We start from the raw sequence: 254,492 nt of genomic DNA, 5'->3' as shown, positions 1-254,492 counted from the left end.
CTCCTTGGTGAGTTCCAGACTAAGAAGAGACCAGAGACCATGTTTCAAAAATAAATAAATAAGGTAGCAAGTACCTTAGAAGGCAGCTGCCAAAATTGTCCTCTGGCCTACACACGTGATGGCATGTGAATGCATACCCACTCACCTGCAAACACACAGACACATATACAGACCAACAGGCAGACAGACAGACAGACAGACAGACAAACACACATACACACACACACACACACACACACACACACACAGAGTTTGGGGAGAGAGAAAGAGAGGGATCCATGGTGCCTGCCTTCACATACCCAGCTGTGGAGGAGGGTGGGAGCTGAGCTGAGAGTCATCATTCAGGGTTTCCGAGAGTTCTAGAACAGGCTGTGCTTCCTCCCCTGGCTGCATGTTGCCATTGCCTATTGAGAGTTTGCAAAGTGCTGGTACTGGGCTGGGCTCCAGACCCTCTGACTCAGAATCTCAGCGGAGCCAGAGGCCAGTGTTCTCGTCGTCTCCAGATGACTGTACTGCGCACAGCCGGAGCTGAGGAGCCCATCGGCAGGAAGAGCTGGAGCGCCTGACTGACACTGGGCTGGAGTGTCTGTGGACCTGGTCACGTTACTCTCTCTGAGCCTCCTTTTCCCTAGCTCTGAAGTGGAGTGCAATAACATCCGAATCCCAAAGCCCATTATCTTTTCTCTCTTCTCTTAGAAAGCACTTATTTCTACCTCACATTTTTAGTAAGTCCCTTGATAACCTATCTGTTTATGCTGCTGTCATATCCAAATGCATGCATGTATCCATGCCAGAATTATTTATTCCACACTGAAAGTTACATCCTTGTACAGGTATCTGGGATACACCAGGGGCTCAGGGGAAAATGACACTATTGGGTGAGAAGAAAAAGCTTTCTGTTAAAAGATAGAAGACTTGGGTTTGAAGCTCAGCCTGAGCTTTAATAATTGTGGTCCTGAGAGGGCAAGATGGCTCTGTGTGTAAAGGCCCTTGCCACCAAACTTGATGAGTTGGGTTCAATCTCCAGGACCCATGTGGTGGAAAGAGAGAACTGACTCCCACAAGTTGTCCCCCAGCCTCCATATGTGCACTGTGCATGTATACCCTTCCACACAACAAATGAATAAAAAGTAAGCACTACATGGACTACATGGAACTCTCTCAAAGAGAAAGAAGGACTCAAAATGAAAGGAAATTAAACAGTCACTTCCTGATTCACACCAACCATGTTTCAAGGGATCTGGAGCCTCCCATTGGACGGTAACAGAGTATTTCCAGAAAGTTCTGTTGATAGTGCTGAGCTAACAGAAGAGCCATTAAGATAACATTTATACGTGATTAAGGGAGCAGAGGCAATTATGACTAACCCGTAGTGTAGGGGTTACAATGTCAAAGGCTGAGAGTGACAGAAATGTGCATTGGCCCACACATTCCGTCACTCATTCATTAGTTCCACGAGTATGGGCCATTCCTGTCCAGCGAGAGAGCTTCCACACTGCAGGCCAAGGGAAGGAGTGAGAAATCCATAAACTGTAAGTGTGTGGTGAGGGCAGGGACCAACACAGCGGGCTTCCACAAGGACCAGCGACCGGAGCTGAGACCTGCAGGGTGATTGATTAGGTGCAGCCCACTGGAGGACATGAGGAGAGAGGGCCTAACAGAGGAAGAACTGGGCTATCTCAGGTGTCCCCTAGCACAGCCCCCACACAGGGGACTCTGACCATGAAAGGTGTGTGGCTTCCTGTGGGGCTGCAGCAGGAGAGAATGGCTGACAGGAAAGGAAGGGAGGAGAGAGGAGAATTGTAACAGGTCGAAGGTGTGAAGGCTGGAGTTGCTAAAAGGGAAATAAGGAGAACAGAGAGGAAGACCCGTTACACAGAGTGTCTCATGCCAGGACCTCCCAAAGGCTGCTTGGTGCAATGTCTTAACTTATGCACGAGATATGTAGGTCGGTAATGGCTCAGTGGTGTCAAGGCCCTTGCCAACAAGTCTGAGTTCAATCCCTGGGACCCACACGATAGGAGAGAAATGACTCCCAGAAGTTGTCCTCTGACTCTGCATGTGACCTATGGCATGCTCATGCACACACAAACACACACACACACACACACACACACACACACACACACACACACTAAAAACATTTCCTGAGAGTCATGAACAAATGTCCATTCAAACCAGAAAGGACCATGCGATTCTAGCTTTGTGAGTCCATGATTTTAGAAGTGTGCATGAGCCCCAGCTACATCACCAAAGAGCTCTGTGAAGCATGGATGACAGCTTCCCCCAAGATGCTTGGACAGGCTCCGCACTTCAGCTAATCCACCTTCCGAATACTTCTGCACCACCTGAGATCACATGCAGCTAGAAAAGAATTACAGGTAGTTGGTAAGAGGGTGCAGGAGGGAGGGAGTGCCTGCAACCTTAGGTGGGGGGGGGTCTAATGACACCCCACCCTCTCCCTCTGTGAAGGAATGAGCACAGGCCTGACCTTGCTGAGGGCTGCTTGTAGGTAGACACAGCTGTTCTAGGATGGTAATGGCAGTTATGCTCGGAGAACAGGAGAAACTCCCAGCAGTTGGGGGATGCTTGGGTTTCCTCCACAGCCTTGGTGGACAGACAGAGATGCCTTACTGGGATCCGCCTCTGCAAGAGGGATGGCTTGGCATGGACAAAGCCCCAGTTTGCCCTGGAGGGGTCAGGTATCACAGGGGTAGCCAGCAGCTTCCAACAACTCCCTTTGGAAGGAAAACTTGAGCCCTGGGGCTCACGGAAGGAGATTCACACTAGGTGACCTGGTGTCTGCACTCTGCAAAATCACATCTCATCCCCCATAGCCAGTGCTTTATGAGGCTTGCGTGCGTGCGTGCGTGTGTGCGTGCGTGCGTGCGTGCGTGCGTGTGTGTGTGTGTGTGTGTGTGTATTCCATTTCATGGGACAACCTATCCAATAGGATAGATTCATGAGGTTAACAAGTAAACATGGCGGGCTGGGGAGATGGCTCATAGCAAAGTGCTGGCCATGTAACCATGAGGACCTAATTCAGTGCCCAGAAATCACATTAAAAAACTGGGTGTGAAGCCAGGCAGTGGTGATGCGCACACACTTAATCTCAGCACTAGGGAGGCAAGGCAGGCAGATCTGTGTGAGTTCAAGGCCAGCCTGGTCTACAGAGTTCCAGGAAAGCTGGAGGGTCAGAGACAGGGGGATCCCTGAGACTCACTGTCAACCCAGACTAGCCTAGTTGGTGAACTCCAGGCTAAAGAGACCCTGTCTCAAAAATCAAGTGGAACATCACCCAAGATTGACTTCTGGCCTGTACATGTGTGCAGTCACTCATATATAAGCACATACATATTGCTGAAATTCCTTCCATGGGGGAGATGCCCACAATGGCGAACCCAGGAGCTGACCCACCCACGTTCACTCTGAGGAACCAATGAGTATATCCGGTTGAACACTGGGTGAGGGGTGACAGTCACAGGCAGGACGGTGGGTGACCTTAAAGTGGCCACCCTGGAGGGTCTGTCCCCAGGATGCTGCTGCTCCCTCCTCTAATCCCCACCTGCATCCTTTTGCCTCTCTCAGAGACCTCGAGGCCATGAGCAGTTAGGGCATAATTCCATACAGCTTGTTGGGAGGGGTGGCTGGATACTCAGCTGAGGGTCTCACAACCCTCCTTGTCCTCTGCTTCCAAGAAGGGACATCGAGAGTCCCTTCTGTGATAATCTTTTTGGGAGCAGGCCCATCCTGAAGATTGTGGCAGTTGGGCTCAGAGGATAGTCCTGTACAACAGCAACAGCAACAGCAACAATAACAACACACACACACACACACACACACACACACACACACACACACACACACAGTAAAAGTTGAAATCAACAAAAAATACAAACTGTGTTATAAAAAAACCAACAGTCTTACTTTGCAACTCTGTATCTCTTGCTAGAAGTCCTTGCCCATCTCCAGTGACTGTCTCCTTGTTGGAGATAGTGTTATCATATCTAAATTACTTTGCAGTTTTCCAATTAAGTTAAGTTCTAGGTGGTGCTGCTAATTAGCCAAGGCGATAAGCTGGGCAGATAATGTCCACATCTTGGTTTTCAGGTTTAAAGGTGAAAGGCAAAGTCCCCATAGAGGCGGCAGTTGCCCTTACGGAAGGAGAACAGTGTGTGTGGCACACGGTAGGTGTTCCACAGATACTCAGTGAACAGACACATGTGTAGCTCATCGTGCTGTGGCCACTGTACTTGGGTCCTTGGGTGTCCTGTACAGAACACCACAGACTGGTCAGCTTAAAAACAGGAACTGATCTTCCACTCTGGAGGCCACAGTTGGAGATCAGGGGTCAGGGCCATGAACTTTTGGAGGGTTTTGATGACTGTCCCTTCTCTGTCTCCCAGCTTCTACCACGTTCCTGCGGTCTTGGTGCTCCTTGGTATATAAATGCAGTGCTCCAATCTCTGCCTCCATGGCCATGTGGCATTCTCTCCTCCACGTCTCTATGACCAACTTTCACCATTAGGGCTGGGGCCCGTTCTACCCCCATGCAGTCTCATCTCAGCCTGATTACATCCAAAGCTGGTTCCAAATGATGTCACACTCAGAAGTGCCATGGAGGACAATACAGCAGATCTTTCTGAGGGACGCAGTTCTATCCACCACAGTGAGGAAGCAGAGCCAACATCAAAACAGGTGAAGGCGATGCTAGATTTACCCTCACAGCCAGAGGCCTTTAGCTTCTCCTGAGTCCTCTCTCCTGCCTTCTTTGAAAGCTTGAGGATACCTTCAAATCCTGCCAAGATAGAAGAAGAACAAGGTGCCATGAGGGCAGGAAGGAGGGGTCAGTCAGCTCTTGTGAGACCTGAGCAGGCCTGGGAGAAGAGGGAGGTGTTGGTGCTGTCCTGGAGAAAGCATGGGCACACAAGCATTGAAGAGACAGCCTTGGTGGGGGAAACAGCATGTCCAAAGGCTGGGGTGGGGTGTGTGTGACAGATCACTCTGTGGAGGGGTGGGTGCTGGGCTACCGATGAGGGGCATGGCTTTGGCCCCGAGAGATTGTTTCTGACCTCTCCTATCAGCTCGTCCCCTGTTGCCAGCCTTTACCTTTGTCACATTCTCTCTCTCTCTCTCTCTCTCTCTCTCTCTCTCTCTGAGTGTGTGTGTGTGTGTGTGTGTGTGTGTGTGTGTGTTGCACACATGTGTGGTAAAGGCCAGAGGACAATCTTGGTTGTTGTTCCTCAGGTGCTGACCACTTTCTTTTTTTGGAACATGGTATTTCTCTGGTTTGAAACTTGCCAGTTTTTCTAGGCTTGCTGGTCAGTGAGAGCCAGAGATCTGCCTGTCTCTGGTGTCCTTGGCACTTGGATTACAAGCAGTCCTTGCCACACCCAACCACTGTCTCCTGTATGATTGGTCTTTCAAAGTCCAGGTTATTCTGTGAAATCTGCCAGCCAATACACGCTAGCAAGCCTGGAGGGTTCATCTACACAGGGGTCTTTTAAAAATCACAAGAGGGCCAATGAGATGACGCAACCACCAAACCCAATGGCCTGAGCTTGATCTCTAGGAGAGATAAACAACTCCTATAAGCTGTGTTCTGACATCCACATATGTGCTATAACACACACACACACACACACACACACACACACACACACACACACACACAATGTAGGCTGGAGAGATGGCTCAGCAGTTAAGAGCACATTCTGTTCCCAGAACCTGCATGGTAGCTCGTTACTAACTGTAACTCCAGTTTGAGGGAACCTGATGCTCTCTTTTGGCATCTGCAGGGACCAGGCTCACACGTGACACACAGACACAAATGTAAGCAAAGCAGTCATACATACAAAATAAAGATATGCTTTTTAAAATGTAAAAAACAATCAACAGAATTCCACTCACTATTCCAATGGCTGAGGTTGGCACCAGTTGCTCTTGAGGGATGGTTCCCAAATATGGAATCAAAGAAAACAGGAGGGCACCCCCAAATACTGCCCAGCTGGGAAGCATGCTTCCTAGGACCAACCCGCCAAGGTGAGTCTTCAAGTGGGGTTGGTGACACAGCCACAGTGGGGAGTTAATTGGTTTATATGGAGCATTGAATTCATGGTGAGAATCACAAGGGTGTTCTAAGCTAGGTGGTCCCAGTGTCCCAGGTCTGGCAGTATGCCTGTGTAAATAAATATGTGACTCTGTTCCCTGCCAGAAGTCGGCCCCAAAGACAAAAGATTTCTTCAGAGGAGAACCCAGGAGAGCCCAGCAGTGGGCTGAGGAAGTGAATCAGGGCAAGTGATTATCAGTAACAAAATGATGACAGAGTAGGCTCTGTGGCATTATAAATGGCCTTTAGAGGTTGCTGTCTGTAAGACACTGTAAATAACAACGGCAAGAAGATAGTAAGGACCAGGAGGTGGTGGCGCATGCGTTTAATCCCAGCACTCGGGAGGCAGAGCAGGAACAGGAACTCTCTGTGAGTTCAAGGCCAGTCTGGGATACAGAACAAGATCCAGGACAGGCACCAAAACTACACAGAGAAACCCTGTCTTGAAAAACAAAACAAAAGAAGAGTAAGAGTAAGGAGAAGGAGGAGGAGGAGGAGGAGGAGGAGGAGGAGGAGGAGGAGGAGGAGAAGGAAGAAGAAGAAGAAGAAGAAGAAGAAGAAGAAGAAGAAGAAGAAGAAGAAGAAGAAGAAGAAGGGGAAGAAGGGGAAGAAGAGGGGGAAGAAGGGGAAGAAGAAGGTGGTAGCAAGGATCCCGTACAGTAACTCAGCCTGGTTGGGGAGCTCCTAGACTCTGGAGGTGTGCATGAGTGTGCCGCAGGTGAGTCTGGAGGGAGTCAAATTGTATCAGTTCCCTTCCCCATGGCAGTGATGAAGTACCTGACAAACATATCTAAGGAAAGGAAGTGTTCATTTCAGCTCACAGTTTGAAGGTGCAGACCTTCATGGTGGGGAAGTCACGGCTTCAGAGGCATGAGGCAGCTGGTGACATGGCGTCCACAGTCAGGAAGCAGAGAGGTGAATGTGGTCCTCAGCTCACTTTCTCCTCTGTATTGGTCCTAGACCCCAGCCTGTGGGATGGAGCTGCCCACATTTAAGGTGGGTCTTCCCCCTGTCAATCAACCTAATCTAGATAATCTCTCCCAGACACACCCAGAGATTTGCCTCCTGGGAGATTCTAGAACTTGTCAAATACAATGTAACTGTCTGATGACTCTGACTAATCATGTGTTCTCCTGAGAGATGCTGACTTCTGGTCTTTCCACTCTGTCACACATGAGGAGGGAGGTCAAGCATCCCAGTGTTTGTCTGCAGAAGCCCTCCACAGGGGTGAAGTTAGGGCGGGGCCTGACAGAGCCCTGTACAGTGCCTGAGAGATTGATCTTCCCAGGTGAAAGGATTAATTCAAGATGTTTGTGGTAGTGTTTTCTGGACAGCAAAGCCAAATGACGAACAGGTGAACAAGAACCCCATACATTCAATTGAGAGAAGAGAGGCATGGGCATCACCATGGCAACAACCGTGACCATGATCTTTAACAACACAGAGAAGATTTGCAGACTATGCTGGATGGAAATACAGAGCACAATGTAGGACACACACACTCATGTCTGGGTAGCACCTGTCCTCCAGAGAACATGGACATGGACCCCCTTCCACCCCCGCAATGAGGCAACATCTTAGGGTGATGAAGAATCAGAGAGATTCTACGATCAACAAACAGCTGTCTGTGGAGGGCCTGCTAGTGATTTCTGGATCTCCTCCTGCTTAGATTGTTTGCAATAAATCCTCACTTGTGTTGGCTTTAGGGGAATGGCATATTGGGACCATGGAGTGTACGTATTATTATGGTTCTTTTTGTGTGTTTGTGTATGCTCATGTGCATGGGTATGGAAGCCAGAGGACAGTTTGGGGTATTGCCCACCTCTTTCTTTTTTCCCTTTTTAGACCAGGTTGGAGTTCTTTCACTGACTTGGAACTCACAAAAATAGTTCAGTCTGGCTGGCCAGTGAGTCCCAGATGTCTATCTGTTTCTATCTCTCCAGGGCTGGGATTATATTCACATAGCACCATGCCTGTCTTTTTTACGTAGGTGCTAGGGACCAAGTTCAACCCTCACATTTGTTGGAAAGCATTTCAGCCATGAAGTCATCTCCCAATGCCTCTTTAGAGGTCTCCTTATGGACCCAATGCTCCATTTAAAGCAAACGTGCTTTCTTTCTTTTTTCATGTAGCTGAATCCATACAGGCTCAGATGGCTGACTGGGTCACTAGAAATATGCTCACGTGAGGCCAGTTGTGTCCTGGTTTACCAGACATGTGGGCCTCACGGACACAGAGGCTAACAGACATTGAAAGCTGATCAGCCCGCCAAGATGAACCCCAAGGCTGATAGCCTACACTATCAGAATTCAAAGAATTTGAAGATGGAATTTAGCCTGCAGATTTTCATGTGCCATCTGAAGTCCCCAAGCACATCTCATTAGAAGTATAAACGAAGCCTTTCCCCAGGAGATACACTATCATTGCATGCAGCCTTTCACAAAGTTTGCTGATGAAAGTCACCAGAAGTTTGGCCTCTGCAGATAACAGGCCAGTTCTGCCCAGTCTGAATTCCAGCCTCTGAGTCACGCAGTAACACCACATGCTGCCCCGTTCCCGTCTCTGTCCCTCCTCTATCTGTCAGCACTGCTCCTAGGACTCTGCGAGGTTTGGAGGAATGGGGGTGGAGGGCAAGGATCAGCCCCAGAAACTGACAGCTGGGACCAAGTGGACATCCACTGAACCCTCCAATGAGCCAGTCACAGGATGGATGATGTTAAAGAGACGCTGTCCCATCCCCCAGGAAATGCACAGAGAAGGGGAGCCTGAATCTCCTCTACCTGAAGATGAAGCCGGTGAGGTCTATCCCTGTCAGGCTTGCAGAGACTTAAAAAGGAGAGCAGGATGAGGTGTATCCAAGCGGCGGCCTGGGCTGTGTGCTACCGAGGATGGCCATGAATGTAGCCCAGCATAGAACCATAAGTTTTGGGGCCAGCAAGATGGTTCCATAGATAAAGGAGCTTGTTGCTCAAGCCTGGATCCCTGAAACACATGGAAAAGTGGAACTGACTCCACAAAGTTGTCCTCCGACCTCTACATGTGTGGTGGCATGTGCACCCCCACACTGCTGCTGCTGCTGCTGCTGCTACTACTACTACTACTACTACTACTACTACTACTACTACTACTACTAAATTTAGGGCCAGGAAGATGGTTCAGTATAAGGAAGCTTGCCACCATGTCCGACAACCTGAATTCAAGCCCCCAGAACTCACATAATTGAAGGAGAGAACCAGCTCCCCAAATTTGCCCCCTGACCACCACACTGAAGCTGTGGCACACGAATGTGCACATACATGCACACAGAGTAAATAATAAATAAATATAACATTAAAAATTCGTGAATCTAAAGCAATATAATTTTGCTTAAAGTGTATGGTTTTTTTTTTTCTTCAATATTTTTGTGACACACTTAGGAAGTTCCTTAGTGTGAACTTTGTTTTGTTTTGGGTTTTTTTGTGTGTGTGTCTGTTTTTATGGTATTGGAGATGGAACTCAGGGCCTTCCACTTGCTAGGCAAGCAAGCCTTCTACATCCCAACCTGAGTGTGAACGCTGTAGACTACAGAGTCATGTTACAATGTCAAAATGGTGGAGGTGCCTACGCGTACACACTACGACATGAGTGAGCCCAGAGAGCGTGACACTCAGTGAGAGAAGCCAGACACAGCACGTAAGGAACTGGAAGATTCCATTCGTATGAAATGTTCAGAACAGGCAAATCTAGCGGCAGAAATGTAGGTTTGTAGCAGCCAGGAGGTGGGGCGGGGAGAATGGAGATGAAAGGCAGTAATTACATTGCGGCTAGGGAGACACCTCAGTGGTGAAGTACTTGCCACAGAAGCGTGAGGACCTGAGGTCTACTCCCCCAAACCATGTTAGGGCTGAGGGCAGAGATGAGTGTCCGTAAACCCAGCACTGGGAAGATGGAGACGGGAGGATTCCTGGTGGGGGTCACTGGCCAGCCAGTCTAGCCAGTGAACTCCAAGTTCTGTGAGAGGGTGGGAGGGTGGAGAGATGGTTCATGGAGTAAAGGCCCACATGGTAGGAGAGAGCTACTTGTTCAAGCTGTTCTCTGCTCAAGCCTGACGGCTTGAGTTTGATCCCTTGAAACCATGTAAAACACACACACACACACACACAGAGAGAGAGAGAGAGAGAGAGAGAGACAGAGAGAGAGACAGACAGACAGACAGACAGACAGACACAGACACACACACACACTCAGAAAGACAGACAGACAGACAGATAGACAGACACAGACAAAGACACAGACAGACAGACAGACAGACAGACAGACAGACAGAGACACAGACAGAGGGGAGAGAGAGATATAGGAGACAGAGACAGAGGAGGGAGGGTGGAAGGGAGGGAGTGGAGGTGTAACACATTTTTCTTTTTTTTTTTTTTTTTGAGCTGAGGATCGAGCCCAGGGCCTTGTGCAAGCGCTCTACCACTGAGCTAAATCCCCAACCCTACAAATGTCTTTTTTAAGGAAAGCTGGGTCAGCAGAGAGCTTGGCAGTTAAGAACACATACTGCTCTTGACCTGTCCCTACCTCCCATCTGTAGGAGTGCTGGGATTAAATATGCACAGCCCCCACTCCGGATTATTACAGTGGTTCTGGGGATCAAACTCAGGCTTTTGTGTTTCTGCTCTCATCCCCTGAGTTAAGTCATAGAGGGTTAGAAGGTAGACAGGAAGGACTGAAATATTGTCAGAGGCCAGACTAAACAGAGCCTTGTGTTCAAAGATAAGACATTCAAATCTGAGCCTGGACCCTCACCAGATGGTTTAGGGGATGGGTGAGGATGGGTAGGTCTAAGTTTTGAACAAAAGGTTATATGATGACATGAAATAAATTTTGTAGGGATATTTTATCCGCCAGGAGGTGTAAGTGACAACATGGTGAGTCAGAAGGGGACCTATTTGTCTCATCAGCTTCTGGCCACACCAGGGAAGACACTTATCATCCGGGCACAGATGTCATTCCTCACAATGGACTTGTATGTGGGTACCACTCTGTATGTGTGCCATCCCATAACTAACTTTCATGCCAGTTTTATCACGTACCTCCCGCATGCTGGTGGCTTTTCTGGAAACACTGGGCACTCAGGTAATGGCAAAAAAAGAATGGTTAAAAAAAAAAAAAACCAAACTATAAAATATGCATCATAGCAACTTTATCTTTCTTTGGAAAACAATTCGAATCAGTTTTCAAATAGGCATTGAACAGAGTTGTGTGAAGCCAGACACATTCATCCCTGAGTCTTTTGTCTCACAAACAAAAGAGAGTTATTATTTGGTGCAGAGAGGGGACGGGAAGATGGATGGTACTTGTGGGGATGGCAGAATATGAAGGCGTGAGGAACGCGCTCCATTCTGCAGCGCTCCATTCTGTGGTCCCAGCTGTGGTCCTAGGATGAGCATGGCGGGTGTGATGCTCCTGGGGCTTGCCCTGAGCACTGGGGCTGCTGAGGCCAAGTTAGAAGGGAGCCACCTCTGCTTAAGGAACCAAGTGTTCTTCAGAGACACTTGCTACGAATTCGTGCCACTGGGGCACACCTTCCACGGTGCCCAGAGCTGGTGTGAAGGGCACGGAGGCCATCTGGTCTTCATTCAAGATGAAGACACCCAGCAGCTCCTGCAGAAGCATATTACCCAGGACAGAGACTGGTGGATTGGACTCACAGGAACCTCAGCCCCCAATGAGACTATGGGAGGTAGGTGTTGTGTAGCTGTGTCTGATGCGAAGCTTGTGCTAAAAATTCTTACCGCTGCTTCTGACCCAGAACTCCGTGGGGCAAATGAACATGTCCTAATTTTCATGGTAAGGAGACCCTCCTCTTTAATTGTTGGGTGAATCAGGTAAAATAATTCATGTACAGTAACTAGCAGAGAAACAGTCTAAAAACATGCTTGTACTCCTCTTGTTCTGTGGTCCATGTTCTCTGTGGCATGGCAGAAACCCAGGGAGCCTAAGGGAGATACAGATGTGCCTCTGTACATTCTGAGGGGAAACCTTCCCTGGAAGTTTGCCAAGTCTCACATGTGAGTAGTTCCAGCCATCTTCTCAAGGCTCTAGAAACTTCTGAAGCAATGCAAACCACTTCTGTATGAACTCAACCCATGCCTAGACACATCTGCAGACACCCTGCTCAGGAGTCATCTACCTATGAACATCATGGCACACTCTGGGCTCTGCATTTTGCCACACCGAGGCAGCAGCAAATTTTACGGGCTTTCATTATGGGTGTCTAGTTATGTCTGAGTGTGTGAAACTAATGATGAGGACACAGCCATTCTCTGGTGTATGAAAGAGAAGCATTGATTGAGCACCAACGGCATACTAGGAGTTGAGTTAGGGCAAGCCCTTCACATAAGGGAGAATGAGGGGGGGACACCTTCCAAGCCCTGCTGCATTTTTTCCCAATGCAGGCTTTGGGACCTGGCTGGACACTACAAAAGTGAACTATAGCAACTGGCATGGAGGGCAGGTCACACCCGCCCGGGGGACCTGTGGCTACATCAGGAGTGGCCCTGCGTCTCAGTGGGCTGCCTTGGGGGATTGCACCCAGGCCTTTGCCTTCATCTGCCAGTTTGGTGAGCTGGTCCTGCGGGGGCCCTCTCCCTGTCCCTCCTCTCTCCCTTCCTGCCTGCCTTCTTCCCCCTTCGTCCCCAACTCTCTACCCTTCTCTCTCTATGGCCCTCCATCTCTCTAAGTTTCATGTGGGCTTTCGTCCTCCTAACTCAGTCTCTCCGTGTGTCTCTCTGTGTGTCTCTACTTTCCTCTCTCTCCAGGGTTGCCTCTCTGAATCTCTCATCCTCCTGTTCAGGCGACTTGTCTGTTAGACCTCCTCTGTCACCACCTCGTTTGTTTGGGACTTTCTCCCTTTCCATCTCTGGGTCTCTCTGCCCCCTGCCCCCCATCTCGCCTGGACCATTCTCTCTATCTCTCCAGGTCTCCCCTCCTCTCCAGCTGGCCCACTCTCACCCCATCCTTGTATCTCAAAGTCCTGGCCCAGCACTTACCCGGCTCACTGTGTGTTCTTAAGTTATCACTTTCCCTTTGTTGCAGGGGTTGGCCGCAGCCTGGCCTGTGAGGGCCACAACGCCACCATGCACTGTGGCTCGGGAGAGGTCATCCAGGTCCAGGAGGCTTTCTACGGGCGCCAGACCCCCTATTTTTGCACCCAGGGCATCTGGCCTCCCTCAGATCTGGAGGGGGAATGTGGCTGGGTCAGCGTCAAGGATGAGGTGGCAGGTAGGACCCCAGTGCTCCACAGCTCTGCCTGAAGCAGAGGGCAGTTGCTGGTCTTCTAGACACATCATAGGGTCCTGAAAGATTCTGATATTCTTCAGATATGGCTTGGGCCTCTTCTATGTGGGGAAGCCAGCCAGTCTCTGTCCACAGCGCCAAGCTCTTGAACAGGACATTTAGGCAGGCCTACCATGGTCATCAAACCCAGTTCCTGGGGCAGGAAAGCTTCTAATCCCTACCCTTCCTGGGTGTAGAGAACATCAACTTAGTTAACCTAGTTTTTAAAAATTACAAAACATTTCAAACTTGTAGGCAAGAGTAAAGAGAGCTGGATTGTGTGGTTTATGCCTGTAATCCTTACAGTTGGGATATCAAGGAAAGAGGATTGGGAATCCAAGGTCATGCCTTAGCTACCTAGCAAGTTTGGTGCCAGCCTGGGTTACATGAGACCCTGTCTCAAGCAAGTAAACAAGCAAAGAATAAAGAATGCTGTGATAGGCCAGGGAGCCACCACCCACCATGTAACATTGTAGGATTAGCTGAAGATTTATTCATAACGAATTCGGCATAGGGCTCTCCCACGGCCTCCCGGGCCTGTTGCTGCTGGGAATTCAGTGTTTACTAATCATATGCCTGGTCCTCGGTCCTGCTTCCTTTCTGCACATCCCTAAGCCTGTGTGATCTTGGTTATGTAAACAATGCTGTCTTCCATGTGTCATTCTGTAGCATGGCTTTTGTTTTGTTTTGTTTTGTTTGTTTGTTTTTTTTAACTGTTAGCTTTTTTTTTTTTTTTTTTGCAGTGTTACACTTAACATTGTTTTGTTTTTCGAGATGTGTGGTCTCTCTTGGTTCATGTTGTTCTATTTGTTTAGTTTGTCTTTTATACAACTCTTCCTCTTCTCCTTGCCCCACCCCCACCCCGTGTGTGTAGGTCAGAGGATGACCTTAGGTGTCGTTTCTCTGGGTTCATCTACCTTGTTTCTCTTGAGACAGGGTATCTCACTGGACTGGAACTCACTTACACTATGTTAGACCAGGCTGTCTAGCCAGTGATCCCCAGGGACCTGCCTATCTCCACGTCCCCAGTGCCAGGATTATAAATTTGTACCACTATACCCTGTTTTTTTAATGTGGGTTCTGGGGCCTGAACTAGGGTCCTTGTGTTGGCACAGTGGGCACTTTGCTGCCTGGGTCCTCTCCCTCGTCCTTAGAGCAGACATTTCTGATGCCATCTCCTGTGTATGTGGCAGTTTCTCTAGGGCTTCCTTCCTCCCTGCCCCAAATCAAATTAAATCTCTTATCCGTATTTGCTCCATCAAAGGACTCAGTTTCGGGGCTTCCTGGAGCTTCCCCAGGTTTCCTTGTGAGGTCTGCAGACTCTTCCTTTATCCAGGAGGTCAGGGAATCTATTGCAGCGACCACAGTCCAGACACCAGAGACCTGGGAAGGCAGGTGGTCTTAACTCCTCAGCTAATGAGGACACAAGAGTGGCCAGGCTGGGAGCCCTGGAGCTGCGGGCCCACCCTCTCCAGGGTAGCCTGGTAGCATTTCTCCTCTGAGGCTCTGTCTCTAACCAAAGACCTGTGATGATTGTGGTGTGCAGAGTGCTCCCTGAACCTCCTCCTCCTGGGGAGACCGTGTCTCTTCTCCTTCGGAACTCCGCTTTGCCCCACTCCTTTTCCCTACAGATTCACCATGTTGTCCATGTGGTAGAACATACTGAAATCAGTTGTAGTTCTCAACAATGCCCTTCTGAGTTCCAGCGCTCCTGGGCTGTGTCCTCCAAGATTGAAGGGGCTCAGCTGGACAGGCTGAGGGGGCTTCCTCCCCACAGCACACGAGCCGGTCAGGCTGCTTCCCCAAAGCTTCAGCTGTAAGTTGTGGAAACATGGCTACCACACCCCAGAGAGCACATTGGAAGGGAGACTTGGACCCTACTGGGGTGGGTGAGAGAACCTCGCAGGGCCCCAACATCTGATTGTATTTAAGTGCCGGATCACTCAATCATCCAGTGGCCAATAAACATTTATTGAGGACCAAGAGTGTTATGCACTACCCTGGGCTCTGTAGAGATAGGATGAATCAAACCGTCTGCTTTCAAAGAGCTCAGAGTCCAGCAGGGAGGCAGATAAATGCTGCCCTGCAAGGGAGCAAAAGGCACTATGCATTGACTCATGTAAAATGTGCTTTATATCCAGCATGGGCCAGCTGTGTGTGGAAGACCCAGAAGTGCCCAGAACATTTAAACTAGTCCCCCAGGCCTTTAGATCTACCGTCTGGGGCTACGGGTGCTTGTAGGCATATGTAACCAGACAGAGGGACATCACCAACTAGGCCTCATTGGGAATTATGCTGAGAGCTAGGGGCATGCTCAGTGCAGACTGCCTGCCTAGCATGTGGGAGACCTTAGGTTTAATTACCAGAAATATCTCCCACAGCCATTTCCCGCCCCGCCCCCCCCCCCCCCACCTCCCCAAGGAAGAACCAATACTTAACGTTTTGAGATGGATGCCGTGACCTCTACCAACTGTCCCAGCAACTCAGGAAGTGGAGACAAGAGGATTGTCTGAGGTCAAAGATTAAGGTCAACCTAAACAGCAAAGTGAAACTCCACCCATCTCCCCTCAAAAAGCATTAATCTGTCAGATGTGGTGGTGCACCCCTTTAACCTCAGCTCTAGGAAGGTAGAGGCCGGTGGATCTCTCTAAGTTCAAGGCCAGCCACAGAGAGTTCTGGTCTCTCTACCTAGACAGTTCTGGTCCAGTTAAGGTCTTCCTAGTAAGACTCTGTCTAAAAAAAAAGAAAAGCATAGGAAGAAAGGAAGGAAGGATGAGAGGAGGGGAAGGGAGCAGAGGGGGGGAAAAGGGAAGAGAAAGAAGGAAAGGGAGGAGAGGAAATCAATCAAGCAATCATCAATCAACCAATCAATTACTCAATCAATCATGTTAGGTCATTCAACAGAGGGGTTGGTTTAATCCAGGGAGGTGTTTTCCAAAGTTCTGGAAGTTCTGAGAAACCAGATTACTTCTTACATCTCCTTAAAACCTAGAACAGTGGGGGGTGATGTACCGGGGCTCAGAAAGCCACCCATTAGGCACAGGGACTTTGCAGATGTGCTTAAGGTCGCCAGTCACCTGACTTGAGGATGGAGAGCTTCTCCAGGACTGTCCAGTTGAGAACAATGTAAACACACGAGCCCCAATCTCTCTGGATGGAAACAGAAGAAAGCAGGGTGGGGCAGGGAGAGAAGCCAACAAGGTTCCAGGTGGGAGCAGGGCACGTGCACTGTGGTGTCTTGGAAAGGCCTCATTCAAGGATAAAAGAGAAACTGTGAGCATCTGAGGACTGGACTCTGCCTCAGGAGTGGTATTGGCTGTGGTCTTTCCCAGAGCCCCAAGAAGGGAAAGCAGCCCAGTCCAGCCCACCTAGCTTTCTGACCTTTAGAACCAAGACACAAGAGCCTGTGCTGTTTTGAGCCACTGTTTGAGCAGGGGGAGAGGAACATGTGTCCTCCACATGTGCTTGGACTAGGGAGTCTGGGAAATGAGATTGCTCGTAATGTGCAACAGAGTCGGGTGAGGAGACATGTGGGCGAGAACAAGGGCCCATTGACTGGTTGACTCCCCAGAGCAGGTGAGACATAAGAGGCTACCCAGAAAAGCACAGGTGGGCGCCTGGGGAAGTGGGAAGGGGGAAGGAATTTGGTGGGACAGGGAACTTCAGAATGTGTAGTATGTTTCCAGCACACAGGGAGACAGGAGATCCATCCAAAAAGCTAGGACTCCCCGCTGCCGCCGCCTCGTCCTCCCAACCCCCTTCCCACAGCTGGGAATGGATGGAGGCTGCTGGGCAGGGGGGAACCTGGAAGTTGGTTTTAAAGCTACTCCAAGCCACTGTGAGTGCCTGTGTGTGCTGGAAGACAAACAGTGAGGCTGATTATCTAAAACCTAGGTGGGGTATGCAGGCAGCACAGTGGTATTTGAGAACTGGAGAGAGACAGTCTCCAGTCTAGACATGGAAGCCAGCCTGGTGCTATTGCTCACTGGTGGGAGTCAGGATGCTATGACATTTCGGCCTCGGACCACTCACTCTGTGTCCTGAGGTACATAAGGCTGAAGGAGAGGATAAGAGAGGAAGGGACCCACATGGGGAAAGAAGAGGGAGAGCAGTGACGCAGACATGTCAAAACTGAGACCTCAAATGGTGTGTGTGTGTCATATAACAGACATTTATTCTCTAACGATTATGGAGGTCAGAACCCAAGATCAAGACACCATGCCTCTCTGAAAGCCGTGAGAGAGAAGCCTTCCCAGCCTCCTCTAGCTGTTTTCTGGTATTCCTTGGTGTCCTTGGCTTATGGGACCATTACTCTCTATTTCTGTTTCTACAAGCTGTAGAGCAGGGAACCATGCACCCCCTTGGCTGCTTTGAACCCCTTGGTTCAAAACAGTGAAGAAAGGATTCCTCCTTGCCCAGGATAGTTTCTGGAGACTGGGGGTGGGTGAGTAATGTGTTTTGCTGGCTAAACAACCACACAGATGTTTAAATATGTCACAGCTTAGAGAAAACACAGGTGGCTTTCCTGTCCTCTTAGCTCTTACCCCAGGGCCTGGAGGTGCCCAGGGCCTGGAGGTGCCCAGGGCCTGGAGGTGCCCACGGGCATTGGGTGGTCATGTGGTGAGTAACACATCTGTGATGCTCTGCTGAGTTTGTGTCCTCTTGTCTCCAACACCCTTCCCATCTCTGTGCAATGTGAATGTCTCCCAGGCCAGTGCCAGGGGCTGCAGGCATGCCAGGTAGCAGCAGATGGGACCTACTTTGGAGATCCGTGCCCCACCAGGAGCAGCTACCTGTGGGTGCAGTACCAGTGTCTGGAAGGTGAGTCTCCAATTGGGTGGGCATGGGAATTTTCTTCTTATTTCTGCTGCATGCCAGCCTACAACTCCCCTCCCCATGTGACAGTTCTTCTGTGTGCAGAGAACAGCCCCTACAATAGCTTCCCTGTATGTAACCAGATGTTCCTGCCTCCTGGCCTGCTCCCTTGGTTCCTTGGAGTTGCAAGCACACACACACACACACACACACACACACTTTCTTTTAAAATAGAATTTTTGAAAAACGATTTTTATTTTATGTGTATGAATATTTTGCCCAGATGGATGTATGTGTGTCGCATGTGTGTAGTGCCTGCAGAGGTCAGAAGAGGGTGATGGATCACATGGAATGGCAGTTACAGATGCTGGGAGCCACCATTAGTTGCTGGGAAACGAATCTCTTTAAGAGCAACAAGCGCTCCTAACCACTGAGCCATCTCTCCAGCCCTAAAATTAAAATCTTAAAAGTCATGAAATAACCCACATTATCATAATTTTAAAAAATTATAATAAAGAAGGGAAAAATCTTACCCTTCAGCTTGAAAGCCCTATTCCTCCTAAGGAAATGCTATTAATTACTGAGAGGATTTTTTTCTCTACTTTTAAAAACGTTTGAGACAGGACCATGAGTGAATAGATATGCATTTTTGAACTGAAATGCAATCATATAAAACATTAATTTATGACTTGACTTTTTTCATTTTATTTCCTGCAACTTGTTCTATAGACCAGGCTGACTGGCCTCGAACTCACAGAGAGCTACCTGTCCCTGCCTCCCCAGTGCTGGGATCGAAGGTGTGCACCAGCACCTGCTGGCTTTGTTTTCATTTTGTCAGTGTCTCGCAGACACATCTCCAAGTCACTTCCTTACGCTGTGAATGGCTGCGCGGTACTCCAGCATTGGATGGATTGTGCTCGAGCTCCTGACCGGTGGACTCGGAGGCTGCGCCCAGGTTTTCTCTGTTTCCTTTCACACTGGAAAGTCCGCCCTTGTGCACGCCTCTTTTTAAGAAATCCTTCATGAATTTTACTCTGATCACGCTCACTCCCATGTTCTTTTGTCCCCTCCTACTCTCTCCCACCCTTTTTCCTCCCAACAAACCCTCCTCCATGGTCATGCCTTTACATTTTGGAGGAAGGGCTGGCTTGGTTTTGTGGCCCACCGAGTTTAACCAGGGCCTTGGGTGTGACCATGGCTGTGCCACTGTCCACTCCCACACAGGAGACAGCGACTCCCCTCACTCCGCAGCCTTCCACTGCCCATGGCTCCCTAGCCGAGGCTGGAGTCCCACGAGACTCTCCCCATCCTATGACTGAATGCAGCTCAGACGGTGCTGTGTGCCACTGTCACTGTGCGTGTGTGTCTTGATGCTGCGGTGTCTATCTTGACGTAAACCAAGGATCATTTTCAGAAAAGAGATTGCTCGTAATTGGAATGCTAAGTGCATTTTAAGAGCCGGTAGACAGCACTAAATTACCCTCCCAAAGAGATGCATTAATTCACTTTCCTACAAAGAAGGATGAGTATGCCAATTTCCCTTAAGGGTGAGACACTGCATTGTGCCACCCTGTGACAAATCACTCAGAAAAGCAACTTCTGCCCAGGGCATGAGCAACAGGGACCTGAGGGAGAAAAGATGAGTCAGAGCGGGCAGGGTTCCAATGACGTCTAGCACAGCAGAGCGGAGGCTGTTGGAAGGCAGGTACAGAAGGGGAGGGCGGTAGCTGATTGAGAGCCATGCCCCCTCTCTTGTTGTTGGGGATAGAACAGGCTGGATGCTTTGGCACCTCCTTCTGTTTGGTGGTTTTGCTAGTGGACAGAGTATCTTTTGGAGATCTGTCAGCCACAGTGTGTTACTGAAGTCTGTGGCTTAGGGCAGATTGTAGGGTGTGGTGACCACATTTCATCCTGTCCCTGTGAACCAGTATGTTCTGAGCAGAGCCCTCCTCTGATTCACGAAGACAGAGTCAGTGCCCCACTCCTGTACACAGGGGTCCCAGCTGTACACTGAGCACCCCCAACAGGCCCCACTGCACCCTGAGCACCCCCCCACAGGCCCCACTGCACCCTGAGCACCCCCCACAGGCCCACTGCACCCTGAGCACCCCCTCACAGGTCCCACTGCATCCTGAGCACCCCACCACAGGCCCCACTGTATCCCAAGTACCCCACCACAGGCCCCACTGTAACCTGAGCACCCCCAACAGGCCCCACTGCACCCTAAACACCTCGTCACAGGTCACAGTTGTACCCTGAGCACCCCCTCACAGGCCCCATGCACCCTGAGCACCCCCCCACAGGCCCACTGCATCCTGAGGACTCCCTAATAGGCCCCACTGTACCCTGAGCCCCCCTCACAGGCCCCCCTGCATCCTGAGCACCCCTCACAGCTGAGGGTGAGACTCTGGTGGCTTTCTGCTTCTCTGCAGAGTCTTCCCGCTCACAGTTTAGTGTCAGGGCACAGGTTAGCATAGGACTGTGTGGAGCCTCAGCTAATTCTCTCACCCCACCCGTCCCACCCCAGCTTTTGAAGTCTTATAAAGTTTAATACGAAGTGGCTTACAGCAACTCATCTGCCGCCTTAGTTGAGTAGATTTCCTTACAGGAGTGTTTTGCTTTACTGGTTTTCACCATCATAAAATAGATCCAGATCACTGGTGTCCTGCTTGAATAAATTAGGGTGTATTATGCAGCTGTTAAAAAAGGAAAGGCCAGGGCTGGAGAGATGGCTCAGAGGTTAAGAACACTGGCTGTTCTTCCAGAGGTCCTGAGTTCCATTCCCAGCAACCACATGGTGGCTCACGACCATCTATAATGAGATCTGGTGCCCTCGTCTGGCCTATAGGCATATGTGCAAGCAGAACACTGTACACATAATAAATAAAATTTAAATTAAAAAAAGATCGCTTGCTAAAAAATAAATAATAAATAAAAAGGAAAGCCCAGCTCTAGGACTGTCACACACCCCAATCTCTGATACATTCGGTTACAAAGTGCCAGGTGCTGGATAGGAAACAGCCTGTGCCATCTGTGCAAATAAAGGAGCATGCCTGTTTGGGTGTGCTTGTGCTCCTGCAGCTCTCTCTGCAAGGCAACCCAGGACTGTGGTGACAATGGCTGCCACTAGAGGTAGCAACCACTGAGGGCTGTGTGTGCGCTTCCAACCAACCCCTCCCCCCCCCCCCCCGAGGTCGTCACTCGGTTGGTAGAGCATTTGCCTCCTATGTGAGAGGCCCTGGGTTTGATCCCCAGCACCACATATACCCAGGCATAGTGGTGCATGCTTGTAATTTCGGCATCCAGGAGGATCAGAATTTCAAGGTCATCCACAACTACATACTGTTTTTGAGGGCTGGAATATATAGACCCTGTCTCCAAAATAAAATTTAAAAAAATATGTAAAGACTTTCAAAGGCCAGAGAGATGGTGGCTCTTACAGCCTGGTGACCTGAACCCGATCTCTGAAGCTCATCTGGTGAAAAGAAAGAACTGACTCTCACAAGCTGTGCTCTGACCTTCACATACACGAACATACATGCTTGTGTATGCAGGCATGGGTGCACACACACACCAAACAAAAACGCAGATAAATAAATCTTTCAAAAGCAAAAATAATCAGGAGGCAGAGACAGGTGGATCTCTGTGAGTTTGAGGCCAGCCTGGTCTGTAGAGTGAGTTCCAGGTCAGCTAGGGCTATGTAAAGAGACTCTGTCTCAAAGTAAAATAAAATAATAAAATAAATGCCTTATATAAAGTAGTGGCCACATGGGGAGAAGGAGGTGAGTCTTAAGCAGGAACACCACATACCTTTGGTTCACAAATTCACATCACATCGTGCTTGGGTCTGCAGGCCTGCGGCTGGTGGTACCTAATGGGAGCTTCATCTTTGACAACCTCACCATCTCCCTGACCTGGCTCCTTTCTCCCTACACTGGAAACTTGTCCTGCATACTCAGCATGGGGGATGGCCACACTTTTGACCCCTACTACCCTTCCAGGTAAGAGTGACCTCTGACCCTTAATGAAGGTTGTATTGGTCAGCTTCTGCTGCATAACAAGCCACCTCCAAGCCTAATGATTGAAACCATGCTTTTCATTTCTCATGGTTCTGGGGAAGGCTGGGTAGATTTCCTGGCTGGGCTTACCCTGTGGGTGGTGACTGACCAAGGAAGGCTGCATTCTCGAGATCACCTGCCCCATGGTCAACTGAATGTCTGCTGAAGGCATGTGCAGGTCATCATCACAAGGCTGGCCTGGGCTTGATCTTATGTGTGTCAAGGGGTTTGCAGAATTGAGAATCAAGTGTTATGAGTGATGTTGAACTTTTTTCTGTAAGACCGGAGTGATAGCTCGGCTGTAGGATGCTGTCAGGCACAGTGTGCTCAGGCTCCATCCCGGCATTCTGTGACATCATCACCTCCCTCTGACCACCCGAGCTTGGTCTCACAGTCCTGGCTTGCATCACAGTTCAGCCACCCTCCAGTCCGTGTGCCTCGGGCCATGTCCTGCCTCTCCAGGCCTCAATGGCTTTGTTCATGAACATGAGATGATAGGGCTGGGGAGAGCTCAGTGGTAAAGGACCTGAGTTTGAGTCTCTGGCATCCATGTAAAAACTCAAAACCCATAGGGTTGGAGAAATAGCTCAGTGGTAGAGCGTTTGCCTAGCAAACGCAAGGCCCTGGGTTCGGTCCTCAACTCAAAACAAAAAAACAAAAAACAAAAAACCCAAAACCGAAACCCAGCCAGGCATAGTGGTCTACCCTACCACCCCAGTGCTGCAGAAGCAGACACAGGAAGACCCTCTTAGCCTACTGGATGACTTCTAGGTTAATAAGAGACCCTGTCTCAAAAAATAGGTGGACAAGACCTGAAGATTGACATCTGAGGTTTTCCTCTTACCTCTACATACACATACACATGCATGTGTGCATGCACATGTGTGTACGTCTTTGTGTGTGCACGCGTGCACACGCACACAAACCAATCCGGCACATAAGCAATGCTTCCTCCATGATGCCTGTCTAGGCAGCAGCTCTGAGCAAAAGTCACTAGCATTTTCTCTTTTAAGAGAAATAGATGGCAGCATGTCCCTCCGCCATCACCCCAACTGAGTGATCCAGTTTCATATGCTCTAGTGATCCGTCGGACCTTGAAATTACCGAGCCTGCTCAGTCATTTTTGTTCATATGAGGACGGTCCCTTCTCACGCTTTCTCGGTTTTGCCAGCAGCATTAGCACCCGGCTCGCAGTATGGATAACGACATGAGCTTTTTTAATTACACAGAAGCCATACTGTGCAAATGCCACTGTGCTTCCCTCCCCCTCTTCCTCTCCTTCCCACACCCTCTTCCTTCCTCCCTTAATCCCATCCTTCATTTTATTTCTTCTTTTTTCTTGTGCCACATGCATGTGTGGAGGCCAGAGGACAGGTGTAAGGACTCAGATGTCTCCCTCCACCGCGTGGCTTCTGAGGCTGGAACTCAGATCACCAGGCTTGACAGCAAGGGCCCTCACCCACTGAGCGGTCTTGCTGTATTTTCCCTTCTGAATAGAACCTCATTCTGTATTCACCAGGCATCCCAGGCTGGCCTTGAACTTCTGATCCTTTTGCCTCATACCAGGTGCTTGGATTATAGGTAGGAGCTGCTATACCCCACTCCCCATTTGTTTGGTTTTTGCTATGCTGGGGCTTGAACCCAGGGTCTCATACACGCTAAGTTAGCGCTCTACAGTTAAACTAAGACGCCTAGTTGTGCCTCGCTGCCTGTTAGTCTAAGAGGCAGAAACTTTAAAACCAGACCCCGTTCCCATCATGGATACCGACATGAGCCTTGTACAAAGCCAGACTAATAAACCAGAGGCTTCTCCTTTGGAAGCACCCTTTTTGCCTTGCATTTGATGTCCTTGTTCCTATATCTCTGCACTAGAAAAAATCTCCTCATATCTGAGATCGTATTATGGGTCTTATGGGACCATTTATTTAAGATCAACTTTGTCCAAACCCAGAATTGGATAACCATGGCCCCCTACTGGTGCAACTGGGGATTGACTTTTTCTGTCCCCATGGGGAGCTGCCTCTATACCTAGGGTGCCTTGGGTAACAATCTTGTTGAGAAAATGCTAAAACACATGGTAACCAGAGCCTTGGGGAGGAGTAGATGCACACAGGGCACGGGGAGGCCCGAGGAAGGTGGTGGTTGGAGAGAGCTCCAAAGGTACCGTCTTTTGGGTTCGGGTGCAGAAGCTGAAGATCTACAGCAGCGGTTCTCAACCTTCCTAATGCTGCGACCCTTAAATACAGTTCCTAATGTCGTGGTGACCCCCAACTATAAAACTATTTTCATTGAGACTTCGTAACTGTAGGTTTGTTACTGTTGTGAATTGTAATGTAAGTATCTGTGTTTCCCAATGGTCTTAGCAGACCCCTGTAAAGGGTTGTTTGACTCCAAAGGGGTCTTGATCCACAGGTTGAGAAACTCTGATCTAGTGAAAGGGACCTGAAGAAACAGTTCATACACTGAAAACCGCTCCCTGGTGCTCAAGGGTATGAGGGAAGCTGAGAGATCCTGGAAAGCTCAACAGTGCCCCAGTCAGGAAGAACCATTAAAGCTTTCCTGTCTGAGGAAACTGCTCCTAGGCGATGGAGGCTGAAAGGACTTGCAGAGACTGGGGAGACAGCTCAGCCAGTAAAGATCTTGCAATGTAAGCATGAGAACCTGAGTTTGATCCCTAGCATCCACATAAAATGCCAGGCATGATGGCATGCACTTGTAATCCCAGGACTGGAGCAGCTGAGACTAGAGGATCCTGGAAATCACTGGAGTCCTGAAGAACATTAGCCAAGGTTGACCTCTAGCCTCCACACACATGTACACATAGGCAAGCACACACACACACACACACACACACACACACACACAAATAAATGATAAAATAAGTAATTGTTTTCAAAGGAATGGCAGCTGACATTTTCTAAGACTGATCAATGCTATTTCTGTTTCTAAGGTGCTACTGAGTCGTCACAGTGTGGTTTCTCTTGACACAGAAAACAGGGTGTCAGTTGAGGCTGGTCTAAAAATCACTATGTAGCAGAGGATGGCCTTGAACTTCTGATTTTCTGCCTCCCCTTGCTGGGTGCTGGGACCACAAATGTGCACTATCACACGCAGTTAGTGAAGTGCTGGAGATCAAACTCAGAGCTTCATGCACGCTAGGCAAGCCCTCCTCCCCTCCCAGCAACACTCCCAACACCCCCCAACTTGTCCTTGCAGAGCATGGGAGTTGTGAGTCTGTGTGTGACTGCTGAAGCTTGTACTTCCCTTGCCCCTCACAGTGTGTCCAGCAACGTGACCCACCAGTTCACCTCTCCTGGGGAGTTCACCGTGTTTGCCGAGTGCACCACCAGTGAGTGGCACGTGACTGCTCAGAAACAAGTGATGCTGCGAGACAAGATGGAGATGCCCCATGTCACTGGGTGCACTGGCCTCTCTGGATCTGGAGCCAGCCTTCTCTGTCAGGCTGTCTTTGGGGAACCCCTGTGGATTCAGGTGGCTCTGGATGGAGGTGAGTCTGCAGGATGGAGCAGGTTGAGGCAAACGGGAGGTTCGGCCTCCTCCAAATCTGTCTAGCTAACTCGAGGCTTCAGTGTGTTTAGTCTGTTCGTATATGTAATACCCATGGTGTCTTCACTGCACTAAGTGCCTGACCTATAATGGCCCACTCAGGATAGACTCCATGTTAATTTGTCCCAGATCAGGTTAGTGAGCCAGTGAGAACCTCCACCTTCTCAAGGCTCTTTCTGCATGTCCACATCCCCTCTGGGGGGGATTTCAATAGGAAGAGATAAGACTGGGAGGGCTGCTAGCTGGACCCAAGCCCATCTCCCACAGGCGATGCTAGCAATGAGTGTGGCGCCATCCTGTGGCCAGGAGTCCTGGCAATACTCAGCTGTACACACTGATAGAAGCCTATCAACACTTCTGGCTAGGGTTCACTCTGATTGGACACAGTGTCTTCTAATTACTCCAGAGGCCATTTTGATGGGTTACAACATCTACATTGATTAGTCAAGGTTCCCACACTGATTGGTCACAGCATCCATTCTAATTATTACAGAAATCACTCTGGTTTGCCACATTATCCACTCTTCCTCAGCACACCCATCCTAACTGGCTGGGACTTGCATGGTTTCCGTCGATATTTTCAGTAGGGCCTCTTCTGTCCACAGAGACCTCCTGCCTTATCCACAGCAGCATTTTTCCACAAGCACAGTCCAGTTAGAGAGCTGAACTGAGCCCTGTTGACATAAATTATGCAGCACCAAGCTAAGATGATAATGGTGATGATGATGAGGGGAATGTTGGTGGTGGTGATGGCATATGATGATGGTGGTGATGATGATGATGGTGGTGGTGGTGGTGGTGGTGGTGGTGGTGGTGGTAATGATCATCAGATGAGGAAGGATCTAACTCAGTATGACCTCCTTCACTTAATGGGATTATGATGGGTTCTGACACAGCACTCATGAGATTCCTTTCTAGTCACCCTACTAATATAATTGTGTGTAAGCTCTTTGCCCGGTGTGGGGGAGACAGGAATACACATGAAAGTTAAGGGTCCTGCTCCTATAGGGCTTTATATTATTACCACCATTACCAAATGACCATCACCATTATCATCACCATTATTATCACCACTGTTTTAGTTAGGGTTTCTATTGCTGTGAAGAGACACTATGACCATGGCCACTCTTATAAAGTAAAACATTTAATTGGGGAATCACTTACAGTTTCAGAGGTTCAGTTCATTATCATCATGGTGGGGAGCATGGCAATGTGCAGGCAGACATGGTGCTGGAGAAGTAGCTGAGAGTCCTACATCTTTCAGGCAACAGGAAGTTGACTGAGACACTGGGTGTTATTTTGAGCATAGGGAACCCCAAAGCCCACCTCCACAATGATGTCCTTCCTCCAACAAGGCCATACCTCCTAATAGTGCCACTCCATATGAACTTATGGGGACCATTACCTTCAAACTACCACCACCACCACCACCATCAGTAAATGATCATCACCACCATCATTATTACCATCATTACCACCACCAGTACTTCCTCTTCCTTCTTCTCTTCCTCTTCCTCCTCTACTTTTTTTCAATCATCATCCAAACAAGAAATGTATTTGGCATGGCATCTACTGGAAAGAATACCATTTGGTTGCATACATCACATTTTCAGCCAACAACAATACTTAGCATCTAACTTGGACAGTCATCTGCACTTCAAGGAAGGTCCCACTTAGTGGAGAACAGGTTGAGTTCCATAGCAATCGGTCTCAGGAAGTTATCAGTGGATGTTGAAGGAAATCCCTCTACATGCCTTGGCTGACAACAAGACTTGAGGTTCATTCACATGCATCAAAACCCCAATGTCTGTCCAGAGTTGTCTCTTTTTCAGACCACCCCAGGAGTGTCCCTATCATCAAGATATCCAAAGCATTTGTTATAAACTTCTAGGTTCAAGGGCATAAATAAATAATGAGGGGTCTGGGAATACAGCTCACTCAGTGGAATACTTGCCATCTATGAAAATCTGGGTTTGATTCTAGCACCATATAAACTGGGCATGGTGGTGCTTGCCTGTAATCCTAACATCTGAGAGGTTCAGACAGGAAAATCAAGAATTCAAGGCCAGCTTCTGCTGTATGGTGAGGTCAACACAAGCCTGGACTAAATTAGATCCTGTCTCAAAAACAAACAAACGAAGTAAAAACGAGCAGAGCTGTATGGTAGTGGATCACCCCTTGAATCCCAGCACTCAGGGTGGTGGGGGGAGAGGCAGAGGCAGGTGGATCTCTGAGTTCAAGGCAAGCCTGGTCTACAGAGGGAGTTTCAAGACAGCCTGGGATATGCAGAGAAATTCTGTCTCAAAAAACAAAAAAAGTAAAACAAACAAACAAAAAATAGAGAGGACCCAGAAAGAAAATAGAAAATTCTTATTATGTCAATATTCAGAAATAATTATAGTCAGCATTTAGGGTGGGGTGGGTCCATCCTTAGGTATTTATTTAGATCCATATCTTTATGTCTACTACAGAATTTGACATTAGAGCTCAGTCTGAACTATCTTAGAATGCTAGGCTGCACGGTTGGTAACAGGCTTCCTAAATTTCCCTTACCCTACCTAGGAGCCGGGGTGACTTACGCTGTGCTTTCGGGTAATATAACTCTGGCTGAGTTCACCACCGAGCGTGGCTTGAGACCTTACAATCTGACTCTGGACAGAGAAACCCAGGAGCTGCTGGGCCCTGGGAAGCACCACCTGAACATCCAAGCTGTTGGCAACAGCTCCGCCTCTGCCCCTTCTGTAAACATCACTGTCCACTTTGTGGAACTGCTGTCGGGGCTGCAGGCCTCCTGGGCTTCCGACCACGTGGAGCTTGGGTGCGACCTGTTGGTCAATGTCTCCGTGGCTTGTGGTACCCTGGAGGAGGTGACCTTGGAGGTGGCAGGACTCAATGCGAACTTCTCCCAGAAGGAAGAGAGTGGTGGGCAGTCATCTGGGACCTACCATGTGGCGATTCCTGTTGAAGGTACTGGGGTTGGTAGCTTCCCCTTCCAGGTCCCCTTTGTATATTTCTGATTTGGTTGCATCAGTTTTTCAGAGACTCCTGGGTACAATGATGGCTTACCTGGTGACCCTGCCTGAGACCCTCCTCAGTAAGGGGACACAGACTGTCTGCTGCCCTTGAAGTTTCCTGCTGTCTTCAGGGGCTCTCAGCCTGGACAGTTCTCATGTCATTTATGTTGTTTCCTTTTCTAATTATTCTTTGATAACATCAAATACGGAGATAATACATTTTTATCATATTTATCCATCATTATTACCCTCTCGGTCGCCTCCCAGTGCCAGTCCTTGTCACGGTGTGACGCCTCGACCTACATGTATATTGAGTGTCATGTTCCTTCACCTGTGCATCCCCAGAGCCTTGCCTCCGGCCTGGCATATGGTAGGACTCATAAGTGTGTAAGAGGCTGAGAGATTGCAGGGCTGCCATCAAGCAGTCAGACAGGCATGCCTAGGGAGAGCTGTCTCCCTTTGTATCACACAGTTGTGTCAGTGACTCTTTCCCTTTGCATTGCAGGCAACTTTCTGGTCACTGTGCGTGTGCGGAATGCTCTCTCAGACTTGAGCTTGGACATGGGGAGCATCACAGTCACAGGCAAGGTGTTTGCACACTCAGGAGTCCAGGGCACTGAACCTGCCTGGAGCCTAGGGAGGGGCCCTTCAGACAGGGCTCTGAACACAGAGTCCATTCCACAGTCTCAGAATCCTCTGGGTGCTCTATAGACATGGGCACAGAAAGAACCAGAAGAGTTCTGGGCTGACTGTGCACAGATGACTCCTTGAACGGCACGGTGCAGTGCTCAGTCATAATGTTCATACTATCTCAGGCATTGGACATAGAGAAGTACCTGAGGTGGGCTGAAGCCTTCTTCACCTCTCCTGGGATGGCCCGAGGGTGTGACTCGGTGGTAGAATTCTTCTTTAGCTCACAGAAGCCCTGGGTTCCACCCCCTAGGGCTGCCAAAACAATAACAAAAATATAGCAGATGAGGGCTGGGGAGGTGACTCAGTGGGTCGAGCGCTTGCTGTGCAGGTGTGAGCACCTGAGGTCAGATGCCCAGCACTCATGCAAAAGCCAGGTGAGGCAGCCACGCGTCTGTCACCCACCAAGGCTTGTCACCTGTGGTCTATCACCTGAATGGGTTTCTCCATGTTCCTGGAACCATTTACAAAGACATCTCAGGGCATGTTCAACACAATCTTGGTTTATCATAGGGTTTTTTGTTTGTTTGTTTGTTTTGGAGAGGGGTCTTATTTGTGTTGTCTAGACTTGCTCCTCCCACCCCACCCCAAGCTGGGACCTTGAGTGTGTGCCCAATCCCTGCATGACTCTGCCTTTGTACAATATTTTCCATCAACATTTAATGCTTGTTCTCATCATGTTCACAGCCCCTTCTGGTCTCCAAGAACCACATGGAATGAACACTGAGGCAAAGAACGTGAGCATCTTTACAACATTTAACTTCACAAGAAAAAGACATCCAAGCTCTTTGCTTCCAGTTTGGGGTTTAAGATAGTGACAGGGTGCCCCCAGGAATTCCCAAGCTCTCTTCCATTTGGAAAGAGGTCTAGAAGCATGTTCTCTAACTACAACAGGGTTAGGTTGTAAAATAATAACACTGGATCATGTAGGTAGGCCTTAGGAAGTAAGTAGCACACTTCTGTTTAAAAAAAAAAAGATGAAATAGGAAACCATAGGGGAAATTAGAAACTATTTCTAACTAAAATTATAATGGTGATACAGTGGATCCATGTTTATGATTGCAGCTGAAGCAGTACTCAGAGGGAAATTCATAGCTGTTAGCACTTATTTTGGGCAACAGGTTCGTGTTCATCAGTGTTTATGCCAGAGTCTTCAGATCCTTCCCTTGACACTGTGCATGTGTTTACTGAATAACAAAGACCTAGTGTGCATTTACAGTGTCCAGGAATTGACATTAGGGGTTGAGGGTGTGATGAGGAAAAGGCAGATTGTGGTCTCTCTGCCTTCGTGAAGCTCAGAGATAGACAGAGGAGAAGAAGGAAGAAACTGAGAATTGTGTGTCTACCAAGAGCCCCTCAGGTGTGCTGATGGCAACAGTCAGAGCGTGGGCTCACAGATGTGCTCAGAGGTGACATGAGGACTGAGAGGGATGGCTCAGTAGGTGGAGCTCTTGCTACATGTTGTAAACGGGACATGATAGCAAGCACCTGTAATCCCGGTACTCTTACAAGATGGAAAGTGGAGACAGGAGAATTTCCGGAAGGACAAATGCCAGTCAGCCCTGTGCAGAGGAGGTTAAGAAAGGAGGTTTGTTTGTCCCAAACAAAATGGAAGGCCAGGACTGACACCTGAGGTGTCCTCAGACCTCCACACACTCAAGGCATGCACAGCCCATCAGAGGTTGAGTTCTACTATAGCCTTGTGTTATTCTGGGTCAAGGTGTGAACAAGAGGACCCATAACTAAGTCATTTAACAGGTCCCATCAGCAATCACTCCCAGAATTCACCTTGGCCCCCAATTCCTCTCCTAGGACTGACACGTTCTCCACTGTTGCCTAGCCAGCCCTCTCTCCTCTTCCTTTCCATGGTTCTGGGAGACCATCCCAAAGGAAGCTTCCCTGGCTCTGTACAGGAAGAGTCAGATGCTAACAAGTCCTCAGTGAGACAGAGACTTAGGACATGGCTGGAGGATGCATGCTCATGACCCACTCTGGGTTGTTGGTTGTTTTTGCTCTTTTGGGGGGCCCACCACCAGCTCCCAAATAAATCACACATGGAGACTTATTTTTTTTTTTTTTTGAGCTGAGGATCGAACCCAGGGCCTTGTGCTTGCTAGGCAAGCGCTCTACCACTGAACTAAATCCCCAACCCAAGGCTTATTTTTAATTATAAATGCCTGGCCTTAGATTAGCTAGTTTCTTGTCAGCTTTTCCTAACTTAAATTCGCCCATCTACCTTTTGCCTCTGGGCTTCTACCTTTTTCTGTTTCTGTATGTCTGTCTTTCTTACTCAGTTGCTGGTTGTGTAGCTGGGTGGCTGGCCCTGGGTCCTCCTCTTTCTCTGACTCCTTTTCCACTCCCAGATTTCTCCTTTTATTTATTCTCTCTACCTGCCAGCCCTACCTATCCTTTCTCCTGCCTTGATATTGGCTATTCATCTCTTTATTAGACCATCAGGTGTTTTAGACAGGTAAAGTAACACAGCTTTACAGAATTAAAAAGAGATGCAACAGAAAAGAATGCAACACATCTTTGCATCATTAAACAAATATTCCACATCACAAACAAATGTAACATACCTTAAAATAATATTCTATAGCATTTCCCCCTTTTGTCTAAATAAAATTTTTTTCACTCTAACATAGTAAAACTATATACAACAAAAACAGTTATTAAGTAAGAATTACATTTCCAATATTCTGTCCATTTGTAGTTCGTATATTGAGGGAAAATAATGCATTATCTACCCTATCTTAGTGAATTCAAATTTTACACCTAATTTACTTTCTATCATAACTAAGGAAAATTGCTACTATAACTATTTAGTCTTCAACGCCATCAAAGACCCAGAAGTATGTAATATTATCTAACAACAGAGACATTTGGCTGCCTGGAAAGTCACCCAAAGTTCCTCTGCAACATTGGGGCATTCATCTTCAGCCTTCAGGCCCCAAGTATCTGGCAGACTTCTCAGTGAAGAAGGAAATTTGAACGACTGTCCTACCTTGTATTGGCAAAATTTGTCAGTCACTTTCTTCTGTGTCCTGCAGAATGTCTGGCAGATTCTTCTGTGAAGCAGGAATTTTGAAGTACTGTCCTGCTTTGTTTTGGAAAAGTTCAACAGTCTTTTTCCTGTGTGTCCTGCATGTTCAGTCTGTGCAGCACATTGTCAGCAGTCAAAGGCAAAGGCAGTTTCTTTGCCCAGTGGCTAACCTTGCCACAATGAAAGCAAACTTCATAAGGAGTTTCTTTGATGCCAATCATCTCTGAAGTAAATTGGTGCTTCCAAGAGCAGATGTGTCTCATTGTCATGAAAAACCTTAGGTTAACAAAACATTCTAAAGGTCATATTCTATAGGTCTTTGAAGTGTTTAAAGATCATCTATCTATCTAAAATATACCTATTTAACCAAGAAAACATATCTAATGTGACTACAAGTTTGATTATTATAGATATACTACTAACCTAATTTTTATTTATACATTGCATTTTTTTAAAAGATTTATTTATTTATTATGTATACAGAAGAGGGCGCCAGATCTCATTACAGATGGTTGTGAGCCACCATGTGGTTGCTGGGAATTGAACTCAGGATCTCTGGAAGAGCAGTCAGTGCTCTTAATCTCTGAGCTATCTCTCCAGCATAGCATTGCATTTTAAAATGAACTGCATAAACACAATACCCCAAACAAGAGTAGAAACATATATGCTGTGTAACAAAATTAAGTTTACATTTGTATCAATATTCCAAAATCCATGCCAATGCAAATATCTGAGATTAATAGTTGTCTTTTTTATCACATATTCCTATATTCCCCTAAATTATAACAAACATCCATAACCCACCAATTAAGCTAAAACCTTCCCCACCTCTCTTGGGTGTCGTGTTCTCCAAACTGTTTCCTGCTGTCTGTGGATGAAGGCATCTTTAGGGTCCCTGAGAATATTTGAGATAATGGCCAAGTCCTGGGAAGACCAGCTATAATCTTTGTTGACAAATAACACTGTCAAGGTTCAAGAGGTCTCCCTTGATCAAACCTGATCCATATTAACCTGGAATGAATCCACAGCCTCTTGTTTCTTGTGGGAACAAAAGCAAAACCACTTCTCCAAAGCATTTTTACTTCCATCTGTCAAATGCATTTTTTTACTTCTATTTTAAAGTTAAGTCATTCTTAGAGTATCTAGATTGGTTCAATTTAGCAATGCAGTTTGCAATCCCTTAGCAGCTACTGTCTGCTTGTCAGCATTCAAAAAAAAAATTTTAAATCAACACAATACTATACAGGATCCAGACTCCCTGTGTATTTCCCATCTTATGTGGCTTATTCTTTTTTATATTTACTTTACTTCTCTCTTTAAAGACATTTTTTTAACTATTCATTTTTTCTATGACTATTCCCTTTTTCTTTTCTCAAATCTATGCACATTATTAAACACACTGTAACCTATTTAGAGTTTTTGTTTCCCCTCTGAACCTCTTTTATTGTGTATCTTTTAGCCTGTTTTGACCACACTAACAAATTTTAGACTGCTAAGCTACACCTGGATCCTCCATGTGGCTCTTGGCTAGCTCTGCATATTTTTTGCTTCTTGCATCATGAAAGCCAAGCCTAAAGCTTGGGCCCAGTTGGAGGTGAGTGACCAGGAACTGCATTCAACCTTTCTAGCTGTAGGAAGCTGGTACCTAGGCTGCTGCAAGTGGATTTTACTTAGCTTGCTGTTCTTTTATTCAGTTCTACCCTGCTGGCTGAACAGCAGTGCCTCTTAAAGGAGCCATGTATTTTTTCTTAAAAAAATTTTTTTTCAGCTTTATCAGATCTAGCATGGAAATATGAGTCCCATGTTGGCATGCCAAGACGTTGTTTTTGGGTTTTTTACTCTTTTGGGGGGCCTGCCACACAGTTCCAAAATAAATCACATATAGATGTTTATCCAGTGAGCCTCAGAGATACATTTGTCTCATTTCTCCAAGGCATGTCTCATCTCTCCAAGCACATGTTGCTGCCCTCAGTGGTGTGGGAGTTGAATTTAGGTCAACACATTTGCAAAGCAAAGGCCTTACAAACTGCACCATCTCTCCCCAAGCCCCTCAAAGGATTCTTAACTGAATGCCCCCATCTTCCACATCCTCCTGCTTCTTCTAACTGAATACCCTCTAATCAAGCACAGGTAGTGCCTTGAGTTTTAAGTGTCCATTAATGTCCCTGTCTTCCCTATCTCCCTTAAGGGCAACAGCTGGGTCTCTGATACCATGTCTCCAGTCATCAGCACAGGGCCTGGCTCAGAATGGCTTCTGTCCATGCAATTGACTGCACAGTGAGTCCTAAGCCTGCACTGGAGGTAAAGCTACCCAGTGAGTCTTAGGAAGGCATTCCATGCTCCTGAGGAAAACCCCAGGGCAGAGGACCATCCAGAACTTTCTCTGCTCTGATCCTCACCCTGTGGTCACTGTCAGCACACACTGCTCTGGGGTGGAGGGTAGGCTGGCAGGACTCTACAGTGAAGCTGGACAGTGGTGTCTCACCGGTGGTCACTTCCTCTGCAGGGAGACACAGGGGACATGAAGGTGTTTATTGTGCCTGAACTGTACGTGGACCCTTTCACAGAAGTCACACTGGGCTGGCCAGATGACGACCCAGACTTGGGCTTCCACTGGTCCTGTGGTAGGTGGTGTACACTCTCCTGGTCCCCTCCCCCATCACTGATGAGTGAGTATCATCAGGTTTGCCTGTTCTCATCTTCATCTGACATTGTCGACCTGTGTGTGCCAGAGCATAAATCACAGGAATGGATGTGGAAGATTAACGGCAAACCAAGGAGGGATGGGGGCTCTGAACATGGAGGACAGGGACAGGGGGAGATTTTAAAAAGTAACAAAACATAAAAAGTCAGACTGCTTTGTTAATTGACACCATGCACTGGCAAATCCAGAAAAGGTCCGTGACCAGACAGTCCCCCTCTGAGAGGGTCATTCCCTCCTAACACACAGCACCATAAACACACACACACACACACACACACACACACACACATACACACCACACATACAAACATTCCACACACACATAAAAATACATAGACATACACATACACCATCCATACACACACACAGCATAACTTAGCACACACATACAAACATTCCATACACACAAATACATGACACACACATACACACACACATGGCATAACATACCTCATACACACATACAAATACACAAACACATACATACTTGAGACACATACCCACACACACACACCTCACCAAGTAGAGTCCAGGCACCTTTCTGCAAACAAAGATGGTAGCTCATACTTCCAAAAGTAGGTGTCTCCTTTTATATAGGGCTGTACCCTAGCTACACACTCATTTTAGAAATAAAATGCTATGAGTGTTGCTGCTGTTTGTTTTGTTTTTTGTTTTTTCATTGAATAACATGTCCTGAACATTGGGAGGTAGAAGATGGAGGCTCAGGAGTTCAGGTTCAACTATATATGGATTCAAGGCCAGTTGGTGCTATATGAGACCCTGGCTTGGAAATCCTAAACAACAGCAACAACAATAATCCTCTGCATGTTTAAAAAAATTTTGTGTATTTTTATTTGTGTATGTCTTTTGCCGGTATGCATGTATGTGCACCATGTGTGTGCCTGGTGCCCACAGAGGTCAAAAGAGGGTGTTGGATCTCTTGGAACTGGATAGTTATAAGCTGCCGTGTAGATGCTGGGAATTGAACCTGGGTCCTCTGCAAGAACAGCCAGTGCTCTTAGTTGCTGAGTCAGCTCATCTTAACGCCGCAGTATCTCCCTGTCCATCCTGATTTTCATAATGGTAGCACAGCAGAGAGCTGGATCATCGTGTCGTCATTGTTGACAGTTGAGGCTTTCCACTGCTCTGCTCTGATAAACAGCCCGGCCAGTCTTCATCTTCTGTGGCTACTTTCACAACTAAAATTTCTAAAAATGGAGTAATCGGGGCTTGTGAGATGGCTCAGCAGGTAAAAGTACATGCTGCCAAGCCTAACAACCCAAGTTCAATCCCTAGAACCACACGGTGGAAGGAAAAATGGACTCCTTCAAGTGGTCCTCTGCCCTCCACATGCACCCATGACATGTGTGCCCACGCACATGTGCAGGTGTGTGTGTGTGTGTGTGTGTGTGTGTGTGCCCCAAAATGAAAATAAAATGGGATAACTGGAGGTTGGGCATGGTGGCTCAGCCCTGTAACCCTAGCACTCAGGAAGCAGAAGCAGGAAGATGCTCTGTTTGAAGCTAGCTCAGGCTGTGCAGCCAGAGCTCGTCTCAACAAAACCAAACCACCACCCACAAAAGCCTTGCTCAACCAGAAAGTCCATGGTGTGTCAGGCTCGGGGATCCTGTGCACAAGTGTCCGCCCATCTCTCTCAGGACGCTGCTGGGCTCAGTGGAGCGACTGTGTGGAGAGGCAACTGCTCCACACAGACCAAAGGATGCTGGTGCTCCACACCTCCTGTCTGCCACCGCTCAATTCTGCTGTCACCCTGCGCATGGCTATCCTGAGGGGCCAGGAGCTGGAGAAAGAGACGGAACAATGCCTCTATGTGTTTTCTCCGCTGGACCTTAGGCCTCAAATCAGGTGAGGCATGTGGGCATGTTCTTCATCAGCAAGCACCACTCAGGGGTGCGATCCGCAGGGCAGGTCCTGCCTATGCCCCCGTTGGGGTGGCAACTGGGGATCAACAATACATAGCATGAAGGGACAGCAGAAGTTTGTGATGACTTCTTCATCCAGGGACCAGAAAGGGCTTCCCATAGGAGGTGGAGCTCAACAGAGACCTGGAGGAGGGCTGTGGGGAGGAGGAGAGTGAGGCAGGGTCTTGCAGGTCCTGCCAGATTTAGGTCTTTCACCCGGAGTCTCTAGGGAAAGCTACTTGTCTTAGTCAGGGTTTCTATGGCTCAGACAAAGCACCACGACCAAAGAACAAGTTGGGGAGGAAAGGGTTTATCTGGCTGACATGTCCACCACTGTTCATCATCAAAGGAAGTCAGGACAGGAACTCAAACAAGGCAGGATCCTGGAGGCAGGAGCTGATGCAGAGGCCATGGAGGGGTGCTGCTTACTGATTTGCTTCCCATGGCTCACTCAATCTGCTTTCTTATAGAATCTAGAACCACCAGGCCAGGGATGGGAACCACCCACAATAGGTTAGGCCCTCCCCAAGTGATCACTAAATAAGAAAATGCCCTACAATCCGACCTGATGGAGGCATTTTCTCAATGTTCCCTCCATTCAGATAAATCTAACTTGTGTGTCAGGTTAACGTAAGACCAGCCAACATGCTGCCCAATATCTCTGTGCAGGAGGGACATGATCACAGCTTTGCATCAAAACATTCTGCTATTGGGATAGAATGGGCCTCAAGGAGATGGCTTAGCATTTTACAGGAGTCAGGTAGGAACTTGAGGTAGCTGGGCCTGTCAGCCAGGTCCCTGCTGGAAGCAGATAGCTCACTGTAGTCAGAAACTGATTACAGATGGATAAGGTGTGAGTGAACAGGACAAAAGGAATAGCTTAGGAGACAATGCATAGGTGGGGTAAGCCATCACTTGCAGAGGTGAGAGGGGATATGCCTAGAATCCCCTCTGGACCATAGCTGGTGGAGATGGACAGGAGCCATACTCATGACCTGATGGGGCACCGGCTCTGCTGCTTTAGCCCTTTGGGAAGCAATGAAAAACAGCCTCATGCTCTCCTCAGACTTCCTGGGCCTATACCAATGCTTTCTGCTGGCTGGAACCAAGCAGAGGCTTGGGGGGGGGGGGGCTGAGGCATTGGCTCTGCAGAGAGAGCTGGAGAATGGTCTGGAAGGGCTGTAGAAACCCACCACCATGCTTGTACTTGACTTGATGAGAGAAGAGGGAAGGTTGGAGGCAGACCTGGAGATGCATTAGACAGGCAGCAGATGTCAGAGCAACTTCTCGGGCTCCAGGGAGGGTTAGGACACCATACAGAAGGCTCAGGAGGCTGGAGAGATGATGGCTTATTTGATAAAGTGTTTTCTGTACAAGCATGAGGCCCAAAGTTTAGGTCCATAGCACTCGAGCAAAAATCCAGACATAGAACCATGGCTCTACCAAGTCCAGGGCAGGGAGGCAGGTCTTGCTGGCCAGGAGCTCTAGGCAAATAGGTGATCTTCAGGTTCAGTAAGGGATCTCGTCTCAAACAATATGATGAAGAGAGTGGACACCAATATCGATCTCTGACCTCCATGTGCATGCACACAAAAGTATATACACACAGAGAGGTGGAGGGGGAGAGCTGGGACCAATCCCGCAAGTCCTCTGAGCCCGGCATGCTCACAAGTTCTCTAGGAGTTGTGACATGTTGTTCTCAGAGCTGCTCTCATCTTTCACCATATGGTGCCATCTGCCACCTTCATCAACACTGAAGAGACTCTCAGAAGTTATTTGGCTTTCTCTGCTTCCTTTGCAGCTAGGGAAACCAAGGCTTAGAGGTTAAGTGACTCATACAAAGCGAGCCTTCCTAAGTGACAGGGTTGGGATTGGAAGCCAGGGCCCTGTCCTGGCCTCCCCTCCACATCACTGCAAGTAGAGTGACATGGGAATCCGGTCATGTCCTGACTCTCTTCACCTGCTTGCAGACCAGGGTCTGTCCTGGTTAGGTTGGAACACTGGTGGCTTTTAGTCCATCCTTCACTTGGCCACATCCCACCCTCTTCGCAGACTCAAGAACTGGGCCAAAGACTAGGCAAGTGGTCATGATGCCTGAGGGAGCTTTCTCTCTTTATTCTCTGTACCTTCCAGCTGTGAGAAGAACTGCCGGCCTGTGAAAGCCAACCAAGACGTTCTGCTCACAGTCACTGTGGGAGATGAAAGCCCGATGGCCATGTTCAGCTGGTACTTAGATGATACTTCATCGGAGAAGGTGAGATGCCACAGCCACTCAGAAGAAACTGTCTCCTCCGAGAGGACCAGACTTATGCTGTAGGCCAGGTCCTGAGCCAGTGCGGGCAGTCAGGAAGATTTGGGGACATGCTTCAGAAGGGCCTGAGGGAATTCTAACAGGTGAATGGATACAAAGGAGCCAGGTCTATGGGGAGGCAGACACTGTTGCCCTCAGCTAAAGCCCCCTGCCAGGATGCATGCATCCCCCCCCAGCTGCTATATAGGGGCCTGACGGCCTTCAACTGATGAACAGGAAAGTCAAACAGCCTAGCATCCTTGCCCCAAAGACATTTCTGTGGCATGCCTCACATGCCTGAGGTCCCTCAGGGACACACTGAGAAGGATGCTTCTTAAAACTGCTTATTCTCACTCTCTTCTCTGCCCTATTTATTTGCTGATTCCCCAGAGAGTTCACCCTCCATAAGTGACCTGCACACACATCCCTTCTCAGGCTCCTCCCTCCATAAGTGACCTGCATACACCTTTCCTCAGACTTCTCCCTCCATAAGTGACCAACACACACACTCCTCCTCAGGCTCCTCCCTCCATAAGTGACCTGCACACACACTCCTCCTCAGGCTCCTCCCTCCATAAGTGACCTGCACACACACTCCTCCTCAGGCTCCTCCCTCCATAAGTGACCTGCATACACTTTTCCTCAGACTCCTTTTCTGGGAACCTAACCTCAGACAAGATACAAGGCTGGAGACTATTTACTGACCTCCTAGGAAGCAGCAGTGCCTGCCGTTTACTCATCAGAGAGAAGTCTGTCAGTCTGGGGATGGAAGCCATAGGACTGGGGATGTCCAGGTTCCTCCTGATCTGGCTCTAAGGCCCTAAGTACTGTCCTTTGCAGGCTGAGCCTCTCCCTGATGCCTGCAGACTCAGAGGATTTTGGCCACGCTTGCTGACCCTCCTCCACCACAATTCCTCCATGCTGCTGCTGAACACCAGCTTCCTGCAGACCTGGGGACCTGTTGTTCGAATCCGGGTCACAGGTGAGAAGCGGCCACCTCACCTCTTGTCACAGAGACAAGTTGAACTCGGGAAAGGCTAAAATAAGGAACTTTGGCCTAGCATGGGGCCAGGGGCTGGGCTTTCTACCTAGGAGACTTTGGGCAAATGATTTGACATCTTGTTGCCTCATTCCCCTCCCACATAAGTCTGGGGTGATCTAAATAACTGCCCTGGAATCGTTACCACCAAAGATGATTGGCAGAGTGCCATGGAGACAAGCTGGCCACCCTAAGTCAACCTGTGTGTCCCACCAGGAGAAGTCAGTTACTCACTGAAAATGAGCCCAGTGCTCAGAGAGGCACCAAACAAAGACTGCTATGCTTTCTAAGAACACTTCCTTTGACTCTCCGTTTCCTCAGAGCTAGGGCTGCAGGCAGGTACCGCCTGGGCCGGCTGTTGATTCCGTATTCCCTAAGGCAGCCCACAGAGCGCCCACAGCCAGATAAACTGAGGCACTGATTCAGTGGGCGCTCCTGCTCTACCTCAGGCTTTCCCAACTGAGTAAAGCCAAGACACTACTTGTAACCAAATAAGATTCTCCTCTGCTCGGCTCTGGCAGCCATGTGCTCTTTGCTGCAGGATAGAGGGGGGCTCACAGCTGAGGGTGTGAGGATGGGAAGAGGTGGCTTCCGGGTAAGCCGCTCATGAAGTCGTTAGAAGGAAGTTGTTGTTGGCTCCACCTTACAGACGACAGAGGTCAAGTCCAAGGCCACTTGGATAGTGAATAGCAGAACTAGAATTCCAGCTCCACGTCTGCCTGAGTCTCTCCTCTCTTCTCTGCCCTTTTTCTCAAAGCAAGCCCCAGGGGCCTTGCATTGGAGACAATTGTTAGATATGAGTATTTGGGGGTCTACCCCAGAATCTCCAGAGAGGTCAGAGGGTTCAGGGCTGCAGAGGCCCAGAGAAATCTTTGTTCAACAAGCTCCCCAGGTCATCCTGAAGAGGGGTTAAGTTTTTGGACACACAGTCCCCTAAGCACAATGAATCTTCACTTCCCAGCACTGACCAGGCATGCCTACGGGGAGGGTACCTACGTGATCAGCATGCTACCTCGGCCGGAGGTGCCTGCCTGTGCAATCATCCCGGAGGAGGGCACTACACTGACAAGCTTCGCTGTCTTCTGCACCGCCTCCACAGCCCCAGGGCCCCTGGAGTACTGCTTCTGTCTGCAGTCAGGTACCAGCTAAAGGCTGCTCTTCCCTCAGCCCCCAGGATCATCTTCTCCTGACAGGATGAGGGACTCCCAAACCTTGGTCATCCCCAAAGCCCTGGCCCCGTCATCACACTGGAAGGGCAGCATACACTAGCAGCATCTGCCCAAGCCCAAAGGACACAATGGCTGCCCCAGTGTAAGGTATATGAAAGGGTTTAATGGATGAATAGACCCAACAGGTAGGGACATACCAGGTCATAGTCCTACACACACACACACACACACACGAGAGAGAGAGAGAGACAGAGACAGAGACAGAGACAGAGAGACAGACAGAGACAGACAGAGAGAGACAGAGACAGAGAGACAGAGAGAGAGAGAGAGGCAGAGGCACTGTGACTCTTTGAAAGTCCGGAGCTAGAGCTACCTTGAAAGACAGAACTCGATCTGGTTCATAGAGGCTTCAACACTTTCACTGACCCCCATTTGTAAGTGGCAGCAGAGAATGACAATGTCCCAGGACAAGCAAATCTCAAAGAACGTTTTTTGTTTTGTTTTGTTTTGTTTTGTTTTTGCAAAGGTTCACAGAGGGTGACCATCAAACACCCTACCTACAATGTCAGTCACATCAGTCATGATAACCACACCCAGAGCAGCAGTGACTATGAAGATACGGGTGGCTTGGGGCAGCTCACTCCATTTACTATTCCATTTTGGTGGCTGTTGGTTCTCCCTGTGGCCTTGAGCATTTGGAGACTGCCACATGAGCTCTGTGTGGGCCTTAGCCCAAGAGAAACCTTCATCCCAACTGAGGCGCCATGAGTGGAGCTGGCATACTTTGCAATATCCTGCCCCAGACACCACAAACACAAACAATGTACCTTGACTAGGGAAAGGTGGGTATATGCCCTTCTAGGGAGTATAGTTTTCATGGGGCGCCCTGTCAAGGAATTTGTAAATATGGGGCTGTTAAGAAGGCAATGACCAGGTCTGAGTGTGGAAAGAAACAGAAAACAAGGCAAGTAGGCTTCATTCCCAAACGCCTCCCCTCTGCACCCAGAGGGAGAGGCCAGACTTCCCCCTTTGTCCCCAGCCTCCATCTCATACAGGTTAGAGAGAAGGCAAGGAAGTGTGTCACACAACAGGGAGCATTCAATTGCAAGCCAATAGCTTCACCAATGTCTGCACACTACACCGTGACTAGAGACTCCCATGATCTGTGGGTCTCCTTTACGGAACGAAAGATATTCATCCATTCACATATGTATACAACAGATACACAGCCAAATGCCAGGCTGTGTTCTGAGTGCTAGGTATGTAGCAGTGAACACAACAGAGAAAATCCTTAACTTTATGATCTTCAACATCTAGTGGCAGAGACATCTGGTAAACCATGACACATACCACAGGCGGGTGTTGCTTGAGACATAGCAACTGGGAACTTCTCTGTAGGTGCTGTGGGGCAGGGTGAAGGGGAGTGCTTTTCAGGGTGCTTACACACAGGAGGCCCTGGACTCCATCCCCACACTGTAAAACCAAACCCCAAACCGACACCAACGCCAAGGGTGGTGGCTCATGTCTACAGTCCCAGCGCTTGAGAGTCTGGGGCTGGAGGACTGTGGTAAGTTCAAGACCAGCCTGGGCTCTATGGTGAGTTCTAGGCCAGGCTGGACTACAGAGTGAGACATTGTCTCAGAAAAACAAACCAAGAACAATGAAAAACCTCAAGCAGGTAACAACAACCAACCAACACTGGGCTGGCTCAGTGGCTCAGTGGGTACAGGGGCTTGCTGCTCTGGCTTGGGACTTGAGTTTAATCCTCAGGCACACGTTAAGATGGTAGAAGAGAGCCAATACCATGAAGTTACAAGCAGAAACACATACACACACACACATCACACACATCATATACACACATATGAATATTAAAACAAACAAACATATCATACCCACTAACTCACGTTGCTGACTCCTGAAGGGGTGTGCAGTTTTTGGGGGCTAAGTGGAGTTTTGGGAGGCTGTTCCTCCTCTTCCTTGTGCTCCTCCTTTCTCTCCCCGCACCCCCTACCTTCTTTTTCTTCATGTTGTAATTTGGTTTACCATATTATAAAAACAAAAACACCAAACCCAAAACACACCAGCCCGGGGCTGGAGAGATGGCTCAGAAGGTAAAAGCACCTGTTGCTCTTCCAGAGGACCTGGGTTCTACTCCCAGTATCTACATGGTAGCTCACAACCATCTGTAGCTCCAGTTCCAGGGGGCTCATTGTCCTCTTCTGGCCCCTTTAGGGACCAGACATGCCTGCGGTGCACATATATACACGTGAGCAAAACAACTATATACATAAAATAAAAATAAATAAATCTTGGGCTGGAGAGGTGACTCAGTAGTTAAGAGCACTGACTGCTCTTCCAGAGGTCCCAAGTTCAATTCTCAGCAACCACATGGTGGCTCACAACCATCTATAATGGGATCCAATGCCCACCTCTGGCAAGCAGAGGAACATGCAGACAGAGCACTCATGTAAATAAATCTTTTAAAATGTTTTAATTTAACCACCACAAGAAACAAAAACCCACTTGCAAATAGGGAGAAGGTCCTTCAATTCTTCATACACTTTAGGGAAGTGATTCAAAAAGTACAGCAACCTGTGGATTCCCAGAATGGCTGCCACGCCTTCAGTAGCTGGGGCTTCTCCGTCCCTGTGATGAGGAGCTTGACTCCGCCCTCCTAATTGCTTCATCTCCACTTGGCCAGGTTCCTGCCTCCACTGTGGCCTTGAACCAGCACTCCCTGCTCTATACCTACCACTTGGGAAAGAGAAGGATGGTTTCGTCTTGACCGTGGTCATCTCTGTCACCAATCAGGCAGGAGACAGAGAGCAGACCCAAGTGGCGGTTAAGGTGGGTGACAGTGATGGCTGGTGTTTCTATGCTGGGCAATGTCTCCATCCAGCTGAACCTCAGGAACTACAAGTCATGTGGAGGCAGCTGAGGGCATGGGTGATGAATAGCCTATTCACTCATTCCTTCCACAAATATTTACAGAGCACCCATGCACCATGTGCCAAGTCCTAAGGATACAGCCAGGGACACATGGATACAGCCTCTACCTTTGTGTATCTTATGGTTTAGTAGCCAGAGCATAGGGAGGTCCCGGGAGCTGGGGCAAGTTGAAACAGAAGAACTCAGGCATGAGCTAGGACTGAGCTCAGCCAACAGAACTCAGCGGGGATCCTGGAGAGATCTCAAGAGAAGTTCCTGGCTGGGAGGCAGGTGCAGGTGGGGGGTGGCTGGGATAAGGAAGGCAGCTGAAGGTGGAGGGTGGGTTTGCCCAAGATGTGCTGTTGGAGGCTATCAGCTACCCTGCCAATGGGTCCAGGTGCCCTCCAGCCTCAGGAAGGGCCAGCGAGCTCTTCTGCTAGGCCTGCTCTGCTCCCAGACCCATGGCTTAGGAGCCAGCTTCTTGAACAAAGACCACTGAGCCCATTTCTGGTTTCTTTGGCAGGTGGGACATGGTAACACAGGTAGTGATGATGTGACATTCCAAGCTATTGTATCAGAGAGAATCAGCGCAGCTCTGCAAGACAAGCATGGCCATGAACAGCTTCTCCTATTTGCCAAGGCTGTGTCCTCTGAACTTAATCAGGAGCACCAGAGCTCAGGCTCTGGGCAACTTAGAACAGATATCAAGTGGAAGGTTTGTGAAGTGGATCCTTTAAAATCTGCATGCAGCTTCTTGGGCTGGGGGTGGTGCTCATGAATCAGAGAAGCCTTGAATGTCTCCCAGTGGTCACTGTCACTTTCTGCTTAGTTCTTTCCAATGAGTGGCATAAAATGAAGAACCTATCTTCTTTATTGATAACCCACTTTCTCTGCCCAACACCGCGGAGTCACAGCCTTCTGGAAGCTGAAGGGAATTGGAGAGCCTCACTCCAGCTCCCTCATACTAAAGGTGACAAAGCCAAGGACCAGAGAAAGAAAGACATCAAGCTGCCTGGGCAAGGCTGAGAACTCTCTGGAGGCTGGAGGGGACAATCTACTTCTTAGTTTTTCCAGCTTCTAGGTTATCATCAGTCCTGGGTTCCTCCTAACCCCCTTCTCTCTCTCTCTCTCTCTCTCTCTCTCTCTCTCTCTCTCTCTCTCTCTCTCTCTCTCTGTGTGTGTGTGTGTGTGTGTTTATATAGGTTCTAGGGGATGGAGCTTAGATCCTCATTCTTGCATTCTAAGTACTTAACTAACCAAGCCAGCACCCCAGCACCCGCTTCCTACATTTTTGAAACCCTCTCCTCTCCGCATATCTTCTCTGCATTCATCACCTGTCTCTTTCCTCAGTGTTCCCACCGCTCTCGTATGGAGACCCTTGTAATTACAGCGCTCCCACTCGTAACTGCCAAAGGATCTCCCCGTGGGAAGGCACCGAGCTGAACTGTATCTTCAGAATGACTTTGTCAAATCACCTTTCCTTTCTTTCTGTGAGGCAATTTATGGTCACAGGTTTCAAAGACCCAGATGTGGGTATCTTTTGGCCATTATCCTGTCTGCCAGGTACTATCCTGTATCCAGGTCTGCAGAGCCCAGATGAGCCCAGTCATTCCTGAGACCCCCAATTCTGCAAGGCCTTCACAGAGCCTTTGAAATATAGGTCCTTTCTTGGCCTTTCTTCCTCTGTGCCAAGGTCCGAGAGCTCATGCTGAGATCACTGTCCATGCTTACCCCTGGCCTGGAGAACATGCAGAGCGTGCAGGGTTTGGCTGAAGCCCTGAGAGCAGTGACTCACTGCAGTGAGGAGCTCACCCCTGTGGCCCAGGTAAGAATTTCCACTGGCTGAGCCAGGCCACGGCACACATTCCTCCATGCAGTGGGGGTGGCAACCCATTAGGGTATAGATCAAAGAAGTCCTTCAGTTATGGCGCTGTCCTGGAGCTACAAGACTTCCGCCATCTTCTTTCCAAGAGTCCTTCATGGGTCCATGACAAGTCCCAGTGCCTCACTCTGGGCTTATGACCTGTATGCTTACTGCCCACTGGTGGGCACCAGAAGGAGTACCTGGACCCTATTCATCTGGGGTCCCAAGTGTGTGTCCAGATATTGATGCTGACCTAACACACAGCTGCTGGCTCACGCCTTTCTAGCCTGGGGTCTCCCTGATCCCCAAGCTTGCTCATATGACAGGGAATTCACACAGTGCTTGGTGACTGGTGGGGACGGGGCACAAGTACCTCAGCTCCCAGACACTTTTGGTGAGGAAGCCCTGAGCATGACTGAGTTCCGGGTAACAGGCCTGTACCTTCTGTGTTGACCTCTGACCCTTCCCTCTCTCACTTCCCCACTCCCCTAGAATGTTCCCCGGGATCACCTTCAAACCAATGACTCACACTCAAACTTTTGCTTCAGGATCATCTTCCTGAAGAATCATAGCCAAGTACCACATCCCCAGGGTATGGCAGCCCAGGGTCAAAATGAAGTCACAAAGCCATGGAGAGGGAGAAGTGACCTGGTCCTGCCCAGCTGCTCTGTCTGGGGGGAGGGGGAGAGGAGTACTATCCTCACAGGTCTCCTGGCCTGAAGTCAGCAAGGATGGATGTAACCAGATGTGGAGTTTTCTGTCCCATATGCCCAATTATACCTGGCAGTTGTTTCCCAAATTACCATTTAGAGGCTTATATTAATTATAAATGCTTGCTCAATGGCTCAGGCTTATTACTAGTTCTTAACATTTAAATGAACCCATATTTCTTATCTGTGCTTTGCCTCATGCTTGTTACCTCATTTTCTACATGTCTTGCTTCCTCAGTGGCTGGCTGTCATCTGCCCCAGCTCCATCCTTCTTTATCTCTGTCCTCAGTTTGATTGTACAGCTTAACCTTATCTTGCCTCGCCATTGGCCAAAACTGCTTTATTATCAACCAATGAGAGCAACACACATTCACAATGTACAGAAGGACATCCCACAGCAGTTGGAACTGTTCCAGGGTCCTGTGCTGTTGATGAGACACTTCCTGTGCCCACCCCATCTGCTCATTTGTCTGTTTTATGCACACCTGCCTAAACACACCCCTCTAGACATCCCCCACTCCCCACTTCTGTGCATTTGTGCTTACACTAATTTAATAACTCTACAAATGCTTCTTAAATGCCTCTGTGCCAGTATTGAACTCATTTACACATGGACCTGCCCTCATGGTACTTCCAGGCTACTGGGGCACCTAGACATTAAACAAATGATTTCACAAACACAAATAAATTACAAAATTGGGTTATGTCCAACTATCTACCAACCATCCACCTATGCATCCTTTCTCCATCTGTCCACATTCCATACAGACATTCTTTCTCTATCAGTCTCTCACCATTCTCCATTTACCTTCCTCCCATTTTTCATCCATCCACCTATCTATCTATCCTCTGCCTGTCCTTCATCCATCATTTTCCTCACATCCGTATTTCATGCCTCTGGTTAGTAAATGTTACCAAACACCTGTTATGTGTAGGATATTGTGCAAATTACTCTGGGGAAGGTCACAGGCAGACCAGGTTACTCTCCCGGAAGAACTTCATTCCTGGTGAAGAAGAAGGAACCACTTAAGTCAGACTGCTTATGTCAGGCTCTGCTCTACCTCTTCCCTGGCTTGGGCCTCCCGTGTGCCCCTTCAGTACAATCCTTATTCTCTGCAGGGCCCTTCCCAGGCAGGGGCTCACACTGTTCCTCTTTCTTTGGGTGAGCCCAGTGGGAGGCCAGCCAGGTCCTGCAGCATGCCACAGAAGCTCTGTTGACAGCCAGTGCCAAGGTTCACCCTGAGGACCAGAGACGCCAGGAAGCCACCAGGGCGATGTTTCAGGCTGTGGGGAGTGTGCTGGAAGCTTCTCTCAGCCATGAATCAGAAGAGCCTATGGAGGCCAACAGCAGCCAGGTGGGTGCCCTGATTAGAGGCAGAGCTCACACACACTGCATGCCCAGCTTATGCTAGTGTTGTAGATGGATCCTTCTCCACAGCCTACAGACTGTAGGGGAAGCAGATGCAAAGGTTACAGTGCTTCCTGGGAGCTGGGAGGATAGATGTGGCTTCCAGAGTCACTGGTGGGCCTTGAGAGTACTGCCTCTCGGGACAGCATCATGGCAGAGCCACAAAGCCTCCTCCACAGTCCTTCATCCCATGGGCTTCCTTTCCTATTCAAAGAGAACTGAAGGACAGACACATGCAGATGCAAAGTCATACCCTCCCATGTGTCCACATGTTCAGATACTAAACAGACTCCTATGCTCATCCTTATACACGCATACATACACACCCTTCACAATTACATATGCACACCCACACAGGCACACAGCCATACACATGTGCACATACGTGGAAACCTCTGAACACACATACTTCATACCTTCAAGCACATACACACAGACATAGATTTACATTCTCTCGTGGCAGTGCAGTGGCATATAGACTCTTAGAGGTGGTTTCAGCAATACATCAAGTTGCCCATGATACGCAGACATAGTTAAATACATACCCACAGATCAACACCCAAATTCAGTCATATAAACTCACATTTTCACACGCTAGTGCTCACACCGACTTGCATGTACACCCTCAAACATACATATATGAAGTCACATCTCAAATACAGTCATGGATATACGCAAACATAAATATACAGACAGACACACACACACACACACACACACACACACACACACACACAGCCTATGAGGTCTTCCACTAGGTCCCTACCGGAGCTTTTTTTTCATCATAAGGCTGTGTCTAAAATTTTTTAGACATTTATTTATTTGAAGGGCACACATGCCACAGTATGCATGTGGAGGTCAGAGGACAACCTGTGAGAACTGATTCTCTTCTTCCTCCATGTGGGTCCCTGGGATGGAACTCAGGTCGTCAGGTTTAGTTGCAAGCACCTTACCCTCGGAGCCAACTAATTGGTACCAAATGTGTCTTACCCGGGGGTTTGGATGGAGTAGGGAGCTGAGCTTGCCTTGCCTGTGGCTCTTACCTCTCCTGGAGCAAGACAGGTCCTGTGTACACACCCGCAGCACAGCCACACAGAACAATGGCTCTTCCTATGGATCCTGGAGCCAGGTTTCCTGAGAGCCTTGGTTCTTCTTACCAATCTGTGACTTTCCCAGTTCGCTTCTTCTCTCTGTTCTTTCCAAGGGGCTGGAAAGCATCTGAATCTTGGGGCTGCTATAAGGGTGGAAAAGCCCATGGGAGTCAGGCCCATGATTTGGACTTCTTGTGGATGCCTGCTTTGCCCGTGACCTGCAGGGCTGTCTCTGTCCATCACTTCCCCATCCTCTCCCAGTCCCTGCCAGGAGTCCCACACTAAACTCATGACAGCAGCCAGGGGGCCTATGGTGTCAGCCCACAGTAGCATTCTGCTTCCTTTCCAGGCTCACATTGTGGCCCAGCTACTTCAGGTTGTAGACCATTTGCAGACTGCCCTCCTGCTGGGGACATTGCCTGGGGGCCTTCCAGCCATCCTGGTCACCCCCTCCATCTCTGTGTACACAGACAGGTACTGAGCTGCACTTGCATGCCCAAAAAAGTTAATGTCCTAACCCGTGTCCCAAGCTACCCAAGGCAGGGCTCAGAGGCCAGTCTTAGGGCTGGAGAAAAATTGGGACCCAGGCCAGGTGTGTGGGTGTAATGTAGTCTTTCCACCATGGAGGTGTTTATTTGGGGCAGAAAGGGAACTATGTTTGAATCACCTGAGTGAGTCTTGAGAAAGTCCCAGAAAAACTGTGCAGGTAAGGAGGCAAATAAGTGGGACGACCTCCTCTCACATGCTATCCTCACTGTGTCCTGGGTGGTCTTGGCTATCCCACTGGTTATAGAGAGCCCATGGAGGTCCCAGACAGTCTGTGAGCATTCCCAGGCAGGTTTGCCTCAGTGAGCACCAACCAAGGCTTTGAGATATTTCCTGTTGTGCGTGTTTCCCAGGGGAGTTACTTTGATGTATTTATGTATTTATTTATTGGCACAGGATCTCGCTGTGTAGCCTTGGCTGACCTGGGACTAGATATGTAGACCAGACTGGCCTCAGAATTGCAGTAATCACTCTACCCCTGCCTCAGTGCTGGGTTTATAGGCATGTGAGCTACCATGGCCAGCCTGGGGCATCTATTTTAATTCACCCAGATATAGAGACAGAAGAAAGAAATAATTCCACCTAAGTTAACTTGGTACTAATATAGGTAACTAATATAGGGTTAGTTATATGGGTGAGAGCAACTTACGGGGGGGGTACACCATTGAAGGAAAGAACCCCACTTCCCAGAAATGATTACCTGATCATATGTATTCTTGGGGAAGGAAGGGGTCTTACGGGTCCCCTGAGCCTCACAAGCCTGTGACCTTTCATGGTGGAATGTTAATGGGCCCAGTCTTCAGCCATTAACTGATCACAGTTACTCCGATACACAATAGTGAAGATCAAGTCCAACTCAGAGAAAACAGACACACATATCGATGCCACTTCCTGGCCACTGGGCAGAGGGGGGCTCCCTCACTATGTCCCAGCCTTTGGCTTCTCAGACCAGGGTTGCTCTCTTGGGTCCCAGTGACAGATTCTATAAGCAGAATTGATCTCTGAAAACAGTTTCCAGGTCTTATCAAAGGGGACAAGGCCAATGGTCGGGAAAAGATGGGGCTGGAAGCTCATGGCTTCAAAGGTCAAGGTAGGTAGGGGGAAAAACTTGGAGAAATGATTCTCCAGCCACTGGTTAAGTACTGAGGCTATTCTAGGGATTGAGAGTCAGGTCTAAGCAACTCTGTGTGTTCGTGGACCTCCAATCCACACGGGGATACCAGCAGCTTTTGATGCTGCTTTTGTGTGAAACACAGAAGCCACTAAACACAAACTACAGCCATCTCTGACAGGAAAGTGGAGCCCCACCCCCCCCCTCCCAGTGCACAATGGGGTTCTTCCTCACACACTGACTTTCTTTTCTTCCTATTCTCACCTTGTGGTCAGAATACAGCCACGGAGTTGGCAAGGCTCTTCAGTGCACACTGCCACCGCTGACTCTGTGACCTTCACCCTGCCTGCCGCCACCTCCCTCTGGCCTATGGAAGACAGCCAGGAGCCTGTGGACATAAGGGTAACCCAGCGATGCCTCCTCCAATGCAACCTTTCTAGTGTGTGTTTGCTCACTGATGATACTAGCAGCCCCATCCATTATGGATGAGGCTCAGTATCTCATCAAAGCCACAGCCACACAAGTGGGACTCACACCCCACAGCTCTGGACACCCGAATCCATTTATTTCCAGTGGGTTGCACGTTTCCTCCAGGGGCCTTGGCTTTGTGAGTTGTTGGGAAGCAAGCTCTTCAGGCTCTTATCTGTGACTCATACAAAGACTAGGGTCCCTTTCATCCCAGATTAAGGCACATCTGAGTTTCCTGAATGCTAGTGAAAATAGACCAACATCTTTCTCTTAGACACTCCTTCTCCTTCTTCTTTTTTATTTATTTTGGTTTTTTCGAGACAGGGTTTCTCTGTATAGTTTTGGTGCCTGTCCTAGATCTCACTCTGTAGACCAAGGCTGGCCTGGAACTCAGAGATCCGCCTGGCTCTGCCTCCCAAGTGCTGGGATTAAAGGTGTGTGCCACTTGGTCTAGGATGAAACCTAATCTAAGTGGACATCTATGGATGATAAATGCGGATAAAAAAAAAGGTGTGTGCCACCACTGCCTGGCTCTTAGACACTTGTTGCCACCCCTGGTAGCCATGGGTTGTTTTTAGGATGCCTATGAGCAAGAGTTTCAAATCTGTGGCTTCTCAGTCCTTCATATAACATGGTATGGTAGTTACATAAAACCAATGCACAGCTTCACATATATAATATATACACATTATATTGTAGGGAGGAAGGGAAGAAGGGAAAGACTCACTATGTAGTCTTGACTGGCCTGGAATTCACTGTATAGACCAAGCTGGCCTTGAACTCACAGAGATCTCCCTGTTTTTTCCTCCTGAGTGCTGGGGTTAAAAACATTGCTACACCTTTGCATATACTTTAAATAAAGTCAATGTTGCTTGTAACAGTTGATACAATGTAAATGCTACACAAATAGTTAATGAAAATGTGTTATTTCAGAGAATGGCAAGAAAAATCAGTACTCATACAGCTGCAATTTTTTCAAATATTTTCAGTCCACATTTAGCTGAGTCCACAGACACAAAGCTAAAGAAATGGAGATCTGACTATGTCAACTCTAAGTGAAGAAAGACTGGCTGATTCCTAGGGCCAGCCCTCTGAGACCACATCTCTGGAAACCATCAGTTACAGGCTTCTGCATCCACCCCAAAGAGCAAGGGCTACTATTCACCCAGTCTTGGGATCCACTGTTCACACGGGGGCCTGCTCATCTCCCACCCCTCATCACTTTTTCTTGCTCTTGGCTTTTAGATGGTGAGTTTCTCACAGAACCCCTTCCTTTCCCGAAGCCGGTTTGAAGTCAGTGGAACTGTTGGTGGACTCCGACTGACCAGCTCCAGTGGTCATCCCATCCCAGTGAAGAACCTGTCACAGAATATCGAGGTAGGCACTGGAGTGTCATGGGAAGTAAAGTGGCACTTGGCCTTCTCTTCAGCTTGGTTTGGGACCAAATGGACCAGTTGTGAAAACAATAGAGAAATCATTCAAAGTACCCCTTACGCTATTAAACATTGTATTCTACTGAAAACCATGCATGTATGGCCATTCATACATCTTTGGTGTATAACAAGCTTTCCTGGGAATTGAAATCTGTTGGGTGAAATTCTAATCATTACACAAACCAAATGTTCATTTTAAAAGCCCATAGTGCAGCATCCAAAATGCTGTTAGGTTTTCTTTAAATGTAAGCAAGAGTGCTAACATGCCATGGTGCAATGGGCGCTTAGATTCCTTTAAGAGTTCACTGGCTTTTCTCCTAGTCATCTCCTGTTTTCTCTCAAAGGCTGATTAGCATTTTGCAGGGATGCCTCCGTCCTCATCCATGGCACCTGTGAATGTGCTACCAGGGACTTGGCAGATAAGATGCAGTTATGGTGGAGATGGGCAGTTGAGTCTGGATTGCTCAGGGGTCCGATGAAGTCACAAGGGGCCTCAGAAGAGGGAAGTACAAGGGGCTGATGACAATAGCTGATGACACAGAGAGGTTGGGGTGATGGGAGGAACAGATGAGCAACCTAGGACCACAGGTAGAACTGCAGAACTGAGAACCTCAGAACCTGCCACAGAGATCTTCCTGTCCACATCAGCCCTGTGACGCCATAGGGCTTGCCCCTCGCTTGCCCTGCCCCTCTGCCTGGCTCTAACTCTTTGTTTCTGAAAACAGATCCTGTTGCCCCGGATTTCAGAACACAGCAAGCCAACGATGCTGAGCCTGGCCACTCCAGAAGCTCTGAGGGTGAATGTGACTGCAGGGGAGGTGGCTCTGGGGATACAGCTGCACTGGGGACCTGGAGTCCCACTCACACTCAGCCTGGGCTACGGCTACCATCCCAATGAGACCAGCTACGACGCCCAAACACACCTGCCTCCTGTGGCTGCCACAGGTAGTCAGCCTCCTGGGCTGTTTCTCAGCGGCTTCCTGGGTGTGGTCAGCTTCAAACTAAGGTGTCAAAGAAGAAAAAAAAATCAAAGAACAAAGCCGGGAAGACAGCTCAGTCATTAAAATATGAGGATCAGAGTTCAGTCCTGAGAAACCACATAAAAAGTTTGATGTAGTAGCCTATGCCTGTGATCTCAGTCTTGGGAGCGGGGAGGATCAGAGATGGGAGGGTCCCTGGGGTCACTGGCTGCCAGCCTCACTATCTGAAATCTGAAGCTGTAGGTTTTAGTGAAAACACTTGTCTCAAAAAAAAAAAAAAAAAATGGAATGGAGAGATGGCTCAGCAGTCAAGGGCACACATTGTACTTGCAGAGGTCCTCATCATTCATGCTGGGAGGTTCACAATGCCCCTGTAATTCCAGCTCCAGGAGGATCCAAGCCTCCGGCCTCTGTGGGCACCTGAACTCACATTCACATACTCCACCCCTAGTGCACATAACTAATAATAATAATAATAATAATAATAATAATAATAATAATGTCTTTTAAAAAAATAAAGTAGGGTAGAGAAGTATTGAGGAAGACATCCAGTGTCAGCCTTTGCTCTCACAATGTACCCATGTATGCACACCCACACACAAACACACTCAAAATTAGTTAATTGAAAAGCAAAAAACAAACTGCTTGCCTTCTTCAGCAGCTTTCCTGGGCTGATGTTATTGGTGTTATTTACCCAACCCCCCACCCCCTGTTAGGTAAACATTAGTACATGCCATGGAGACATGGATAAACTCATAAAGAACCTTATGGGGCCAGCTGTAGGAAACACCATGTTCCAGATATGAGCAGAGACGGTCAAGCCAGGTGCAGAGCAGTCCCAGCAAAAGGGAGGCTGAGGCCAGAGGACCAGTAAGGCCAGTAGGGCCAGCCTTCACTACATAGCAAGTTTGAGGCTAGCTGGGCTACATAAGACCCTGCCTCAAAGCTGGGTGGTGGTGGCTCTTTTAATCCCAGCACTCAGGAGGCAGAGGCAGGCGGATCTTTGTGAGTTCGAGGCCAGCCTAGTCTACAGAGTGAGTTCCAGGAAAGGCGCAAAGCTACACAGAGAAACCCTGTCTCGAAAAACAAAAAACAAAAAACAACAACAACAACAAAAAAAGACCCTGCCCGAAAACTACAAAACAAATAATTAGTTCAATAACCAGTCTGATATCACACAGCCAATAAGAACCAGCTGCGAGCCCTTTGAGCCTGCCCCTGAATTCCGAGCATGGGCACTCCTGGGCTAATGGAGAGACCTTGAGGTCTATGTCCCCGCCATGTCACCTCGGGGTCCTCTAATTTCTTGTTTCTTGCAGGTGAGCTACCCACCTGGATCCTAGGCCCAGAGGACCTGCCCTTTGGAGAAGGAATCTACTATTTGAGGGTGGTCCCCAAGGACGACCTGGAGTCTACCTCCGGCAGGAACCTCACAGTTGGCATTACCACCTTCTTGTCGCATTGTGTGTTCTGGGACGAAACCCAGGAGACCTGGGACAACACTGGGTGCCAGGTAAGGAAGAGAAGTAGGTTGGGGAGGTTTGGTAGGGTGTGTCCTTTGGAGTCTCTGGTACAATATCTCATGCTTCTACATGGTGTTCTGCATATGTCTTTCCTGTGCTCAGAGTGTCCCCCTTGCCCATTTTCTTGAGAAAACTTCATGGTCCTGACTAGGTCAGATTCCTGCTGTAAACTCTGGTGCCCTCTCCTCCACCTCACCCTGCTTAGCAGTGTGCTCCCCGACCTCTCCCCAGGAGAGGCCATCTCAGGAGCCAGGAGTCTGGACCACTGATCACTGAATAAGAATAGGACTGATTCAGAAGACTACTCACCGTGTGGGGGCATGGCAGGCCAGGGTGTCACTTCCCAGAAAATGACCTCAGCTGTGTCCTGTGTTCACTTTTCCCAGCAGTATCTCATCAGTGCTTCAGATAGCCCCAGGGGAGCAGATAGTGGTTCCCATTTCATAGGCCAAGAGACAATGGGTCAGGAAACTTGATGGACTGCCCCCAAACCTCACACACATTAAAGCCAGGTTTGCCTGTGGCCATGTCATCACCATGACAACACAACTTCCCCAACTGTTGAGATTCAGAATGGCCTTATTAATTGTAATTCTTATCCAGTCTGCCTCATGGAGTTGAGGCCCGCCCTGTGACAGTGTCCTGCAGACAGACTTTGTCTTTGAGGCCATAAGAGTACTCTCTGGATAGGACCACATTGTCCCAATGAGTTATATAGGCTGTGTGGTCCTTAAATGCTCATCTTAGTTATTTCTGCCTAGAAAGCTCCAGTATCCCACCCCCACGAACACCCCTTGTCCTCCTACTCCAGAGTCTTCTTCCCAGGAGCCCATGAGGCTGCCTCATACCTCCCACTGTTAGACTTCTCTGTCATCCCATGCCCTACCAAGATCGGCTGATTCTGTGCAGAATCCAAATTCATCCCTCACCTCTTTGCATCCATGGACATAGAACCTTCTTTCGTGTGTTGACAAATGTTTACCCTGTCCCAATGGTGGGGTAGATGGGTGAGAAAAACCAGTGAATAAGAAGTCTAGCTGAGGGCACAGGCCTGAAGCGAGACACACCTAAGAACCATGTCACTCTAGAGCTCTGGAAGAAGGACACTGAGGGTGAGCCCCTTCTGGGCTGTAGGGGCTGTAGTAACAGCTCTGTTGTCAGTTTCCACCCTGGCTTCTGGCTGCCACACTCCAGGTCCAGGGAGGAGGATGGCACAAAGATACTCCTAAGGGACAGAAGGTGCCCAAGCTCCAGGCACCAGCCTTTGCATCTCAGGAACAGGCCTGGGTGGGTGGCGGCCTCCCAAAGCACTCACTCCCCAAAGCCACCTTATGTGGCTGGCATGGGTTGACTCTGCACCCTGAGGTTCATGGTGGTGTAGGGGTTGGGGGTGTAGAGTCTGCCACAAAACAGACTTGGGTTTAGTTCCTATACTCACTGGATAAATATTAGTTGCCCCACCTCTCTGAGCTTTACCACCCTAAAATGGGGGTAGACTTGAGTGGGGCCCAGGGCTACAAGGAAACTAGGCACAATGCCTAACTCACAGGGTGGCTGTGCATGTCAAAAGGGATCACTGTGTTCAACCCTCTGGTTGTACAGGGGACAACACTTTCTATAAGACAGAAGCCAAGGACTGAGGATCAGGATGTGGCAGGAAGACAGCACAAGTCTCACTCAGCCAATCAGAGTACAGAAGAGGTTCCAGATGCTTAGGACGCCATTTAAAACATGTTTCTGGGCTTGGAGAGATGGTCCAGTTGAAAAGTGCTTGATTTGTAAGCATAGGTCCTGGGGTAGATCCCCAGAACCCATGTGAAAGTGCCAGACATGCTATCACTTGTGGAGAGGCCAAGTGGCTCCCTGGAGCTCCCTGGGGCTCCCTGGGGCTCCCTGGGGCTCCCTGACTGTTCAGCCTAAATGAGTTCCAGACCAATGAAAGACCCTGTGTCAGAGGAGGTGGACAGATTTCCTGAGAATGGCATGGGAGGCTGTACCCTGGCCTCCACATTCATGAACACCTATGCACACAAGTGTGCACACACACACACACACACACATTTATAAAACTACATGGGATGGTGAGATGGTTCAGTGGGTCAAGGAGCTTGCCATACTAGGGTGATAGCTTGGATTTGATCTCTTGAGCTCACATAAAAGTGGAACGAGAAAACCAAGTCTACAAAATTGTCACATGCACATGAAACATTCAGCCCCCTCCCTGGACACAGATAATTTTTAAAGTTTTGTTTGTTTATTTATTGTATGTGTGTGCACACATGCCATGGTGTTCATGTGGAGGTCAGAGGAAAACATGGATGTGGGAGTTGGTTCTCTCCTCCTACCACATGGGATCCAGGGATTGGACACAGATGGTCAAACATGTCAGCAAGTGCCTTAAACCTGCTGAACCGGGGCTGGAGAGGTGGCTCAGAGGTTAAGAGCACCGACTGCTCTTCCAGAGGTCATGAGTTCAATTCCCAGCACCCACATGGTGGCTCACAACCATCTGTAATACATAATAAATAAATAAATCTTTAAAAAAAACCAAAAATGCTGAACCATCTCGCTGACACACAAATATATGTATTTTAAAGAACTAGAAAATACACACAACTTCTCCTTGGCTGGGATGTACCTCAATTGTAGAACACTTGCCTGTCATTCAGGAGTCAGTGACCAGTACCTCCATGGCCCCCAAAAAGCTGCCATGCTGGGAGAGGTTGGGAGAGCCACTGAAACCCGGGACAAAACCTGAGCAGAGATGGGTCCCTGTCCTGTTTTCTCCTCTGGAAGCAGCTTCTCCCGCTTCTGGGTGTAGCAGGTATTCCCATACCACCCATCCCTCTGTGCCATATACCCACCAGGATTAGGAAAGATTAAAAACAGCTCAGAGGGAACAGAAGGAAGACCTACCAGAAATTCAGAATGAGCAGATGGTGTCTAGCCTGTCCATGGGATGAGCCTTGGCAGAACTGGGCAGCAGGAGGCTCTCTTACTAAGTGCTTGAGCAGAGAAATTTCCAGAAGCCGCTCCTTTCTGTTGGGTCTGTCTACATCATCTGGAATGAAGATGGAGCTGGACCCTGGAGCTGAGTTAAGCTGCTTCACTTACCAAATGTCCTGGGGACAGAGAGCAAGAACAGCTGCATGGGTGGGAGTGCCTGCCCTGGCCTCCCTGATTCCTTGCTGAGACCCAAAAGCTGCACAGCCAAACCCATCCTCACCTTGCTGGAGCTGAGACCCAGCCTAGGGGGTTAACATTTGCCTTTCTCCCTTCCAGAGACTTCCCAGACTGGCACTTTCTCTTCAGCATGGGTCAATCACCCATTCCAGTTTGCTGCAGGCTGAGAGAATTCCTGGGGCCCAGGACATTCAGCTTGAAAAACAGGGAGTCCTGGAAAACTGAGACAATTTGGCCACTAGATGTTTTCGGCCTGGCCAATCGCTGGGCAAGTGTCAGCACCCAGCATACGCCCCTCTGTGAATGAGTCTTAAGTAGACAAGGGACAAGAGGGCTGTAGGTCATGTTTGTGCTGCTGGGTGGATGCTGCTGGGGCCAGTGATGAGGGAGACTCCAAACTCACCTGCAGTACTTCTCTGACACTGACAAAGTGGCCTGCAAATTGTTCTGCACCCTCACTGTGAGGGACAGAGGTGAAACTCTGTTAAAAACAATTTTCAAGCCTGGTGTGGTAGTGCATACCTTTGATCCCAGCACCTGGCAGGCAGATCTCTGTGAATTTGAGACCATCCTGGTCTACATAGGAGTTCCAGGACAGCCAGGGCTGCATAGTGACACCCTATCTTAAAAAAAAAAAAAAAAACAGAACAAACAAACAAAACCCTTCTGCGAAGGTCCAGGTTCAATCCCCAGCACATAAAAAGGAAATAATAGTCTCTGAAATTTTGTTTTCGTGTGTGTGTGTGTGTGTGTGTGTGTGTGTGTGTGTGTGTGTGCATTTTTGAATGTGGGTGAGTGCACATGCACATGTGTATAATGGCCAGAAGTTGACATTAGGAATTATCCTCCATTTTCTCACCCTATTCAATGAGGCATGTCTCAGTCAAACCCACAGCTCGATGATATGGCTAGTCTCAGTTGCCAGCTTTCTCTGGGGATCCTGTCCCACTTTCCGAGGCTGGAATTAGTAGCAGGTTAACAGGCCTACTTTTATGCATCCATGTGGGTTCTGGACTCTGATCCTCACTGCTTTTGCAGAGAAGCCAAGTTCAGTTCCCAGCACTTACATCACCTGGTTCACAGATGCTTGTAACTCCAGCTCCAGGAGGATTTGATGCCTCTGGCCTAGATAGCCAGTCAGCCAGAGTCTCATGCAGCCCAGACTAGCCTTGAATATATAGCAGGGGATAACCTTGAACTCCTGATCCTCCTGTGTGCGCCTTCTGACAGCAGGATCACAGGTGTGCGACACCATATCCAGTTTATTTGATGTTGATTAAACCCAGGGCTTCCTGTATGCTGGACGAGCTCTCTACCAACCGAGTCACATCCCAGTACTAAAAATATGTAATTTCAACCAGAGGATTGGTTGGCTGAATCTGTGGATCTGAAAGGCTGACTGAGTGGTGTCCACACTGGAGTGTTCATCATTTCTCACCATTGAGCTGAAGCAGGTGCATTTCAAAACATGGTCTCTTTGGGGTTTACAGGTGGGGCCTCGAACCACCACCTCCCAGACACACTGCCTTTGCAACCACCTCACCTTCTTCGGAAGCACATTCCTGGTGATGCCCAATGCCATCGACGTCCACCAGACTGCAGAGCTCTTTGCCACCTTCGAGGACAACCCTGTGGTGGTTACGGCAGTGGGCTGTCTCTGCGTGGTCTATGTGCTGGTGGTGATCTGGGCCAGGAGAAAGGACATACAGGACCAGGGCAAGGTGAGGCACTACATTCCTGGGAATATGAGAATACAGACTGTAGAGGACAGAGCCCAGGGGTCTGTGGAGAGGCCAGTTGTTTGTACAGGCTTTAAACCCTGGGGTCATCTGGGGCAAGCTGGCAACTCAGCCTAGCCTTTACAGAACATCCCTTTTCATCAAATTATCAGGAAGAGTGTGCTATTGACCATCAACTGAGTACTTGCTAAATACCAGGCACAATCCCATTTATGTACGGAGCAGCCCTTGGAGAAAGGTACTTGTGTTAGGATGGGAGGTCACAAGGCTACCCTTGTGTCAGTAGTTTGCTAAAAGGACGTAGAATTCAGAATTGAGGTGATGGTGATGGTTTTATTATTTTTGTTTGTAAGGATGTGTATGTGTGAACTTGTGTGTAGGTGTCTATGTGATGTGCATGCATGTGCATGTATGTCTATCTGAAGGCCAGATGTCAGCATCATGTGTCGTTTATCAGGAACTGCCCTCCTTAGTTTTTGAGACAGGATCTCTTACTGGGACCTGCGGTTCACCAAGCAGGCCAGACTGACTGACGAGTGAGCCCCAGGAATGCCCTCTCTAGTCCTGGGATTTACAAGTATGTGTCACCAGGCGTGGTTTTTTATGTCAATCAAACACAGGTCCTCATGGTCGTGTGGCACGTTGTCAACTGGGCCATCTCTTCATGGTTGATCTACTTGAAAGGACTTGGAGAGACCTGTCTTGGTTTCTGTTTGTTCGGCTGATGTCTACAGATGGTGCTTAATTGTCCCTGAGACAACACCTAGCAAATATTGAGCTTTGGTGTCCTGGGTTTGATTGGGAGTTGGGCATGGAGGTAGGAGGAGCCCACTTGACCAACGCTGGTTGTGTAGTCTCCAGCCTCAAATACACAGTGTGACCTGAAGTCCCCCCATGAATCACATGGTTCTCATAGACTGTGTGGCTTGGCCAGGGCTCCCGGTATGCAAAAGCTGCCTTAAGTAGGATGCACAGAAGTCACCACTAAGGATATGGACAGTGGGCACACAGGCTATAAGGACAGCCTTCCCACTTGTTTGTTTGTGAGGTGTCTTTGCTTATTCTTTAAAGTATGTCTCATGTAGCCCAGGCTGGCCCCAAACTCACTATATATCTGAGAGTATCCTCAAACTCCTAACAGTCCCCTACCTCAGCCTCCTGAGTGCTGGGATGACAGGATGAATCCCCTTGCTCAGTTCCAGCCCTTCCTTTGGTTTGGACACCTCAAGTTCAGTGAGCATACCCTGGATTTCATTCCCCACATCATCTTAACAAGGAGACAACCAGGGATCAAGAGGTCAGTTAATTGGCCTGAAGCTGTTAGAGTGGAGCTGGAATTTCAACCCAGATTGGGCTCGTGGGGCATACATGATTGAACAAAAAATCCGTTCGAGGAATTGTTTGCAACAACAATTAATGAAGTCTTACGGAACACGGATTGGCCTTCAGGAAGTGTTCATGGACGTCTGAGGGAATACATAGGCGAGTGCAAGGGCGCAGTGTGGCAGAGCTTGGAGCTGTCCATCTCTCACCTCTCCTCCCTGGCAGCACCTCGAGGGATGCCAATACAGAATGAAATGCTATCAAATGGCAGTCAGCATTCATACTGCTGACTTTGATTCTTCCATGAGACCAAACACTGATACTTATTAACGCAGGGTTGGGGCTGGAGAAACAGCTCAGTAGTTAAGAGCACACACTGCTGGGCCTAGTATAACGGAAGCATGCCTTTAATCCCAGCACTTGGAGGCAGAGGCAGGAGATAGGCCAGCCAGGGTTACATAATGCGACCTTGTCTAAAAAATTAGCAACAAAAGCATAACCACAAAAAGGGGGCTTGAGAGATGGTTCAGTGATTAAGAGCACTTGCTGCTATTGCAGAGGACACGGCTTCAGTTCTGAGAACCTGCATGGTGATTCACAACCATCTCTATCTCTAACAACTCCAGTTCCGGGGATTCAGTGCCCTTTGAGGGCACCAGGCACACATGCATGCACATACATGCATGCAAGCAGAAAAAACACGCATGCACATAAAACAAATAACTGAAAAAGCATGTACTGCTCTTGCAGAGGAACCGAGTTCAAGAGCCATTCCCAAAATCCACATCAAGCAGCTCCCAACCACTTGTAACCCCAATTCCAGAGGATCTGATGCACTATTTTGGCCTCCTTGGACACTGTGGCCATATGTACAACCCTGCCAACATATACTCATAATTATTTTAAAATGTAAAAGCTGGGTATGACACATACATGTAATCTCAGTACTCAGGAGGCTGAGTCATGTGGATCTCTATGAATTCAAGGCCAGCCTGGTCTACATAAAGAACTCCAAGCCAGCCAAAGATACTTAGTGAGACCCTGTCACAAAAAAAGAAACATTTATGTGTGTGTGTGTGTGTGTGTGTGTGTGTGTGTGTGTGTGTGTGTGTAATCTTAAATGCCTTAGCTTGGCTCCCAGAAAGCATGCTCTAAAATTAAGGTTGGGGTGTTTTCTGAGAGGAACCTTTAGGGTGAGCCCCTGTGGAGCTGGCAGGATGCTTATGCAGCATTGAGAGCCCCACCAGTCCCTGGAGAACTGGACTGAGCTTGCCTGAGATGTCCAGGTCTTAATCACATCCAGATACCTCATAGATGGGTCATTGGCTGTCAGCTGCCACAAGAGTACACTCTTGACAAAGATGACTCTCCATCCTTGACAGCAGAGCCTCAGCAGCAGATGTGAGCCTTTCACAGGAAAGAGAGCTGAGCAGCACATCCCAGAGGTCACCCCAGACCCCAACTAACTCCAGCCACTTGATGCTTTCACTAAAAAATTCCTTCTGAATTCCCTGGGAAACAAATCTGGTCATATAAACACACTCTATACACTCACCACACCAAACACTGAACATTCTTAGTTTAATGCCAAGCTCATTTCCAGCTTAACTGCACAGGGTCACACATAACAAGGAGAGCACTTTGTGCTTCTGCGCTCTTGCTACTATTTTTCTTGAAGCCCAACTTCTATACAGGACAGTTCTCACCGGATCAGATAATAATGAATATAAATGTTTTGGGCATGTTAATGCCCAACTCATTCTTAGCTGCTGGGTGGTGCGTGAGCTCACCGAGTAGGGTCCCCCTAACACTGTCCTTCTATCTAGGTAAAAGTCATAGTGCTGGAGGACAACGAGCCCTTTGCCCAGTATCACTACCTGGTGACAGTCTACACAGGACACCGACGAGGGGCAGCCACATCTTCAAAGGTACCTGTTGGCTGGTGGGTGTGTCTTTCCCGGTGCAGTAATGGCTCTGTCATTGTGGGGTGTCTTTGGCTCCGTGGATTTGTGTTTCTGTGTACCCTATTTGTTTCATTTTGTATTTTAGAGGAGAGAATATTCTTAGTTTAAAAAATTATATTATGCATTGTGTGTGTGTGTGTTTGTATGAGTGTGTGTGCATGTGTGAGTGTGCATGCATGTGTCTGTCTGCATGCCTAGTTTTGTGCAGTTCTGGCATCAAGCACAGAACTTCCGGATGCTGGGCAAACACTGTACTGACTGAGCTACAGTGCCAGCCTCTGGTCTCTGGGTTCCAGGTGACTCTCACCCTGTATGGCGCAGACAGAGAGAGTGAGCCCCACCACCTGTCAGACCCTAATGCTGCGGTCTTTGAGCGAGGAGGGGTGGATGTCTTCCTGCTTTCAACTCTCTTCCCCCTGGGAGAACTGCAGAGCCTCAGGCTGTGGCACGACAACTCTGGGGACCGGCCATCATGGTGAGTCAGGAGATGGCAAATGACCAGGCTGGGGCAAGGCACCCGTTTCCTGGCTTGCAGGAGCTGCTACAAACACACAGAATGGCTCTCCATAGCACAAGTGAGGCAACCATTCAGAGAGGCCCCTGGCTCATGGTCCACACAAACTAGACCAGAAAGGAAGAGAACTGAAGTCCAGCCCTGATATCCGGCACTGGGCCCACCCCTGGCCTTTCTAGAGCTCCAGCTTAAGACTTGTCCAAGGTCACACACAGCTACAAGTTCAGAGCAAGGTCCTGTCCATTCTTCCTGAGACCAAAACTAGGGACTCAGACAAATAGTGTCAACGTGACCAGCTTTCAGCGGGTAGTCCCTTTAGAAAAAGGGCGTTATCAGGCATAGTGTGCACACGTGCAGTCCTAGTGTGTGGGAAGGTGAGGCATGAAGAGCGTCACAAGTTCTGCTGTAGCCCAGGGCACATAGTGAGCTCCATGCCAGCCTGGGCTAGAGTGTGAGACTTCATCACGGAAAGGCTGGGCATGCCGGGTGTGGTAGTACACGCCTTTAATCTCAGCACTTGGGAGGCAGAGGCAGCTAGAGCTCTGAGTCAAGGCCAGGCTGGTCTACATAGTTGTGAGTTCTAGGACATCCAGGGCTACATAGAGAGACTCTCTTTCTCTCTCTCTCTCTCTCTCTCTCTCTCTCTCTCTCTCTCTCTCTCCATATATATATATGACACTGGGTAGTGAACATCAATAATCCCAGCACTTGAAAGGCAGGATGATAGGAGTTCAAAGCCATCCTTGGCTCCAAAGACAATTCAGGACAAGCCTGTGCCACACAAGTCCTTGTCTCAAAAAACAAAAGGGGTGGGGAGCCAGGTGATAGTGGCACACACCTTTAATCCCAGTACTCAGAGGCAGAGGCAAGCAGATCTCTGTGAGTTCAAGGCCAGCCTGGTCTACAGAGTGAATTCCAGGACAGGCTCCAAAGCTACACAGGGAAACCCTGTCTCAAAAATAAAAAGGGAGGGGTACTTACTTTGCTTAGGTCTTAGCTTTTTTAACAGAGGGTCTCACTTGGTAGCCTAGGCTAGCCTTGAGCTTCTGGCAGTCTCTTGTCTCAGTCTATAAGAGCTGGGGTCAGAGGCACAGGCCACCACACCAAGCTTACTGCTGTCTAACTCAGTAGCCAAATTCCCAGGAAGCAGACTCTGAGGGGCAGATGAGCATGTCGGGGGTGTCTATTAAAGGAGTTCTAGTGTCGGCTCCTGGAGAGGGAGGCCAGGCCTGGGATAGGCAGAGGGACGTGTCAAATGTGCTGCAAGCCGGTGACAGCCCAGCCAACTCCTGTGGCTCCCTGAAAGTGTCCCAAGTTGGACCAAAATATCCAGTTCCTGGATCACTGGATGTCAGTCACCCAGGAGGGCCATGGCCTGGACATAGGTGGTCTTTGCATCTCTGATGAAGCTGTGCTTATGGGAACGAGGGACATGTGTAGAGCACAGTGCCGGCTATATAGTGAGCACTTAGGGAAGAGCAGCTTCACCATCATGGCTGTTCCTGTTGGCTACACAATTACAGAAAAGCTGCTGGCAGCCTGCACCTCTCCATTCAGGCAAGATGACACCTCCTCCTCTGAGGCTTCGAAACAGCTTGCTGGAGCGCACTCCTGCCTAGCTTCTCTTGCTTATAGCTGGGGGTCCTGAGTAAGGGGTTCAGAGTTTTCCAGTGTGTTTTCCCGCACCCTGCCACTTCCCTGTGAACAAGCAGCTGCCTTCAAAGCTGAGGTGGCTCTCTGAGCTGGCTGACCTCCCCACAGGAGGCCAGATGTTGCTCAGACACCACGTAAAGTGCATGCACGTGCTTTTCCAGATACTTGGGGCTCATTTTCTGAAGGCTTTATCCCTGTGGTAACCCCAGGGAGTCCCACCCCCTACACCTAATCCTCAAAGCTGCATCTCCTTTCTCCAGGTATGTGAGCCGGGTGCTGGTCTATGACCCTGTGGTGGACCGGAAATGGTATTTCCTCTGCAACTCCTGGCTGTCCATAGATGTGGGAGACTGTGTCCTCGACAAGGTGTTTCCCGTGGCCACAGAGCAGGACAGGAAGCAGTTTAGGTACTTCCCTTCGGTCTTTTTAATCTTAGGAAAATAGCCTCACAGCCCAGGCATGCTAATGAAAGCACATTTCAACAGTGGGCTGGACATCTTTGAGTATGTGAGTGACACTGACGGCCAAATGTCCCGTTGGGATGAGGACACTGGCAGGATCGGCAAGAAGTCTGTTGCAGGTGGTGAGGACGTGGAAACAGTCACCTGTATTACCTGATGAATGTCACAGGATATTCTCTGCTATCAGCCATGGTGGTTTGAATGGTGTGATGGCTGGTTTTAGGTCAGTATGACAGAAGCTGGAGTCACTGGAGAAGAGGGAACCTCAGCTGAGAAAAATGCCGACACCAGATTGGCCTGCGGGCGAGCCTGGGGTGTACTTTCTTGATGATGATTGATGCAGGAGACCCCAGCTCACTATAGGCAGCTCCACCCCCAAGAGGTGGTCCTGGGCACTGGAAGAAAGAAGGCTGACCAAGCCAGTATGTCTGCACTCTGACATGGCCCTGAGTTCCTTCTCCTAGGGGAGGTAAATGTGTAGCCAGTCCTCCTCCATGGCCTGCTTCAGTTCTTCCCTCCAGGTTCCTGCCTTGAGCTCCTGCCCTGACTTCCCTGGATGATAAGCGGTCGGATGGAATAAAGCCTTTCCTCCCCCATGGTGTTCTATCACAGCAACAGAAACCCTAACCAGGATAAATGTTGATTCAGTCGCTGGCCCTGTGCGGCCCTCTTATGTGTTTTCTGCACATGGGTCTTCAGACCATCCTTCCCTTCAGTTTATGTATTTCCCTGTACCCTGATATGCTTGCTTCCACACTGGTCTGCAAACAAGTATGAACAGACGCTAATATGCACATGTATACACACACACACACACACACCTCCTACATTGTTATTTTACCTGTGTGTGGTGTTTGTATACACATGGGGGACAAAGGTCATTCCTCAGTAGCCATCCACCTTGTTTTTGGAGATGAGTCTCTCACTGGCCTACAATTTGTCATTTTGACTAGGCTGGTCTGCCAGTGAGTCCCAGAAGGCTTTCAGTCTGCCTCTGCCTCCACAGCTCTAGGTTACAAGCATGCATCACCACACCTGACTTTTTACATAGGATGGGTGAAGCATTTATCTAATTAATCTTTCCCAATAAAAAAACCAGGAGTCAGATATCGGGGTAAGAACCTGAAGGATCAGAGGGGTGGGGGGGGGCAGCCACCAGTGACTTCCTACCTTCTCCATTCCTTCCTCCTAAAAGACTGAGGTCTTCTCTGAGCCCCACCTTATTACTTCCTGTCTCCTATCTGTCCACAGTCCTCCAAACCTCTATGGTTAATTTTGGTCAGCTAGTGGTTAGCTCCACCCTCCGACTCAAAGCAAGCTTTATTTTCAGAATGAAATCAAAATATCACACAACAGATGGGGATCAAACCCGGGTCCTCATACAGCAAATACTTTACCAAAGCTATATCCTAGGTCACTTATTTTATATCTATGGTACTACTAAAAGCATGCTGTCTTTTGTCTTTAGTATAATAAACGTATCATGGTCACCCTTTGGGGAGAATTATAAGGTGAAATAATTTCCCTTATTTTTGTTTGAGAAAGGGTCTCATGTAGCCCAGGTAATAAGCCAAGGATAACGTTGAACTCTTGATCCTCCTGCCTCCACCTCCCAAAGTACTGGGATTATAGGCATATTCCATCATACCCAGGGTCCCTAATGGCTTTGCAATAGCACACAAAATGGGTGTCCAATCCTCTCACTCCCACCAATGGGCAGTAAGTCTGCTTCCAGTACATTTATTCTGGTGACTTCCTCTCCCAGTGGGGGCTTCAAAAGGGATAAATTCTGAATTAGAGACCTGGGTAACCAAGAGGCTGACACAGACAGGGGCATTGATAGTGGGTCCTAAACTAATGATATTATAGCTATTTTATCAAGTTCAAATTACAGCAAAAATACCCTGAACCACTCAACCATACATTGGTATTGTCTCAGTGCTTTACAAAGACGACAATTTTGCTAGCACAGTGGTACAAAGCAGTTATAGTGAGTGTGAGGCCAGCCTGACCTCTTGAGACCCTGTCTCAAATCAGTAACAACTATGACTTTAAATCTTTCCAAACACCCAACAAGGAAAGTTCTATCATTCGCTTAAAGTCAAGGAAACCAGGATATGAAGAATGATGTCACTTGTCTGAGGTCACAGTGTTGGGGAGAAAGGTAGATGAGGACTCGATGCTGCCCAGTTAGAAGAACGCTTGCCTAGCATGCTCAAAGCCCTGGGTTCTGTCCCCAGCACCATATAAAATGAGTGTGGTGGCACATGCCTGTAATTCCAGCACTCAGAAAGTGGCAGGCTATCTCAAAAGTAAATCACAATCGGCTAATTGTATAAATGTGTGTGTGGTGCATGTATGTATCTGTCCATAGCATGGCATTTGTGTCAGAGAGTTTACGTGGATGAATGCTTTGCCTGTATGTGTGTCTGTGCATCTTGTACATAGAATGCCTGTGGAGGACAGGAAAAAGTGTCAGATCCTTTGGAACTTGAGTTACAAACAACTGTTGGCTGCCGCCATGTGTGTGCTGGGAACTGAATTTAGGTCCTTTGAAGCAGAGCATTGTGCTCTTAGCTCCTAAGCCATCTCCTAGCCCGGCCTTGTTTCTGCCTTTCTTTTTTTAAAGAGTTATTTCGTGTGTGTGTGTGTGTGTGTGTGTGTGTGTGTGTGTGTGTGTGTGTGTGTGTGTGTGTGTGTGTGTGTGTGTGTACTCTATCTGCATGTATGATTTTATGCCAGAGGAGGGCACCAGATCGCAGTAGAGATGGTTGTAAGCCTCCATGTGGGTCCCAGGAATTAAACTCAGAACCTCTGGAAGAGCAGCAGGTGCTCTTCACTACTGAGCCATCTCTCCTTGTTTCTAAGGCAGGATCTCTGCTGCTTACTTGAGATCTTCTGTCTGCACCTCCCATGCTGTCTTAGGAGTGCCAGGGGTTACGGACTGTCTGTGGTCATGTCAGAGTTGCTGCAGACAGCAGTGGAGCTTATGGGCTACAAGCCAGAGGACAGCAAAGCTGCTCTGGGTGCATCCTGGAGAGCAAAGCCCCGGGAGGACTGTCTCCAGAACGCCCCTTGCTTCTGCTGTGCTTCCTCCTGTTTGTTGCTGCCGAGTTCCTGCTGTATTCGGCATGGTGGGATTACTACGTGAAGGGATCCCACCATATCTAGTACAGTGTGACTGTTTCCTGGGAAAATCCCATTCCTCACTGGGTAGTTTACTTGCAGAGCATAATGAAGGTTATTTTTATAAGCAGTGGTGATTAGTTAGTTAGATCTGTGATTTACTTGGACTTTCTGAGTTAGCCTAAGATACAGGTGGTTAAGACAGAAAAGACGATTAGGGAAATGGTTTAGGTTATTCTGCCAATTGCTCCAATAAGAGATACAAAAAAGGCAAATATAGGCTAAAAGTTACCTTCCCCTTGGATGTGAGAGTTACAGAAGGTGAAAACAAGTTTCATGTGTTATAGACCCCTGAATTCTGCCTGTGGAAAAACAGGCTGATGATTTAAAAAAAAAACCAGTATGTCCCTACACCCAGGGTTCGGCCTGAATTCCTTGGTCACGTAACTTACAGAATTAACCACAGGCCCCAGTATGCACCTTGAAGAAACAAAGTTGTGAAAGGAAATTAAATGATCCTATTGTGTGTAAAGGAAAATAGATGGTGAACTGACCACTTGCTTAATGTTCCTCTAGAGTAGAAAATAGCAATCTGCTGCACAGAAACTGCAAACAGCCACCTGCTGGTACAAAAGGAACTGGCTGAAATATAGTTAGCTTGCCTAAAACTTTGTTAATCAGTTATGAAGAAGATGTTGGGGTGAAGATGTTGTGATGAGAAAATTAATACAAAGAAAACGGTTTAACTACTTGTGGGCTCTAAGGAAAACATGTAACTTGTGGTTTTTTTGCTGTTGTTTATTTGTTTGGGTTTTTCGAGACAGGGTTTCTCTGTGTAGCTTTGCACCTTTCCTGGAACTCATTCTGTAGCCCAAGTTGGCCTTGAACTCACAGAGATCCACCTGCCTCTGCCTCTCGAGTGCTGGGATTACAGGCCACCACCACCCGGCCATAACTTGTGTATTTAATGTGATGTCTTCTTATGTAAAGATTTCACTTTGTTTTTGGAAAATATCTAACTTATGGTTATGAGGTAATCTTTTCTTGCATAGAAATCTTTGTATTAGGAAGTATAAAAGGCATAAGAGGGGGCTGGAGAGATGGTTCAGAGGTTAAGAGCACTGGCTGCTCTTCCAGAGATCCTGAGTTCAATTCCCAGCAACCACATGGTGGCTCACAACCATCTGTAACAAGGTCTGGGGCCCTCTTCTGGCCTGCAGTCATACATGCTGTATACATAATAAATAAATCTGAAAAAAAGCGGCGGGGGGGGGGGGGGGGGGGGGGGGGGGGGGGGAGGTGGATAAGAGGAAAATAAGAGATAGGAGAAGGAAAGATGTAGAAGGAAAAACATCAGTAAAGAAACAGAAGGGAACCATCAGGGAAGAAATAAAAAGAACACCAGAAAAGATCTAGAACTGGGAAGAAGAAAGAAAACATCAGGATAGAGAACAGCGCAGAAAGGGGACAGAGTAAGAACAAGCAGCTGAGAGAAAAATGAAATGAATTCAGATGTGGTCCTCAGAGAACGTTCTGTAGTCTGTCCACTAGCTCACCTACTCATTTCCTCTCCAATTTCTCTGACCTGGAGGCTGGGCCCCCTCAGTAGCAACAAACCATCTACTCCAGCTTTTAAAAAATGTGGTTCATAGTTGTGTTGTAGTAAGGGTTTTTGAACCAGCTTGCTGGCCCCCAAACATCCTAAATCTTACAGGTGAATCACAGTTTGCTCTTAAGAGACCAGTCCTTCTGCATACCTGTCTCCCTAAGTGCCCATCTCTGCCCTGCCCACAGCCACCTGTTCTTCACAAAAACCTCCACGGGCTTCCAGGAAGGACACATCTGGTATTCAGTCTTTTGTAACTCCACCCGAAGCAGCTTCACACGTGTGCAGAGGGTGTCCTGTTGCTTCTCACTGCTTCTCTGCACCATGCTGACCAGCATCGTGTTCTGGGGTGTCCCCAAGGACCCAGCTGAGCAGAAGATGGACTTGGGTAAATCTCAACATTACTTCGGATGGCTGTGGCTTCTGGGTACCCCTCTCACTGGCCCAGCAAGACCACTGCAACCTAGAGTTTTTAGTTTTGTTTCAGTGGTTTGATATTCTGAGACAAAGTCTTACTCTGTGGACCACACTGGCCTCAAACTCTCTCACTAACCATCACAGGTGTGCGCCACCATGCCTGACTTGTCTTTGTCTTGTGTGCCCATGTGCATGTACATGCATGTGTACATGCATGTGGAAATTCGAGTTCAACTTTGGGTGCTGTTCTTCAAGAGCCAGTCACCTCATTCCCCCCCCCCCCCGAGACAGGGTTTCTCTGTGTAGTTTTGGGGCCTGTCCTGGATCTTGCTCTGTAGCCCAGGCTGGCCTGGAACTCACAGAGATCTTCTTGGCTCTGCCTCCCGAGTGCTGGGATTAAAGGTGTGTGCCACCACCGCCCAGCTCAGTCACCTCATTTTTGCAGACAGGGGTCTTAAGCTTGCCAGTTGGGCTACACTGGCTGGCTCAAATGTTCCAGGGATCTGCCTGTTCCTCTTCTCAGCACTGGGATTACAAGCAGGTGCCACCACCCCTGGCTTTTTACAGTGGTGCTTGGGATCGTGGGGTTCAGGTCCCCGTGCTTGCATGCTAAGCACCTTAAAGACTGAGCTGTCTCCTCCACCCCCTTGATTTAGTCTTTATTGGGACCAAATAGATGTGGTTGGCCATGTACCTGCACGGCTGACCTTACCCTCTGGGCCCCTCAAAGAGTACACTGAGCCACGTGGCCCAGGCTCTTGGTAAACTGCCTTGTCAGTGTGGACTATCTGGCTTGACCCACAACCCTGGGTAAGCTAACAGCCTCTTAGGGGCTGGGTAGACATCGAATGGTTTACAGGTGACCTCCCAGGAGTCGCACTTGGTTGGTCCTTCACTGTGTAGGCTGCCTTCTGCTGAGAGGGTGGAGGGGACTGGACTTGGGCATCTCTCCATTTGACCTCTCCTTCCTGCCTTCTTCCCTAGGCAAAATTGAGTTCACTTGGCAGGAGGTGATGATCGGGCTGGAGAGCTCCATCCTTGTGTTCCCCATCAACCTCCTGATTGTCCAGATCTTTCGGAATACCCGGCCTCGGCTCCCCCTGGAGAAGGATGGGAAACGGGAGCAGGGACCCCCCCACCTGACTCCCTCGCCACAGCCCATGGAGGAGGGACTTCTGACACCTGAAACAGTGACCGAGGCATGTCCTCAGCCTCGGCTCGTGCAGGAATGGAGGGACTCTCTAAAGCTGGTAGCAGAGGAGTGCAGGCTGGTGCATGGGGCCTGGCAGCCTGGATTCACCAGCTGAAGACATGTAGACTGACATGCAGATCACATACACACATGATATGTGTTCACACACAGGCACACTGTTTGAGCATCTATTGTGTGTAAGATATACTACCCTACTGGAAACTCTGTTGCTAAAATTCCTTCTCTGGGGGAGATGTAAGCAATATTCACCCTCCTCTAAGGCTCCAATGACAAACCAAAGGATGAGGCCATCAGAATTCACCTGGGGAAAGCAATGAGTCCATTAGGCACATTTATAGAACAATGGTGAGGGCCTACAGACAGGAGCATGTTACCTTAAAGCAGTAACACGGCACCCGGCAGTAACAATGGCTTCTTTATGGCTGTGTAGATGGAACCCCCTCCCCTCCTTCCTTGCCAGTATCCTCTAGCCCCTCTCCCCCAAGACCATATGCAATTATGCCAGAATGGCATGGGGCTGGTTGGGAATGGAGAGCCCCATGACCCTCTCTGCCCCTCCTTGAGCTAGTTGTGCTCTGTTGTGAGCAGGCCCAGAAGAACTGACGCCGGCGGCAGTGTGGTTCTAAGGATGGTGCTGTATTGCAGCCCCCCACCCCCTGCCACCACCACTCTAAGGCTAGAAGCTCACAAAAGAGACATGTTTCCCCTGCACTCATGTGCTTGATAATTTTTATAGAACACTTGCTGTGTGCAGTTATTTGAGTAATGCAGCCTGGAAGAAACTTTTTAATGGTTGCAGATCATGCCTTAGAGAGCAGAGCTATAGTTCAACACAGATCACGCAGCTCAGGGAGCATGCTCTTGGCTTCTATGCCACATGCCCTTGCTCATGCCCCCTCACCTCCCTGGGCTTTTTGTAGGGCATACGGAGTCTCCTCAGCTCACTGTTCAAAGCTCTGAAGGTGCCACCACCAGCCTCAGGCTGGGACTCTTTGAACCGGATGGACATTAACTACCTCCTGGCCTTAATGGGAGACCTTGTCTGTCCAGAGAGCACAACAGGACAGCGGTTCTGGGAGGAAGCCAAAGAGAGAGAGGACCCTTTCACCTCCACACATGGGTCTGTACAACTGAAAGGTAAGTCCTCCCCTGTCCTGTGCCAGAGGAAGTGGTTCTGTGGAACCAGGCGGTAGCCGGGAAATCAGGACCTTGCCTCCATCTCCCAAATGCCAAGGGCTGCAGGCGTGTACCAGCACACACAGCTTCACAGTCCTTTACAAAATGATTACATTTATTGTTGTCTGAGGTAAGATCATGCTTTGATGTCAGAGAACTGTTGGTGTGATTGGTCTCTCTACCACAGGGAGCAAACTCCGGTCATCAAGCTTGGCAGCAGGGATCTGTGTCCCCTGAACCATCTCCCTGATTCTTGTTTTGTTCCTTATTATACATATGTTACTTCTGTGATTTAAAACAAAAAACAAAAAGAGATAGTTAAGCATTTTTAGGCTGGTATGGTGGTGAATGCCTTTAGTCCCAACACTTGGGAGGCAGAGGCAGATCTCTGTGAGTTCAAGGACAGCCTGGTCTACGAAGGGAGTTCTGGGACAGTCAGAGCTGTTTCACAGAGAAACCCTGTCTCAAAAACCCAAAAAAGTAAAAGAGGAGAAGGAAGAAGAGGAGATCAGTTCCTAATATAATCAGGGAAAATGACCATTGGTTGGATATTTGATGGGATTATTGTTACGCATCTTAACAACTCATATTATTACAACTTTTTATTTATGTATTTTTATTTTGATGTTAATGTACAGCCCCCCACCACTACTTTTGAAACAGGGTTTCTCTGTGTAGCCTTGGCTACTTGGCTACCCTGGAACTCACTCTGGCTGGCCTTGAACTTGGAGATTTGTCTGCCTCTTCCAACCAAGTGCTGGGATTAAAGCATCCACCACCACTGCCCAACATGGATTGTGCATCCTTTTGAAGCCTTTATCTCAGGCAGAAATGCAATAATTTACTTAATGAAATGGTCTGAGCTGCTGAGTTTGCTGCCAAGTCGCCTGATGTGGTGGTATAAACCTGTAACCCCAGAACTCAGGAGGCTGATGCAGGAGGATGCCGAGTTCTAGGCCAGCTTGGGCATTTCAAACAGTAAACCCATGTGGAAAGGCTACTTGGAAGCCTGGAGACAGGGCATACTGCTCCAAATCTTTCTTCTGGATGTTTGAAATGGTTTTTGTTTTGTGAGACAGGTCTCACTACATAGATCAGGCTGACCTGGAATTGTTCTTACAGGCATGCACACACCACCACACCTGGTTCATTTGACAGGTTTCAAATTTTTTTAAAAGTGAAAGCAAGACTATCAAGATTGCTCAGTGGGTAAGAGGGTCTGCTGCTCTTGGACCCAAATACTGTTCCCAGAACCCATGTCACAGCTGCCTGTAACTCTAGTTCTGTGGGGGCCAATAGCACTTCTTCTGGCTCTATAGCACTCACACATGTGTGGCAAACACACACTCATATATATGAGTAATAAGTGTTTTGAAAACATGAGAACAGAAGACCGAGACTTACCCCATCTTTGGCACTGGGCAAAACTGGACTTAAATTTAAGTCTAACCATATAGAAGGCAAAGACTCCAGATGGGGAGCTAGCAGGATGGTTCAGTGGGTAAAGAGGCTTGCTACCAAGCCTGACAACCTGAGTTCAATCCTCAGGACCCACATGGTGGAGGAGTGTCTTTGCCAGGGCTTTTTTTTTTTTTTTTTTTTTTCTGTGAAGAGACACCATGACCACGGCAACTCTTATAAGGAAAACATTTAATTGAGGGGACTCACAGTCCACTCTGAGAGAGAAGAGAGAAAGAGAGAGACAGAGAGAGAGAGAGAGAAAGTAAATGGATGAAATTTAATGGTCACTTACAGTCATTGCTGAAGCAGGGCTCATGGGAAAGTACGCTCTTCGCTTTGTAAGCAAGGGCTTTTTCAAACTGTCCCTGATAAAAAGCCAAAATCCCCTAGCTGGCTGTTTGAGCCCAGCTGCAGTGCACCTGGCGTACAGCAGGTGAGCTCAAAACTGCTGCCATTGTTGTTTTTATTGTAGCTGATTTGTTGTCACTCACCACTATCTGGTCACCTTCCCCTTTGTCCCCAGAGAGCACATGGCACCCCAAGCCCAAGCTGGCAGTGAGTAGGCTTTGGAAGGACAGCATCTCCAGGCAGTGTCTCTACCTTCAACTGGAGCATGTGGAGAGGGAGTTGCGGCTGGTGGGGCCCCAAGGCTTCCTGCATCACCATAGTCATGCCCAGGCCCTCAAGCAGCTGCATGTCCTGAAGGGCCACCTCTGGGGACAGCCTGGCACCCCAGCAATAGCATATGCCAGGTAATCTGCTGTGGATATCACACTGTGTAAATTAAAATGCTCATTGGCCAGTAGCCAGGCAGGAAGTATAGGCGGGACAAGCAGAGAAGAGAATTCTGGGAAGAGGAAGGCAAAGGCAGAGATATACGGCCAGCGGCTGACAGAAAAGACATAAGGTACTGGTAAGCCACGAGCCAGGTGGCAAAGTATAGATTAATAGAAATGGGCTAAATATAAGAGTAAGAGCTAGACAATGGTAGGCCTGAGCTAAACGGCCAAGCAGTTTAAATAATATGAATGTCTGTGTGTTTATAAGTGGGTTGTTGGACTAATAGGGGTTGGCGGGGGCCTGGAGAGAAGCTCTCCAACTACAGTAATCTACTTCCCTGGGTGCTGAATGGACGCCTGCCCTCTCCTACTACGGGCTGGGGCATCTTGACCAGCCTTGGAAAGCTGTCCACTCAGACCATGCAAGCAGAAGGGACTCAGGACTCCCTTGGGTACCCTCAAAGCCAGCAGGAGTTAATGGGACAGGGCTGCGTGCTGAGAGGTACTCAGCCTTTGCACAGAACTTTGCAGTTGATGGCCATATTCATGTCAGTTGTTCCCCAGTCTGCAATGTTGATGGAGCAGGGCCTAGGTCTTTCAGAGCCTCACTTGCACTATCTGATTGAAATGCATAGCTCCTAGTTCAAACTTAAAGGATATTTTCTTTTGTTTATTTGATTTTTGTTTGTTTGTTTGTTTGTTTGTTTGTTGCAGTATTAGGGGTTGAATCTCATCTTTGTGCATGCCAGGGAATCTACAAGGTTTTTTTTGTTTGTTGTTTGTTTGTTTTTTAATAATCAGTAAAGTCAGGTGATGGTGGCGCACACCTTTAATCCCAGCACTCGGGATGCAGAGGCAGGCAGATCTTTGTGAGTTTAAGGCCAGCCTGGTCTACAAAGCTAGTTCCAGGACAGCCAGGGCTACACAGTGAAACCCGTCTCTAAAACAAACAAAAATAATCAATAAACTTGAAGACAGGTTATTTGATGACAGCAGTGTGCCAGGCCTGATATACAATCCTATAATCCCCAATACTAGGGAGACGGAAACAGGAAGATGCGAAGCCAGCTTGAGCTACATAGTAAATTCAAAACCGACACCTGAGTGTCTTAGTCAGGGTTACTGCTGCTGTGACAAAACACCGTGACCAAAAGCAAACTGGGCAGGACAAGGTTTATTGGCTTACACTTCCACTTTGCTGTTCATCACTGGAGGAAGTCAGGACAGGAACTCAGGGCAGGAACCTGGAGGCAGGAGCTGATGCAGAGGCCATGGAGGGGAGCTGCTTACTGGCTTGCTCCTCAAGGCTTGCTCAGCCTGCTTTCTTATAGAATCTGGGACCACTAGCCCAGGGATGGCACCACCCACAATGGGCTGGGCCTTGCCCCATCATCACTAATTAAGAAAATGTCCTACAGGTTTGCTATACCCAGTCTTACGGAGGCATTTTCTCAGTTGAGGTTCCCTCCTTTGATGACTCCAGCTTGTGTCAAGTTGACATAAAACTAGCCAGTGGGGGTTTTGTTTTGTTTTATTTTGCCTGCACTTAGTGTCTGTGCCCCCAATATATGTGCCTGCAGCAGCCAGAAGAGAGCTTTGGGAGTCATAGTCAGTGGTGAGCCATCATTTAGGTGCTGTATAGAACCCAGGTCCTCTGGAAGAACAGCCACTCTCCTTAACCACTGAGCCATATCTCCAGCACCTAAATTCCTGGGTTTTTTGTTGTTGTTGTTTCCGTTGTTTTGAGACAGGGTCTCTCTCTCTAGCCCTGGGTGTTCTAGAACTCACTATGTAGACAAGGCTGGCCTCAAACTTAGAGATGCTGCACCTGCCTCTGCCTCCTGAGTGCGAGGATCAACCACATCTGGCTCTGCATTCCTTTTCAATTTGTTCCTATATTCTTTTTCTATAGATTTGTTTTATTTACATATGTGTTTGTGTTTTTATGAATACTCAGAGGCTAGAGCAGAGTGTTGGATCCTTTAGAGCTGGAGTTACAAGTGTTTGTGAGGCACCTGGTGTAGCTGCTGAGATCTGAAAACTCCAGTCTGCTGCTAGAGCAGGGAAGTGTTTCTAACCACTGAGCCATCTCTCCAGCCTGATCCTGGGCAATTTAGTGAGACCTTTTCTCAGTGTGTGTATGTGTGTGTGTGTGTGTGTGTGTGTGTGTGTGTGTGTGTTGGATATAGCTCAGTGGTAACAGACTCACCTAGGATACCAGAGGCCCAAGGGCTGTCTTTCCATAGCTCACACACACATAGTTCTTGGTGGTCAACAACAAAAATTCTTAGGTGGAACAACAGTATGATAATTTAGTCAGAAAATGACCCTTCTTGAGATGCATTCTGAGGCAACCTGGGGTGATTTTGGATTATGTCCAGAATGTGTTTTTAATGTCCTTCCTCCAAAAGGAAAAAGGAGGGTGTGGAACTGATGGAATACGACAGACAAGATAGGGGACAGTTGCTGAAACCAGCTGACGAGTGCCTGTCGGGGAGGGTTGCTGGCTTGATGACTTTTGTACGATGAAACCTTTTTTTATAAGAAAAGATTTTTTTTTCATGACATAGAACCAGCCTTCTGGGCTTGCTGTTTGGGACAGACCCCTAGCCAGCCCTGGACAAAGGGCAGCCTAGAGAACTGCTCTTTCAGGCAGGCACAAGTTACAGAGGAGAAACAGATTGTCCGAGGTTAAGCAGCTGGCCCAAGGTCATTTGGAGGATGAGGGCAGCGTGGGATTTGAACGTAGGTCTTCGGGTGCCACCCTGACTGTACCGCTCTCTCCTCTTTTGTAGCACTCCTCGGGCCAGCACGTCTGCTCGTGGCCTGCCCTGGTGGTGTGTCCTGATGGCCTGGCTCCTGGTGGCAACCACCGGTGGGGTGGCCGCCTTCTTCACTATGCTGTATGGCCTGCACTACGGAAGGGCCAGCTCTCTCAGGTGGCTCATGTCCATGGCTGTGTCCTTTGTGGAGAGCGTGTTCATCACCCAGCCCCTGAAGGTCAGAACACCCCCCTTCAAAGTGGCTGCCCATGTCCTTTTTATCTACCTTTACCCTCTTGTGAGCAGCTCATGCTCAAGCAAAGCTATTTTGTATTTTATTCACTTAACAAACACAATGAGATGCTACCTCTGTGCTGGCCCCAGAGCAGGATAGTGGAGACAGTATCATAATAGCCCAAAGGACTTGTCCCTTAGTATGGGGCTGTACTGGGGAGCTGATACTTCATCATCAACATCACCCTGAGGATTGTGGGAAATTTTATAGGTGAGAAGTCATAGAGTTGGGGATGTCGCTCAGAAGTAGAGAGCTTGCCCAGCATGCGCAAGGTCCTGGGTCCTACCTCCAGCACTTCCACCAAAAAGATCAAGGACATCTTTCCATAACCTATTCGTGTGTGTATCTCAATCCTCAGGTACTTCTGACTCTGAGAGAGGATTGCAATGTAGAGGGTGCGCCCTTCAGATGCTTGCTCCTATTCCTGAGATATAGAGTTATGTGGTAGCATATTAGACTTGGACCTAGCGGGGATCTAGCAGGGACAGATCTGCCTCTGGAAGGGTCTGGCAGTTGGCAGTCATCAGGGAACCAGAGGACTGTAAGAGAAGAGTGACCATTAAGGGACTCTATAATGTTTGGTTACTTAGTTTTGCAACAGGGTCTTCCCATGTAGCCCTGGCTAGCCTGGGACTCAGTATGTAGTCTAGGCTCACTTTGAATTGATGGCAGTCCTCCTGCCTCAGCTACCCAAGTGCTGAAACTACAGATATGCCCTACTGTCATAACCAGCTATTGGAATCGTTAATCCTGTAGGACATCTAAAACCCCTCCACCATCTACCCTGAATTATATGTATGTACTTATTTATAGGTAAGGTCCTGTAGCCCAAGGTGGTCACAAACTATTTAGCTGAGGCTGGCCTCGAACTTCTGATTTGCCTGTTCCACCTCCCTAATGCTGGGATTCTGGGTATGTGCCATCCTGCTCTGTCGATGTAGAATGCTAGAGGTCAAATCAGGGCTCTGTGCATGCTAGGCAAGCACTCTGCCTGCTGAGCTACATCCGCAGTCCTGAATGGCCTCTCTGATAAGATTCAAAAGCCTCTGTTTACAATTCCACTAGTCAAGGATAGAAGACTAGTAAGACCGGGGTGTGTCCTCAGTGTTCCTAACCAAACCACAGGATCTCTTCTGCTTGGACATAGCAGACACAGATGTGGCAGGCTGTGTCAGCTGATACAGGGGTACAGGGATGGGGTGAGGTGGAGGCAGTCATTCTTCAGAGTTAGAAGTGAGAGATGTTCAGGCAGCTGGGCAGCAAGTGGGAAGTTCTGGGAAGTTTAGAGATGTGTCATCCTTTCTGACGTGTGGTAGCCCTCCCTCCTCATAATGACCTCCCTCTGTGGGGATGGCTGGTTCCCACCTGACTGCTTATCACTCAGTCCCTATCTCTCAGACCTTGAGAAAGCTCTGCAGGCTGGGGCTCACACAGGGTGATTTCCAGGTCCTGGGCTTCGCTGCTTTCTTTGCGCTGGTCTTGAAGAGAGAGGATGACGATGACAAGACTTTGCCCTCGTTACCGGGACATCTGTCTGGTCCAGGTAATGAGACCCTGGTGTGTAGAGACAGAAGCCCAACCACCCAGTGGTCTGGCAAGGCTGAGTAGGCCTGCAGAAAACATCTAGGAAGTGTCTTGGGCCTTGGGTACTCCCCAGAATTTATTCCCCACCAGCCTCCACAGAGGATTTATCAGCCATCTCAAACTAGCCAGACAAGAGCTACCCTGCCTAGTCCCTGAGCAGTCTTTTTCTTCCCGTCCATCCTTTCTTTCTGATATCTCAGCGCAACCCATTAGCCAGGGGTGTGCCCTTGGGGACCAGGCAGGACCCTTTAGTCAGGAGTGTGCCTTTGGGGGTCAGGCAGGCTGTATTATTCTTTCTAGAGATAGAACCATACATCGCCTGGGCTGGCCTTGGAATTGGTATGTTACTGAGAACGACTTTGTATTTTAGTTCCCCCACCTCCCCACACTGCCACCTCCAGGCATGTGCCACCAAGCTAGTTTATGTGGTGCTGGCACAGAACCCAGGGCAAGCACAAGTTAGGCAGGCACTCAGACAAAGGAGCTACATCCTCAGCCCCAAACCACGTTCTTTACCAGAATGTGGGGCCCTGAGATTTCCAACGAAAACAAAGCATTCAGTCTGTTCACCAGCAGGCTGCAGAAAGTGGCTGTGAATTAGACTCCTGGGACAAAATGTCTGCAGTCTATACCCAAGGGGCCCAACTGTCCCTGTTGGTTTTGGTAAATAAAGATTTATGGAAACAGCTATGCTGAACCCTGGTCTAAGGGGCCCCTGGTAGTCCCCTCTTCCCAGTGAAACTCTCAAAGGACCTTGAGAAGAGCTTTTCTCCGACAGATGAGCAAACAAAACAGAATCAATAACTGACCTTGGCCTCAGGGAAGACAAATCAGGAGCTAGTGCACTCATGAGCGTGAAGAGGCTCACCTTGTCCCAGACTTGTAGTCTTCTACTCTAGGATAAAATTTTGTCTTTGACTTCCAAAAAAAGCCCATTTCTCAACCAAAGAGTAATTTCTCTCTGAAGAGATAACAGCTTCCAGACCAACCAGATACTCCATCATTCATTTGGTGATTCTTTAAGAAGAGCTGGCTGTGTTTCAGGTAGCAATGGCTTCAGAACATAATTGACATAAAATTCACTCACGTAACCATCATCGTTGTGATTGAGATTTAAAACATTTCATCCCCCCCAGAAGGGCCCCTTCATTCATTTTAACTCTGTCCACAATCCCAAGCACATCCCTGGGCAAGTGGTACTGGCTGAATGGAATAGGTCACAGTCCCAGCAGGCGTAGACCATGTGGGAAGCATGTTAACGCATAAGCAGCCGTCTAAGCTGATGAGGGCAGGGCTGGAGAGGAATAAGACCTTCAGGCTTCCCCAGCCGTCCCTTGAAGGTATGGGGAGGAAAGACTTGAGCCCTGGATGCCTGCAAAGGCCTTGAGGTGGACAGAACTGCTCATTCTGTAGAGATTACTAATGGTATGGCAGGAGGTCAGGAAGTTGTGTTGATGGAATTGGCTCATGGAGAGGGTGGGGAGGGTTGGGGAGCAGGGTGTGCGGGGACTGGGAGGGTCTGGAGCAACACTGGGATGTCTGGAGATTTAAAACAGGAGAGTGGGCCTGTCTGCCTTGTCATTTTACAGAGGTCACTGGTGTTGCTCCTGGAGACACAGATTCCAGGTCATAAGTGGAAATGTGGAGACCAGTGCGGGGGTAGACGACAGAAGCTGGGGAGGGTAGGCAGGAGGGCATGGACACAAAAGACGATGGGCTATAGTATACCTATCAGAATGGCAATACCAGGCTTCCCTGTCATGAGGGGGACTGCTTTGTGTCCTGTGTCCACAGGCCCCTATGCCTTGTTCCGAACACGAAGACGCAGCAGCAAGAGTGCTTACCAGCCTCCTCTCACCGCTGCCATCGAAAAGATGAAAACCACTCGCCTCAAGGAGCAGAAAGCGTTCGCTCTCATCAGAGAAATTCTGGGTACCTGGGCCCTCAGCACATCCTGGAGCAGACACGCCAACTGTCCTTTGATGTGCCCTTTGCTGCTTCTAGGCCTCAGTTTCTCTTCTCCCTTTTGCCTGAAACCCCTCAAGCTCTTGGGGTGAAGTCAGAGCTCCCTCCTGTGGTCTACCCCTTGAGTCCCCTCTCCTGGCTCCCAGTGCCCTGAGTATTGGCTTCTGTGGTTCCTGGGATCCTGTGCCTCTGTTGTACCTGGGCCTTTTGATCTGTTCCATCATCCCAGCTGGCCTGGAATGTGCCCATCCTTCTTCCCACCTTTCCTTCTCGCTAATTCTTCCTAGTCTTTAACTCTTAGTTCAATATTGTGTCTTTAGAGGGGACTCCATCCCCCATGGCTCAGGCCAGGGGCTCTCAAACCAAAGTGTTTGTCTGCCTGATTCCCCCTAAAGCAGATCTGGGTGGACATACGTCACTAGCAAGGTGATCCTGGGAAGAGAGGTGGGAGGGAAGTACAGCAGGGGGAAAAGAAGCCAAGAAATAGAGTCAATGGTTAGTTTCTGCCGGAAACCTTGAGGAGAATGGGAACACCCTGCCCCCAGTTATCCTACACATTATCATCGTTGGTGTCTATCCAGGCCCACCGTGAGACTCGGTGGTGGTGGTGCCTCATGGTGTAGATCCCAAGCCCATTCCTGGAAGTTCTGGTTCAGTAGGAATCTGCAACCCTGGTTGGATTGTTATGTGTGATTTTTTTTTTCTTTTTGTTTTTCGAGACAGGGTTTATCTGTAGCTTTGGAGCCTGTCCTGGATCTCACTCTGTTGGCCAGGCTGGCCTTGAACTCAAAGAGATCCGCTTTCTCTGCCTTCTGAGTGCTGGGATTAATGGCATTCGCTATCACCACCCAGCTGTATGTGACTTTCTGATCTAAATCTTTTTACACAAAGGGGCCCTTCTAGCCTTCCAACACTTCCAGCTGGTCTCCTGCAAGCCGGGGGAATGCCATTAGCACAGGGACCATATCTGTCTGCTCTAACACTGCATTGTTTCCAACAGGACTGGTGCCCAGTTTTGACAATTCTATCTTAAAAACATGAATAGGGGTCTGGAGAGGGCTCTACTTTTCGAGCATGAGGCCCTGAGTTTGGATTCCCAGCACCCACATAAAAATCCAGATGTGGGGGTTGGGGATTTAGCTCAGTGGTTGCATGTACCTGTAACCCTGGTGCCATGGGAGGATCATCAGGGCTTGTTAGCTGCCAGCCTAGCAATGGGTTCAGTGCCAGGTGCTGTCTCAAGGGAATAGGTGGAGAGTAATAGAGCAGGACACACGACATCATCCTCTGGTGCACTCATATGTATGTGCATACATGGCACACACATGAAGAAAGTGAAAAGGAAGCCTAACAGCTCAGGGGTCAGCTCAGTGGGAGAGTACTCGCCCAGCCAGCACACGCCTTGCAGAGCACACACCTTGCAGACAATCCCCAGCATGAGAGTGAGTCTAGCAATTGGCTACTTGAGTCTGATTATTCAAGTTCACTCTCTAAAATCCATGATAGAAGGAGGGAATGGACTCCTTCATGCTAACCTCTGACCTACACACATGCCGTGGCCCATGCATGTCCACACACTCTCTCTCTCTCACACACACACACACACACACACAAGAATAATAAAAGTTTTTAAAAAGAAAATCAAGTGCAGCGGTTCAAACCTATAATCCCTGACTGGGAGGATAAGGAATTCCTATCCAGTCTTATCTATGTAGCAAGTTCAGTGTCAGTCTGGGACATGAGACCCTGTCTCAAAAGAAACACAGAGCATGACTCCCTGATTGGGTCTTGTTTTAAACGCTTTATAAACATTAGCTGATCTTCCCACCACAATCCCAGGTCTTAAAATTATTATCTGAATGATGAGGAATCATCCACAGAGAGGTCGAACCGTTCATGAAGGGCACGTGGAGAGGAAGTGGCCAGACCTACCTCCTAGTCTGTGCACCTCCCTCCTCTGCCGTTTCTGTTGCCAGAGCGGCAGGGGCTGGGCTGCAAGCCCACCACTGCTCTGAGCTATGTGTGTTCCTTTCCCTCCTTGAACTTGGTGCGAGTCAAGGACCTGCCTGACCAGGCTGTGCATCCTTTCCAGCTTACCTGGGCTTCCTGTGGATGCTGCTGCTCGTGGCCTATGGGCAAAGGGACCCCAGTGCTTACCACTTCAACAGACATCTGGAGCAGAGCTTCACTCAAGGCTTCTCAGCTGTGCTGGGTTTCAGAGAGTTCTTCGAATGGGCCAACACCACTCTTGTGAAGAACCTATATGGTCATCACCCAGGTAGTCCCCACGCCATGAGGCAGTGTGTCGGGCCCCTTTGTGCATGTAAGTGTGTGGGAACAGTTACAAGTCACTGAGAGCATACAAACATGATAGCCACATGACCACACGCTTTGACAGGCTGTCAGAAAGAAGGCTGATGTGAACTGACGAGCATGGGAGCATGGGAGGTAGGAAACATAACCTCCCTAGGAAAACACAGTGTACACATATCAAGCTGATGAAAGAATATGCTGGCTGTACTTTCAGGAGGGGAGGCTAAAATCTTTTTAGATTATGGATCAGCCTATAGAAAAGTGTCTGCCGTAAATCAAACAGCGAAGGAGAAGATGAATAAGAATCTCACTTCCTCTCTGAACCAGATGAAGATAGGTTTCTTCTGCATTCCAGAATCTAATCAATATTTATATGCGTAATTCTGCTATTATTTGGCTTAAAAGAGCTTATTGGGAAATGTTATCATTTTTACTATTTTCTACAGAGAAAATAACCCTGGACTTTTGAATTGTAACCTGTTTTTATGTTCAAAAAGAAAAAGAAAAGAAAACACAATGTACAGGCAGGAGAATGGACATGAGACTAGCCAAGCCAGCCCACCATGGGACTGCCAAGTCCATGCCACTGTAAAGCACTGAGACTGACCACTATGGGGGATCTGAGTGAAGGACTGCTGTGAAGTTGTGTGGAAGAAAGAGACAGGGAGACAAGGCTCTGACAGAGCTCCAAAGATCACATTTATCCTCCTGGAGAAGAGGCACCATGGAGGAGACTACACAAGGAAACCTCACTCTGGAAGTGTGTGGAGGTTGGAGTGAAGGGTGTTGGAGACAGGATGCTAGAGAGAGCTATGGGGACTGAGGCAGGGATACTGAGAGGGGACAGGAAGACACGGTGTGGTTGGGGTGTGGTGGCCTTTTGAGAATGAGGCCTGGGGAGAAGGACACAGACGGTGTTCAGGCTGACAGAGTGGTGGGGCACAGTCCCCAGAGAGAATTTATGTACAGCATGGGGTCTGTCCAAGACGGAGAAGTGGTGCGGCAAGGGTGGATGTATTAAATACATTCACCACAGCGTGGCAGTGGTTGGTCCAGGAAAGGAAGCTGACACATATTCACCCTTCGGCAATGAGGTTCATTCGGAGGAAGAGCCTCAAGACCATGACTGGCCCCAAGATAGGGGGAGAATATTAGACAGGAAATGGTACCATATGTGGGAGAGCCAAGCATGATGAGGGCGGGCCTTAAAGGGAAGAAGGACTGTCCTTTTCAAACCTGGAGAGCAACTTCATTAGGAAGGAGAACGAAGCTGGGCGGTGGTGGCGCACGCCTTTAATCACAGTGCTTACGGGCAGAGGCTGGCAGATCTCGGAGTCCAAGGCCAGCCTGGTCTACAGAGTGAGTTTCAGTTCAGGACAGCCAGGGCTACATAGAGAGACCATGGAGAGAGAGAGAGAGAGAGCGCGAGCGCAAGAGAGCTGGGTGAGAGACGCCATCAGAGGGATGGTGGGGCAAAGGAGGAGACCAGAGAAGCGCCTTCAGAGAGAATCCAGGAGCAGTCCACCTGAGGAGTCTTCTCAGAAATCTGCAGGGCAAGCCCCAGAACATAGGGCATATCAGACTTTTATTATAAGATGTTAGGGGGTGGGAAGTAATGTGATTTAGTTCAGAATAGCATGCGGGACGAAGAACATGGAGGAGCCAAGTACTAGTTAGGACAGAATAACTTCTCAATTCTGTCCCAAAGAGAGCTGCATGGAGGTGTGGCCTAATCCCTTCAGGCTGTAGGCTCTGGCCTCTCTAGAGTGACCAGGCCTTTAAAGGGGCAGGCCCATGTTCTAACAAAGCAGCCTGTGGTTGGGCATGAGCTGCTCTGGCTACGTCTCTAATGGGTCTACCTATGATCATATTCACATCTGGGTCGGGAAGCATGGGATGTGTTAGGATGCTTTCAGATGCCACACTTGCCCTCCTGGTTCTCATCTCTAGGCTTTGTCACTGACGGGAACTCCAAGTTGGTTGGCAGTGCCCACATTCGCCAAGTGAGGGTCCGGGAAGGCTCTTGCCCTGTTGCCCAGCAGCTACAGGCTTCTTTTGACAGGTGCCATGCACCATACTCCCTGGATGGTGAAGACCTGGCGGACTATGGAGAAGGCTGGAATGCCTCTGCCCACAATAACAGCAATGGCTTCCCTCAGGTGTGGCAATACCAGAGCCAGAGCCAACGCCGGGGTTATCCCGTGTGGGGCAAACTTAGCATGTACGGGGGAGGAGGCTATGTGGTCTCCTTGGGAGCTGATCGCCAAAGTGCCTCAAGGTAAGAACGGACTTGATTCTTTTCTAGCTCCATGAAACTGTTTGCCAGAGTGCAGCCTTCAAAACAAGGCAAGGGCCAAGTTCATTCATGCCACTGTGGGAGAGGACAGGCAAATACAAATTACTCAGGTAGTATTTTCAGGCCCCTAGAAACTGTGCGTCTCCAGGCTTGAAGGGAAAGGCCCTCTGCAGCTATTATTACTGAGCATACATGTGTGTGCACACACACAATTTCATTTTCTCTATCTGGAGGCATTGATGTTTACCACCTCTGTGAATGAGGAGACCAAGGCCTGAAGAGATTATCTTGCCCAAGAGGCAGTCGGGATTTGAACTCAATTCCCCCTTACACCCCAGGACACATTGCTCCTTTTATTACACCAGGCTGAGTTCTCTGGGACCTGGTCCCATGTAAGGTGACATCCCAGAGGATCTCCACAGCTGCAGCTACTGCCTGAGACCCAGTGTTTCACGAAGTTCCTCTAACATGGTACTCTTTGACTTCAAAAAGCATTCCACCCTCCTGGAAGGGGCACATCCAAGCACACATTCCTGAACCCTGACCCAGCTTTTCTGATGCATGTGACCCAGAGTCTCACAGTCTGTATTCACAATATGCCACCATGTTGACTGGGGACCTCCTTTGACAAACTCTGTTCTAATGCTCAGGAGACCATAAGCCAACAACACCATGTGGCTGGCAAATGGTGACTGTCCCCAGGAGCTAGCTGTGTGGCCAGGGAGCAGAGCAGAGTAGAAGGTGTAGACAGTAAGCCTGAGCCTCATGCAGTGGTTTATGGGCAGGGAGCCTCCTGAGAAAGAGGACACCCAAGCACTCTTCCTCCACAGGATTCTCCAGTATCTCTTTGACAACAGCTGGCTGGACACCCTGACCAGAGCCATGTTTGTGGAATTCACTGTCTACAATGCCAACGTCAACCTGTTCTGCATTGTCACGCTCACACTGGAGAATAGTGGCCTGGGTGAGCCATCTCTCCTGGAAATCCTCATCCTGGGTTGTGCCTCGAACCTAGCTGAGTCCTGCTGCCTCAGGGACTGGGGTCCAGGGAAGTTGGGGTGCAGGTTTGAGTTCAGCCTGCAATGGGTCATGAATCCCTGGGTCCCCGAAAGCAAAGCATCAATGCTATTCTAGCCTATCTTTCTTCTTTGCTGTGGGCTGGTTTCTTTCATGACCTTAAGGGAATCTAGTTGGAGTGTGAAAGTAACTTGTCCACCTCTTCATCCCACAGTGAGGAGCACATTGAGCATCACCATCCCACCATACTCATACAACTGGACCAGAGATTCACACATAATATTCACACTCACCTCTGTGATGGGCTTTTATATTTCCTATTCATTCTTTCTCCCCATCTGCCATCTTTTTAAAATGTTAATTACAAGCTACCAAGACCAAAATCAACCTAGAGCCTCCTCAGCTAATATTCAATTTGCTTAGAACTCAGTTTCCTCTCTATTAAACACTGAACATTTAAAAGTATTCAATTGCTATTTTATTTGTTTGCTTGTTTTGAGACAGAGTCTGATGTAGCCCAGGCAGGTTTTCAACTGATCTTACTGTCTTTGCTTCCTGATTACTGAGACTACAGGGTGAACACACTCAGCCTAAATTTTAAAAACATATTTTGCTGGGTGGTAGTGGCATATGCCTTTAATCCCAACACTTGGGAGGCCGAGCCAGGCAGATGTCTGTGAGTTCGAGGCCAGCCTGGTCTACAGAGTGAGATCCAGGACAGGCACCAAAACTACACAGAGAAACCCTGTCTTGAAAAGCCAAAAAAAAAAAAAATTTTATTCTTTCAGAATTTCAGACATGCATGCAGTATGCTGCATACAGTGTATTTTTATGAGATCCACACTCACTAAATTTTCAAGTACATATATAGGATTTTGCTACAAGGCCCCTACTGAACTGGAACTTAATTTTCAGCCTGTCTTTCTGTCACCTGAGGACTATATATTCACAGGCAGCAATAGCTTTACTAGTCAAACTGGCTTAAAATGTTGTCTCATAAGCCAGGTACCTAGGTAGGTAAAGGCCTGTGCTCCCAGTACTCAGGAGTCAGAGGTGGAGAATCAAGGTCTCAAGGTCATCCTGGATTACATAGCAAGTTCAAGGACAGCCTGGGATACATTAGTCTGTCTCAAAAAGCAAAAATAACATTTTTCACTCAAACAATTTAAATGGAAAAGAATAAAAACAAAACTAGAAAGAATGTAAGGAAAAGACACAGTATTAGCATGGTGGTGCATGCTTTTAATTCCAGCACTCAGGAGGCAGAGGAAGGTGGATCTCTGTGAGTCCAAGGCCAGCTGGGTCTCTATAGGGAGTTCTAGGTCAGGTAGGGGTATAGTGAGATCATATCTTGAAAGAAAAAAGAGAGATTTATGAGTGGATGGCAACTCATAGGAAGGTTGACTTGCTTGGCACATTGGCCATTCAATGATCTTCCGGGAAGCTCTGTGGAGGAAACAGCATTAATGAGCAACGTGGGGAGGCTGGTAGAAGATTCTGGGTGGATGGGATCTGCAGAGGTGCTGTTCACATACACCATCCCCAGGGACTGGGGGTCTCATGGACCTTCTGGGGCAGCTCCTTCTGTCCCTTCTGGACTGTCCACTGTCATTGGCAGCCTGCCCGTGTCTAATTTGTCCATTGTATCTCCCTGTCCTAAGGATATTAGTCTTCTCCTTGCCAACCTGGAGAGGGCTTGAGTTCTGTGATATGAGTCTGGGCAGAAGCTGGGGCTCCAACAGGCAGGTGAACAGAGGCACTTTTCTCCCCAGGTACCTTCTTCTCACACGCGGCCCTGCAAAGCCTGCGCCTGTACCCCTTCATGGATGGCTGGCACCCCTTCGTGGTAGCAGCTGAGCTCATTTACTTCCTCTTCCTCTCCTACTATATGGTGGTGCAGGTGAGGGGTATGAGGGCTCAGTGGGCAGAGATGGATGGACTCATCATTTTGCCTTCCCACCTCCTATGGTGGGGCCTGAAGTAGGAGGGAAGGGTATTTTTTTGTTTTTGTTTTTGTTTTTGTTTTTGTTTTTGTTTTTTTTGCCCCAGGTGCTTGGCAAGCAAACCTTCTGTTGGTCCTGAGAGCCCATCCAGGCTGTTGCAGGAAGGACCAGGGTTGGTCCTTCCTAGGGTAGGTGGATCTGGGTCGGTCTTATGGCTTCTGACTTTAACCTTCCCAAAAGTCTTAGGTTAAGGGATGTATCTTAGTTAGGGTTTCTATTGCTGTGAAGAGACACCATGACTTGGCAACTCTTATAAAAAAAAATCAGGGCTGGCTTACAGTTCAGAGGTTTAGTCCATTATCATCATGGTGGAACATAGTGGCATGCAGGTAGACATGGTGCTGGAGAAGGAGCTGAGAGTTAACACATCTTGATCTGCAAGCAACAGGAAGTGCTCTGAGACACTGGGCATGCCTCGAGTGTATATGAGACCTCAAAGGCTACCCCCTCAGTGATGCACTTCCTCCAACAAGACCACACCTACTCCAACAAAGCCACACCTCCTAATAGTGCCTCTCCCTATAAGCTTATAAGGGCCAATTATATTCCAGCTACCACAGATGTTATGTTCTTTCTAAACAAGAGAAAGTCCTCTTGGCTCCAGCATTCAGAGGAAGACACAAAGGCCCAGACACCTTATTTACCAAGATCAACTGGATCCAAGGCCACCTACATGTGGGACAAGTGTTTATCAGTGAGCTACATTCTCAGCCCCCAAATCCAAAACTTGAATTGAGACCCAGAGTCTATCACCTGACCTTCACCCTAACCTCCCATGATTCAACATGAGCTCTTACAGCAGGGCACCTAACTGGATGTGGCACATACCTGTAATCCCAGAACTTGGGAAGCAGAGGCAGGAAGATTGTCAGTGCAAGGACAGCCTGGCCTGCAGAGCTAAAAGACCCTATCTTTTCGTTTGTTCGTTTGGTTTTTTTGGTTTTTTGAGACAGGGTTTCTCTGTGTAGTTTTGGTGCCTGTCCTGGATCTCGCTCTTCTAGATAAGGCTGGTCTTGAACTCACAGAGATCTGCCTGCCTCTGCCTCCTGAGTGCTGGGATTAAAAGCGTGTGCCACCACTGCCTGGCAAGAACCTATCTTAAGAAAAAGTAGAAGATGGCTGTTGTGGAATATTATTTTAACTCTGTAAAGATGTTAAAGTAATGTGTTGCATTTGTTTATGTTGCAGAATATTACTTTAACTATGCAAAGGTATACTGCTTTTGTTTATGCTGCACTTGTTGAATTAGGTAACGATGTGTCGCTGTTTCACCTTGCCTGCCTGAGGTCTAATAAAAAGCTGAACAGCCAATAGCTCAGCAGAGGAGGGATGGACAGGGCTGGCGGGCAGAGAGAATAAGTAGAGAAGGAAGAAGAGAAGGAGGGAGAAAGAAAGGGAGACTCCTGGGCTAGGCAGCCAGGCAGCTGCCAGACAGACAGACATGGAATAGACATACAGAATGAAAAAAACCTAGATGAAGAGAAACAGGTTAAGTTATAAGAATTAGTGGGACAAGCATAAGATAAGGCTGAGCATTCATAACTAATAATAAGTCTCAGTGTCATGATTTGGGAGCTGGATGGTGGCCTAAAAGAAAGCCTGCTATACATGGCTGATGATATAACTCAGTGGCAGACTGCTTGCCTAGAATGCTTAAGGCCCCTGGCTCAGTCCCCAGTAGCACACACATACACGTACATGCACACATTCTTAGCTACTGTATTTACAGCACAAGTCTGGCAGCTGAGTGGGATCTCCGGGGACTCTCTGTATGCGGGGCAGGGTAACACCATGCCAGAGGTCTTTGGTTTGAAGGAGTAGACACTGCCATAGCCTTAGGCAGAATCTCTGGACCCTTTTCCCAGGGCAAGCTCATGAGGAAGCAGAAGTGGGGTTACTTTTGCAGCAAGTGGAATCTTCTCGAACTGACCATCATCCTCACCAGCTGGAGCGCCCTGGTGGTGTTTGTGAAGAGGGCTATCCTGGCAGATCGTGACCTCCAGCGCTACCGGAAGCACAGGGGCGAGTATGTAGCTGCTTCTTGGCTTCCCCGGCCCTCTCCTACCTCTCCTTCCTATAGCTCCTTCAGGGGAAGGTTTTGGAAACCCTGCCAGCCCTGAGTGGAAATGGAGGGCAGTCCTCGAAGATATAACCTCAGCTGCTCTTAGATTCACCCTCAGGGTCTGGAACTTACAAAATTGGAAAGGTTTCTTTTATTTTGTATTTAAAATTAGCATGTATTAATTACTAAAATTATACATTTGTTATAAATACAAAATAATGGGTTTCATTGTGGCACTTTCATACATGCATTTAATACACTTTGATCATATTCAAAACACACACACACACACACACACACACACACACACACACACACACACCATTACCCTCTCTTGCTGTTCTACATCTAGGTAGAGAGGAATCTTTACAAATACAAAATACAGTAACAGGGCTGGAAGATGATTCAGTGGTTAAGAACATCAGTTGCCCATTCAGATGAGCATGAACTCTGATTCTCCTGCTTCTATCTCCCTAGTGCTGGGATTCCAGACATGTGCCACCATGCCCTGCTACAAATAAAGTTTTATTACAATATGGGTGGGCACACCCGTTTGCTCACATGCTGCTTATGGCTGCTTTTCCACTACAGTGGCAATGTTAAGTCACTGAGACAGGAACCATCTGGCCCATGGAGCCCCAAGTGTAGACTCCCTGACCTTTCCACAAAGAGCTGGCCGCCTGGAGAACAAAGACTGGGTTCTCAGAGGAACAATGCGGAGTTTGTGACAAGTGGCCCATGAGATCACACACACACCACAGTGTTTGACAAATGCGTTCCTTCCTCCCTTCACTTCATACTTCATTCTTGACACCCACACAGTTTATTATTTTCTTGGGTCTTGAACCGACTCAGACAGTTCTCTTTTTACAGTGGATGTCAGAAAAAATATATATATATAAAAAAGAAATCTCCCAGTTTTCAGAAACCTAAGTCAAGTCTGAATTAATTTTTTAAAAGACTTTTTTATTCATGCATCTGTGTGTGTGTATGAGTGCCAGCCACATGTGTGTAGGTGCATGCAGAAGCCAGAAGAGGGAATTAGTTCCCCCAGAGCAAGAGTCACGGGAGGCTAGGAGCTGAACAATGTGGTTGCAATGCTAGGGCTTGAACCCAGAACGTCACACATGCTAGGCAAGCCGTTTACCAGTGAACCACACTCCCCATCCCAGTGAACCACACCCCATCCCAGTGAACCACATCCCCCATCCCAGTGAACCACACCTCCATCCCAGTGAACCGCACCTCCATCCCAGTGAGCCACACCCCCATCCCAGTGAACCACACCCCCCATCCGAAGGAACCACATCCCCCATCCCAGTAAACCATACCCCCCCCCCATCTCAGTCTTAGTTTTACTTAAAAAGAACTGAGTCAGGGTCTCAAAGACTCACCCAGGCTGACTTTGAACTTATTCTGCAGTCTATACAGGTCTTGAACTTCCAACCTTCCTGCCTTGGCTCCTCAAAAAGCTGGGATTACAGGTCTATGCTATCAGATAATTTTAAGTAAAGTCGTGGTTTTTTTTTTTTTTTTCTAATCTTTTTCAGAAGCCTATACAAATTTTTAACTGGATAAGCTTTTTTTTCTATAAGAACCTACCTGATTGCTTCTTCCTCCCTCCTTCCCTCCTCCTCTTTCTTTCTTTTCTTTTCTTTTGCTGGGGATCAAACCCAGGGTCTTGCTATACACTAAGTACATACTCTATTACTGAGATAACCCCCTATCCCAAGTCCTGAGTTTTAATAAAATACTTTTATTTTTTTTAGAATATTTTTATTTGGCTGGATAATGCTTAAATGTTCATCTGTGCACTGCATGTGTACCTGATGATGCCAGAAGACAGTGTTAGATTCCCTGGAAGTGGAGTTACAGTGCTGTGAGCCACCATGTAGGTGCTAGGAATTGAATCTGGGTCCTGTGGGTTTTGTTGTTGTTGTTGTTTGTTTTTCCAGAGCTGGGGACCGAACCCAGGGCCTTGCGCTTGCTAGGCAAGCGCTCTAACACTGAGCTAAATCCCCAACCCCGGTCCTGTGGAAGAGTAGCCAGTGCTTCTAACCTCAGAGATATCACTCCAACCCATTAATAAAACACCTTTTAAGACCAAGTGATTTGCTTCACGGTCTCTGCAACCCAGTGGTCCTCAGCCCTGGCTCTCCAGATGGATTCTGGAAGGAAGGGAGCCAGCCCTGTGGTCCAGGCTGCCTCCCAGACTTGCTCGTGATGTCCAGAGAGGGCACTCTAGCACCAGCATTTTATTTTTCCTCTGGCTTATTCCAGTATGTCGCCAAAGTTGAGAGGCATACTATCATGAAGCTAATTGTCTTCTCAGACAAGGGCCTGGGAATCGTTATTGTTTCTCCATATTGAGCAATTCAATGACATGAAAGGGATTTGGTATTTTATTTTGCTAATTATACTTTTTTATTTATTTTGTGTGGAGGCGGGAACATGCATATGAACATCAAAGGACAACTTGAGAGAGTCAGCTCTCTCCTTCTATCAAGTAGGTCTCCAAGATCAACCCCAGGTCATCAGGCTTGCCAGTGAGTGTCTTTCCCCATTAAGCCATCTTGCTGGCTCAGGAGTAGGGGTAGGAAAATGCTCAAAGACACCAAAGAGGAAGTGGCCATCCATACCAGGACTCCAGTTTGTTCAGAGAGGAGGAAAATTCTGGAAGGCTGGAGACTTTTGTAGTAGGTCTGACTAGGACCTAAAGGGGCAAAGCCAGTCCATGCCTACCTATGCTCTCTGCCCTGGTAGGTGGCTAAAGCCAGCAGATGTAAGGGAAAGCTTGAAAGAGACAGGCTCTGGGCCTGTGCGGCAAGACTGCTTCTGTAAAGTAGCTGTAACTTTTTCAATAAATGAGAAACGTGGTCTGTCTCCCTAAAACTTAAAATACTGATTAGAAGAACATATTTTAAAAGCTATAAACAGTGCTTAGTTGCTGGTGCTTATGTAAGCAACCCTAAGTAAAACCATTGGCTCACCAAAACAAAAACCCAGAGGGCACGGAAGGAGAACGGATTAGGAAGGGGTCAGCAGGAGTGGGGTTAAGGGGACCAGAGAGGTTAATAGGGCTGAATCAAAACACATTGTGTAAAACACATCATATACATGTATGGAACTATCTTGGTGAAGCCCATTATTATGTAATTAATATAAGCTGATAGAAAAAGCTATACATTAGAGCTAGCTTGGGCACAGTGGTACACACTGGAGATCTTAACACCTGTGAGGCTGAGGTAAGAGGTTAGAAAGCTTAAGGTCATCCTCAGCCGCATAGTGAGTTTGAGGCCACCCTGGGGAACATGAGAACCTGTTTCAAAACAATAAAATGCCACACTAGTGTTTAAACTACATTTGGAATACATAGGCTCCAAAGGAGAATGGAAGGCTTTGAAATCAGACACACCTGGATTCCAACTCATCCCTCTCTCACAAGTTGTGCACATCACCAGCTGAACGACCTTGTGCCAATTCTCTGTTCTTATCTTTGAACTGGAGATAGCAAGACCTGCTCCATCTTGAAGTTCGGAGACACAAAGCAAATCAGATACTCACTTAGCACAACAAACAGATGACAACTCCATGCTTCTTTACATATGAAGGCAGCTGGGAACGCACACTCAAATAAGTGTGCAGGAGGGAGTGGCATTTAGTGACCCCAGAGCAGGGAGGTCAAGACTCACAAGAGACTCTCCATCCTCCCATCCCCCTGCCCCAATATATTCCTCTTTTGCCATCCTTCTATTGCCCTCTAGCCAATAATCAAAACTGCTGATTAAAGGCCTGGAGAATAAGCCACTGAATCTTCAAGGTCACATTATCATCCTCATCACCATCAGCAGCACTCCATCATCGTTATCATCATCCTCATCCTCATCATCCCTATCATCGTTATCATCATCCTCATCATCCCCATCATCGTTATCATCATCCTCATCCCCATCATCACCATCATCGGCATCCTCATCATCACTGTTATCATCATCACCATCATCGTTATCATCATCCTCATCCTCACTATCATCGTTATCATCATCCTCATCCCCATCATCACCATCATCGGCATCCTCATCATCACTGTTATCATCATCCCCATCATCACCATCAGCAGCAGCACTCCATCATCATTGTTATCATCACTCTCACTCTTCTCATACCCCTCATCATCATGATCACCGCCATCACCAACAGCATCACCTTCATCCTGGTCATCACTGTTGTCACCATTACTACATCTCCATCACTCCATCATCCCTAGTGACACCATGATCATTCTTCTGTTTTAACTGAGTTATTAACTTATTTTGACTTTTTGTTTTGCTTGTTTGTTTTTTGAGGCAGCTCTCTGTACATAGTCCTGGCTGTCCTGGAGCTCACTCTGTAGACCAGGCTGGATCTGAACTCACAGAGATCTGCCTGCCTCTGCCTCCCAAATACTGGATTAAAGGCATCACCACCACATCTAGCATATTTTATTTATGAGTATGGGGGGGGTGGTAGAGGAAAAGAGAGAGAGACAGAGAGAGAGAGAGAGAGACAGACAGACAGACAGAGCAGGCACAAACATGCCACAGCATGTGTGGAGACCACCAGACAGTTTTCAAGAGTTGGTTCTCTCCTCCCACCTTCACCATGTTTACATGGGGACCAGGCTTGCCCGGAAATTACTTTTACCCACTGAGCCATCTTATTGGTACATCTACTACTATCATTCATCATCATCATCATCATCATCATCATCACCATCATCACCACCACCAAGAATAACAACATTCTCCTTGATATCACCACCACCATCACCACCTGACTGGGGGGAATTGGAATTACTCCCAGACCTATTTATTTCAGGACTTGTTGACCTCGGATATCACAGTAAATATAACCCTGTATCTGGATGGACTCCAGCCATGCCAGTATCTGAGAGGGCTTTCCCATTGTTCTCACAGGGGGATCAGTTTCAATGAGACAGCAGCAAGTGATGCTGCGCTTGGTTACATCATTGCCTTCCTCGTCCTGCTGTCCACAGTGAAGCTTTGGCACCTGCTCCGCTTGAATCCCAAAATGAACATGATCACATCAGCACTACGCCGGGCCTGGGGTGACATTTCAGGCTTTGTCACTGTCATCCTTATCATGCTGCTGGCTTATTCCATTGCAGTGAGTGCCTCCTTTGGGAAAACCTCAGGGTAGATCTTGATGGAAGTAAGGCCACTTGGTACTGTGAAGGGGACAGTCCGGGTTTGTCGGGGACTGGGATTCCAAAGGAAATGACAGAGCTTGTGAATCCAGGATCTCTTAGCTGAGACCTTAGGAAATTTCCACCTCCAAGAACAAAGACAGGACCTCAGTAGAACGGGAGTGGGGCAGCATAGGCCTGAGGCCAAAAGGACGCAGCGGCCTCTCCTGATGGGCTGCTTTCTGCAGCTGGCCCTGCTCAGGCTGCCAATTCTGATACCCCAATTGCTTCGAAGCCTCATGGCTACTTTCCAGGCATTGACAGTGAGCTCCTACTGTGCTCATGAATGAATTGGGCTACCCTCTCCTTGAGCTAGGGCAGAGGTGGACAGGTCAGGGTTCAGTCCTAAATACTTGGACTCAGGAGTGGCAATATTGTTTCATTCAGCTGCTTAACACTACATGTTGACAGTTAACATCTGTTTGTCACTAGAAGAAAAAAGCCAATAACCATCCATGACCAACACTGACTCTTCAACTCTTTCTTATAATCAAGTACTAAGAAAAGGGCTTCTGGCCTCTTCCTGCTCTCTATCCAAATCTACATTCCAACCCTGAGGCACAATAGGTCCATGATTTTCCAACACAATCCTGTGTACCCATTTGTCTTTGACCTTTAGCCCTGCTTTGGTCATCTCTCACCCCAGCTTTGTCCAGTCTCACACCTCCCAGCACTTACAGACCATAAGCACCAGCAGCCCATGTGTCCTTGTCTGCATACCATTTTAATCCTTCACCCCCAGTCATGATCTCAGACAGCAGGAGGACTAGGGGAGGGGCTTTGCACTTTCTTTCCCTGTTCATGAAGACTCTTTCTGTGACAGTCTAACTTAATATTTGGTTGGAAACTCCGTTCCTACAAAACCCTCTTTGACGCAGCCGAGACAATGATCAGCCTGCAGCTGGGGATCTTCAACTACCAAGAGGTAATGGGAGAGGGTAGAGTGGGGTGGGGGTGGGTGTGGTCGCCACGATCTGTGCGGAATCTGTGTTAAAAATCACTCCGTGCCCACCTTCCCCTGTACTATCCCGGGTGCAGTGCAGAGCCTGGCATCACAGGGCTTCTCTAGACCAATAAAACTGTTTTCCCACCTTTAGACAGCCTACTCTGGGGGCTTCTGCTTACAGAAGAACACCAGACCCTGGGGAGGGCCATGTTGGGTTGCAGAAATTCCCGGCCCTAGCTAGAAATGGTCCCTAAGCAGTGATGGGCAGTGGTGCAGCCGATACCCCTTCTGGGCCAGCTCTGGGGTGCTCAGTCCAAGCTCCCAGCCCCAGGCATAGGGCATCTTCCTGACTCTACTCAGCTCAAAGGACCTGATTGACTGCTGAGGGTTATCAGGGGGATGGTGGCTACAGGAGATGGAAATGATGGGCTTTCTTCCCGGCAGGTCCTGGACTACAGCCCAGTTCTTGGCTCCGTCCTCATTGGCTCCTGCATAGTTTTTATGACATTTGTGGTACTGAATCTGTTTATCTCTGTCATTCTGGTGGCCTTCAGTGAGGAGCAAAAATATGACCAGGTGAACTCTCACTCATATATGAATGGACTTTTGCCTCTGGCTGCTTCCTCTTAAGACAGTATTATTGTATTTACCACTTATTCCTTTATCTATCTATGTATTTATTTTGTGTGTGTGCCTGTGTGTTTGTATGTGTACAACTACCTGCTTGCAGTTCCTATGAAGGCCAGAACTGGAATTCCCTGGAACTGGAGTTACAGAAGGTTATGAGCTGCCCAGTGTGGGTGCTAGCATTGGAACCTGGGTCTTCAGCAAGAAGAGCAAGTGCTTTTAACTGCCATCTCTCCAGCCTAAGGACACTATTTTTGAGGCTTGTCCATGTTGTGGTATCTATCAGTAACTCACTCTTTTTTTAAAAGAGATCAAGCTGGCCTTGTAACACACAGACCAACTGGCCTATGCCTTCTAGGTGATGGAATCTAAGGTGTGTGTCGCCACACTGGGCCTACATAATCTTTTGCAACTAAAAGTTTTCACTGTCTAAGAACCTTTTAAAAGGGGGATTAGCAGCTGTTATGAATTGAAATTTTGTCCTCTAAAAAATAGGCCAAAATGCCAAGCCTTGCTACTTCCATATATGACCATATTGGAGAGTAGAGTCATTGATGTAATTGGTCAAGTGGTGTTACTCTGGATCCCTAATCCAATAGGACTGCTTGTTGATATATGTACAGTTTTGCTGTTTGTTTGTTTTAGGCAAGATCTCATTCTGGCCTTGAACTCCTGATCTTCCTGCCTCTGCCTCCCAAGTGCTAGGATTATAGACATGTTCCACCATGTCTAAGTGGCTCTACCTACAGCCTTTAAGTATGGCCTGCCATTCTTATGTCCTATGATTTGTTTTTGCCTTGCTTTCTTTATGAACGAGACATAATTTTGATATGCAGCTCAGGCTGGATTTTGTCTTAGCCTCTAAAGGATGAGGTTACAGGTGTGTGTGTCACTGTGCCTTTTTCTTTAGTTTAGAGCCCTGTCTATCTATCTATCTATCTATCTATCTATCTATCTATCTATCTATCTATCTACCTATCTATCTCTCTATCTCCCTATCTATCTCTCTATCTCTCTATCTATCTATCTCCCTATCTATCTATCTATCATCTATCTATCTATCTACCTACCTACCTACCTATCACCTATCTACCTACCTATCTATCATCCATCTGTCGTTGTTTATGGTTAAGTGTGGGAAAGGTATAGTGAGAAACTCCTGTTCAGTTTCTCACGCCCCAGAAGTCCCAGTCCCTCTGATGCTGGGCTGGACCACAAGGTCAGCAGAGGAGGCGGAAGTGAAATGGTAACACGGAAAAGCGCCACTTCAGGGCTGACTGAGGTGGGTGACAGTCATCTCTGAAAGGTGTCAGGTGCAGTCACCAGCCAAGGCTTCTCTGTCCAGTTTGGGATGGAAAGCTCTGCCAGGAAAACCAGACATGCACAACACAGAAGAAGAGGGCCCACTGGAGATGACATGAAGAACACCCCCCCACCCCATGCCCCCCACCCCACCCACCCCCAACCCAGTAGAGGCAGAGTCCCATCATCACAACCCTAGGACAACCTAGTGACTTTAGGCTTGGAACCAACAGGCTGCTTCTGTTTGTTTGTGGCGTTGAGGATAAAACCCAGAGCCTTGAGCTTATTAGCCACATACTCTACCACCAAGCCCTGTAGTGGCCTCAGCCCCGGGACCTGCCAGGACAGTAAAATCTTGGGATGGTTCCAGATATATCACATGGTCCTTTCTTCTTGCAGCTGTCAGAGGAAGGAGAGATTGCGGAATTGCTCCTGATGAAAATCCTCAGCTTTTTGGGTGTCAGATATAAAAGGGAAGAGCCTCAGAGCAGCAATGAGCAGCCAGAGCCGTCCTCCCAGGCTCTGTCCCCTCAACCAGCACAAACTTTGCCCCGGATTTAAACTGTATATCCACACGTGGGACAAGGCCAGAGCTTCCAGCCTGCACTTGCTAGCAGTGACTCTGGAGTCTCACGGGAGGACTGGCTTTGCTTTCTATAGAGGAGTTCTGGAACTCTGGTAGTAAAATAGACACAATACATACATTTACAATGGTGTCACTGTGTGAGAACCTGCTTGTTCAAATGTATTTCCTCCTAGAAATAAAATACACATATGTGGAAAAGAATATTCTCTATGGAACAATTAATTCACCAGTTTGATCGTTGACAGTTGCCTTTGAATGATTCCCAAAACTTCTCCAAGTGCTAATAGGTGTCCTGTTAGCTTCCTGGGACCAAGAATGACAAACTGAGTGACTTAAAAATCAGAAAGAGTGCTGGGTGCTGGTGGCTCAACCTTTAATCCCAGCACTCAGGAGGCAGAGGCAAATGGATCTCTGTAAATTCCTGGCCAGCCTGGTCTACTGAGCGAGTTCCAGGACAACCAGGAACCTTGTCTCAGAAAACCAAAAACCAAACCAAAACAAACAAACAAAAACCACAAACCAGGAAGAGCACTATTATTCTCTAGGGTTTTGTTTTTGTTTTGTTTCCTTGAGGCAAGATTTCTCAGTATAGCCCTGGATGTCCCGGAATTCTCTTTGTAGATCAGGCTGACCTTGAACTCAGAGATCAGCCTGCCTCTGCCTCCAAATGCTGGGATCAAACGAGTGCGCTACCACATCTAGCTCCTCTAGGGGTCTTGATTGGTTTTGTTTTCACTGCTAAAAATTAAGAAGCCGGAAACAGTCTCTACAGGTGGCATCTGAGAAATCTTGGACACAGTAAACAGGAACAAACAGAAATCAGCAATTGAAAGAAATCAGAAGAAAGGTGCTTTTGGGGGGTGGGGGCAGGCGTTTGAGACAGGGTTTCCCTGTGTAGCTTTGTGCCTTTCCTGGAACTCACTTGGTAGCCCAGGCTGGTCTCAAAATCACAGCCTCCCGAGTGCTGGGATTACAGGCATGCACCACCACCGCCCAGCAAAGAAAGACTTTTTATTGGGGATGGAAAGGGGGACACAGGCTTGCAGCAAATGCACAGGAAAAGAAAAAGACCCTTTGTAAAGTAGAGGGGGGATTCCAGTCTCTTCTGGAGAGCTGTTTATTGTTGTTTGTTATTGTCTCTGAAGCAGCCTCCCTATAAGGGTCGGTCAGTTTGAAGAAAGCCAGGCTGACTGGTTGGCCCACAACTGTTGTGTAAATGAATCCTGATGTGACCTTGAATTTACTGAGCCAGTCCTTACGCAGGGGGCCCTGAGGGCAGGAGAAAAAGCCCACAAGGCCTTTAAGTGGCCAGCCTTTTGTCTCAGGTCCGGAGGGTGAGGAGGAAGCTAACTACCTTTGTTATGGCCCTTTCCCTGTCTGCCTGTGAGGGAGGCATTCTAGCTCCAACTTCCCCCTCATCAGCACCAGGAGTGAGCATCTAATGCGGCCTCAGCATGTCTTGCCCCTCCCTCTTTCCCCGAATCCACTGTAGAGACCCTGGGGTTCCCTAAGCTCTCCTCTTGGCTAAGGGAAACTGACCCTTTTCAGAGAGCCCTCTCCCCCTTCTCCCGCAGGACTTCTGCAGCCACCACAGAATAATTCTGGTTTGTTTAGGTTATGGCAACCCATTTCCCTTGACAGTGAAGAGTTTAGAGAAGCCAAGTTGATGCTGGTAAGGAATGGAGGTCTCTGACTTGATAATCAACCCTAAGGATGGACAACTCCTACTTTCTAGCTGGATACTAAAAATCTTAGGGGGCTGAGGAGTGAGTCAGTGGTTAAGAGTGTTTGCTGCTCTTGCAGAGGACCCAGGTTCATTCAGCAGCTGTGATCACAGATAGTATGAGGCCCCACATAAACTGCATGATTCTCTCTTTCCCTTAGGGCTAAGAGTCTCTGACCCACTTGGGATCTGTAAACTAATAAAGCGGCTGGGTTATTTTCAGCATTTAAACATGCATACAAGGCTGGGCGGTGGTGGCACACGCATTTAATCCCAGCACTCAGGAGGCAGAGGCAGGCGGATCTGAGTTCGAGGTCAGCCTGGTCTACAAAGTGAGTTCTAGGAGAGCAAGGATTAAACAAAGAAACCCTGTCTTGAAAAACCAGCCAACCAAACAACCAAAAAACCGCATATGATCTGTTAGAGTGACTTTGTCCAATGCCTAGCACTGACTGGTCTTCAGATGAAATGAATCCCCTTGGAAGTGACCTTGTGCAGATAGGCCTAACTGTATGCCTTGAAGGGCCTAGCGGCACCTCATTTTCCCTAGGATTTTTTGGCTTAATGGCATGATACTGCGTTAGCCCAGCAAAGCCATCCTTGCTGGAGTCTTTCTCTGGCCACTGAGGTGATGCAGCTTAGGGGAATGCAGACTGAAAAACTCAGTATTTCCATTCGCAAGCTCCCAGTCTTAGTGCGAGGCTCCGCCCTGCGGCGAGGCCCCGCCTCCTCTCCGCCCAGCTATTCCACGCCCCTCACACAGCCCCTTCCGGGCTTCAGCTCTTCCACAGGGACACACCCCTCGCGCGGGTCGTCCTATCCGAAGTGGGACCTTCGAGCTGTCCAATCAGAGTGCGTCTTGCCCGAGCCCCGCCCCGGGCTCGGTGCTCCGCTAACTCCGGCCCACCCGGTTACCGCCTGCCCGGTGGCGGAGGCGCAGTGCGGTTACCCTAGGAACCCCCCGATCATGTCGCTGCGAGTGGCTAGGAGCGCGCGGGCCGTGGCCTGCAGCCTGCGCACCGCCCTGGCCTCTTGCCCACCACGGCCCTGGGTGCCGAGCGCCGTCGCCGTCCGCTCACTGAGCACTGGATCCGCTGTGCTGTCTGGTAAGTAGGGGGCACGTGGTCACCGCTCCTGCTCACGGCCGAGCAGCCTGGGGGGACGTCAAGCGCCCCACAACCAAGCTTGCCGGCCCGAGCGAGCTGCAGCCCTATCCGCGCTGCTTCTCACCCTTGGGATCCTGGTTCTGCGGCCCTTCTCCCTCTTGAAGTAGGCGCGAGAGGACACAAGCAAACTTTGTACCCGGGGTAAAAAGGTGGAACTGGGAGGGAAGGTCGGCTGGACCGGCAGGTAAGCCTCGTGCAGGGGTGACTTACATTTGAGTGTACAGAGACCCCAAATGTGGAGTGCTTAGCTAAGTGAACCATAACGGGGAACTGCAAAGTGAAGTTAAATAGAAGCACTTACTAAAATTTAGCACCGAGTGCACGCACAGATAAACGAAAGAAAAGTCAAAGTGCAGAAATGAAAAAAGCTTTTTCCTAACCCCCGCAAAGCCAAGCATGACTTTGAAGATTCAGCAGTGAACTACAGAAAGGCAAGGAAAAGTGTTCTAGATCTCAGAGAAGTTCTGCTAACGTCTGTAATGGAGTCATTGATGTGTACTGGGGCTGAAAAGAGGCTAATTTGACGGACTGGAAGTAACTGGGAGACCTGCCCATTATACGCGTTCGCACAGTTAGTTGGGAAACAGTTTTCTTTCTTTATGCGCAAATAGTGGAGCCCCTAACTGCCCTTTGTACGATCCCTATTCAGGCAGCACAAATCTGAACGGCTGCTCTCAGCAAGGCTCTTGGGTCAGAAATCTGTGCGGGCTCAAAATGTCGATCACGGTATTCCTCAGTGTGGAGTGCAAAGTTTGCTCCTTTCTTGCTAACATTTCTCTATTTAGTCTGTGACACATCAGTGTGCTGCTGACTGGAGTACAAGGGTAGAGCACTGCTCAAATAAGAACTCCATTTCAAAGCAGGTATGTGAGTGGCTCCCACCTGTAACAGTTGTCAGCACTGCTGAGATGGAGGATCACTGGGAGGCCGAGGCCAGCTTGAGCTGCATACGGAGTTCCAGTATTTAGTTAAATATTGCCCAAAGTATCAATTCCCGTGGTCTGCTTAACTACTCAGGTTTTTTAATTTATACCTTTTTTTTTTTTTTTTTTTTTTTTTTTTTTTGGTTTTTTGACACAGGGTTTCTCTGTAGCTTTGGAGCCTGTCCTGGACTAGCTCTGTAGACCAGGCTGGCCTCAAACTCACAAAGATCCCTCTGCCTCTGCCTCCTGAGTGCTGAGATTACAGGCGTGTGCCACCACCGCCCGGTTTTACCCTCTTTTAACTGGCAGAATGTTGCACACTTATTTTGCAGGGTGCAGAGCCTGCACTTGGAAAAGCACACAGACATTACTCAATTCTGGTTCTTCCTCTTATAGCTGTGAGCTCTTGGGCACAGTCCCTCAACTTCTCAGAACCCCAGTGTCCTGCATGAGAGCAGTGAAGACAATAGCTACCTCAGCTAAGGTCCTGTCACCTGCAACTTGACACATAAACAACACAGGGTGACGTTATAGTAGTGTGTATTACATGACAACATGTACACACAACACCGGGCCATATGAGAGAAAATAGGTTGTATTTGAGAATTGAAAGGAAGGGAATAAAGGGCTTCCCTCTGTTACAGCTCAGTTTTTCTGAGGCCTCAAACCAAGGTGGGTTTTGTTTCTGCCCCCTGAGACATGATCTCACTTAGCTCAGCTGGAAGATTCCTGTGTAGCTGAAGATGACCTTGAACTTCAGATCCTCCTGACTTTGCTGGGACAATGGTGGCAAGCACCACCACACCCAGCTTATGCAGTGTTAGGGACTGAACCCAGAGCTACCTCAGTAACAAGCAAGCGGACCTACCAACTAAGCTGCATCCCCAGGCCTCAAACCGTGTTTTTCAAGGCTTAGGAAGAAAAGTAATTATTTACCTAATCTGCTTTGGTTTTGAGTCCGGTCAAGGGTTAATGGAGAATTGGGATCCTATTGTGGTTAGCCTAAGCGGCCTGCCTGGTCTAAAAGGATGATATGGACTTTGAAGTCAAGTGTACCTAGGTGTGCTGGCTCAGCTGCACAACTGAGGCCTCAGTAGCAACACTCGATGTTAGCAGGGTGACACATATTTGTAACTGTCCACTCCTTATAGTCAGACACTATGTTGGTTTTGAACTGCTCGTGATTGGTGATGTAGTCAGTGGATTCTAGACTTAGAAAGTTGAGTGCTGCAGCCACATAGCTGTACATCATCTTTGACCCAGATCCCTTTTCCTTTATTTTGCAGTGTGTTGGGAACTGAAGCCAAGGTTTTGACAAGCACTCTTCCCTAGCTCTGGCCCCAGTTTTCTTCTTGGAACAACAGTAATGATTTTCTTCTAGGACAGGCTTAAATGATTGAAGAATTTTAAGAACTTGGCTAGGTTACACTTTTATAGGAAGTTCATTTCAGTCCTTAGAACTAAGTTGCAGTATCCTTAGCCAACTCTACCTTAAGAGTCACATTGCCTTCTTTAGGTTACATCTTTTGGTTTTTTTGAGGCAGCGTTCTCTGTAGCTTTGGAGAGAACTCACTTTGTAGACCAGGCTCGCCTTAACTCACAGAGATCCACCTGCCTCTGTCTCCTGAGTGCTGGGATAAAAGGCGTGTATCACCACCATCTGGCTGTTTTCCTATCTTAAAGGATATATGTTACAGGTGTTTTGCCTGCATACATGTCTGTGTGCCACGTGTGCCTGGTGCCCTTGGAGGGTCAGAAGAGAGCAGTCACAACTGTCTGTAGCTCCACTTCAAGGGGTTCTGACATCCTCACATGGACACACATGCAGGAAAATACCAATGCACATAAAATAAAAATAATTAAAATAAAAAAAAAAAAGAGGAACACATGCTCTTAACTGCTGAGCCACCTCTCTGGCTTCAAATCTTTTTTTTCTTTTTTCCTTTTTTCTTTTGAGACAGGGTCTTGTGTTGTCCAAGCTCCCTCCCTTAAACTTATACTCAACTGATCTCCTGCCTTGGCCTTCCCAGTATTAACAGTTAGGGGTCACTGGGCCTTGGGTAAATCAGCCCCCCTCCCCCATTAGTGGGGGTAGACAAGTGATCATCTACTGAGATGCATTCTCAGTCTTTCAAAAATTGTTTCCTGTTTTTTGATATTGTCTTAATGTTATTTTATTATTTATCTTTTCATATATCGGTATTTTGCCTGTGTTTATATCTGTGCACCATGTGCATGAACTGTAGAGGCCACAAGAGGGAGTCAGATTCCCTGGGACTGGAGTTAAGGATGGTTATGAGCCACCGTGTGGATGCTGGGAATTGAACCAGGTTCCTTTGGAAGTGTAGCCAGTGCTCTTAACTGCTGAGCCATCTCTTCAGCCACCTTAATAGTCTTGAACTCTTGATCCTCCTGCTACAACTTCCTAAGCGCTGGGTTCCAGGCGTATGCCACTGTGTCCAACTAAACTTTGCAGATTGCCCTTGAACTTACAGTCTTCCCGCTTCATCCCAGGTATTTCAGATGGTATTCTTCCTGGCATACATAATTTTCTTTATGCTGCCTCCCAAACCCAAGCCTGTTTTCCAAAGAATAGAGTTCTTCAAGACAGACCTATAGTCATAGAATGAACTCAGGAAATACGCTCTGAAATTTTTTTTTTTTTATTTAGACTGATGTTAAAACAGATAAGCCAGAGATGTACAAGGTGTTCCATTTAAGATGTGCTCTCAGGTTCTGTGGTTAAGAGTACTAGTTGCTGTTCTAGTGGTCCTGGGTTTGGGTCCCAGCACCACACCATCTTTAACTCCAGTTTCAGGGGATTCTGACATCCTCTTCTGGCCTCCATGGACTCTGCGCACATGTAGTACACATACATACATGCAGGCAAAACCCTGACATACATAAAACCAATTTTTACAACATTCCAGTATTTTAAAAACGCCCTGTCTTTACACTTTGTTGTTTTTTACTGGGCATCAGACTGCTGCAAGGCAATGTTAGTAGTCAATCACCAGTCCTGGGGAGGTCTTAGCTCTTGACAGAATGGCGTTTGAAGGGCTGCTGAAGAAGTGATGCTGCTTTTCTGAAATGCTGGTCTTCTGTTTTAGTGCGTAAATTCACAGAGAAACATGAATGGATAACCACAGAGAATGGTATTGGAACAGTGGGAATCAGCAATTTTGCACAGGTATTGATTGGATTGTCTTGAAGTGTTTGTACAGTCTGGATTGTCTCCACCTTAGACATCAACAGTGCTTTGGAGCTCTTCTGGAGACCCTTAGGGAGAAGTTGGAAGTCAAATAGGTCAAATGTAAATTAGTTGGAGCAGGAGACCAACCTGTTACCTCATCCTCAGGCCAAGGCAGGAGGTTATGAATTTGAGACTAGCCTGGGCTAGACAGCAAACAGAAAGTTTTTAAAGTACTGAGTCAACACTTGAAAGCAGGGAATGTTATTTAAGAACAGCTGAGAAGAGCAAGCTCAAGGGCTGGGGGTGCCCCTGTAGACACGTGAGAACCCACACGACCAAAGACAGGTGACACAGATAAACACTGCTGACACAAAGAGAGACTTTTTTTTTTTATTTAGCTGGCCTTTTCTCTGTTAATAATAGTAATAACCTTATGTCACTACCCTCATACTGAGATACTTCTCAATTGAAGCCAAGCAGTCGCATGGCCAGTGGTTTCAGCTGGACGCATGTGTGCAGTGAGGCAGGACAGAAGTGTTGGGAAGACCTCCGGGTTTCTGATACCTTCACTGGCATCCCTGTATATCTATTGAGGGGGCCCAGTACAGGTAGTTCATCTACAAGGGGAGTCACCTGTGTAAGAGCAACTTACAAAATGTATGGGATACAGCCCATCTGGGGGGGCCAGTGAGGAAGGTGGGTCAGTCACCCGATGCAGTGATGGATGAGTAGGCAGTGCAGTTTGGGTCATGGCCTGAAACTGCAGAGGTGGAAAGCACGGGGTGTTCAGAACTGTGTAGTCTTGTTTGGAGCATGTGGTTTGTGCCGGGGTTACTCCAGTCTCGAGGTCAGACCTGGCTAGTGGCTTGTTTCTTGCAGTGCAGCTCCCAAGTTAAAGTATTTTTAGCGCTGCTGAGATGACTCAACAAGTCGAGGTGCTTGCCACCGAGCCTAACAACCTGAGTTCGATCCTCGGGATGCACACAGTAGGGGGAAAGAACTGACTCCTGCGAGTTATCCGCTGACTTCCGCACGTTTTTGCTTTTAAAGTATTATTTATGCAGGACTGTGGTTGATCCTTGGGTCACACACATGCGAGGCAGGTTCTCCACTACTGAGCTACATCCCTAGCCTTTGCTTACTTTTCATTTTGAGATAGGCTCTGGCTAAAGTGCCTTAGCTGGCCTTGAACCAATTCTATAGCCAAAGTGTTTCTTGAACTTGGGTCTCCCTTTCTCAGCATCTGTGTACCAGAGGTGTACCAAATCTTACCTGATTTTATTCTTTTTGTGCGATGGACTTAACCCTCCTACATCTGTCCCCCAAGTGCTAGATTTTAGGTATATGCTGCCACACTTGGCCCATTTTAGATGTTTAAAGGGTTGTACAGAAAAGCAAAGAATGTAGCCCCTCATGTGTGAAATACATAGACAAAAATTTAGGCAATGAGGTGTTTGTCTCTTTCCTGTTGTCTGGTGGGGTCAACCTTTGAGACATTTTTATGTTGTTTTTGTATTTTAGGAAGCTTTGGGAGATGTTGTTTACTGTAGTCTGCCTGAAGTTGGGACAAAATTGAAAAAACAAGGTGAGTGTATTTCTCATTTTGGAATGTCACAGACCAGCCTGGCCTCAAACTCACAGAGATCCACCTGCCTGCCTCCTAAGCCACCACACCCAGCTCAGGCCTTTATTTTTATTTTTAAGTAGACAGGGTTTGACCCTATAATCCAGGCTGGCCTCAAACTCCTGCATGGTTAGATTATATGCATGTACCACCCTACACCGTAGCTGGTTATGCTTCTTAGGCCATTAAGTTTGCTTTGGAGACTTCATTTTCTTCTTTCATTGTTTTACTCATGTATCAAGGCATAATTTGCTGAAAGACATGTTTTGTTTGTTTATTTGAGATAAGGTCTTGCTTGGAATTCACTATGTAGACTAGGATGGTCTCAAGTTTGCCACTACACCCGACTCAAGAGGCCCTGCGTTAGTCTTTATGTCTTTTTTTTTTTTTTTTTTTTTTTTTTGAGACAAGGTCGCTCTGTAGCTTTGGAGGCTGTCCTGGACTAGTTCTGTAGACCAGGCTGGCCTCGAACTCACAGAGATACACCTGCCTCTGCCTCCCGAGTGCTGGGATTACAGGCGTGCGCCATCACCGCCCAACCGTATTTTCTTTTTCTTGCCTTATTGCACTGGCTGGGACTGTCTGGAAAATGTTGTACTAGAAGTGGTGAGAATGGGTGTCATTGTCTTGTCCCTTGTCTTAGGAGGAAGCAGCTGCTATTTCATCAATAGGTGTAATGCTGGCTGTGGGGCAGTTTATAGATGCTCATTATCAGTTGAGGTTCCTTCCTGTTTGCAAAGAGTTTTATCGTTACTGAATATTGAATTTTGTCAAACTAATTTTCATTTATTGAAATGATTATATGTTTTATTTTTATAAGACTTAGAGATTACATTTAGTGTGTGTGTGTGGAGTGTTTTCACATGTACATGTATGTGGAAATCAGAGAACACAACAACTTGGGAATTGGTTTTCTCCTTCCATTATGTGAGACCTGAGGATCAAACTCAGGTTATCAGGCTTGGCAGCAAGCACCTCCACCCACTTGTCTTGCCAGCATTGGATTTTTGTTTGTTTGTTTGTTTGTAGGTGTTGATTTTAATCTTTGATGGTAAAACAGTCCTGTGTAATCGATCCCAGAGCTTCCACCCACTGCTGTTTAAGCAGTACGATACATGTCAACTGCTGTCACAGGGGCCCCGAACTTCATCCTAAAACACAGATTTATTTTTTTGTTTTGTTGAGACAGGGTTTCTCTGTGTAGTTTTGGTGCCTATCCTGGATCTCGCTCTGTAGACCAGGCTGGCCTTGAACTCACAGAGATCTGCCTGGCTCTTGCCTCCCAAGTGCTGGGATTAAAGGCGTGCACCACCACTTCCTGGCCAGATTTATTCTTTATGTCTATCCAACCTTACTTTACTAGAATAAATCCCACCAAGCCTTGATATATTCACTTTTAAAAGGGTGTGCAGCTGAAAGGTGGTGGCACACACCTGTAATACTAGCACTAGAGAATGAAGGCAGGTGGATTTCATTGAGTTCTAGACCAATCTTGTCTACATATAGAGTTTTAGGACAGCCAGGGCTACAAAAAGAGACCTTATCTCAAAACAAAGGAAACAAAAATATTTTGCTAGTGCCAGGCATGGTAGTGCATAGTGCATGCCTTTAATTCCAGTACTGAAGGCAGAGGCAGGTGGGTCTCTTTGAGTTCAAGTCTAGCCTGATTTACATATCTATTTCCAGGCTGGCCAGGGCCAGACAGTGAGACCAGATCTTTAAAAACAGCCTGTGTGTGTATATGTATGTGTGTGTTTTGCTGGATTTTATGTTTATCTTAATAAGAGAGTGGGGCATACTCTTTTTCCTTGCCAGGTTCCTTGTGTGTAGCCCAGGCTCCTTCAACTTAGGATCTCTCTTTGATTTTTTTTTGAGAAAGAGTTTCTCTGTGTAGCTCTGGCTGTCCTGAAACTTACTCTGTAGACCAGCCTGACCTCAAACTCACACAGGGACCACCTGTCTCTGCCTCCCAAGTGCAGGGATTAAAGGCATGCACCACTACCACCCAGCAAGGATCTCTTTAAAAAAATATTGGGCTGTGCCGGGCAGTGGTGGCGCATGCCTTTAATCCCAGCACTCAGTCGGCAGAGGCAGGTGGATCTCTGAGTTCCAGGACAGCCTGATCTACAGACAAGTTCCAGGGCAGCCAGGGTTACACAGAAACCTTGTTTCAAAAAACTAAAGGAGGGAGGGAGGGAGGGAGGGAGGGAGGAGAGGGAGGGAGGGAGGGAGGGAGGGAGGGAGGGGAGGGAGAGAGAGAGAAAGGGAGAAAGGAATTCAGAATTTTTTAGTATGGGAGGTGGCCACTTTTGTAATTTGTCTTTAAATTGTTTTAAAACATTATTTATTGGGGAGGGTGACAGGGGGACAACTTGCAAGAGATAGTTTTCTCCTTGTACCTCGGTGCTGAGGATTGAACTCAGGTCTTCAGGCTTAGCAGCAAGCACCTTTACCTCCTGAGCCATCTCCAGGAGTCTTTTTCTCTAAAGTTTTTTGGTTTGAGATGTTTATTTTTCTGTAGGTCGGGCTAGCCTCTAACTTCCTGTATAGCTGAAGGTGATCTTGAACTCCTGACTCTCTTGCCTCTTTCCTCCAGTACTGTGACTGCAGGTGTCACCACCAACCCAGGTGTATGCAGTACTGGGGACTGAACCATAGCCTTATGCATGCTAGGCAAGTGCTGTATCCATTGAGCTACATCCCTCACCATAGTGTCTGCTTTTTTGTTGTTGTTCATTTAGACAGCCTCTTACTATGTATCTATCCCTGGCTGGTCTGGAACTCACTCAGCTTCACAGAGATCCCCCTGTCTCTGTCTCAAGTGCTGGATTAAAGACAGGTGCACTTTAGTTCTGGCCACATTTTGGATTTTTAGTCACGAACCTGATGTTAATTATTTTCTTTCACTGTTCCCTTTTAGATGAGTTTGGTGCTCTGGAGAGTGTGAAGGCTGCCAGTGAGCTCTACTCTCCTCTGTCAGGAGAGGTGACAGAGGTCAATGAGGCGCTTGCAGAAAACCCAGGGCTCGTCAACAAATCCTGTTATGAAGACGGTATGGTGCTGCGCAGAATCCCAGCCCAACAGTAACCCAGTGGAGTAGGCCAGCTGCACTTTTCTCCATGTTGTAGATGAATGGAGGACCCCAGAAGTAGAACTGGAGGGTCATAGAATCATAAGTGGTAACATTAGGATTTGGTTACGGTTCTCTTTGACCTGCTGCTTACCCTTCATACTTTCTAGTGCTTCCTCTCTCTCTGTCTTTCTTGTTGTTGTTGCTGGGGGGTGGGCATATTTGGGTGGTTTGAGACAGGGTCTCTCTCTATGGCCCTTGCTAGTGCCAAACACACAGAGATTTGCCTACTTCTGCCTCTCAAGTGCTGGGATTAGAGGTGTGGCACTATGTCTGGCTCTGGGTCTTTCTGTTGCCCTAAAGTGGTGATATTTTATTTGTATGTTAATAAATAAAGTTTGCCTGGAGATCAGAGGACATAGCCAGCCATAAACAAAAGTCAGACAGTGGTAGCACACGTCCTTAATCTGATCACATGGCAAGCAGAGTCTCTGTGTGTTCAAGGACACACTAAGGAAAAACCAAGTGTGACCTTTAATCCCAGTACCAACCATAGAGACCTGGAGGTCTGTACAGGCAGGCGGTGACAAGGAAGTGAGGTAGCTGGGCTAAGAGCCAATGAGAGGGCAGAACAACAAGGCAATAAAGGCACGGTTAGACGGGAAGAAGCGCTACCATGGCGTGGTGGGCTAAGGTCAGCTGGTGGCTCTCACTATTTCTCTGATCTCTATGGTTTGCACCCCTATATGTGGCTCTGTGTTTCTTATTTAATAAGACTGTTTAGGAATTCGTCTACACCCTAATCGTTATAGTGCTTGGTACACCTTTTTAAAAATTAGAAATTAAATTTGTGTGTGTGTATGTACAAGTACTCTTAATTGCTGAGTCATCATCTCCCCAGCCCCAAGATTTTATTAAAAAATATTGTAATTAAATATATATATCATGTTTATATATATACTGTGTTAGGATATTTACATTTGACTGCAGGTACCTTCAGAGGCCAGAGGAGGGGATTGAGTCCCCTGGAGCTGGAGTTTAACTTTTGCAAAAGGCAATTTGAAATGAAATTTTGTTTTGGTTACAGGTTGGCTGATCAAGATGGCACTGAGTGACCCTTCAGAGCTGGATGAATTAATGAGTGAAGAAGCATATGAGAAATATGTGAAGTCCATTGAGGAGTGAACATTGCACCCTGACTCCCAAATAAAACTGGGAAGTAACCTGCTCCAGCATGCTTGTCTTAAATTAGTGGAGAATAGAAGATTTGAAATAACTTTTAGCAATACTGATGGAAAGAAACTATTCTCAACAGTGCTACTGAAAAAACCCAACTTCCTGATGGGTGCAAATAAACACAATGTACATGTTTTTAATAATGCCCATACTAGGTATTTAGACTAGGGGTTAAGCTCTGGTGTTTTGCATTCTTGAGATCATCTATGCTGGGTTTGGTGACGAACTACCCTTTAATCCCAGCACTCAACAAGCAGATCTCTTGTTAGTTTGAGGTCAGCCTGGTCTACTAACAAGTTTCAGGCCAGCCAGAGTTACATGGTGAGACCCGAGCAAGTGATTATAAGAATTCCATAATTCAGGATAACAGTGTTGTAAATCTCCCATAATATTGTAACTTGCCCATATCCCCCACTGGATTTTGGTCAAGACTTCACGTGTATTCTCACTGGAAATGCCTGGGAGCATAGGAAAGTGTTGTACAGAGTCAGATGAAGAACATTACTGTCTTGTTTTTACCATGCGCTGCGTTGACGGCCATTGTTTTCCCCTGTGAAGCACTGGCTTTGCAACACAGTGAGAGACAAATAAAACATTCATCCTCCTTGTTCATCTTGGTTTTTATTGGGATATTAATGTTTCATTTAGTGACTACTAGTTTTACAGGGCTAATTTTTAATTTCTAGGAAGTTATTTGTGCGTGTGTGTGTGTGTGTGTGTGTGTGTGTGTGTGTGTGTGTGTGTGGTGCTAGGGATACCATTGAGCTGTGCCCTGCCTAGCTATGAGAAATTATCTAAAAAAGAAAAAAAAATTTAAGCCAGGGGATGGACAGAGGGTTCACAGTTTAAGAGCAGTTGCTGTTCTTGCAGAGAACCTGGGTTCAGTTCCCAGCATGCACATGGTAGCTCACAACTATCCCTAACTCCAGTTCCAGGGGATCTGCCACCTTCTGACCTCTAGAGGTACCAGGCACATATATGGTATACATGCATACATTTAGGCATAGAGTACATAAAACAATCTAAAATTCAAAAGAAATGCCTTAACAATAAAAAAAATGTGAGGAAATGAGTAAAGATGTGCTGGCCAGAAATCCCTTAGCACTGTCATTTTAATATGATTAGAAAGGAAGCCAGGCAGTGGTGGCGCACGCCTTTAATCCCAGCACTCGGGAGGCAGAGCCAGGGTGATCTCTGTGAGTTCAAGGCCAGCCTGGGCTACCAAGTGAGATCCAGGCAAGGCACAAAGCTACACAGAGAAACCTTGTCTCGAAAAACCAAAAAAAAAAAAAAGGAATCACTAATGCTTACCTGGCAGGGGAGACTGATCAAGAAGGGTTTTCCTAGGTCAAGGTTCACACATTGCTCTTAGTGTGCATTAACCCTTGTGTCTTCCACAAAGGCAAATTAGTTTGTATAACCTGCAGTAGTGGGAGACTGCATCCACTCTTTCCCCTGCAATAATAAAACCCAGAGAGTAAAATTACCATGCTAGCTTAGAAGAGGGAGAGCGGGTGACAGTTGGTTGGCATCGCACATGGTATGACTGAATTTAAATCATATTCCCGTTTCCATTTACTAGGGAGAGCAGACACTGGAACTTTCTGATACTGACTTAGTAAATGTTCTTTACAGGTCAAGTGTGCTTCCTGCCAAATGGTATTTTCAGACAGCTAATATGGCATATCCTCTAATTTAGTAAACTATAAAAGTGCTGATGGGGTAGGGGTTATGCACACAATATGTATGGCTCAGCTTGGTGGCTCTCACCTGTAATTCCAACACTTGGGAGGTGGCGGCAAGAGGATCAGGGGTTCAGGTCACCTTTTGGCTACAGATCCTATAGCAAGTCTGGGCTCAGACAAGCTCAAACTTCACATACAGACTTCACCACCACCAAACAAAAGCAAAACAATTATGTGTGTGACTACATAAACAAAGGAAGAGTAGACAGACTGTTCTATCATTCCCTCTGACTACAGTAGAGGAAAAGATTCAAACACACCTGGTGATGAGCGAGCAGCAAAGGAGCAATTTTATCTTGGTATCCCCACCAAAGAAAACCCGAGGTGTCATGGATGACTGTCTTTTGTGTACTTAGCAATTAGGCTAATTAATCTTACTGCCTTCGGACTAGGTAATGATTACATAAGTGTTCTTTGATCTTTATGACCATTGTTTTATCACTATACCCCAATTCACAGAAAAGGAAGCTGATGTGGATAAGGCATTAACACAGATCGGTCACGGGAAGGATTCTCACCTTTCCTGGTCTCACTTTTCATTTGTCCCTTAGCAAATGTAACTGTAACTTGAACTGTTCCAATCTGAACACATAAATTTGTGAAAGCTCCTAAATCTTATGCTTGAAAATAGCACGAGTGGAAAATTCTTACCTGCCCTCATGTGATATGGAAGTCAAAATTCATGTGCAGTAAAATTAGCTTAAAATCAGGCTGCGGGATGGCTCAGTGGGTAAGAGCTCTTGTTTTGAAGGCAAAAGGATCTGCATTCAAATGTCTGAGACCCACCTAAAAAGCTAAGTGTGGCTGCAAGGAGACAGGAGGATCTCTAGGGGCTTGATGGCCTCTAAGCTAGCTCCAGGTTCTGAGAAACCCTATCTCAATGGAATAGGTCAAAAGACACCCCTACCTTCCAGGCACATGCAAACCTCATCTCTCTCTCTCTCTCTCTCTCTCTCTCTCTCTCTCTCTCTCTCTCTCTCAGACACACACACACTGAACAGAACATATGCTAACTTGCTTTTTCAACTATCTGGAATACAAACTCAATTCTATTACCATTTCCGTGGGACATTTTTTCTTTTTTTGGCTCATTCATGCACAGCAGGCAAAAACTCTAACCACTGAGCCACATCCCTAGCCCTCTTAAACATAGTTTGTCAGTGGAATTTTCTTTTTCTAGACTGCTTTGGTTGATTTAGGATCTCATACTGTAGCCCAGGCTGGTCTTGAACTCACGGCAATCCTCTTGCCTCAGCCTCTGTAGTGCTGGGACTACAGGTTTGAGCCATGCTTGACTTCAGTGTTTTGTGGTGGTTTTTGTTTTGTTGTTTTGGGTTTTGGTTGTTTGGTTTGGTTTGTCACGAAAGGGTTTCTCTGTGTAGTCCTGGCTGCCCTGGAACTCACTCTAGACCAAGCTGTTCTCACAGGGATCCGCCTGCCTCTGCCTCCTGAGTGCCAGCACTGCCTGGCTTGTTTTATATTTTTGAGACAGGCTCTCATGTAGCCCAAGCTGGTATGGAGGGTGTAGCTAAGGACTACCTCTGTAAGTGTTGCAGCTGGGATCGAAAGGTATCCTGGCAGTTGGGACCCAAGGAATACCTCACACAAGAGATTTATTAGGAGTAAAAAACCCAGGAAGGTGGCTGCTTTCTGCTGGGGGGGGGGGAGGGGAGGGGGCGAAGCAGCAGAGAATTGGGCAGAACACAGTTTATATAGGGTTTTTTGCTGGGGGTGGGTTCGGGAGACAACTACAAACACACACACACACACACACACACACACACACACACACACACACACACACACCTTTCCAGGGTGGCCTGGGAATGGAGAGATTATATGGTCTGATCTTGGGGCAGGGATAGATGGGATTTTTTTTCCTGTAGGGAAGGGCCTGGCCACTCTCCTGCCTTGAGGGGCTAGGAACCTTGACTAGGGAAGGGGAGGCAGGGCCTGGCTGCTTCTGTGCCTTAAGGGGTCCCAGCCACCACAGTAGTCTAGGAACCTGGTGGCTGGAGATCTCCAGGGGCAGTGCTTATGTTTGGTAGGGAAACCACTCCTGCCACCCTAGTTCGCTTGAACAATCTTGAGTTCCAGGTTTTCCTGCTTTCCTCTCCCAAGAGCTGGATTACAGGCATGTGCCACCACACTGGGCCTGACTTCAAGCTTTTGAATGTTCTCAAGAAATTAAAACCTCAGAAATATAACGTGTGTGTGTGTGTGTGTGTGTGTGTGTGTGTGTGTGTGTGTGTGTGGTGTGTGTGTAGATTCTTCAGTGGTTAAAAGATCTAGCTGCTCTTCCAAAAGACTTGGGTTCGATTCCTGGCACCTACAGGGAGGCTGGAGAACACCTATAACTCCAGTTCTAGAGGATCCAATCCCTCTTCTGGTCTCCATGGGCACCAGGCATGGAAGTGGTGCACCAATACACATGATACACATGCAGTCAAAAAATTTAAGTGCTTAAAAAATAAAATATACTAAAGTTTCAAAAAACAAGGAGGTTGCTCAGAAAGTATTAAAACTTACAACAAGGGGTTGGGTATTTAGCTCAATGGTAGAGCGTTTGCCTAGCAAGCGCAAGGCCCTGGGTTTGGTCCTCAGCTCTTGAAAAAAAAGAGATAAAACTTACAACAATAACAACAAACTCAAAGCAACAACAAAACCCCACCAAAAAACACCTAAGTGACCGTATTGGGTTTTAGTGAACCACTAGAGTTCTGGGCACAGGCTCCAGTATAAAAGACCAGTGCTTCAGACCCAACGACTCAGGTCTTCAGCAGAGTGGAAGTTTTGATTTTTTTTTTTTTTCCACATTGCTGGGCTTTTCTGTGGATTTTTTTGTGGTTTTGTTTTTTGAGACAGGGTTTCTCTGTGTAGTTTTGGTGCCTGTCCTGGATCTCGCTCTGTAGACCGGGCTGGCCTCGAACTCATAGAGATCTGCCTGGCTCTGCCTCCCGAGTGCTGGGATTAAAGGCATGTGCCACCACTGCTGCCCAGCTCTGGATGTTTAAAAGCCTTTTGTCCACCTTCAGTTATTAAAATCATGGTTGAGTGGCCAGGTCTGGTGGTGACACATGCTTGTAATTCCAGTACCCGGGGACAGAGGGAAGATATGGACTTGGAGGCCAGACATAGTGAGACCCTACCTCAAAACACAGAATGGACACACATCTCGGTGATAGACTAGCATGTGAAGTCCTGGGTTTGCTCATCAGCATTGGAAAACAACAAACTAGCTAACTTTAAGTATACATACACACAGGCAAAACTCATCCACATAAATAAATTACATATAAATAAAATTTTGAAATGCATCATACCATTACTTCTATGTTATGAAACATTGGGATAGCAATATATGGGGAAAAACTTAACAAGTAGTCATATTCTAGAAGAAGACTTTGTTCCAACCTTATTGAATAATATTCTACATACATCTTTACAGTCCTTTAACGCTAAAAATCTGTAAAAAGTAGTCATTCTTGCTATTCTTCCAAATGCCTTTGAGTCATAGTGGTATTGGAGACTTGCTTTCCTGCTGTGGGAATACTTTTTTTTTTGGTTTTTCGAAACAGGGTTTCTCTGTAGCTGGCTCTGCCTCCCGAGTGCTGGGATTAAAGGCATGTGCCACCACTGCCCGGCTGTAGGAATACTTTTTAAACCAGAAAGCAGAGGGGCCCTGGTACTAGACCTGAGTTTGGGTGCTAGACTTACCACCCAATGCCTCACTTCAGGCATAGGTTTCCAGCCTGAGGTATGTCTTTCAGTGCTCAAAAGCAACAAGAGCAGTATGGGGAAGGGAAGGGGGGGGGGGTGGGGGACGGGGGTGGGGGACACGACCAAAAGAAAAGTGTTAGCTGCTACTGCCCCAGTAAAGCGGGCGGCACTGAAAAGAACAAAACAAGAAATCCTTCCCATCAGCTGGTATAGAAGCCACGTCCGTAATCTTCTTAATGCTGATTTAGGAGACTGAGGAAGGAGGGCTGTCAAGAGTTCGAGGCTACACCAGCCTACACAGCACACAAACCGAAACGAGTCTTTCCATGAAGTTCTGGGTATGCATTCCACTAGCACGCGGGATCTCAAGAAGGAAGGGACAAGTGCCAAATCTGCAGATATTGTTTGCCTGGCATCTGTGTGTCCCTTCTTGAATGCAAAAGGCTGTTCCCATCGCAACTGGGCCGCCCAACGTCGACAGTTCGAAACCCTCGAAGCATGCGGGCCGCAACTTCCCAAAAGGGATGTCACCACGCGCAGGCGCCGCTCGACCGACGCCCGAAACTAGCCTGGAGGCAGCTGGCAACCGCGCGCACAGCAGGAAGAAAACGTTCATTGACCCCGCCCTCAGTGAGAGGCTTTGTTGGGGGCATGACGTCACTTCCGCCAAGCCGCCAGGACACACCCCCGCCCCGCCCCCGACGCGGCCGTAACCTAGGGCAACGGCCCGGCTCATGCCCGCCGGCCGGGGACGAGCCGCTCCGGGCCTTCCTTCCTTCGCGGCCCCGTCGGAGCGTCTGAGTGGACGTGGTTACGTCCTCTCCCAAGAAAAAGTGTCCAGGACACTTCGCGGGTGGCAGAACCGAGGAAGGAAGCAACCCTCAAGGCGGGTAAGCGAGACGAAGAGGAGGTGGGGCTCAGGGCGAGCCTGCATTGGGCGGGGCGTGGAAGCCGCGCGGGCCTGGGGGGGGGGGGGAGCCGTTTGATGGGCGTGGTCCCTGAGGGCGTGGCCGAGGCTTCAAGGGAGGAGCTTAGTGCAGCCCTCAGTAGCCTCCTGATAGAAGGGTAAACCAGCAGCTTGTGGCACGGTAGGAGCCGCGGGGAGGAAGGGGAGGAGCCTGATGAAGTGGAAAAAGCGTGATGAGACTTCTGGATGAAGGGAGGGGCCAGATGAGAAGGTCTGGGCGCCAGGTTCTGGCTTGTACTTCCTGTCTGCCTTGAACCTTGGGAGCCCTTGGAGGGCCATCCTTTCAGGACTAAGCACCTAGTGAATTCAGAAACAAAAGTCGAAAAAGGGCAAAGTGAGACCCTGCCAAAAAACAAAAAATAGAGACCCTAGGCAAGTGGTTGGAATAGAAATGGCCTCATCTCAAGGTTGTACATGCTCTTTAGTTCAGAAGAACTCAAGGATTGCTTCATCATAGCAGCTGTACCCCATAGGCATAGAAGTATGCCGCAGCTAATTAACGCAGGAAGATATTTTTATTTTATTTAGTTTTGTCTGCTTGAGACAGTATTGCTATATTGAGACAGGTTAGCTTGGAACTTGGTGTATTTCTGCCTCAGAGACCTTCTGAGTTGTTGAGGCATATACTACCACACCTCAACTCTGACTGAATCCTGATAGCTGATACACCAGTCCCTTGAAGCCGTAGTTTTTAGTAAGGTGAGATGCAGAGCAATGGGAAGCTGTGGCAAGGTGGTAAGGAAGTTCGAGGTAGCCTGCCCTGACATCAGCAGCATGCTTTTGCCTTCAGTACCCTGGGCTTTTGTCTCTTGCCAGTCAGCCTGCTTTCCATGCTCGATGATAGATTAGGAATGTGTCACTTAGAGGTAGGAATCTCAGGTTGGTCAGTCATATTCTGGCGGCGCTGACAAACACAAATGTGTACACTACCAATTTATTTTTTGTGGCAGACATCATTAATCAACCACACAACGTTTTCTTGCTGTGGAAAGGTGTCAAGCTCCTCAACACATTTAGGTAGCCTCTGCTTGTGTGGAGTTGATAATTGGAATAGGAATTAACTTTTTTTAAAAGATAGAGTCTTACACACCCCAGGCTAACCCTGAATTTGTTAGTTAGTCAAGAATGACCTTCAACTTGTAATCCTCATGCCCACATCTTCCTTATGCTTGGTTGCTGGGGGTGGAACCCAGTGCTTTGTGTGTGCTGTTTAATTGCTCCATTTACAAAACTGTATTTAGGGTTGGGGAAATAGCTCAGTGGTAGAGCGTTTGCCTAGCAAGCGCAAGGCCCTGGGTTTGGTCCTCAAAAACAACAACAACAAAACCTGTATCTATATCCTCCTGTTTTTTTCAATTCTTTACACTTTTTTTTTTATATGTATGGTGTTTTGTCCCATGCTTGTGTGGACACCATGTTGGTGCTTGGTGCCTTTAGGGGCTAGAACTGGAGTTAAAAATGGATGTGAGCTGCCATGTGGGTGTTGGGATTCAAACCCAGGTTCTCTGGAAAAGTACTTTTTCTATTTTTCTGTGTAGCCCTGGCTATCTTGGACTTCACTATATAGACCAAGCTGGCCTCAGATTTGCAGAAATCCACCTGCCTCTGCCTCCCTTGTGCTGGGATTAAAGGTGTGTGCCATCATACCTGGGCAAATTAAAGGCATTTTCAGGCAAAAGGACAAACTCTAGGACATCATAGTCCCTTTCTGAATTATCTAAGCTGATCAATTGATAGGTCAAAATCAAAATGTTTCAGAGATCTGCTGTGTTTGAAGGTCTGTTGTAGGGGCACAGCATCTCTGTGCCCTGAACACTTGGCCTGTGTATGTATAGCCTCCTCAAGATAGACCAGAAACCCCAGCTTCCTCTGTACAGTGAGCGTTTGGCATCTGCCCTGGGTTCTGTCATTGAATAGCTTTGTATTGTACACAATGAGAGTGACCAACAAGGGTCTGCTGCAGAGGGTGGAAGAAGAAGGGTGCTGTAAGGTGTTACAATCCACTCCCAAGTGTCTTACCTCTGACAATAAGGTCATGTACTAAGTGATACTAAGTAACGTGGCTTCCCAGTTGCAAAGTCTGGCTTTGGAACTCACTTCTTCCCTGAAGATTTCTGCAGGCTACATAGTGACTTTTAATAATTTTCTGTAAGGTCTCTCCCTGGGTCCTGAGGCTCATCAGCTGGATCGGCAAACCCCAGGGATCCACCTATCTTTTGCCTGACTGGCATCAGAAATACAAATGCATGACATCATACCTAGCATTTTGGCTCCTGTCTGGCGATTAAATTAAGGTCTCATGCTTATGAGGCAAGCACTTTATTGACTTTAGCTATGTATCCAGCCCTGAATAGGCTTGTTTTTCCTATTAAAACACTGTAGATGTGTTATAGTGGCCTATCCCTATAATCCTAGCACTTCAGAGACACAAGCCAGAGGATCATGAATTTGAGGCTAACAAGTACCAGGACATCCTGAGCTCTATAGCAAGACTTTCTTTAAAAAAAAAAAAAAGAAAAGAAAAGAGAAAGAAAGAAAGAAAGAAAGAAAGAAAGAAAGAAAAATCAAGATGGCTCAATGGTCAAGAGTACTGTCTGCTCTTAAAAATGACTCAGGTTCAGTTCCCAGCACCCACATGGCAGCTCACAACTGTCTGTAAGGGATCTGACACCCTCACATAGAAATACATGCAGGCAGAACACCGATGTTCGTAAAATAAAAATAAATTTAAAAACCCCAAAAAACAAAACTCCAAACTGGTGAGGGTTGTGCTGTTTACATCAGATGGCCCCAGCCAATATGAATGTGCACTTCTTGGGTGTTTTTGGTTTTTGTTTGTTTGTTTGTTTTTGTTTTGTTTTGTTTTTCAAGACAGAGTTTCTCTATGTGGCTTTGGAGTCTGTCCTGGAACTCCCTTTATAGATAGATCTCGCTTTGTAGACCAGGCTGGTGTTGAACTCACGGAGATCTGCCTGCCTCTGCCTCCTAAGTGTGCCACCACTGCCCCCCAACCATACTTCTTGTTTGAGGCTTTAGATTCCATGATTAACCTCACAGCCCTGTGAGAAGATAAATCAGTCATATGTACCTCCTAGTTTATAAAGTGTTCTCCATGTTCCTTGTGTATTTTTGTGTGTATGTGTTCAGATGTGCTTGAATACGTGCAGGTGTGCAGTGAGGTTGACATTGGGCATCTTCCTCAATCTCTCTCTACCTTATTTTTTATATCTATATAATTTTAAGATTCATTTTAATTTCATGTATACAAGTGTTTTGCTTCAATGTATGTGCATCGTGGACATGTCATGTGCTCATGGAAGCCAGAAGGGGTGCTATATCCACTGAAAGTGGAGTTAGTTTCCAGTTCTGGTGAGTTGCTATGTGAGTTCAGTGCCAGAAACCAAACCTGAGTCCTTTGCAAGAGTAGCAGATGCTCTTAACTTCTGAGCCATCTCTCCAGCCCTCACTCACTCTATTTTTTTGAGACATCTTCTCTCACTGAACTCAGAGTTCTCTGGTTTTGTCTAGGCTGGCTAGCCAGCAAGCCCCAAGGGTCCACCTGCCTCTGCCCTTCCAACACTGGGATTAAAGGCACAGCACATGGCTTTTGATGTGGGTGCTGGGGATCTGAACTCTGTTTCTTAAGCTTGTGTGGCAAGTACTGTATGACTGAGGCATCTTTTAAGACTACCCTAGGAGAAATATGTGGGTTTGCTAGCCAGGCAGTCTAATCAAAATATGGTAAGCTCCAAATTCAATGAGTGTCTTAAGGGACCGAGACAGGTGAATAATAGAGCAGGCCACCTGATGTGCACACTCCCGTACACACATTCACTGATCACGTGAGTAGACATATACACATGAAATTTAGTTTTGAGACCCTGGGCTTGCTGCCCAATGCCTGTGATCACAGCACTCAGGAGTTAGAGGCAGGAGGATCAGGGATTCATGAATTCCCTATGTGAGTTCAGGGCTAGTCTGTGATACATGAAACCCTATGTAAAAAGTGAGTTAAGAACTGGGTGGTTGTGGCACACACATTTAATGCCAGTACTCAGGAGGCAGAGGCAAGCAAATCTCTGTGAGTTTGAGGCCAGCCTGGTCTACAAAGCAAGTTCCAGGACAGCCAGGACACAGAGAAACCCTGTCTTCAAAAACAAAAAAACAAAACAAAACAAAAAATGAGTTAAAAAATGGAAAATATGGGCTGGAAAGATGGCTAAGGGGGTTAAGAGCACTGGCTGTTCTTGCAGAGGACCCAGGTTCAATACCCAATACCCACATGATGGCTAACAGTGGTCTATAATTCCAGTCCAGGGGATCCAATACTCTCCTCTAGTCTCCTAACACACAAGGCAAGCATGTAGTACACATGCATGCTGACCAAACACCCATACACATAAAAATAAATACATTTAAAAATGAAAATACATCAATACAAACTTCTGCATTGTAACAGAAGAGTAATCTGCATGTAATTTGTGAGAAACCACAAGCTGGGCACTGAGGTACTAGAGAAGCAGAGGCAGGAGATTTGCTTCAAGTTTAAGGCCAACTCTGTCTCAAAGATACATTAGAGGGGCTGGAGAGGTGGCTCAGTGGTTAAGAGCACTTGTTTTTGCAGAGAACCAGGTTTGATTCCCAGCACCTACATGGTGGCTCACAGTTGTCCATACTCCAGTTCAAGGGGATCCAATGCTCTCTTCTGGCCTCTGCAAGCAGCAGGCACATACCGAGTATACATATGTACATGTAGGCAAAACACAATATACATAAAATCTATCTAATAAAATGTTGTTTTTATTTTATGAATATGAGTGTTTACCTGCGTGTGTGTGCGTGTGTGTGTCTGTACCACATGTGTCCAGTGCTGCAGAGGCCAGAAGAGGGAATCGGATTCCCTGGAATTTGAGTTACAGACAATTGTGAGCTGCCATGTGGGTGTTGGGAACAGAACATGGGTCCTCTCTCCGAGCACAGCAAAACAACCTTTCCAGCCTCAAAACAAATAAATCAATAAATATTAAAAAGAAAGCCAAAAATTAAAAACAAAACAAAACAAAACAAAACAAAAAAACAAAACCACACCGGGCGGTGGTGGCGCACACCTTTAATCCCAGCACTTGGGAGGCAGAGGCAGGTGGATCTCTGTGAGTTCGAGGTCAGCCTGAACTACAGAGTGAGTTCCAGGAAAGGTTCCAAAGCTACACAGAGAAACCCTGTCTTAAAAAAACAAAAAACGAAAACAAAGAACCACAATGTATTTCTTTCTTTCTTTTTTTTTTTTTCAAATTAGAAATTACAATCTATTCTTTTAGTGACTCTATTTTCTTTATTTTTAGTTTTGGTGGTGGTGATGGGGAAGACTGAAACAGGCCTTGAACCTCTCCATCCTCAGCCTCCCAAGTGCTGGGATTACAGATGTAGACCATCATGCCCAGCTTTCGTTGATGCTTGCTTTTTGTTTTTTTGTTTTGTTTTTTGCTTATTTGTTTGTTTTGGATTTTCAAGACAGGGTTTCACTGTATAGCTCTCACAGTCCTGGATCTTGCTCTGTGTACCAGGCTGGCCTCAAACTCACAGAGGTCCACCTGCCTCAGCCTCCCCAGTGCTGGGATTAAAGGCATGGCCTACCACTGCGCACCTGTCCTTGCTTTGTATTGACTGTTACTATGTACTAAATGGCAGAATGGGTAGCAAAAGTTGAAGGTGTATTTATAGCAGGAAAACTTAAAATCCAGACCATGAACTGGTTTGTTTTTAATTTTGAGGCTGGAAAAAAAAGAGTGTCAACTGTTCTGGCAGTGGACCAAGTTTGGTTCCTAGCACCCATAGCAGCTGCCTCGGAACTGCACGTAACTCCAGTTCCTGGGGCTTCTCTGTCTCTGGCCTCCATGGGTACTGTACTCATGAGAGTTATCCCCTCCACACATGTACACATAATTAAAATAATGAAAATGTGTTTATCAGTGTGGGGGGTGTTTACATTGGCAGGGATGTGCCACTCAGATGTGCCCAGGCTGTGTGTGGAAGTCAGAAGACAGCTCTCTAGAGTTGATTTTCTCTCCCCTCCTCCTGTGTTTGCTTCTGTGCTGTGTATTCCTGGTCATGTGTGTATTCCAGCTAGCTGGCTAATAGGCTTCTAGGAGGTTTTATTGTCAATGCTTCCCCTTTCACTGGGGATGTAGAAGGAGTTATAGAAACCTATCACTGCCTCAGGTGTTTTGTTTTGTCAGTCTTGTACTATCTGCCATGTCATCTCTTTTTTTCTTCTTTCTTTTTCTTTTTCTTTTTTCTTTTTTTTTTTTTTTTTGGAGCTGAGGACCAAACCTAGGGTCTTGCGCTTGCTAAGCGCTCTACCACTGAGCTAAATCCCCAACCCCCTGCCATGTCATCTCATTGGCCCTGATTTTTTTTAATTAAAATTAAATTAAATTTTAAATTCTCTTGTTAGTGGAACCTCAAGAACCTCAGTGTTCTCACCTGCCAGTGGTGGCGCATGTCTTTAATCCCAGCACTCAGGGACAGAGGCAGGTGGATATCTGTGAGTTTGAGGCCAGCCTGGTCTACAGAGCAAGTTCCAGGATAGCCAGAGCTACATAGTAAAACCCTGTCTTGAAAAACTTAAAAATAAATAAATAAATAAGTAAGTAAGTAAGTAAGTAAGTAAGTAAATAAATAAATAAATGAATGAAGGAAGGAAGGAAGGAAGGAAGGAAGGAAGAAAGAAAGAAAGAAAGAAAGAAAGGAAAGGAAGGAAGAAGCCCATTGTTCCCAAGTGTCATATAGTGAATTGCTTTGCACTGATCTAACTAACTTTGACTAGTTTTCCTGATGTCAAGAGTCAGTGAAAATCATGAGTGAAATACATATAAAAACAATGTTTATAATGGATGTATAAATTGCTTTCCTGAATTTTGTTTGCTATAGTATGATGGAATGCAGCTAGACCATCTTCTTAAACCACCATGGGTTCCAGTTTCTACCACAGCACAGGGCTCACCCCAAACTGCATCTTTCATCCTTTGCTGGTCCTCACCATTAATCTGTATAAACACATTAAGATGGCTCAGCAAGGAACAGAGATGGCTCAGTGGTTAAGAGCACTGGCTGCTCTTCAAAAGTTCTGAGTTCAATCCCAGCAACCATCTGTAAAGAGATCTGGTGCCCTCGTCTGGCCTGCAGGCATACATGCACATAGAACACTGTATACATAATAAATAAATAAATCTTAAACAACAACAACAACAAGATTCTTCTCATGACCCATGAGTCATATTCCAAGAGCTGGAATGGCTGCTCTATAAAAGAGAACATGGGGGCTTTGAAAGGCTTGTGTTTTTGTCCACATAGGGCATTTTGTGATTCAGATGCAGACATTTTCAGGTTCCACAGGCTTAGCCTATGCACCCACTTCCCACTGCAAAGCCTTGCTCTGCTTGCAGGGCTACAAGATGTTTCTGGTGTGTAGAAACCGGTGTTGCTTCAGTGTTGGGAAGAGCTTGCCAAAAGCAGCAGTTTTCTAATTTGATAGGTCTTTAGAATGACCCCGGGTTTAAAAAATACCACAGCTCAGGTCATCAGGATGGCTCCACAGGTAAAGGCACTTGTCTCCAAGCCTGGTGACCTTAGTTCAATCCCCAGAACCCATATAAAGGTGGAACATATATATTCACCCCCAAACAGTACATACGTATATGCATCGGCACCTAGCTAGAAGTGATGGCCCACATCCAAATTCCCAGCCATTTGGTGGCTAAGACAGGAAGTTGGGAGGTCAGTCTGGCAAGACAGAGAGACCTTGTTGCAAAAAAAGGAAACAAACAAAAAAGTACATGCATCCTTCCATAAGTTCCTCAGTCCTTCCCAGCACTTAACGCTGTGTCCAGACTGTGGCAGAGGAATGAGAATCAGTTTTCTTTTTCCCTTTTCTTCCTTCTCTCTCTCTCTCTCTCTCTCTCTCTCTCTCTCTCTCTCTCTCTCTCTCTCTCTCTCTCTCCCCCCCCACCTTCCCTTCCTCCCTCCCCCCTCTTTCTTTCTTTCTTTCTTTCTTTCTTTCTTTCTTTTCTCTTCCTCCTCCTCCTCCTTTTTCTTTTTTTTTTTTTTTTTCAAGACAGGGTTTCTCTTTTCTCTTTGTAACAGCCCTGGCTGTCCAGGAATTAGCTCTGTAGACCAGGTTGTCCTTGAACTCACAGAGATCCACCTGCCTCCTGAGTGCTGGGATTAAAGGGGTTACTAAGATGCTTTCCCACAGTGGGGGATGAGGGCTCTGATTTCTCCATAGCTCTGCCAGCACTCACCGCTTTGTTTTGTTGTAGGGAAGCAGAGTGGGGCCAGGTAGAAGTGTAGGAAGGAGAGAGAAGTATGTGATTAACCAGTCCCCGCCCCCAGCCAACTCTGAGGGAGTTCCCACTATTCATCCCCTGTGAACGCTGTAGCAGTAACCAGAGGCAGAGCCAATGTCAGTGTCTTCCAGTTGCCTTTTCTTCATTCCTTTGTTCTTTATTAAATTCATCAGTCTCGGGTTGGCCGATGACTCAGCAGGTAAATGCACTTACCTTACAGTCCTGATGATCTGTCCCCTGACTTCCATTAGAGTGCCATGGCATGTCCCTCTACCACCCCATCACACACACACACACACACACACACACACACACACACACACACACACAATTTAAAAAAAAATAGTTTTTTAATTAAAATTACCCATCTCTTTTCTGTCAGCAGTTGGAAATGGGTAATTTTGAAATGTTTATTCTCTCTTCTTGCATACATTAAAATATTCCACTTGAGATACTGACTTGATTTAAAAAAAAATTAATATTGAAACCAAGTTTAATTGGACTTTGCAGGAAGAAGATGTTCAAAACTATAAGGAATCACCCCAGTAATGGATCTCTGTCCAGAAAGTGAGACTGTTGGAGAAACTAAGGAAAGTAAGGAAATTCAAGACGCAGAAGAAACCGCACTGACTTTAGGCTGTCCAGATGAGCGAAGGGAGAGGAATCATGTTTGCTGTCTTCTCGGGATCAGCGACCTCACTTTGGAAGAGGATGAGCGGGCCAGCGAGTTTACCATCAACACTGGGTGGGAAGAAGCCGTGAGTGTCGTCCTGGGTCTTCCTCACTTGGGTCTTTACAGATCTTTTCCCAAAGTAGTCAATGTTACTAGAAATGTTGGAATGAATGTGGGAGCCTTGGGATAGACGTGGAGTAGAGTGACAGGAGTGTGTGCTCCTGGGCACACGAGGGACAGCTTTGCACAGACAGCTGAGCAGTTAGCTGTCTTTCAGCATCTCAGTCGCCATTTGAGGCCTCACTCTGTGAATGAGGATGCTGAGGCACCCAGTAGGTGGAATGTGGTACACGGAGATCACTCGACCAATAACTGGGCAGAGAGGGCTGGAATATTTCCAACCCTGTGCTCAGCGCCTCAGAGACCCGTAGGCTGTCTCCGCCTGTCTCTCTAGAGGCCTGTGGTTTCTCAGAGCCAGGAGTGGAAGCCGACATTTCAAACTGTAAGGCAAGTAAGTGCCTGGGTAGCGCAATTCCATAAGGAATGTGGGGCCTTATGACTTAGTTGGTTGAACTGTGGGCCAGCAAGATGGCTCAGCAGGTAGAGGCACCTGGAGTACAAGCCTGGAGACCTGAGTTTGATCCCTGGAACCCACAGAAATGTGGAAGGAGAGAACTAACTCCACAGAATTGTCTTTGACCCTCACACTCACACTATGGCATGCTTATTCACACTGGTCATACACCAGTGTGAATTCACACACATACACACACTCCCTCTCTGCCTAAATAAAAACTTTAACTAATAAGGAAACTTGGTCAAATCCAAGACTAAATGCAGAGTTTCCAGGTTATACAACAAAAAATACAGGTTGTTCTATTTGAGTTTCAGATGAATGATCCCTAACTACTTAGTGTTACATTTATCATGGTTACAGTCCTTTATTTTTAGATGGCAGCCGCAGCCAAGGGCTTCAGGGGTAGGTGGGCATAGCTGGACCTTGGGCACTCAGCAGTCTTGGGTTCCAGGACTGCCTCTGTTCCTTGCTGCCCCTCCAGCCTTTCTGAGCAACCTCCCTGTGTTTAGGAAACTGTCTGACAGCACAAGAACTCCTTGGACGAGAATGGCAGCTTGAGTCCATAGTGCTGAACCGAATTGCCTCTGAAGGGAGCGGTAGTCAGCACTCCAGTGGCTTTCAGGTGCCTCCGTCCGTCCGTGTGTCCGGAAGCAACTACTCCTGCTGGTACTTGACATTAGCACATATGGCTGCAATGCCATTGCTTGTGTGAGGCTAAAACAGCAAAGGTTGGGGCAGGAGTGTTATAAGTTTATGGCCAGCTAGTCTACATGATAAGACTCTGTGTGCGTGCATGTGTGTGTGTGTGTGTGTGTGTATTTATGATAAGTCAATTTTAAGGAATAAAAATGTGGTTCAAATAAGACTGCCTGAACAGGAGTGTGGCCAAAATGGAGGCAGCAGGGCCCTAGCACAGCGAGCTTGAGGGTAACACGCTACTTTCTTTGCAGGTCCACGGCTGGGGAAGGACCTCACCAACTGCCTGCATCTGGTCAAGAAAGAAAGTGAAAAAAGGGAAGGTAGGAGAAGGCACCAGTGGCGGCAGCAACTGCTTGTTCTGTATGAGCCTTTCTCAAGGGAGTCTGGAGGCTCATTCCCTCTCCGAGGTCGGGAAACCGGAGGCCAGTGCTGTGGCTGAGGTGAGCCCCGAGAAGAGCTGCAACAGTCCCCCCCAGGGCCCCAGCACTGCTTCCAGAGAGCCCAACAAACTCTGCTTTCCCACATACTTGCATGGAGAAAAAAAAAGCCTGCAAATTAAGGAATTTATCTGGTGCATGGAAGAATGGGGCATTCCTGAGACAGTTAGCAACAAGACCTGCAGAAACCCCTGCGGAAGCACTGACCGGGGCCTCTCCATCTCTGACTCCCTCAATTCCAAGGCCCTCATGGTTCTGCCCCCACTGAAAAACTCTCCCCCCAGCAGCTTGGATGTCCTGAGTAAGAAGAGCAGGAATATTTTCTGGCAGCCGGAAGAAAAGGCACTAAGGACGGAAAAGGAGGAACATGTGGCTTGTACAGATGAATTGAAGACAGTTGATGGGAAAAGTGAAAAGAGACACTTTGAGGTGGCCAGCCACCTGAAGGTCACCGACATGCTGCCTTTCTCTCCCCCTGGGGCCCAGACACACCTGCTAGGAGCAGAGTCTCCAAGGTGCTGCTTGCACTGGTCCCTCCTGCCCCAGAAGAGCTCTATGTACCCATCCAACCCCACCAACATCCACTACCTTGCCACCTTGCAGGTGTTGCATAAACAGGGAGTGCAAAACTGCAGAGCCAGGCTGAAAGCCAAGGAACCCAAACCTGCCAGGAGCACCCACAAGCACCTTCTCACAGAGGCCAAGCAGGAAAACAGGCCTCGAGCGCTAGAGAAGAAAATGTTCCCCAAACCTCTCTTGCCGTCCCTCACAGTGAGCAGAGTTGTCATCCCTGTCTCTACTCACAGAGTCCTCTGATTTGTCACAATATAATTTCCTGGGAATAAGTGCTGCCTGGGGCTCGTTTGTCTCCCCACTTCCGCTCTCGATCCCTCTCCTCTTCATGTCCACCCTTCCGTCGTTCTTCCTCTCTCCTCCCTCTCTCCTCTCCACTCCTCACCCATTCGATTTTCGTTTTTTTAAATCACAGAACCAGGGGCAATTGAGCAGGTTTGAATGGGTTTGGCTTCATTCTCAAAGTCACCCTGTTGGGCTAGGTGACATACTCCTATAATCCTGGCATTTGGAAGACCGAGGCAGGAGGATGCCAAAGTTCAAGGCCAGCCTGGGCCATACAACAAGACACTTTTTTTTTTTTTTTTAAACTAACCAATCAAAAATAGAAGAACCCCTGTATTCATGTTATCTGATTCTGCTGCTAAGCCATTTACAGAATTAGGTTGGGCCGGCCTGTGTTGGCCTTCTCCTTGTCCGGTGGCTCCCATGGTGGGAGGTGGAGGGTCAGAAAGGTGCTCTGTGCTGCCTCTACTCTAGTAGTCCAGGAGCCACCTGACAGGCTTCTGTCCACAGCAGTGCCTTGAGCTTAGAGAGGCGCCGGCTTGGCTTGGCTTCTGAAGCAGACAGCTCCTGCTGCCTCTTTCTTTGAACAAAGATCTAAAATACTTGATGAATGGTTCTGTGGGATGTTCTCTATGCTGTGAATGTGTTGCTATGACTGGTTAATAAATAAAGTGCTGATTGGCCAGTAGCCAGGCAGGAAGTATAGGTAGGACAAAGAGAGAGGAGAATTCTGGGAAGTGGAAGGCTGAGGCGGAGAGATGCTGTCAGCCGCTGCCATGAGATGTTAAGATACTGGTAAGCCACGAGCCATGTGGCAATTTATAGATTAATAGAAATGGGTTGATTTAAGATATAAGAACAGTTAGCAAGAAGCCTGCCACGGCCATACAGTTTATAAGTAATATAAGTCTCTGTGTGTTTACTTGGTTGGGTTTGAGCAGCTGTGGGTCTGGCAGGTGAAAGAGATTTGTCCCAACCGTGGGCCAGGCAGGAGTGGAGAAAACTCCAGCTACAGAATGGAAAATTCCAGCTGTATCCAAGTGGACACACCAGTGTCCAAGGTGCCATATCTTTGTATTATGTTCAGGGACATATATTGTCCAGTGCCTCAGCTGCCTAGGAAGTCACATCCTCATACAGCAGCCTCAGGCTAATCTCTGTGTCTGGAAGACTTAGTCGCAGATTAATCAAATCCAGCCTGGGAAGCAGGTTAGGAATAACTAGTTGTTTGGGGAGAAAAGCTCACTGATCATTGTGAGCTGCCTGACCTACCTTCTCAGTCTTAACTTGCCTCTCCTATGTGGAAACCCCTGGCTTTTGGATGGTTAGGGAACGAGCTGTTGCTTTCTCCCTCCTGTCTTCTTTCTGCCCTCATTGATTTTCACCAGTGCACAGCTCCCTACGTTGTGTATTAAATGTAAATGAATCATATTTTAATGTCAAGTGGTACTGCTGTGTGGACAGATGCTCTGACCATTTTGTGGTATCGGTAATCATTAAACTGCTTTGTAATCACATAGTTTGAATTGCTTAGAAGAAGCTGCATTTGAACTCTTAGATTTTTCCATCTCCTCAATGATGACAGAATAGGACTCTAGACATTTGCTTTACAGAATTGGTCTCTAACATCTTGTCTGTTAGCTTAGGTTTTGTTCTATTTTGTTTTCATAGTTTCTGGAGTTTTGGCTTCATCTAACTCACACTGGCCTTGAGGTAGCTTCCTGCCTTAGCTTTCCAAGTGCTTAGACTACAGGTATGTGCCACAATGCCTAGCCTTTTTGAAAAACAAAAACCATAACACTAGCTAGGATTGGTAGTATAAGCCTGCAGTCCCAACACCCAGAAAGCCAAAACAGAGCCAAAGAAGCTAAGATGGAATGGCAAGGCCATAGTACAGGGTCCGGAAGATAATGATTGCACTGACTGGTGGATACTTGGCAGTCTAGAAGGAATTGTTAGAGATTTTTCCCCCTTCCTTCTCCAAATAAAGAAGCCACCTGATCTGTCCCAAAGAGAAATTGGGTATCTCAGTTGCTAGGCAGAGGCAGGAGGATCTCTGTGAGTTTGAGGCCAGCCTGGTGCTCTTCAAGAGCAAGTTCCAGGACATCCAGGGTTACACAGAGAAGCCCTGTTTCAAAAAAGAAAGAAGGAAGAAGCTGGATGGTGGTGGCACACGCCTTTAATCCTAGCACTTGGGAGGCAGAGGCAGGTGGATCTCTGTGAGTTTGAGGCCAGCCTGATCTACAGATCGAGATCCAGGATAGGCTCCAAAGCTACACAGAGAAACCCTGTCTCAAAAAAGAAAGAAAGGAAGGAAGGAAGGAAGGAAGGAAGGAAGGAAGGAAGGAAGGAAGGAAGGAAGGAAGGAAAGGCACTCTCTAAAGAAACAATTCTTAGATTGCATGCTGTTGTGATTAACAGTCCAAGATCTCAGATTTGCTCAGAATGTAACACATCATTTTGTACAATGTATCCATTCTGTATATGCTACCCATCTATTAGTCATTCTGTAATTGTCTCAGTTATCAGGTCAATGCTGTTGGTTGCAACACTTACACAAAGTGTTCAGTGTTATCTGAGTTTCAGGGCATCATTGAGGGCTTGGAATGAATTCTCTGAGAGTGAGTACTATATCATAGACCTCCTGTGTCATTGCAAAGATGTCGTCATCAACAAAAGTGTTTATCTAGGTCCTATTGCAAACCATTTGGCAGATGATGTCACTTAATCTTTGCAATCAGTTGAAGACGTGCATACTATTAACTTCATGATACACAGAAGGAAATTGGAGCACAGAGAAGCTAACTACTTGCCCAAAGTCTCATGCTTAGTATGTGGCATAGGACCCAGGCTCCTGGGCCTGGTATCACCCCTGAGCCAGGGGTATCTTCCCAGCCTGCTTTTGTTTTGTTTTGTTTTGGTTTTTGGTTTTTTCGAGACAGGGTCTCTCTGTGTAGCTTTGCGCCTTTCCTGGAACTCACTTGGTAGCCCAGGCTGGCCTCAAACTCACAGAGATCCGCCTGGCTCAAGTGCTGGGATTAAAGGTGTGCGCCACCATGCGCCACCACTGCCTGGCGCCAGCCCGCTTTTTAAAGCAGCAGAAGCCTGAGTAAGCTCTAATGTGAAGCAAGAAAAAAGCATGTACTGGGAGGGCACCACCAGTAATGGATGGCCAGGCCTTTCCCTGCTTGGCCCAGGTCCTTCCCTTTGAGTGTTTAAGACAGTTTGAAAAGACTGAGTCATAATGTAAAATGTTTTAAAAAGTTATTTAGATTTATTTTATGTATATGAATGCTTTACCTACATGTATGTCTGCATACCATGTGTGTGTCTAGTGTCCACACAAGTCAGAAAAGGGTTTGGATCCCCTGGAACTTGAGTTACAGAGGGTTTTGAGCCATTGTGTGGGTGCTGGAGATCAAACTTGGGTCCTCTGTAAGAGCAGAGGTCCTCTTTACTAGTAGACCGTTTCTCCACTCACATAATACACGTTTTTAAGTCGGCATACAAAGTAATGGGTTTCATTATGACATTTGTACATGGGGTAATTTTTGTTTTTTGAGTCAGGGTTTCTCTGTGTAGCTCTGGCTGGCCTGTGTAGTTGGAGTTTTTCTGCCTGGCCCAGTCAGGACAAATCTCTCTTACCCGCCAGTCCCACAGTCGCTCAGACCCAACCAAGAAAGCACACAGAAACTTACATTGTTTACAAACTGTATAGCTGTGGCAGGCTTCTTGTTATCTACTTTTTCTATCTTAAATTAACCCATTTTTGTTTATCTATACTTTGCCACATGGCTTGTGGCTTACCAGTGTCTTTACATGTTGTTTCTCATGGCGGCGGCTGGCGGTGTCTCTCTCCAGCCTTTTACTTCCCAGAATCCTCTTCTCTCTTGTCCCGCCTATACTTCCTGCCTAGCCACTGGCCAAACAGCATTTTATTTGTACAGAGTGATATCCACAGCAGGCCTGGAACTCACTCTATAGCCCAGGCTGGCCTCCAATTTACAGAGATCCTCCTGCCTCTGCCTCCTGAGTGCTGGGATTAAAGGCGTGCGCCATGACCACCTGGTAGAGTAATTTTTGAAAACATGTCTTTGGGGGTGGAGACTGGTAAGATGGCTCAGCAGGTAAAGGCACTTGCCACTAAGCCTGATGACCTGAGTTCAATCCCCGGGCCCCACATGAATGATAAACAAGTGTAGGGGTATTTCCATGTACATATACAATAATTAAATGCTTTTGAAAATTAGAAAGTGTTTTTTTTTCAGATAAGAGTTAAGTTCTGAGGGACAAGTTAGAATAAGTTATGCATGAAATACCATTATAAAACCCATTACTGGGGCTGGAGAGATGGCTCAGCGGTTAAGAGCACTGGCTGCTCTTCCAGAGGTTCATAACCATCTGTAATGAGATCTGGTGCCCTCTTCTGTATACATAATTAATAAATAAATCTTAAATAAAATAAAATAAACCCATTACTGGGCCTTCGAGGTGGCTCAGTAAGTAAAGGAACATGTACAAACCTGATGAATTGGATCCTGCATCCCATGGTAGGAGAGAGTAGACTCCAGAAAGTTGTCTTCTGATTTTAAGTGTGTAGAGAGATGCCTCAGTGGGTAAAAGAGCTTGCTGTGCAAGGGTGAGCATCTGGAGTTCAAATCTTGACCCCCACATTAAGGCCACACTCAGTGTGTGTATCTATAACACCAGTGCTCTTACAAGGAGGAGGGAGCAGAGATAGGAAAGTCTCTGGAGGTTGGTCAGCCAGATTGTCTTACACCGGAAAAGCATCTGCAGACCCCATCTCACTAGAAGTGAGGACCAACACCAAGGTGGTCCTCTGACCTTCACACGCATGGACCCACATTCATATACATACACAAAAAAGCTTGAAAGTCTACAAACCTTGGTGGAAACACAGTGCTCTTCCGCTAAGCTACACCCCTGGCCCTCTGGGCTGTCTGTGCCTGGTCTGCAGAGGATTGGAGACTAGACCTAAGCAAAGTCATCATCACCTCTGGGAAGGAAGAGGAAAAAAAAACAGCACCTCCACCATGACATGTCAACACATGACACGTGGGGCCCCCATGTAGCGGCTGGGAATCCCAATGGGAGTGTGCATTCTGTCCACTTTTTGCCTCTCCCTCAACTTCTCGCAGGTCTGGTAGATGGACTGACTCCATCCACAGAGAATCAAGCTAAACTGGTCTAGAGAGGCCACTGTTAGAGTGGCCAAGAACCTGAGACTAGCTAGGTCACGGACCTAGGGGAAAACATACCCTACTATTCTGCTGAAGGAACATAGCAATAAAATGACCCCTAGTACCAGTGCCACACCCAGAGATCAGTGCCTTGCTCAGTCATCATCAGAGAAGTGTCTTCCTGCAGTAGACGGTAATCTCAGTGTCCACAAAACCACAAAAATACACCTTTCTATAAAAAGGTGCAAAAGGGAAAAAAAGGGGGATCGAAACTAGTGTAGTTTGCTAAAAGTACCAGACTCTCAAATACAGCGAGACAAAAATAATTTCTGTGAACTGAAATAAAGCAGTATACACAATTCCTAAAGCAGTTTGCCAAGGCTGGCGTGATTCCTCAAACATGTAATATGGAAATTTCAATTTTAGAGAAAAGTTGCTGAGAATTAGAATTTATTAGTCATGTTTGTGTTTTGTCTGCGTGTATGTATGTATACCACATGCATGGAGGTCAGAAGAGGTCATGAGATCCCCTGGAACTGCATTCATGGGTGGTTGTGAGCTGCCATGTGGGTGCTGAAACTGAACCCACATCCTTGCAAGTGCCCTAGAACACCTCTCCTGCCCAGCTGGAGTGCCCTGAGCCATCTCTCCAGCCCTGCTGAGGAGAATTTGAATGGTTACATATCTGTCCGTGGTAAGTCAGTTCAGATGCACTGACTTCTGCCATGCTTTGCTTGAAGCATGAGCTCTACAATTTTCTGAAGTTGCCCAGCACAGGAAAGAAGAGAGAGGGGGGATCAGTTTTAAACTCAGTTCTTCCAGTCAGCATATTTGAGATGCAGTTGCGCATCCACATTTCACCTGGGGCGTGGGGAAGCAGCAGTCCACCAGACAGCGGAGCTCACATAGGCTGCAAGTAGCGGAGGCGGCGGCAGCAGCAAGATGCCAAGCTTAGACCAAGGTTTCACTTGCACGTGCCAGGCTTACACGCTCACTATTCCAGACCCAACAGGTCTTCGCAAAGGACTTTGAAGGAGATGACAAGTCACCATACATATTTTTCAACTTCACTTTCATTTTAGACATACTGTATGAACTATGACTATCGTTTTATCAAAATAGTTTGTGTTGTTGCCACCATTGTCCTTGAGTGGCCTCTGTCCTGTGATTCTAACCTGCTTCAAAGAACCCAAGCCTAATGGAGGTCTATTAGAGTCCATCTGCTTCTCATAGGCTAGTCTGTGAAATCTGTAGATTTTGAACCATGTTACAAATGTTTTCGTTACTTAGTAAGATAGTGTATTTTTTCCCCCTAAGTCTTTTGAAAGAACAAGGAGCCTTGCTGACGCGGGTCAAGCAATGTCTTTGTTCATTTACCCAGTTTGGGCCTTGCTCCTTCCCAAAAAATCTCCCTTCTCAACGTAGTCCATGTTATTAACTGCTTGAGAACCAAGAGCCTGAGCCCCCTCTGCATTTGTTCCATAGCAACGCCTCCTGATGTGTGAACTAAAGCATTGGTGTGTCTACTGCTAACTACCCAGCCCCAGCAACAGAAAGGGCCCTTTGAGCACCAGACAGCTGAGTCACTCTTTGGTCCTAAGAATATTGTACTAGGTGGCATCTGCCTGAAGACACTAGATGAAAACTCATGTCATCTAACAATGGGAGTCACATCTGGATATTAAGTGTGCAGACATCTATGTTGTCCTCTCCCAGAGTCAAATCAATGACTCTTGATACAACTGTGAGATGAGAGAACACAGCTTCAGAGCACTTGACCCCAAAGTTGCATATCCCTTCCTCCCGACAGCTCTCTCTCTCTGGTTTTTTGAGACAGGGTTTCTCTGTGTAGCTTTTGAGCCTGTCCTGGAACTCACTTTGTGGACCAGGCTAGCCTTGAACTCACAGAGATCTGCCTGCCTCTGCTTCCTGAGTGCTGGGATTAAAGGAAGGCACCACCACGCCTGGCTATACTTTTATTTTTTATTTATGAATGTGTGTATGCACATGTGTTAGGGTGCCCACCAAGTTCAGAAGAAGGCATCAAGTCCCCTGAAGCTAAAGTTACAGGTGGTTGTGGTATGGATGCTGGGAATCAAACCTGGGTCCTTTGGAAGGGCAGCAAGCTGTCTGAACCACTGAGCCACCTCTCCATCCTTTGGGGTATTGTTTTTTTTTTTTTTTTTTTAGGGAAAACTATCATTTTCCCATGAAAGCATCTGAGCACAACTATGGCACTATCATCTTCTGCAAACCCCGAGTTTGTAAGAAGTTAGGGCAACAGAGTCACATTATGAGTATGTACAAAACTCACACCAGAAGGTAGAATTCTAGTTTCTCTTTAATCACCGAATTTGTGTTTACAAACAACCTTAGAATTCAGGTGACTAAGGGTTTGTTGGGACAGTTCTTGCACATGAAGGACAATTACATGCTCCATTTTTTTTTTTTCTGTAACTATCAAAGAGACATTGCCACAGAAACAAAAACTTAAAGCCATAGATCGCTGCACTTATATTTACAAAAAGCCACGAGCAGACATGCATTTCTCCCTCAGCCAGAGGGCTTAAATAGATGCTTGAGTTAAGGCAGTGACAATTCCAAAACACAACAGGAAATCTAAGTTAAGGCTTTATGTCTGTTCTGACACTCACATTCACGGGCAACTTTGACCAAAACCACTGTTTAGCTACTGGGGTGCACTCACCCGCTGGGTGTGTTATCAGCCCATTACGGAGTTCTTTGCATCAAGTGAATGGGACACAACATTGGCAATACCACCAATGTACCTAATGAATCATCAGTCCCCTTAGGTTTTATTCTAAGGGTTCAGCTTTTGGCAGCACAAGCATACAGCACAGAAAGCACAGGGCTTTCCAGGGTAGACTGGATGGTTCCCCAGGCTCTGCTCATCCTGGTTTGCCTGAGAATTGGGCAACAACTACTAATCCATGATCTACGTAATGCAGAGAGCCCGCAAGGCGTGTTGGACCACGTTCTCCCCTCAAAACGCAGAAACTATTCTTGATTATTGAAGCAAATGGTCTACAGCTTTTTGTCTTTAAAGAATGTATCACAACAGAATCTAGACTAGCATACTTTAGATGGATCTACCCTACGATTGCTAGTCTCAAGGTACACATAATATGCTTGCCAGACCCAAGTGCTTCCTTCAAGGAAAAGCGGGTGTGTGTGTGTGTGTGAGAATCGGGGGGAGGGGAAAGGGGGGTGGCTGGAAGGACTTGGTAGGCAAGCTGCTCCTATCAAGATTAGAAGTGTAAAAAGTACTGAAAGGGACTAGCAGGAATGTCTTTTCCTCACCCTACTTTCCCTTTGTAATTCTCAGAAAGTCCATGAGTACATTATGGGAAGCAGTCGGGTAGCCCCCAGGGTCTACTGTGGAATGGGAAGGATGTTTGTGGGTATGATGATATGAAGTATGTATTTGCACACAACACCCCCAAACTCCAAAATATTTAGAAGAAATGTTTTGCTTTTGCTTGCTATGAGGTCACTGGTAGCTGGTAGCCTCCAGGTAGCTAGGATGGGGACAAGTCACAGGAGAGCACGGCATGATTAATGACTGAAAGGTTGGGGTATTTTCAGCTTCATCCCTATCTCCCAACCCAGTGGGGAAGGCGGCACTCAAGGTTCAGTTGATCATTAATGGCAATGATTTGAGCAACTCTACCCATACTACAAAGCAGCCATTAACCCCAGAAGACTGGGTTTGGAGGGTTTCTACAAGTCTAAATATATAGATTCTTGGTAGGTGCTCTGCCTAGAGAGGGCATGGAAGCCCTGTGCCCCTTTCCCACCCATTCTACAATAACTGTGTCCCTGAGTTCTGTAAGCCTCTCTAATATATTAACTGAGCCCAAAGAGTGGGGAGTCACAGGAACCCCAATTTATAGTTAGAAGCTCTGGGGTCCTGGGCCCCAAACAGAAGTGACTATCCTCTAGCCCCTGTGTGCTCACAGCTGGCTGCCTGCTAGCATGTGGCAATCCCACAGATTTGGTCACTGAGATCTTCTTGATCAACAATTGTGAGAACAAAGTTTTTCCATGTCGCAGGATGAGCCCGAGACGAACAAAATGGCAGGATTCCACAGCGCTGTTGTCCCCACCCCGGTTTGGGTGCCTTCCTCTCACTAGGACTGCTAGGTACACGGAGGAGTGCCGGCCAGTGACTGCAGACAGGAAAGGACGTCAAACAAAGCTGGCGGCAATCACTGCTCGGGAAAGAAGGGACCGCAGTGACTGTGTAAAAACTGTCATAAAACCTCAAGACAGCTGGGGCTTCCCTTAGTGTTTCCCAGTCAGAAGGGAGGTGACAAGGCAAGGGGGTGGCAGCGTGAGTCAGCAGCCACGCATGGTTGTCTCACGTTGGAGGTGCCATTCAAGTGCGCCATTCTTGGGTTAAGCAGTTGCAAAGCTTGCACCCTACTACCTGGTAAGCTTGGCTTCAGCTAAATGGTTGTAAGTTTTACAGTGTGAAATGCCTTTTTTTTTTAAAGATGGAAAGAATAGCTACACAGGAGCCAACGTATGCAACATTGAAACTTTTTAGATTAACACCTTACACTTTATAATACACTCACATTTGTACACCAACTGTGTTCACAAGTACAAAACGCCAAGAACTGCGGAGAATCTACAGAGCTGTCCCACCAACTCCATCCCTAGTTGGTGCAGCTGTCCTGTCCCCATGTTCTAAACCCACAAGGAGAGGGGAGCTGGCTGCACCTTCAGAAGCTGGAGACGGCGTGCAGCTCCGAGCATGTCTGGGTTTCCACAGAGCTGAACTGAGACTCCATTGTGTTCCAGGCCACATCAGCTAGAAGGAAGTCACCCACCGCTGTCTGAGTCTCGTTGCTGGTGAAGAACAAGCTCCCCAGGGGCTCGAAGCCAGAGTTCATGGTCTGTGTTTCCGTGCTGTTCAGCTGGACCTTGCTCTCCAGAGCAGCTGTGTGTCGAGTCGGGGAGGCACCTTCAGTTTGGGTCTCTGTGTCAGAGGAGTCAGTGCTCATGGAGAAGCTGGAGTGTTTCAGGATGCTGCCCAGGGGCAGGTGAGGACTACTGTCTAGGAAGAAGTTTAAGTCTGTCTGTGTCTGTGTGTCAAACATCTCTAGGCCTAAGAAGCTTGAACTTCCCCTGAACCCGTAGGGCTGTGCCGCCGAGGGGTCTGTGAGGAAGAAGTCAGTCTGGGTCTCGATATCCAGGGACTCCAAGGCAGGCTCAGTGCTCATGGTGCTGAGTCCGCTCTCTTCAGTCTGGGTCTGGATATTTGAGGCTGAGAGGAATTCTTCAATGTCAAAATCGATCCCAGAATTCTGGGCTGAGGCTGATGGGAGCTGGACATCAGGCCCGGGGTTCGTGTCGGACAGAAGACCCCGGTTATCCAGTGCTTGGCCAGGCAGATTGCTTGACAAGATGTTTTCTAAGTCACTCAGTAGATCTATGGTTTGGGTCTGATTATCTGTCATGTTCTGTGAGGGAAGCATGCTGTTCTGGGCACTGAAGTGTAACAAGGGTGCAGACTTTTCAATGACTTGGCTTAATATCTTAGGGTCATTCTGAGGTAACAGACCGTGATTTACTGTCTCTGAAACTAAACCGCTACTGATGATGCTGTCCGTGGGAACACTGAATGATGAATGGACACTTTCAAAAATGTCCCCACACAGGCCAGTGTGGCCCACCTGCACGGGATCATCTGTGGGATCTCGCATCCTGACGGTTTGGGTTTCTCTGGAGATCCCACCTGGCTGGAAACAGGCATCTATAAATGCATCTGTCTGAGCAGCTATGGATGAAGTGACCTTAGAGCTGGGCACCAATGTCTGGGTGTGGACACTAACAGGAAGGGACACTTGAGAATCAAATGACAGGTCAGTCTGAGAACACGAGGACACGGAGGAATCAGGGCCAAGCCACTGAGCAGAAGGTACCAAGCTGGGTGAGGCGTAGGATAGATCCGTCTGCACGTTGGTTGAGATGCCATCCTTCTGACATGCATTCCCTAGTTCTTGTAAAGGGCTGCAGGGGCTCTTCCCCAAGTTCACCGGAACACCTGCACTGACTGGCTCAACAACAGGACCAATAATTTTCGGAAGAGGCAGGCTCTCCTTCAGGGAGCAGGCCTCTGAATCCAGGCTGAGGATCAGGGTTCCCACTGACAAGGGGACTAAGTGCACAGCCCCTGCTGCAGAACCCTGATCCACACCTAACACCACAGGCTGGGCCGAGGCGTCTGCTGCAGGCACAAAGACAGGCACGGGGGAAAACTGCATGATGGGAAGTTTAAGCAGAGCCACCTTGGGCTTTGGTAAAAGCAACTTTTGGGGGCCCCGGGGAGGTGCTGCGATGTTCTGCTTTTTGGCATGAGGGCTGCAGGAGTCTTCAAACGACGCCACCAGCTTTACTTCCGGCGCTTCCAGTTCATGAACATCCTGGTGAGGGGCTAGTTGGTCACTCAATGGTTCGGTGGTTTTACTGGACAACTTCTGGCTTTGTAGGTAGCTTTCCATTTTCCTTTTTTTACTAGGTGGGTCTCTGGAAACAGTGACAAAACAAAAATAAAACCAATTTTAAAATGAAACTAAAAAGGATTTATTTTTTAAAAATGTATGTGGGAATTGGGGATTTAGCTCAGTGGTAGAGTGCTTGCCTAGCAAGCACAGGCCCTGGGTTCGGTCCTCAGCTCCAGAAAATAAAAAAAATTAAAAAAAAATTAAAAAAATTTATGTGCATGCGTGTGTCTCTGTGTTAGTATGTTTACATGGCCACAGGGGTTAGAAATAGGTATAGAGTCCCTTGGAGCCGGAGTTGTGGGTGCTTGTGAGGTGCTTGGCATATGTCCTGGGAACCAGAATCAGGTATTCTGTAAGAGTGGAAAGCTCTCTGGGTAACTGCTGAGCCATCTCTTCAGTCCCTAAAATGTAGCTTTTGTTGACTACAATACTATTATCTTCATTACGTATTAGTGCCATTTCTCACAGGAAAGATGGGATACAGACAGTGCCGATGCATCCCTTCAGCATCTCAGAGTTAGGATTACACTCAGAAATATCCTCACTCTCACTGCAGGGACGAAATATAGCTCTGGCTGGCCTTCACTTTTGGGACCTCTTCTGCCTCCTAGAGGATTACAGGAATATGTTACATACACTCCATCCTCAACTTGGGGTTTAGAAATTCTATTTTTTATTACATGTATTTATTGTGTGCAAACACATGTGCCACAGCACATGTACTGTGTGGAATTCAGAACAACTCTCAGGAATTGGTTCTCTCTTCTACCATGTGGGTCCTGGGGATCAATCAAATTCAGGTCATCAGGCTTATGGCAAGAACCTTTACCCTTACCCACTGAGTCGTCCCACTGGCCCCTTAACTTAGAACTTTCAAATCAGATCAAGAAACTTGGAAGTACCATACCTACATCAGAAAGCATTACACCAAATACAAATCTGATCTTTGAAAATGAAGTTTAAAGCTGGGCCTATAATTATGATCCTAGCTCCACAGGAGCCTGAGGCATGAAGTTAAGACCATCCTTAGCTACAGTGAGTTCAGGGCCAGTGTCAACAAAAGACAAGTAAAATGAGGATGGATGTGACATAGGGCTGTGTGCTCACCCAGCATGCATGAGGCCCCGGATTCAATCTTTAGCACCATGGAATGTAAGAGAACAGACAAAATGAAACTGAGTTACAATACAGCTTTTAGTGCTCAGCAATCCCTTTCTCTCTCTTGAGAGAAGATGCTGACATTTTCAAATGGGAATAGGAAAGGGGCCTCAGGAACCATGTGCTGGAGAGCTAGCTCAGCAGTTAGGACCCTTGCTGCTTTTCCAGAGGACTTGAATTTGGTTTTCAGCACCTGCATTGGGCAGGTCACAACCACCTGTAACTCCAGCTCCAGGGAGTCCAATGCCCTCTTCTGGCCTCTTCAGGAACCTGCATGCATGTGCCACGCACACACACACACTGACATACACACATACATATAAGTAAAAATAAAAACCTTTAGGAGAAATACAAAGCAAGTGGTCAGCATCCCAGGCTCTGTGCTGGGCACTGGTGTACACACCTGTAACCCCAGCACCCGGGAGGCTGCAGCAGGAGGACCATCGGCCCAGCCTCAAACAGGAAAATAAAAAGAGACCCTGGCCAGGGGGCTCTTCTGTTACTACTGCTGCTACTCCAAAAGAACCCTTTGCAAAGCCACAGGCTCTTTCCCAATGTGGCTGGCTCCCCAGGAAGCCCTCTTTCCAGCCCCTCGCAGCTCCTCACCGCATCTCTTTGTGCTTTACCTGTGTTCTGCAGGGATCTCGTGGCCGGTTCGGTAGATGTGAGACTGCAGCGCGGTTCTGCTGGCGTAGGGACAGCCACACGTACACTGGAAGGTCTTGCCACAGTCCTCCTCATGCCGTTTCAGGTCCCACTCGGTGCCATAGGAATTACTGCATTTACTGCATTTGTGCTTCTTTTCTGCATGCATTTTCATAAAGTGCTGCAAAAAACACAGTTGGGATTAAGACAAGAAGACAGCATCCCGTTAAGATCCACCCACACAGCCAGCTTCCCAGCGATCACCAGGCACAGCATTTGCCAGTAGACAAACTTCAGTTTAACATATGTTTCTCCTTATGCAGAGTGGGCAGGCTGCCTTGGAACCAATCCGTGTATTCAGACTCTCAACTACACATTCAGTGCTGTGGGCCAAGAATATACAGTGTGCTGGCTAGATTTATGTCAACTCGACACAAGCTAGAGTTACCCTAAAGGACGGAGCCTCAGTTGAAAAAATCCCTCCATAAGGTCTGGCTGTAGGGCATTTTCTTAATTAGTGATTGATAGAGGAGGGCCCAGCCCATGGTGGGCTGGTGGTCCTGGGTTCTATAAGACACGGGACCAGGATGAGCAGATAGATCATGATGAGTACGCCAATAAGCAGCATCCTCCCTGGTCTCTGCATGAGCTCCTGCCTCCAGGCTCCCGCCTGTTTTGAGTTTCTGATCTGCTTCCTTCAATGATGGACTATGATGTGGAAATGTAAGCCAAATAAACAGTTTCCTCCCCAACTTGCTTTTTTGGTCATGGTGTGTCATCACAGTAAGAGCAACCTTAACTAAGACAAACAGTCTCTGCGAGGCCCTTCTCAAGACCCTCCAGCAGAACTTTAATCATTTCACTTTTGTTTTTCAAATTTTATTTTTATGTATGTGTTTCTGTGCATGCATGTGAACATGAGTATAGTGTCTGTGGGGCCAGAAGAGAGATCAGATTTCCATGGAGCTACAGATGGCTCTGAGCCACTTGATGTGGGTGCTGGGAATAGAACTTAGGTCCTCCCGAGAGTCATGTGTGCTTTCAGCCACTGGACCTTTTCTCCAGCCCTCAGGATCAATCTCTTCAGTCTCGAACCTCTCTGCCCCCAGTAGAGGATCCCTCCCTCCTCACAAGACAGCCTGGTTATGGCTGCTCAGCAGGTAGCGCACAGACGAGTTTACCCCATTGGCATGTCATTGTGCTGCTTGAGCGAGACCGGCCCCAGGGGCTCAGATGTCTGGATACTTGGTCCCCGTTGACGGGTGGCACTGTCTGGGTAGGTTCAGGAGGTGTGGTCTTATGGAGGAAGCATGGCACTGGGGACGGACTGGGGTCGGGGGGGGGGTTCACAGCCACATGCCTCCCTAGTTTGCTCCCTCTGCATCCTGCTTGCAGCTTAAGATGGGAACACTCAGCTTTTGCTGTGGCCACCATGCCTGCCTGCTGCCCCACTTCCCTGCCATGACTGACTCTCATCCCTCTGGAACTGTAAGCCAAATAAAATAAACACTTCCTTCTATAAGGTGCCTTAGTCATGGGGTTTTTATTTATTTACTTTTAAAAAAGATTTTATTTTATGTGCATGTATGTGCCACATGTGTGCAGTTCCTACAGAGGCCAGAAGAGGGTTGGGTTTTCTGGAACTGCAGCTACAAACATTTTTTAGTGGCCACGTGGCTGCTGGAAACTGAACCTGGAAGAGCATCCAATGCTCTGAACCACTAGGCCGTCTCTCCAACTTCGCCATGGTGCTTACTGCAACAACAGAGAAGTAACTGACACGTCCGCTTTGAAAAAGGTACAGTAAGTGACATACCTGTTTAACCAGAGAGAACTGAGAAAATGGTCTGTCAGGGCCTCGAGGACATCCTTTAATTGGACAACAGTAGAATTTTGGGACAGTTTTCAAATCTTTTCTTATTGTTGGATTTACTATGCCGTCCTGCAAAAGTAAAATCCAGCAATTATCATTAGTGATTATTGATTGATTGATTGATTCATTCATTCAAGACAGGGTCTCTCTATGTACTCCTGTCTAGCCTGGAACTCAGTATGTAGACCAGGCTGGCCTCAAAAATCAGAGTTCTGCTGCCTCTGCCTCTGGAGTGCTGGAATTAAGGGGTGAACCACACCTGGCTCAGCAATCACCTCACAAAACCCATCACAACAGGCTGGTGATAGAAATACAGGAACTAGGCATCCATCTGCCCTCCCAGCCAGCATGTCCGCAAGGAAAGCCACGCCCCAGCTCCCAGGCTTGTCCTTGCTCTTGTTTCTCATCCTCACTCACATTCTTAGTTTGAGCCCCTGAGAAAACCTCCTGTGAATAGGACCTGGGCCTCATTGGGAACACTGTCACTCTCCATTTTTCAGGGTGGGTGTCCTCATGCACGAAGGTGCTCATGCATCCTGTGCAAGTGTATAGAGGTCAGAGGTCAACATTAGGCAGCTTCCTAGATCATTCTCCATTTTATTTACTTTTGGAAATTATGTTTATATACTTAGTATGTGCATGCATGTGCCACAGCACACATGTAGAAGTCAGAGGACAATTTGAAAGAGTCTATCATTCTATCATATAGGCCCAGGGGATTACCCTTACGTCGCTGGGCTTGGCAGGCAGCACCCTGACCTGGTGGGCTGTCTCACTGGCCCTCCATCCTATTTTTTTGAGATATAGTCCCTCACTGTGATGGCTGTTCTTGGTTGTCAACTTGACTACATCTGGAATGAACTATAGTCCAGAAATGGAGGGCACACCTGTGAGAGGCCTTTTGATTGGTCATCAATTCCACTAGGCTCCAAGGATCTTCCTGTCTACCTTCCCAGTGTTACTGTAGGCATGGCCTCCAAACTTGGTCCCCATGCTTGCATCACATGTCCTTTATAAACTAAGTCACCTCCCCAATTCTGGTGTTGTGTGTGCTTGGTACCCACTGAGGCCAGAAGAGGGCACCAGATCTTATAAGCTGCCATGTGGGTGCTGGGAATTGAACTCGGGTCCTTTGGAAAAGCAGTCAGTACTTTTAATCACTGAGCCACATCCCCAATTTTTGTGTAGCACGAATCGTTAGGTCTTATCAATAAAAACAAACCCAGGAGCCAGACATTGGGGTGAACGCTGAAAAATCAGTGAGACAGAACAAGCCACAGCTAACCTCTCCTCGATAACTTCTCAGCTGATCCTGTTTCCTCAAACTGGAAGCCTCCGAGTTCTCATCCGAATAGATCTCAGCTGAAATGCTGCTGAAAGCCTAAAGGCTTAAAAAGCCCTAGTTCCTGGTTTTTTATGACTCATATACCTTTCTGCTTCCTGCCATCATTTCCTGGGATTAAAGGCATGAGTCTTTCCCAAGCAAGATATGAGATCTCAAGTCCTGGGATTAAAGTATGTGTCACCATGCCTGGTTGTTTCCAGTGTGGCTTTGAACTTGCAGAGATCCAAATGGATCTGTCTCCAGAAGGCTAGGATTAAAGGTGTGTGCTATCACTGCCTAACCTCTATGTATAATATATTGTCTGTTCTGTTCTCTGACCCCAGGTAAGTTTATTAGGGTGCACAATATATTGGAGGACACAATTATCACATTTCCCCTTTTGTCTAAATAAAGGAATCTTATAAGTAATATAAGATAAAGTATATACAATAAGTATATACAATATATAGTCAAGAATTATATTAACAATGTCTAGTCCATTAACATTTTTGCTATGTGTAATTCATTTTCTCCTAACCCAATATTCTACCATCTCCAGTTCCTCCTCCCGAACTTCCCTTTACAAGTCCTCATTAAGTAGTCCAGGCTGGCCTTGAATTTGTTCATCTACCTCAGTCTCAGAAGTAGCCTGGAATGTTTGTGTCATCATGCTTAGCTTTTGAAAATGTTTTATTTATTTTTTATTCTGGGCCAGTGAGATGGCTCCATGGGTAAAGACACTTGCTAAATAAGCCTGATGACCTGAGTCCAATCCCTGGACCCAGATAGGAATGAACCATTTCCTGAAAGTTGTCCTCTGACATCCATACATGAGCCAGCCCCTCAATAATAACAATAAAATAAAATGTATTTTAAGAGACATGGTTTTTAATACGTTGCTCAGGATTGTTGAGGTTCAAGTAAGCCTCCCTCTGCAGTCTCTGGAGTAGACAGGTCTATACTTACACACACTACCACACCAGGCTATAAGTGATGTCAACTGGAAATTTAAAAAATTTAAATGCATATGTATGTCCTATGTGTGGAGGCTAGAACACCTTGGGTCACACTCTCAGGAATGGTGACCAGTCCTTTTAGACAGAGTCTCTCACTGGCCTGGAACTTGCTAGCCCTGGGATTATAAGGACATGCTACCTTACCACACCAGGCATTTTAACATGGGTTCTATGGGGGATCAAATTCAGGTCCTTTGTGTGGCTGTCCAGTCTTGGCCTGAGATTCTTGGTGGATTCAGACATAATTCCTGCTGATCACTCCTAGCTGCCTCTAAAGAAGGGGGTGGGTGGTGGCCTGCCTGTCTATGGGTCATCAGAGAAAGAAATGGGTGGCATCCTGCTAAGAGGCACATGGTCCTGGGATACACACTCCTCTGTCTGTTGTACACTCAGGGTGTGAGACATTACTAGCTACCTGGTCCAAGTCTTCCCCTGGTTCTTCCTTTTATAAAACTTTCTTTTATTTATCCTTTGTGTCTTTCACATCATGCATCTCAGTCCCATTCATTTCCCGTCCCTGCATATTTGCCCTCTGCCCTAGCAACCTCCCCTCCAAAATGAAATTTGAGAGAGAGAAAAAAGGAAACTCTAGTCATGGAGCTGTAGTGACACAGCGAGTCACCCAGGAAACACTTTTATCCACACATCTTTACTTGTAGGTGCTCACTGCACTCATTGGTCTGGTTCGAGGCCTCTAGTCCCTGCTACACTATCAATGCTGGGCCCTCACTGGAACCCCCTCTTGGTTATCTGCTGTTGCCTTGTGTCGTAGAAGTCCTGCAGCTTAGGGACTGCAGGACCAGCCTCCTATGCTCCAGCAGATCATAGATGATCCTCTGGTTCTGAAGAGGAACATGGGACTTTGATGACGGCCCACTCACCGAGAGGGAAAGAGGCCTTGCTTTGCTCAAACTCCATCAGTTGCCTCTGTTCGTTTTGGATGTAGTCATCCCTCCAGGTTTTCAGTGCTGGCCTACGCCATCAGGACCATGCCATGGCACTGTCTACAGCAGCGGTTCTCAACCTTCCTGATGCTGCAACCCTTTAATACACTTCCTCATGTTGTGGTGACCCCAACCATAGAATTATTTTGTTGCTACTTCATAGCTGTAATTGTGTTACCATTATGAATCATGATGTAAATATCTGATATGCAGGGTTGAGATTCACAGGTTGAGAACCACTGAACTAGACTCATGCTCAGTTGGATATTTAAGTGGTCTCCCCCCAAAATTCTCCATTCTCTTCGGTTTCCAGTGAAAGTATTTATCTATTACTGTTTAACTGAGGTATGTAATTCCAACTCCTCCTGATCTAAGCTGCCACTACAATCGTCTTTTTCTGTTTTCTTCATGCACTGCCCCCATAACCTCTAAGGATTTCACAGCCTTTACTTTACTCATTTTGCCTGTATAGTCATCATCTTTAAGAATATGTTTATTTATGTGTGTGTTATGTGTCATGTGCAGTGCCTACTGAGGCCAGAAGAGGGCACCAGAGTCCCTGGAGCTGGAGTTGCGGGTGGCTGTGAATGAACTGACGTGGGAGTCAGTAACTGAACTCAGGTTCTCTGGAAGAGCAAAAAGCTCTCTTGATCACTGTGCCTTCTCTCTAGCTTCATTCTTTATCTTGTTGTTGTTGTTGTTACTGTTTTGTGGGGCTAACCGAGCCACTCCCCAAACCTTTCCTTTTGTGTTTTGTCAAAAGACTTACTATCAATAAACTAAGCTGGCATCTTAGTTCCCTTGTGAATTCAGTTTCTGCTGAACATTGACTGGTATCTGCTAGGTGACGACAACCGGCAATGTCCCTCAGCACCAACCTCATTTCCTTTACCAATTTATCAGCTTTTTAAAAAATGAAACTTCATCTTTTAAAATGGTTGATTTATTTTATGTGTGTTGGTGTTTTTTTCTGCATGTATGTCTGTGTGGGGATGTTGGATCCTCTGGAACTGGAGTTAGAGTCAGTTGTGAGCTGCCATGTGGGTGCTGGGAATTGAACCTGGGTCCTTTGGAAGAGCGGCCCAGTGAGTGCTCTTACCACTGAGCCATCTCTCCAGCCCCATCAGTTTTTTTTAAAACATAATTTCTTAATTAATTCTTTGGGAACTTCACATCACATACCCCAATCCCACTCATTTCCCAGTCCTTCTGCCCTCCACCCCTGTAACCTCCCCTCCCAAAAAGATTAAAAACAAACAAACAAACCATCTCGCTGACCCCTCTGGGCAACAGCCTGCTCCTCTATCAATGGCGGCCTTCTTTCACACCAGTCACAGCTGTCACTGGACTAGTTCCACTCCGCTCCTGTCTCTCTTGCCTCTCCATCACATACTTGTTTGTCACAGTGGCACTGGGTGCTGCGGTGTGTCATACAGTATACACTTTTGTCCGAATGGCGTTTATTGCAATGGTTCTGGTTCAGGGCCTCTAGCTTCAGCTACACTATCAATCCTGGGCCTCTTGGATATCCTGCTCTTGCCCAGGGTCATGGAGATCCTGTGGCTATGGTTCTGCAGGACCAGCCCCTTCATGTGCTCCAGCAGCCCACAGACAGGAGTGTAGTTGGAGAGAGAGCTTTGCTCCAGGTGCCACCAAGCCCCAGCAGTCCGGTAGCCCACTCATAAAATGAACACACCGACGCTTACATTACTTATAAACTGTATGGCTGTGGCAGGCTTCTTGTTATCTACTTCTTCTATCTTAAATTAACCCGTTTTTATTAATCTAGAAGTTGCCATGTGACTCATAGCTTACCGGTACCTTACATCTTTCTTGTCATGGCGCGGCTGACCATGTCCCTCCACCCAGCCTTCCACTTCCTACAATTCTCCTCCTCCTTGTCCCGACTACCCTATCGTTCCTGCCTGGCTACTGGCCAACCAGCACTTTATTTATTTTAACCAATCAGAGCAACACATTTGACATACAGAACATCCCACAGCACGCGAGTTGGGGTAGGCCAACTCAGGGCCCTGGACCTGGCCTGGGTGGTGGTTGAGCTGGTCAGCTTAGGTCTCTGCTGCCCCCACCCCCGCTGTCACAGCAGCGGTCAAAGGATGGGGCCAGCTCTCCCATCTCTCCAACTCATACTCCACCTTTCCTGTCTCTCCATCACATATTTGCTCTTCATTAGCCCCATGGGGGGCACTTGGATAGCTTCCCGCTGCACCCCCAGTTATGTTTTTAATAGAAAACTTTTGTGTGGGGTGTGGTGGTGCATAAGCCTATAATCCCAGCATTCAGGGGGCTGAGGCAAGCAGATCTCTGTGAGTTCGAGGCCAGCCTGGTCTACAGAGTGAGTTCCAGGACTGCCAGGGCTACACAGAGAAACCCTGTCTCAACAGAGAGAGAGAAGAAAGAAAGAGAAGTTTGAACTGACTCATATTTTTCCCATCTAGCATTATTAGAGAAAAAGGATGTGTGCGTTCAACTGAAAGACGCTTCCAACTCCTTAGCCACGTGTCCACAATGGAGCTCCTTCCAGCCAATTCATACTCAGCTGTCTCCATCATCAGATTCTAAGCTCTTAAATTGACAAAAAAAAAAAAAAAAGGCATCCTACATATTTTGCCAGATATATATTTTGTATTAAAAATAATTTATTCTGAAACACTCTGTGTATGCATGAGTTTTTGCATACCACAAACATGGCCTGTGGAGGGCAGAAGAGGCCATCAGATTATCTGGAATCTGTGTTACATGTGATTGTGAGCATTTATGGGGGTGCTGGGAACCAAACCTGGTCTGCTTTAAAAGCAGCACTCACTCTTAACCATTGAGCTATCTCTTTAATTAATATTTTAAAATTAATTTTAAAACATTTTTAGCCTCCAGATTAATTTTTTTGTTTATTTGTTTTCGAGACAAGGTTTCTCTGTGTAGCTCTGGTTGTCCTGGAACTCACTCTGTAGACCAGGCTGGCCTCGAACTCATAGATCTCGAGTGCTGAAATTAAAGGCGTGTGCCACTACTGCCCAGCTCAGATTAATATTTTTAAAACTTACCTTCAGTCATGCCATTGCCTTGTTCAGACCATTTTCAACAGCTTCCCAGAGCAACCCATGTCCAGACCTCAGCAGCCTGGACACTCAAGTCCCCACCCTTCCTTGTATTGTTGTTACACCTAATGGAACTCAGCCTGAAATATCCTTCACAAAGTGCTTGGGACTAGAACTGACTCTGAGACTCAAAAGTTTGCACAGACTTTCCCTGCTGAGTTAAAAGCCCCCAATGCTCCCAAATCCGAAGGTTTCGAGCTTCGTGGGTGCTCCAAGAGTTCTGGATTTGGAGGCATTTAAGATGCTCAGCCTGTCATTTTAGTTTTCCAACCTCTTCATTTGTGTTACCTGGTGGCTCCAGGATTATTCTGAACCAGTAAAAGTTCAATGTGAGCTTGTATATTGTTCACCTGGCCTGCCTGAGCCAGAACTGCACTGTATGTGGAGATGAGACCTCAACACTTGTATAAGTGGATGCTAAAACCCCTGCCCACAGCACCACCCACCGTCACACATATTCCCACCTTCCGGGGCCAGCTCCGTCATCACAGATCATTACAGAGACCACAGGGCTTTGGGGTTTCTTTCTACTTGCATTGTGAGGCAGTGAGTTCAAAGGTAGGCTAGGGAGAAGAGACAGGATGGCACACCACACCAGGAATCCCAGCAGGAAAGCAGTTACCCGCAGTCTCTACAGTGACAAACACTTGCCAGTTTGGGGCCTACGTCTTGTGTGTACGATTATAAACAGTCCACATTCTACCGCTACATGTTTACTCTCCTGCCTTGCTGCTGGCTCCGTCTTCTGTTTTCTTCTCGGAGGGTGCTCTACTCCAACCACACACTCCTTTCTCAGATGGAAATGTGGGAATCTTTTATTTAAGTGATATTAATATTAAACAAGTAAATAATCAAATTTAACACTTAAATAACAGCAATATTTATATATTCTAAGGGTTTACAAAAGAAAAAGACAATTCCAAACAGGATGGTGGGGGCCAAGGCGTGAAGCCCCAGGTTCCATCTTCAGCACCACAGAACAAAACCCCCCCAAAAACAAGGGAAAAAACACACAAATGAAAGGAGGAGGGGCTGGAGGGATGGCTCAATGGTTAAGAGCACCTGCTGCTCTTGCAGAGTTCCGTTCTAGCATCCATGCGGCAACTGGCAACTCATAACCACCTGTAACAACTACCTGGGTCTCCCTCCAGCTCCAGGGGGCCCAGTGCTGGGTTCTGGCCTCTATAAGCACCCTTTTGCCACACACACACACACACACACACACACACACACACACGTACTTTAAAGAACAGAAAAAGGAGGGTAAGGAAGCACGTGGCTTAAGAGGAGAGGCAAGGAAGGAGAAGACCATAAAGATGTCGGCAGAAACTGCCTCGCACCTCACCCCTTACAGAAGGCACCCAAGGAGCCCAGTCCACTTTTTCACCTATTCTAAACTGAAAGTCAGTAAATCTTCACATACTGTGGTTTACAGAGCAACCTGCCACAGCCTTTCTCTCCTCTCTAAAATAAGTTCCCAGGAAACTGCTGAAAACATACCCTTGGATGGAGCAGAATGCAGACCCCACTAAGCCAGGCTTTAAAACATGAATGCTGCTTGAGGATGGGCTCTGTAAGCGCCCGCCTGCCCCTCCCCCGCTTTCACACGCTTCTCCAGCAGTCAGGCAGAGCCTGCTTCCTCCACTCTTCCTCTGGATCATTTCAGCTCTCACTCCAAAGCATCACTGCTCCCTTTCTCTGCTGAGCCCACTCCAGGCACAGCTGGCTGATGACATGTCCAGATTTCCTTCTAGGGCATGGAATAGAGACATTTATTTTGAGAACTCATGTAAAACCAAAGGTGGCTTCCAGCTCCTCCGTCTCACTCGGCTTCCTTCAGAAGCTTAGGTATTCGGCTGGGGGTAGACTAGAATAAAATAACCATCCAACCAATGGAGAGGGAATAAAGATTATCATGGCAGATTTTGTGAGTTTGAGGCCAGCCTGGTCTACAGAGCAAGATCCAGGACAGGCTCCAAAAGCTACACAGAGAAACCCTGTCTCAAAAACAACAACAACACACACACACACACAAAAACAAACAAAAAAAGAATTGAACTGAAGAGCCTCTGGGTGGTAGCCAGCCTGAGGGTACACATGGCTGCTACCTGTGGCCTTACCACATAGGTATGGCTATATCACACAGGCCTCTTCATTAGAAAAAAAATGGACTCCCTTTCCATCAGACCACAGATGCCCAGGGGCTGTGGGTCCTGAGGTTACTTGGGCAGAGGTTACAGGGTAGTGAGCTGCCTGACAGAGAAACAGCAGCCACAGTTCTGAGGCAGTTTAAATACTGCTACCCAGTCCATCCTTGTGCTGCTCAGTATCTGGGCTCTAGAAGGGACCGGCCTCTTTACTGCTATCTCCAGAGGAGTGAATCTGAAAAATGGATTTGATTCTGCAAAACATGACTTCACACAGGCTCGAGGCAAAAGAGGACACCAGTACTCTGACATGCTCAGACCCCAGGAAGGATCTGACTGCTGACATTCACATTGGCTAGAGCAGGGCATGGTGGTGTGTGCTGTAGTTCCGGCACTTGGCCAGTAGAAGCAGGGACATTCCCAGCCGTGTAAGGTTACCCTGGTCTACACAGTAAGACCCTGCCTCAGAACTGAACCAAATGAAACCAAACCTGTATTGGCTCAGACATGTTCCTCCGGTCATATGTTATGTGTCTTCCTGAGCTTTGGGCACTTAAACAAAAGAATCTACTGTACATCATTAAACTAGTTCTCCACAGTCAGGGCATCTTAGTGCTTCCAAGGCATAACAAAGATTTGAGGGGTACAGAGCTCCTAACAGAGAAAAGAACAAGTGACTTGTGAAGAAATGTTGGCTAGAGTCACAGCAGCCAAGACTGAGGAAGCCTTTGGTCAGACTGGTGGCTTCTGATGAGAAACATACCAACCTGGGGCTGGGGATGCAGCTCAGGAGAGTGCTCCCCTAGCATTCATGAAGTCCTGGCTTTGATCCCCACATTGAATAAAACTGGGAATGATGGTCCCTGCTTGCAATCTCAGCATTTGAGAGGTGGAGGCAGGAGGATTAAAAATTCAAGGTTATCCTCAGCTACATAGTGAGTCTGAGGATAGCCTGGACCACACAAGACATGAACGAACCTATCAGCAAGGGGCCGATACTAAAGGCAGGTTATGGTTGTTGAACGCAAGTTACAAGGATTTGTGTGAGTAGGTTGTAGAATTCTTACACGCTCACTTTTCGCCTAAACTGTGGTAGGAAAAAAGGGAGAGTTTCATGAACATTTAGGATGAAAGAGAAAACTGCAGATCGAAGCCCATGGAGAGTACTTTTGTGCTGGAAGGAGGCCCAAACGTTTGCACAGAACTTCCTCAGCATGACCCTGCTGACATTTCCTGACTGACCTTTCTATGAGATCACTGTCGCCTCTTGTGTGCAGCTGCTAAGGCGAGTCACCCCTTAAGTACATACTTATTTGCCCTACTACAGACTGAAACTCGGAGTTGCTGCTGGTCAGTTCTCATGGGAAGTGCCGAAGGTGGGTTTACCTGGAGGTCAGACAGAGCCTGCAACCCTCTGATCCCACCCTCCAATCCGACCCGGGTAACATGCACAAATCCACAACTGCTGGCACAGAGATGTGATGGTGGAAGGAAGCTTCCTTTTGTAAACGTTGTTGTGACTTTACAGGTCTGGGGTGGGGTCTCGGCATCTGATTTTTACCAAGCTTCCAGAATATACTATAGGTTTGAAAGTCACTGTCTCCTTTTACGTAACACGGGGCGGTCTTGCTCAGACGACTGTCGTGTTATCTGTCGGTGGATCTCCTCCTAACAATCCACAGAGAAGCCTCCCCTCCCCTCTCATTCCTGTGCAGAGTTGATCTTAGCAACCCTGTGAAACTTGTAGCTCAAGTGCCGAGAGCTCAACCCGCAGCCGCTTTTGAATGACCGGGTAGGACCCACCGGCGGCTTCGCGGGAGGAGTGGGAAAGCGCGTGGGGTTGCACTCGGGTGCCTTGGTGGCATCACCTGTCGCTCATCCAAGGAACCCAGGTAACCGGCAGCTCGCCGAGGTGCTGTGGGCACGCCACCGGGAAGCGGCTGGCCCGGTGCGTGTGCGCGCCCCGCGCTCTCGCGCTCCCTCCGTGCACGGTCGAGCGCAGGTGGCCGGGCACCGCGCACACCCCGCACGCCCCGCGCCCCCGCCGCGGCCCGCTCACCTGCAGTCGGTGACTCTTGACTAGGTGCATGTTGAGCGCAGGACTGTTAGGCAGGATTTTGCCGCAGCCACGCACAGTGCACAGAATATTGGTGCGTACAGCCCGGGACAGCTCGCTCACAGACGGCTGGATCAGCTCCCGGGCCGGTGGCACCGGGGCCGCGGCCCGAGCCCTGGCCGGTCGCGGTCGGCTTCCTTGAAGACGCGACTCCGACGGCCTCCACGGGCCTGAGGCGGCGGCGGCTCCCCGCGTGCTCGCCGGCATAGCCGGGACACCCGGGGCCGGAGCCGCGGACCCAGCCGCCGCCGCCTCCGTGGCCGCCATGGTTCCCGCACGGCCGCCAGGCCCCTCTCTCAGTGCCCGCCCCCGCCGCAGCCACTTCCGGCAGAGGGCGGGGACGCCGGGCTCATTAGCATCCGGCCCGGCGGCCGCTGCAGCGCCCCCAGCCGGCCGCAGCGAGCGCGTATCGGAGGCGCATCTATCAGCGGAGCCAGCTGCTGGGAGAACAGGTGAACTGGATCAGTCCCATGGACCCAGCCATTCTTCTTCCTAGGAACCTAGCTCAGGTATTAGCTGCACAGAAGAAAAAGGGATGCTTTTAGTTTTATTTTTTGGTTGTTGCTTTATTATTATTAGGAGTTTTATATTGTAGACCATTTGCCTACATGCTAAAGGCCTTGAGTTTGATCCGTAGCACTTAAAAAAAAAGAGTGAGAGACACAACTTTATTTTATTTTTGAGACAGATTCTCATGTAGCCCAGGATGGCCTCAAACTCCCCCATATAGTCATCGAGCCCTTGAATTCCTGATTCTCTTACCTCTACCTCCCTAGTGCTGGTTTGTGGTGTACAAGATAGACAAGTACTCTGCCAGCTGAACTACATTCCCAGCTCCCAAAGACTAGTTATCTTCTCTCTGATGAGGGCAGAAGTCTGAAGTGGATCTACTCAGGTGAAATCAGGGTGTCAGCAGTGCTGGTTCTTACTCAAGGCTCCAGGGACCTTGCTTTTTCCAGCTTCTAGAGGTCTCTTGCATTTCTTTGCCAAGGGCCCCCTTCACCAACGTCAGTAATGGCGAGTTGAATCTGTCACACTCCATAACCGACCATTTTCAGCCATCCCATTACATCAGGCCTGTCGAGGTACCATAGAGGCTTTCGCTCAACTGTAGGATCCCTTTGCCTTGGGAACATACTGGGATTCCAGGGATTATGAGTCAGATGTCTTTGAGAATGGTTCAGCAATTGCTAGGGTATGAAGACTGACTGCTGGGAGGATATTCATGTCAATAAAATAAGGTTAGTAATGCTACTGGAAATGGTGGCTCACCTGTCACCATAGAACTCAGGAAGTAGAGGCAGGATTGTCACAGGCTCAAGGCAGCTAGGTTATGAGGTAAAATTGTCCTAAACATTGCTCACTCCCACAAAGGTCAGAACTTGGAAATGAGGTAGTGTATGTGAGATAACAACCACAACGCTGAGCATATGAAGTGTTCAATGCACTGCTGATATTTGGGGGACTGGTGGTTTGAATGTGAATAGCTGCCATAGGCTCATGTTTGAAGGCTTGCTCCTCAGTTGTTTATGAAGTGTTTATGAAGGACTAGGTGGTATGGCCTATTGGAGGAGGTGTAATCACCGAGGGTGGCTTCTGAGGTTTCAAAAGCCCATGTCATTCCCAGGTTCCTCTCACTGCCTCATGTGTGTGAAGAAGACAGCAGCTCTCATCTACTGCTCCACTATCACGCACGCCTGCCTGTCGCCATCCTCCCTCTGATGATGGGTGTGGATTCTAACCCTCTGTCACTGTGAGCGCCCAATTAAATGTGGTTGTTATCATTTGTTCTTTTTTCCAGACTGGATTTCTCTGTGTAACGGCCCTGGCTGTACTGTAACTGGCTGTGTAGACCAGGATGGCCTTGAACTCAGCGATCTGCCTCCTACCTCCTGTAGAGTGTGGGGTTGAAGGTGTGTGTCCTTTTATGAATTGCTTTCGTCACAGTGTTTTGTCGAAATAGGAAAGTAACTAAGACAGGGATTCGGAGTCAGTTCTTCTGACTTGAAGGTCTTTGGCTTTGCATTTCCTGCAGTAGCCGTCCCCAGGCATTTGCAGATGGCCATCAAGCATCCAATAGGTAAGTTTGAGAAGTCCCAAATCCAGAATTTTCTTAAGCAGGAGCCTCACTCTGGGATACTACTCGAGCAGGATAATATGATGGGTCTAATCCAGATTCCAATCTTCATCCCTGCCATTATACCAGGGAGAGCTATGAAGTAGTAGAATACCCCAGGATGCTCAAGGACTTCCGAGATGTCCCAGGACACTCAAGGCATGAATGTGATATACATAAACAGATGCGAGCAAAATACATATACACAAAATAAAATCCTAAAATCTTTTTTTTTCTCCAGAGTTTCTGTATACCCTAGCAGTACTGGAACTCGCTTTGTTGACCAGGCTGGTCCGAACTCAGAGATCACCTGTCTCTGCCTCTCAAGTGCTGGGATTAAAGGCATGTGCCACCACTGACGAGCCAAATCCAAAAAATCTTATTAAAGGAAAAAAAAACCAACAAAAAACCAAAGGTATGTATAGGGGGAGTTAGCATCTTTAAGCCTTAGTTAGGGTTTCAATTGCTGTGACAAAACACCATGACTAAAAAAGCAAGCTGGGGAAGAAAGGGTTTATCTGACTTACACTTCCAGAGCTCTGTTCATCATCAAAGGAAGTCAGGACAGAAACTAAAAACAGAGCAGGAACCTGGAGGCAGGAGTTGATGCAGAGGCCATGGAGGGGTGCTGCTTACTGGCTTGCTTCTCATGGCTTGCTCAGCCTGCTTTCTTACAGAACCCAGGACCACCAGCCCAGGGGTGTCCCTACTCACAGTGGGCTGGGCCCTCCTCTCTCAATCACTAATTAAGAAAATACCCTAGAGCCAGATCATATGGAGATATTTTTCTCAACTGAGGTTCCCTCTTCAGATAACTCTAGCTCATCACACTGATATAGAACTAGCCAGCACTGTGGAGGGCCCCCAAACAGCTTGACCACACAGCTGCTATGACAGGCTTAGAGGCCCAGGCACAGCTTCTGGCAACACCCAGACCCAGGAAAAGCCATAAGCTGACCCCACCCAGGGATGGCCTACATCTAAGGGGAAGTACCTGACATCCCAAACATTCCAGCCATTGGATAAGGTAGCCAGATGTCCCTGAGTCTAGCACACACCTATTTTTGTTTTACAGATGCCCCTCCATAAATGTCAACCAACCAGGGTCCTGAACCTTGGAAATGCCCTCACCCAACCACTACTATGATAAAAACTACCTTGCCTTGGCTCAGGGCTCTCTGCTCTCACCGCTGCATCAGACAGAGACCAAGGCCTGGAGCTTGAAAATAAAGGCTCTTTGCTTTTATATGTGGGATCTGGTCTCTGTGGTGGTCTTTTGGGGGTTTCTGAGACCTGGGCATAACAGATGACCCAGTCTGTACATATCTCAGTATAAAGCATCACTTAGTCCTTTCATGCTGTGTTTATGCATTCTACTCAGCCTGTTTGATTCTCATCCAAAGCAACTGACAGACCAGTTTTCCAGTATCTTTATTCACAAGTCAGTGTAACAGTGATGCTCATTTTCAATGTTCCACGTATGTATAGAACAGAATAACTTTATAGAAACAAGCCATCAGCTATGCAGTCTGTGGAGTAGCTTAATGCACTTAGCTCTCCCCTCTGGTTCTCCTATAAGTTTTGGGTTGAGTAGTTTTTGAAATCCCACAGAAACCAGCGACTGACACTAGATTTCCGAGGACGAGAAGGAGTGGGATAAAAGACAGTAGGGGTGATGCCAGCAGGCTCAGCCACCGTGTCATGCTTGACTTCTGAGCGGCCGTGTGTGTGTGTGTGTGTGTGTGTGTGTGTGTGTGTGTGTGTGTGTGTGATCACTTCTCAAATGCCCACCACAGTTGCTGGACTTAGTAGAAGACAGAAGTAAAAGCACATGGGAAGGACATAGTTAATCCCAACAGTTACATTAAAAACACTGAATTTCCAATGCCAAGAGTTGATTTCTAAAATACAAGATTCAGAAGCTAGCTAGCCATAACTGGAATTGCATGTACAATACAAGCAAAGCCACATGTATCTCATTTATCTCTAATTCTAAAATAATTCATTTTCTTGCTTGGTATGCAGGTGAGCAGTGGAGAAAGCGGTGCATCAGCTATACCTGAAAAAAGAAAAAGAAAAAACCATCAGCATAATCACAGGGACAATTAATTTAAAAATGGCCAAGATCAGAACTAAATTATGGGCACCTTCTCCTAACCCCTACTAAGGGCAGAAACAAAACAGGGCTTGATTGGCAGCAACTGGAGAGGCAGGACACTCAGAGGAAACCAGCTAGTTAGTTACTGAGAATCAAAAGCAGTGGTCTGGCTGGTAAGACATGCTGACCACTCACCGGCTGGTGCTAAGGATTTCAATGCCTCCAAAAGGTTTGGGCTTGAGAACTTTATAAGGCACCTCAGAGGTTCTTTCCTGTCAGCCAAGATGCCCCCATTAATGTCACTCTTGAATCTGGTCTCCAGCTGTCAAAAAAAAAAAAATTTATAAATGATGGTTAAATCCTGGGATCAGCTAGGATGGTGAGAGATGATAAACAATTTACATATTCCATTAATTCCTGCCTTCATCAGGTTGCAAGTAATTTTGATTAGCTGTACAAATCTAGCATTCTGTGGCTGTAGTCGGGTAAAGGGGAAACCCATGTTTTCTTCCTAGGGAATGCTTTCTGGAGTTTGGTAGAAACCAGGACCTGTATATCCTCAGCTGTGCTGTCACTCTCCTGTTGTGGAGAATCTTGTTGTACACTGTGAAGATGTGTCTCTGCCAAGACACCTTCTGACTTGTTTAATAAAGAGCTGAATGGGGAAAAAAAAAAAACCCACAAATAACCTATTCTTGCTATGTCTCTAAGGGCTCATATTATTTTATAATTTTTTTCATCAGAAATAACATCCAACCCTATGCTTCACTGTTCCCATGTTCTTTAACTTTCTACAATATTAAAGGTATTTTCTGCAATGTTAAAAAAAAAAATCCTGCCTTCAAGAAACACAAGGATTAATACAGGCAGAGCCCATTTGACTTGCTCACTGCAAAGAGAAAGCATCTGGTATAGGAAAGACACCTAACACAAAGTGCCAGCATGGTACTGACCCATAGGTGAGGCTGAGTGTCAGCACTGCCCTCAGCATAGCACCTGACCTGCAGGAGAAGCCAAGAGTCTGTGCTGTCTTTACATGCCCATTATATTTTGCATTCAATATAAAAGCAATAAATCTCACGGGTAGAGAGATAGCTCAGTGGTTAAGAGCACTTGCTGCTCTTGCAGAGGACCTGGGTTAAATTCCTAATACCCAACCATTTGTCCATAACTCCAGTTTCAAAGGATTCTACACTGCCTTCTGGCCTCTGTAAGCATTGGGCATATATCTGGTGCATTACACACATTCAGGCAAAACACTTATACACACAGAAAAAAATTTTAGATTTTTATTATGAAAGACTCAGAACATATCTAGAAGCTGGGTGTATTAGTACATGCTTATAATCCTAGCTCCAGGAAGCTGAGACAAGGATTCCAAGTTTGAGGCCAGACACCATCTCAACAGCCAAGTGCCCCCAAGAGCCCCTCCCAAACCCAAACCATATCACACAGAAGCAGCACACTGTGACTCCCATGTGCCTATCATCCATCTGAACCAGTTACCAACAGCTCTGGATTCATCTGTTAATGTTCCCCCACACTACTCCACTTAGATTTGGAGTAAATCTAAAACAATGTAGTATTTGACCTGTAAATGTTTCAGTATGTATCTAAAAGAGGCCCAAAGGGTTTTCTATGCCATTGTCAACATCATTTTATTTAGTTTTTTTGCGAGACAGGGTCATTCTATGTAGACTAGGTCTTCAACTTGCTCTTCAACCTCAGTCTCCCAAGGGTACAGATTATGGCGAATATTTTGGAATGCTTATTTTTAATTTTTCAGGTGCTGGGCCTAAAATTTGTAAAAACACTTGTGACATTTTGAATAAGAATGGCCTCCACAGGTTCATATGTTTGAAGGCTTAGTCACTAGGGAGCGATAACTATTTGAAAGGATTAGAAGGATGAAGAGGTTGAAGGAAGCATGTCACGGGGATAGGCTTTGGGGTTTCAAAAGTCCATCTCAAGTCCTGAGTCTTTCTCTTTGCTAACAGATCAGGTTGTAGCACTCAGCTACTACTTCAGCACCTCCCTGCATGTCGCTATGAAGATGAGGGATAAACTTCTGAAACTATAAGTAAGCCTCCAATAACATGTTTTCCTTTGTAAGTTTCTGTGGTCATGGTGTCTCTTCACAGCAGCGGAACAGTGTCTAGGGTAGCATCTACTTCCGAGCTATAGGCCTACACCTAGGACACAAATAATTCTTCCACATCAACAAATATCTTAGTATCATAGTATGTGACCCTAGGTTTTCTTTTTCTTTTTGGAAATAGTGCCTCACTGTGGCCTGACTGGCCTGGAACCCAGAGTAGACCAGCTGCTTTGAACTTGGAGTGATCCTTCAGCCTGTGCCTCTTATATGCTCATGTTTAAAAACAAACAAAATTGTGAGTGATTCTGAAAACTTTGAGGCACTATGCTGAAATATCTGAGATGCTTAATGTCTGCAATGAATTCAAGTTATACTTGGAATAAAGAGAAAGAAACAGGACATGGCAAAATGTAGCCACTGGCTAGTTAAAGTGGACAAATGGTATTCAGTATAATTTGGCCATTTCCAGAGGCTGGAGAAAATCAGGTGTGAGTGAGTTAGTGCACACCTAGACTATCAGAACACAACCACTCTAAGATGTTTGAACAAGCAAACTATCTCCTGAACCAGTGGCTTTCCAGTGTTAGTGTACAGCCCAGAGCAGCCAGACAGCATGAAGAAACAGATGGCTGGACACTGTGCCCACGCCCACCCCAGGAGGAATAGGGTGGAGCTAAGATCTATGCTCCTTCCTCATTCCCACCAGACTGGTTCTACCAGTTCAGAGACCACACCCTGAGAGCTACTGTCCTGAATTAGGAGCTCTTTAAAGCTCAGTTAGTACAATATTGCCACACCTATGACAGGGAGGAAGCAGGAGAGTCAGAAGTTCAGAGTCAGCCTTGGCTACATAGTGAATTTGAGGCTGTCCTAGGCTACAAGACCTTGTCTGAAAAACAAACAAGCAGGCTGGAAAGATGGCTCAGTGGGTAAAGTGCTTGTTGCTTGAGCACTAGGATTTTGGGTCCCCAGCACCCAGGTAAAAGCTAGGTGTGGTGGCATATATGTGCAACCCCAGGACTTGGGAGGAAAGCAGAGACAGGAAGAAGTTGGGGCTCCCTGCAGCTAGTCCAGCCGAAAAGGAGCAGTAGGCTCAGTGACAGACTGTCTCAAAGAACAAGGCCAAAAGATATCTGACACTGACCTTTGGCTTCCCTAACTGTGAGCATAAGTACGCAAAGCTGCGTGTTCATATACATTAATAAACATAAAACCTCTCAAAAACATGAAAAACGCCAACATCTTCCTTTAAAAACAAATCAAACCAAATAGACTTTGGGCCTAAGTGAGCAGATCAACTGTCAGCAGATCTTTTGTGTGTCCTGTAGCTCTAAGATTCATCTGAAACAATTGGGGGGTCAGGGAAGGAAGGTATTAAGAGGAGGAGCATGGGCTCATGTTAGGATGACTATGACATATATTAGAGTTTTTTAATGGTGGCCATGTGCTTGTATTTCTGTATTCCTACTCGGGCATGTGTTTAATTTACAGTATATTTGCACTACTGATTGCTCTCCATCTGATGCCAGTGGGGCTAGATAGTATATGTGCTTTCTCTCTTCTTGTTTCTGTGCTTCTGGGTCAGGCAGGCAGGTTTGCCACCAACTTGCTAAGTAGTCCAGGCTTGCCTGAACTTGAGATCTTCCTGCCTCAGCCTCCTGAGTGCTGGGATTACAGGTGTGTGCTGCCATCCCCAGCTCATTCATTCAAGTATTTATGAGCATTTACTATATGCCAAATACTATTCTAGGTGTGCCTAGGCTAGTAGGGTATAGCTCTCCCCACTTCCCGCAGCTAGCAATATACAACTGGATTATTACAATGACAAAATGCAAACGCAAATTCAAAATTTCAGAATGTCTCCTTTGCTAACAAGAGAACTTACAAATACAGTAAAAAGATCTATGTAATTTACAAATTTGTTACATAAAGCTGAAGGGATAAATGGAAAAGGGATAGTTTTCGGACATGTTTTACAGTTAAGGTTTCTGTACCTTAAAAAACAATGGCACTAACTTCAGATGCTGTTCACTGTGCCATCTTACCTTATACTGTGCAAATTCCAGCTGTGGCTGGGGATAGGTTCCAAAGGTCTCCTGAGTGACTCTTTGGATTCTCTCTCTTTCTTCTGTGTTTTCATGAATGATGTTTGAATCCACTGTGGATGAGAGTTTGGATTGAGACTGCCATTAGGAATCACTTCATCTCATGCAATGTTCTTCCCATCCTAAACTTGAGATGATTTGTGTAGCTCAGATCTGTTTCCTGTCCCTTCTTGTCATTGAAACAGTCATTACATGGAACAGCTGTAAGCACAGGCTGACAAAAGGGAGTGAGAAGTAACTACAGTGCTAAAACACTGTCTAGGTTCTAATACACTTTCTGTGTATTCACCATAAGTAATTCTGTACCACATTTCTTTACTTCACAGGGGACCCACAGCAGGTCTTAGGCCTCTGGAGTCTGTGCTCTGTTCCTAACATGGGTTGTTTTCTGCCACTGTTAATCTGAGTTTAGCTTTCCTAGGGCGACTCGGGTTCTCTGTGAGTGAGTAGCAACACAACCACCATATTGTTCGTCCCTGCTCACTAAGAGCAGGAGCTCCACTTTGGACAGACCTAGCTCTGTGACCCTGTTTGGAGTTACCAGGCCTTCTTGAAACCCAGTTTCCCAGGAGACAGTGCTTCGTCACAGGTGACGAAGCCATTCTGGTGAACTCTGAAGGACACCTGTGGTAGCTTGTAGTGGATAGCCTTGCACCAATAGTAGCTTGGCTTTCTGCCCCAAATACTTAGCTTGATTTTTCTGAAGTATGAACCAGCTCTGCAATGAGATCCCAGCACAAGTGCTTTACTGTATAGCAGCCACCTGAAAGACAAAGATGCCTTTCCCAAACCCCAACTGTCTCCAAGCATACATACGATTCAGGTCTAGTCCAAGGCTTTCTTCTTGTAGAGGCATTGTAGAGTTGTGACTTTCAAAGGTCTAAAAGGAGAACAAAAAAGTGAACATGTTGGGATATATAGATAGTAATTGGTTCTAAGATGAAAAATGTGTTAAGTCATTACTTTTGTTTTTTGAGACAAAATTTCTTTGTGTAGCTCTGGCTGTTTTGAAACTTGCTTTGTAAATCAGGTTAGCCTTGAACTCAAGAGATCTACCTTGCCAGGTGGTGGTGGCGTATGTCTTTAATCTCAGCACTTGGGAGGCAGAGGCAGGTGGATCTCTGTGAGTTTGAGGCCAGCCTGGTCTACAGAGTGTTCCAAGACAGCCAGGACTACTTCACAGAGAAACACTGTCTTGAAAAAAACAGAGAGAGAGAGAGAGAGAGAGAGAGAGAGAGAGAGAGAGAGAGAGAGAGAGACACAGAGAGAGAGAGAGAGAGAGAGAGAGAGAGACAGAGAGACAAGAGATCAATCTGCCTGCCTCTGTCTCCCAAGTGCTGGAAAATCTTTTTTTTTTTTTAAAAGAGGTATTATATTGTATATTCTTACTAAGCAGACAGAAGCGAGGGTTCTGCCACAGGCTAGCTAAACAGAGCATATTTCTTAGGACAGCGAGCCGTGCAGGACAGTTGTTTTAGGAACAGACATAAGAATGCATCCTGTGCTGAGGATGCAGCTCAGTGCTAGAGAATCTGCCCAGCATGGGGGAGGCCTTGGGTTCATCCCCAGCACCATCTGAAACAAAGGCACCTCCAGGAGCAGGGGCTACATAGAAGCCAGAGGAATGAAAGACATCCTGACATCTAGGGTCAGTACTGGGTCATCACACCCTGAAAAATCTCTCAGGGCCTTTCAGGAAAAATAACTTTGTTACCACGAGTCCACATCTCTTGCACCCTTTCTACTGCAGCTCCCTGGAGTGAGTGACCATTTCTCCAGTTTGGTGGCTAACAATGTGATGTTAGCAGTTGATGTCTATATGGCAGGAGGGTAGAGGGTTGACAAAGAAGGGGCAGTCAGGGAGAAAGCCATCTACCTTCTCTCTCTCTCTCTCTCTCTCTCTTTTTGGTTTGTTTTTTGAGACAGGGTAGTTTTGGTGTCTGTCCTGGAACTCGCTCTGTAGACCAGGCTGGCCTTGAACTCACAGAGATCTGCCTGCCTCTGCCTCCCAAGTGCTGGTATTAAAGGCATGTGCCACCACTGCCCGGCTTGCCATCTACCTTCTTAAGTGGCCAGCATGGTAGCTCAAGCCTGTAATCCCAGCACTTGGGAGGTAGAGGCCTCAGCTAAGTAATGAGTTTAAGGCCTAGGGTACATGAGATCCTATCTTAAAACCTGCAAGAAGGAAAGTAAAAATTATTTTCTATCTTAAAAGGAAGAAGTATTTATTTTGGCTCACAGTTAGATGTTCCTATCTACAGTGGCTGGCAGGACCCTGATGCAAAAACATCTTCAATTTTCTACCCTTCCCCTTAAAGAGTGATCTGCAGATAGCCATCATTTCTCTCTACCTAGAACATAACACACAGCATACCCTCCTTAAGGAATCCCATCCACCTAAAATATCTGAACATGTGCAAACATTTGCCCTGTACAGAAGAAACCGTAAGACCAAGGGGCAGACTTGTCCTTGTCAGGAAATGGAACACATCCAAACATTTCATCATTTTATCCTGGATAGGGGAGGGCTCATGAGACTCCACCCCTTTCTGAGGAGCTCTAGGCAGTTGATGGTTGTTGAAGAAAGAAGCTGAACTCCTCAGTGGTGTAGCCAATGTGGAGCACTCTTGCTCTAGGAAATCTCCACATCCAGACTCAGGCAAGCAGCCCTAATTAAATGCAGGGAGCTCAAAAGAACCCCACCAGCCCAGGACAGTAGGAAGGGGACTTGCTGGGAGGAAGGGGTTAAGAGGATGATGGGGACAATAGGATAAAGTACGTTATATGTGCGTGACACTGTGAAAGAATAAACACACATGAACAAAGTGAAAGGACTGAAAGGTTCAACGACTCCTGCCAGGGACATGCTGGGGTGGCCCTCCGCCTCTTCAGTGTGCATAGCAGAAAGGGAAACTCAACTTTAAAGACTCACCTGATTATACTCTCTAAAGACAATAGCCTTGAGCGAGTCCAGGTGCCGGCTTCTCAGATCCAGCTGCACCATCTGATGGTGTTTGCTAGCAACCTTCAGAGCCTTGGAGGGAAAGGAGCAGGACTGTTAGGGTGCACCCGGGGCTGCACATCTTGTTAAGAACACTGTGTAGAGGCTCACTGCACACCTGGGACCCCAGCCCTGGGGAGGCTGAGGCAGGGGTGAGGCCCGTCTCCAAACAAAGGTGATTCCCCCCACCCCTCACAAGTGAAAAGAAACTGAAGACATTTAATCCTATCGCCTGTTACTCACTTCTGGGACCCTGAGGCCTGCTGCTGCTGACAATGGAGTGTGTGGTGCTTAGCAGAGAGGTGTGGGAACCATGAGGCCAACTACAAAGCTGCTCACCTGCACCCAGCTCAAGCTGGAGCTCTGGAAGAACAGAAGATGCTGACAGTGGGAGTAGTAATGACTAGGCCAACTTGGGGTGAATTATTTCTGAGAAAGAAGCTAGGGTACCTGTAACACCAAAGTGTGGTTGACTGTGAAGGGCTCCCACAGGCTCAGACATCTGAATGCTTAGAGCAGGGAGGGAAATGTATGAAAGGATCAGGAGTGGCCTTGTTGCAGTAGGTGTAGGAAGTGTGTCACTGGGGGTGGGCTGGGGTTTGCAAGCCCACGCTCCCGTGCCCCCTTCTTCCCCCCACTCACCCCCTTTGCCTGGAGATCAGGATGTGGCTCTCTTAGCTACTAGAGCGGCAAGTGTGCTGCCATGCTCCGCAGCATGACCACACACTGTATCTCTGAAACTACAAGCAAGCCCCCAGTGAAATACTTTCTTTTATAAGAGTTGCCTTGGTCATGGTGGCTCTCCACAACAATAGAACACCAACTAAGACACAACCAAGGCAGACCCCCATGTCAGCTACTTCTGATACAGGTAGTATCTTCATGTACACTATGTATGGAAAGTGGTTACAATAGCTATGCTATCAATAGGCAGGTTAGAGAAATACAAAAAGAGATGGTTCAGCAGCTGAGAACACTGGCTGATCTTCCTTCCAGAGGACCTGAGTTCCATTCCCAGCATGGTGGCTCACAACCATCTGTAATGAGATCTGGCGCCTTCTTCTGGCCTGCAGGCATACATGCAGGCAGAATACTGTATACACAATAAATAAATAAATCTTAACACTAACAAAACAGATATGGAAGGAGACAGCAAGGTGACAATAGCTATTTGGAGTGAATGGAGTAGGAAGAAGGGGTGGAGTTTTGATGACTCACCTTTTACCTTTAGAGACTTCTGAACTGGCTGCATTTGTTTTTATATTGAGCATGCATTACTTTTACATTAAAAAAAAAAAAAAAAAAGCTAATACCTTCTGTCACATTTCCACTGTAGGTAAGAAAGCTCTCTGATCCTTACCTTAGAAGAACAGGAGCTAAGTTACCCTACACTAAGTCTTCTTGGACTTAATACCTACCTATGTGAACCTTTGAGACAAGGGTCCTGAGTACTCCAGCTGTTGTAATCTGGTCCCTACCTGATGGAGAAGGGGTACAGTGCTCTTCAGATGGCTGGTGGAAATGAAGGCATATGGAGTCTGGGGATAATACACTACAAAGGTGGGTTTGTACTGGTTTGGCTGTGAATACTGTGTTCCCCAGGCAACCCGAATCCATACTGCATTCTTCCCGTCGACTCTGAAGCTGACCGTAACCTTAAAAAGAAAAGATTTAAGCTTCCTGGTTAAATCTCATGTGGCACCAACTACAGGCACCTGAGACACAAGCAATGTTACTGTAATTTGTCATGTGTGTGGACACCCGACAGCCTTTTTGTCTACTTAAGAATTCTATTGATTTATAGTACATGTGAGGGCACACACTTGCACAGCACACACGTGGAGGTCAGAGGACAACCTGCAGGAATCAGCTCTCTCCTTCCACCACATGTGTTCCAGGGGTCCAGCTCAGGTCACCAGGCTGGGCAGCAAGTAACTACCAGGTGACCCATCACACCAGCTTTCTATGTTTTTTGGTTTTTCTCTGTATAGTTTTGATGCCTGTCCTGGAACTCACTTTGTAGACCAGGCTGGCCTCGTACTCAGAGATCTGTCTGGCTTTGCCTCCTGAGTACCAGGATTAAAGGCGTGAGCCACCACCGCCTGACTTTTTTTTCCCTCTTTCTACTTTTTAGACAGTGTTTTGAGACTCTTTGGGAAAACATTTTATGATTATTTTATAAAGACATATTTACATCTTGCAAAGTATTTTTTGAGAGAAGAAAAATCCCTAAAAAAACCTTATAATCGGGCCAGAGAGACGGCTCACAGGTTAAGCACTTGCTGCTTTTGCAGAGGACCATGATTTGGCTCCAGAATCAACAGGGTGGTTCACAACCATCTATAACTCCAGTTCTAGGGGATCTGATGCCCTTTTCCGCCTTCTGCAGACACCAGGTATGCACCCAGTGCACACATACACGCACATAAAGAAATAAAACACAGCTAGGGCTACATAGTGAGATCCTATCTCAAAAAGAAAACAAACAAAGGGAGGGGTGTTTTCCTATGAAGCCTTTTTAGTAGTGCTGGCTAGCACACTTAGTTTGCCCCTCTGAAGTTGACAGCAGTTTTATGTGGCAATGAGCTCAGAGTGCACGATCCTGACATTCTTCTACAAGACTCAGCAGCTAGCACCACTCAGGAATGTGGCAGCACACGAGGTTGGTTGTGTGGTATCCACGGCACAGCCAGCTGTCAGTCTTTCTAAACCTCAGCTATGACTGTGCTTGCTCTGGAATTTAACAGCCGCTGCTAGGTCATCAGCTAGCCCCAGTTCACCTTCCTTTGGGGCCCTGACTAGGAAAGGAGAACTTGAAGACAGGGCCAGCTGGCCTGCTGTTTCCTCCCTGTGGGATCTTACTCCAGGAAGAGCAGGTGGTTATGCTGTCTGCTGGCTCGGAGCAAACTCTTGTGACTCTGCACTCAGCTGCTTTTCCTGATCCCCTGGTGCAAGGAGGAGGAACTCCCCGTCTGCAGAATGGTGTCTCATCCCCCGGTGAGCAGTAGAGAGCTTGCTCTCCTCTTGGGCTCAGTGGCTCCACTGGCTGGAACAGCAGAGGGTCTTACTCTGGATGCCTTCACTTCCCATTGCAAAAGCAAAAGTGACTGTTGACCATGGCAGAGCCATTAGCCACATGTGGACCATCTAATGGGAACTCATTAAGTAAGTTTAAAGATTCATTTGCTCAGTCACATCAGCCACCTATCAAGTCCTCATGTGGCAACCAGCTATGTACTGGACATTGTCAGCAGCAGATGCCATGGCAGAATTCCAGTGGGCAGTACTGCCCCTAAAAAGCACTGGGTGAGATGGGCAGGTGAGAGATGGAAGCTTTTATAATATTTAGTTTGTTAAGGTAATGGCATATCATCTCCTCCCCACCCCCCAGATATTACTAAATTGAATTTTGTAGAAATCCATGAGGACTATTTTCTTACATTTTTTAATGCTCTCTGAAGAATTTTCTTAAAGGAACTCTGGAACTGTTTCATGTCAAAAAAGTCGACATCTTCTCCTGTCAAAGTACACAGAAATATAAAAAGAGGTTAAGGGAGCTACAATGTCTTCGGCCTGTGCATCCCTGAGTGCCAGGGCATATAAATGAGCAAGAGTCCTATCTTTCAAAAGAACCTAAGAGAGCCGACTGCTAGGCTGGGTGTGGAAGCATACCCAGCCATCTCACCACTCTGCAACAGTGCTTCTCAGCCTTCCCGATGCTGCGACCCTTTAATACAGCTCCTCTTGCTGTGGTCACCTCCAACCATAAAATTATTTTCATTGCTACTTCCTAACTCTAATTTTTGCTACTGTTACAAATCATAATGTAAATATCTGTGTTTTCCAATGGTCTTAGGTGACCCCTGGGAAAGTCATTTGACCCCACAAAGAGGTTGCAACTCACAGGTTGAGAACCACTACTCTGGAGGCAGAGGCAGGAAAACCACAAGTTCAAGACCAGCTTTGTCTACACAGTGAATTCAAGGCCAGGGTAAGCGACATAGTGAGTTCAAAGCTAGCCTATGCAACATAGGGATACAATGACTCAGAAACAACAAAATAAAACCCTCCAACCAAGAGACCACATTTGCTCCTCATTTTTAAATTGCCAAATTCAGATGTTCAATTTAAAGTGGAAAATATTACCTGGTTCTTTACTCATCTGAAAGACACTCCAAAGCTTCTGGTGCCGATGAACTTGAGTATCTGAGAGAAAAGGGCTTACAGCTTAGTGTTTTAATATTATAAAAAATAGTAACCCATGAACAAGGCTTTGAAATTAAAGTGCAAACTTAAAAAACCCGAAACATAAAATTTAAATGGAGTAAATTTATTGCAGACAAATTCCAATTACTGACTTCAACACAAATACAGTTCAGTTTTGGTGTTTATCATTACTTTTTGCCAGAATTTTGTTATTTTAATTACTTTTTTTTTTTTTTTTTTTTGAGCCGAGGATTGAACCCAGGGCCTTGTGCTCTACCACTGAGCTAAATCCCCAACCCCTACATTTTTTAAATGGGCAGAAGTATTTTCTCTATGTGGAGGTTTTGCCTGAATTTATGTCTATGCACCATGAGTGCCTGGTGCCCATGGAGGGTAGAAGAGGGTGTAGGAGCCCTTGGATTAGAGTTACAGATGGTTGGAAGGGGCCACATGGGTGTTGGGAATCAAACCCGGGTCTTCTGGAAGAATAACAAGTGTTTTTAATAACTGAGCCATCTCTTCTGCCCTCATTTGTCATTTTTACATATGTCTGTTATGCATGCACCCATAAGAGGGAATGACTGACCAGTTATGGTAGGGCCTGGAGGCCTGAGGCTTCTTCTCCAGTTTCCCCATCAGCCTGCTCTTCGTCAGCAGCAACTACTCAATGGCCTACCCTGATTATACCCACAGTGCCCCTGCTTCTCTCCATGGCACTTGTGAAGACAAGGGACCTGTTCAGTGCCGTAGCCTCAGGCTAACCCTACTCCCATAAAGCACTCAATGCATGCATGTGGAATGAAGGCAAGGGTAGGTGTGTGACACAGAAGATGCCCTTCAGGAGATGCAGAGTACATTCAGGAGAAATGGGACCTAGTGGGTCAGCAAGCTCAACTCTTTCCCTTCATCCTGGATTTAAAGGACGTCCCTGTGCTGACCTCTGTCTACTGACCTCCTTCTGTGTCTTCACCTCAGATCAGGTTTTCTAATCTCTGAAGGGGGTATGGACCCAGCACTCAGGGTACCATCAACTTCAGCATCAATGTTCTCCTTGTCTCGCCCTAGGTTCAGCATCTTCTCCTTTCTTGGGCCTGCATGTCCCCGTTACTGCCCCCTATTTCTTTTCATGCCAATGGGCCTGGCAACTGATTGATTGGTTGTATCTACAGGAGGTGTCAAAAGGCAAGTGTGATGCCATCCCCCAAAGTGGTTTTCTTCTGGAACTTTGGTATCTGGTTCTGTGTTTAGAGTTGAGAAGACTTGTCTCTGAATAAGACTGGTGCGACAGAAAGTTACAACTTTTGTCACCTAAAGGTGAACATCAAGGACTTAGATACAAATGGACAGCTTCACCTGAAACAGGCACAGGCTAGCCTATCCTTACCTGTGAAAGATGTGATATACCTGCACCTGCAGCTTCCACTTCATAGCTGGGAGGGCTCCTAGCTCATGTGTAGACATGAGAGTCCTGCAAGCTCAATCCACTTGTCTTTGTCCATGGGCTAGGTGTCAGCCCCTTCCATCCCTTGGCCCTCTACCCTCCTCTCCACCCCGACGACCACCTCCCGTGGGCTACCACCCTCTCCTGCTTATCCCTCTCCAGATGATCCCACAGGGTCTGCAGTCTCTTCTGCTCTGGTCTTTCTGGTGCTGTAATCAGCATGATCTCAAAAACAAGCACCGAATTCTTTGGGCTCATAACCCATCAAAGGCTGACATAATTCTTAGGATAGAGGCTGAAACCCTTCTAGTGGCTTCCAAGTCTCTGTATTATCTCAATGTTCCCTTCCGCTGGAGCCTAGTTTGTCCCTTCTCTTGCATCTCTGGCACTTGCTGTGGAATAATCCTCTTGTACACGGTAAAGATTTGTCACTCAAATTGGTTTAATAAAATGCTGATTGGCCAGTAGCCAGGCAGGAAGTATAGGCGGGACAACCAGACTAAGAATGATGGGAAGGAGAAGGGTGGAGTCAGGAATTGCCAGAAGATGCAGAGGAAGCAGGAGATGAATGTGCCAAGCTAATAAAGGTACTGCTATGTAGCAGGACGTAAATAAGGAATATGGGTTAACTTAAAATTTAAGAGCTAGTTAGTAATAAACCTGAGTATTGGCTGAGCATTTACAATTAATGTAAGCCTCAGAGTGGGCATTTGGGAACAGGCAATTGGGACAAGAAATTTCTGTTTACAGGCACTCTTCTCCCACCCCATGCCCATCAGTTTCCTCCTCAATTTCCCTCTCTCCTCTGCCTGGCTAGTGCTAGCTCATCCTTTGGATCTCAACTTGAACACCATCTCTTCAAGGAAGTTTCCTTCCACGATCACTTAAAAAGATCATGTGCTCTATGCTCTCATAAGCTCTTAATTCTCCTTCACACACTCATTACCACTGTGATAGGTACTGTGAGGTCAGCTGGTTAACCTCTCCTCAGCTAGACCTCAGTATCCAAAAGATTGTCAATCACAGGCTCTGCTCAGCAGTGCGTTATGGATCCACCATTTTTTTTTTTTTAAAGAAATTATTGATTTTTAGTTGATGCATGTGAGTGTATGTCTACAGGTATGTAAGTGCACAACATGTATGCCTGGTACCTATATGGGCAAGAAGAAGGTTTTAGAGCCTCTGTAACTAGGGTTAGAGACAGTTGTGAGCCGCTATGTAGATGCTCAGACTAGAACCCGGTAACAAGTACTCTAACTGCTGATGCATCTCTTCGGCCCTGGATCCACCTTAACGCTCAGTTAGAAGCTAACGACAGAAAATGAGGCAAACTAAATCGGAGGCAGATTCAGCCATAGCCCAGCTGGAAAAAAGTTGATAGAGATGATTTTGTGGGACCCTTCCAGTCATACAGGTAGTTAACGTATGTGCTGTCTAGTTTTCTGCCAACTTGACACAAGGTAGGTACATCTGAAGGGGGAACCTCTTCTACCTGCATTGGACTGGCCTGTCAACACGGCTATAGTGCAGTTTTTTGGATGGATGGTTGATACGGGATGGCCCAGCCCACTGTAGGTGGTGCCACCTCTAGGCAGGCGTCCTCTGGTACTATAAGAAAGCAAACTGAGTAAGCCATGGAATAAACCAGTAAGTTCTTGCTTCCAGGTTCCTGTCCTGAAAAACCAAAAAAAAAAAGCAAGCCAGGTTCTGGGCCACAGACAGCTCAGCTGGTAACAATACCTGCTGATAAGGCTGGCAACCTGAGTTTGATCCCTGGGGCCCTCCAGGGAGGACAGAACCGACTCTAGCTACTTTCCTGATGGCCACTTCTTGCCCCTCCCAACAAATATCATATAAGATACAACCCCAACCGAGAGCGACCACTCCTGTTCCAAGTGCTGGACCTGCACTTCCATTAGACCCTCACCACGGCCTTACTCCATTACTATCACCATTATACAGACTTGCCAAAGGAAATACCAAGGTGAGCAACATGAGCCACTATCCCCCAGCACTTGCAGGGAAACAGTGATGGAGCCATGAAACCAACCCAAGCAATCTGGTTTTAGGGTCTGTGTCCTTAAATTTTAAAAAGTAATATTGAAGAAGGAAAAAAAAAAATCCTATAAGTAGCAAGAATCGAGAAGCTGCATTATATGGCAACTTCTCAGGGGCACATTTTCAAATGTGTAACAAAGTAAAGGCCAGCAAGTGACACTTTATGCTCACGATGAACCAGTTCCCATCTCTAAAGGTTCTGAGTTCCTACAGTCCACGTCCACTGATTTAGGTGAAGTCTGAGGCTCAGAGAGGAGATACACCTCAGCATGAGACATTAGACCTGCCAATGAGACAGCAGCGATCTGGTACCAGGCCTCTCAACTCTAGAATCTGCATCTTTAAAGGTTCATTTATTTTGATGTGTCTGCTTGTGTCTATGCACCATGTGCATGCAGTGGCCCACAGAGGCCAGAAAAGGACATCAGGTTCCTGAAAATAGACTTCCAGGGGGTTCTGAGTTACCATGAGGGTGCTGGGAACTACTGAGTCACTTCTCTAGACCCTAGAATCTGCATTAATATAAGAACCTTCTGATGAAACAAAACTCCAACGTGTAAAGACAAATCTCCCAAACTTACACACAATGTCTAAAAGGGCCATGTCATCAAGACTCGCACTCTTCTCCTGAAAGAAAGGGTACACTGATTAGCAAAGGAGGCACAAGGCCTGCTGATCGCCCTCTCAAGCCTATTTTAGGGCTGGTCAGAACATTCATTCAGCATGCCTGAAGTAATGTCTTGATCATCTATCTCCAATCTAGATTCTCCTATCAACCAACAGTCACACTTCCAATTCTTGCCTCAGCCCACATTCTCCTGAAACTCACTCCACATTTACGACTTAACTTTTAGATTTTTAAAACATTAAAAAGTCAAGTATGGCCGGGCAGTGGTGGCACACGCCTTTAACTCAGCACTCGGGAGGCAGAGGCAGGAGGATCTCTGTGAGTTTGAGGCCAGCCTGGGCTACCAAGTGAGTTCCAGGAAAGGTGCAAAGCTACACAGAGAAACCCTGTCTCAAAAAACAAAAACAAAAACAAACAAACAAACAAAAAATGGTGGCTCACAGCTTTATCCTAGTACTTGGGAAGCAAAGGCAGAAGGATTGCAATGAGTTTGAGGCCAGTCAGGACTACAGAGTGAGAATGTCTCCTAACAAAACACCACTCTTGAACATACAGTAAACTGCACCCATGCTGTGGTTGGCATGTGACATGTCCCCACAGGTGCACATGGTGAGCATTTGGGTCTCTAGGAGGGGTGCTCTTTGGGGAGGATGGAGCCTCAGTGGAGGAAGTGGGTCACTGGGAGTGGTGCCATGAGGCTCTGGAGCCTGGTCATACTTCCTGTTCACTGGGTGTCCAAGCAGCCTGACCAGCCAGTGAGCTGATAGACTGAGCCCCTAGGAATGTGAGACAAAACAAATCCTTTCTTGCTGAAGTTGCTTTTGTCAGGGTATTTTATCACAGTGACAAATAAGACAATGTACTTAAAAATTTCAGATGTGGCCACAAATACACTTATGAAACCATTGTGTCAATGTGGTGAACACGCCCAATTTCCTGTGCTCCTCACTCATATCCTTTTCTGTGCTGACTTCTCTTCCTCCCAGTCTCTGGTGCTGAGGCATCTACGAACCCTCCTCCTGTCACAACATTTGTATTTTCTAGTTTTATATGAATGTTAACAGAAGGTTGGATTCTTTTTTGATCTGGCTTCCTTTACTCAGCATAATTATTTTGACACTCAGCCATATTTTCCATCTATAGTTCAATTCTTTTTTCTTGCCAGTAGTTTTCTGTTATGTGAATATGACACAATTTGTTGTATATCTATGGATGGACTTGGGTTGTTTCTGGTTTAGCTATGATGAATACTGTGCTAATAGATGACATGTCTTTTTTGTGGATCTGCATGTGTTTCTCCTGAGCAAATGCCTGGCAGTGGCACGGCTCAATCTATGGTGGAAAATATTTAGACTTTGAGACAAACTGTCGAGGGCTGGAAAGGTAGCTTGGGGTACAGCACTTACTCAGCATGTATGAGACCCTGGCTTCAATCCCAAGCACTAAAACACAAAAATAAAGGCTGGGCTTGGGGTACAAACAGCTCAGCAGACAGCCTTCGCTGCGCACGTACCAGTCCCTGGGTCCAATGTCCAGCACCAGAAAAAGGAAAAAATCCCAACTATTTCAAATAGGTATGATCAGTCCTCCCAATTCTAGCCAGTCTAGAGGCCATATTTTGTCTTTTTGCACTTCTCTGATGACTAGGGATTCCAAACCCTTCTTTGCATGTTTATTTACCATCTGCACGTTTTCTGGCAGGAAGCATCAACCAAATCTCTTATGGTGTTAAAAAATATTCTTAATGTGCATGGGTGTTTTGCCTGCATATATGTCTGTGCACCATGTGTGTGCCTGGTACCCTGGAGGCTAGAAGAAGGTGTAAGATCTTCTGGAACTGGAGCTACCAATGGTTGTAAGCTGCTGTGTTGGTGCTGGGAATGGAATCAGGTATTCTGGAAAAGCAGCTGGTGTTCTTATCCACTGAGCTATCTAAGATCTTTTCTTTATTACTGACTCTTGAGACTTCCTGACATATTTTAGCCACAGGTCCTTTACAGGTCAGGGCTTAGAAATAGTTTCCATCAGGTTGTGGCTTTTCTTAATACTATTTTTCAAAGAAAAATTGATTAATTCTCCTAGTTTATCAATTGTTTTTTCTTGATAAATTGTTTAAGATTGTTTAAGAAACCTTTGCCTAGTCCAATGACACAAAATTTTTCTTTTTCCTACATATTTTATGGTTTTAAGTATTACAGTTGGGTCTTGGATCTATTTTGAGTCTCTTTTTCTTTCTTAACAGTAGAAGGGATGGACTGAACTTGTCTTTTTTCTTCTGAGACAATCCTCCTATGCAGCTGACCTTGAATTCACCATGCAGCCCAGGCTTCACCTGAACTCTAGGTATCTTTGCCTTGGCTTCCATAGTTCTGGGACTGAACAGATGTACTATCTCAACCAGCAAAGGTGTTTTGCACACAAGCATCCAACTATTTTAGCCCATCTGTTGGAAAGTGTTCTTCCTTCCCAGAACTGTTTTTTGTAGCTTTGCTTAAAAAAAAAAAAAAAAAAAAAAAAAAAAAAAAAAAAAAAAAATCCACTAATCATATGCGCATATTGGTCTAACTTTATTCTACTGTATTAATTTATTTGGCTGATAATTTTCAATATTGTTACCTCACACATCAGAATCACTTCCTGGGCTAGACATTCCTTTTTCTGCCGAAAGTTTATGGTCTGCAGTTGGTCTTCAGACAAAAAGTCCCAGGCTTTTAGGATGCTCTTCATCTCACAGAGGGGGATTTTTAAGATGCTCCTCCGGAGGAACTCAGCAACATTCTCATTCATCTCTCTGGCCCTTGGCTAAGACAAAAAGAGCATAGTAATGTATTAATCAAGTACAGAAACTCCAGTGTGAATTGTTCAATGTCTTCTTTCACCCAGGGTTTGTCAGGTCAGACTCCCAGTGCTGACTTTCCTCAGCAGTCTGCATTGTCTGAGAATGCAGACCTAATTACTCTCTAAGCTGCGTGGACACATTGCTTCATGTAGCCTAGGCGGCTGAAAACTCAGTATGTGGCTGAGAAGGACCTTGAACCATGAAAAAATATGTATGTATTTTGTTTTTTTACTTTTAACCATGTCTCTTTGTGTGTATGTGTCTTTGTACAGGGATGTGGGTGTCTAAGGAGGATAGAGGTGTCAGATTCCCTAACTGAAGTTACAGTTGGTTGTGAGCCACGTGATGTGGGTGCTGGGAACTGAACTTGGGTCTTCCAGAAGAACAGCAAGTGCTCTTAACTGCTAAGGCACCTCTCCTACCTGACCTTCAACTTTTGATCCACCTGTTTCTACTTCCCAAGTATGGGATTATGGAGTGAGTCACTGTGCTGGGTTCTAGTCAGCAATGGGTCAACCTAGGGCTTCCTGCAGGCCAGGCCAGACCTATCAACTGAGCTGCACCTACATCCCAAACTCTAGATTTTTTTTCCCTTTTATTTTTCTGGAGAAAGAGTTTTACTTACTCTGTAGTCCAGGCTAGCCTGGAATCTACTATGTAGCCAAGCCTGGCCTCAAAATGGTGGCAATCTTCCTGTCTCAGCCTCCTAAAAGTTGTAATTAGAAGTGTGAGTTACTATAGCCAAGATGCTTTAGAATTAAAAAAGAAAGAAAGACAAGTACTGTCATGATTTGGATATGGTTTGTATGCCATACATTTTTGTGCTAGTAAGTTTTTGTGCTAAATGCCAATTTAATGGTACTGAGAGGTGGTGGACCTTTAAGAAGCCCAGTGAAGGTGATTAGGGAGGTCACTGAGCTACAACCTTCAGAAGGGACTGATGCACTCTCATGGCAATCAGGTTAGTTTCCTCAAGGATTGTTGTTTTTTTAAGACAGCTGGGGAGATGATGTAGTCAGTAAAGAGCTTGCTATACAAGCATGAGGAACTGAGTTTGATCCCTTGTGCCCTTGTAAAAATTCTGGTGCAGGGGGAGTGGAGAGAAAGCTTGAAGGCCTGGAGGTCTAGCAGAATTGGTGAGCTGAACATTCAGTGAGAGACTGTCTTAAAAAATAAGGTGGAGAGACTAAGAAAGATATTGAATGTCTACCTCTAGAACACACACACTCACACCCCCATATACTCACACAAGCACAAATATAACAAACTAACACTCACTTGCACACACACACACTGACATCACACACTCCGTACCCACAGAGTGGGTGGGGTGTGTTAATCCAGTCATAGGGAAATAGGCCTATAAATTTAGCACTCAGAAGGACAAAGACAGGAGCCTGCCTGGGGCTATCTAGTGCTGCACTGTCTCCAAAAACTAGCTTTCTGGCTCCCTCCAGCCATCTGACCACTCTTCTGCCTATATAGCTCGATCCTCACACATGGTCCTCTGCCATCCTATGATACAGCTAATATAATGAAAGTTACTTAGAAACTTATTTCTGAGCTGGGCGGTGGCAGTGCATGCTTTTAATCCCAGCATTCAAGAGGGAGAGGCAGGTGGATCTCCATGAGTTCAGGGCCTACAAAGCAAGTGCTCTGTTGTACAGCACAGACAAGGCTATACAGAGAAACCTTGTTTCAAAAAACCAAAACAACAATAAAAACAACAAATAAACAAACCAATGTATTTCTACAATTTTTCATGGACTATTTTAGTCAGTGGCAGATTCCCTATGAAATGTGAACCTAGAAGTGTGGCCAACTGCAGTATCTTGTTTTCACGCTTCAATGCATTGACACTGTATCTTACTGTCCTGCTTCATGTCTGCAGGTGAAGAGTCTCAGTGCCCACCTAGTCTTGAGCCCCAAACATGGGATAGCTCCCTCAACAACAGGTGACCCTGAGGAGTATTAAAGCTGTGGTACAGGGAAGGGAGACCCTGAGCCTTTTATTACTTTCTTCAGAGCCTTTGTAGGGTACAGCTAATCCTACTATTAACTAAATTGGAAAACTGATGCAGGAGGTAAAACACAAGCAAGCACAATTTCTTTTTTGTTTTCCAAGACATGGTCTCACTATGTAGCTCTGGCTGTCTGGAACTCACTATGTAGACTAGGCTGGCCTTGAACTCAGATATCCACCTGCCTCCCAGGTCTGGGATTAAAGACCGGTGCCACTACGCCCAGCAAAAAAGCATGATTTCAAATGAGGACTACACAAAGTCTCTGTAGACTTTCATTTCCTTGAACAGCTTGTCTTCTAGAAAGGAACACAGAGACTTTGCTATCCATGATTAAGATGAAAGGTAGGTATCCCCACAATCCTATAATTACTAAGAATAAATGGAGGACTGTTCTCCACACGAGTCCTGGCTGTGACAGACATCTAATATTATAAGAACTTCTTGAACACTGCATGCAACTTACTGCTGCTGACTGCTGGCTAAAAGACATGCAACTGACTGTATTTTTATTTACTGACATATGAGTATGTGACTATGTGAACTAGTTATGCCACGAATGTGCTGGTACCCCACCTAGACAAGGTGTCATGATCCCTGGAGCTGGAGTTACAGGCAGTTGTGAGCCCTTCGTGTGGCTGCTGGGAACTCACTCAGGTCCTCTGAAAGAGTACCAAGCAACTACTCTCTAGCTCCTTATTTTTATCTTTTTAGACAGAGGCTCATATATCACAGGGTAGCATTGAACTTCTGACCTTCCTGCCTTCATCTCCCAGGCACTGGTATTACAGGTTTCATGTGGTTTGGGAGATGACCCCAGGGCTTACTGCATGCTAGGAAAGCATTTTACCAACTGAACTATAACCCCAGGCCCAGCTGACTGTATTTGAAAAAGGTACTGAAAATCACAGCATGGTTTAAGATGAAAAAAAAAAATGGCTGAATTAAGGTTGGGAAAATGGAGTATCATTTGTTGCATTGTTCAGTTATGAGTCCATTCTTCCTTAAAAGTTAAAACCTAAACCTTCAGCGTGGTCTACAAGACCATGTACTACCTGGCCCCTGCTTCCTTTCTGCTGCCTATCTCCTTTTCTTCTTCACTTGTGCATGTGTATTTGATGATGGAATTGAGGGCCTCCTGGAGGCCAACGCCACGACTGAGCTACTTCTCCAGGCCCACCTCTTCAATCACACTGTGTCTTAGTTCCTGTAAGACTAAAGGATCCCTCTGGGGATGAGGCATTGTACTTGCAGCAACCCTTGACTAGAAGGTTCTTGCTGTATTTCAGTTCTCAGCTTATTTCTCCTCGGACACTTACTGCAACCATCCAATAAAAAGTTATTTTCTAAAAAACAAACAAACAAACAAACAAACAAAACCACAAACTTCCAGTGTTTATTGTCTTTACAGAACCACCTGCCCTCAACTTTATTACTTGATCACAGCTACAGTAATTTTTTTGTGCTCAAGACTGGGACTATGTTTGTCTTATTCATTACTGTGTTGTGGTGGTATTGTGTTTCCCCACAATATTGTGTACCCTAATAAATATATCTGGGGTCAGAGAACAGACAGCCACTAGAACAGAGCCAGAAATGTAGGCTAGAAAATGCATCAGAGTAAGCCATAGCAGAAGTTGGGTGGTGGTGGTGGTGGTGCACGCCTTTAATCCCAGCATTTGGGAGGCAGAGCCAGGTGGATCTCTGTGAGTTCAAGGCCACATTGAAAACAGTCAGGCATGGTGACACATGCCTTTAATCCCAGAGAGCAAACCTTTAATCCCAGGGAGTGGAGGCAGAAAGGGAAAGATTATATAAGGCGTGAGGACCAGAGACTAGCAGCATTTGGCTGGTTTAGTATTCAGGCTTTGGAGCAGCACAGTTCAGCTGAGATTCATTCAGATGAGGACTCAGAAGCTGCAGTCTGAGGAAACAAGACCAGCTGAGGAACTGGCGAGGTGAGGAAACTGTGGCTTGTTCTGCTTCTCGGACTTTCCAGCACAAATTTATTAGGGTGCACAATATTGTAGGAAACACAGTCCCACCACACTACGTCTCTAAACCCGATAGCCCTGTTACTGTCCTGGCAGGAGCAAAGTCATTCTAAGGAGAGCCACATGTGTGCCTCCCTTGAGACACCAGACACCAAGAAAGTGAAACTCACCCAGGAATATAATGGCAGAGGGAAAGGCTGACACTTGGTGTCAGTCAGGGAGCTTTTGTCTGCCAACTTGTCGGTCCCTCTTTCGAGAGACTGAAACCAGGACAATGATGGCTCAGAGACGGGCAGGACCACACCGTGACCAGGACTGCTGAGCCCTGTACCTTCTACTTTCTGTCTAAACTTTTGTCTCGAGTCTGGACACCAAAGATGAGCTCAGTGAAGGTGGGCCACTGGACCTCTTGGTTTTTCCCAGCGTGGTCACACTGAAGAAATCTCTTTTCTCTGCTTTTCACTATGACCTGTCCTTTTAATTGGCCTAGTGCGGATTAAAGTCCCCTAGTGGGGGCCAGGCGGTGGTGGTGCACACCTGTAATCCCAGCACTCAGGAGGCAGAGCCTGGTGGATCTCTGTGAGTTTGAGGCCAGCCAGGGCTACAGAGCTAGCCCAAGACAGACTCCAAAGCTACAGAGAAACCCTGTCTCAAAAAAACAAACGAACAAAAAATCCCCTAGTGGGGACTGAGCCAGCTTGATAGGGTTGCCAGGGCCCAGGCTCTGACCCAAACAATTTTAGTGACTGTCAATCAAGTCATCCCAGGGAGTTCAGTCAAGAACCAGCTCATGCACACTTGACAGATGCCTGAAAGACGAAGGACTGGACACTCCCCCTAAGCAGTATGCATATGGGGAGGATTTGGGTTTAACAGTCTGTCAACTATCAAACCAACACTTCATCCAGGAAGAACAACTGGTTGGGCTTTCTTGGGCATCTATAAGCTAAATGGGAAAGGTGTATGCAAAGCAGTCATTTCTCCCAACCCAATACTAACCAGGCTTGACCCTGCTAAATCAGGCGAGGTCAGGGCATTCAGGGTGGGGTGCCCAAGGATGAGATATAATACTCCTTAGCACTTCTGAAGATTCTTAATTCTGAGTAGCTTGCAGAATGCCATTCCTAGAAGAAATCATAGAAACGGCGTATAATATCAGCAAAGTTAGCAAGCCCTTGAGTGAACTTTCCCCTGTAACTACTTCAGTTTCTATTTTCTAGTGCTTTACCACACAGTTGTTGAATGAACACATGACAGAAAAGATCTCTTGTTAAGTAACAATCCCTTAGACGCGCAGGGATCATAACGAGTAAAGCAACAGGATGCAGAGACAAAAAAGACACGAGGCAAGGCACTAGAGAGCCAATGCCCAGCTGGAACCCACAGCGTAAAGTAGAGCTATCCTCCTGCGAGCAGACTGGAGCTGTCACAGCGCAGACTCCAAGAGGCACGTAGAGTCCCGCCCCACTCCGGGCGGATATGACGCCACGGACGCGCATCACCGCCCTCTTGCTCCAGGCTCAGACTCCACTAGTCTCACACCTAGGCCAAGGTCCCGCAGCGGTACTGCGCCGTGACAAGGCCCACGTAGAGGACTTGGGCTGACTCTCTTAGCCCTCCCACCGCCTCTGGGTCCCAATCCGTGCCGCTGAAGCCTACCTTACCGCTCCACATCTCCCGCCGGGTCTGCAGCTGTTCCCGCCGAGGCGCTTTCGAAGCCGCCAATGGCTGCTCGGGCCCCGCCCACCGGGCAAGGCCTCCTCACTGCTCCAGGAGTATCGGGGTGGGGGGGAAGCGGTGAGGGCGCGCCCGGTTGGAAACGCGTCGAGCCCCCGGCGTCGCTCTACTCAGGGAGAGAATTATACAAATAAAGTTAACCTCTGCTTCGAGTCCCTCCTTGCAGTACATGTTGTTTTCTGTCCCCGCCGCGGGTGGTGAACCAGCATTTGACCCCCCCCCATTAGCTTCGGATAGTGGACCAGTCCAGGCGGGGCGATGCACGCCGGGCGGCGCATGCGCAGAGAGGCGGGACAGAGCCGTTCTCCTGGCGGAGCTGCGGGCTCGATGCCGGTGACATTTCTATCAGTGTTTCCCGTGGGGGCTAAGCGGCGGTGAGTGTCGGGCAGCCCTCAGCCTCCGGGCCTCTGGGAGCCTACGGCGCGAAGACGCGGCTCTTTGGCTTCCCACGCCGCGCTAGGAGGGGTGCTAAGGCGGTCCGGGGTGCACCCATGTCCGTGCCCTTGGAGTTTTCCTAGGGACACTAGGTTGGTGAGCCTAGGGCGTGAGCTGTCACACTCCTACCGAGTTCTCCCCGCCGCTCTTGGCCTTGCGACCTTGAGCATGCGTACCCTGTCTCAGCTCTTTGGAGATATGTGACACTGAGGGCTCAGTGAATTGTTTTGGATGGTTACTAATCTAGGGATCTGCCTGCAGAAGAAACAGGCATCTGGTGGAGTGCGTTTTAGCTGCCGTGAAAGTTCTTGTACAGAAAAGTCGCCTAACTGGCTGGTGATGTGGGTATCTACAAAGATGCCCACGGTACACTTGGCAAGGAAAGTAACGTTTCGTGTCCGTTTTATCGGCTTCGAGGACGACTGCGATTGTGTTTTCACAACAGATATATGTAGAGTCAAAATATTAGAAACCTCTGCTAAAAACTTTGCAAAAGTCACACACACACACAAAAACAAAACAAGCATGGTATGGTGGCTCGTGCCTAAATCCCAGCACTGGGGAGGTGGAAGCAGGAATCAGTTTAGGGTCATCCTCAGGTACATAGGGTGAGTTTGAGCCAGGCTGGACTACATGAGACTGTGTCAATAACAAAACCCACTTTAAGTGTATACACCTTTGCATTGGCAAAGGGATTCACTTGTGACACCCATTCTGTCTTGTACATTCAGCCCTCCTTTGTATTTGGTTGAGTGATGTGAAAATGAGCCTCTTTTCAGCCTGTTCAGTGTAAAATTCAGCATTCAACAAACATTTATTGGGCACTTACTATATGCACTTACTAGACGACTCCCTCACAAGCTTCTGTTCTATCACATGTACAGACTGATTTTTTTTTTTTTCTTTCTAAAATTCCCCTTCACTTTACAGAATGCTTACCTGCCTACCTGGTACTGGTATAAGATTATTCCAGAATAATGCAGAGGAGGCCTATTTCTTGAGAAGCAGTTTGATGGAATTCAAAAGTAGTAGGCAATGTGATGTTATTTTCTTGATAGATGAGATGTGATCATTTGTGTGTTGAGTGTATATGTGTGTGGGTGGGGTGGGGGGTGGCAAGTGGGTGCCATGGTGTATGTGTGGAGGCCAGAGGACAAATTGTAGGAGTCTATTCTATCATATATGTCCGAGGGACCAAACCCAGGTCCTCAGTCTTGGTATAAGTGCCTTTTTCTGCTGAGCCATCTCATGGGCCAAACATGTAGGCTTTTTAAGGATATAAGGGACAGGGAGTGTAGCTTAGTTGGTAGAGTGCTTTGCCTAGTGTGCAGGTAGCCCTTGGGTTCATTCCTAACAAAACATAAAACTAGGCTAGGCAGCAAGCACATACCAATAGTCCTAGTAGCATTCAGGAGTAGAGGCAGGGTGATGAAGATTTCAAGGTCTACCTGAAACCTTGTCTTTAAAAAAAGAGATACATTTAAAAAGCATTAAGGGTAAGTTTTCAGTGTTTGCTAGAAAGCAAATCTTCAGACTAAAGATAACTTCTCTCCTTGGCTTTTTTTGTGTTTCATTTTATTAATTTTTCAAATCTCAGAGTCATGACTTCTCTTTTAGACTTGTATTTTGTGCCCAGCACCACTACATTGGTGTGTGTGTGTGTGTGTGTGTGTGTGTGTGTGTGTGTGTGTGTAGGTTAGAGGATGCTAGTTGGAGTCAGTTTTTTCCTTCCACTTCCACCATGTGAGTTTTGAAGACTGAACTCAAGTCATCATGTACTGAGCCAACTTGCTGGCCTTAATTAAGTTTGTTTTTAATTGTTTGTGTGGTGTTTATATGTGGTGTTTGTAGGTATGTGTTGCAGGTCTGGGGCTCAGTCCAGTCAAGTCTGCTCTGTCACTCTCTGCCTTACTGGCTTGAGACCTGGTCTCTCACTGACCTGGGTAAGTCTGCTATTTTAGCTAGGTTGGCTGGCCATTGAGCACCCTCCTGGGGTATTGCCTGTCTGTCTCCTCATTAAGGGTTACAGGCATTACTCACTGAGCATCTCCCCAGCTCCTTGCTTATTTTAAATGATTAGATGGCAACTGTAGTGTAAATTTCTTTTTTAGGCAGCCACACAGTAGCACAATCTTTCTAAAACAGTGGTTCTCAACCTTCTTAATGCTGTGAGCCTTTAATACAGTTCCTCATGTTGTGGTGCCCCTCAACCATATAATTATTTTGTTGCTACTTCATAACTATAATTTTAGTACTGTTATGAATCATAATGTAAATATCTAATGCGACGGGGTTGCGACTCACAGGTTTATAACCACTGTTCTAAAAGAAACATGTTATTAAAATATAGGGAGCTTACCTATTATGATAACCTCTGTGTTATTAGCATGCTTTTCCTTGTACTAGAGTCTCTTTATTTTAAAAATGTGCCATCTGGTCCTAAAGCAAGGAATTTGTTGGATAAGGTTGAGTTTTAGGACTTAGGTTAAATAGCATTCTTCTTGCCAAGAGTAGATGAAAACAAAGGTACATTTTAGTCTTTGAAATAGCCATCAAGAGTAAGCAAAAAAGAGCCCATTTTTATTTCTCAGTTAAAAAGAAAATGAAAACAAATTTTCTGGCTGTCACTGTAATAGTATACATAATTTATGTAAACTTTGCCTATGTGTGTTTGTGTTTGTATATAATATGCATATGTAGATTAGCAGCCAAAGCATTCTCAAGCTCAGGAATTTCTGGTAAGATTATGTTCAGATTTTGCACTGTAAGTTAAATACTGTAAATCAAAGATTCATTTAAAGGTCAAGGTGATGCAGTGCAATGTTGGGCGCTTGATTAGCACGACTCTTGGTTTGATCCTTGGCTCTGAAAAAAAAAAAAAAACCAATGCATTTCTTATACCTAATAGACTGAACACCATAACTTACCCTGGTCTGTGTCACCATGCCCAGAATGTTTATAGTTGAGCAGAATCTTTAAACACAAAGCCTCATTTTTAAATAAAATATTGAATATTTTATGCATACACACATACACATTTTCTAAACATGAAAAGAATGTGAAAACAGAAAACAATGCTTCAAAAAATAATAGCCATCCAGTATACTTTAGTGTATAGGCAGTTTTTCTACATTGTGTGATTCACTGGGAGTTAGGATTGGTTACCACTGCCTAGTACCATGAGACAGGACAGCATTAAGATTTGAACAACAGGTTCTGAATGTGTGTCATCTTTCTACGATAATGAAGTCAAGAAATTATAAGGTGGGCCATCAAAAGTCAGAGACCATATGTCTGCTTTGCTAATTAAAGAAGCTGTTTCTGAGCATCTTGATTTTATATTTGAACTGTAAAGGAACAAATTTGAGGGCTGCTTGATCAAAATGTGCAAATATATTTTGACAAGTACATTTTTGAAACAAAACATTCAAGTCATTTTCTAGATGGCAAATCAGTGTACTTTCAGAAAAAATAAGCGAGATGAAAACAAGATTAACTCAATTCTCCATTCTATTACATTATTATACATGGTAGAGTCTGGTGATTAACACCATAACAGTAGTTGATGACTTACATTGCTGAACTATATCAAACTTCATGCTTCTGAGACATACAATTTGTGTCATTAAAACAACATGTAGTCAGTGTAGAGCAAACAAAATCTGAACTTGGCTGTGTTTCCATTTTCCATTTCAAATACTTAGCTGTGGAACTGCCTGATTTATAGCCTTTAGCTGTGGTGTGTATGTGTGTTTAGTAGTTACTGAATTGAACAGTGAGCAGATAAAATTGCAATTTAAGATAGTGGCTATGCTCTAGTCCTTGGGCATTATTTATTTAAGTTTTCTGTTGTACTTGTTGGGAATGAGGTAGGCAGTTTGAGAATTTCAGATATATGTGTATGTATATATATATATGTGTACATATATATACATTTCTTATATTTTTTAAATAAGAAATTTGAGGTTTAGAATGTGCATACCATAAAATTTGCCCATTGTAAGCGAATTTAGGGATATTAGTAAGTTTGTAGACTTGTGCAGCTATTACCAGGACCCAATATTAGAACATTTTCATCTAAGACAGTGGTTCTCAACCTTTCCAACGCTGTGACCCTTTAGTACAGTTCCTCATGTTGTGCTGACCCCCAACCATAAATTATTTCATTGCTACTTCATAACTGTAATTTTGCTACTGTTATGAATCATAATGTAAATATCTGATGTGCAGGATATCTGCTATGGGAGACTCCAAAGGGGTCTTGGCCCACAGGTTGAGAACCACTGCTCTATTTGTTTGTATCCATTTACAAATTAACCTCATTTTCACCTTTAGTCCTGTACAACCAGTGGCATGGCTTTTTGTTTCTGTGAACATGAATTTAGTAACCTTTTGTAAATACTGTCTGAAAACAGAGCCATCACTACATAGACTTTGGAGTCAGTCCACTTTGATCCAGCGTAGGGTTTTTCATCAGGATTAGAGCATGTAACTAATGAGTAGTCTAGTGTACAGTTAAGCCACATTTGTTTACGTATTTACTGGCTGTTAGACATTGGGTGGCTTCACATTCCCTGGCTTAACTCTTAAGACTAATGCTCCTAGCCAGATGTACACACCTTTCATCCCAGTCTTTGGGAGACTGAGGCATGCAGATCTCTGAGATCAAGCCCAGTCTGTTCTACATTGTGTATTCCAGATCAGCCAGGGCTACCTGATGAGACTCTATTTTTAAAAAACAAAACCAATATAATAATAATAAAAGATTAGTGCTTCTTCATATGTTCACACATGTCTTGATGTGAACTTGGGTAGGTGCCCAGGTAGGCAGATAGATGCTGACCTACAGTAAGCATGTGTGTTCTACTTCGTCTCTCTGGGTATCTGTACGTGTCCTTGCCCTCACTCTGCTTGGTATTGTCTGACTTTCTGATTACAGATGTACCAGATTTAAAGGTGGTTAACTCAGTGCCTGGAAAGCAAGGCACGGCCATCAGAAACCCACTGTCAGGTGCTGCATTTGGTCTTTTCCCTGAGTGGTGATGTGATGTCTTCAAGGCAGGTCCCCGCACATGGCCAGCCATAGCTCCCAGTCAGCCGCAGGGTCACAAGGGAAAATGTTACAGTGTCTGTGTGGCCAGTACTTTTGGATATTGTGGTTTTGCATCCCATCATGTCTACCAGATGCCCATCTGTGTATCCCGCTGGTGTAAAGAAGAGGAGGGAGATCACTCTGGAGATGAAACTCAAAATATTGCCCAGCACAAAGTGGCCAGCCAGTGATGGTCATCTCACGGGAGTCAGGACTTTCCCAGTCCACAATCTGAACTATCTTGAAGGATAAGTGAATTGGTGAGACAGTGAAATCATCAGCATTCATTAAGTCCGCCGTCGTCACTAAGAAAAGGGCTGGGCTGATCATTGATATAGAAAAGTTGTTTGTGGGGTGGATAGAAGAGCAAGTGCAGAGGCGCATGCCATTCAGCCTGCTGATGATCCAGCCTTAGGCAAGAGGGCTTTTCAACATGCTCAAAGAGCATGCTGATCCTATGTATACACAGATGATTACAGCAAGCCCTGGGTGGTTCCTGTGCTTCAAAAAGTGTCATAATCTTCATACTGTTAAGGTCAGTGGTGGAGCAGTGGCTGCTGGTGTTGAATGTGCTGAAGCTTGTAAGGAAGAGTTGCATAGGGTAATTGTGGATCAGAAATATTTACCAGGCAAGATACTTAATTTTGATGAAATAAGCTTGTTCTGGAAGCATATGCCCGAGTGTGCATATACTCATCAAGAGTCCAAGATAATACTGGGATTCAGAGACCATGTAACTCTGCCTTTGGGAGGAAATGTTGCAGGGTTCAAATTAAAGCCTTTTCTAATCTTCCATTTGGAGAATCTTAGAGCATTCAAGAATGTGAGCAAGCACACACTTCTTGTTTACTATCACCATAACAAGAAAGTCTGGATGACATCAGGCCTGTTTGAAGGTTGGTTTCTGAACTGTTTTATCCCAGAAGCCAGTGATATTATAGGCAAAGCAGTGTCTCATTCAACATTCTTCTGATTCTAGACATCCATAGCACGTAGCTGACATGCATCCTGATGTGAAAGTGGTGTACCTGCTGCTGAACACCGCCATACTTTTATAACAAATGGGCCAGGGTACAATAGCTGTGTTCAAAGCACATCGTTTATGCCAGGCATTTACGTAGGCTGGGGAAGCCACTGAGTCTCTCCAAACACTACTAGGGTTCTGGAAAGGTTTTACTCTCCTGAGTGCTATCCAGACTATGGCTGCTGTGTGGGGAGAAGTCACCCAGCAGTGTATGAACTGCATCTGTAAGAGAGTTCTGAAGATGTATGTGAGTCCACTCGAGGGCTTTAACCGAGATGCTGTTGATGTGCTCAGTAAAAAGGTGTTCGCTCTAGAAACAGCTGGAATAGGACATCGATGAGGAAGACATTCATGAGATTGTCAGCAGCAAGGCTGAGGAACTCCAGTGAAGAGCTGATGGAGATGCAGAAACAAAGAAGTAAAGCAGTTGAAGCTCAGGAGGAAGTTATGCCCAAGGCACCAAGAAAGTTCACAGCCAAGACACAGGCAGAAGCATTTGCTCCTTTTAGCTAGGACATACAGATGTTAGGAGGCAAGGACAGCCATTGTGAGAGATTTGTGAGTGCTGACAGGCAGGTACAGGATGCTCTTGCTTGCTATAGAGAAATATATCACAAAAAAAATAAAGTGTGAAGTCAAAGCTTGTCATTTTCCTGGAAAATAAATGCTTATTAAGCCAGCAAGTGTCCTTACCTCTGTGCTTTCCACAGCTTTACTTCAGCCTCATCAGAAGAGGTCACTGATGACCGCGTTAACAGCTCCAGCATCCATGCCATTCAGCCACTAATTTTAGTTCAATGCTTCAGACATTACTGAGCTCAGTGTGCTTCCAGGTGCATACGTTAATGGTGGGAACCCACACAGCCTTTCTGTTTCCACTTTCAATACAACCTTCAACAACAGTATTTGAGGTAACCGGTATTTCATTATAAACGAGACTTTGTGTTAGAAATACCAGATATACTTTTGGCTTATTATATTTTGTGAAGTTTTTAATTTTATGTAAATGTGTATATCTGTTTGTGGGTATGTGCATGTTTGAGTGTAAGAGCCTGCAGAGTCTGAGGAAGACATCAGGTCCCCTGGAGCTGGAGTTTCCAAGTGGTTCTGAGCCACCTGACGCGGACATTGGGAACTGAACTCAGGTCCTCTGAAAGAGCACATGGTCTTACCTGCTGAGCCCAGCTACAATATTTTTAGCTTGTAATGGGTGTATCTGGATGTACCTCCACAATCAAGGGGCATCTGCTGAAATATGTTGGTAGGCATCTTGGTATCTCCTAATTTTTATTTGCATTTCCCTAAGAACTAATGGTGTTGAGTATCTTTTTATGTGCCTCATTACCTTAACTATTCTTATATCTTAAAAGTATCTCTTCAGATCTTTTGCCCATCTTATGGCTCTTACAAATTGGGTTGTTTTACTGAATGGTACACCTTTTTATATTCTTAGATAAGTCTACAAATTGCTTTTTGTTGTTTCTTTTGCTTGTTTTAATAGATTTGTAGATTTCAGAGTAGTTTTAGGTTTGTAGTAAAAACGATCAGAAATTGTGGAGGTCCCCCACACCCTCCTTTCCTCTTCCTGTCCAGCGCTGTCAGAATCCTGAAACTAGAGTTGTGTGTATGTTATAGTTGATGACATTGTCATAGCATCATCATCCCAGTGGTACTTCTCACTTTCTTTTTTAAATCAAGATTTAATTTTTTTTATTACGTTTCTTTATTTTTGCATGTTGTTGCATCGAGCATGGTTCCAAGGACAGACCTGACCGGGCAGATGAGTGAATGGAGAAAAGACAGACATAGAGACAGAAAAACTGGGATCAGGTTGTCTGGGCTCTTGGCTGGAGAAACAGCCACTCAGCATGTTTATTATATGGAGTTGAACGGGGAGGTGGGGTTACTGTGTACAGCTGAATCAAGGAAGACAGTGGGTGATACATGCAGATAGAAGAGGAGGCAGGGTTTATGGTAGACAGCTGGACCAAGGAGACAGGTTTAGCTAATCTCTGTAGGAGCAGTCTGTGAAGGGGGGCAGTCTTCAAGCCATAAATATCCGGGAGTGGGTGGGATTGGGGACAAAGCTATGGTGGACATTTCTGCACACTCTATTAATATCCAGACACAGACTCGAGGGACAGCTTTGTCATCTCCCTTTGAGCCTTGCCCTCAGGGAGAAGGCTTTGTCATTTTCTCTCTGGGTCTGAGGCTATAGAGTCCTTGACATGGTTGGGATTAGGTCAATAACACACGTTCACTCGGGACTTAACTCACTCAGAGCTTCTTCCTCTGCTCCCTACAGTATGTGTGTGTTGGGGAGGATGGGGGGAGGGCACGTGTGTGCTGTGGTGCTTGTGTGGCTGTCAGAGGACAGCTTCTCAGAGTTAGTTCTCCTCACCACATGGGCCCTGGGTCATAAGCAGCAGGTAACTTCACCAGCTGAGCCGCCTTGCCAGCCTGGGGCTTTTCGTTTTCTTAACTGTGTTCTCTAAAGGGTAAAAGATTTTAATTTTGGTGAGATAATCGAATTTTTATTTTATGGATGATCCTTTGATTGACCTAAGAACTCTTTGTCAAACATAATTTTTTCTTCTCTCCTTCTCTTGGTTATAGTGAAATATGCCTAACATAAAATGTGCCATCTTAACCACTTCTGGGCATGGTATCGAACAGGTTAATGTTGTTCGGCAGCCACCACCGTCTTTCATGGCAACATGTTTTTCTTGAAAAGAGGAAACTGTCACAACTTTCATGTCTTTTCTCTCAGCACCTAACAGTTCCCACTCCCCTTTGTACTTAACATGTAAACTAAGTGTTTTAGACAGTGCCATTGTGCTGGGCGGTTTTTGGTTTTTTGTTTTTTGAGATGGGAATATTTCCTTTAATGTATCCCCAACTTCATCCATGTTGCAGGATGTGGTTACTTTCCTTTTAAGGCTTAATGGTATTCCGTTGTGTGTGGCCAAGGTAGTGCTTACCTAGTTCTGAGGACATTTGGGTTGCTTGGTTTGGATGTTGGGATAATCTGCTGTGTGGGTCAGTGTCTTGGTATCTCTTCTAGATGCTGCCTGCCGTTCTTTGGGGGTATTTCTAGGGGTGGAATTGCCAGGTCATATAGTAATTCTATTTTTATTTTTCCCCTTTTTGAAACAAACAAACAAACAAACAACCATCTACTTTCTAAGTATGAGGGATTTCCCTGCATAATGTGTGTGCATTGCTGGCAGAGGCCAGAAGAGGGCATTGGACCTCCCCAAATTAGAATTAGACACTGGTGAGCTGCCATGTGGGTTCTGGGAACTGAACCTGGGTCCTCTGCAAGAGCAGGTAATGAAACCCTGGTCCTTTTCTTTCCCTTTTAAAGACAGTCTTGCTATGTAGCTGAGGCTGTCCTGAGATTTGCTATGCTACTGTATCAGATTAGCCTTGAGCTTGTCTCTCCTGACTCTGCCTCCTGAGTGCTGAGATTGCAGGTGTGGGTCCTTGGAATATTTTGAGTGTTGAGATGACTCTCAGGGTGGCCACACTATTTTAATGTCACAGGAGCAGTGTACAAGGGTTACAGTACCCCAGTTTCTTTGCAGCCTCTCCCACATTTATTTTCCTTTACTTAAAAACAAACAAACAAACAAACAAAAAACTGTTAAAACTGTTATTGGTGAGTGTGTGTGCCTGTGCCACACATACCATGTGCATGCATGTGCCATTGGAGGATAGAAGAGGGTGTCGGATTCCCTGGGCTGTAGTTACAGGGGGTTATGAGCTGTCTGGTGTGGGTGCTGGGAATGGAACTCCAGTTCTGTAAGGACAGCAAGCTCATACCTCCTACCTCCTGAGCCGCCTCTTAGCACCCTCCCTTTTCCCTCAGCTTTCTTTTGTTTGATTGGTTGGTTTGAGAGAGACGGAGTTTCTCTGTGTAGTCCTGGCTGTCCTAGAATTCACTTGGTGGACCAGGCTGTCCAGGAACTCAGAGAGCTACTTGCCTCCGCCTCCCAAGTGCTGGAATTAAAGGAGTGAGTGCACCTCCATGCCTGGTGACAATAGCTTGCTTCCTTTCTTCCTTCCTTTTCTCCCTTCCCCTTCCCTTCCCTTCCCCTTTCCGTTTTCCCTTCCCTCCCTCCCTTCTCCCTCCCTCCCTCTCTCCCTCCCTCCCTCCCTCCCTCTCTCTCTCTTCCTCTTTCTTTCTTTCTTTCTTTCTTTCTTTTCTTTCTTTCTTTCTTTCTTTCTTTCTGTCTTCTTTCCTTCCTTCCTTCCTTCCTTCCTTCCTTCCTTTCTCCCTCTAGACAAGGTTTCTCTGTGTAACACTCTATAGACCAGGCTGGCCTCAAACTCATGGAGATCTGTCTCCCTCTGCCTCCCGAGTGCTGGGATTAAAGGCACAGGCCACTACACCAGGCTGACTGTGGCTTTCTTAATAGATCTGGGGTAGTTCTTATGTTTTCCTTTTTGGAGCTTTTAAGATTAAAACTACTAAGTGGTTCTTCTGGTCGTGTTTCTGAGTTAGAAAGTGTAGTTAAAATATAGAATAACACTATATAACTATAGCAGACAATTTAAAATAATGCTTTTCCTTAACCTTGGTTGCTAATTTTCTCTCTTGTGGTTGACCCATTACACTAATTTCTGGGATCTTGGATTTCTGTTTTTGCTGCAATAATTACTTTTGTGCACAGATCTGCTAAATTTGAAAACTGCTTATTGTTTCACTTCAGTATTTAGCTAAGTTTTCTCAGCCAGATGTTTAAAAAGCAGTCTGCATTAATTCACACTAATGTGAGACTGACTTACAGCCCTTTATAACTGCCTCAGAGTAGCATACAGTTAAAAAGAAGTAATAAGCCAATTCTCACATTGGTAAACTTTCACCTGGATAAGATGAGTAGTAGCCAGGCGGTGGTGCACACCTTTAACCTCAGCACTCGGGAGGCAGAGCCAGGCGGATCTCTGTGAGTTTGAGGCCAGCCAAGTGAGTTCCAGGAAAGGTGCAAAGCTACACAGAGAGACCCTGTCTCAAAAAACAAAAAACAAAAAAACCAAACAAACAAAAGATGAGTAGTAACCAATTTCAGGAGTGTGAGCAGAGTCTTTAAGGCCCAGTGGTTGATGTAGGCAAGTGTTCCTGCGTGAGGGAATGTTTTTCCTCCTCTGGACCTGCAGGTTCTCTAAGTTCAGGGAATGTGCTGGCTGTTTCCATCACTGTAAAGGAACTAAGGCTGCACAGTTGGTTCACAGTTGACACTTTATTCTGTTGAAGGTCCTTGATGGCTCTCATTGAAAATACAAGTGTAGGGTTGGGGATTTAGCTTAGTGGTAGAGCGCTTGCCTAGTAAGCACAAGGCCCTGGGTTCGGTCCTCAGCTCTGAAAAAAAGAAAAAAAATGGAAAAAAAAAAGGAAAAAGAAAAGAAAATACAAGTATATTCATGCATACTCAAGACATTCTCGTGTTCACAGGTCGCCCTGCGTTTATTCGTCCTCCTAAAGATGCATCCTGACTTGTCTGCACACTTGCACACTGAGGAATGCAACGTCTTGATTAACTTGCTCAAGCAATGTCACAAAAATGTAAGACTTCAGAAGAGGGACCGTAACGCACAAGTAAAACTTAGGTACAACATTAATGGGAAGTGTTCTCCTTTAGCACAAGGGGACAAGGGCAGTGCATTAGTAACAGGTGTGAGCTGCTTGACGCTGCTTGTGTGTGATTCTGTGCTCTTTGTGACTGGTAAGGTAGAGAGCCTGTGCAGTCCTGTGCAGTCGTTGGAATGCATGTCCTTACAGTGAGGTGTATCACTTCCGTATTGAAGGATGCTGGGACAGTTAGTACACCTCCAGTTCCTGATCACATGGCATCATTCTAAGGTTGTCTGCTCCTTGATAGTCACCTTTATGTAAGTATGTGGTAACTAGCTCCAGTTTTTGATTGACCAGGTATGATGGGTTTACTTAAGTCTTGGTAGAATGGGAAGTAGAAAATGAGCCCATATGGGGGACTACATTAAATCAAGTTGACATTTTTTTATAGATATTGAATATTTGGTTCATATTTATGGTTTTAGGAAGCATTAGTGTTTTTCTTTAACTTTGTGCTTTTACTTATCTTATGATACTGTAAACTGTAGGTAAATCACATTTAGTAATAGTGACTGCCACTCAGATGAACAAGATGAGATGAACAAAGAATGATATGCTAGTGATGCCTGTGGCCTTTGCAGACAGATGTTTTATTGGGTCCAAGAATGTTATTGATGACAACATCCTTGGGCAGACAGTTCCCAGTATACATGTGGATCAAGAATTAGGTGCTCTTAAGCTGGGCGGTGGTGGCCCACGCCTTTAATCCCAGCACCTGGGAGACAGAGGCAGGTGGATCTCTGTGAGTTCGAGGCCAGCCTGGTCTACAGAGTGAGTTCCAGGACAGCCAGGGCTACACAGAGAAACCCTGTCTGGGGTGGGGGGTGGGGAAGACTTAGGAGCTCCTGCACATACTCTATCTGGCTGGAAAATGAGCCAGGTGAAATAAGTGAACTACAACTTTAGGGTTTTTAAAGTAAAACTGTAAAGTGTTATTAAAAAGAGCTGGTGGTGCTGATTTAGCAGAGGACATTTCAGTGCTGTATGTGGTAAGTTGCAGGCAAGGACAGAAAAGGAGTGAGGCTTCATGGTGACAGTTCGGTCTTGTCATCGAGGGTCCTTAGGTTGTAACGCTAGACACGGGATGCCATCTTTTCATATGTGCTCACTGCGTAATGAATTAGGGGTTTCAGCCCTTGCTTTTAACTATCCTTTGTTGGGTTGGTGAGGTGGCTCCGTCACAGCACTTGCTGCCAAGCATTTGACCCCAGAACCCGTGTGGTAGGAGGGGAGAGCCACCCCCCAAAAGCTGTGCTTTGCCAGCCATGCATGAATGTGCACATGCCATTTTTAGAAGTCATTCTGTGTCACCTGTTATTTTGTATATTAACATTTGGTCCCAGACTCTTACAAATTTGAATGATTTTAAGCATTTGGTTCTGCTTTTTCTTTCTAAAAGATTTCATACAGTAAAGGTAACATCTCAAATTCTAAAACCAAAGATAAACTTCAAGAATTAACATCTTCAATACATATGTAAATAATAAAATTTATAATTTTAAGTGTACAGTTTATTGAGTTTGACCAACATCCTTGCCACTGTGTTGCAGTCGATACAAAATGTCCCCTCAGATCAGTGCCCCACAGAGTTTTCAGTGTTCTTCACACTGGCCCTGGGAACTACTCACCACTCCCTTTTTTGTTGATGCAGATGGGCTTTGCTGCAGTGGCATTGGTTGTAAATGTACCCTCTGCATCCTCTTGCCCATTGAGCCTCTGTTGTGAGGCTGTTATCTGCTATTTGTTGTGCCCTTGGCTTGCAGGCTCTTATTTCTGAGGGTGGTGCATTGCCTCCCTTACCTCCATACTCGTAGACGTGGTCCATTGTCTGAGTGTTCTACACCTTACCTCCATACTCGTAGACATTTGGCCTGTTTGGAGTTGTGTTGTTTTGAATAAAGCTGCTATGAACATTTGTTTGCAAGCAGTTGTGTGGACATCCTTTTTTTTTTTTTTTTTTTTTGAGCTAAGGCCTGAACCCAGGGCCTTGTGCTTGCTAGGCAAGCACTCTACCACTGAGCTAAATCCCCAACCCCGACATCTTTTAATTTATCTTGGATGCATAGAAATGGAGTGACCAGTTTGTGTGGTATCTATAAGAAATTGCCAGACTCTTCCATTGTGTGCTATTTAATGTTCTCACCAACACTTGTTACAAGTGTTTTAATTTCAGCCTGTTTATGAGGTTGTAGTAATGTCTCCTTTTGATTTTAAGAGTGTATTTCTCTGATGGCTAATAATTTTAAGATTTTTTTTTTTCATGTTCATTTTGGCTTATACAATATTTCCCTTATATTTAAAATTTTGAGTTATCTAAAGTTTTTTTAATGATTTGGCATATAAATCTGGTAAGTATGTTATTTTCTTCCATTCTGTGGTATTGCCAATCTTTTGTTTAGGATAGGGTCTTACCATGTAGCCCTGGCTGGCCTTGGACTCATAGGGATTCACCTACCTCTTCCTCCCTAATGCTGGGATTAAACTTGTGTACCAACACACATGTCTTTTCATTTTCTGAAAGATGTATTTCAAAGAGAAACTTAGAGATTTGGTAAGGTAATATTTACTTTTTCTTTGGTTTGTCTTTTTTTGTTTTAAGCTGTCCTAAGTATCTTTTTGCATTCCCTGTGGTCATAAAGATTTTCTTGTTTTTTAACTAGAGTCATAATGAGTCTTCTTTCATATCCATCTCTGGTGGATGAAGTTTAGTTTCATGTTTGGTATGAGGTTCATTGTTTTTCTGATAGATACCGAGTCTTAACACCATTGGAGAGACTGTCATACCCCCCATTTATCTTCAAAAATCACCTGACTGTACTTAATTTATTTGTTTATTATGTATATAAATGTTCTGTCTGCATGTGTCCCTGCAGGCCAGAAGAGGGTTCCAGATCTCATTACAGATGGTTGTGAGCCACCATGTGGTTGCTGGGAATTGAACTCAGGACCTCTGGAAGAACAGCCAGTGCTCTTAACCACCGAGACGTCTCTTCAGCCCCACTGACTGTACACTTAAATAAGAGTGTTTCTGGGTTTGCAGTCTGCCTACTCATTCTTACATCTGGTCTCTTTTTATAAAAATTTTTTTCAGATTTTTGAAGGGCTGAAGATATAACTCAGTTGCCAGAGTGCTCTGAGTTCAGTACCCAGTACTGCATAAACAGCAGTATTGGTACATGTCTGTAATCGCAGCGTTTATTAGAGCAGTGGTTCTCAACCTTCCTAGTGCTGCGACCTTTAACACAATTCCTCATGTTGGGGTGACCCCCCCTTACTATAAAATTATTTTAGTTGCTACTTCATAATTGTAATTTTGCTACTGTTATGTATTGTTAATGTAAATATCTGATCTACAACCCCTGTGGGATCATGACTCACAGATTGAGAACCACTAATTTAGAAGATGTGAAGGCAGGAGGATCAGAAGTTCAAGACCAGCCTGAGCTACATGAGAGACTCTTATCACAATAAATAAACAAAATAACTGTCTTAGTTAGAGCTTTTATTGCTATGAAGAGACACCATGAGCATGGCAACTCTTATAAGGAAAACATTTAATTGTGGAGGCTCACTTACAGTTTTGGAGGTTCAGTCCATTATCATCATGGCCAGGAGCATGGCAGCATTCGGGCAGATGTTGGAGCTGAGAGTCCTACACCCTGCAGGCAACAACAGGAAGTCAACTGACTGTCATACTGAGGGAAGCTGGAGGATCAGAGACCTCAAAGCCCATCCTCAGTGACACACTTCCTCCATCTCCTAATAGTGCCACTCCCTTTGGGGGACACTTTCTTTCAAACCACAACAACCTCCTCAACTTTTAAAAATATTACCTTATGTATGTATGTATGTATGTACAAGTGCCATAGTGTGTGTGTGTGTGTGTGTGTGTGTGTGTGTGTGTGTGTGTGTGTGTGTGTGTATGGGGCAGATGACAACATGAAGGAGTTGCTTCTTTCGTTTCACTTGTTTTGAGGAAGGATTCCTCTCGTTTCTGCCCTTGGGCTGGGTGAATGAGCTTCCTGCCCATTCTGTCTCTGCCTCCCACGTTGCCCTAGCGGTGCTGGGATGACAGATTAGCTTTTTGTGTAGTTTGGGGCATCAAACTCAGGTTGTCAGGTTTATGAGGCCAGTGCTGCGCTCTCTCCCTGGCCTTATGCGTCTGTTTTAACACCAGGGTCCCAGCCTTGAGTGCTGTTTGCCTTGTGCTGTCTCCAGCCCATACTCCAGCTGTGTCCTTTCCTTTTAGAGACAGGGTCTCACTGTGTGTCCCTGGCTGACCTGGAGCTTGACTGTGTCTTTTTAAAAACTTGGTTTTGACTATTCTTGAGCCTTTTTTATTGTTCTTTCTTTTGGTGTTTTGAGACAGGGTTTGTCCGTGTAAACAGTCCAGGCTGTCCTGGAACTCACTCTGTAGACCATGCTGGCCTCAAACTCACAGAGATCCGCCTGCCTCCAGAGTGTTGAGATTAAAGGCATGTGCTACCACTTCCTGGCTTAAAACTTTTTCTTTTCTTTAGAAGTTTTAGAATTAGCCTGTCATTTGAGCTTCTTTCTTTCTTTATTTTTTTACTAAGTGCTTTTCATTTGGTGCTGAACAATTGGGTTTGGGGGTCTTAGCTTTTGTCTTTTTTGGTAGCCAATTCATTTACTGATTGAAATTAACCTGGCATGTTGTTGCAGGTTTTTAGGGCGTGTCTGAAGTAGCTTGATTAAGCATGATCCTAGGGTTCTTCTCTACTGCTTGAGGGTTCAGTGAGGTCTCCGGGTGGCTCTTGGCTCCATAGCTGCTTTCAGCCTTTGGTTCTCTTTGTAGTTCTTTGTACTGACTGCAGCTCTGGTGTGTCAGCTGATAGGTGTGGCAGTCCCGTGTGGCATCCCTCGATGACAAAGCCAACCATCCGACGGGAAGCCAGGCAAACACGGGGCTCACAGATGCCGCAGACCTGCGCCATCTCAAAACGGTTTTCTCCTGGGTTCTGGCTAGGCTTCTGGTTGTTGGAAGACCTGTTCTCTCCCATTTACTCTCAGAATTGGAGGGTTTCAAAGGGATTTTTTAATAGATGACATTGGAACAATTACATAGTCAATTGGAAACAGTTTTCTTTATTCCAGACCTATGAATCTAGCCTAGTGGATCAGGTGTTTAAATCTCAGAATTAAAACACCAGTGTGTAGCCTGAGTGTGTGGGAAGACTGCCTTGCCAGGTCATCAGTATAGAGTCTGTCTATGAAGTTGTTTCTAGCCGGACGTGGTGACACACACCTTTAATTCCAGCACTCAGGAGGCAGAGGTGGACCTCTGTGAGTTCGAGCCAGCCAGGGTTCTATTACACAGAGATACCCTGTTTCTAAAAACCAAACCAAAAACAAATAAAGTTGTTCTTTTCTCCTTTCCTTGGTTCTTTGAAAGGAAGTCACTGTGCACATTCAAAGACTAGTGACTTCAGTTCTCCCTCCTCGATGGTGCAGAATCTATGTAGTTATGTGTTTTTGAAAATCAGTGTTGTGGACTTGTTCTACTTGTTTACTTTTGTCAGTGTGGACTCATGCATGCAGGGGTTATAATCGAGTACAGTTTTATTGCCCAGGCTGTTTCAGCTTTGGGCACTAGGTGACTTTCAATGTGCTGTGTACAGTTAAAATACAGAGAAGCTAGTGGTAGCTCAGGCCCTTACTCAGATAGCATATGATATGCTCAAGAGGCAGAGGCAGGAAGATCAGGAGTTCAGGGCCAACCTCGGTTACACCTTTAGTTGGAAATGGTGACACATACCTTTAATCCTTGTACTCAGAAATATGCCATAAGTAAAACCAGATAATTATAACTTTATTCCAGATGAGTCACACCAGAGGAGAGGATGACTGAGGTCAAAGATTTTGAACATAGGCTAAGGATGGGGGTGTTGTTGGTAAAGTATGGCTCTGGCAGTGGCCAGCAGTTCGAGAAGTGCCTTCCATGTGTTCTGTGTACCCCAGAGTTGAGCAGCAAGAGGCTGCTCTCAGAATCGCACCACCCTCAAGCAGCATCCCTGGAGCCTGACAGTCTCTTGTGCTCACAGTAGACCAAGCCCCTGGCTTTGCATCTGATGTAAGCGGAGCATGCCATATGCGCACTTTTATAGAAGTTTTGCTAAAGTTGCAACTTTTTGCTAAAGCTCCTGCCTTTTCCTGCACTCTCCAAAGATGCTGGGTATGTACCACACACTGCCTCAGTAGTTTAATTGATAGGAAGGTAGACCAAGTTGTCTAGCTTCTGGTCCCAATATGTGTAGCTGTTTTTATCTTTCTGTTAGGAGGCTATCACTCAGGATGTCCCTTTCCATGCAGGGATTGTGCAGTGCTCTGTAGTTCTCTTGAAGTACAGGGCCCCTTCATCTCCACAGAGCCTGCCTGGCTGTGCTTTCATCATTCCCCCATGTTTTATGGTTTTTCTGTGGTCTTTGCAGCCACATGTCATTTCCATAGCTGTCAGTATCTACAGGCTGCCTCTGATGTACTGGCCTGTGTTGCCTACATTTGTCAGCAAGACTCAAATCATCTACACTTAAAATACAGAATGTAAAGCAGCTGCTTTCCTCAAAGCCACTTGGAAGTCCTTAATGCTATTTTTTTCTGATTTATAAAGGCAATATTTAAGTAATACATGTCTTTGTAGACAGTATGAAAAACCCAAGAAAGCATCAAGGAAACAGAAGCTACCATTCCTTTGCCACCCAGAAATAAAGTCACCAAGAGTAGGCTTTACTGGGTATTTTCTTATCTCTGTGTTCCCCTCCTTTTGTGGGGAGTCTTCCTATTAACATTTTAAAAGACTCCCATCTTTCCCCTGCTGAGGACACAAACACATAAAACCTTGCAGTAATCCCAGGCTTCGGAGCAGACTGGAAGGAGGGTCTGCTTTCTCCTCTTTCGGTTGGTTGTCTGTTCCTTGGGAGGATGCTGAACCAGCCGAGGTCACTGGCCAGTGTATGGTATCTTCAGCCACCTCACCTCTCCAGGGCAGCATTTGATCCCGTCTGCAACCTCATCTCTCCCCTGGTTTTTCTCAGTCTTCACTACACTTGGTCTCCTTGGCAGCCTTACCTCCACCTTAAGTCTTGTTTCTCAGCTATACCTTCTGAGAAATTCTTCTGTGATTTTGGCAACTGAAATCTCCAGCTCAAACACTTCCCCCCTGAATTCTGTTTATCTCTACTCTACGTTAACTCCATGGATTAGCTTTTCCATAAACAAACTCAGCTTGTCCAGACAGACTCAGCTCTTTTTAAACTGTCCCCCCTTTCTTTCTTAATGACATCTACTTGTTAAAGCCAGAAACCAATGTTGTCTGTAATTCCATCTGCCCCAATTCTCCCCAGCCTCTGGGGACATCTGTTGTCACTCTTGTGGAAGATTGAGATTGAGCAGAGCAGATAAGTACTTGAATTATTGGGAAAGTTTTAAAGTATTCAAATTTATTATTATTATTATTGTTGTTGTTGTTTTTTTGAGACAGAGTTTCTCTGTATAACATCCCTGGCTGTCCCAGAACTCTCTTTGTAGACCAGGCTGGCCTCAAACTCGGGGATCAGCCTGCCTCTGCCTTCCGAGTGCTGGGATTAAAGGCGTGCGCCACCACCGCCCGGCTTCAAGTATTTAAATTTATATCAAAATTGTGTGTCTGTTGTAGTGAGTTCTTGGACAGTTCCATACATGTATACAGTGCTTTCTCTTTATCCTCACCCCTCATCTTCTCATCTCTTCCATACCGCCATCATCCCTCCTCCCCCATGTTCATGCTTTTTGTTTTGTTTTATTACCACTGATTTAGACCAGGGTACCCATGTGCATTTCCTGATGACAAATTCTTGGGACCCTCAGGGTGTCCCTGAACTATATAGCACTGTTGTATGGACATGGCTTCATTTTGTCTTCACTCTGCACTGAGAGCAGGGTTGGGGTTCACTCCATTCACGGCCAACACCCCAGTGCTTGCTCCACTGTTCTCTCTATAGGAGGTGTGCAGGTACCAACTCACCAGGTGCTGCTTTGGGCAGGCTTTAGAATACACACCCAGCACTAGCAGTTACTTTGTCCCAATTCCCTTGGGGTATTTGGGCTTGACAGTCCCACAAACTTGACAGTGTAATTCTCATCTGGCCTCAGCTAACGTGGAGGCGGAAGGACAAACATTAGCTTTTATCTTAGATTTGAAAAATAAGGTGTCTGTATACAGGGCAGCCGGGGAGATGCTCAGCTGGTAAATGCAAACTTCAAGTGTGAGGCCCGAGTTCTGAGGCAAGCACATGTGGGAAAGCTGGGCACAGTGGTGTGGGAGGGAGGCTCAGACAAGAGGGTCCCTGGGGCTTGCTAGCCAGCCGGTGTGGCCCAATTGGAAAACTCCAGGTTCAGGAGAGACCCTGACTCAAAAAACAAGGTGGAAAGAAATGGAAGAAAACACCAGCATCAGCCTCTGGCCTCCATACATGGTCACACATGCATTGGGGTGGGGAGATGTGTGTATATATGTATGTATATGTGTCATCTTTTATTTTTTTATTAGAAAGGGTGAAAACGTATTTCCCCTGTTAATTTGCTGTCACAGAAGTCATTTAGGGAAAACACAGGAAGTGCTTGTTCTGAAAAGGCCGTTAGGTAACAAAGAGGAAATCCTGGACTATTTTAAGTGTTTATTGGAACAACTCTGATCATTTATTCAGTGTCGACCTGAGAAGTGCTTCTGTAGTGGTGGTGAAGGAGAGAAATAGCACAAGGCGTCGCTCACTAATTATGTGTTGTCTGGTTCCCATGAAAGCCGTAATTAGGAAGAGAAGAAAAACCGTGCTTATTACAGGCACAAGTTCAGCGTTTGCAGCAGATCATTATTGCAGCTCTCTGTGCTGCCCGCTCTGCCTCAAATACTGTGACACGCAGACTCCCCTGACCTTACTAGGCATCAGCCATGCAGCACTCATAGTTTTGACAACAGAGTTTGAAACCTAGGTTAGGTTTTTGTTTTGCTCTTCCAACAAAGCAGACTTTAAACTTTAGATAGATTTTTAATTTATTTTTTGAGGTTTATTTATTTTATTTTATGTGTACGGGTGTTTTGCCTGTATGTCCATCTGTGCACCATATGCATGCAGTGCCCAGGGAGGCCAGAAGAGGGTGTCAGATCCATTGGAGCTGGAGTTATGACCCCTTGTTAGCTTTAGAATAGACCAGGGTCCTCTGTAAGACCAGGGACTGAGCCATCTCTCCAGCCCCAAACACAGGCTTTTCTTTTCTTTTCTTTTCTTTCTTTTTTTTTTTTCTTTTTGGTTTTTCAAGACAAGGTTTCTCTGTGTAGCTTTGCGCTTTTCCTGGATCTCGCTCTGTAGACCAGGCTGGCCTCAAACTCACAAAATCTGCCTGCCTCTGCCTCCCAAGTGCTGGGATTACAGGTGTGCGCCACCACCGCCCGGCTATGGCTTTCCTTAGTGGCTTATTTATGTGGCCTGTACAGGTCATCTAATGATACAGTATAGTATATATCTGATATATTTTGATGACATTTGGGATAGAGGCACATGAGAAAGTGGTTTTGGCAGCAAGCATTTTATTAAATGACTTTTTAAAAAGATATTTTAAATCTCTCTCTCTCACACACACACACACACACACACACACACACACACGCACGCACGATGCGTGCATTCATGATTGCAGGTGCCTATAGAGGCCGGAAGAGAGCGTAGGATCCCCATGAAACTGGAATTATACCCAGTGTGGGTTCTGGGAATTGGATTTGAGTCCTCTACAGGAGCAGCAAGCACTCTTAACCAGAGTTATCTCTTCAGCCCCTTCAATAACTTTTATGGATCAGCGTTTGCTAGTGAAATAAGTCTTTGCTGGTGTCACTGAAGCCACACTGCAGCCATATCCATCTCGTAGGGTGGGGTGGTACATGCTACTTAAGGAAATGGTTTAGGTAATTAAACTTTTTAACTTTCTAATTATGTGTATGTGTTTTTCTATAAGAGCATGTGGATGCGGGTATCTTTGGCAGCCAGAGTCATTGGATTCCTCTGGAGATGGAGTTACAGGTTGTTGCGAACTTCCCATTGTGGGTGCTGGGAACTGAACTTGGGTCCTGGAAGAGTAGCAAGTGCTCTTAACTGCTGAGCCATCTCTCCTGCCTTGTGATTAAACTTTTCCACTCTTATGCTATGTAAGATTTTGATGGGTTAGGTGCTATGGATGGTTCATTGGTAAATAAAACACTGATTGGTCAGTAGCCAGGCAGGAAGTATAGGTGGGACTAAGAGAGAGGAGAAAGGGGAGAAGAGGAAGGCAGGACGGGACACTGTGAGCGGCTACCATGACAAGGAAGATGTAAGGTACCGGTAACCCATGAGCCACGTGGCAAAGTATAGATTAATAGAAATGGGCTGAATATAAGAGTAAGAGCTAGACAATGGTAGACCTGAGCCAATGGCCAAGCAGTTTAAATAAAATAAGTGTCTGTGTGTTTATTTTATAAGTGGGCTGCCGGACTAACAGGGCTTGGCGGGGGCTGGAGAGAAGGTCTCCAACTACAGTTAGGAGGCCCTTTTGTTTTTTAAACTGAGAAGTGTGTGTGTGTGTGTGTGTGTGTGTGTGTTTTCACATGAGTGTGGAGGCCAGTGTCTGATGTCTTTATCACTTCACCCTGTTTTTGGGACAAGGTCTCTCACTGAAACTGGAGCTCATGGATTCCGTTAGTTGGCTGGCCAGTTAGCCCCGGGATCTTCCTGTCCCCCCTCTTCCCGGGCTGCCCGACTTTTATGTGGGTGCTGGGGCTGTAACTCATGTCCTTGTACTTATAAGCATTCTACCCCCAAGCCATCTCATGATTCACATTTGTTTGTTTCTGTCCTGCAAACATGCAGTCCTGCCAAGGGGTAGGCCTCCCTAGGTATTTTGTTTAGCTCTTAGTTGCTTACTAACAGATCCGCACAGTAGACCCCATTTCCATAGCAGCATCTGTTTGCATGCTGTGTTTCAGAGATGTCAGCATATTATGAGATGAAATATTTTGCCCCTTTCTCCCCTTTAGCACAACATTCTGAAATTTTTTGGTCATTGCAACGATCTTGATCGGGAAATGAGAAAGTGCTTGAAGAATGAGGTAAGAACCATGTCCAGAGTTAAACAGCATAACATTTTTTTTAATATTATGTTGTTGCCATTGTTAAATTTCCCATAATTTTAGTCTAACAGAAAATCAACTTTATTTGTATGGCATTCTCTTTTAAACTTAGAGGACTGAACCCTGCTTTGGGAACAACTTTAGAACATCTTAGTTAGGGTTTCTATTGCTGTAAAGTGACACCATGACCACGGCAACTGAGGACTGAACCCAGGGCCTTGTGCTTGCCAGGCAAGCACTCTACCACTGAGCCAAATCCCCAACCCCAATGGCAACTCTTATAAAGGAAAACATTTAATTGAGGTGGCAGCTTACAGTTTCAGAGGTTTAGTCTGTTATCATCATGGTAGGGAGCATGCAGGCAGACATGGTGCTGGAGAGGTAGCTGAAAGTTCTTACATTTTGGCTCAGACAACAGGAAGTGGTCTGACTCACTGGGCATGGCTTGAGCATATATGAGACCTCAAAGCTGGCCTCCACAGTGACACACTTCCTCCAACAATACCACACCTATTCCAACAAGGCCACACCTTCCATTAGTGCCACTCCCTTTGGGGGCCATTTCATTCAAATCACCACACCCCCTTTCTTCCACGCACACAAGTAGAGAAGGCATTCATCATACTTTCATTGAAAAATTCAAGGTGGATGAACTCAAGAAATCAAGCTACTGACAGCAAGGAGATACTTAGGCAGCAGTGATTAGTTGGTTTGTAGGTAAGCAAGAGTCTTTGGGCCTCAGTTTCCTTAAGTAAAGTGAGGAGGCTAAACTTAGGCTTTTTCCATCTTTAATGAGAATCTTGGATTCTTTGTGCTGCGAACAAGCCATAGGGATCTTGTGTGATCATCTCCTGACACTGGTATAGGCTATGATAAGGACCTAGGTGTGGGCCAAGTATCAGTTCATTGTCTTTTTTCCAGGAACTGTTAACCAAGCAGCTCCATTTTAAACTTTTGAAAATAAGTTAATTCCATATCTGTTTTACACATCAGTTACTTTACAACCAGAACCTTTTAAAATAAATAATGATATATGTATGAACTAAAAAAATCCATGTTGCAGTGTGTGTGTGTGTTTGAGCTGCTCCCCCTCATTAGTTTCAGATCGAAAGGTTTAAACACAATATTTGAAGCTGTATTGCATTATATGAATTTTCTAGTCTGGGAAAGTTTTTATCATTGTCGCATCATCTTATTGTTTGAAGAACTCTTTATATAGGAGTAAATTTTAAAAGGATGCATTTTTTAATAGCCCAGTCTGATTTTTAAGCTCTTATTTCTCCTGCCTCAGCTTCTTGAGTATTGGGGTTAAAGGCATGTGTTGCCACACCCAGCGAATAGATCCAGGGTGATGTTCTTCATGATTACAAATGTGTATGTTAGGATCAAAGATGATTCCCGAAAAATGTTTTTCCTTCACATGCTTGCAGAAAATAAAGCCTGTGCTGTTATTCTGTCCAACACCTGCTCTTTTTCCCCCCACACTTGTATTCAATTGTATAGCTTTTTACCTATGTTTATGCTTATGGTCCCTGTGTAGTTTAGTAATTTTGCCATTGTTTCCACGACTAAAACCTCCTGTGAACTCTTCTTCCAGCTGGTTCTGAATGTTGTTAGTGACTCTTCAATTGGACATCACAGAAACTTCTTGTCTGTTTGTTTTCATAAGATGTCCTGTTTCCTTCTCTCTTAGTCAGGGTTACTATTGCTGAGATGAAACACCGTGAACAAAGCAACTGGGGAGGAAAGGGTTTATTTGGCTTACACTTCCAGGTCACAGTTCATCATCAAAGGAAGTCAGGACAGAAAGTAAAAACAGGGCAGGAACGTGGAAGCAGGAGCTGATGCAGAGGCCATGGAGGGGTGCTGCTTACTGGCTTGTTCCACATGGCTAGCTTAGCCTGCTTTCTTATAGAACTCAGGACCACCAGCCCAGAGATGGTACCACCCACCATGGGCTGGGTCCTCCCTCATCAGTCACTAGTTAAGAAAATATCCTATAGGTTTGCCTACAGCCCCATCTTATAGAGGCATTTTCTCAGTTGAGGTTGCCTCCTCTCTGATGACTAAGCTTGTGTCAAGTTGACTTAAAGCTAGTCAGTACAACTCCCTGTATTTAATGTTGCTTCATTCTATAGCTTATGAATGCTGTTCTGTCCGATCTTTCTTCTCTACTCCAGAGTCTGCTCTGCTCTTCATTTCCTGTGGCTCTGACTGGTGATTGTGGTGCACACCTTTAATCCCAGCACAAAGGCAGGTAGAGCTCTGAGTTTGAGGCCAGCCTGGTCTACAAAGCAAGTTCCAGGAAGCCAGGACTGTTATACAGAGAAACCTTGTCTTGAAAAACCAAGGGGGGGGGGGGAGAAAAGAAAAAGAGTAGCCTCAGAGTTTCTCTTTCATCTCTCCATGTTTGGAACTTTTTGGAAAATATGTGTATGTGTGGGTTTGTGCACATGCATGCAGGTGCCCTCGGAGACTAGAGGATTTGGATCCCCAGAGCTGGAGGTTAAGGCGGTTGTGAGCTGCCTGACTGGGTGCTGGGAACTGAAATTGGGTCCTCTGCACAGGCTCAGACCAGGAAGCCATCTTCAGCCCCAGGGTGCTGGAGTATCTCACGCCCCCTTCAGAGGGTCACCTGTTTCTGCCTCTCGCTGCCTTTTCCTTCACTGGGCCTGTGTTTGCGCCTCCTTTGTCCCTGTTACTTTATTGTTTGGTTAACGATCTTTTTATCTAGTCTTTGGATGACATCTTAAGAGTGACTTTACCTTCACCTTTCCACCTTTTGTTCGGGGCCATCTTGATTTCCTATGTTAGTATAGACTTGACTTCAGTGTGCTCTGTAACTCATTTTAATGGCCTGCTACATGCATCACCTTCTGAACACTTACCTTTAGACTCCCTTCTCTCCTCCGAGCTGCAGACAGTCCAGTGTCAATTTTTTTCCCTACAGCACGTATCTGTCTGCTTTCTAGAATAGTGTTTTATATTGTTTTCTCCCAAATTGTCCTTTTGTTCTCTTTTATTTTTGCCACAGGGTCTCATAGAGCCCACGCTGCCTCCTGACCTACAACTTGGCTGAAGAGCCTCTGTGTCTGCTCTGTCCTCCCTTACCTTGTCCCTGGTATTTTAATTAAGCAATTTATTTATTCATTCATTCATTCATTCATTCATTTATTTATTTATTTATTTATTGGTTTTTCAAGACAGGGTTTCTCTGTGTAGCTTTGCACCTTTCCTGGAACTCACTTTGGAGACCAGGCTGGCCTCGAACTCACAAAGATCCACCTGGCTCTGCCCTCCCCCCCCCCCCCCCCCCCCCCAGTGCTGGGATTAAAGGCATGTGCCACCACCGCCTGGCTAATTAACTTATTTTTAAAGAAAGGACTTTGCTGTGTAGGCCCAGGTTGTCCTGGAACTCTCCATTCTTTGGACTCAGATAGAATTACCAGTGTGATCTGCCATACTCCGCCTGGAGTAGCCGTTTGGTAAAGAAAACAGTTGGAAAGCTGTCCTTCAAGGGCTGAGAACACGGCTCACTGGGTGAGGGTGCTTGCAGCCAACTGGACCACCTCAGTTCTATCACTGGGACGTGCACAGTGGGAGGGAGAATGAACTCCTTACAGTTGTCCTCCGGTCTCCACACTTGAACCAAGATGTGTGTGCATTCACACATAAACAGACACAAAATAAATGTCTTTTTTTTTTTGAATCCGGGTTCCACTATGTAGCTCTGACTGTCTTGGAATTCATTTTGTAGACCAGGCTGGCCTCAAATTCACAGAGATTTACCTGCTTCTGTCTCCCAAGTGCTGGGATTAAAGGTGTGTGCCATTATGTCTAGCAATAAATGTAATTTTTAAAAACTGCCATTCAAAAGAATCTATACAGTTCTTTAATCAGAATCTTTAGTTTGAAATTGTATTGACTAAAGCTTCTTAATGGTTGTGTGGCCTGGTTCTTTATGTTTGTGGTTCCTGCTCCAGACAAGTAGAGGAATTCAAAAGTTGAAAATCTTCGTATTTTTCTTCTTAGGAGTGGGGGAGGAATTCAATCCTTTATTGGATGTTACCAAATCTTCTATTTTTATGTCCTTTCTTTCCATGTCTCTGGTTCCTCAAAGATGTTCCATTGTTGATATATGCTCACGTTTTAATTCGTTTTCTCTCTTTCTTCATCTCCAGGGAAGAATAATTAACTTTAAAAATATGTCCATGTCTCTCTATCGATAGCATACAAGCACGTGTATTAAAGCATTCTGTGTTGAATGCAGGCTAATAAGCATTTGAGAAAATCCAAGTGCTCTTTCATAGTGAGTGGCTGTATGCTCTGTTACCTGTTACCTACAGTGGCTGCTGGCCATATGTCCAGACAGGTACTGCAGTTGCAAACCTCTGAGGTGAAGCTGCGTTTAGAGCAAGCCAGTGGCAAAAGCTGAGGGTTTGTGGAGGATCAAGAGCGGTAACAGTTGATGATGGAGCAGAAATCCTGGAATGTTCACCTGCTGTAATTACCCTGGGAATCAATGGGAGGCTGTGACTGGGTAGAGCTGTTAACTCTTCATAATGTTTAGAGAACCATCAGAAGTAGGCTCCCTCACTCCGTCTGTCAGTCGCTGGCTTGAGTACTGTGTTCAATTCTAGTTCTGAATTTTTAATAAAGAGCATTGCTATTAAAGTGCCCTATAGAATAAGCCACTTTGCAGGCATCAGAAGAAAAAGGCCATGCCCTGTAAGCACTTGGAGAAAATAGTAACATCTGGCCTAGAAAAGAGGAAAAAGGGTCGTCATTGGCCATCAGTTACTTGAAGATTAAAGCAGGCAAGGACGATGGAAGGCTGGAGGGAGCTGACAGGAAAATACTGGTTCACTATGACAACTTCGGAGAAGCAGAACCACCCAGCATCTGAGCAGACTGCTCTCAAGGTAGTGACTCCAGTAATTAGACAGAGGAGCTGCGCGGGACAGGGGTAGAATGCATCTGTTCAAAATGTCCCTTGACTTCTCCGAGATGCAGTGAGCATCCATGATGCTGTTGACCAGTCAGTTTTGAACAAGGGATCACTGCCTCTAATCTCAGGTTCTGTGAATGAAAGAGTCTCGTCAGTATAAACATTCATTATTTAGCTTAACTGATGGTGTGACCTATTGTCTTTTCTCTCCCATTTCCTTCCAGTATACAGAGAAGAGGACCAGGAGCAGGGAGCATGGTGCCGCCATGCGAAAGAGGCTTTCTGACCTTCCAGAGGAAGCTGGAAGATAGGTCCACTGGATGCCTTGACTGGAGGCCTGAAGAGGGCTAGTAGCTGGAAAAATCCTTTCCTTTTGGTCTCTACAACCGTTTGAATGAAAAATGACCCCCGAGGAACTGAACCATGAAGAAACATAAGAAGGTGGATTCTCAGTACTTGCTGAACAAAAGCCTTTATTTAGTGCCATGGGCTGTGACTGCCAAACAGTTTCCTCTGCTTCTGCCCTGGGTCTCCATCCACCTAGTACTGACTCACCTCCCGAAATAAAGTAATCGGACAGCGGTGTCCTCCTTTTCTTTAACCCTCTCGGGGCAAGAGGGAAAATGGCGTCATTGGCTTCCTCTCTTTGAGAATGTGGTACTTGAAGATTAGGTTCTGAAGACAAAAGTTAGCGTGGGAATTCTGGGGAAATTCCAGCAGAGTTAACTATATGAAGTTCCTAATTTTATCTTTCTAAACAGACATTTTCTAAAAGATCGCATATTTCTATTTAGCTCTTCAATTATGGATGGAAAATATTTGAAAAATAATTGGACCCATAGTGGACATGCACACGTTCCTTGGTGCTCTTTAATAACAGCATAACAACTACTTACATAGTCTTCATAAGTAAGCTAGAGCCGCTGTGGCCACAGGAGAAAGTGTGTTGATTCTATGCAAATACTTTGCCCTTTAGGGATTTGAGCATCTGTAGATTTGAATAGTGGAGGGTCTTAGAAACAGTACTATCCAGCCCTTTGGAGAGATGATTTATATGGATAACATTGCATCCAGTTAGGGTCCCATAAGACTCCGCTTTCTCATTTGGTTAAGTGTTCCCATCATGGGTACCAGTTGATTCTGGCTTTAACTTTGGAACCCCAGAGCTCTTCATGTGTCCACTCCTGGCTCCTACCTCATGAATACCACTTCCACTGGTTTCTGAGACCTTCACCAGTTGGAAGCCAGCAGTTTCAGCCACAGCTCTGGCAGGGCTTCTGGGGCGACTCAGGAGCCACAAGACAGACCAAGCTGTAAGGTTCTGGTGGTGTTTGGTGTGTAATGTTTGTATGATACCTGTGTTTAATAAATGATCTTCCTGTTGCAGGAGAAGCTGGACATTGAGTTTGCAGGGTAGACAGCTGATAAAAGGAGTGGGTTCAGAACCAGAGTTCTTGAAGTCCCTCCTACGAAAGCTGATCCGGATATTCAGACGTTTTGCTGGCAGAATCTTACAATGAACCAATAAATTGGCTGTTCATCATAGTCAGTTATAATTACAAAAGCCGCATGATTATTGAGGTGTTAAAGAAAACATACGTGAGGGAGGGCACTTGTGCCCAGTGTTCGTGGAGTCATTCCAGGAAAGCTTTCTGGTGAAGGTGACCTTTGGCAAGATAAATTGAGATATAATGGATAAACTATGCCAGCAAGGAATCAGTGTGACTGGAAGATGGAGCTGATGGCAGAGGAAGAAGAGCCCATAAAGCCCTGAATTTCACAATTTCTGCCTGCAGACCTGAGTTTAGTGTGGTAGTGGAGGGAGTTGCAAGAATGAGCTGTTTCAGTTTGTATTTTAATGAGATTTTTCTGATTGTAGTTTGGGGGCACAAAAATCAATCCTTTTGCTCAAGGAAGCCAGAAAAGCCAAGGAGAGTCCAGTTGCGCTAATTGGAGCAGCTTGTCCTGCTCCCAGGGGCCTTGCTTATTTACAGGAAATGGACATCAGAAGAGTGTGTCAATATTGTTGTTCTTGTAACTGCATGGATGTTGGACACAGCTCCCCCACATTTTCAAAGTGTATTCCATATCACTTGGGTCCGCCCCATTTGGGCAGGAGTCCACTGATGCAGGGAGGGGCAGGGTGTCGAACTTGCTAGAAGATAGAAGGAGGGGTCAGGTCCATAGAGATCACTCTGCTCTTGTTTGCTTTCTATTGCTTTGATAAAGCAGTATCCACCAATGTAACTTGGGGAGGAAAGGGTTTATTTCACTTTGCAGGTTTTGGTCCACCATGCATGGAAGTCAAGGCAGGAACCTAAAGGCAGGAGTTGAAGCAGAGGCCACGGAATAAGGCTGCTTACTGTCCTGCTCCTCATGGCTTGCTCAGCCTGCTTTCTTATACAACTCAGTACCACCAGTCCATCTGTAATGGGCCACATCAATCATGGATCAAGAAAATCCCCACAGATTTGCCTCTAGGCCAATCTGATGGACACATTCTCTCAGTTGAGGTTCCCTCTTACCAAATGTGGTGGTTTGAATGAGTTGTCCCCCATACTCTTGGGCATTTGAATACTTGGTCTCCAGTTGGTGGCGCTGTTGGGGGGTCCTTAGGAGGTGTGGCCTTAGAAGGTGGAGGAAGTATGTCATGAGGGTGGGCTTTAAGGTCTCAAAAGCCATGTGACTTGCCTAGTTTACTCTGTTTCCTGATTGTGGTTTGAGATGTGAGTTCTCAGCTTCCAGCTCCAATAGCCACATCTGCTGTCCGCTGTCCTTGCCATTATGGATATTAACCCTCTGGAACTGAAAACCTCAAATAAACCCTCCCTTCTATAAGTTGCTTTGGTCATGGTGTTTTATCACGCCAAGGGAACAGTAGTACATCCAATTACTCAAGCTTGTGTCAAGTCAAAACACCAGCACATACCCCAACCTGACCCACTTTCCTGGCTCCTTGGCCCCATTCATGGTTGGAAAGGCTGCCTGTCATCCTCCATGATCATACCACCTCTGATTTATACCAAGTCTGTACTTGCCTGGGTTTTCTTCAGCTTACTGTAGATGAAAGTGGAAGTGTTTGCTTTCTAGAGCAAACAAGAATTTTGACTTTTTTCTCTTGGTGCAAGCAAAGTCTTGGAAACTTCTTTCTCGCTTTTGTAGAGCTCTGCCTTTGCCTTTGTTGGGTATAAAGGAAGTCCAGGGAGGTGGTGTGAGTGCAGTCTCGTGACTGCAACTGCAACCTAAGTTAGCTTCCAAGACTCAGCTTTCCTTCTGTGCCAACTGGGGGGGGGGGGGCATTTGGTCTGCAGGACGCTGAGTAGATGAATAGATAGACTTCTCAGCTTCCTGCTCCTTTGGGTCATAAGGTACAGTCTCTTGGAAGTTGAGGGCCTCAGACCAAGGTCTCCCTGAGAAATCTAATTTGGTTGAATGCTGAGCCCTGATGCTCTACTCACAACAGATTTACTAATGCTTATTTCAAGAAGCAGAATTTTATTTTAAGAGTGAAAATAGAAAGCTGAGCCATTTCTGACCTTTTGTATATGGAGTTTAAAATCAGGTTAATCTCCAGAGGTTTTTAGCTGAATGCACAGAGTTTTCCTGAAAAACCCTGGGCTGAACCAAATAAACTGTGCCTCCCTCCGACTTGCCTGGTGGGCAGAGAGATCATTTTGTACTTGGTAAAGACAAACAAAACATGTCTCACAGGTACAGAGCTGCTGCCTTTTCCACCATAGCCTGAAACTTTAGTTGGAACCTGCTGGATAATTGTATCAGGGTTCTTCTTCCATTGGACACAAGTCTGACCTCACCAGCAGCTGGTCACGTGGGAAGACGGGAGACTAAAAAGGAGGGCAGTAGACAAGAGAAGACAGAGGGCTAGCAGTAGAAACTAGTTCAGTGTGTCTATCCTTTCTGGATCTGTGAGAGAGGAGGGATCATTACACTTTGCAGTAGACCTTTTTATTTAATATTGCCTTTTGAAGACAACATGCTTTGTTTTGCAGGGAAGCACACAGATTGATGAGTGCTAGCCACTAGGCAGCTTTTTAGTGTCAGCATTCTATCATACTTGTAGGTTTCTGTTGTAGTCAGGGTTTTCTAGAGGAACAGAATTGCTAGAATAAGTATGTGTGTGTGTGTGTGTGTGTGTGTGTATCTTTCTGTCTGTCTATATGTATAAGTGGGATTTATTAGAATGCTTTCAGGCTAGGGTCCAGCTAGTCCAACAATGGCTCTCTACCAATGGGAAGTCTAAGAATCCAGTAATTGTCCAGTCCATGACACTGGATATCTCAGCTGGTCTTCAGCATATGCCAATTTCCACAAAAAATAGTTCCTAATGCCAGTGAAGGAATGGGCTTACCAGAAAGAGTAAGGGCAAGCAGGCAAAGAGCAAAAGCTTTCTTCCATGTCCTTTATATATACTGCCACAAGAAGGTGTAGCCCAGATTTAAGGTTGGTCTTCTCACCTCAAAAGATACAGATTAAAGGTGGGTCATCCCACTTCAAATGATTTAATTAAGAAAACTCTGTCAGGGAGATATCATGGGAATAGAGAGAAACCCAGTGTTAGGAAAGTTGCCAGGAATCCCCAAGGATGACCCTAGTTTGGACTACTAGAAATAGTGGAGATGGTGCCTGAACTGAACTGGTGTGCCCCAGTGATCAGATTGGTGAATACCCTAACTGTCATCACAGAGCTTTTCTCCAGTGACTGATGGAGGCAGATGCAGAGATCCACAGCCAAACACCAGGCAGAGCTCCAGGAGTCCAATCAGAGAGAGAGAGAAGAGGGATTCTTTGAGCAACTGCATCAGGATCATGATGGGGAAACCTGCAGGGATTACCAAACTAAACTAGTGGGAACTCATGAAAGTTAGATCAATGCTGTGCAGCCTATGTGGGACTGGATTAGATCCTCTGCATGGCGAGACAGTTGTGTAGCTTGATCTGCTTGGGGAGGGGCCCTGGCGGTAGGATCAGAATCCATCCCTGGTGCATGAGTGAGCTTTTTGGAGCCCACTCTCTATGATAGGACATGTCATGCAGCCTTGAGGCATGGAGAAAGGCTTGGACTTGCCTCTGCTGGATGTGCCTCCCCATGGGAGGCCTTGCCTCCTTGTGGGGGAGTGGGGATTGGTTTGGAGGGGAAGGCTAGGGGGGGCCAGGGAAGAAGGGGATCTTGGATTGGTGGGTAAAATTAATGAAAAATTTTCTTAATAAAAAAATAAAATAAACTCCCTCAGGGGTGTACCCAGCTTCATAGGTTTTAGTTAATTCCAGATACAGTTAGGTTGACAACCACGAATAGCCATCAGATTCTGTCTGTGCTGATGGAGGCCCAAGCACAGCCTTAGGTGTCATTCCTTAGGTACTGCTCACCCTTTACAGCATTTATTGTAGTTTTGAGACAAGGTCTTCCATTGGCATTGAACTCTCCAGGCAGGCTTCTGGCCAGGGAGCTTCAGAGACCCAACTCTCCACCTTCCAGCACTGGGCTGCCTCCAGTACACCTGTTTGTTTTAAGGAGTTTGGAAATTGAACTTGGATCACGGCCAGCACTTTACCAATGGAGGCATCTCCTCAGCATAGTTTTTAAAGGTTTAAAATTTTTAATTATGTGTATGTTTTTACGTCTGTGAGTATGTGCATGTGGAGGCCAGGGTCATCGCAGCCCCTGAAATTAAGAGTTTGAGGCAGTTGAGTGATTCCTGACACAGGTTCTGGGAACCAAACTTGGGTCCTCCAAGAGTAGTATGTGCTTGTAAGTATTACTGAACCATCTTCGTAGTCCAAGTTTTCCTTCTTCTTCTTCTTTTTTTTTTTTTTTAAACTGAGGATCGAACCCAGGGCCTTGCACTTGCTAGGCAAGTGCTCTACCACTGAGCTAAATCCTCAACCCAGTTTATGGCTCAGCTGCTAAAGGCTAGGCTCACAACCAAAAATATAAGAGTTTTCCTTCTTTTTAAGAAATAACACTTTGAAAATATGAGTAAAGCCTCCTGTGTCTCTTATTATTCCTCCTGTTATTCCTCTTGTTGCCAGAGATAACTACTACACAGACTTAGATTTAATTTATTTCCATGTATAGTTACATGTGTGAGTATCCATAAACAGGACATTAGTGTACATAAAGGAACGTATTATTTAGTCAATACTATGTGCAGTGTAGTGTCTATCTATTGCTTCTGGCACCTATTTATTCATTTTAACTGAATCTGTATCTAAATATAGATATAGTACAGATAGAGGTCTATACCATCCCACCACTCCCCCCTGCGAAGGAGCATCAACAGGCCTGACCTGTTGAGCAGTCACAGCTGGTTTGATTAAGATGGCTATGGCTGTTATATGCAGGGGATGGGGCTCACACAAAGCTTTTGAGGAAAGTTCTGATTAGTGATGTTTTACATTGAGGAAATAACACTATGACATGTTGTCACATTAAATGTGATAGCAAAATCTTCCTGGAGATCCAAGACCGTTACAAAATTTTCAGGCTGTGCTCTCACCTGTGGGAAGTAGAGAACTGAGAAGTGGAAGCCGTACAGACTTCAGTACAGGAGCGTTAGGCCTTGGGGCTGAAGAGATGGCTCAGTAGCTAAGAGTGCTCACTGCACCTGAGTTTGGATCCCAGCATTCATGTCGGATGGCTCACAGATGTCTGTAACTCCAGCTCCAATGGCTCCAATGCCCTCTTCTGGCCATTGTATGTGTTTTACACACACACACACACACACACACACACACACACACACACACACACATCTTTTTAAGGTGCTTCTTTTAGATAGACCTGTCCCATTTTTGGTGGATATCCATATATACCTGTGTCCCTTGATGGTTGATCTGCTGACTAGATTACAAGCAATATCCCCAAATATGGAAAGATAGAAAGCAAATAAAAAAATCACCTAGAGACCACCTAAGATACTGTGCTGGTCCCATCTGCTGGGATTGTAGGTCACTTCAGTTAGCAGAGAATTTGGTCTATCCAGGATATTTGGGATTGAGGTGAACTGATTTGAAACCTCTGTGACAGGGCATGTACCAGTCTTCTCTGTACCTGTAGCTTACAGTGCTTGGCATATAGCTGATGTTCAGTAAGTGCTTTTCATTAGATGAATTAAATTGTTTGTTTAAACAGATTTATTTATGTGTATGTATCTGTGTGCATGTATGCTCACATGTATGTAAGTACTCAGGGAGACAAGAAGATGGTGTCAGATCCCTAGGAGATGGAGATACAATACAGTCAGTTGTGAGCCACCTGATGTGGATGCTAGAAACCAAACTAGGGTCCTCTGCAAGAGCAGTGTCTTAGTCACTGTTCTATTGCAGGGAAGAGACCTGGCCAAGGCAATTCTTACAAAAGAATGCATTTAATTGGGGGCAGTTACAGAGATTTAGTCCATTATCACCATGGCAGGGAACATGACAGCAGGCATGCATGGCAGGCATGGTGCTGGAGGTGTAATTAAAAGCTACAACAAGATACATAGGCAAAGAGAGGTGGGAGAGAGGGAGGGGAAGAGAGAGCAAGACTGAGCTTGAGCCTGGCATGTAATTTTGAAGCCTCAAAGCCCACCCCAGTGACACACTTTCTCAACAAACAGACAAACAAAAACAAAACAAAACAAAACAACCCCCCCCAACCCACACCTCTTAATCTTTCCAATCCTCTCAAACAGTGCCACTCTCTGGTGACTAAGCATTGAAATATATGAGCCTATGGGGACCATTCTTACTCATCCCACCCCTAGCAGCGAGTGCTCTTCTTAATAGCTGGGCCATGTCTCCAGCCCTCTAGATGAATAAAGTCTTAATGGACACTGAATGAAATACTGAATGAGTTGTTAACCTGGAGGACCTTAAGATTCATTGTTTCTTACTTCTCTGTAGATTACTGGATAGGCCCATCATTGGGTATTTACAATTAAAATGAGAAGGGCTGCCTGTGTCTGCTGCTAGGGAACTAAATAAACAATAGTGTGTTCAGCTAGGTGTGGTGACACATGCTTGTAATCAATGAGGTACAGGCAGGGGGATCAAGAGTTTGGGGTCACCCTGTGCTAAGTAGTGAGACTGTCAAAAGAAAAGCCTAAGCAGCACACTTACTCAGAAGTGTAGTGCAAAGCTGTAAAAGGAAGGCCTTTTCTCTGTGTGTATGACTATATAGCAATAGCTATGCAAAAAGAAAAAGAAATTGCTGAATTTTGAAAATAAGTAACCACAGAGGATTATTTGGTGTTCAGTCTTGACTATCCATCCCTAGGAGATACATTCTGAGGGTAAGAACTGAGATGATTTGTTTATAGTCTGAGATGATTTGTTTATAGTAATGGTCTTGCTGGGGCTAGAGGGCTGGCATGGATGCAGAGAGCAAGCACTGTTCCTGCAGAGGACCTGGGTTTGGGTCCCAGCATCCGAGGGAGGTGGTTCACAATCACCTGTAACTCCAGCTGCAGGGGATCCAAAGCTTCAGGCCTCTGCATGCACCTGTGTATGCATGGCATATATACATAGTGTGACACACTTACATAAACACATAATTAATAAAAATCTAAAAATATTGGATTTTTGGATACTGTTATTTTATACCATTTTATACTATAGAATGTATCAGAAAATAATGACCATGTTAGTATCAATAGAAACAAAGATTTTCAGCCAAAGACAAAACAAAGTATAAGAGTACAACACAAGCCACACGGTAGTCACCCATTTGACTCGGAAATAGGACTTTGAGTTTATGATTTTCTCTTTCTAAAACATACCTTCGTCATTCAGCCCACTGAAGAGGTGTGTGGAGTGATGAGCACACTGATGACTGCCACCTTCAGGGCTCCGATGATGCTCTTCAAAGATCTGCCCCTAAAAGACACCAGACCTCTGGAGAAGATTGAGTCCAGCTTCTGGGTATCCACATCTTGTACTAGAAAATGAGGACACTGTTAAAGATTACTTGGGTCACACCAGGCATAGAAGTACCCACTGGCCATGGACAGACAATGTGAACCCCAAACAATAATGGACATGAGGCTTGAATACATTGAATAATTATCCTTGGAAATACTTTAAAAGGCATTGCCATCACAGGGGTCTGCTAGACATCCAGCTCATTACTCGGAAGGGGAAGAAAGAATTTTATTAACTTTACTAGATAAGTCATATTCAAAAGAAAAAAAAAAATCCTTGATACTGGGAATTGAACCCAAGACCTCAAGCATGCTAAGCTAACACTCTTCCACTGATCCCCAGCCTTCAAAGGAAAGTTGTTTGCTTATATCTTTCTTGGGCTAGAATTCTGCACATGCCATAAAATTAAAACTCACCTACTTAATTTAATGGTTTTACTATATTTGTAAAGTTGTGCAAGCATTTACCTCTGGTGATATTTTGTGTACAATCTAACAAATAAGTCTTGCCTGAAGATCAGAGGGCAAAGCCAGTCACTAGTTATCCATAGAGGCCAGGCAATGGTGGCACACACCTTTAATCCCAGCACTTTGTATCTCATGCCTTGGCTCCTAGTACTTGGGAGGCACACAGGCCTTTAATCCCAGCACTAGGGAGGTTGAGACAGGAAGTGATATGGCTGGGCAGAGAAAGGAATGTAAGGTGGGAGGAGACAGAAGCTCAGCCCTTCCAGCTGAGGATTTCATAGAGGTAAGAACTAGTGGCTGGCTGTTCTGCTTCTCTGATTTTTCAGCCTTTGCCCAATATCTGGCTCCAGATTTTTATTAAGATCAATTAGATTATAGAATATTTTCACCCTTAGAAGAAGCTCTGTACATATGAGCAGTCATTCCCCATTTATCTCTAGCCCGAGCAGCCATAATCTCTGTCCTGTCTCCAGGTTTTCCTTTTCCAGACCTTTTACATAAGTGAAAGTGAATGACATGTATTCTTTGTGAGTTTCTTTCACCTAGTACAACTTTTTCAAGGTTCCTCCACGTCCTATCAGCTCTTCATTCTATCTCCCTTTTTTATATTGCTGAATAATGACAAAGTTCTTTCTTGAAGAACCTCAGTTAATAAACCCAGGAAGACTGATGGGAAAGTACCACTTTGCAGCACCCGGATACAATAACGGATCAGTGAGGTTTAAAATCAGTCTGATTGAAACTGCTGGGTCAAAGAGAAACGTTGATGGGGAATGGAAAATAAAGACATCAGACCAATGAGTCCTAAACATGCTGATCAGTCCTGCGTTCTGTAAGTCACCAGAGGTGCACTGAGCCGTGCACATGGCGTGGCTCCTTTAAAAGAGTGAGCTGCTGGTCCTGGTTTCCAGACTCTAATCAAGCCTCTGGTTTTAGCTTCACAGTTGGGTATCTGGGAGCTGGAGGGGCGAGCTCCTTAGCTGTCTCTGCGCGGCGTGGCGTGTGCTATGGGAAACCAACCCAGTGCCTCTAATGAGTAAATGCCATAGAACAGAGGGTGGGGCTTGTTTTAGGTTAAGGATGAGGGAAACAATGCGCTTGGGCCAGTGGGATGGTTCCACAGGGAAAGGCACCTGTTGTGCAGGTCCGAATACCGAGTTTGGTCTCTGGGACCCAAGTGGAAGGAGAGAACTGATTCCTGAAATTTCCCCGACTCCCCTGATGAGTAACTGGCACACACTAATAATAAATTTAAGAATTTAAAGTTATTTTTGTTATTATTATTTTTTGAGAAAGGATCTCTCTGTGTATCAGCTCTGGCTGTCCTGGAACTCACTTTGTAGACCAGGCTGACCTCTGTCTCTCCAGTGCTGTGATCAAAGGCATGTGCCACCACCGCCTGGCTAAAAATTTTAAATTCTTAAAAAAAAAAGAACCAACTGCAACATGAATATGGGTTCTGATGGATACAAGCTAGCTAACAAGAATAAAAAACTGGACCAGAGGTGAGTGCCTGGGGTCACACCCAGAGAGGCCCGCACCTGGGTCACAGCCCGGGGCACCAGCAACTCCAGGGAAGACCTGCCCAACTGGGCCCCAGGTTCTGGCCATAGGGCAGGACCCCCATCCACACAGGGAAGGTTCCCTCTCTCCAAGACCTTCTGGTGAACCCTACAACCTCCACGCCCTGCCCCCACACCCATCTGCCGGAGACCCCAGCCACTTCCTGAGACTTAGAAACCAGCCCCCAGCTTCCATCCTGCCCTGGAACTCCCATCTGGACCAGAGGTGAGTGCCTGGGGTTGTAGTCAGAGAGGCAACACCTCTGGGTCCCACCCCCAGGCACCAGCCATCCCAGGAGGACCTGCCCAACTTGGCCCCAGTTTCTGGCTGTGGTGGGTATTGTGTTTCCCTGAAATATTGTGTGTTCCCCGAAATAAACATATCTGGGGGCAGAGAACAGACAGCCACTAGAACAGAGCCAGAAATGGTGGCTACAAAATGGGAAGAGTAAGCCATAGCAGAAGTTGGGTGGTGGTGGTACACACCTTTAATCCCAGCACTTGGGAGGCAGAGCTAGCCAGATCTCTGAGTTCAAGGCCACTTTAGAAACAGCTAAGCATGGTGACCCACGCCTTTAATCCCAGGGAGTGGGAGCAGAAAGAAAAAGGTATATAAGGCGTGAGGACCAGGAACTAAAGAAGAAAAAGCATGTAGTTAGTTAAGCTTTGGGGCAACACAGTTCAGCTGAGATTCATGTGGAGGAGGACTCAGAAGCTTGCAGTCTGAGGAAACAAGACCAGCTGAGGAACTAGCAAGGTGAGATAGCTGTGGCTTGTTCTGCTTCTCTGATCTTCCAACATTCACCCCAATAACTGGCCTCGGGTTTGAGTTTTATTAACAAGTACCTTTAAGATTCCTACTACATCTGGCAATTCGTCAGGCCCTTCGGGAAGGCTCCCCATTTCCAAGACTGCAGGCAGACCCTGCAATCTCCACACCCTGCCCCCACACCCATCTGCCCTGGAACTCCCATCTGGACCAGAGCTTCCATCCTGTCCCAGAACTCCCATATGGACAAGAGGAGCTCCCATCTGGACAAGATAAGGAGACCCCAGGGACTTCCTGAGACTCAGTCCAGCCCCCCAACTCCTATAGGCCAGCACTCTCATCTGGACCAGAGCTCCCATTTTGCCCAGAGCTTCCATCTGGCCCAGAGAGAGGCTCCCTAAATCTGTCAGCTCTGTCTGGACCAAGTACACTGATAAGACCAAGAACGAACCCACAAGGAGATGGGCAGATGCCAAGGCAGAAGTACATACAACAAAATAAAGAGCAATACAGCATCACCAGAACCTAGCCCTTCTCCAACAGCTAGACCTGAACATCATTGAATGGAAGAAGAAGAAGAAAACAACCTTATAAGTAACATCATGAAGAGGCTAGAGCCTTATATAGAAGACATCAAAAATAAAGTAGAGGAACAGACAAACAAAAAATGGGAAGAACGCTATAAAAAGCTAGAGGAAAGGACAATTAAAGCAGAAGAAAACAATAAGTCCCTGAAAGAAAATCATGAAAAAGCAAGGGAAACAGTCCAAGACCTGAAGAGTGAAATAGAAAAAATGAAGAAGACACTAGCAGAAGGAATGCTGGAAATAGAAAATCTGAGTAAACAAACAGGAACTTCAGATGCAAGTATAACCAACAGAATGCAAGAGATGGAAGAGAGGATCTCTGGTGTTGAAGATACGTTAGAAGAAATAGATTCATCAGTCAAAGAAAACACTAAAATCAACAAAGTCATTACCCAAAATGTCCAAGAAATTTGGGACACCATGAAAAGACCAAGCCTACAAATAATAGGGATAGAGGAAGGAGAAGAATACCAACTCAAAGGCACAGAAAATATATTTAACAAGATCATAGAAGAAAACTTTTCCACCTTAAAGAACAAAATGCCTATGAAGATACAAGAAGCCTATAGAACACCAAACAGACTAGACCCTCCAAAAAAAGTCCCCTCGCCACATAATAATTAAACAACTAAACGTACAGAATAAAGAAAGAATATTAAGGGCAGCAAAGGAAAAAGGCCAAGTGACTTATAAAGGTAAACCCATCAGAATAACACCCGATTTCTCAATGGAGACTTTGAAAGCCAGAAGGACCTGAACAGATATAATGCAGACACTAAGAGACCATGGATGCCAGCCTAGACTAATATACCCAGCAAAACTTTCAATCATCATAGATGGAGTGAACAAGACCTTCCAAGACAAAACCAGATTTAAACAATACTTATCCACAAACCCAGCCCTACAGAAAGCACTACAAGGAAAATTCTAACCTAAGGAAGGCAGATACACCCATGAAAACACAGGCAATAGATAACACCACAGCAGTAAACCCCAAAGAAGAGAAGTACACACACACTACCACCAAAAAATAAAAATGTATAACAGGAACGAACAATCACTGGTCATTAATATCCCTTAATATCAATGGACTTAATTCACCTATAAAAAGACACAGACTAACAGAATGGATATGAAAACAGGACCCATCTTTCTGCTGCATACAAGAAACACACCTCAAATTCAAAGACAGACACCTCCTAAGAATAAAAGGCTGGGAAAAGACTTTCCAATCAAATGATCTTAAGAAGCAAGCTGGTGTAGCCACCCTAATATCCAGCAAAATAGACTTCAAACTAAAATCAATCAAAAGAGATGATGAAGGACATTACATACACATCACAGGAAAGATCCACCAAGATGAAGTCTCAATTCTGAACATTTATGCCCCAAACACATGGGCACCCACATATGTAAAAGAAACATTACTAAAGCTTAAATCACATATAAAAGCCCACACATTAATAGTGGGAGACTTCAACACCCCACTTTCACCTCTGGATTGGCCAAATTGAAACTTAACAGAGACATAATGGTCTTAACTGATGCTATGGCTCAAATAGACCTAATCAATATCTACAGAACATTCCACCCAAACAAAAAAGAATATACCTTCTTCTCAGCACCCCATGGAACCTTCTCTAAAATCGACCACATACTTGGTCACAAAGCAAATTTCAACAGATACGAAACAATTGGAATAATCTCCTGTGTTCTATCAGACCACCATGGTTTAAAGTTAGATTTCAACAACAACAACAACAACAACAACAACAACAACAACAACAACCTACAGAAATCCTACAATCTCATGGAAACTGAATAATGCTCAACTGAATCACCAATGGGTTAAGGAAGAAATAAAGAAAGAAATTAAAGACTTCCTAGAGATCAATGAAAATGAATACACCACATACTCAAACTTATGGGACACTGTGAAAGCAGTGCTAAGAGGGAAATTCATAGCACTAAATGCCCACATAAAGAAGATGGAGAAATCTCAGGCTAGTGACTTGACAGCACACCTGAAAGCCCTTAAACAGGAAGAAAAGTCTCCCAGGAGGAACAGACACCAGGAAATTATCAAATTGAGAGCTGAAATCAGTAAAATAGAAATAAAGAGAACAATATAAAGGATTAATGAAACAAAGAGTTGGTTCTTTGAGAAGATCAACAAGATAGACAAGCCCTTATCCAAACTAACCAAAAGACAGAGAGCGAGCATCCAAATTTACAAAATCAGAAATGAAAAGGGGGACATAACAACAGACAATGAAGAAATCCAGAGAATCATCAGGTCATACTTCAAAAACTTCTACTCCACAAAACTGGAAAATCTAAAAGAAATGGATAATTTTCTGGATAGGTACCACATACTTAAGTTAAATCAAGACCAGATAAACCATTTAAATAGTCCAATAACCCCTAAGGAAATAGAATCAGTCATTAAAAGTCTCCCAACCAAAAAAAGCCCAGGACCAGATGGTTTCAGCTCAGAATTCTACCAGATCTTCAAAGAAGACCTAATACCAATATTCTTTAAATTGTTCCACACAATAGAAGCAGAAGGTATATTACCAAACTCCTTCTATGAGGCTACAATTACCCTGATTCCTAAACCAAACAAAGATGCAACAAAGAAAGAGAACTACAGACCGATCTCCCTCATGAACATTGATGCAAAAATACTCAATAAAATACTGGCAAACAGACTCCAAGAACACATCAAAACAATTATCCACCATGATCAAGTAGGCTTCATCCCAGGGATGCAAGGGTGGTTCAACATATGGAAGTCCATCAATGTAATACACCATATAAACAAACTCAAAGAAAAAAAAAAACCACATGATCATCTCACTAGATGCAGAAAAGGCATTTGACAAAATCCAACACCCCTTCATGATAAAGGTCTTGGAGTGATCAGGAATACAGGAAACATACCTAAACATAATAAAGGCAATCTACAGCAAGCCAACAACCAACATCAAATTAAATGGAGAGAAACTCAAAGCAATTCCACTAAAATCAGGAACAAGGCAAGGCTGTCCCCTTTCCTCTTACTTATTCAATATAGTACTTGAAGTTCTTGCCAGAGCTATAAGACAACATAAAGAGATTAAGGGGATACAAATTGGAAAGGAAGAAGTCAAGCTCTCCATATTTGCAGATGACATATTAGTATACATGAGTGAACCAAAAAATTCAACCAAGGAACTGATACAGCTAATAAAAACCTTCAGCAACATAGCAGGATACAAGATCAACTCAAAAAAATCAGTAGCCCTCCTATATACAATAGACAAACATGCTGAGAAAGAAATCAGAGATACATCACCCTTTACAGTAGCTACAAATGATATAAAATACCTTGGAGTTACTCTAACTAAGCATGTGAAGGACCTATATGACAAGAACTTTAAGTCCCTGAAAAAAGAAATTGAAGATGTCAGAAAATGGAAAGATCTCCCATGCTCATGGATAGGCAGGATTAATATAGTAAAAATGGCTATCTTACTAAAAGCAATCTACAGATTCAATGCAATCCCCATCAAATTACCAACACAATTCTTCACAGATCTGGAAAGAATAATACTCAACTTCATATGGAAAAACAAAAAACCCATGATAGCCAAAAGAATCCTGTACAATAAAACAACCTCTGGAGGCATCACAATCCCCGACCTCATGCTCTACTATAGAGATACCGTAATAAAAACAGCTTGGTACTGGCATAAAAACTGACATGTGGACCAATGGAATCAAATTGAAGACCCTGACATTAATCCACACACCTATGAACATATAATTTTTGACAAAGAAGCCAAAAATGTACAATGGAAAAAAGAAAGCATCTTCAACAAATGGTGCTGGCATAACTGGATGTCAATGTGTAGAAGGCTACAAATAGACCCATATCTGTCACCGTGCACAAAACTTAAGTCCAAGTGGATCAAAGACCTCAACATAAATCCTGTTACTCTGAACCTGATAGAAGAGAAGGTAGGAAGTACTCTTGAATGCATTAGCACCGGAGATCACTTTCTAAATATAACACCATTAGCACAGACACTGAGAGAAACAATCAATCAATGGGACCTCTTGAAGCTGAGAAGCTTTTGTAGAGCAAAGGACACAGTCAACAAGACAAAGCGACAGCCTACAGAATGGGAAAAGGTCTTCACCAACCCCACATCTGACAGAGGGCTGATATCCAGAATATATAAAGAACTCAAGAAATTAGACATCAAAATGCCCAACAGTCCAATCAAGAAATGGGCTATAGAACTAAACAGAGAATTCTCAACAGAGGAAGCTCAAATGGCTCAACGTCCCTAATTATCCGGGAAATGCAAATCAAAATGACTCTGAGATACCACCTTACACCTGTCAGAATGGCTAAGATAAAAAACACAGAAGACAGCTTATGCTGGAGAGGATGTGGAGCAAGGGGAGCTCTCCTCCACTGCTGGTAGGAATGCAAGCTTGTACAGCCACTTTGGAAATCAATATGGCACTTCCTTAGAAAATTGGGAATCCATCTCCCCCAAGACCTACCTGTAGCACTCTTGGGCATATACCCAAGCAATGCTCAATCATACCACAAGGGCATTTGCTCAGCTATGTTCGTATCAGCATTGTTTGTAATAGCCAGACCCTGGAAACAACCTAGATGCCCTTCAACTGAAGAACGGATAAAGAAAATATGGTACATATACACAATGGAGTACTACTCAGCAGAGAAAAACAATGACATCATGAGGTTTGCAGGCAAATGGATGGATCTAGAAAAAATCATCCTGAGTGAGGTAACCCAGACTCAGAAGGACAAACAGGGTATGTACTCACTCATAGGAGGATACTAGATGTAAAACAAAGATGACTAGACTGCTACACAACTCCAGGGAGGCTACCTAGAAAACAGGACCCTAGGAAAGACACAGGGATCACCCAATGACAGAGAAATGGATGAGATCCACATGAACAACTTGGACGACAGTGGGAGTAATGAAGGGCAAGGTTTGAGGGAAAGAAAGCTTAGGGGAGCAGGAGATCCCAGCTGGATCAAGAATAGAAAGGGAGATGATAAATGAAGACCACATGAGAACAGGAATAGGCAGAGTGCTGGAGAGGTCCCCAGAAATCCACAACGATACATACACTGTAGACTGCTGGCAATGGTCGAGAGAAAGCCTGATCTGACCTAGACTGGTGATCAGATGGCCAAACACCCGAACAGTCGTGCTGGAACTCTCATCCAATAACTGATGGAAGTGGATGCAGAGATCCTCAGCCAGGCCCCAGGTGGAGCTCCAGGTGTCCAATTTTCGAGAAAGAGGAAGGAGTGTAAGAGCGTGCATTGTTGAGACCAAGACTGGAAAAAGCACAGGAATAAATAGCCAAATGAATGGAAGCACATGAATTATGAACCAAAGGCTATGGAGCCCCCAGCTGGATCAGGCCCTCTGGATAAGTGAGACAACTGAATTGCTTGATCTGTTTGGGAGGCACCCAGGCTGTGGGACCCGGACCTGTTCTTAGTGCATGAGCTGGCTGTTTGGAACCTTGGGCTTACACAGGGACACTTTGCTCAGCCTGAAAGGAGGGGACTGGACCTGCCTGTACTGAATCCACCAGGTTTAAATGAATCTCCAGGGGAGTCTTGGCCCTGGAGGAGATGGGAATGGAGGGGGGGGCCTGGGGGAAAAGTAGGGGTGGGGTGGGAGGGGGGAGGACAGGGGAACCCATGGCTGATGTGTAAAATTAAAACACAAATAGAATAATAATGATAAAAAAGAATAAAAAACTGACTTGAGACAGTTGAAAAATATCTGAGCATGATTGGGTTTTGGATGATGTTAAGAAATGGCTGCCATTTTGTTGAAAGTGATACCGACTTTTCTATTATGTTCAAAAGATGTCACCTATGATGCACTAAAGTATTCACAGGGGAAATGAATGTGTGTGGTTACTGCTAACAAAGATGGTGGAGAGGGACTGGAGGAAACGGCTGGCCTTGGGTAGATGGCTGTGACCACTGTGAAAGATTGAGAAAGCTTTGTTATACTTTCAGGGATGCTTAGAATTTCCCCCAGCATTTGCTTTTCTTCTTCTTTTTTAAAACTGACTTTTAAAATTGGTTCATTGGGAATTTCACATCATGCACTCCAACCCCACTCATTCCCCAGTCCCCCTGCATCTGCCCTTCACCCTTGTAGTGTTTCCCCCAAAGGAAAACTAAAAAAGAAATAATAAAGATAAGATAAAAATTAAAAAAAATGCATAGGGAACTGGTGTGTATCATACACTATACACCCTTTTGTCCACACAGCTTTACTTGCAAATGTTCATTGTGTAATGTGTTGTTGGTCAGGTTCATGGCCTCTGGTACACCATCAATACTGGACCCTAAGGGAAACTCCTCTGAGATATCCTGCAGCTGCCCAGTCGTAGAGATCCTGTGGCTATGGTTCCACAGAACCAGTCCTATCACAAACCCCAGCAGGCATGGGGTAGATGTTGGGGAGTGCCCACCCAAAGCCTTGGAGGTGTGTCTGGGTGGTAGCTGGGTTGTTTTGGCTGAGCCACAGGGACCACCCACCTCAAGTGAGTGGTGGAGCCAGCTTTCCCAAGTGGGGTGGAGGGCAGCTCTCTTATTAAGGTACAGGGTTAGCTTTCTTGTGCCAGGATCATCTGGGTCTGTTATCCCAGGGCTAGTGAAGGATGGGGTCATCTCAGTACAGCCATTGTAATTCAGTGCATGGTTTGTATGGGCTCCAGTGGTAACAGGGCACTAGACATCAACACAGATCCCAGCTGCTGCAGGACCATGGACCCAGACGTGGCCTTTAGCAGCAGCCAGCTTGAACCTGGATGTCACTATGGCCTTGGGTAGTAGCACAGGCCTCTCAGATCGGCATGGGCCCAGCAGCAGTGTGGTTCCCTGACTCTAACATAGCCCCATGTGGTGGCCCAGACCCTGGGCAGTCACATGGCCTTCCATGGTAACAAGACCTACAGACCTCAAGACATCCATACCCCCCAGACACAGCTTGGACCGGGACATCAACAAGGCCCTAGGTGGCAGCACAGGCCACCGGGATCTGTATGGCCCTGGCAACAGCATGACCCTCGGGCACCAGTATAGCCTCAGGTGTTGGCCTAGACCCCCGGCCTTGGCATGGCCTTTGGTGGTAACAGGAGCCACTGACATAGATGCAGACCCTCGCTGTGTTATGCCCAGATCACAGGGACGCCCCCAAAAGACCACCATGGAGACCGAATCATGTATGTAAAAGCAAAGAGCCTTTATTCTCTTCAAGCTCCGAGTTTGGTCTCTCTGTCTGTCTGACACAGCGGTGAGAGCATAGAGCCCTGAGCCCAGGCAGGGTGGGATTTTTATCATAGCAGAGGTTGGGGTCAGAGGATTTCCTGGGTCCAGGACCCTAACTGACTGACAAATTGTCTAATTTACAATTTTGTAAAACAAAAACAGATGTGTGCTAGGCTTAGGGACATCTGGCCACTTTATCTAATGGCTGGAATGTTTGGGATGTCAGGTACTTCCCCATCCCTGGGTGGATCCCTGTGTGGTGTCAGCTTAAGGATTTTCCTGGATCTGGGTGTTGCCTGCCAGTAAGCCTGTCATAGAAGCTGTGTCTAGGCCCCTAAGCCTGCCATGGCAGCTGTGTGGTCAAGCTGTTTTGGAGCCCCTCCATAGCTCCAGCAGGGCCACAGACCCAGACATGATCCTCAGCAGCAGCTCCGGCCCAGTTGACACCATGGCCATGGGTGGCAGTGCTGGCCACTCAGATGGGCATGACCTCAGCAGTGGCCATGTCCCTCAGACTCCAACATGGCCACAGGTGATGGCCCAGAAGCCAGGCATACTTGTGGCCTTTGGTGGCAATGTGGGCCGTGAACATGAACACAATACGCATATATTCATGCAAGGAAACACCCATATACATAAGAATATGTATAATATTTTGTAATAAAATAAATCTTTAACATCCAAGACGTGTGAAGTCAAGAAGCAATTTTATCTAGAAATATAGCTTGTCAGAAATATGTACTTTTCTGAGGAAAAAAAGATTTAAACTAACATATTTCCTTTCTTTAATGCTTAGGGTTGATGTTGGTCTTTTTTGTCTCTGAAGAGTTGTGGGGTATTTTACTAAAGACAAAGCCTTACAAAAACAGTACCTCCCTAAACAAAACCAAACAAATGTTAGCTATGGAAATGCCAGGCACAGAAAAAGAATAGGGTCAAATATGAATGTGTATTCTCCCACAGAAAACTTCATCAAAACTTCTTAGATGACTTCTTTTCTATACCAGGGCCTCGTTTTTTAAATCTATATTTCTTCCCCCCCCAGATGTTCTTTTTTATTTAATCTTAAATTGCATTATTTATTTATGTGTGTGATTGGTTATGTGTTAGGATTCTGCCACCACTCCAGCTGCATGACTGTACATGCGCAGTTCAGTAGCTAAGTAAGGGGTCTTGCATTTTACATCATCCGTGTGCTGAGTGATTGCGCAAATGCGCGCAGTGCGGTCATGCAATCAGTGCATGTGTGGCGTAGCTCCGTAAGCCCGCCTGCACATGTGCACAGGAATCTTTAAAAACCCAAACACAGACTCCTCCTCTCTGCTCTCTGTTCTCTCCAGCCTCCACTATCTCTCTCTGCTCTCTGCACATGCTTCTTCCCCAGGCCTGTTTTTTTTTTCCCCAGGTTTTTCGAGACAGGGTTTCTCTGTGTAGCTTTGCAACTTTCCTGGATTTCGCTCTCTAGACCAGGCTGGCCTCGAACTCAGAGATCTGCCTGCCTCTGCTGGGATTAAAGGCGTGGGCCACAACCGCCTGGTTCTTTTGTCCTTCCCTTCCTCCTAATACTGGGTTTTGTTGTGCCTCTGACCGACCTTTCCTTGCATGATAAAAGCACCGCATTTAAAACCAACTTTGGTGCTGTGACTGGGATTGGTGAATTTTTCCCTTTCTGGTCCCCCGCCATTTCCCATGACTATAACCTGAGATATATTTCTCATGCCAGACTCCCCCCACCACCCCGGGGTGGGTGTACTTGGCTGCGTACCATGACACATTCTCTCTTGATGAAGTTTTCAGTGCTGACTGGACTCCCAAGGAGTCTTCTGGTACGCATGCCCCCCAGCTCTTGACCCTTTCATGACGCCGATTCAGGTAACTTGTGCTGATCATTTATGCTGGTCCACAGATTACCTCAGGAATGCCTGAGATGGGAGCCTGGGGTCCCGTTTGCTATTTTATTTTATTTTTTCTCTCAGCTGCAGTCATGGGACATGGAGGCTTCCTCCTCTGACAAATGCATTAAATATCCCCAGATACCAGTAAATTTGGCCACGTAACAGATTCTTGAACCCCAATATTTCACGGGAATTATCTAACTTCTGCCAGTGAACAGGCAAATGAAAAGAGTTACCTTATCCCCATGCTTTTACCTAAGCTCTGACCCTGCCCTTTCTGAGTCTTTCTCTCCTGAAAAACATACATTCCTGAACATAAGGAATCTCTGAATCCAAAGAACCTTATCTTATCTGCTCTCCGCTCTGTTCTCCAGTACTGGGTGGGCCACTAAGCATGGACAGGTCTAGAAGCAGGCTAGGATGCATGCAAATAAGTTTATGATCAGGACACACCTTGGGATCACAATAATCCAGATGGCTTTTTAGCCAGAGATCAGTTTATAGCCTGCCTCCTGGCGGGTCTTCCTAAAGCTGCCCTCAAACCACCAAACTACACACATACACACATACACACACACACACACACACACACACACACACACACACACAGTATAGTATATAATTCAAGACATGGAATAAAATCCATCTCTTGTCTCCCAGAGCTCCCTGACATTAGGGCTAAAACTTAAGCATCTGGAGAGCCAGGCTCCTGACCCCACAGGTGAAAGTTTCAGGTGTGGCATTTAATGTGTACCATGAGAGAGAAGAGAAAGCCAGTGAACGGAATTGCCAAATGTTGGCACACACTATCTGGGCAGCAGCTGCATAAGGGCTTCCAGGTCCCTGTTTTAGAAGGCCACGAGGGCTAGTGTGTGCCCTGACGGGCCATCAATTGAGCCTTGTTCAAAGTGCCACCTAGAGAGATAACTGGTCAGCTGATTGCCCCCACGTACCCAGTGGCATGGGGACACCAAACTAAGACCTCAAGCAGACCTCCTAGACTTAGCCACTGGTTCATAGGGAACCCAGGATGCAGCATGGGGAGATCCATTTCCTTCCTGTTGGACACGAGCCACTTAATCAGTCCTGAGGAAGTTTTGGGGTCCCACCTCTCCTCATTTCCCTATGGTTGGGGTAGGGGGACAGCCTTACCTACCTCACCAGACTTAATTTTACTTTCAGGGTTACTTGATGGGAAAAGCTTTTCCAGCTAAGGTAGGAGCTTTCATTTCATTTGCTTCCTCCATGTGCCTCACTTCAGACCAGTCAGCAATGCTTCTCCTCCTCATGCACAGTGACACAGAACAGGACCCTGCTCTCTCTCAAATACCAGAGGACATCAGGATCCACTGCCTCATCACCAATTCCAGAAGAATGAGGTCTCACCCCGCAAGCTTTTCTCTTCCTGGTTTCCTCTTCTCTATTCTCTCCTCCACCTCTCTTGCTCCTCCACACATGCCTTTTCCCATGCCTGGTTACTCTTTTCTCTCCCCGCCACCCCAATAAACCTTTTTGCCTGGTCACCAGCACTGCTTATCATTTTTAAAACAACATTGGTGCTCTGATGAGACAGGCTGTCCCGCGCTCTGTGTCCGGGGCTCTGTGTCTGGGACCCTGTACTGAGGTTTATTGGACCTGCAGCTGCCCACCCGCCTTTTTTCATTTCCTGAGCCACCAGGACTGCTCTACACAACACACCTGATAACCAGATTGAAAATCCACCTGAACAGGTCAGGGAGCTCTGGAACCGGCTTGAATCCACCGGGACAGCACCTTGTCAGATGATTTCCAAGGCAGCAGATGACCCCGGGACACCTGCCTACCTCAGAAGCCCTCTTCTTTATTTCTGCAAGAGTCAACTGATGCCTACCAAGTCAGCTGGAAGCTGTTTTTCTGGGAGAAACAACACCCCTATTCCTGTTCACCCGCTTTTTTATAATAAGCAAAAAGTGTGGTTGTTAGGATTCTGCCGTCACTCCAGCTGCGTGACTGCACATGCACAGTTCAGCAGCTTAGCAAGGGGTCTTATGTCTTGTGTCATCAGTGCTCTGTGTGATTGTGTAAATGTGCACATTGCGGTCATGCAATCAGGGCGTGCATGATGTAGCTTCATAAGCCCACTAGCGTGTGTGCACGGGAATCCTTAAAAAGCCGGACACTGACTACTCCTCCCTCTTCTCTGCTCTCTTTTCCTTCCCCCTCTCTTCTTCCTCTGCACATGCCTGGTTACTGCTTTCTGTCTCCCCCCACCTCCTGCCAATAAAGCTCTGATACTAGGTTTTGTCATGGCTCATGACCTTTTGCCTGGTAACCAGTGCTGCTTATCATTTTTAAAACAACAGTATGTACTTGCTTGTGTGTATGTGTGTGTGTGCACATGCATGTACATGCTGTACTGCACATATGAGGTCAGAAGAGAACCTGCAAGAATCAATTCTCTCCTTCTACCATGTGGTTCCTGGGGCTTGAACTTGGGTGGTCAGCCTTGGCAGCAAGCACCTTTTCAGACTGGGCTGTCTCGTTGGCCTTCAGATTATCTTAAAGGGTGGGCTACTGCCTGGGCTAGAAACTTGGAATCAGGTCTATATTCAGATCTTTGCTTTCACCTCTGAGCTTGGGTGATGAAGGTCAAACTCACTTGAGCTCTGAGAACGTCCATATCTTCCACTGAAATGGGAGTAATTAATTACAGCATCTGCTTCATAGGCTTGTGAGGAGAACTAATTAAACCACAGTTCATATGTGGTGAGGTTTAAATTACTTAGCGTAGTCTTTCTGGAAGCCTAACGTTTCTCTTTCTCTCTTTCCTTCTCTCTCTCTCTCTCTCTCTCTCTCTCTCTCTCTCTCTCTCTCTCTCTCTCTCTCTCAAGCAAGAGAGAGAATAGAAAACCCAGAGACCTTTTGATTGGTAAAAGCAAGCACTGCCAGATGTGTACTCAAGACTGGGATGTCTGCAGTATAAAGGGAATCCACTGGTGTGAGACACCATGCCTGTACCGTGTGTTAGTTTCCTGTGACTAAGGTAACATTACCACATTTGTGGTTGGCCTTGAAACAACAGTTTCTTTTTTGGCTCTGAAATGCATATTAATGGCTGAAGTCTCAGGAGACTGTGCTCCCTGGAGACTCTGGGGAAAAATCCACCTGGCCTCCTTCCTGTTCTGGTGGAGGCTGGTGCTGCTTGGGACATCCATCTTTTACAATGTAACAGGTTTATTTTTTCCACCAAGTAAATCTCTGGGGGAAAAAAAAAATCTCGGCTGGGTGGTGGTGGCACATGCCTTTAATCCCAGCACTGGGTGGGGGGGGAGAGGGGGCAGAGCCAGGCGGATCTCTGTGAGTTCGAGGCCAAACTGGGCTACCAAGTGAGTTCCAGGAAAGGCACAAAGCTACACAAAGAAACCCTGTCTCAAAAAACAAAACAAAACAAACAAACAAACAAACAAAAAAAACCCCCAAAACAAACAAAAATCTCAGCCATAGAAAGTAGCAATGGGTAAGCAACTTTGTTACAGATAAAGAAGCGCTCGTGCACGCACACACATACATTCAGAACAAAGGCCCCACCGAGAGGTTTTCATCCTCATTACGTGGTGTGTGCCTGTCTGTCTGCCCATGGGACTCTGTCTAGCTCCTGGTCCCTCTGTGAGCCTTCATGTCCTGTGCCTTTTTCCTTACCCAAGTTTGATCTTTCTTCCTCTACCTCTCTCCTATGAAGCCCATCCCTCATGATGGCATTTAGGCCCTTGCAGACAACCCATGGCCATGGCCTCAGCATGGCCTCATATCTTCAGAGAGCCTTTTCCCATTTAAAGTAGCATGTTCCAGAGATTGGATCTCTGATGGCTCCTACCCAGACTGCCACACTTAGCAATAGTACTTCTCAGAAGTGGGCTGCCAGTGATGGCTCGTGGGGAGCTTGCTGCCTGCCTGCCAAGGAAAGAATTTTCTCAGCCTTCTGAATGGATACCTGAATTTAATCAGAGATAAGCGGGAGGATGTGAGTTGCTTCCTGCCCTGGTCTTACTGTTAATTATCTTGATTTGTTTAATGTCAGGTCGTTCTTACGAAAAGGTCAGCTCATGGGTATGCTCTGGTGCACACTGCACCAACTGTTGACTCACCCCCAACCTCCAACCTGTGTGGGAGGGGCCTGGGTTTGAGGAGGAGAACCTGAACAACATTGCATTGGAACCAGACAGGAGCTTTGCTCGCTTAGCTGGACATGTGACAATTCTTTTTCTTTTTCTTTTGAGCTGAGGATCGAACCCAGGGCCTTGCGCTTGCTAGGCAAGCACTCTACCACTGAGCTAAATCCCCAACCCATGTGACATTTCTTAAGCAGTGTACTCATGCATTTGGAAACCTAAAGGGTCTGCCCGACACAGCCTGTAGCTCCGATGTGGAATGCCAGACTTTACTGTTACTTTATCAAATGTAAGAGCAGTGGTTGGGAAGTGGGATTTGTAAACACTGCTCCAAAGCATTCACACTGCAACAGGAAACAGATGTCAGGCATCCCCATTACTGTGGATGTTCAGAGTCATTGGAAGAAAACACAAACCCACTCCTTGGTAAAGCCCAGTGCCTACAAAAGGCCCGGGAGAGGGGAGGGCAGTGGGGTGGGAAGTGAGAATCTGTAAAGTCTGCATGTAGAGTTAGCTGTCTGGAAGACCTTCATTTTGACAAAAGAGGCTCAAAAATGAAATATTTATCACTAGAGGGATATAGAAACACAATTACAATGGAAAGTGTGAGTCACAACACTCTCGTCCCACCAGGGAACAAAGTGACTTAGGGGTAGAATAAAATGATTTCATTTGTGTCTCTTAAGAACATGATGTTCTCAGTCTGCTTGTGTCCTTAGGGGGAAAGGTGAATGAAGTGTATGTTCTGTTCTGAGGTGTCGCAGGCCTTACGACTTAGCATCTGTCTGAGGTTCCTGTTCAATGTACTAGTGATGCTAATAATGTTCACTAAGGGCCAAGCACCATGCATTGTACTCTCCTTGACTTGGCTCGACCTCCTGTTGCTCTTGAGGGAAGTGCCATTGTCTCTGTTTTATAGGTGAGGAAGCTCGGCCACCTACCTGAAGTCAGTCTCAGCTGCTCGGTGACTAAGAGCCCAGCTGTTAACCACTTGCCTTGTGGTCTTGTAGGATGAGATTCACCCCCTTCTTCTCCCCACCCCTGTTACTAATTGCTCTGGCAAATTCTGTCTGGCTGTGCCAGTGGTGGTCAGCTTCAGTAGAAAGGGCTCACAGCTGAGCTGCCTTGTGGCATCTGGGTGTTTGCATGTTTCTCTTCAGCCTCCTCAGATTTCTTTCTTTCTTTCTTTTTTTTTTTTTTTTTGGTTTTTTTTGAGACAGGGTTTCTCTGTGTAGCTTTGTGCTTTTCCTGGAACTCACTTTGTAGACCAGGCTGGCCTCGAACTCACAGAGATCTGCCTGCCTCTGCCTCCCGAGTGCTGGGATTAAAGGCGTGCGCCACCAACGCCTGGCCCTCCTCAGATTTCTAAGTAGGTTTCAGGACAGCATCCAGTAGCTTTTTAGGAAAAGAGAGCAAAAAGATTTTCCCCACTTATAAAGAGAATTCCAGCTTTTCTTCCTAACAAGATGTGTTTTTTCCCTTCAGATTCTTACTAATGCCTTAACACCTCTGTTACACAGTATGTTCCACAGGTGCCCGAGTTCCTAGAGCCAGTACATAAACTCTGTGTTCACTTTTGCTTGATTCTAGCAAGCATTTATGAAACCCCTCCCTGCCAGAGTCCAGTCCAGGACTGGAACCATAACAATGAAGACATCAGGCTATGACCGTGGCCTTCCACTGTTGACAGAGTTCAGAAAGGGTACTGTCTACTTTTTAGACCAGACAATGCCTCACCCTCTATTCTGCTCACTGCAGAGTATTCAATATCTGAGCTGGACAACTCACCCCTCCCCACCATCCGCTGCAATTTCCCAAGCAGAAGACCATTACGAATGTCACCACACATCTCCATGTCCTCCAGAGGGCACTACTACTCTTCACTAAAAACCATAACAGGAAGTTGGGTTTTAACTGATTATGTGTGGGTGGGTCACCATCAGTTCTGTCTTGGGTAGGATGTGTGTTTTAGGACTTTGGCCTATGCTTAGGACAGTGTAAGAATGTGCTTGAAAATAATTGGGGAGATGGCTCAGTGGGAAAAGTGCTTGCTTTAGAAGCATGAAGACACAAGTTTAGCTCTCCAGCACCCCTTAAAAAGTGAGGTGTGGGGGCTGGAGGGACAGCTCAGCAGTTTAGAGTACTTGTTGCTCTTGCAGAGGACCCAGGCTCAATTCCCAGCATCCACAAGGTGGCTTACAACCGTCCATAACTCCAGTTCCAGGGCATCGAAAATGCCCTCTTTGGCTTCCCTGGCAGGTGAATATCCCCAGACTGCCCTTGTTTCCAGAGTTGTCAGATCAGAGTCTAGGTGGCTCCTAGCAACCTGGGCATGGCCGCCTGCCTTCACCAGGCCAATTAAACAGAGAAGCAAGAGTGAGTCAAGCAGAAGATGGAGTCAACAAATGCACATAAGGAAAAGAAACAAAGAGGTCGGGTGACCCTCCAAGCCACAGAGGCAGAAACAAAACCCTAACAACCACCCATCGGTCTTGCTAGTGATCTCTCCTACTTGGCCTCCTTTTTCATCTTGCTAAATCCACAAAGAGCATGTAGATTTAAAAAAGAACATGCAGCTCTGCTCCCCCCCTCCCCCCGTGGGGCAGATTTTTGGAAGCAAACGACAGGACCTGCATGTAGCAGAGTGGGGAGACGAACCTGTGCTGTTCGTATCATCCTGTCTCTGAAGCCCACCCCACGTTAGCCTTTCTAGAGGGTGAGCCAGAGATGCTCTTGCAGCTGGAGCTGCTTTGGCTTGAATTTCCATTGTTGGGCAGCTGGGAGCATCCAGCTACACCACATGGGCTGCCATGGAAGGCATCCATACACAATTATTTACAAATCAGCAAAACAAAAAGTTTGTTTTCATTCATCCAGCTTTTAATTATCCCTATTTTTATGTTAGTGTTTGTCTCTGTATTAGCCTGTTTTCTGTTTCTGTAACAGAATACTTGAAGCTAGGTGCATTACAAAATAAAGAAGTTTGTTTAACTTTTAGAGTTGTTAGCATTTAACTGTTAGAGTTCCAAAAGCCCCAAATTAGGCAGCCTCATCTGTTTGGCTTCTGGGGAGGGCTTCTTTGGTGGCATCTCAACATGGCAAGTGGTATCAACATGAAAATGGGTGTGAGAAGGAGAGATCCTGGCAAGACAAAGCCAGAGAGGTACTCAGAGCCCCAGTTTATTCATTTATTTTCTGTATTTGTGCGTGTGTGTGTGTGTGCGTGTGCGTGTGTGTGTGTGTGTGTGTGTGTGTGTGTGGTGTGTCTGAGTTTGCAACATGCTCATATCTAGATCAGATTACAACTTGTAGTAGTCAGTTTGCTTCTTCCATCGTGTGGGTTCTGGGGATCGAACTCAGAACATCAGGCTTAGCTGCGGGTGCCTTTACTTGCTGAGCCATCTCACTGTCCCCAAACTTACTCTTTTGTAACAACCAACTCTCTCTCCTGCCTGCAGAATCAGACCAGCATTAATCCTTTCTGAGAACAATGCCCCCATGACCTACCACTTTCCACCAAGCTTCCCCTCCTCTCAATACCACTGTTAGTATTTAAGCGGCGCTAGGAACACGTCCCGAACACGACAAGACCACAGAAGAGTTTTATTAAAGAGGATAGAGGTGACAGGCCTGTGTGAAACACACGTGGGGGAGGGGGAGAGATAAGGGGGGTACTGAGAGACTCATGCAAGATGGCACCGGCCTTTTAAAGGTTGGGCCTTGCATGCGTACAGGAACTCCTGTGGGTACTCCACGCATGTGCGTAAATTACATGGCTGCACGCGCGTTTTACACAACCACGTCAAGCCACAGAGTCCCGTCCCGCGAGATGTCTGACCCGGAGATGGCTATTCTGAACCGGAAATAGTTAGACGGTCCGCCGGGCAAGCCCAACCGTGTGGACATGTAATTATCTATCAACCACCACATGGTGGACCATGCTGCCAGCATGTGACTTTGGGGGACAGACCACTCCTAAGTAGTAGCGTGCTCTGCTGGCTGGCTGCAACTACTAGCAAGAGTTAGCCGCCAACTAGACTCACAAACACAAGGAAACCAGACCCTGTGAGAGAGACCAGTGTGACTGTCGGTTCCTGAGAACAGGTGTTAGTTTCCTTTCTGTGCGCTTGTGTCTGCTGCAGCAAATGATCACAAAAATGGGTGGCTTTGCTCAGGAGACTTTATTCTCTCATTGTTGTGGAGACCTAAAGTCTAACAAAAGACTAGCAAGCCCGTTCCCTCCGAAGGTGCTGGGAAGAGTCTGTTCTTGGATGTCTCCAGCTTCCTGTAGCTGTTGGTATCACCCCGCTCTCTGCCCCTGGCTTCCCATGGTCACTTTGTCATCCTGTCTTCCCTCTTTTGTGTGATGTCATGGCTATAGAGCCACCTGGGCAATTTAGGATGAGCTCATAAGGTCCTTACTTTGCTCCTGGTTTTCAAGCACTGATCTCCAAACACACCCAAGTTTGTTCTCAGCTTCCGGAGATACAGGATTGGATGCATCTTGCCTGCACATCAGTGGTCAACCAACCACATGGCTATTCTTTGTAGTGATTTTAATAGTGACCAGAGATACTATAGTTCTGTTTTCAACCTAGCAGGTGGCTCCTGGGGCATTGATTACTTTCCTCATCCCTGTGACCAAATGCAGGACAAACAAGGGAGAAAGAAGGGGCTCACAGTTTGAGAATGTGCAGTCCATCATGGTGGGGAAGGCTTAGCTGCGTTCATAGCAGTAGGTGTAAGCAGATCGCCTTGCTAACATCTTCCTGTTCTGAGAAACAGAACAGGGGCTAAAACGGGGCACAGGCTATAATCTGCAAGCCTGGCCTGTGCAGAGAGAACTCCTCTAGCTAGAACCCCCATCTCTTATAGGTTTCATGGCATCCCAAAAGGACAACAAATACACGAGCCTGTGGGGGCATTTCTTAGTCAGACCACAGCACTAGTTGATTAAATAAGAGCATTAGGATCAGGTTAGTGCTGCTCCCTGGACTGTGCTAAGTTTCCTCTTACTCAGGCAGGGTATCTGCTTATCCAACACGCGAGAGAAGGGTTTTAAAAAGGTGTCTTTATTGTTATTATGTGCGAGTCTGTGGCAGTGAATACCACATGTGGGTGGGGCCAGAAGAGGGTGTTGGACGGTCTGGAGCTGGATTTTACCAGTAATTGTAAGCTTCTTCACATGTGCTGGAAATTCAACGTGGGTCTTCTGGAAAAATCTGCAAGTGCTTTTACCTGCTTACCTATTTCTCTAGCCCCTGAGAAATTTCCTTTTTTTTTTTTTTTTTTTTTTTGCCAGAGCTGAGGACTGAACCCAGGGCCTTGCGCTTGCTAGGCAAGCGCTCTACCACTGAGCTAAATACCCAACCCCAAATTTACTTATTTTTGAGACAAGGGCTTACTATGTAGCCCCAGCTAACCTGGAAGTCTGTGTATAGCTCAGTGGTTCTCCACCTTCCCGGTGCTGCGACCCTTTCATACAGATCCTCATATTGTGGTGACTCCCAATCATAAAATTATTTCATTGCTACTTCATAACTGTAATTTTGCTACTGTTATGAATCATAATGTAAATATCTGATGTGTAACCTAAGGAGTCGAGACCCACAGGTTGAGAAACACTGATATAGCTAGACATTTTGGCCTTGAACTCACAGGGATCCTCCTGTATCTGTCTTCCAAGTGCTGAGATTAAAGGTGTTCATCACTACCTGGCCCCTGAGAGAAAATTTTTAACAGAGATAATAAAGATGTATGATATGAGTGTTGGATAATATGCTTTTGAAGATATAAATTCCTGGCTTCCTTTGAGACATTTTATGTTCACCTCCAGATAAATTCCAGAGCAATCATGAACAAAGAATCCTTGCACCAGACACAGGGGTGCCAGGAAATCTACAAAAACATAAGTGAATAAGGTTAGGAGGGATGGGGCTGAAAAAGTGGCTTAGTTGATAGACTGCTTGCTTAGCACAGATGAAGCCCTTGGTTCAGTCCCCATTATCACATATTTGTAATCCCAACACTCTGGAAGCAAGAGCAGGAGGATCAGAAGTTCAAGGGCTTCCTCTGGTACATAAGGAGTTGGAGGCTAGCCTGGGTTACGTAAGACTCAGTCACAAAAAATGGTACTAAGATAGAAATGTAAAGTATTTCTTTGGTGGGCAAGATGGGTCAGTGGGTAAAGGTGCTTGCTGCCAATGCTAAAGGCCTGCATTTGATGCCTGGGACCCACACTGTGGAAGGAGAGATCTGACTCCTGACCTCCCAACACACGCCATAGCTGAACACATAAATTAAACTTAGAGACAGGGTCTCACTATGTAGTTCTTGCTATTCTGGAATTCACTATGTAGAACAGGCTGGTTTGGAACTTATAGAACTTACCTGCCTCTGCCTCTTGAGCTCTGGGTTTAAAGGTATTCACTACTACAACCAGCAAATAAATCTTAAAAGTTAAAGTTTTAAGCTTTTTGTTTGTTTATCTTTGCTTTTTGAGACAGGGTCTTACCGTGTAACACTGAACAGTCCAGAGCTTGCAATATAGGCTAAGTTGACCTTGATTTCACAGAGATCCACCTGCTTCTGCCTCCCAAGTGCTGGGATTAAAGGACAATATTAAAATTAAAATAAACAGACAAACAAACAAGCAATGGAGAGGGTGAGCTTCTAATCCAAGAGGACATTCAGGGACTGCTTTTTTTTTTTTTTTTTTTTGAGACAGGGTTTCTCTGTGTAGCTTTGCTCTTTTTCTGGAACTCACTTGGTAGCCCAGGCTGGCCTCGAACTCACAGAGATCTGCCTGCCTCTGCCTCCCGAGTGCTAGGATTAAAGGCATGTACCACCACCTCCCGGCGGGACTGCTTTTTTGAGAATGTGTCATTAGAGATGGGAATGAAGTTATGGGAAGGTTGGAGGCAGGAGGATTCTAGGAAGACAGTATCTGTAGGAGTGAGTGGAGTGAAGGTAGCAATCTGGCATTCAATCTAACAGCAAGCCGTTCTGGTGTGGAGAGCGGGACGTCACTCTCTAGGCCCCGCAGGGGAACGTGTTTCCTTTTCCTCATCGTTTCTGGCAGCACTTCCAGTGAGGAAAGCTGCCACCTTCTCCTCTGCTGCAAGTTTCTAGGTACCGAGGTCTTTCCTTTTGTGCATTAGTCTGCAGCAGTAACACTGAAGCTTATTCATGTTTCTAGGAAGAATCTATGGGCACAGACCCATCTAAGGACCACATCAAAGCAGCAGTAACAACTGCATAACCCAAACCAAAAGTAGTTCTGAGATTCATAGTTGATCTCCTAACAACACTCAAGAGAGTCAAACTTACAATCTACAACCATGCTCCCTAAATCCCTAAGATGACATTAAATGGTGCTCATCTCTCCACCCATTATGTCTGCTCCCACAAAGATGAAGGATATTTTTCTTCTCCTTCAGTGTGAGGACTTAATCTCAGTGTGAGGAGGGACTCTCATCTCCCTCCACAAAAAATTATATTTATGTGTGTGAGTGTTCATGTGTGCATGCACATGTATATGTGTGCCCACACACCAGCACAGGGCATCAGATCCCCTGGAGCTGGAGCACCAAGCACTTGTAAGTCACCTAATGTGGGTGCTGGGAACCAAGCTCAAGTTCTCTGCAGGAGCACAGTGAGCGCTCTCAACACCAAGCCATCTTTCCAGCCCCCACTAATAACTCTGTTCTAACCCTCACACACCCCTGTGGAGAGCCCTTGTTAGAAATTAGACCTTCGGGGATGATCTGTCAGTCAAGCTATCAGTCACCTTCAGCTCTACCTGGAGGCATCCTAACTGGAGATTTAGAAGATACCTTGAGCCACAGTAATCCAGCTAAGCTTCTCCCAAATTCCAGATCCAGAGAAGCAGGGGAATAAAATTCATTGTTTTAGTTTTGGAGTGGCCTGTTTTGCAGCAGTAGATGGCTGACTTGGATTTGTTTCCTGATTTAGCTTCCATCACACTGGGGAACAGTCTAGAGCAGCTTCCATCACACTGGGGAACAGTCCTCAGTCTAGAGCAGCTTCCATCACACTGGGGAACAGTCCTCAGTCTAGAGCAGCTTCCATCACACTGGGGAACAGTCCTCAGTCTAGAGCAGCTTCCATCACACTGGGGAACAGTCTAGAGCAGCTTCCATCACACTGGGGACCAGTCCTCAGTCTAGAGCAGCTTCCATCACACTGGGGAACAGTCTAGAGCAGCTTCCATCACACTGGGGAACAGTCCTCAGTCTAGAGCAGCTTCCATCACACTGGGGAACAGTCCTCAGTCTAGAGCAGCTTCCATCACACTGGGGAACAGTCCTCAGTCTAGAGCAGCTTCCATCACACTCTGGAACAGTCCTCAGTCTAGAGCAGCTTCCATCACACTGGGGAACAGTCTAGAGCAGCTTCCATCACACTGGGGAACAGTCCTCAGTCTAGAGCAGCTTCCATCACACTGGGGAACAGTCTAGAGCAGCTTCCATCACACTCTGGAACAGTCCTCAGTCTAGAGCAGCTTCCATCACACTCTGGAACAGTCCTCAGTCTAGAGCAGCTTCCATCACACTCTGGAACAGTCTAGAGAAGCTTCCATCACACTGGGGACCAGTCCTCAGTCTAGAGCAGCTTCCATCACACTCGGGAACAGTCTAGAGCAGCTTCCATCACACTCTGGAACAGTCTAGAGCAGCTTCCATCACATTGGGGACCAGTCCCTCAGTCTAGCAGCTTGTTTCTTGCTCTCTGCTCTTCTCAAACCTTCCACAAACACACTCTCACTTCCTCTGTGTTCTGCTCCACCCCTCCCGCACCCCATAAACTCTTTATTTTCACTTTGTTTATCTTATTCTATTGCAAATTCCCATTCTTATTTCTCTGGTTCTTCCACTGATTGCCCAATTTCTCCAATAAGACCCTGAGAGAGTGGAAAACGTGGGATAAAAGAAGTGTAAAGGATGACTTTTTAAAACAGTGGTGGGGGTGGAGAACATCACAGATATACATAGATTGATCAATTTTGTCCCTATTAGGACTTAGAATCAAAATTTTCTATTTCTTCAATGTATATCTATATTTTATTCTAAAAACATATCTCAGTGTGGTGGACATTCAAGTTTCTCTCTCTCCTTCCCTCTTCCATCTTCCTTCCTTGGCCTCATTCTTGCTGATGCCCAGGATTGAACCTATGGCCTCATCCCTCCTAGGCAGGCTTTCTACCACTGAGCTATATCTTCAGCCCGATAATCTCATTTTTCAAAGGAGAAAATGGAGGCTCGGAAAGTTCAGTCATTTGCCCAAAGTTGCAGAGCTGGGAACAGTGTCAAAAGGCCTGCATAAGTAAAGCCCAGGGCTCAGGTCTCTGTTCATCGGGGTCACTTCCCGACTCCAGCTGACACGTAACTGTTTAAAGTACACGGCTGGCTTGTCACAGGTTCCCTGCCAGCCAGGACACTGTTAAGTCTCTGTTACCTAATCTCGCTTGGGCCAGGAAGAGATTCAGGATGTCCTGAATAGTGAACTGATGGTGGCCTTTCTCTTCCTTCAACCTCAGTCAGAATCTGCAAGTGGAAAATTCCAGGAATGTCTTGCTTTAGGAAATGAAGGCTAATGTATTAACCAAGAAAACACTACCACAAAACCAAACCAAATGAAACAAAGTGAGCAAGCAAACAAAAATAGCCAGCGAGGTTACCCTATTGACTTTCCATCTGGCAGGCAGGATGGGCAGGACTCTCTGGGATCGAAATGGGTACCTGGTTGCATCATCTGAAGGGAAGCCTTCCCAGCCCAGAGGGCCGGAGGGAAAGGCAACCACCTCTGCTGGCTGGCTTGTGTTGTTTGGGGCTTCAGGACAGGCACGTGGCTTCAAAACAATAACAACCCCCCCCCCCCCCCAGTTTGTTCGTTTGTTTTTAAATACAATTATGAAAGTAGCACAATGGAGCACAGAGGGAAATTCCTCATTAACAACAGTGCCCGAGACAGACGATGGGTATTCTGACAGTCATGATCTACCTGCTCCCGTCATTGTGTTCTGATGTCTTGTTAGGTCCCCAACTGGGCCCCAGATGTTGAAATCTCTAGTGTTTAGGACCTTGTTTTGTCAATAGAGCCCACCCTGTGCAAAGCCAGGATTCTGGGATCTGGGAGTTTCCTCTGTTCTCTTTCCACCAGCCCTGCTGGTGAGACCTCCCGATGATAGGTAGACTTCTCCCGAGTCCCGCTGTGCTGTTTGTGGCTTGGTGTAACTGGCACTGCTATTGTTTGCTGCCCTCCTCTCTCCTTTTTCCTCTCTCCCATTTTGCTGTGTGGCTTCCAGGAGCCGTTCCAGTCAGCAAAACACTCCAGTAAGCAGAAAGGATTTCTTTCAGGAGTGGTTCCAGTAGGTGGAGCACATCTGTAGGCTTAGCCACTGGAATGTGAGCAGATGTGACTTACTCTGAGCATGGATGAACAGAAGCGTCTGCAAGATTGCAGAGCTGGCTTCTCTGTTTCTTGCTTTCTCATCTCCTGCCATAAGATCTCTAAGTACCACAGTGTGGCTGTCCCTTCTATCTGAGTCCCGGAGTGGGAGGCACGTAGAGCCAAGCTGAACAGAGATGTATCTCAGCAGCTAACTTGAGTGCAATAAATGAGCTTAAAAACAAAACAAAAACAAAAACCACACACAACCCTAGGGGCTGGAGAGATAGCTCATTGGTTAAGTGCACTTGCTATTCTTGCAGAGGAGGATCCAGTTTGGGTTTCCAGCCACACAACTGTCATTAGTTCCAGGGAGTCTGACACCCTCTTCTGGCCACTGTGGCCACTGCATATGTGTGGTGCACAGGTTTAAGAAGCTAAAACACCCATATGCATAACATAAAAATAATAAAATAATTAGAGTTATATTGTTTATTTTGTGTATGTATATGTCTCTCTCTCTGTGTATGTCAGAAGACAACTTGTGGGAGCTGTTTTTTCCCTTCCACCATTTGGGCCCCTGGGGTGGGACTCAGGTCATTAGGCTTGGCACTCAGTGCCTTTACTCACTGGCCCTTACTTCAGAGATGAATGTAAGAAATAAATGCAATTCAAGGCAGAGGTGGTGCCTATCACACCTGGCCACACAGATGGAGACTATCTGCCCAGGATGTAAGGAGGGATGGCCACAGAATGGAGAGAAGAACTCCACGTGGGCCTGGAGATGCTGCTGCTCACCTCCCATCTCTTCTGGCTTTTGTGACTCTGTTCTCTGGGGAGCCTTCCCCCAGGCTCAAGAGGCGGGGGTCCTCCTAGGATGTCATCATTTACAATGATGAGTAAAGACCTTAGGTGGGTTTGACTTAGATATATTCCAGGAAATTGGTTCTGTATTCGCTTGACATGGGCAGAAGTGGAGGCAGGGTTCTTGCCAGAACCAGAGCTCAAGTGCATGGGAGTGAGGGAGGGGGCGGGAGCACTCTCTAGTTGGCCCAATGAACTCGTTGGTTCTCCAGACTGCACTTAGGTGGAACAGTACCTCAGTTTGTTGTTGGGACCTCAGGAGGGGTGGATGTTGTTTACAACTTCCCCAGGGAAATAATTTTAACAACAGACGGAAATGATGTCAGACTACCCCCAGCTTCCAAAATCCTCTTGTTACTCTTCAGCTAATTTCAGGGACGGTTTACTTCATGTCAAAGGCACCTGCTCATACCTGCAGGTCAGGCTTTGCCCAGTGGACAGCTGGTCTCCAGTGATCCATGCCGTTCTAGTCACGCAGTCCTGAGGAACTGCCTCCTTCCAAGGGCATTCCTTATGAGATACTTCTGCCTCTCATCCACTGCCTAAAGATCTGTGATTCTGCCGGGAACTTTCTGCTTTCCATGTACATCAAAGTAACTGCTTTGTTAAGTGTTGATGGCTTACTTTTAAAAATTTAACCTTTATTTACTTATTGTGTGGGTGGGTGTTGCTGGGTCACAGAGGGCACATGGAGGTCAGAAGACAACTTGCCACAGTTAGTTCTTTCCTTCTATCATGCAGGTCCAGGTGATGGAAATGAAGTTTTCAGGGTTGGTGCCCAACATCTGAGTCATCGGCCAGCTGGCCTATCTCTTCCTTCCTTCCTTCTTTCCTTCCTTCCTTCCTTCCTTCCTTCCTTCTTTCCTTCCTTCCTTCCTTCCTTCCTTCCTTCCTTCCTTCCTCCCTGCCTCCCTCCCTCCCTCCCTCCTTCCCTTTCTCCCTCCCTTTCTTCCTCCCTCCCTTCCTTTCTTCCTCCCTCCCTCCCTTCCTTCCTCCCTCCCTCCCTTCCTTCCTCCCTCCCTCCCTCCCTCCCTCCTTCCCTCCCTCCCTCCCTCCTTCCCTCCCTTCCTTTCTTCCTCTCTCCCTCCCTCCTTCCCTCCCTCCCTTCCTCCCTCCCTCCCTCCTCCCTCCCTCCCTCCCTCCCTCCCTCCCTCCCTCCCTCCTTCCCTCCCTCCCTCCCTCCCTCCTCCCTCCCTTCCTTTCTTCCTCCCTCCCTCCCTCCCTCCCTTCCTCCCTCCCTCCCTCCCTCCCTTCCTTTCTTCCTCCCTCCTCCCTCCCTCCCTCCCTCCCTCCCTCCCTCCCTCCCTCCCTCCCTCCCTCCCTCCCTCCCTCCCTGCCTTCCTTCTTCCTTCCTCCCTCCCTCCCTCCCTCCCTCCCTCCCACAGATCTTTAGGCAGTGGACACAAGGACAAAGTATCTCATAAGGAATGGCCTGAAAGGAGTTGCTTCCTCAGGACTCGTGACTAGGATGGCATAGATCACTGGAGACCAGCTATCCACCGTGCAAAGCCCGGCCTGCAGGGACCAAAGATGTCCTACCAAGCAGTTTCATCCTAAACCCACATTTTCACCAGGCCCATGCCAAGTGCCAACTGCCCTGCCAGGCATTCCCACACGTGTTACTTTCTTTATAACCTCCACCCCAGGACCGAGGTGAAGTCAACATCTTCATCTTAAAAATGAGGACAACAGAGGATGCCTGGTGCAGCTGACTTATCCAAGGTCAAAGGCTGGAAGAGCCAGCACTGTGCGGACAAATCCAGATCCTTTCTAGTCCTGTAGCAGGTGCTTGGAGCCACCCGGATCAGGAAGGACCTGGGCTTGTGTGCTTGTGGCCGCGGGGGGTGTCCCTAGGCCTGGGGAACCAGAGGGGGCCTAGACCGAAGAGGCCAGGATCCCAGAGACACCCCTCTCCCGCCCCCACCAGGGTCTAGTCTTCCCCAGGGTGAAGGAGAGGTGCAACGTTACCGCAGTAGGTGGGAGGAAGCCAATTGGACCTCTTGCTAGAAGCCTGGCCTTCACCATCAGGGCATGTCCCGCCAGGAAGCGGGTTGGAAGGAACCCACAGACCTGGCGCCTACAGAAAGCCCTGGCGCGCGGCCCGCCTGGCTTCCTCTGAGGCTCGGGCTCAGCTCAAGGCTTCGCAGTAGCGCTGGCTGCAAACCCTACAGAGAGAAAGTAGGTCAGCCTGCGGCCAGCAGCCTCCTGGAGAGTTTCCTGCCTCGCCTGAGCCCGGGCTCCCTCCCTTCCCAAGTCTCCCCACTGGCTGCTCCCCCTCTTCCTCTCCTCCATCATCCTGAGACTATCACCTCCGTCTAGGAGGCAACGTGCTTGTTTTAAATAACCAAAAGATGCAATAAACTCCACACTGGAGAAAATAAAAATTCCCACTACTGAGGAATAGCCATAGTTAACAGAATGGACACCACTCAAGTGTATTTTATTTTATGGG

The 254,492-nt window shown here is 46.6% G+C and overlaps 6 protein-coding genes, 1 long non-coding RNA gene and 1 pseudogene across 9 annotated transcripts; 6 read left to right on the top strand and 2 right to left on the bottom strand.

Annotated features, from left to right (window-relative positions):
* The first annotated feature begins 11,536 nt into the window (after positions 1-11,536).
* Positions 11,537-101,395, top strand: Pkd1l2 (polycystin 1 like 2). 2 transcript variants are annotated; one of them, XM_036189091.1, is made up of 44 exons: positions 11,537-11,831; positions 12,547-12,711; positions 13,187-13,372; positions 18,137-18,247; positions 22,095-22,242; positions 25,578-25,807; positions 28,429-28,833; positions 29,386-29,463; positions 30,258-30,307; positions 35,120-35,237; positions 36,976-37,183; positions 39,373-39,493; positions 40,370-40,511; positions 41,530-41,706; positions 44,442-44,587; positions 45,192-45,383; positions 46,362-46,493; positions 48,415-48,597; positions 49,139-49,141; positions 50,091-50,215; positions 51,674-51,800; positions 53,112-53,243; positions 54,025-54,244; positions 55,599-55,792; positions 60,476-60,706; positions 63,874-63,975; positions 64,308-64,486; positions 66,439-66,585; positions 71,560-71,759; positions 72,773-72,978; positions 73,922-74,138; positions 76,162-76,390; positions 79,213-79,417; positions 80,921-81,017; positions 82,853-82,990; positions 85,116-85,301; positions 87,287-87,614; positions 88,463-88,596; positions 90,422-90,549; positions 92,518-92,678; positions 97,670-97,880; positions 98,783-98,884; positions 99,350-99,481; positions 101,234-101,395. In XM_036189091.1, the coding sequence occupies exons 1-44, from the start codon at positions 11,537-11,539 to the stop codon at positions 101,393-101,395; spliced, it is 7,383 nt and encodes a 2,460-aa protein (XP_036044984.1). The 2 variants fall into 2 exon arrangements, with proteins under 2 accessions (XP_036044984.1, XP_036044985.1); XM_036189092.1 differs by lacking the exon at positions 49,139-49,141.
* Positions 101,396-103,986: 2,591 nt separating this feature from the next.
* Positions 103,987-114,635, top strand: Gcsh (glycine cleavage system protein H). The gene is made up of 5 exons (XM_036186787.1): positions 103,987-104,249; positions 108,343-108,422; positions 109,947-110,010; positions 112,970-113,101; positions 114,207-114,635. The coding sequence occupies exons 1-5, from the start codon at positions 104,111-104,113 to the stop codon at positions 114,302-114,304; spliced, it is 513 nt and encodes a 170-aa protein (XP_036042680.1). The 5' UTR covers positions 103,987-104,110; the 3' UTR covers positions 114,305-114,635.
* A 1,023-nt stretch (positions 114,636-115,658) lies between these two features.
* LOC118584956 lies at positions 115,659-115,813 on the top strand (annotated as a pseudogene).
* Positions 115,814-120,523: 4,710 nt separating this feature from the next.
* Positions 120,524-132,650, top strand: C5H16orf46 (chromosome 5 C16orf46 homolog). The gene is made up of 3 exons (XM_036188389.1): positions 120,524-120,710; positions 129,643-129,890; positions 131,333-132,650. The coding sequence occupies exons 2-3, from the start codon at positions 129,681-129,683 to the stop codon at positions 132,332-132,334; spliced, it is 1,212 nt and encodes a 403-aa protein (XP_036044282.1). The 5' UTR covers positions 120,524-120,710; positions 129,643-129,680; the 3' UTR covers positions 132,335-132,650.
* Positions 132,651-139,900: 7,250 nt separating this feature from the next.
* On the bottom strand, positions 139,901-158,763 carry Atmin (ATM interactor). The gene is made up of 4 exons (XM_036187819.1): positions 158,396-158,763; positions 147,730-147,855; positions 145,895-146,094; positions 139,901-144,132 (listed from the first exon to the last, which is right to left on the bottom strand). Exons 1-4 carry the CDS (start codon positions 158,717-158,719, stop codon positions 142,326-142,328), a joined length of 2,457 nt encoding a protein of 818 aa, XP_036043712.1. The 5' UTR covers positions 158,720-158,763; the 3' UTR covers positions 139,901-142,325.
* Positions 158,327-160,238, top strand: LOC118583968. The gene is made up of 2 exons (XR_004944985.1): positions 158,327-158,961; positions 160,080-160,238. It is a non-coding gene; the product is annotated as an uncharacterized LOC118583968 (long non-coding RNA).
* A 1,753-nt stretch (positions 160,239-161,991) lies between these two features.
* Positions 161,992-186,797, bottom strand: Cenpn (centromere protein N). 2 transcript variants are annotated; one of them, XM_036186818.1, is made up of 12 exons: positions 186,717-186,797; positions 186,057-186,181; positions 180,820-181,005; positions 178,157-178,202; positions 174,017-174,076; positions 173,311-173,387; positions 171,349-171,525; positions 169,802-169,903; positions 167,686-167,749; positions 166,810-166,922; positions 162,862-162,988; positions 161,992-162,627 (listed from the first exon to the last, which is right to left on the bottom strand). In XM_036186818.1, exons 3-12 carry the CDS (start codon positions 180,988-180,990, stop codon positions 162,545-162,547), a joined length of 1,020 nt encoding a protein of 339 aa, XP_036042711.1. In that variant the 5' UTR covers positions 180,991-181,005; positions 186,057-186,181; positions 186,717-186,797; the 3' UTR covers positions 161,992-162,544. The 2 variants fall into 2 exon arrangements, with proteins under 2 accessions (XP_036042711.1, XP_036042712.1); XM_036186819.1 differs by having other exon boundaries at positions 186,722-186,756.
* A 292-nt stretch (positions 186,798-187,089) lies between these two features.
* Cmc2 (C-X9-C motif containing 2) lies at positions 187,090-215,659 on the top strand. The gene is made up of 4 exons (XM_036187933.1): positions 187,090-187,168; positions 198,801-198,911; positions 210,040-210,111; positions 215,305-215,659. The coding sequence occupies exons 2-4, from the start codon at positions 198,831-198,833 to the stop codon at positions 215,389-215,391; spliced, it is 240 nt and encodes a 79-aa protein (XP_036043826.1). The 5' UTR covers positions 187,090-187,168; positions 198,801-198,830; the 3' UTR covers positions 215,392-215,659.
* Positions 215,660-254,492: the final 38,833 nt, after the last annotated feature.

The sequence above is a fragment of the Onychomys torridus genome, chromosome 5, assembly GCF_903995425.1.
Source record: "Onychomys torridus chromosome 5, mOncTor1.1, whole genome shotgun sequence".
Taxonomy (NCBI): Eukaryota; Metazoa; Chordata; class Mammalia; order Rodentia; family Cricetidae; genus Onychomys; species Onychomys torridus.
This window is presented reverse-complemented; position numbering and strand designations above follow the sequence as displayed.

What these genes read in the sequence shown, in the direction of transcription:
- Pkd1l2 (XM_036189091.1), top strand. Translation starts at nt 11,537, where the DNA reads ATGGCGGGTGTGATGCTCCTGGGGCTTGCCCTGAGCACTGGGGCTGCT. An exon ending in TGGGTCTGTACAACTGAAAG is followed by an intron (nt 74,139 to 76,161) that starts GTAAGTCCTCCC and finishes CTTTGTCCCCAG; the next exon opens with AGAGCACATGGCACCCCAAG. An exon ending in GGGACATCTGTCTGGTCCAG is followed by an intron (nt 81,018 to 82,852) that starts GTAATGAGACCC and finishes CTGTGTCCACAG; the next exon opens with GCCCCTATGCCTTGTTCCGA.
- Gcsh (XM_036186787.1), top strand. Translation starts at nt 104,111, where the DNA reads ATGTCGCTGCGAGTGGCTAGGAGCGCGCGGGCCGTGGCCTGCAGCCTG. An exon ending in TGGATCCGCTGTGCTGTCTG is followed by an intron (nt 104,250 to 108,342) that starts GTAAGTAGGGGG and finishes CTTCTGTTTTAG; the next exon opens with TGCGTAAATTCACAGAGAAA. An exon ending in GACAAAATTGAAAAAACAAG is followed by an intron (nt 110,011 to 112,969) that starts GTGAGTGTATTT and finishes GTTCCCTTTTAG; the next exon opens with ATGAGTTTGGTGCTCTGGAG.
- C5H16orf46 (XM_036188389.1), top strand. Translation starts at nt 129,681, where the DNA reads ATGGATCTCTGTCCAGAAAGTGAGACTGTTGGAGAAACTAAGGAAAGT. An exon ending in ACACTGGGTGGGAAGAAGCC is followed by an intron (nt 129,891 to 131,332) that starts GTGAGTGTCGTC and finishes CTTTCTTTGCAG; the next exon opens with GTCCACGGCTGGGGAAGGAC.
- Atmin (XM_036187819.1), bottom strand. Translation starts at nt 158,719, where the DNA reads ATGGCGGCCACGGAGGCGGCGGCGGCTGGGTCCGCGGCTCCGGCCCCG. An exon ending in TCAAGAGTCACCGACTGCAG is followed by an intron (nt 147,856 to 158,395) that starts GTGAGCGGGCCG and finishes TTACTTTTGCAG; the next exon opens with GACGGCATAGTAAATCCAAC. An exon ending in GAGATCCCTGCAGAACACAG is followed by an intron (nt 144,133 to 145,894) that starts GTAAAGCACAAA and finishes CACTGTTTCCAG; the next exon opens with AGACCCACCTAGTAAAAAAA.
- Cenpn (XM_036186818.1), bottom strand. Translation starts at nt 180,990, where the DNA reads ATGAATGAGAATGTTGCTGAGTTCCTCCGGAGGAGCATCTTAAAAATC. An exon ending in AAGTGATTCTGATGTGTGAG is followed by an intron (nt 178,203 to 180,819) that starts GTAACAATATTG and finishes CCTTTCTTTCAG; the next exon opens with GAGAAGAGTGCGAGTCTTGA. An exon ending in CCTTGGACTAGACCTGAATC is followed by an intron (nt 166,923 to 167,685) that starts GTATGTATGCTT and finishes TCTCATCCACAG; the next exon opens with TGGATTCAAACATCATTCAT.
- Cmc2 (XM_036187933.1), top strand. Translation starts at nt 198,831, where the DNA reads ATGCATCCTGACTTGTCTGCACACTTGCACACTGAGGAATGCAACGTC. An exon ending in TCAAGCAATGTCACAAAAAT is followed by an intron (nt 198,912 to 210,039) that starts GTAAGACTTCAG and finishes TCTCCCCTTTAG; the next exon opens with CACAACATTCTGAAATTTTT. An exon ending in GAAAGTGCTTGAAGAATGAG is followed by an intron (nt 210,112 to 215,304) that starts GTAAGAACCATG and finishes ATTTCCTTCCAG; the next exon opens with TATACAGAGAAGAGGACCAG.